The sequence below is a fragment of the Hirundo rustica genome, chromosome 12 (genome assembly GCF_015227805.2).
Source record: "Hirundo rustica isolate bHirRus1 chromosome 12, bHirRus1.pri.v3, whole genome shotgun sequence".
NCBI classification, from domain to species: domain Eukaryota; kingdom Metazoa; phylum Chordata; class Aves; order Passeriformes; family Hirundinidae; genus Hirundo; species Hirundo rustica.
The window spans coordinates 3,828,402-4,101,081 of NC_053461.1; the positions used below are offsets into that span (position 1 = coordinate 3,828,402).

At 52.5% G+C, this 272,680-nt stretch overlaps 16 protein-coding genes across 31 annotated transcripts; 9 read left to right on the forward strand and 7 right to left on the reverse strand.

Moving 5' to 3' along the window:
- Positions 1 to 1,676: 1,676 nt before the first annotated feature.
- RBM5 (RNA binding motif protein 5) lies at positions 1,677 to 16,875 on the reverse strand. Its single transcript, XM_040076824.2, has 24 exons — positions 16,632 to 16,875; positions 16,087 to 16,528; positions 15,734 to 15,889; positions 13,732 to 13,801; positions 13,184 to 13,257; positions 10,805 to 10,888; positions 10,319 to 10,379; positions 10,096 to 10,161; positions 9,788 to 9,948; positions 8,658 to 8,755; positions 8,081 to 8,168; positions 7,775 to 7,852; positions 7,609 to 7,681; positions 6,993 to 7,078; positions 6,596 to 6,674; positions 6,247 to 6,338; positions 5,541 to 5,705; positions 4,923 to 5,069; positions 4,775 to 4,846; positions 3,856 to 4,035; positions 3,574 to 3,648; positions 3,041 to 3,138; positions 2,825 to 2,954; positions 1,677 to 2,299 (listed from the first exon to the last, which is right to left on the reverse strand). The coding sequence occupies exons 1-24, from the start codon at positions 16,646 to 16,648 to the stop codon at positions 2,174 to 2,176; spliced, it is 2,718 nt and encodes a 905-aa protein (XP_039932758.1). The 5' UTR covers positions 16,649 to 16,875; the 3' UTR covers positions 1,677 to 2,173.
- Positions 16,876 to 18,541: 1,666 nt separating this feature from the next.
- Positions 18,542 to 22,995, forward strand: PARP3 (poly(ADP-ribose) polymerase family member 3). The gene is made up of 11 exons (XM_040076228.2): positions 18,542 to 18,636; positions 19,288 to 19,528; positions 19,741 to 19,866; positions 20,261 to 20,452; positions 20,814 to 20,949; positions 21,187 to 21,413; positions 21,552 to 21,707; positions 21,857 to 21,934; positions 22,177 to 22,354; positions 22,565 to 22,711; positions 22,826 to 22,995. The coding sequence occupies exons 2-11, from the start codon at positions 19,346 to 19,348 to the stop codon at positions 22,993 to 22,995; spliced, it is 1,593 nt and encodes a 530-aa protein (XP_039932162.1). The 5' UTR covers positions 18,542 to 18,636; positions 19,288 to 19,345.
- A 912-nt stretch (positions 22,996 to 23,907) lies between these two features.
- Positions 23,908 to 26,963, forward strand: LOC120758220 (probable G-protein coupled receptor). Its single transcript, XM_040076230.2, has 2 exons — positions 23,908 to 24,039; positions 24,370 to 26,963. The coding sequence occupies exon 2, from the start codon at positions 24,480 to 24,482 to the stop codon at positions 25,707 to 25,709; it is 1,230 nt and encodes a 409-aa protein (XP_039932164.1). The 5' UTR covers positions 23,908 to 24,039; positions 24,370 to 24,479; the 3' UTR covers positions 25,710 to 26,963.
- A 36-nt stretch (positions 26,964 to 26,999) lies between these two features.
- On the reverse strand, positions 27,000 to 33,045 carry PCBP4 (poly(rC) binding protein 4). The gene is made up of 13 exons (XM_040076229.2): positions 32,922 to 33,045; positions 31,364 to 31,479; positions 31,028 to 31,051; positions 30,917 to 30,949; positions 30,542 to 30,658; positions 30,327 to 30,455; positions 29,957 to 30,085; positions 29,631 to 29,705; positions 29,415 to 29,459; positions 29,196 to 29,271; positions 28,763 to 28,815; positions 28,202 to 28,371; positions 27,000 to 27,859 (listed from the first exon to the last, which is right to left on the reverse strand). The coding sequence occupies exons 2-13, from the start codon at positions 31,457 to 31,459 to the stop codon at positions 27,544 to 27,546; spliced, it is 1,263 nt and encodes a 420-aa protein (XP_039932163.1). The 5' UTR covers positions 31,460 to 31,479; positions 32,922 to 33,045; the 3' UTR covers positions 27,000 to 27,543.
- Positions 33,046 to 34,255: 1,210 nt separating this feature from the next.
- Positions 34,256 to 35,979, reverse strand: ABHD14B (abhydrolase domain containing 14B). Of its 2 annotated transcripts, XM_040076355.2 has the most exons (4): positions 35,787 to 35,979; positions 35,344 to 35,571; positions 34,929 to 35,170; positions 34,256 to 34,598 (listed from the first exon to the last, which is right to left on the reverse strand). In XM_040076355.2, exons 2-4 carry the CDS (start codon positions 35,549 to 35,551, stop codon positions 34,416 to 34,418), a joined length of 633 nt encoding a protein of 210 aa, XP_039932289.1. In that variant the 5' UTR covers positions 35,552 to 35,571; positions 35,787 to 35,979; the 3' UTR covers positions 34,256 to 34,415. The 2 variants fall into 2 exon arrangements, with proteins under 2 accessions (XP_039932289.1, XP_039932288.1); XM_040076354.2 differs by lacking the exon at positions 35,787 to 35,979 and having other exon boundaries at positions 35,344 to 35,776.
- Positions 35,980 to 36,417: 438 nt separating this feature from the next.
- Positions 36,418 to 38,164, forward strand: ABHD14A (abhydrolase domain containing 14A). The gene is made up of 4 exons (XM_040076369.2): positions 36,418 to 36,755; positions 36,885 to 37,000; positions 37,294 to 37,529; positions 37,794 to 38,164. Exons 1-4 carry the CDS (start codon positions 36,541 to 36,543, stop codon positions 37,974 to 37,976), a joined length of 750 nt encoding a protein of 249 aa, XP_039932303.1. The 5' UTR covers positions 36,418 to 36,540; the 3' UTR covers positions 37,977 to 38,164.
- A 168-nt stretch (positions 38,165 to 38,332) lies between these two features.
- ACY1 (aminoacylase 1) lies at positions 38,333 to 44,152 on the forward strand. 2 transcript variants are annotated; one of them, XM_040076136.2, is made up of 15 exons: positions 38,333 to 38,387; positions 39,572 to 39,716; positions 40,311 to 40,375; positions 40,903 to 41,007; positions 41,115 to 41,209; positions 41,400 to 41,476; positions 41,742 to 41,831; positions 42,066 to 42,122; positions 42,232 to 42,305; positions 42,405 to 42,454; positions 42,639 to 42,783; positions 42,866 to 42,934; positions 43,029 to 43,108; positions 43,387 to 43,447; positions 43,587 to 44,152. In XM_040076136.2, the coding sequence occupies exons 2-15, from the start codon at positions 39,608 to 39,610 to the stop codon at positions 43,749 to 43,751; spliced, it is 1,242 nt and encodes a 413-aa protein (XP_039932070.1). In that variant the 5' UTR covers positions 38,333 to 38,387; positions 39,572 to 39,607; the 3' UTR covers positions 43,752 to 44,152. The 2 variants fall into 2 exon arrangements, with proteins under 2 accessions (XP_039932070.1, XP_039932071.1); XM_040076137.2 differs by having other exon boundaries at positions 38,349 to 38,387; positions 39,584 to 39,716.
- Positions 44,153 to 45,622: 1,470 nt separating this feature from the next.
- SEMA3G (semaphorin 3G) lies at positions 45,623 to 57,724 on the forward strand. Of its 2 annotated transcripts, XM_040076291.1 has the most exons (16): positions 45,623 to 45,710; positions 49,082 to 49,242; positions 50,162 to 50,224; positions 51,663 to 51,782; positions 52,404 to 52,494; positions 52,585 to 52,701; positions 52,953 to 53,095; positions 53,175 to 53,289; positions 53,379 to 53,448; positions 53,625 to 53,769; positions 54,019 to 54,250; positions 54,365 to 54,456; positions 54,721 to 54,762; positions 54,933 to 55,158; positions 55,453 to 55,592; positions 55,687 to 57,724. In XM_040076291.1, the coding sequence occupies exons 1-16, from the start codon at positions 45,623 to 45,625 to the stop codon at positions 56,149 to 56,151; spliced, it is 2,310 nt and encodes a 769-aa protein (XP_039932225.1). In that variant the 3' UTR covers positions 56,152 to 57,724. The 2 variants fall into 2 exon arrangements, with proteins under 2 accessions (XP_039932225.1, XP_039932226.1); XM_040076292.2 differs by lacking the exons at positions 45,623 to 45,710; positions 49,082 to 49,242 and having other exon boundaries at positions 50,166 to 50,224; positions 53,036 to 53,095.
- Positions 57,725 to 59,548: 1,824 nt separating this feature from the next.
- On the forward strand, positions 59,549 to 71,419 carry BAP1 (BRCA1 associated protein 1). Of its 3 annotated transcripts, none has more exons than XM_040075862.2 (17): positions 59,549 to 59,650; positions 61,988 to 62,017; positions 62,116 to 62,170; positions 62,792 to 62,924; positions 63,306 to 63,425; positions 63,906 to 63,967; positions 64,044 to 64,186; positions 64,732 to 64,810; positions 65,437 to 65,560; positions 65,870 to 65,987; positions 66,360 to 66,547; positions 66,882 to 67,015; positions 67,614 to 68,086; positions 68,192 to 68,349; positions 69,061 to 69,153; positions 69,638 to 69,710; positions 70,001 to 71,419. In XM_040075862.2, exons 1-17 carry the CDS (start codon positions 59,614 to 59,616, stop codon positions 70,132 to 70,134), a joined length of 2,154 nt encoding a protein of 717 aa, XP_039931796.1. In that variant the 5' UTR covers positions 59,549 to 59,613; the 3' UTR covers positions 70,135 to 71,419. The 3 variants fall into 3 exon arrangements, with proteins under 3 accessions (XP_039931796.1, XP_039931797.1, XP_039931798.1); XM_040075863.2 differs by having other exon boundaries at positions 68,192 to 68,295; XM_040075864.2 differs by lacking the exon at positions 59,549 to 59,650 and adding an exon at positions 60,020 to 60,904 and having other exon boundaries at positions 70,001 to 71,303.
- DNAH1 (dynein axonemal heavy chain 1) lies at positions 71,380 to 144,087 on the reverse strand. Its single transcript, XM_040075865.1, is given in 80 exon segments — positions 71,380 to 71,794; positions 72,170 to 72,404; positions 72,769 to 72,975; positions 73,222 to 73,366; positions 73,713 to 73,843; positions 74,043 to 74,213; positions 74,391 to 74,567; positions 74,645 to 74,824; positions 75,236 to 75,406; positions 75,593 to 75,724; positions 76,162 to 76,320; positions 76,757 to 76,901; positions 77,301 to 77,497; positions 77,979 to 78,130; positions 78,309 to 78,504; positions 78,590 to 78,815; positions 78,927 to 79,087; positions 79,488 to 79,637; positions 80,437 to 80,556; positions 81,002 to 81,127; positions 81,343 to 81,613; positions 81,813 to 82,084; positions 82,366 to 82,533; positions 82,997 to 83,188; positions 87,932 to 88,117; positions 89,187 to 89,297; positions 89,831 to 90,022; positions 90,381 to 90,552; positions 91,316 to 91,524; positions 92,665 to 92,800; positions 93,158 to 93,354; positions 94,694 to 94,924; positions 95,744 to 95,922; positions 96,991 to 97,029; positions 97,400 to 97,573; positions 97,707 to 97,864; positions 98,536 to 98,696; positions 99,310 to 99,450; positions 100,604 to 100,705; positions 100,983 to 101,141; positions 101,766 to 101,885; positions 102,553 to 102,747; positions 102,863 to 103,040; positions 104,602 to 104,756; positions 105,231 to 105,322; positions 105,436 to 105,622; positions 105,728 to 105,814; positions 106,298 to 106,447; positions 106,779 to 106,892; positions 107,973 to 108,078; positions 109,083 to 109,271; positions 109,890 to 110,003; positions 110,380 to 110,543; positions 111,169 to 111,309; positions 112,205 to 112,384; positions 113,450 to 113,555; positions 114,122 to 114,243; positions 114,723 to 114,887; positions 115,517 to 115,729; positions 116,623 to 116,876; positions 118,686 to 118,884; positions 119,871 to 120,026; positions 121,135 to 121,276; positions 122,703 to 122,785; positions 123,577 to 123,696; positions 124,297 to 124,522; positions 125,886 to 126,079; positions 126,640 to 126,790; positions 127,838 to 128,133; positions 129,397 to 129,608; positions 130,397 to 130,554; positions 131,796 to 132,048; positions 132,553 to 132,714; positions 133,685 to 133,817; positions 134,314 to 134,470; positions 134,962 to 135,136; positions 137,610 to 137,682; positions 138,247 to 138,397; positions 143,798 to 143,914; positions 144,014 to 144,087. Coding segments are annotated over 79 exon segments (12,843 nt in total). The 5' UTR covers positions 143,815 to 143,914; positions 144,014 to 144,087; the 3' UTR covers positions 71,380 to 71,672.
- Positions 79,938 to 87,291, forward strand: LOC120758069 (HAUS augmin-like complex subunit 3). 10 transcript variants are annotated; one of them, XM_058422167.1, is made up of 8 exons: positions 79,938 to 80,086; positions 80,824 to 80,916; positions 81,082 to 81,179; positions 81,300 to 81,558; positions 83,690 to 84,918; positions 85,059 to 85,498; positions 86,127 to 86,343; positions 86,795 to 87,291. In XM_058422167.1, the coding sequence occupies exons 5-8, from the start codon at positions 83,707 to 83,709 to the stop codon at positions 87,005 to 87,007; spliced, it is 2,082 nt and encodes a 693-aa protein (XP_058278150.1). In that variant the 5' UTR covers positions 79,938 to 80,086; positions 80,824 to 80,916; positions 81,082 to 81,179; positions 81,300 to 81,558; positions 83,690 to 83,706; the 3' UTR covers positions 87,008 to 87,291. The 10 variants fall into 10 exon arrangements, with proteins under 10 accessions (XP_058278150.1, XP_039931795.1, XP_039931794.1 ...); XM_040075857.2 differs by having other exon boundaries at positions 79,944 to 80,086; positions 81,009 to 81,179; positions 86,756 to 87,291; XM_040075858.2 differs by having other exon boundaries at positions 79,944 to 80,086; positions 81,025 to 81,179; positions 86,756 to 87,291.
- A 43,955-nt stretch (positions 144,088 to 188,042) lies between the features above and the next one.
- Positions 188,043 to 203,280, reverse strand: GLYCTK (glycerate kinase). Its single transcript, XM_040076604.1, has 5 exons — positions 203,157 to 203,280; positions 194,404 to 194,799; positions 193,879 to 194,030; positions 191,911 to 192,086; positions 188,043 to 191,349 (listed from the first exon to the last, which is right to left on the reverse strand). Exons 2-5 carry the CDS (start codon positions 194,688 to 194,690, stop codon positions 190,444 to 190,446), a joined length of 1,521 nt encoding a protein of 506 aa, XP_039932538.1. The 5' UTR covers positions 194,691 to 194,799; positions 203,157 to 203,280; the 3' UTR covers positions 188,043 to 190,443.
- Positions 203,281 to 203,343: 63 nt separating this feature from the next.
- WDR82 (WD repeat domain 82) lies at positions 203,344 to 220,594 on the forward strand. The gene is made up of 9 exons (XM_040076606.2): positions 203,344 to 203,743; positions 208,530 to 208,627; positions 211,475 to 211,541; positions 211,733 to 211,832; positions 213,853 to 213,969; positions 214,711 to 214,866; positions 214,991 to 215,060; positions 216,837 to 216,979; positions 217,157 to 220,594. Exons 1-9 carry the CDS (start codon positions 203,583 to 203,585, stop codon positions 217,184 to 217,186), a joined length of 942 nt encoding a protein of 313 aa, XP_039932540.1. The 5' UTR covers positions 203,344 to 203,582; the 3' UTR covers positions 217,187 to 220,594.
- A 779-nt stretch (positions 220,595 to 221,373) lies between these two features.
- On the reverse strand, positions 221,374 to 228,866 carry PPM1M (protein phosphatase, Mg2+/Mn2+ dependent 1M). Its single transcript, XM_040076605.2, has 10 exons — positions 228,620 to 228,866; positions 227,606 to 227,729; positions 226,728 to 226,982; positions 226,126 to 226,238; positions 225,085 to 225,169; positions 224,638 to 224,756; positions 224,162 to 224,225; positions 223,288 to 223,395; positions 222,944 to 223,092; positions 221,374 to 222,666 (listed from the first exon to the last, which is right to left on the reverse strand). Exons 1-10 carry the CDS (start codon positions 228,832 to 228,834, stop codon positions 222,522 to 222,524), a joined length of 1,377 nt encoding a protein of 458 aa, XP_039932539.1. The 5' UTR covers positions 228,835 to 228,866; the 3' UTR covers positions 221,374 to 222,521.
- Positions 228,867 to 228,917: 51 nt separating this feature from the next.
- Positions 228,918 to 258,892, forward strand: TWF2 (twinfilin actin binding protein 2). Its single transcript, XM_040075959.1, has 9 exons — positions 228,918 to 229,029; positions 238,403 to 238,480; positions 248,957 to 249,135; positions 250,426 to 250,521; positions 251,282 to 251,386; positions 256,389 to 256,514; positions 256,608 to 256,758; positions 257,168 to 257,289; positions 257,455 to 258,892. The coding sequence occupies exons 1-9, from the start codon at positions 229,005 to 229,007 to the stop codon at positions 257,620 to 257,622; spliced, it is 1,050 nt and encodes a 349-aa protein (XP_039931893.1). The 5' UTR covers positions 228,918 to 229,004; the 3' UTR covers positions 257,623 to 258,892.
- A 4,357-nt stretch (positions 258,893 to 263,249) lies between these two features.
- ALAS1 (5'-aminolevulinate synthase 1) lies at positions 263,250 to 270,424 on the reverse strand. Of its 2 annotated transcripts, none has more exons than XM_040075953.2 (10): positions 270,145 to 270,424; positions 269,182 to 269,388; positions 268,048 to 268,203; positions 267,744 to 267,966; positions 267,088 to 267,272; positions 266,345 to 266,524; positions 266,010 to 266,174; positions 264,658 to 264,926; positions 264,044 to 264,206; positions 263,250 to 263,526 (listed from the first exon to the last, which is right to left on the reverse strand). In XM_040075953.2, exons 1-10 carry the CDS (start codon positions 270,341 to 270,343, stop codon positions 263,366 to 263,368), a joined length of 1,908 nt encoding a protein of 635 aa, XP_039931887.1. In that variant the 5' UTR covers positions 270,344 to 270,424; the 3' UTR covers positions 263,250 to 263,365. The 2 variants fall into 2 exon arrangements, with proteins under 2 accessions (XP_039931887.1, XP_039931886.1); XM_040075952.2 differs by having other exon boundaries at positions 268,048 to 268,212; positions 270,145 to 270,423.
- Positions 270,425 to 272,680: the final 2,256 nt, after the last annotated feature.

Consider the following 272,680-nt stretch of genomic DNA (forward strand, 5'->3'; position numbering starts at 1 on the left):
GCTTCATGGGGGCTGGGGGCTTTAACCCATCCAACCAAGAGGGGGTAGCTGCAGGCCCAGGACCCCATTAAAGCCTTGTCCCGGGAAGGGACCCTGCTTTGGGCATCCCGTTCGAGCAGTTATCCCCATCAGCAGATCCCTGTGCCCCTGTGCATGCCCCTGGTTCCCTACTGTAACTGTTCTGCAGGAGATGCCAGCTGGGGCTGGCTCAGCTCCTGGCACTGGGGCAGCACTTTGCTGCAGCAAGCAGGGAGTGAACACGAGAGAGAACGCAGCGCTGCGCCCACCGCAGGCCCTCCCCCCGTGCCCGCAGCATCACCCCTTGTCAAGAGGATGCACTGGGACAGAGATCGATGAGCTGGGAAGAAGCTGAGCTACACAAATGCACTTTATCGATCCACTGAACCCACCTGCTGGGAAACAGACCCCCCCTATTTATAGCCCAGAGCAGCAAAGCACTTGGCTGTGTTGCCAGTCGGGACGCACAGGGAGCCGGGGAGGCGGCCACAGGCACACGGGGCCCCATCACAGTGCACCAGGCCTGCCTTCCCTACCATCACCCTGGGGGGAGGCTGGGGCAGAGGTGGCACTTTTAGGTTGTTTCAAGCCCCCCAACTTCCTCTGTGGAGCTCAAGAGTGAATGTCACCCGCTAGGGGGAGGCCCTGGAGCCCCACTGATGCTCGGCAGCCCTGCACAGAGGAAACACTCCAGGACAGACTGTCACAGCTGTGCCACGCCTGCCACCTGGTGGAACGGCCCGGGGACTCTGGCACGGACCCCAAGCCGTGCGGTCCCGGTCCTGAGGCAGGGCTGGAGGCATTCCCCACCTTGGCTCACCCCAAGCCAGGCACCCTTCAAAAATCAGGCAATGGCCTGCCAGTGCAACAGAGACACAGGCGCAGCTGCAGCAGCCGGCAAAGCAGGATTCACCCAGTCCAAAAAGCAGCCACAGGATGCCGGCCTTGACCCCCCAAAAGGGCTCTGCACCAAGCATGAATGAAGTTGCTCCTGCCTCATCCTACCCCTTCCTATGCCCACCCGGACAGTAGGAAAGCCCACTGCTGGCTCAGCTTTGGGGGCAGAGCAACACCCACAGTGAACACACCAGCTAAGGCAGAGCTCAGCGCTGAGATCTGCTCTGCTTATCTTGGCCCTTGCAAAGAGGAGTGTGAACAAGGCACAGCACAGGCAGAGAGAATAGAAAGGCGGTAGGGGACAGCTGCAGGACCTCTGGTGAATCTCATCTTCCCATCACCCAGTGCGCTGCAGCTCCCTCCACAGCACTGAGGCAGGCCAGAAGAAGCCGAAGTGGAGCACACGAACCTTCCCAGTGGTGCCACATGTATCACCCCCCTCCCTGCCCACCGAAGGGCCAGGTAACACCCACGGCTCCTGGGCAAGGGCAGACACTGCTGCTGCTCCTCTACTGCTCCTACAGTGATGGCAGGAAGGGCTACAGAGACATCTGATGCTCCACCAGCCACCACGCAGGCTGGTGCTGTGAGAAAAGACTCTGAGAACAAGGCAGAGCACAGGGATGTAAGGAGGGAGGCAAGCGGAGAGCTGCATGGAACAAAGACTCCAGGGTGAAATCTCATCAAGAAGAAGCAGAATCGCAAAAAGGATAAGTAGCATTGGCAACTTAATTCTTCGTTCACCCACCGAGAAACAGAAATAGGGTAATTTTTGGATGTATTTCATTTGGAAATGAGCCAAACTGGCAACTAGAATCAAAGTCTTCAAAAAAGTCTATACAAAGATATATCATACAAAATGTACAGGAAAATTCTCCAAAAAAACCCAGACAGACAATACAACAAAAGGAGAGCAGAGACAGTTTGAAAGCACAGCTAACAGGTCCTGCTGCTGCTCCAGAGGGCAGGAGCAGCACCTGGACAACACGCTGAAACACAGAATACATTACACTATATACACGACCGTACAAAGATCAGCCACCTCCTTTGGTCTAATCAGGAGCTCTCCAGCATGAAGTTGGGTCAGTTCAAACAATCTGCTCATGGAAGTGTTTGTTACATGCTGAGCAGGGAACAACGTCCAAGGGAATGAAATGGTCAGCTCTAAACCAAAACCAGGATACAGCCAGGTCACCCAAGGCTACGGAGTTTAACAGTCAGTTCTTGCTAACAAGAAGTGGTTTGCAGGTCAGAGGGGTCACTCCATCTCCGTGAAGCGAGCGAACATGGCTTTCCGCACGGCATCTTTGTACGAATCCGCTGTGGAGACGCCATAGGAGCTGCCCTTGGCTCCCAGGCCAGCTCCTCTCATTCGTACTTGGGCCTGCAAGGGAAGAGACACACTTCAGCTCTGCGGCGAGCGGCCAGACCACTGCGAGGGCACCACCAAAAATCCCATCAATCCAGCCAGCTTCCCAAGCTTCTCTGCAGATCTGCACAGCCATAAATACCACCACGGACACCAGGAGACTGGAGTACACGTAATGCCCCATCCTCATGCTTATTGCTACTCTGGCCCTGCTCCAACAGCACAGAACAGTTCCTAACAGCACAAGCAGGAGAACAGGCAAGGCCAGCAAAGGCAACAAGCAGAGGGAGAGCAGCCCCTCCTGGGGTACTGGGGCCACAGTGCCTCAGGAGTCAAGTGCCAAAGGAAGGAAAGGCAAACCCTGCCTCTACTTCAGCATCCAATGGGACAAACGTGAGCAGGAGCCAATGTAAACAGAGGCAGCTTTGCTGTGGCTGGCAGTTTATTCCTTCAGAGCTCTTCAGCAGCAAGCGCTTCTGGTTAAACAAGAAAAAAACAAAGGCACCAAACCTCCTCAAGAAGACATCTCTCTTTACTTACCTCAATGGGTGCTGTGATGCCCTGGCATTTTCTTCCCAAGCCCGAACCTTCCCTCCAGCCCATGGCCTGCAGCATCTTGTTCCCTATATTACTGTTGTCCAGGCCGTCTTTTGTGGGCTGCTCGTAATTCCTGAGGGAAGAAGAGATGAGTTACCAAGTTACCCACGATGCTCACGGCGCTTTCAGGCAGCTGCTGAGGAGCTTTCAGATACGTACACTGTGCCTGCATCGTAGACCTTCTTGCGCTTGGGCTCCGGGGGCTCGGGGATACCGTACTTTTCCCGCCTCTCAGCTGCTCTGTCTCTGTATTTCATCTGCACAAAGCAACTACAGTTAGCATGGATTTTAAGACATTCTTCCGCTTTGAGCTATGGGAGTCAGACAAATACCTGCTGCTAAAGAACACTATAGACTGCAACACACTAATACTAACAGCACCAACAGCAAAGCCCAAGACCCAAGTCCCTGGAGCACCATCCCAACCAGCATTGGGGCAGGAAGAGACTTGCAGGTTTCCAGTCCCAGCTGGCAGCCCTGAGTTAGAGGTGGGATGAGCCTTCTGTGCTAAGCCTTATTTGTGGGATATGGGACACTTCCCTCCATCTAACAGGACAGCTCTGAACTGCGACTGGAAAAGGGGTTGGCTTACAAGGATTATCTTGAGTGACGTGTGTCAGGATAAGGAGAGCTCAACAGATCACCTGCACAGGTTTTCCATTAGCTACTCATCTGCTTATCACAACACTGACCTCTCTCTCACGCAGCTCCAAGGCTTCAAGTTCCTGCTCGGAAAGCTTTGATCTCCTATAGATATCCATGTTTTGCTGAAACAAGAGAGAATCACTTTAACAAGATAAAATGCGCAACAGCTCTTCTTAAATGAAGTAGCTGACTTCCGGGAGAGTAACAATCTACCTGCAGATTTCTGCTTTAAGAGAAACAGTTTTCCAAACAGCGACAAGCCTCATGGCTTTGGTTTACACACTGAATTATGACAGCCCAGTATTTTCCTCACCACGCAGTGTAACTACCTTGTGCAAGTCAGACAGCTGCTGGTGCCGAATCAGAGCATCTTTGTTTGGGAACTGCCTTCTACACAGCAGACAAGCCATCTTCTTCCAGTCAGTCAGCTTTTCCTCCTCATTCTCCATTCTTTCCAGTAAGTCCTCGTCATTATCGCTGTCACCACTGTAGGCAGCCACGAGGCCACGCTGAAAAGGAAAGACAGCACTGAGGGGAGTGCAACAGTACCACAGTTCAGAGAGCACGAAGAGGGAACAAAGGCTGCAGATGTGTACCACAGGAGGAACAGCACGCTGCCATTAACTAAGGATGAAATCACAGAATGCCTGAGGTTGGATGGGACCGCTGGAGGTCATCCAACCTCCTGCTTAAGCAGGGTCCACCCCTAGCACATACTGCTCAGAACTGTGTCCTGATGACCTCTGAGCATCTCTAGGAAAGGAGACTCCACAGTCTCTCTAGGAAACCTGTTCCAGTGCGCAATCACTTTCACAGTGCTAGTTCTTTTTCTCGTGTTCCCCTGGATCAGGGATTCCTAAGAGCTGCCCTTGGCAATGAAGACTGAAACAAAGGTGTTTAGTATTTCAGCCTTCTCTGCCATGTCTGTTGCAAGGGTCCCTGTTCCATTAAGTACTGGGCCCACACTTTTACAGTACTGCAACTCAAAAGAAGTACATACCACAGTGGCTGCAAGACAGTTCCCATTAGCCAAACAATACTTGTAAGTACAGCCTATGCAGAAACCTCAAAACCCCAACTGATCTCAAGGCTAAAAAGAATCACAGCTGTCCTCAGTGTATCTCAGTCACCTAGCTTACTGCACTTGCACCACACCACTGCAATCACCAGCACCACTTTTTATAGGTAATGCCATGGAAGCCCAGGTTTGAAACCAAGTATTGGCTAGAGCTCCTCTATCACACTCACCTTAAGTGGATTTTCATCATCTCCGTTTTTCAACACCTCTGGCAAGATCTGCTGTCGCTCAGACAGAGCTCCCTGGATGAGACAAGAACGCCATGAGCACAGAGCTCTTCACACAACCCCCACCATACACCACTGCCAGCACCTTCACCTTTTTCTCAAAGAGGGCAAAGCCTGCATCTGCAGCTGCTGACTCCTTCCGCTCCTCCTCCCTGGTACTCAGCGGCTGGAAGCTATTCTTGAAGTTCTCTTTCTGCTTGTTCAAACTCTTTGCCCAGCGCTCCATGTCTTTTGCAATCTGAAATGCAGAGTGGTTTGCTCACACAGCTCCTCTCAAAGCTATCAATCTCTTATGACACCCATTCAATCTCACAGGCAATTTCAGAACAAGTCAACCCACTACATTTTATTTTTAAACCACAGGACACTGGATGTAGTGCAGCTGTTTCCCTGTATCCAGCATTCAGAGATAACACAGCTTGCTGCTTTTACTGTACAAACCCTTCCTATCAAGCTAATCCTCTAAGTGATGGCTCAGTTGCACTCCCACTGATCCTGGCAGGATTCCATAAGTACTCCTATGCAGAGCTTATTTCTGCACTGAAGCCTTGCCAACTCCACCTCTCCTCAGCCCCCCACAAAGCCTGCGAATTGAAGGCATGCACCCCATTGAATAACCTAGGATTTCCTTTATAATGAAAAAGGAGAAATATTACACTGTTCCACAGAGAAGACTTTATCCCAGTTATGATCTCATTCTGTTTTTTACCTGTTGGGCTGTTTTACTTTTAGGCTTCTCTTTCTTCTCTTTCACTTCTTTGGTGGTGGTTGTGGTAGCCGCCTGTTGGTACGTGACACCTTCTGCTGCAGGCATGTAGGTCTCCTTTTCGCCATCCCAGTACAGGTACTGCTGGGTTAAGGCATTGTAGTAATACTGCCAGAGGGAAGGAGAGGCAGACAGTTAGACACCCCACACGAGCTCAGCATCCACGGGAGAGCCCAAGCAAGCTGATTCACACTACTGCACCACACGGGAAGGCGCTTTGTAGAGTCCAAACAAGTTCTGCAGACTCCACAGAGGAGTCGAAAGGCAGGAAGTGGCTGAAGCCTCTGTCCCCAAACACAGGCAGCTCTGCCCAACAGCACTATGGAGAATCTTTTGCTTCTCCCAAGAGACGACCCACCAGAGCCCAGAGCTGGGTGCACTTTGCTGGGCACTCCACAACGAAATAGCTCAGCTACGGTGGCTGTGACAAACGCTAATCCTATATGGGCCAAACGTGGAGGAAAATTAAGGAGAAGGAGAGAAAAATGCAGGGCTATACCGGCGGGAAATCAAGTCCCAGCCCTACATACACTGCTGAGTTATCTGCAACATTTGGTATGTTGTGCACTTCAAATGTCACTCGTATGATGAGAGATAGGGAACCAATGGACCTTAACAGTTAAGACATGTGGGAAGAACTTGTGTTTACCTGGGAATTAGGATCATAGTAGAGCCCTGTTATAGGATCATAATAATATCCTGAAGATTCATCATATTGGTAGGTGGAAGTATCAGGGACAGCTGTAAAAAAATTAAAGCGTGGGACATGGTCGTTCCAGACGAATTCAGACAGGTATCTTTCTACATTTCAGGTAAAATTCGGAGACTATAGCAGCCACGACGGCAGACACGTCTGTAAAGGGCTCTTAAATCAGCCGTGCAGCCAACGCTCTCCAGGGGCAGCTTCACCATCAAACGGTGATGGAGCACTTGGCCAAAGCTGAGTTTTATTGCTAGTGACAGAAACTTGTCCCCAAGAGCAGCTCCCGAGCACTTACCGTACTTGGTTCCAGGCACTACGCCAGTCGGAGGAGCCGCCTGTGCCTGAGTGCTAGTGGTAGGTGGTGCTGATTGTGTCTGAAAAAAACCCAAACCACAAACCTCAATTAGAAAATCTGTCACCAAGAAAACAAGGACAGCGAGCCAAGGCGTGAGCAGCGCACCCTACGCGTATGACAGCTAACTCCTCCTCACCAGCATGCTTGGCACTCACCTTCAGCAAAGAACAAAACCATCCCAGAGAAGAAATGGCAGGTGACTTACGACCACAAGCACTGTGACTAACCCATGGACACTCAGAAGCTTTGCTGTACCACCCACTTTAAAAAGCAAGGGCTACAGCTAAGCCACCTATACCAGTGTTTGAAAGCAAGAACTCGTCAGTGCTGTAATTACCGGAGAGTCAGGTGAGTTTGTCTGCTGATTATACAGCTGAGGACTCTGGGACACAACTGCAGCTGTCGTCGTAGTGACTGGAGCTCCTGCCAAAGGAGAGCAGCAACACATAAGCAAACTAATTTGTAAAACAGTAGTGCAACCTAGGGCTAAAATTACTTTGTTTATAGTTTCAGCTACTAATTCCAGCTCCAGCAGCCAAACAAGGCAATAAATGTTCAAAAGGAGATAGATACACAGTGGGTATCTCCTACCCAGACAAGGAATAGTTTCCTTTTCAGGAGGAAATATTCTGCTCCCAAAGTCAGCAGTTCCAGGCCTCTACAGCGGTCAGTGCTGAACATTTGCTAGAGCTGCTTATGCCGCTATCAAATTCAAGACCCTTGTCAACAGTCTGAAACAGAGGCTTTTCTCCCATCTTGCTCAAGAGATTTGCACCTCAACAAATCTGTTACAGTTCTCTAGTGCATCTCTAATGCATCCTCATTCAGAAATCCTGAGAGCAAAATGAGCCAAGTCTTCTTTTGCACAGCAAAAATAACATAAAAGCTGAGGCAAAATACTACTGCAAAATTATCATTACAAACAACTGCTTCTAAGATGCTGGAAGCACTACCTGATATGGTAGCTGTGTCTGTGTCCAACACTCCTCCTTGATTTTGGTAGTACTGCTGATAATCCTGGGAGTACTGTAAAGTGAAATGAGTAACAACACAAGGTGAGTAATCTACATACCCAAATTATGACTACCTACTGGTTAGAGCACAATCTCTACTACTAACCTGAGCATATTGTGAGTATCCATCCTGTCCTGACTGGAGATAGCTGTAGTCAAGGGTGCTGCCCTCTCCAGTCTGTGGCTGAAGTTTAAGAAGGTAATTTTTGTCAGGGACAGGTAAACAACTTTATTAAATAATTTCAAGCACCCCACTACTTAGGCTCCAGAATTATTGTGGGCCAGATATGTCACGGCTTCATCTGCCATTAGGCAGCTCAACTAAGCACGTGGCCAATTACAGGGCAATTATATGGTCTGCATTTTAACTTTCAGGAAAGCAGGACTACGAGTACCAGTCTCCAAATCATACCTGAGTGGACGACCACTGAGCTGCAGCAATGGCTGTACTTGCCACAGAGAAGGCGCTGACTCTGTTACCATCCGGGAGAAGCAGGTCTCTGCAATCACAAAAACCAGGCACCTGACTAAGCACTGCTTTTTACTGAAGTGTCTCCCTATGCAAGGAGCTGGAGTCTGCCTCACACATGGATTTCTTGGCAGTTACAAAACATTCGGAATGTAATGAATGAGCCAAAACACTGCCAGTAAATAAACCTCAAAGGTTCATTGCGGTAGAGTGAGTAACCAGTCAGGAGGCCTCCAAGGAAACAAATGTGCTGTGCACACAAGCAGTTACGGTGTTATCTTCAGAGGACTGGAAATGGGTGTGTGGAACACTGCTTTCACTCTTCTCTTATGCAGTGAAGAGCAGGATGTATGCATCACAAGTGACTTACGGGAAGCAAAACTCTGGAGTTAGAATAAGCTTAATAGAAGCCTGGGCGACCAGAAGAAACCATCCAATATAAAGAGAAGGGGGAGGAGGTGGTGTGCAAATTAAAAAAAAGCAAAAACCAAAAATGCAATTGACTGTTATCACAACTCACTTTCTGGCACTCTTTGCAAAGTCGACACCAATTGTTTTGCCATCAATTTTTAACGGTGGTTGAAGACTCTGTAAAATCTGTAGCAGTTGAGAAGCATCCTACAACAAAAAATACTCATTATTATGAAAGGCAGCTTACAGAGGGGGATTCAGAAGCTCCCCAAACTCCACCTTTTCACGCTGAGCTGCTGAGAAGAGCTAAAGATGTAAAAACACCTCCATCTCCTCATATTGCACACATGCACAGGAGCACAGTGAGACCCTTAACAGCCCATGTGAAAATACTGAGCATTTCCCTGAGTCACTAAGTATTAAGTATGTTCCAAAATCGTAGCTTTATCAGGACCAAATTATTCTAAATGGCACATCAGCAAAAACTGAGATTTAGGCACCTGTTTTAATCCAACCACCTGCTTTCCTCTGACTAAACCAGGTCCAAACAGATCACACTGCTGCTCGAGTTGGATGTACAGACTCAATGAATCACTTAGGTTGGAAAGGACCTTTAAAATTATTAAGTCCAATGGTTAACCCAGCACTGCCAAGTCTACCACTATACCACATCCCTGAGTGTCAAATCCAGGAAGAGATTCACTGCCCTTCAGGGACCCCGTGCCAGGATATGACCTCCCTGAAACTTAGGAGGCTTTTCTTGTACCTCTGCAATTTCCTGTGTTTCAATTTATGGCTGCTGCTTATTGTCCTATCCTTATGTATCCTTGAGAATATGTCCTTACACCCTCCCACCGGATGATGCTGAGAAGAGCAACATCTGCCTCCTCCTCTCTTATTCTATGCATATAATTCTATGCACCCATTCCTACACTGTATGCCCCAGATCTTAGAATCTGTCAACCAAGTATGATCCTGCACCAGTACTTTTGCAATCCAAGAACGAAGCTAGGCTGCAATCAAGAACAGAACTCTTGCTACAAAAATAGCTTTTCAACGCACTCCTAACATCCCACCACCTTTCCAACTGCAGCTACATATTATCAGCTTTGACACACTGAGTCCATCACCACTCCCTTGAAGGGGGCCAGTCCTTCAGACAGCTCAGGGCTCTAAATGCTGCAGGGAGAGAAGGCGGCTAGCCAGCTGTTCTCCCCAGAACACCAGCAAAGTCCTCACCATGGCAGAAGACAGCTGCACAAACGCAAAGCCTCTGTTCTGCTGAGTCTGCTTGTCTTTGATAAGACGAATATTATTGACCGCCAGAGATGCATACGGAGACAAGGCAGTCATGATGGATTCCACTACCGTGTGAGGAGCAATGTTTCGGAGAATGATGGCTGAGGAGAAAAAGTACGACGTTAGCAGTGCACACCGTGACTTTGCAGGGTGTTTCAAGTCCCTCAGCTGGCAGGCTGAGGTACAGAAAGGATTTTCAGTATGTGTGTTTACAGTTCATACTCTAGAGTAAGTCAGAGATCACTTACTATCACAGTAATAATCCACAGACTGAACGGCTTCTGCTGCTCCGGGTGGTACCTCCTGCTCTGAATCTTTGTATGAAGAAAAAATATTTCAGTCAGGACACGGCTCAGTCACTTCAAGCTCAGCATTTCATAGGCCAGTCTAGAACCCACATGGAACTCTGGTTCCTACACGGGCCAGAAAGCCTCCCACAAAACTGAACATAAAGAGATCACGGTAACGTACCGAATTTGTCCGCCCCACAGCGGAAGCATTTTAGCCTCCTTCTGAAGTTGTAAAGGCAGCACTGTGACAAACAAGAGAAGCCTAGTAAGACCCTGGGTAATTTTAGTAATGCTGCATTTGCTGTACACTAACAAAACCCAGACATTCACAGAAAGTAACACAACAAAGCTACACCCACCAGAATAACCCAGAACATCAAAAGCCACCCTTACCTCCACCACAGCTGCTTTTCAGAACATCCCAGCTACATTCTCCCTAGTCAACCCAAATCAGTTATTTTAACAGTTTATAGTCTTTAGCTTACAACCCCAGGCACAGTCCCTACTATAAAAAGCCGTGTCAGAAGGGAACACATGCTGAGGAACAATTTAACTTCCCAGGGAGGAGGAAGAGGTTTGATTCAGGTGTCACTTTCTTTAAAACCACTAAGCAAGTGGAGAGCTCTAGAGCAAGACAAACTCTCTCTCCCACAGACACGTGCTGTACCTTGTTGCAGAGCCAGTCCTCAAATTTAGGCCTTGGGTTGCTGTAGTGCATTGCAATCTGTTTCCCTTGAATCACCAGCTTTTTCTGCAAAAAAAGTGGTTTCAATTATTCCTGTATCAAGACGCATATGTTCATTTTCCCATGGCAGAGCACCCTTCGGAGGAATCAGTGCTCCTGAATTAAATGGACAACATATGGGGAGGATGTGGAGGACAACCACCGCCACCTACACCCTGCCCATCCAATCCTGCAGAGAGGAGGACGAGGGCAGTAAGAGAATGGGATGTGGAGCAAAGATAAACAGAATCAGGGAGTGTAGAAAAAGCTGCCAAACGCTAAATGCTGACATGGAACCAGAAAATGTCTCGAAGGAGACAAGAGTCCTAATCTGCTGCATTCACAATAACACATTTTTAGGAGTCTCTTTGCCCCCACATTCACTTCTGGTATAGCACTGACCGACTTTTAAAACATGTCCTTAGGTGACTGCTTCACTTCGTACCCTACTCCAAACACCCCAGACCTTTTAACCATATTTTGATTTACTTTTCCAAGCACACTTCAGAAGTGTCCCCTTCAAAATACAGTAATTCCTCCCAAAGGGACCCTGCTTAGACTTCTTGAAGGCTGGATTACAAGTGCCATCAACCGAAACATAACTTGAGTGGTTTCATTTGACTACAGCATCAGTTCAATGGGAAGCCTGCGCAAGAGGTTTGTGTTCTTCATTCAGGCAGGAGCTCTCCAAAATGAGTAACTAGACTGCATGTGAAGCTTCTCCAGGGGTAGGAAAAGTTCATAATGCTTTCAGCATGTCCTCTCACTCTGACTTCAGAGGAGTTAGGGATTTACAGCTATTAAGAAGCCTTGACTCTCAGCCTCACGCTTTGCCAAGCGTGGGTATGCAGAACGGCCTTTCAAAACATGGCTATCAATGTATTTTGGTCAAACAGGTGGAAGCACACGTGAGGAAGTGCTATTAGAGGCCACACCCCAGACACTGCAACGGCAGAGCCATTTTTGTATCAGGCTGGCTTTCTACCAGTGTCAGGACCAGTGGCTCTTCTGATAACAAGGTCTGACATAGAGCTAGCATGTAGCATCAATAAGGCTCTCACATTCTGCACGACTAAACAGGGCAAAGCCATTGCTCCTACCGGCAGGAGGGAGGGTTGGAGGGCCCAGCACTCACTGGATGTGCACACATAGAAACAAGGCTGCTGGCATTGTTGCAATACATCATTCTGTCATCTAACAGTCAGCAACCCGGCTGCTGGGGACCAGCTATGTTTTCCCTACTACTAAGGTGGCTGGTTACTGGAGTGAATTTGAGTATATTTCATAAATTATATATCACTACAGCTTTGTATATATTAAAAAAAAAATTCTGAAAATATGCTCAGCATTAATTTCTTGGTATTAGTCTTTTCCCTGCAGCCACGTGCCCTACTGAGCAGCATGTAAGGAAAACAGAATTTGGAAGCTGCTCTCTGGCTGGGGAAGTCACTCATAGTGTGGGACATATGAAACGCTATCCCAGCACAAGGCATATGACAACTTCCATCTGCTGGAACTGCCATGAATCCCATTATGGTGTCATTCCTTTATTATAACATGAACAGAGCAGAAAAACAGTCATAATGCTGTCATAGGACCGTTGCATCAAATATTCAGGTGTAAGAAAAATCAGTGATTTGATGCACTTTGCTCACTCTGAGAGTATTTTCAAGTTCTGTTATTAAAATAGGTTATGACTACTACTTAAGTAAGTAGTGAAACCAAATGAAACTGTTTGCAGTGCTACAGGAAAATCTCATGAGAATACAAACCAGAGGATTCTTACAGCATTTTGGCTCCTTATGAAGTCACAGTAACAAAAACCAAAATACAGAGCCTAACAAGTATGAGATTTCACTCTCTGCCTAATTTAGTTGAAATTAATGTGCTTTTTCCTCCAGAAGAGCCAGTTCCCCCTCTTTAACCAGGGTAACAGATTATTGCCAAGAACTGACACTTCTCTTTCAGGGTTAATACCATTGTAACACAGAGATGTGGTGCCTTCTCTGACAACAGAGAAGGAAACGTTAAATGGAAATTTAACGCTCAGATTTTCTAATGACTACTAGCCAAATCTTCATAAGCCAATTAAATGGAAACCAAGTCATTTACAACAACGGCACCTTTTACCAAAGTAGAACTTTCTCTCCTAATTTTACCTTGTATGTTACAAATTTTAATATATACAAAGCTTTTATTCTTTAAATCAATGTTATGAAACAAACCACTCCTTCCACCTCTTTTTTTTTTTTTTTTTTTTTTGTTAAACTGTACAGACTTGTTCCATTTTCAGGAATATCTAGACTTGGTGAGTGAAGCAACCTGATTGGCTTCCATCCAGCTGGTAGCATCTTGAAAGTGATAAAACTCCACGAAGGCGAAACCACGGCTTACACCTAGAGACAGCATTCAGATATAGACGGGATACTTGTGTTAGTCAGTTCCTTTAAAACAGGTGAATCTCTCTCCAACTGCTTCATTACTTCATGACAAAGCAGCTTTACAAATGCGACGTCAACTGCTGGGATCTGCTCGTTATTTTGCCATGGCAAGGAACCAAGCTGCCTTAACTGGCTACATTTCACTCGATTCGAATCCACGTTTAAGGGTAACCATGCAACAGACTACGTAATATTAAATGGGTTTACACTATTATTACTTACCAATACCTGTTAACAAAACCCCCTGTAGACAGACTTCTTTTAACATGTTGACCGGCTATCTAAGTCTTCCAAAAAGCCACATTCCTTAGCCATGGCAAACCTTTTATTTTTTTATTGCATGTGCTTGCAGTTTGGGGACAATTCTGGATACTCTTTTGGGCTGGGGAAGAGGAAGGTGATGTCAAAAACTGGATTAAGAGCACTCACCTGTCTTTCTTTTCATCAGCCTCACGTCTGCAGGCTGAGGACCTTCAAAGGACTCAATAAGCTCACGAATCTGCAGGAGATTTTGATTCAACAGATGAAATTCTCACAGAAGAAAGAGAAGTCACAGAAATAACCTATCTTGCAGTATCACGCAAGATATACGCAAACCAACATTTTCAACACTATCTCAGAGACGAAGAAAAAACTTACTGAGAAAAGGTGACTGATGAGCATCAGAGTGCACATAACCTTTTGCTACATGCTAAACCAACTGCAATCCTCACCCAGGACACCGAATCATCCAGAATCTGAATCCCTACGATCATATGCTCTGAGATTATTTGGACAGTATTTAGTAAAGACTGTGCATGACTCCGAAATTTTAAAAAGAACACTGCTGGTATCCCTCTCCCTGCATGTAAATACCCCTCGCTCCTAGCAGTGAAAAACAAGAAGCCTGCACTGCAAGGCTCCATAATGAATGTATTTCTAAACCTCATGCTAAAGATCTCACCCTCTAACTGACCCCCACTGGTTTTTCAGGATAGAGTAGATTTGTGAAGAACATGTCATCAAAGAAAAAGCTAAAGAAATGTCAGTTCTTCAGCTGTCACAAAGCTGCTGCGGCACAGGCAACCTCAGACACTCTGCGCAGAGACATGGAGGAAAAACAAACACTAACAAATTTTTTAATTCTAGATCAGAAGGCACAAGGTTTTTCAGCAGCTTTCACAGAATTCAAACTATATTACATGCAACAGGGCTGCTCAGCAGAGTCAAAACTTATCTAAAGCTGTTTATATGCTGACTGGAAATTGTATATCACATATGCAAGTGAATTTTTCTTACGAAATACGTAGGGAAAAAAATTAAAATTGAGACTCAGAAATAATGTTAACTTAAGAATTCAACTCTGTGTTCCAAGATGTATTGTCTACACTCTGAGTCTGGAATGAAACATTCATATAAATTATGATTCAGTTATTACACAACTGTTGAACTACAACATCAATATCTCAGAAAAAAGAACTGTTCTAAAGTGTTCTGTGTAATGTCTGACTGGGCTGTCTCATTTGTATGCAGGAACCTATGCTTGATTTCAAACACTCATGAAAATATGAGAGAAATATACGGTGATCAGTAACCCTCAATATCAGGAGGGTAACAAGTAATCAATGAAAAAGCCAAAGGAAAAAATCTCCATTGTAGAAGCGGTGCAAATGTATTCTCTGCGTTAACAATTAAAGCATATACACATCGCAGGTAGAGTCTTAACTGAAAACAAACTGGGATAGCTCAGCTTTTACCCCTCAAATAACAGTTGTGGGCTTACAGCTTGGTAACCAAAGTAACTCATAAAAAAAAAAAAAAACAACCCTAAAAATTCCCATAAATAAGAAAACCTTCAAGCTTTAACACCTTTTTTATTAAACAAGTTAGACAAGCAAGCACCAAGCTCATCAGTACTTGCTCCGTCAGCTCGGCGGCAGCCATTTTGACTCCCACAGCTGTGCCCACACAAAGCAGCTTTGTGCAGGGCTATGCTCGGCTAAGGAGCTCGGTGACTGTGTGTGACCCCATCAGTCACAAGTTCTGGCCTCGATAAAGACCAGAAAAACTGCTGAGTGCCACCTCATTGTCTCTGTCCCCCTCCCTGCAGTGGGGGGAAGCAGGGGAAAAAAAAAAAAAAAATCCGCCTCTTCCCTCCCATACAGAAAAGCAGCAAAGAGCAGGTAGTTTAAAATCCACGCATAGGGAAAGCACCCGAACATGCGTGAAAAAACAAATATTAACGGCTTGTTCCGTTTGAAAGGGACTGATTAACATTGAACTGACCTCTGTTACTTAACACTAGGAGTTTAAATGCTTTCAGGACTCAAAATGGCAGCGCGACAGCGCTGGAGAGGGGCCACCATGATGCAGCGCTCAACAAAATGGCAGCAGCCGCTCCGGCACGGCGCTGCCCGGGGGCACGGCAGGCACAGCCTGCCCGGCTACTCACATCGTTCTCCGTAACCGTGATGGGGAGCCCACGCAACATGATGGTCTTGCTCTCTTTTTCATCGTTAATATCGTTCCTGTAGTCGTGCTCGCCGTAGTCGCCATCGGAATGGTATCCGTCCTCTGATTTGTCGCTGTTCCTGCGCTCCCGCTCCCTCTGGAAGCCAGCAGCCAGGATCAGCCACCGCGATTACCTGCAGCGCGTCCCCACCAGCGCCACAGGAACGGACACGGACACCAGCCGCCGCCCGCCCGGGGCTGGTCCCCATGGCCTCGGGCAGCGCTGCGGGATCCAACGCGCTCCCGGGGCCCTCCGCCCCGCAGTGCCGGCCCTGGCCCCCCGACCCCGCTCACCTCGGGACTATCGTAATCGCGGCTGTCGTAGTTTCTATCATAGTCTCGGCTATCGCGACTGTCGTAGTCTCGGCAATCCCGACTATCGTAGTCCCGGCAATCGTAGTCTCGGCTGTCCCGGTCGTAGTCGCGGCAATCTCGGCTATCGTAGTCTCGGCAATCGCGGCTGTCGCGACTATCGTAGTCTCGGCAGACTCGGCTGTCTCGACTATCGTAGTCCCGACTATCGTAGTCGCGGCAGTCTCGGCTATCGCGGCTATCGTAGTCTCGGCTATCGTAGTCTCTACTGTCGTAGTCCCTGTAGTCATCATAGCGGTCACCGCGGCGCTCCTCACTGGACCTCTTGTAGTCATCTCTCCGCCGGCTGCGGGACTCCCGCTCGTCGCGGTCCTCCCTCTCTACGATGGAGCCGTAGCGGCCGCTCCGCTCCGTTCTACTCACCCTGTGGGGCACAGCGGGCCGAGCTTAGAGCGTGAAGCGCCCGCCGCGACCCCCACCACTGCCCGCCTCCTCCCGTCTCCCCTCGCCCTCACGCCGCCGCTCACCGCTTGTCCGAGCCCATGCCGCCGCCTAGGATCCGCAGGCACCCGGCACGGCACTATTCGATACCACACACCAAGGACACCCGCGCAGCCCCTCTCGCTGCCTTGCCACAAAATGGCGCCGAAGGGACCGCCCGTCTTCTACCCAGCAGCCACCTCGGTCCTCGGCTGGAAGCTTCCAACCGGGGCGCGGGCGCAGCGGCCGTGCGGCACGCCGGGAAATGTAGTTGGGGGAGCTGCCGCCATTAAGGGTCCTGCGGTCCGGCCTTCCCCACTTATGGGACCAGGAAGCTTAGAGCTCCGTCCGGCTTGACTCTGGACACTTCCAGGGATGGGACAACTGCAACTGCTCTGTGAAACATGTCCCAGTGCCTCGCCACAGTGCATTTCTTCCTCGTGTCCAATCTAAAACTGCTGTCAGTTTAAAGCAGTTATCCGTTGCCCTATCACTACGTGCCCCATCCAAAGTCCCTCTCCAGGTGACTTGGAGCCCTTTAGGCACCGTAAGGGGCTCAAAGTTTCCACTGGAGACTTCTCCAGAGAGAAGAACCCCAGCTCTTCCCCCCTCCTCCGTCAACAGCTAAATAGTTGTCACAGCCTACCATCCCGTGGGGGGGCACCTGCCCCAGTTTAAAGTGAATCACTTCTGCCCCCAAGGGAGGACTTGAAGCTGTACCCCCGCCTGCACTGCTCGGGCTTACATGTCCAAGCTCAGGAGATGCAAAGCCGGCAAGACCTTGGCCCCAGCAACATTGTCCTCTCCGTGTTCCCAGTGCGAAGGGCACCTCTGCCTCATTCCCGTAGCACCAGCCTCTGTTCCTGCACAACTACTCCTGCCCGGACCTGCACCCTCGGAGCCCAGTAGGTGCTGTCAGGAGCAGGCAGAGGTTGCTGAGAAACCTTCAAACCACATTCAAATGCAGTCAGGTCCTGCTCACTGCCTGATCCTTAGCCCTGAGCGTTTGCTTGGGACCCAAGAAAAGATACCTAACACACAAAATGGTGCCATCTTTAAGTTTTCCAAGGCAGTTTTGTTGGTCTCAGAGCAAGGTGGAGTGAGGCTGGCTGGAGGGCAGGGTGTTTTCAGGGTCACACCTCATCCAGGGACTCCTTGGCAGAGCAGGCAGGACAGACCGATGGGCAGTACGGACGGAGGCAGTAAAGGCAGTACAGACAGACAGGCAGCAGAGGCAGTGCAGGCAGTACAATCAGGGCAGAGAATACAGGCAGACAGGCAGTACAGACAGACAGACAGTGCAGGCACTGAAGACAGGCAGTACAGACAGACAGGCAGTGCAGGCAATAGAGTGCAGGCAGTACAGACAGACAGTGCAGGCACTGAAGACAGGCAGTACAGACAGACAGACAGTGCAGGCAGTACAATCAGTGCAGGGAATACAGGCAGACAGGCAGTACAGACAGACAGAGAGTGCAGGCACTGAAGACAGGCAGTACAGACAGACAGGCAGTGCAGGCAGTACAATCAGTGCAGGGAATACAGGCAGACAGGCAGTACAGACAGACAGACAGTGCAGGCACTGAAGACAGGCAGTACAGACAGACAGGCAGTGCAGGCAATAGAGTGCAGGCAGTACAGACAGACAGGCAGTGCAGGCACTGAAGACAGGCAGTACAGACAGACAGGCAGTGCAGGCAGTACAATCAGTGCAGGCAATAGAGTGCAGGCAGTACAGACAGACAGGCAGCAGAGGCAGTGCAGGCAGTACAATCAGGGCAGGGAATACAGGCAGACAGACAGACAGGCAGTGCAGGCAATAGAGTGCAGGCAGTACAGACAGACAGGCAGTGCAGGCAGTTCAGGCAATGCAGGCAAGCAGCAGGCAGGCCTGTTACAGAGTGCATGCGCTCCCCAGAGGTGTGTCAGCTGTTTTTGCTGTCATCCCTGGGTGGTGCCTGAGGAAAAAGTTTCTCCTCCGGGCAGGCTGCCCAAACAGCCGGAAGGCTCTCGGCAGCTCCTCGGCAAGGCAGCCCTGGCCCCCGGGAGCAGGTAGGACACGGCTGCTGCCTGTACCTCTGTTCCCGTTGCTGCCCCCAGCACCCCCTCTTCAGCTGGAACTTGCAGGGGGCGTAGCAGACACGGGCTGTCCAAGCCCTCCTCCTGCCCAAATCAAAGCATTTCACTGGTCTTGAGAAGGACTGGGGCGTTGGCATTGCGTGTCTGGGGGGATAGCATTGCATATTTGGGGTGTGTCGTTGCACTGTTTCTCCTCTCGCACGTCCCTGGGGGCACAGAGCTGGGTGAGCCTTGGGGACACACTCCTGTGGACAGGGGGGTCCCTAGTGAGGGGAGGAGGGGGAAAGCAGGCTCCCCACCTCTCATGAAGCAGACTCTCATCCTCTTCCAGCTCTTCCGACCCAAGTTTTCTGTGTAAGCAGCTGAGCCCCCCTGTGCCCCCCTTGGCTTTGTGTCACTGGGCTCTTTCCACTTTGGGGTCCCTCAAGGGCTGAAGGGTGCTGAGAGGCTCTTCCACCCATGCGGAACACAGGGACGAGATTGAGACAGTTTATGGGCAGAGGTGGCATTCCCTCCTCCAGCCCTGCAGCAGGCTGAAGGCGTAGCGAAAGCAAAGCACAGCCCACTGGACTTTCCCGGAAGGGCAGCTTGGCATCTCTCACCTCTCCCTCTGCTGTCTCCAAGGGCTTTTCTGCGGGATTAAGGCTGCGCCGGCCCCGTGGCAGCAGGGGGGAGCTCAATCATGGCTTCCAAGCACCGAGCTTCTTCCTCAAAGCAGCCAGGCAGCAGGGAAAAGAAACCGAAATGGGAAGACAAGGATGACACCTGGAGCTCCACCTTGGAAGCCCTGAAAACTGCTCCGAAGGAAAAACGTCCCATCACAATTGATGGGCTGTGCCCCTTGAGCACAGCCCTGGATGCCCGGGTGAGAGCAGGGCTGAGGTTCTCGGAGGGGCAGGGGTGGGAGGGTGTGGGTGGGAGGGCTGGGGGTGTCTCAGAGCAGCCCCTGCCCCGTTGACACAGGGTCAGCCCCAATTTTCCTTGCAGACCCGTGTGTGTTCCCACTGGGACATTTCTGCACCCTCTCCTTCGCCAAATGCTCCCAGGTGCCAGCCCAGGCCATGTCACTCACTGTAGGTCTATGAGGACTATGACTGCACCCTGAACCAGACCAACATCAGCGCCAACAACAACAAGTTCTACATCATCCAGCTCCTTGAGCGTGCTGGTACCTACAGTGTCTGGAGCCGCTGGGGCCGCGTGGTGAGTCCACCAGGCATCACTCCTTACCTGCACCTCAGCTGTCCCCACCCTGCCTTTAGAACCCCAAACACTGAGGGTGAACCTGGGATCCTTGGTCTCAAAGTAAACACCCCAATGTTGAGCTGTAGCACTTTAATGGGGGGCTTCAAGGACTTATCCCCACACAACGTGGCCTGTCTGGGGCACTTGGCACCTGTCCCTGCAGTGAATGTGAGTGTGACAGCCCAGCAAAGAGTCCTGGGGTGTCTTCCTGAGCTGGTGGCTCAGCACATTCCTGCTCGCTGCCCCACAACCCTGCTATCACAGCCCACCTTGTTCCTGCCTGTTTCCACCAGCATGGGGCTGGTGGAGCAGGGATGCAGGGGAAGTCCTGACCACTGCTGCCCACTGCCAGGGAGAGGTGGGCCAGTCCAAGCTCATGCCTTGTGCCTCCCTGGAAGCTGCCAAGAAGGACTTTGAGAAGAAATTTCGGGAGAAGACCAAGAACAGCTGGGCAACAAGGGAGAACTTCATTGCCCAGCCAGGGAAGTACACGCTCATTGAGGTGCAGCCAGGGGCTGGGCAGGAGATGGAGGCTGTCCTCAAGGTGAGTACTCCGGGCACCCAGGTTGTCACCGTGGTGGGATGGTTGTCATCGCACTCTGGGCCCAGTGAACACCAAGACATCCAAGAGGGTCAGCAGGATGGGGTGGGTTTTGAGGGTGGTCTGGGTACATGCTGAAACAACTTGCAGGCGGACATTTGGGGCTAATGGGTTAAAATGGAGTGGGAGGGCATCCTGAATGAGAAACATGACCTTCTGGGTGGCATTGGCCATGGAAAGTGGAGGCAGCACCTGCCCATTGCTCTGCTGCCCCAGGACCAGGTTTCCTCACAGAGCCAGGCAGCCCTGGTGCTATGCTCCCACAGCCTCTTGCAGGCTCGCAGCTGATGTGGGGTGTCTGCAGGTGGATGCCGTGGATGGGGGCAAGGTTTGCAAGCAGCGGGTGCTGCCCTGCACCTTGGACAGAGCCACACAGGACCTGGTGTCACTCATCTTCAGCAATGACATGTTCCAGGATGCCATGAAGACCATGAATATCGGTAGGAGGTGATGGGCTGATGGGTGGCATGGGCTCAGTCTGGGAGGTGCAGGTGGGGAGGTGAACGGAGCAGAGATGCTGATGGGTTCTAGAGCATCCCCTCTGATACCCTGGCACCTGATGGGAATGTGGACACCCCGTGCTGGGTGCCCACGCTTGCCCATGGTGATACTGGATGTTCTTGGAAGTAGCTGTGGAGCGAGCGGGGCGGATGGGTTCACCTCGCCCTCCCCTGTAGATGTGAAGAAGATGCCTCTGGGGAAGCTGAGCAAGCAGCAGATCGCGAGGGGCTTTGAGGCACTGGAAGAGCTGGAGGCAGTGCTGAGAGAGCAGCCCCACCAGGCCACTCGCCTGGAGGAACTCTCCTCACGCTTCTACACCATCGTCCCACACAACTTTGGACGGGCACGGCCACCCCCCATCAACTCCCCTGACCTGCTGCGTGCCAAGAAGGACATGCTGTTGGTGAGATGCCAGAGCACATTGTGTGTGGCATCCCTTCCCGGTGGGGCAGGAGCTGCTGGCAGGAGGCTGGGCTTGCCCTGGTTCCCCGGCACAGTGCCAGCACTGGCGGTGAGGATGTCCCTGCTCTGTCCCTGCCAGGTGCTGGCCGACATTGAGGTGGCACAGAGCCTGCAGGCACAGAAAGTGAAGGAGGAGGAGGAGGAGGAGAAAGAAGTCCCCCATCCGCTGGATCAGGATTACGCCCTGCTCTGCTGCCAGCTCTCCCTGCTGGACCCAGCTTCCCAGGAATACCAGGTGCCGCTTGTTCCACAGTGTCCTATGATGGGAAGCAATTATACCAGGTCTGCAGACACCCCAAATGTTCCTACAGTCCCAGGGGGACCGTGGGCATTACTGAGATGGCTGCCTGGAATGACACAGCTTTTTTGTCTCCCCCTTGGCAGCTGATCCAAACCTACGTGACGCAGACTGGGCACAAACTCCACATCCTCAACATCTGGCAGGTGGCCCGAGAGGGTGAGGTGAGGATGAGGTGATTCTCCCCATGCCACAGTGGGAATGCCATGGTTCCACTCTAGGATTGCTTTAGGGCTTCTCTTCCCAGGAGGGGATACAGCTCAGCTGGCCAGGGCCAAATGGGCACTCTGCCTCCTGCCCCTCCAGCCAGGCTCTGGGGCTGGACTGGGGAGGTGGGTGGCAGTCCTGCACCCCTGGGCACGCATGTGTCCCTCCGTGGATGGCCCTTAGCTCTGCATCTCTGCAGGATGAGCGTTTCAAGGCCCATGACCTCCTGGAGCACCGGCGCCTGCTTTGGCACGGCACCAACGTGGCGGTGGTAGCGGCCATCCTGAAGAGCGGGCTGCGCATCATGCCTCACTCGGGGGGGCGCGTGGGCAAGGGCATCTACTTCGCCTCCGAGAACAGCAAGTCAGCTGGCTATGGTGAGGGTCCTGGGCTGGGCTGGGCTCTCGTGATGCCCGCAGGGTCTGTGTGAGCCCGGCTCCTTTGCGTACCCGCTGCCAGGCAGCTGTGGGCTTGCCAAGCCCCTTCCCTGCCATGGCAATTGCTCCCAGTGTCCCAGCGTGGCCTGGGCACAACCAGATGGGAGAAAGGGATGGTGCTATCATCCCCATCCCTTTCTCCCATGGCAGTGGGCTGTACATCTAAGAAAGTTGGCATCATGTTCCTGACGGAGGTGGCCCTGGGCAAGCCCTACCGCATCACCTGCGATGACCCCACGCTGTGTCAGCCGCCTGCCGGCTATGACAGCGTAGTGGCCTGTGGCCGGACAGAGCCGGGTGAGCCTGGGGCAGGAGGGGTGGGGCGGCTGTGGGGCTGTGGTGGGTGCAGGGCAGGGGGGAGAGAGGCCAGATACCAGGTTTGATGTGGTGGTGGGATGTCTTCTGGCTCAGATCCTGCACAGGATGAGGAGATGCTGCTGGATGGCAAGAAGGTGCTGGTGTCCCAGGGCAAGCCCATCCCCATGCCTGCCTACAAGGACTCCTCCTTCAGCCAGAGCGAGTACCTCATCTACCAGGAAAGCCAGTGCCGGATCCGCTACCTTGTCCAGCTCCGCTTCTGAGGGTGCCTGGGAGCACCACGGCCCTGGCCCAGCACCAGGTGGTGACACCCATCAGCCCAGAGCACAGTGATCTGGACTCTCTGGCCACCCCTCCTGGGCTTGGCAAGGGACAGGCTGGCATGGAGACTGAGCTTGCTTTGACTGTGAATAAAAGCACTGTGCCTTGCACTGAGCGGTGCTCTCACTTTCCTGCCCAGGAAGGTGGGTGTGCTGTAGGGAAGGGTGTCAGTGGGTCCCTGAAGGGATGCCCTGGGTGGCTCTGGAGGGTCTGAAGCCTCCAGATGATGGCTGGTACCTTTGAGAGCCAGGTGCTCTCATCACCTTAGCAAGGCACACAGCTCATGCTCACCCTGTGGCATCAGAGCTACAGAGGATGAGCAAAATCTGCTGCCCTGCTTGGGCATGGAGGAATCAATCCATCCATCCTGGGGACAAGTGCCTGCCCCCTCTCTAGTGCCACACCTCATGCCATGCCTGCTATCCTGCCCTAGCCTGGCACCCGTGCCAAGCCCTTCTCTGTGCTCACGTGTGCCCCTTGAACACATGTCCGGCTGCTCAGGCTGCCAGGGAAGGACAACTCCCAGCTGTGTTATCCTGATGCCCCATGAGCATCCATGTGCCAAGTGGAGACGATTTGCTGCAGACCTGCCTGTAGCTCTGTCCATTGAGCCCCAGAGACTTGGGGGTTGACTAGTTCCTGTGGAAAGACCAGGCCTGCTAGAGTAGGTGGCCATTCTGGCGGGGCACAGGGCCCAGGAACCCCGATCCCCCCTTCCTGAGTCCCTGCCGGCTGCTAGGACCCAGCAGCTGTCCCCGTGGGACTGCCACGGGTGCAGGCAGCGCAGGCAGCGCCGGGAGTGACAGCTGGTGCCATCCGCAGCTGGCGGGCTGCAGGCAAACAGGATGACGAGTGGGTGACGGGAGCGGGGAAGGGGGAGTGTGGCCTCACACAGGGCCAGCAGCCCCGGTTCTGCTGCGGGAGCAACACCAGCAAGCGGGACCCCAGTGAGGAGAGGAGCATCACCCATCTCCCCAGGAGCAAAGGTGAGCTGAATCCCGCCCCTCCTGGGGTCCCCTGTGGTCAGAGCAAGAGGGTTGGGACAGGCAAGTTGTACTGCTTCTCCCCGGGACATACTGGTGCCATTGGAGAGGGGGGATGGGGTATCAGGCTGGCATGGGTGCCCACAGGACCTAGCAATGGCCAGGCTGGGGACAGCCTTGATGCCAGCTCTGGGACAGCCAGGGTGCTATGACTTCACTGGCTCCCTCTCCCTCCCCCGGCACATTAGAAGTGTGTTGATTGTCTCTGTGTTTCTCTGTGGCTCTTCCTCATTTTGATTCTTTCCCTTCACACCCTGTTCCTGATCCCAACAGGCAAGGAGAAGTTAGCAGCCATGGTTGTGGTGGGATCACCCTCTCTGGGACACAGGAGAAGAGACCTTGCTGCGCAGGCACCAGAGCTGCTGGCTTAGCCCTGGAGGGGGATGGCAAGCTGGACGGGGTCAAACACCACAGACAGCCTAGAGCTGCTCTCTGTCCCCAAGCACTCCATTGCCCAGGAGGTGGTGGGCCTCTTCTGCATGATCCTGCTCACCTTCACTGCCCTGGTGGCCAACATCGTGGTGATGGTCATCATCCTCAAAACACCCCTTTTCAGGAAGTTCATCTTTGTCTGCCACCTCTGCGTGGTCAATCTCCTCTCCGCCATTTTCCTCATGCCCCTGGGGATCATCTCCAGCTCCTCCTGTTTCAACTGGGTGATCTACAGCATTGCTGAGTGCAAGGCCGTGATATTCCTGAATATCTGCTTCATTAGTGCCTCCATTCTCACCATCTCTATCATCAGCGTGGAGCGGTACTACTACATCGTCCACCCCTTGAGGTATGAGGTCAAGATGACCATCAGGCTGGCGGTGGCTGGAGTGATTTTCATTTGGGTCAAGTCTGTCCTCATCACTGTCTTGGCACTAGTGGTATGGCCTCATGGCAACGGGGCCACAAGCGCCAGCCGCTGCACAGTCTACTGGAGCCCCGGGGCCCACAAGACGGTTTTCGTGATCCTCTTCAGCATCACCTGCTTTATTCTGCCCACCATCATTATCCTGGCTGTCTACTCCAGCATCTACCGCGTGGCCCGGACTGCGTCCCTGCAGCAGGCGCCTGTGCCGGCGCAGGCAGTGGCACCCAGACACCGATGTGACTCCATCAGCAGCCAAGTGACCATCCTCACTGCCAGGATCCTGATGCTGCCCAGGCTGATCCCAGATCGCCTTCTGGGAAGCAACAAGGCCATTCTCACCCTGGTGCTCATTGTGGGACAGTTCTTGTGCTGCTGGCTGCCTTTCTTTGCTTTCCACTTGCACTCCTCTGTCACTGTTGGCACTGTGGGTGGTGGGCACGGGGAGATGGTGGTCACCTGGATCGCCTACTCCTCCTTTGCCATTAATCCTTTCTTCTACGGGCTGCTGAACCGCCAAATCCGTGAGGAGCTGGCCCGGCTCCGGCGCAGTTGTCTTAACCGTTCACCGGGTCAGGAGTTCTGTCTTTCCATCTCAGAGGCTTCTGTTCAGGAAAACTTTTTGCAGTTCCTCCAGAGAGCAACATGCACACTGGAGACGCACACCAGCTGCATCAGCCTCAGCCCCAGGAACAGGCTGGACCAGACCACGACAGGCTTCCCCACCCCAGGTCAAGGTCCCAAAGAGAGCAGCTGAGGAGGCTCTGACCCACTGTGCTGGGCCAGAGACCTCTGGGGGGCCCGTCAGACTGCTTGGATCCAATCTCTTGGATTTGGTGGAGTCCTTGTTCAGGTTTTGCCTCTTCTCTGAGCTTATGGTGGAAGATGGTTTCGATGTTGGGAGAAGGCAGCAAATCTGGGGAAGTCACATCTCTATTCTGCAGGCTGGAACTGTCTCTGGCTCAGCCCAGTTCCAGGGATGGGGTCTCCTCAAGGCATGGAATGCCAAGGGGCTCCTGCACAGGGGCAGGGGATGGGACACCTCCAACTCCACTGCACTGCTGGGAGCACTCCTGGCCAGTGGGGAAGAGCAGATGTCCCTTGCACCCTATCCAGGAGCAATGTTCCAGCTAATGCCACTAACACCAGTAACACCAGAGCCCCAAGCCCCCTGCTGAGCCTGGATGGAAGACACAGAGACCTCCATCCTTGGCTGTTTAACCCAAAACTAATGTGTGGAGGAGCTCCCTGTGACACTGATCAGGGGGACACACCCACAGGTCTGGCTCTGGCTGTGTCCGTGTTTGTCCTGCTGGCATGGCAGCATGGAATGCCCCTGGCCGTGCCTGGCCATGCCCTCTGTCCCCGTCAGCTGGCAGTGATCACCCCCCCAAGGGAGGAACTGACTGTCTAGGGGTCCATGCCGGGCTGTTTATGGACACAGCTGCCCAGTTTGAAGCCTGGTCAGCAGTGCCACATGCCAGCTGACCTGGGCTGCTGGCCAAGGGCACGCTGGGTTGGACATGGTGACACAGGGTGGTGGGGGGTGGCTGTGTGCAGTGCCCCAGGGCAGCAGCAGCCAGAGGGGATCAGGAGCTGCTGTTCCTCTTCAGTCTCATTGCTTTTGGAGGGCTTGGGGACACTCCCATGGGGTCCCCACTGCTAGAAAGGAGACTGGAGCCTTTTGGGGAATGCAGCAGGGTATATCACCCTCAGCTTGCTCACAAAGGTCCAAGGGACAGTGCTGGCATGGTGGGTTGGAGATGTTCCTATGCCAGTAGTAAGTGCAGGCCTGAGGGAAAACTGCCCTATGGGATCTCGAACTGCCCCATGGCAGGGAAGGGCTCCAGGAAGACCCCCAGAGAGATGGGGCTGAAGGTCAGCATGCCCTGTAGACACAGGGATGCTCTTCCTAGCCACCACCCAAGTACAAAGGAACTGTGGGGAGAGTCTCCATCCAGGGTGGGGATTATTATTATTATTATTATTGTTATTTTCTTGTAAATTTTATCTTTTTATTAAACCATTGATAAGTTACAAAGGAGGAAAAAAATATAGACTGATATATATACAGCATTTCCAAGCCAGCAGGGACTGGCTCTTGGATGGGGTTGCTGGGAGGCGATTGCTCCAGGGTGGCCCAGGGAGGGCCCCCCACCAGAGCCAGTGGAAGGGGGACTCCTGGAGAGGCCTCATCCAGTGGGACGTGGCTTTTGGATGCCAGATGGAGTGTGGGAATGAGCAGGATTGCAGGGGAGGCAGGGTGAAGAGGAGGAAGCAGGGGTCCCACAGCAGCACAGGGCACTGGGAGAAGGGACCCTAGGCCAGCAGGGACAGCCCCCCCACCCAATACCAGGACACGTGGTCTCTGTGCAGAAGATCAGGGAGGGGGGCACAGCGCTGCTGGGATGGGCAGCAAGCAACGAAACAGCCCCTTCCTCCAGCAGGCATCACCACCAGGAAGACCCTTCCCTTCCCTGCGGTGGGGGACACGGGCAACCTGGCAGAGGCTGAGGTCAGGGTGGGTGGTGGGAAGGTGTCCCTGCTACTGAGGAGCACCCGGGACCCCCTGGCCCACCCACCAGCGGGGTTCAGTAGGGCGAGAACTTCTGCCGGTCAGCTTTCTTGGTGCCGTTGGCCGCTGAGATCTTGGTCGTGTAGGTGGTGGTGCCACCATTGGGACCTGCCACGGAGGATGGGGACAGCGCCAGGAAGGACACCGGCTTCAGGCCGATGAAGTTGGACAGGGAGATGGCATAGGGGGTGCCCAGCAGGGCCGGGGGGGCTGGGGCGACGGCAGGAAGTGCCGCACCAGAGCCTGGGGCGAGGGGCTGGGAGAAGCCCATGCCGAGGTCCATGGAGCCAGGGCCCGGTGGCACCTGGGAGGTAGATTTAGCAGTCTCTAAGCTGGGGAAGAAAGAGAGAAGGATGATGGTGAGTACCACAGAGACAGAGGCGTTCTCCCATCACAACCTTAGGGTGCAGGAACCACGTGCCCCGTCCCTTCTGGCAGATGTGCCCATGGCACATCCTGGGTATCCCACTGAGCAGGATTGAAAAGCTGGGCCTCAAATATGGTGGGTCTCAGGTCCTGCACCTCCCACCTCAGGATCTCAAAGCACCACCCAGCTCATCCTTCCTGAGGATGCTGTGGTGGAGGTATCCTCCAAAAGCTGCCTTGGGGTGCTGGAGAAGAGCCACCCCTCCCTAGCACCCAGCATGAGTCCCCCCCCCCAGGCTGACACCTACCAGGCTGTGATGAGGTACTGAGCCAGGGTGATGCTGACAGGGGTCCCTGTGATGGTCACGTGCCGCTCGCTGGAGCCCTCGGTCTGGTTGCCAATCTTGATGTGGGCACCCGACATCTGCCTGATCTCGCTGATCTTGCTGCCGTGCCGGCCGATGATGCAGCCGATGAGCTGAAAGGGCAGGGACGGGGTGAGCCAGGAGCAGCCAGAGCAGTCCTGCCAAGCAGGGAGCTCCAAGGGGTCAAACTGTGGAAGGCATTGGGAGGGCAGGGCACTGCTTTCCTTGGGCAGACCCTGCTTTTTGGTCTCACTCAAGATCCTCCTGCTGGCATTGTACCACATGCCAAGGCCTTTCTTTGGCATTGGCCAAACTCTTCCCCCCTGTCCCGTGTCTCAGTTTCCCTTTTCTTCTGCCCCAGCCACTCCCTTCTTTTCCTAGGCTCTGACAGAGCCTCCACTGTGTGGGTCAGTGAGTGCTGGCCTCCGCAAAGTGCCTCTGGGATGGTACATGTGGGTGGGAACAAGCTGTGGTCCCCCTCATCATTCCCAGACCAATACATACATCATTGGGCACCAGGAACTCTTGGGAGCTGCTCTGGGAGCTGGCATCCAGGCCTGGAGAGAGAGACAGGGATGTCAGCAATGAAGGGGCAGGTCTCCAGTAGCTCTGTGCCCCTATTCCAGCCCCATACTGGCATGGTGAGTGGCCCTGGGGACAAACCTGAAGGATCACTGGGGAGAGGAAGGGAGGACAGGACATAGACACAAGTCGTAATTTGGTGATGGTGCTCTCCCCCTGCAGGACTGGGGAGCACTGGTGGGTGCAGTGACCCCAGGAAAGCAATGACAAGGTTGTGCTGGAGGGGCAGGTAGACATGCTGGAGGGGCTGGGACTGGAAAGGGTGCAGAGGAGAGAAACCCCTTCATCAGGGCCAGCCGTCAGAGTGGATCAGGAGGGGCACACCCAGCCTTGGGGGAGCATGGGAGATGCTCACCTGGCATCATAGTGGGTGCATGGCCCAGGGGGGCGAAGGGAAGCGCATGCCCTGACATCTGCTGCAGCTTTGTCACCTGCCCAGAGAGTGTGAAGAGGAGGAAGGTGGTGTTAGGGGTGATGGCAGAGCTCAGCTGTGCCCCAGTGCCCCAGTGCCTCTCAAGACAGGCACTCCCAGCAGCAGCCATCCTGGTCCCCATTGCCACAGGGACAGACTCACTTCCGCAGGAGAGACACCGCTGTACTGGCCTTGCATGGAGAAGCCCTGGGGAGAGAGAAGAAAGGGGCATCAGTGGTGAGCCAGGTGAGGACCATTGTCTCAGGTCACTCCCCCATGGGGCAGAGAGACTACCCTGAGCCGACCAGAGTGACCCTTTGCTGACAGAGGCTGCCCTCCTGGCCACCTTATGCCCTTGGAGAGGCTGTGGCCTCTTACCTGATTGGCAGAGAGCAGGATGGTGCCCAGGGAGAGACCAGGGTGGTAGGGTATGGTGGCCCCCTTCGGAGGCGACTGGAGACAGAAGGAAGGAGGTGGAGGAGATGAGAGATGAAGCTGGATGCCCCTGTAGCCCCAAGGACCCTCTGCCCCCTTATGCCCCCAGCAAGCTGGGCACAGCCCCCAGCACTATGAAGGCAGGGTGCTCCTACAGGTTTCCACAAGGGAGACCCTGGTGTTTAGGTCCAGATGGGCATGGGAAGCCTTGGGGAGGGGGAGGTGGGTAGCAGATGCCCCCTGGGTTGGGCACGGGGTTTGACAGGTACCTCCAGGATGACAGCGCAGATCTGCCTCACGCACTGGATGATGGTGTCTGGCACCCCTGAGACGGTGACAGCCCGTTCAGTGGAGTTGGGAAGCAGGTCACCAGCCACCTGTACCTGTGCCCCTGTGCTCTGCAGGAAGTAAAGAGAGGTGTTGGTATTCCCCAACCACTCCCTGCCAGTGCTCAGCACCTCACACCTCCCCTGTCCCCCTCCTGAGCCCCCAGGGACCGTTGCAGGACCGGCAGGGTGATGTTCCCTCTCCTGCAACACCTCTCCCAACCCCTGCAGGTCTGCGGCAGCCCCCACACCCAGGGCTCTGTGTTCCCAGGAGGAAAAGGGGATCCCACATCCAGGCTACCCTCAGCCTCACCTCCCGGATCTCCCGGATCTTGGCTCCCGCCTTGCCGATGAGGGAACCGCATTGGCTGGCGGGGATGACAAGGCGAAGGGTCACCGGTGCTCTGCCTGCTGACACCCCATCGCCCCCTGCTCCCAGGTCCTGCGAGGGATGTGGGATGCAGCATCAGACCCCCAGGATCCCACAGGTGTGGGGACACCTGGCAGGGATTTAGGAGGGCTGTCTACCTCCTCCAGCTTGAAGGCGATCATGGAGACAGCGCGGAAGACGGCGTCGGTGGAGCCAGTGATCGTGGTGATGCGCTCAGGGCAGGACCCTTCCGAGATAGTGATGCGTGCACTGCTCTGGGGACAGTGTCACACCCCATTAGGGACTTCACAAGCCCTATGTTCCATCACTTCCCCCAGGGATAGCCTCACAGGAGGAGATTGATGCCTTTGAGCCTGAGCCTTGCCCCTTCCACCTGCCCCAGGCAGCCTTCCCTGGGGTGCTGGTTTGTTTCCCCTGGTTCCACCTGGGATTTAGGGGGGCAGGCACATGGGAGCCACCAGGTACAGGCATGACAGGCAGCAGGACCTGGCAGCCCACCAGCGTGCCCTTACCTGCTCTCGTATCCTCTTAACGGTCTCTCCTTTCTGCAGGTAAAGGAACAGGGTGGGTGGTCAGGTCCAGGGGAGCCAAGTGCTGGCGACACACAGAACCCCAAATCTTACCTTGCCAATGATGCTGCCGATCTCCTGCAAAGGGAGAGAAGAATGGCACCCTCAGGAGGTGGATCCGTGCCTGCCACATCCCTCCTTTGCCCACAGCCTGGCGACAGGCAGACCCTGCCCCAGGGACACTGGGTGACTTAACTAGTGACACTGGGGCATGGGAAAATGCCCCTCCCTGGCTCAGGATGGGGAAGGAAATCCTTCTGGGAATGCTATTCCCACAGGAGATGGGAGAAGGGGAAGAAAACAGGGCACGGTGAGGAGCTGGAGCTCCAGCATGGCCCCTCTCCCCAGGCATCCCTGACCCCCCAGTGGCACCGAGCCCCCCAGCATTACCTTGCCGTGCATGAGCATGCGGAGGGTCAGGGTGATGCTGAGCTCCGTCTCCTCGGGACTGCTGCCCACGCCGCTGGCTCCGTCCGGCGATGCCATGGCGGGAGGGCGAGATGAGCCTGTGGGACACGGCGGTCTTCAGAAAGGGAGGATGCCCCAGCTAACTCCCCACCCTCAGATCTGCAACTTGAATATCCTATGGCTGGGAAACTGAGGCAGAGGCACTGTGCTCTCCCCTGGCAGGCAAGACTCACATGGCCCCATGGCACCCCACGGGCAGGCACCCTGCACCCCCAAAAGGGACCTGCTGCTATGGGTCTGCCTGAGCTGCCTTCAGTCTGTCCCGCACAAAGCCAGGAACTGGATGGATACAGGGGGAGGAGGCAAGGTGTGTGGAGCATGGCTGTGGGATAGGGTTCTGTTTGCAGACGCTTGCTGGAGTGGGGGGAAAGCAGAGGTGGCCTGGGTGGTCTCACAGGCTACGCAAGCCACCTTCTTTCTCCTCCTCCCTTCCCCCTGCCCACACACAAAGCCCCAGGGGACACCGAGGCAAGCTCCCCGATGGGGACCATCCCAATCAAATCACAGCACGATGCTTGCTGCATCACGTCCCCTCCCAGAGCACCCCAGGGCCCCCCCGGACCCTGTGCCCCGGTGGCCGTGGGCGGCCAGGGCCCCCGGGAGGGGGACAATTACTGTGTGTCCAGGACCGGGTGGGCGGCTGCGGCACCGCTGGCTCCCGGCAAGCTGGGCGATGCCAAGCCGCTTTGAAACAAAGCACCCGTGTTGAGGCTGGGGCCGCGTCCGCGGGCATGGCGGGGGGGGCAGGGCGGCTATTTTAGGTGCTGGCAGGACTCGTCACCGCTACAGCACATCTCCTGCATCAGGGTAACGGGGGGGGGAGGGTGTGGGGCGCACCCCCTAAGTGCTATGCCTCGCAGCCAGGGGGTGGATTGAACGCCCCGTCTCCACCCTCCTGTTACCGCGGGCTGGAGAAAGGTGGAGAGACTGAAGAGAGGGAATATTCCCGTTCCTGGTGCAGGGGAGCCTGAAGTGGGGCGGAGGGGGAGGGATGCACCCTGCTGTAACCCCTGCCCGCGGCATCCGGAGATGTGTGGGGTGCCGGCAGGGACGCGCCAGGCTCCCCGGTCAACCTGGGGATGAACGGCAGCAGCAATCCGCCAGGGACAAAAGAGCCCGCCGAGGCAAGAAGGACGAGGCCGGCGGGGGGACGGGGGAACGCGCAGGGCCACGGGTGTCCCCTGAGTGCCACAGACAACGCGTGGGGGGTTCGCGGGCAGGGGGGTGCTCTCCCCCAGGTGAGCCAGGCCGGCAGGGACGCCAAAGGCTCCCGTGATGGGCACCGGCCACCTGCCATGGCCGGCACTGGGACAACCACCACGCTGGGCACCGCCCGTCCTTCGGAGCACCTTCCGGTGACAAAGGGAGGGGGGACAACAGGACGAAGCCCCCACCCCGCCCCTGGGGAAAGCTCTCTCTTCTCGCCCTCCCCGCCGCCCCAAGCCCCCCGGGCCCCGCGGGAGTGGGGCCTGGCGGGTACCTTTCCGTGCGCCTCGTCCCTCCACCGCCGGCCGCCCCTCTCAGTGCCACATTGTCCCCGGCGGCGCCCAGTGACACCCGGGGCAGGAACAATGAGCCGCTTGACAGGCCAGGGCCAAGCTGGCAGCCCCGGCCCCCACCCCGGTCCACGCCGGGGCCCCCCTCGCTCTTCCCCTCTCCCACATCCCTCCCTCCGGGATCCTATTACAGCGGATAAGAGACACTAAAAGGAACAATGCACCCTGGGTAAGGCCATCTGCCACCGCTGGGGACATTCCTGCCCCCCCCCCGGTCCCCCTCCCTTTGGCTCACACATCGCCCCTCTTTGTAATTGCGTGGTTTTTTTCCTGGAAGCCGATCAGCTGGCAGGGCTCGAGGGCTCAAGGACACCGGAGCGGGGAGGGATGGGGCAGCTGGCACCCCAAGGCCCGCTGGCACCCCGTCCTGCTGCTGTGAGGTGGTGCCTAAAGGGGCAAGAGGCACCCCTGTATGGGGGGTTAGGGACAGCAGCTGGGGACATGAGCATCTGGGGGAGTCAGGGATGCTCTAGACAGGAGTCCTGCCAGACTGCCAGGGCAGAGACCAGCTCCTGCACCCTTGGCACTGCCTTGTGTCCCACACACGGGCATCCTTCACCCACAGAAAAGTGTCCGTCCCCCCCCCCCCTTACCTCCCCCACTAAATCCTCCTGGGCCCTGGCGTAAGCAGCTAAAGCCCAGGCAAGCTTGGGAAGGGGGGGGGCATTGGGGGGGGCACCCTTCTGCCGGCTCCATCTGTGCCCCCAAGGGCCCGGTGCAGAAGCACCAAAGGCAGAGGAGGCAGGGGGCTTGTCTCCTGTCTCTCAGGTCTCCATGCCTGCCCCCTCATCTGTTCATGGCAGCCACTTGTTTGGTAAATTGTCTCCCACCTCCCCATGGTGCTGGGCGGATGCTGCCGTGGGCAGGAGCCTCCCAGGGCTGGCAGTTCCCTTTTAAGCCCCTGTGGATTACCCTGGACTTGGGTGCATGCCAGGAGGGGTAGGAGGAGGAAGAGGAGGATGAAGAGGAGGCTGGCCAGCTAGGGACATGGATGTCACTACCTGTCCCTCAACAAAGCCCTAGGGCTCCCTGGGCACCCTCTGAGGTTCATGGGGGTCCTGTCAGAAGTGATGGGTGGGCTCCAGCGAGGATGGCACTCATTCATCCACAACCCCCAAACGCAGCATCCCTCAGTGGCTGCATCTTCCCTGCTGTCACCCCCCAAAGCTGTGTGGGACAGCAGCCATGGAGGTACGGAAGGGAGAAGGAGGTGGGAAAGGTGGAAAAGAAGCAGGGTGAACGTGGCAGAAAAGCAGTGTCAGAGCTTGGGGTTTTATTTGGTCTCAAGAGAGGGTGGTGATGGTGTGGGTCAGTGCAGTGTGAGTGCCAGCCAAGCACCTGGATTGGCACAAGGTGCATGTGCAGGCAGAGGGGTGGGTGGGCTGGCCACATCCCTCTGACCTGTGGTCCCGTCCTGCTCACTTCAGCTGCTGCAGGAAGGCCAGGAGTCCAAGGTGCCACTCATTGGGCTTGTCCAGGTAGCAGGCGTGTCCTGCACCCTGCAGCATCAGCACCTGGTGCTCAGGAAGGTGCTGCAGGTTGTTCAGACTGGTCTGCCCCAGCTCTACGTCCTGGTCACCATACACGATCAGCGTAGGGGTCTGTAGAGGGGGAATGCACCCTGCATTGCAAATGTCACCCAGGTACTCACTCCCTCTGCCAGGAACATCCTGGAGGGGAGACACTCGCCCTTCTCCCCACCCAGTATGACAAAGGGAAACAGCAGATCAGACTCCTGGGTCTCCAGTTGCCCCCTCTTTACCTCCCACTACCCCACATTTATATTCCTTCATCATCACGTTCCCTTCTTTCCGTGGCAACAGGGTTTCTCGCCTGTTTGGCCTTTCCCCTGCTCAACCCCAGTGCCAGGGTCCCCTCTTCACCATCCCCTCCCAGTTCCCTGACCTCCCCAGTGCCCTTCCAGGCTGTACTTTGATCTGGGCATACTGCTCCGCCGTGAATTTCTCAGTGCAGATGGGTGCCACAGGTACATAGGCCTTGAACAGCTGGCTGTGCTCTAAGAGGAAGGGCAGCGAGTACATGCCACTGAGCGATGGGCTGATCACCACAGCTGGACCCAGGCACAGAGCCTCCGAAACTGCCTTCAGGAACACCGCCGGTGCTGGCTGGCCCACGGGTGCTGGGGCCACAGCATCCTTCGAGCGCCCCAGCCCTGAATCGTGGGAGACAAAAGTGGCCCTGTCAGGCTCCACACCGCCTCAGTGACTGGGAGAAGCCAGCACAGCACAGCACAGCACAGCAGGACACCAGGGTTGCCATTCTGGCCACCCAAACCAGTGGGCGGCTACCCCTCCTGACTCTAGCGCTGTGCTCACCACACCTTACCCGGCAGGTCGATGGCCACGGCTCGGTAGCCGTTCTCGGCCAGCGTGGCCAGCGTCCCCACCTGCAGCCAGGTTTCGGAGGAGAAGCGGATGCCGTGCAGCAGCAGCACTGTCAGCTTTGGCGCTGCCTGGGCTGGCTCAGCTTGGCGGTAGAAGAGGGTCTGTCCTTGCACCGTGACGGTGCTCTCGGTGATCGGCGGCGTGGCCATGCCGGGGGGCCGGGGGGCTGCTAAGCGGGGTGAGAGGTGGGAACGGGAGGGCTGACTGGCCGCCTGCCGCTCTCGAGGCCCGGTGGGGGCAGGAAGGCAAGAGGGCTATGAGGGGGTCACACCGGCATCATCTTCACTGTTGGTGGCACCACCGGGGTCACTGATGTACCAGGCGGCCTCACGGGCCTGCCCCGGCCTCGGTTTCCCCGTCCAGCGCCGGGCCTGCAGCCCTTACCTGCTGCTCCGCACACGGGGCCGGCCGCCGCTCGCCTCCTTCCCGCCGCACCACGGGACTGGTGGTGCCGCGCTCCGGGGCCAAAGACCGGCGGGGCGGGCGAGAGAACGGCGGCACCGCCTCATGGAGCAGAAGGTCCGGGGCGGCGCCGGGAACTGCTGGGGCCTCGCCGGGCCGGGCCTCGCCGAGCCCTGCCCCGACAAGCGAAGCCGAGCTTTCCCGAGCGAAGTGGAGCCTTGCCGAGCAAAGCCGAGTCTTGCCGAGCAAAGCCGAGTCTTGACGAGCGAAGCCGAGCCCTAGCTGAACTCTACCGAGCCAGACCGAGCGCTGTAGAGCAGAACCCGAGCTCCGCCGTGCCGGGCTGAGCCCAATCCGAGCCCTGCCCGAGCTCTGGCGAGAGCCGCCGAATCCCTAACGAACATAGCCGAGCTCTGCCGAGCTCTGCCGAGCTTGGCCGAGCCCCCGCCAATCCCTCGAGCCGGGGCTCCGGCCGTTCCGTCCTTCGGGGCTGTAGTGTTGCGGGCTGCCGCCAGGCGGGGCCCGGGGCCCAGCGGCGCCGTGCGCGGCGGGCCGGGGCCGGCAGGGCCGGGGCCGAGCGGGGCCGGGGCCGAGCGGGGCCGCCAGCGCCGGGCGGGGGCTCTGGCTGGGCCGGAGCTAAGCAGAGCAGCGGGGGCTGGGACCTGTTCCCCCGCAGCAGCAGGGCTGGGGTCCCGCAGCCCCGCGCTGCCGCTCTCCTTCTCCAGCGGGAGCGGAGATGCTGCTTGCCCGCAGCCGCCTGGGGCTGCTGCTCCTCGGGGCGCTCCTCACTTTCCTCCTGTACCTCTTGCTCCCGGCCGCCCGGCGCTCACGGCCTGACGAGGGGAAGCGGGATTGGCGGGCGGCCAACGGCACCGTGCGGACGGGGATGGCTGCGGGAGAGTGCCCCGTGTTCTACAGGGAGGTTCCCGCAGCAGCTGTCGGCCCCAGGAGGTGGGTCAGCCCGCCGGCAGGTGGGGGGTGCCAGGCCCTGCGCTCGGTCTTCGCCAGCCCCCGTGCTCGCTGGATGCTGCAGGCCTGGCAGCCTTCCTGAACCTTCCCGCCCGTCTTTTCCCCACACAGGCCCGATGTCCTGCTCCTGCACGGCCAGGCGTTCACCTCCAAGACGTGGGAGGCCTTGGGCACACTGGCGCTGCTCGCTGCAGAAGGCTACCATGCGGTCGCAATAGATCTGCCTGGTAGGACCGTGGCACTGTGCTTAGCTGATTCCTTTGGGCAGCTCCAGTCCCTTGCCTTAGTCACTGCTGGGCTCTGGATCTCTTTAGGGAGGGCTTTGGATAGGTACTGGTGATCCCTGGGGCAGTGTGCCTGGGATTAGTTTGTGTCCTGGGGCATTGATGGCTGTGACTGTACAACCCTGGGGCTTGATGGAGCGCCCTTTTTTTGCCAAGCCTTTGAACCCTGGTGAGGAGAGACCATTGCAGGTTGCACAATGCCCCCTGACCATCCCATGCCCTCTTGCCCATACCAGGCTACGGGGATTCGCCACCACTGGAGATGGCAGTGACAGCACAGGGCCGGAGGACTTTCCTGGAGCATGTTTTCCAGGAGCTGGCCATGCAGAGGCCTGTTCTTGTCAGCCCGTCTATGAGTGGCCGCTTTTCCCTGCCCTTCCTCCTGGCACACGGGGACCAGCTGGCCGGCTTTGTGCCCATCGCCCCCGTGGGCACCAAGGACTACACTGCTGAACAGTACCGGGGAGTCCAGGTGGGTTTTTGGGCTCTTAGGGGCTGTCCTGGGTATTGGCAAGCCTTATGGCCCAGCTGGCTGCAGGGTGATGTGGAGGGTAGCACTATTTTGGGGTGAGTGAGGGGGACCTGTGGCCCCCAGCTCACGGGGGTGCTGGCAGCTGCCTCCCCTCAGCTTTGCAGCCCCCGTGGTGGTGGATGGAGGTGGGCACAGCCCAGGGGGAGTGTGGTGGCCATTTACCCCTGTGACAGCTGCTTTTGTTTTCTCTCTCCCCTTACCAAGACGCCCACCCTGATCCTGTACGGTGACCGTGACACCCGCCTGGCTCCCCAGGCCCTGCAGAACCTCCAGCACCTCCCTGAGCACCGTGTGGCCGTGCTGCCTGGAGCTGGCCATGCCTGCTACCTGGACAAGCCAGACGCCTTCCACCAGGCCCTGCTGGGCTTCCTGCGCCAGCTGAAGTGAGCGCCGCCTCCTCCCTGCCAAGCAGAGCGGCTGAGGCGGCCGAGGGACTGGGAGGCACAGACAGCTGGCCTGAGGGATGCTGTTCCCTCCTGGGGTATCCCCAGGATGGCGGGGGGGAGGGACTGGAGGCGTCCTTTGCTGGCAAGACAGGGTGTCGTCTGTCAACGAGGCCAATAAACTGATGCTGCTCCGGTTTCTGCGTGTGTCCCCAAGCGCCGCGGGGCTCCAGCGCCGTCTCTCCGCCGCTAGCGTATGGCCAGGAGGCTGCCCTGCCCTTGCGTGCACCCTGCCCCTCCCTTGCCCCCCGCTCCTCCCCTGCCCGCCTCCTGCCCGCTGCTGCCGGCGGGGCGGAGCGCAGCGCGGCGGGCGGAGCGGGGCCGGGCGGGCAGCGCCGGCGGCAGCAGCGCCGAGGTAGGGCCGGGGGCGGCGGGGGGCTGAGCGGCGGAGCCGGGCAGCAGCGCCCAGCACCCCGCGGGTGGGTGCCCCGGTGCCTTCGCCCCGCTTAAGCCCGGGCCAAGGTACCCTGCACCCCTCCGCGCCCCCCTTGCACCCCTCCTGTACTCCCCTGCGCTCCCTTGCCGCGCTGTTCTGCACCCCTAACCATGGTATCTTGCACCCCCTGCGCTCCTAACCACAGTATCCAGTGCCCTTCTGCCCGTGCTACGCCGGCACCCCAATAACGCAGCTGCTGCAGCCCTAACCTCGGTGCCCTGCCTGCCCTCTGCTTCACCCCGTACCCCTCCAGCCCTACCCGCGGGAGCCTGCGCTGCCCGCTGCTCTAACCACGGTGTCCGTGCATCCCAGCTGCAGTACCTCTGCACCCCCTGCCTGCACCCCAGCCATGGTACCCCTAACCACAGTCCCACTGCACCCCTCATAGCCTCTCTGCACCTCCCGCTCCCATTTCCTCCCCAGTATTTGCCTTAATCTCTCCTGCTGAACCCCCGTGTGCCCCTGAGTACCCCACATCCTCCTGCTCACCACAGCCGCCCAACTTCCATCAAACAGCTCCCACAGTAGCCTGTCACCCTAATGTGGTCCCCCAGTCCCTCTATCCTCTGTTAACCCTTCATTTCCCTTCACCACCCCCATTTCTCTGCACCCCCAGAGCCTTTCCTTGCAGCTCTCCTGCCCCCTTTCCCTACTTGCACTCCCTTAGACCAGCATCCCGTCTTCCCTGCCTGCGTCCACCAGCATTCCCACAAACCTCTAACCCCTGGCTAATCCCAACTACCATGTCTCTCTACCCAACATACCCTTCTTCCCCTTTATCCTTCTTCATACTCCCTCACCTAGTTGCCTCCCTTTCCTCCCAGCTAGCCCTTCCCTGGATTTCATCCCTTCCCCGGGCATCATAGCCTGTCCTGGCTCTGTGCTTGGGGCAGGAACCTGTGTTTTGGGGGAAGAAGGACAGGACGGTGTGGGGGTCACACCCTATCCTGCCCTGTACCCAAGTTGGGGGGGATTTCTCCCATGGTGGCAGTGTCCCAGGAGTCCCACGGGGAGACCTTTGCCCCATCTCCCTTTGGTTTCTATGACGACCGAGCATGCCAGCGGACTTTGGAGGGGCCGGTGGGTGATTAACCATCTTGCAGCTCTTTCCCCAGAGCTTTGCAGCCCTGGTCCCAGACATGGCACCCGGGAAGCCTGGGAAGAGCACGGGGGCCTCAGAGAACCCCTCGGTTACGCTTTTCCGGGAGTACCTGCGGATTGACACTGTCCACCCTAAACCTGACTATGGTGAGGATGGGGGACAGGACGGGGAGCCATGTGGGGATCGGGTAACGCGGCTTTGCAGCTCTGATCTTTGGACCCAGGTGCCCAAGTCCTGTGCTGTGGCTGTTTTGATGGTGGTGTTAAGGAGCGAACTCCTTTGTGCCTTATCTCTGCCGGTGCCTTTAGTTGGGGCAGGGACGTCTCAAGTGCCCTCAGAGCTGCTGTTTGCTTCTTCTAGCCCTGTGCCCCTTGCTCCGCTTTCCATGCTGCCCTGGCTCGGGGGTGGGTCATCTTGTGTGTAGATCTCCTTCTGACAACATTTATGTCTTCCCAATAAAGTACATTTTATTGGTGAGGAGCTCCCTAAACTCCACTGGAGAACAGCCTCCCTGAACTCACCCCCATTCAATTTTTATTTTTTTTTTCATATTTCCCAAGTCAGCCCAAAGGGATGGTGATAAGCTGCTCCCATCCCTGTTCATGGCCACTTCTTGTGTCCAGGACCTGCAGCATCTGTGTCTCTTGTCACCCCTTTCCTTGGTCAGGGAGCCTTGGGGTCCCTGGGGGTTCACAGTGAGAGACCCCAGTGTAACTCTGGCCATCCCCACTCTTCTCCAGATGCAGCTGTCCGGTTTCTGGAGCGTGTTGGCACCGACCTGGGCTTGGCCTGCCAAAAAGTGGAGGTGAGCAAGCTGAGAAGCTGCCTTCAGTCTGTCCACCCACCCATCCATCTATCCACCTGTGCTTGGGTCCTTAGTGACCAAGATGTTCCTGTGTCTCACCCAGAGCTAGAGAGGAGTGAATCCCCTCTGCCTGTAATCCTCTGCTGACCTGAGCCCTTCCTTAAGCCAGTATTCCGGCTGCTCCCTGCTGACCTTTGCAGCTGCCTGTGCTGTGATTAGCTGGGTACCTGGCAGTGTCACGTTGGCTGGGGCCATCCTTCCTGCTGGGCACCTGCTGTCCTGGGAGACTCCTGGGCAGCAGGGGAAGATGCTGGGTTTGTCTTCCCTCCTCTGATTTGCAGCTGTGTTTGGCACCTGCAGCCGGGCTCTGTCTGGCTGTGGAGGTTCAGGCAGACCTGCTGGAGAAAGGGGTGGCAGGTGGCATCCAGAAACTTTTCCCAAGCTGATGCTTTTTGGCTCCAGCCTGCTGGTCCAAGCCTTTCTGTCCTCATCCTGGACCTTGGTGACATCCTGCCTTCCTCCCCCAGGTGTGCCAGGGCCGTGTGGTGCTGATCCTGACCTGGCAGGGCACGAACCCCCGCCTGCGCTCCATCCTTCTCAACTCCCACACCGACGTCGTGCCTGTCTTCGAGGTGCTGGGACGGGCTGAGGGGTGGGAAGGGCATGGAGAGGAGGACGGGCTGGATGGGATCCCATGCCCTCTGTGCTCCTCTGCCATCGTGGACGCTCCTCCCTGCAGGAGCACTGGACCTACCCACCCTTTGAGGCAGTTAAAGACTCGCAAGGCAACATCTACGCCCGGGGTGCCCAGGATATGAAGTGTGTCTCCATCCAGTGAGTGAAGGGCTCTGCACCTGCTGGGTGAGCACGGTGCTGGTGGTGTCTCTGAGGGATGCAGGACAGGATGCCGCTCTCCCCAAGGTCCCTGGGGCCAGAGGTGCCACTGCTTGACCTGCCCTGGGGTGGCTCAGAGCACACAAGCCCCTCTCCTCCACGATGACCGTACACCACCTTCCCTTGCAAGGTATCTTGAGGCCATCCGGAGGCTGAAGACAGAAGGGAAGTCTTTTGCCCGCACCATCCACCTCACCTTTGTGCCTGGTGAGTCCCCGGGCTGCCAGCCCCTCTCAGGAGCAACAGAAGGGGCTGGCAGCTGGCTGCTGCTCTGGAGTCTCCCATGGCAGCCAGGCACCACCCAGCCAGGCTCCCCAGATTCTGACCTCCCCTAGCTCAAGGCTGGAGAGGGTTCCATGTCCAAGGACAGCAGGTGTGCTGATGGCATCCAGGCTGGCATGGAAGGAGGACTAGGGCTGGTGGGCTGGGGGATGCCCCAGTTCCTTCCTCCATGCCAGGCTCTCCCCCACAGATGAGGAGGTGGGCGGACACAAGGGCATGGAGATGTTCGTGCAGCGGCCTGAGTTCAAAGCACTCAACGTGGGCTTTGCCATGGATGAGGGTGAGTAGTGGCAGGGCTGGCACAGGGACGTGTCGCCTCTTAGCACGCACTCCTCTTGGCATCACTCCTCAGGCACCAGCATCCCACATGCTTCCAGGGACCCCTTGGGAGATCATTCCCGTGGGCAGTGACCCACACGGTGCCAGTCTGGAGGAAAATGCTTCCAGGACAGAGCAGATGGGGCACGTCATGGTATCCCCATGCCCCCCTGACTCCTGTCTGTGTCCACCACAGGCCTGGCCAGCCCATCTGACACCTTCAGTGTCTTCTATGGCGAGAGGAGCCCATGGTGTGAGTATCTGTGTGTCCACTGCCCTGCCCCTGGCTCTCCTGGGCTCTGGGGCACTGATGCTATCCCAGGCTTTCTGCTCAACCCTTCCCTCTATGCCTACTGCTGCAGGGATAAAGGTGAAGTGCATGGGCAGCCCCGGCCATGGGTCCCGCTTCATCAGCAACACGGCAGCTGAGAAGATGGTAAGAGAGGGGTACCCCCTGTGCACCCCTCGTGCCAGCCCTGGGCTGCCAGGCACTGCCCGTGGGGCTGGTCCTCACCTGCTGCCCTTCCCTCCCCAGCACAAAGTCATCAACTCCTTCCTGGCCTTCAGGGAGAGCGAGAAGCAGAGGTAGGAGATGGGCAGCAGGATGGCAGTGGCTTACTCAGTCCCTGGAGGGGCCCTTTGGGATCCCGAGCCAAGCTGCGATCTGGTGCTGCTGCCCTGTGCTCATTTCCCCATTTTGGGTGACGGGAGGGTAGGGAAGCACTTCTGCCCAGGTGGCAGATGGTGACTGTCCCTTGCATCCCCCAAGGCTCAAGTCCGACTCAAGGCTGACCCTCGGGGATGTCACCTCTCTCAACATGACCATGCTGGAGGGGGGTGTCTCCTTCAACGTGGTGCCCTCTGAGATGGCTGCCAGCTTCGACATCCGCATCCCACCCACTGTGGACCTGAAGGTGGGCACCGTGCCAGCCCCACCCAGGAGAGGAGTGGGACGAGGGTACCCTGCTCACACCCCTCCTCTGGTCTCTGCCCCAGGCCTTTGAGGAACAGGTGGCCACGTGGTGCCGTGGTGCCGGGGATGGTGTCACCTATGAGTTCCACCAGGTGAGGGATCTCAGCCACCTGGGCGTATCGTGCCTGTCCCTCCCCTGCCAAGTGCCACCCCCTGCCCCTTCATCTGCCCTCTGCCTCTTGTCAGAAATGCATGGACCAACACATCACCTCCACTGAGGAGTCAGACCCATGGTGGAAGGCCTTCAGTGGGGTCTGTAGGGACATGTAAGTAGTGTCCCCAGGAAGGACAGGACCCTGGCAGGGACGTCCTGTGGTGGAAACCAGGTGGCCCCTGGGAATCTCAGGGGGTCATGTCAGGGGCTGGGATGGGGAGCTATGTGATTTGCCAAAGCATCTCCCTGTTGCCCCCCAAAAGGGATGGGATGGAGCGTCCTGCAGGGCTGAGGGATGTCCTGGCACAGTCTCTTTGCCCGTGGGGTGTGAGTAGGACAGGGGCCTCGGCTGGCCCTGTGTCCATGCTGACACAGGGTCTCTCTTGTCAGGAAGCTGCAGCTCAAGCTTGAGATCTTCCCGGCTGCCACCGACAGCCGCTACATCCGAGCGGTGAGTGTGATGGCAGCCTGCCACAGGTCCCTCGCCTGGCGTGAGACCTGCAGCCCGAAGCAGGAGCTGCGTCCAGGTGAAAGGGAGCGTGTGGTGCCCATGCCAGCTCTGAGCTCGCTCTGTGTCTCCCCATCTTCAGGCAGGACACCCTGCTATTGGCTTTTCACCCATGAACCGCACCCCGGTGCTGCTCCACGACCACAACGAGTTCCTGAACGAGCAAGTCTTCCTGCGGGGCATCGAGATCTATGCCTGCCTCCTGACTGCCCTGGCCTCGGTGCCCCCGCTGCCCGCCGAGCGCTGAGTGCCCGGCGAGGGGCAGGAAGGGGGTGCGGAGCAGAGAGACCCAAGGCTTTAAAAAGAGGGGCAGGGGCTGGGCACAGCCAATACCTGCCAGCGTGCTGGGGGTGTAGATGTCACCATGCCACGTTGACTATGTTCAGGGCTGGCCTGATGGTGACACCCACGGGGTTGTGTCCCCCTTGGCCAGGTGCCAGTAGAGCCTTCATGTCCAGGTGCCTCCAGCCTTTCCTGGTGGTGTCAGTGCCTCCCCCGTCCCTGCGCCATCTCTGGCTGCACTGGCTGGGTGGTGAAGGGCTGGCCAGTGCCCCACTCTGCCTCCCCATGCCTTGTCCTGCCTCCCTGCCCACTTGCTGGGGGAGTTGGGGCCAGTGCTGTCCACCTTCCCTATCAATAAATCTTGGTAAGCACAGCCTGGAGCAGGGTGGTCCTTCTGTCTGTCTGTCCGTCCGTCCGTCCATGATGGTGCTGCCCACCGGGTCTCACCCAGGCACCCCAGATTTCCTCGTGCAGTGCAATTTGCTGGGGTGCTTCTCCTCCCCTGGGCTCATTGCCTGGATGACAGCAGTGCAGGCAGGATCCTGCCCGGGCAGGCTGAGGGGCCTCTGCTCCCGATCAGCCTCAGGAGAAGGGTGCTGGGATTCATCCTGCTCCTCCCCTCCCTCCGTCCTTCCCTCCCTCCAGAGCTTCTGCCGCTTCCACAGCCCCTCTGCTCAGGGCAGGCAGTGTGCAGGTCTGGGCAGGCACCTCTGCTTACCTGCCAGAGCTGCCGTCGGCTGCGTCTCCTCCTCGCTCGTTCCCAGCCCTGTGTGGCTCCCCAGCACCCCGGAGCGTGGGATCTGTCCCAGCCATGTGGTTTCTTGGGGAAACCGAGGGCCCGCCGAGCGAATTGGGGTGGTTTTACACTGCTCGGGACACTTCCAGAGCCGCTCTATTACAAAAGGTATGGGGTGAGCCAGGGGCCCCCAGCCTTCTGACCTCTGTTTTAATTAAGAAAGCTGCTGGAACCCTTGGGGGGCTGGGGATAATGAGGCTGCCCCGTGCCGGGCGGGAGAAGAGATGAGGCTGGTGGTGATGAAGCCCTGAGGGAGAAGCCATCGGCTCCTCCGCTCCTTCCCCTCCATCCAGTGCAGGGATGGGGTTGGATGTGGGACACACCTGCCGTGCGATGAGGCTCCCAAGGGAAGCCAGAATCCCAGTGGATTCCCTGCGGTCTCATATAAGCACATCCCGTGACCCAGCAGCCCTGGGGGAGGACGGCACGGGAGTGGTGTGGGTACCATGGGGTCCTTGCCGGCCAGGATCCTTGCCCGGGGTGTTGGCGCCCTTGCAGGCAGGCAGCGCTGCATCCCCTGCCCTGTCGGCGTGCCAGGGCTGCGTGCGGCACCCTATGCCCACCTCGACCCGAACATCCCCTTCCCCAGCTGGCTGCTGCGCCCAGGAGGCCCGGCACTGAGATGGGACGTGACAGCGGTGCGCTCGCTGGTGCTTGGAGGTCACACCACGCTGAGCGTCCTTCTCGGGGGGCGAGCCTGCTCGCCCTGTCCTATTCCTCCAGGAGGGCACGGCTGGGGGACCAGAGCTTCCGTCCCTCGGCCCCATCCTCAGGGATGAGCCAGAGGTGCTGGCAGGGTCACGGCTGCGGAAGGGGACTGCAGTAACCTCTAGAGCGTTGCTGGCAGGGGACCCCTGGGGGTGTGCGGAGTTCTCAGGGTCCCCCCGGGAGATGGAGCCGTCCCCCCGCGCATCCCCGCCGCCCAGGGCTGGGGTATGGCGGGGCCGGGCCGGGGCGGGCCGGGGCGGGCCGGGGGCGGTCGGATGCCGGCCCCATAAAAGCTCGGTGCCACCGACGGCCGGGGGCGCGGCGGCGGCGGGATGCGGGCGGCCGTGGCGGTGTCGCTGTCGCTGTGCTGGCTCTGGGCGGCGGGGCACAGCCTGCCCCGGCTCCGCTTGTCCTACCGCGGTGAGCCGGGCCGGGGGCACCTGCTGCGGGACGGGGGAGGGCTGGCCACGGAGAGGTGACCTCGGGGTCCCCCCTGGGGGAGCCTCAGCTGCGGGCGCCGCAGCCGAAGTGCGGGGTGGTTTTTGGTGCGGTTGGTGGGCACATTGTGCTGGGGGCTCGGGCTGGGCTGGGGTTTCGGTGCGTGGCTGCCCGGCACTCTCCGCTCCCCACGCGGGACGTAGGGAACCCCCGAGGAGGAGAGGAGGGAAGAGAGGAGCCCGGGTGACGGGGTCAGGGGATGTGTCGCTTCCCTTGGGGGATCGTCTCCCACGCGGAGTGCGGGGAAACTGAGGCGCGGCGGTGTTCTGGCCCCGGCACGCTTTGGCCGGTGTGCCGGGTGGGTGCTGCGGTGCGTGGGTGGTCCCGCGGCGTGGAGGGTGCTCGGCATCCTGCCCTGGGCCGGCTGGGGGGGTCCCGGGCTGCGCCCTCCGAGCCCCGTGGCGCTGGGTGCGGGTGCTGGGGTGCCGGGGCCCCTCGGGGGCTGCGGGGGCAGTGCTCGGTTTTAATTAAAACTCTCCTTGTGATCCTGCTCTGGCTCGCCGCATCCCCCGCTCTGCCAACCTAATCCATGGGCTGCTCCAGCCGAACTTGACAGAGCCTGGGGCGCCCCGAGCTCCTCTCAAAGCAATGAACCCGCTCTAAAAAAAAATCAGCATAAAATCATAAAATAAATTGCATAATGGGTATTTTCCCCCTTCCTTAACAGAAGGGAGAAAGACCCGGGCAGTCCAGCACTTCCAGAGCCTCGGGAGCTGCAGTGCCAGGGAAAGTCTGCTCCTTTGCTGCCTGGGCCAGGGGATCCCGGGTGTGGCTGCAGCCCTTCCTCTGTCCTGGGGCACAGCAGGTGACCCCAGGGGCTGCCTCTGTTGAACGGGAAACTGAGGCACGCAGTGCCCCGATCCCCTTATCGTGGGAGCCCGGGATGGCTCGTGGCTCTGCCCGGTGATGCGATCCGGTGTCCTCAGGCAGGGCTTGGCAGCAGGCTGAGGGGATTTGGGGTCTCAGTAGAGGTGAATCGTGGGGCTTAGGGTCTGGCTCAGTGTCTGATCCACTCCAGCACAAAGTCCAGCCGTGCGGGGCCGTTTCCCAGGTGCGAGGAGCTGCCCGGGGCGGGGTGGAAGCTCCTCAGCCTCCCACGGGGAGCGAGCCACCTTTGGAAGCTTTTTAAATTTTTTTTTTCCCCCTTAAGCTGATTAATCTATTCGTCTTCCAAATTGGAAACAGAAAGTGAAATTTCCCATGAAACAAATTCTGACACCGCCTTCTCCCCAGGGTAAGAGAAAAAAGAAAAAAGAAAAAGAAAAAAAAAATTTTTCAATTAAAGACATTAGAGCCTCTGAAATTTAAAGCGTGGTGGGCCGAAGCTCTGTTTGTACAGAGCTCCTCGACCTAGGCTCTGCCTGGCTGGTGGCTCTGGCTGCGAGGTGACTTTGGGGTGACAGGGACAGGCGTTGTGCCGTGGGTGCAGAGCTGGCCGTGCACCCAGCTCTCCCTCACACTTCAAGCCGCTCTTTCCCTTTTGTTTCGACTTCCAGCAGCGGCTCACGTAAGAGGGGAACGAGCATTTTGCTGTTTCCCCAGAAGCATTGCCCGGTGCTCTTCGCCGTCCCTGCCCAGGGATCCCCAGCTGGGGGGTGGCTCCCGTGGGAGCCCCACCCTGGGGTAAAGGTGTCCCAGGGATGGATGGGGCACGGCAAAGGGCTGTTCCCTGGGGAGCTGAAGAGGAAGGCGCCCTGAGCCAGTGTAACCCGAGGCGCAGGAGGAATCCGCCGGGTCTGGGGGAGAAGGGGAAGCCTTGCCTGAAACAATGAAAGGAGCCTGCCGACTTTGCCAGTGTTGTTTTGAGCTGGGAAAATATTATTGCTTGGGCAAGAATAGAAGGAGCTGACAGCATTTTCCTGGGCTGGACGCGGCGATACGGACGGACCTGATGCTGGGAGGACACAGGGAGGAGGGTACCAGACGGGGAGGGGCCGCCACCGCCTGGAGCCAGCTCTGCTTGCGAGCACAGTGGTCTTTCCGATGAGGATGGAGCCGCTGGGACTATTCCCTCCGTGCCACTGGCACCACCACTTCGGGCACTGGGGCTGCCCTTGGGCAGGGACAGGGGGTGTGAATGGGTGAAGGTGTCTGTTGTCCCCTGCTGGGGATGGACTTGTCTCCCTTGCAGGGCCTAGAAGAGGCATTTCCCTCCAGGATGGGGCACTGTGTCGCTGGCCACCTCCTTGCTGGAAGTGACAAATGTCCCCCCAGCAAAAGCAGGACTTGGTACCCCTGTGTCCTGACCTGTGGTGACTGGATTTGTCCCAGCAGCACCTCCCCTCTCACGGGGATGTGTGGGAGATGCCGGGGCTGGGTCTTTCCCTGGGGTCAGCAGCAGTGGCTGGCAGTCTTCCGGGCTGGAGGGGGTTTGGGGACAGAGCTGTGCTCATCAATGGTGCTTTGTCCTCCTTCTCTATCTGGCAGGCACAGTGGCCTGGCCTGGGGTTGGGATGGGTTTTCAGAGCCCCATGAAGCTGAGCCATACCCTCTGGCTGCTGTGGCAGCTGTGTGGGCGCCACTGTGCCGACTTAATGACCCTTAAAGTAATTTCCCACTGGAAACCAATCCAGCCACTGCCCCTGTGTCATCGTCACTGTGAGGGTCCCCTTGGCACCCCACGAGATTCAGGCTTGGACTTGCTCTGGGGGCTTTGGCTGTCAGACCCTGTTGCTTTAGGATGTGATGTCCATCCCAGGGATGCAGCCTGTCCATCCCTAGGATGCCCCCATGCTGGTGCCTCTCCCCAAGTGCCTTGTCTGTGCCATGGAGGAAGCTTTCCTGTCCGTGAGTTCTGGTGGCAGTGGCAGCAGCGGGCTTTGTGTGGCAGTTTCCCCATGGCACTGGCTGTGTGCCTGCTATTGTGTCCTTGGCTGGCACCCAGCAGGGACAGGACCTGCCTTCTGCCCACCCCGCGTTCAGTCTCGCCACCGCCCCAGCTCTGCGTGAGCCCTGGGGCTGATGGCACAGCCCAGCTTGCTGGGGCATGGCCGCAGCAGGAGCCTGGGGTGGTTTGGCCAAACCTTGCTGGGGGTGGCAACCTTGCCTAGGACCCTGCTGCTTGTTGGCTCTGCAGCTTTGTCCTTGGCTGGTGGGGAGAAGAGCACTCCAGGCAGGTTGAGGCTGGGATGTCCATGCCTCCAAGAAGGGATGGAGACAGATGCTGCAGTCTGGAGTGGCTCTGAGCAGCTTTACTGACTCCAGGACAACTCCATAACACTCAGAAGCAGCGGCTCAGAGGAGCCCTTGGGGCTGGGATGGCTTCTGCTGATGCTTTCATCTCTTCTTGGCAGAGCTTTTAGGCACCAACCGCTCCGTCCTCTTCTTTGGCCACCGCGGCTTCCTGGGCTTCCGCTCGCTCTACCTGGATGAGTACCGTGACCGGCTCTTCATCGGGGGGAAGGATGTGCTCTACTCCCTACTCCTGGACGGGGCCAGTGCAGATGCCAAGGAGGTGAGCAGGGTGCTGCTGAGCATCCTGGGGTGTCTGTCCCCACCCTGGCCTCCTGTGGACCTGTCGGTGCCCAACGGAGCTGGGCAAAGTCATTCTGAAACAAGGCCTGCCCTGGGGACTGCCTCGTGTCAAGTGCCTCGAAATGATTCTGTAAACTTGTACTGCCTGGCAAGGGCAGGCTGGCTGTGGTGGCTGGAGGGAAATTAGCTGGCAATTAGTCATGATCATCAGCCTAGGAGACTGGTGGTGCAGCTCACCAGTGATTCCTGGGTACCGAGCATTGTTTTTGACATCACTCTTCTAAAAAACTGCCATGGGGAGTGCTGGGCATCCCCTTCACAGGCCAAATATTCAGCTGAAACCTGCAGAGACAAAGAGCTAAAGGGATCCATCACTGTAAGAAGTTGTGCCAGGCTTCACCTGGCAAAGTCCCCAGATCTCTCCTGGTTCCTTGGTGGGAGAGGCGATGGAAGAGAATGATGGTGCTGGGTGATGGCTCCCCTCCTTTACACCCTCTCCACTTTGACTTTTTGTTTTTCAAACGCGGCTCTGGGCTGTTTCTAGCTGAAGAAAGAGGAGGAGGAAATGAAGTGCCCCTTGGTGTGCTGGGTCACTGCGCTGGGGTCAAGGGCTCGTGTACCCAAGCTGCGCTTGGTCCGAGAGCTGCTAAAGGCTGTGGGGGACATCGTGACCACCCCAAACCCAGCCCAGCTGCGGGCTGTGACTGCCAGGATGCTTCTCCCCAGGAGGAAGGGTCCTGCTTGGGGTTGTAGGGTGGGAGTCCTGGGCTGGGTGGGCTCCAGGGAGCTGTGGTCCCTCTCTCCATCCCCTTGCCATTGGCAGCCTGGGGATGTGGATTTGCATGGCTGGGTCCTTGCTGTGTCCCCATCCCTGCTCCAACGGACCCTTTGTGTTCCAGGTCTATTGGCCACCCCGCCCTGGGCAGACGGAGGAGTGTTTTCAGAAGGGGAAGGACCCGGGGGTGAGTCTCTCTCCATGTGTGCTCTGCTCTGGGCTGGGGGTTCCCTTGTGCCAGATGGCTCCCCCCATGTTGGGATGGCCCTGGGGCTCAGGGGCCAGTTAATCCTGGTGCAAGTGGGAAACTGAGGCTGGGAGTCTGTGGCCAATCCTGGCCACGCAAGAGCCTTGCTCCAGGCTCTGGAAACTCTGTCTCAGTTGCTCTGCTCAGCCCTGTGGCCACAGAATGGTGGGCAGTGTGTCCCAATGTGGCTGCATGTGCAGGCAGGGATAGCTGGGCTCTGGGACCAGAGCTTGGAGGGACCGAAACCCCCATGCTGTGCTCCAGACCCCAGCAACACTGCCTGGCCCATCCTGGCTGTCCCCAATGGTGGGAAATCTGTAACTGGCTCAGGTTTGGTGACCTTGTTCCCGAATCCTTACCCCTCTTTGCATCCCCCTGCCCTGAAATGAAACAGGACTGTGACGGGGAGAAAGTCCCCAAGGCTCCCCTGGCCCAGACAAATTGCTCCCAGGAGTCCCTGTTCTGCTGTCTGTGTTTATTTTACCAGCTCTCACCGACAGATCCAAGCCAGGGCAGGCTCAACGTTTTATTTTTCTTGAACATATATTTTTTTTCACTTGCTATTTTAGAGGCTCTTTGCAAAGGGAAAATAAACAGCAGGAGGCTGGGAACCCCCGGGGCGGCTCGGCAGCGGCGTTCCCAGCAGATGAGGGGCCTCCAATCCCGCTGTGGAGGGAACAATGGAGGGCAGGCAGGGCTGGAGCTGGCCAGGGGGAGCTGCCAAGCTAATGGTGGAGAAGGATGGGAGCCCTTTTCCAATGGGAACTGCCAGGAGAGGATGCACAAAGTCAGAGGTGGCAGGTCTCCAGCCCTGGATGTGTCATTGCTGCCGTCCCCCAGAGAAGGGGACAATTCCAGACAGCAGCGACCAGGGCTGTTCTGGAGGCAGCCCAGGATGCCTGTGGGTCTCTGTCTCCACTGTTTCCTCCTTTTGTTTCATCCCTGGCGTAAGCAGGAACACGATGGGGAAGGATGTCCCTGTATCAGGTCACGTCCTGGGCGCCAGGGGTTTGGAGCTTGCAGGGCAGGTGATGTTGCTCCCCTGGCTAGCATGGAATGTGTGCACAGGAGCCCGTGGGCAGGAGATGCCCAGGTGGCAACTGGATCCCCTGGGATGCTCTTGGCAGCAGAGGACCAGTAAAAAGCTCTGTCATTTTGCTGTGGGCTGGGGTCCACCCAGATGAAGTCCCTGTCAGTGGGCACAAGCTGCCACCCCAGATCCCTGGCACCAGGCTGGAGGCAGGGAGCCTGGGTGGAGCCCAGGGAGCCAGGGCTGGGGCTCATCCACTGTCGTAGGGCCCCAGGCAGAAGCAGGGAGCTGGGGGTGAGAAAAGCACCAATTCTTGGTGACTCTTCCTCTCCTCTGCTGTCCCCCCAGACTGACTGTGCCAACTATGTCCGTGTGCTGCATCCCTACAACCGGACACACTTGCTGGCCTGCGGGACAGGCGCCTTCCACCCCATGTGCACCTTCATCTACGTGGGGCACCGTGGCGAGGTAGGGCAGCATCCCCAGCAGGACACCCCTGGAATGTAGGTCCCCATTGCCTGTCTCTCCTCTGAGAGGCCTTGGGACTGCAAGGGGACACGGGATGTGTAGCTTGCTCTAACGTGAATAACTGGTGGGGTGAGTGTCAGGAACCAGCTCCCTGCTGTCCCTTTGTCTTTCTGCTACCCCCTCTCCAGCTTTCCCACCTGTCTGGCCTGGGATCCCTTTTATAGACATGTCCCCAGGGGCTGGTGTCCTGCCAGGGGCTGAGGTGGGGGTGGTATTTTTTTCCTCTCCCAGCTCACTGCTTGTAAATCACTTGGCTGTAGTGGAATGGCAGGACACCCCTCAGAGCCCTCCCCACAGCCTGGCCCTGTCTGGGCAGCAGCAGCAGCCCTGTCTCCGTACCATGGTGACTCTGACCAGGCAGGCAGGCAAGCAACGGGGCTGGTGACTCCTCTTCAGCTGCTGCGCACCCTCGTGGGATCAGTCTTGCCCAAAAAAACATGCATCCTGCTTCCAGCTGGTCCTTTGGGTGCACTGAGTGAGGTGCAAGTGGGGCAGGGAGCAGAGGTGGCCCCTGCACGTCCAGGCACAGCCCAGGGCTCACCTGCCTGCTCCTCTCCCCAGCACACCTTCAGCCTGGACCCTGCCCGCGTGGAGACCGGCCGGGGCAGGTGCCCGCACGAGCCCAGCCGTGCTTTCGCCAGCACCGTCATCGGTGGGTTGTGTTCCTCAGGATCTGAGACCCCTGGGGGTGTGTCCCAGGGATGGTCCCCGTGCCAGCCAGCTGGCTGTGGTGTTTTTGCAGGTGGGGAGCTGTATGCTGGCCTCACTGCAGATTTCCTGGGACGCGATCCCGGCGTTTTCCGCAGCATGGGGACCCGCCCCGCCCTGCGCACAGAGGTGGACCAGCGCTTGCTCAACGGTAACAGCTTCCCTCTGCCCCTCCATTTCCCCCAGCAGGGCTAATGCTGGGGACCATGAACCTTGTGGTAGCCAGAGCATCTGTTGCTGTGGTGCAGCATCCCCCATGCCAGCTAAGAGCAGGGAAAGGCACCAGGGCAGCAAGGTCTGGGGGTGGCCCTGGCTGGCATCCAGCTCCAGCGTGGGCTGGGGGTCTGGGAGTGGGAGCTGCACCCTCTCTCCCCACCTGACATGGCTGGCTCTTGCTTGTAGATCCCAAATTTGTGGCAGCCCACTTGATCCCAGACAATGATGACCGGGACAATAACAAAGCCTATTTCTTCTTCACGGAGAAGGTGGTGGAGGCAGACAGCAAGGAGCACACCATCGTCAGCCGCGTGGGGCGCGTCTGCGTGGTAAGATGCTGGCGGGGACCGTGGGGGACGGGGATGCACGAAGTCACAGCAGTGGCCCTGATACTCCCTGTCCCTGCAGAATGATGTTGGTGGCCAGAGGGTGCTGGTCAACAAGTGGAGTACCTTCAACAAGGCCCGGCTGGTGTGCTCAGTCCCCGGCCCTGGTGGCATCGACACCTACTTTGATGAGCTGGGTAAGGCGTGCATGTATCACTGGAGCTAGTCAGTTGGTGGCTACTCACTTAGCTGGATTCCAGGAAAAACCCCATGCTTTCATTTCCAGAGGATGTCTTCTTGCTGAGGACGAAGGATGGGAAGAGCCCGGAGATCTATGCCCTTTTCAGCACTGTCAGGTGGGTGGTGCAGCTCCGGCCTCTGGGGACAGGCAGCTGCAGCTGCCCGTGACCTGCCCTGTCACTGTCACCGAGGGTTGCTGGCTGCTCCCCTGCTCTGCTCGGGGCTGTCGGTGTTCCCACTGCCAGCAGTGCCAAGCACGGCTCTGCTCAACCCGCTCTCCGTCCCACTGCAGCCACGTTTTCCGGGGCTCTGCTGTCTGTGTGTACCGCATGGCCGACATCCGCGACGTCTTCAACGGGCCCTTTGCCCACCGAGAGAGCCCCCAGCACCAGTGGGCTGCCTACGAGGGCAGGGTGCCCTACCCACGGCCGGGCGTGGTAAGCGACTCCCTGGATCTCCAGGTCACCTCTGCTCCTCCAGCTGCTCTTCTGGGGTGGTGATGGAGCCACCCCCCATCTTCTGACCTGCTGGAGAGGTCAGCTGGTGGTCTGCCAAGGTCTGGCAAAGATGGATTCCAAACTGGAAGGCAGAGAGGGACCCGAGACAGCTCTGGGCGGCGATGGAAGGGGAAGGAGTGATGGCTGCTGGGGTGGCTAGGCTGAGCTGGTCCCCTTTTGTGCCTGCAGTGTCCCAGCAAGACCACCAACCAGCCCCGGCAGCAGTACGGCACCACCAAGGACTTCCCCGACGAGGTGCTGCACTTTGCCCGCGCTCACCCCCTCATGCACAAGCCCGTGTACCCCCGGCACCGCCGGCCCCTCCTCGTGAAGACAGACCTGCCCCACCGGCTGCGCCAGCTCGTGGTGGACAGGGTGGAGGCCGAGGACGGGCAGCACGACATCCTCTTCCTTGGCACAGGTGAGCAGCGGGAGCAGAGTGCAGGCAGGAGCTGCAGAGCTGGGGGTCCCAGTGGGCATTCCCCTGCGCTGTGTGGTGCAGGGTGCTCACACGTCCGTCCTCCTTGGCCCCCAGATGCTGGCTCGGTGCTGAAGGTGGTGGTCACGCAGAAGACGAGCTCAGCCACGACTGAAGAAGTCATTCTGGAGGAGCTGCAGGTTTTTAAGGTGACATTTACTGCCCCACTTGCAAGGGGGGAGCAGTGGGGTGGGCTCAGGTTGAGGGCACGCGTGGTGTTGGAGGCTCAGGGCTGTCACTGTGTTGTTCGTCTCTGGAAGGTGTGAGGGTTGTGAGCGCAGAGGGTGGCTGGGGGTATTTTCACCCTCCCCAAAACATTCCTGATGCTCTGCCAAGCCCTGGTGGCTCTAAATGAGCTGGGCTGTCTGTGGTGAGGATTATGCCAGCCCGATGTCCATTCCCCTCCCCTACAGATGCCTGTGCCGATCACCCAGATGGAGATCTCCGTCAAGCGTGTGAGTACAGACACGGCTCAGCCATGGGGCTGGGGACGGGGCAGGTGACCAGCTGCGGTCACCAGCCTCTTAAAGCCATGTGATGCTTGCCCTGGGGTGTCCTGACTGGGTCTCCAGGTGCCAAGCCCATGGGGGTTGCCAACATCACCGCCTTGGTGCTGTTCCCCCAGCAAACGCTCTACGTGGGCTCCAGTCTCGCGGTGGCCCAGGTACGGCTGCACCAGTGTGAGTCCTACGGGACTGCCTGTGCCGAGTGCTGCCTGGCCAGGGATCCCTACTGTGCCTGGGATGGCACTGCCTGCACCCACGCCCAGCCCTCCAGCAAGCACCGCCATCGCCGCCAGGATGCCCGCCACAGCAACCCTGCACACCAGTGTCTGGACCAGAACCTGACCGGTGAGAGACTGGGGGGACTGCAGGGCTGAGGGTCTCCTCCAGGTGCTCCAAGATGTCCTGACATGCACAGCCCTAGCACACAGAGGGGCTTGTACCCATTCCACGTGGGCACCCTCACCTGCCCATCTCGTAGGACAGGGCATGCCCCAAGAGAAGGTGGGTGCTGCTGCGGCTGGGTCTGGCCTCTGGGAGAGAAGGGGATGAAGCCACACGGTGGCCAAGGGGGGCTGACACCTGAACAGGTGGAAGCCTGGCTCTGCCCTCCGCGTGAGCCTGTGCCTGTCTTTTCCCTAGTGGATGATTTTGAGAGCATTGAGGAGAAGGTGCTTTACGGGGCAGAGGACAACAGCACCTTCCTGGAGTGCGTGCCCCGGTCCCCGCAGGCCAGCGTGCAGTGGTTTGTCCAGAGGCCCCCTGACGAGCAGCGGGACGAGGTGAGCCTCCCTTGCACCTGCTCCCCTTGTGGGGACACGGGAGGGATGTGGGGCCAGACCTGGACCCCCCCCACAACCTCACGGTGGCCGACAGGTGAAGACGGACGAGCGGATCCTGCAGATGGAGCACGGGCTGCTTTTCCGCAAGCTGCACCGGCACGACGCCGGCATCTACTACTGCAAAACGCTGGAGCACGGCTTCACCCAGATGGTGGCCAAGACCACCCTGGAGGTGATCCCCAGCGAGCAGCTGGCACACACCTTCCCCCGGGGCCGAGGGGACAAGGTCCCACACCTGCTCTGCCCCGATCCCCGGCTGGTGCCACAGGCTCCCAAAACCTGGTTCAAGGACATCATGCACCTCATCAGCTCCCACAACCCTCGGCGAGTGGAGGAGTACTGCGCCCGCCTCTGGTGCAGCAGCCGCCCTCACCACCGCAAGAGCAAACTGGCCCAGGCCAAGCTGGTCCTGGCTGGTGTGGACGTGGCCAAGAAAGGACGGACAGCCAAACCCCACAGCGAGAGGAACCGTGTGCCCCGGCAAGCACCGCCCACTTAGAGAGGGCAGGGTCATGGACGTGGGGCAGCCCTGGGCACGTACCAGCTCCCTGTGCTGCTGGTGGCCCCGGGGGCCTCTTGGCCTGCTGCGTGGCTTGCAGTGCTGCCAGCCTGCTCCCCCTGGCCCGAGTGGATGGGCAAGTTCCCGTCACCCTCAGCGGTGGCAGGGCCACCCCACAAACAGGTGGTGAGGTGGGACTCGTTGGCCCCCGTTGCTCTTGCAGGTGATGTAGCAGGTGGGGGCCGTAGTCCCTGGGTGGGCTGGGGCACAGTGGCACAGTGCCACCCAGGCCATGCTGTCACCCAGATGCTGGCTGGATCCCTCATGAATACTGGGGCCGCGTGTGGTGCCATGGGGAGTGGCTGATGGCTCCAGGCTCCCTCCACAGCAGCACAGAGCCTGGGGAAGATGATGCCTGCTCGTGTGGGGGGGAAAGCCAGCATCATCCCAAAAAGCCTCTGTGTGCAGGAGGAGCCCTGTCACCAGCTGTGCCTGGGGAGCTGGAGCTGTGCCGTGCCATCCAGGATGTATCTCAGGGGACAGCACTACTTCCTACCTTCCCTTGGCCCTGGGACACATTCAGCAGTGCCAGCCTGTTTCTGGGTGCAGCTCCCCACCTCCCCTGTCCGCCCCACAGCCAGTTTTATGGGACAAAAGCAAACAGCTGCGGGCAGGTTAGACCTGCTCCTGGGTAAACACTGGGAGAGGCGCTAATGCCACCGCTGTCGCTGTGCCCAGGTGGGAGCAGGGACGGGCAGAAGGCAGCCCCAGCAGAGTTTGGGGGGCTGCACCACAGCTGGGGTGGTTTCTGCTGGTTGGTGGTCCCGCAGGGCTGCGTGGGACATGGCTGGTTTGGGTGGGCTCCTGCTGCCTGGTGGAGCTAAACCAGCACCCAGGGCCTCCCCCAAACGCAGGGGTTGGGGGTAGGTGCATGGAGGGCACCTCCAGGCTGCCTGCAAGGTGTTCCTTGCTTTCCTCATCCAGCATGAGCTCACTCACAGTCAGCCCCAGGTGATAAAGATCTGCCCCTTCCTGAGGCAGGGCAGCCCCACACAATGGTGTGAACTGCAGCCCCGCCGGGACAGGCATTGTTCAGAGCTGGAGGAACGGGAAAGAAAAATAATAATAATAATAATAATTTAAAGGCCCTAAATAGCTCACACAAAGCCAGTCGTGATGTCATCTCTCCCCCCTGGGTGCGTTTGTGCTGCAGCAGCGGCTCCCCGGGAGCAAAGTCCCTCAGCAGCACTGCCCCACACCACGGAGACTGGCGGGGGGTCCTGGCCCCCTTCTCCAGCGCCCTGTCCCACCTCTCCTGCAAGCTCTGTGTGTCTCCTGGGATGGGAGAGCTGTGCTGGGGCTGGTAGGCTGGGACATGTCCTGCAGGGAGGGGAGTGCTGCTGGTAGAGCTGATTTATGGGGCCAGACGGGAGGCAAGCACGTGGATTTGGATGATCGCAGGCCTGGGGGGCACAGGAGAACAACAGCCAACAAGCAGAGACAAGGAGGAACCTGGGTGGGAAGCCAGAAATGAGACAGGAGTCTGACTCCTCAGGGCTTGGATTAAACAGCTCTGCAGGGCCTGCACTGACCCGTGCTGGAACGCCTGCACCCTTCTGCCTCCGAGTGACCCCTGTGCTCCACAGGGCAGGCACTGGGCTGCCCATTTTGGGGGGAGGCAGCAAAAGGAGTCCTGAGGGCTCTGCTGCGCATGGGACCTGGCCCTGAGGTGAACTGTGACAGGCTGGAGGTGGCACCAGAGCCAGCAATGCTTCAAACTGAGCAGGAATGGAGACCAGAAGCAAACAGTCCCCCAAAGAGTCCCCCCTTTTGGGGTGACTGTTTGTCCCTGCTCCCAGTAAAGCTCTGAGGTGGCTGAATCTGGTCCTTCTGGGAAGATTTACCACTAAAGCTGGAACAGGAAAGATTTTGTCAGGGCTGCACACAGCATTCTGCAGGCCTCCAGCCTTGTCTCTGGTGAGTACCAGCCAACTGAGGCAACCTGTGTCCCTAGAAACTTCCACGGGCTGAACAACCACAAACACACCCTCATGCACCTGCGGGGTGGAAGGAGACACCATCCCTGGGCAGATCCAGCGCTGTGCACCTCAGCTTCTGCAAAGGGGAGTGAGTCCTACCTGGGCTTGGCACTGTCCCAGGGGCAGGAGTGGCGTGAGGGGACACTTGGGGCTGGGGCGTGCGTGGGAACAGCCAAAGAACAAAGCCATGGAGGGAGGGACCGGCCCAGCCGCCTGTCCCACTCCTATTTTTATCCCACTTCCTAAGGAAGTGCAGCGCAGGAGCACACGCTCGCCCTGGGAACCTTCCCACCTCCGAGGCGGCCAAAGTGGAGCTGGTGGCCAGGCCAGGGCTGGCCCCAGCCTCGCCAGCAGCCCTCACACCTCCACACACTATCACAGAATTGACTGGGTTGGAAGAGACCCCCGAGACATCGAGTGCAACCACGACCCAACACCAGCACGGCGCTGAGTGCCACATCCAGCCTTTCCCTGAACGCCTCCAGGGACAGTGACTCCACATCTCCTCGGGCAGCCCATTCCAGTGTCTGATCACCCTCGCTGTGAAGAAATTCTTCCTAACGCCCAACACGAACCTCCCCTGGTGCAGTTTAAGACTGTGTCCCTCTCATCCTGTCCTTAGTTGCTTGGAGGAGAGGCTGGGCAGTGCAGCCCCTCACTGCAGCCCCTCATCAACAGGGCAGCCCAGGCTGCTGAGCCTGAGTCCCGTCATCACCATCATCATCATCATCATCATCCCCAAACAACTCCAGAGACAAAACAACAAAACCCCACCAGGCAGATGCACCCACGTTATTATCCTTGCTATTTCTTTCTGCCCAACACGCATATCTTCAGGGATCTTGTTGTGAGCACTAGGCCTGGCGTCCATCGAACAGTCCTGGGTGTTGCAAACTCTGCTAGAGGCCGCTGCCCTCAGCAGCGCTGTGAAGTGTTACAACGAGCAGATCGTCCTTGAAGGCACAGGGGCAGGACTAAAAAAGTATTCAAGCATCACAATGCCTACAAAATTACAGGCACAGAGTTCACGTGCCATTAGCTAAATTCCCGTGACAACAAAGGGAAGCAGCAGCACACAGTGAGGAAAGGGAGAGAAAAGAGGCTGGAACTCAGTCACCAGAGAACACAGAGGAGTGGGACGTGACGAACCCTACTGTTTTAGAGGCAACCAACCCTAGACACGCATCCTTCCTGCGCATCCTCGCCACGGAGAAGGACACCCGGGCGCCGTTTTAGGGGAGCATTCCCCATTCCCCAGGGAATGCCGGGCCCTCCCCGGGGCCCGCGCGCGGCCCCGCCCCTGGCGCACGCGCCGCCTGTGGCGCCCGCGTGACGTCACCGCGCGCCGTGACGCACGGGGGCGAGCGACGGCGGGGCCCGCAGTCGGGGCCGGACATGGCGGCGCGGCCCGGCCCGCGGGAAGATGAATAAGGGCTGGCTGGAGCTGGAGAGCGATCCCGGTCAGCGGGGACGCGGCACCGCGCAGCGGGCGGCCCGACACGCGGGTCGCGGCGGCGGAGGGGCCCTGAGGGACACGCGGGCAGCGGGGCCTGGGCTGGGGGGAACGTGGGGGACGGGTCCGGGGAGGCTGCGAGGGGCCGGCTGGAGGTGTGGGGTGTGCGGGTGGAGTTTTAGGGGGTGAGATTTGTGGAGCATGGGTGGAACTTGGGGGGCGGGGGCTGAGGATGGGAGGTGAGCTGGTAAAGTTTGGGGGGGCTGCGGGTTTGGGGTGGAGCTTTGGGGGGCTGTGGGTGCATGGGTGAAGTGGTGGTGGTGTGGGTGTACAAGCGGAGTTTCCAGGGCGTGAGATGTGGGATGCATGTGAGATGTCGCCTAGTGTAGGAGGGTGCAGGAGGGCAGAAAAGGCGCTGAAGAGGCCGGCATGGAGAAACTGGGAGCAGGACGGTCACAGGTGTCCCCTTCCCGCTGCCTTGAAGGTGGATTCTGTGGAGGAATCCCAGAGTTGTTTCATGGGTTGAGATTTCAGGGCCAAAGCTGGTGTTGGCTGGGGCATTTTCTGAAATGTTGTTTTAATCCTCTGAGTTGCTGTAGTGTGGAATGGGGTTGTCCTGTGGAAGGCTGGGAGCTGCTCTCTAGGATGGTGTGGTGAGGTTTTGGGGCTGTGGGTGAGGAAATTTGACCTCTGGAATTGTTGTCTCTTGCACTCAGCAAAGGATTCTGTCTGGTGTGGGTGTCCCGGTCACCCCCAGTTTTGCTGCTCTCTATTCTCATTACTGATACTTGGAAAATGCTGAAATCATTCCCATCCTGCCCTTCATCATGGCAAAAAGTTACAGGACATGGTTTGGATTCTCACAGCTGGGAGGGAAGGTTATTTGCTTGGGAGGCAATCTGTCTGGGCAGAGGCAGGGTTTTTTTGGATATGTGGCAGTTTGCATGCAGAGGTGGCAGCTGGGACAGGTGTTAGGAGTGACCCATGTGCTGCTCTCAGCTTTCAGCACATCCCACGGGATGAACATCTCACCATGGGGCTTGGGATGAAATCTCTGGGTGCTTTACTGCTCAAGAAGGGTTGGTGGATCCAGGTTTGGGTGGGGAAGAGAGCCTTGGGAACATCCAGGCTGCTGGCGTAGTGTTATGTGTGCTTGTGGGCACCAGAATGTGTCCTAGCCAACCCACGTAATTTGGGATGGGTGTTTGAGTGTTCCAGGAGAGGGGTCAGCAGCAGGACCGTGCCTTTTGTGGATGCTGAGGTAATACAAAATACTGAAATATGCCAGAGAAAAAAGTGGGGTTGGAAGGGACCAGGAAGGTGATGGGGTTTGGTGTAATGGCCTGGCTTCCCACTGGTTTGAAGCATGTTATTTCCACGGAATATCTCTTCTCACTGATGATTTTGTAAGAAATACAATGTTTTCTGTTAAATTAATGAAGACTTTTTGCTCCCAGGAGTTTCCTCCCCGTTTTAATCATTTTAACTTTAGTATGGAAGCCCCTTGGGCTCTTCTTAATTGAGCCACGTACATCAGGGTCCTTAAATCCATTGCTTACAGGCATGTTTTTCAGGATTTAATCCTTCTTATTGGTATTCCCTGGACTTCCTCCCAGGCTTTCAGCAGCCTTTATAAGGGAACTAAGAAAGCAGATTTGTTATTCCAGTCTCGATCTCACTAACTCCACGTGCAGAGTGACTGCCTGAAAATTGGGCTGACTGCCTTTGCTTCGGCATCATAGCGGCAGCTGCTGCTCAGTTGCTGATGTCCGATAATCCTTGTTTTCTTCCTGTTGTTTCTGCATTGTAGGTTATGTCCTCCTGAATTTTGTAGTCACTGGAGACAGGCTGTTGGATTTGGTTCCCCCAAAGAGACAGGGAGATGGAGATGAGCCTTTCAACCCTCAGACATCCCTGCAGCCCCTGTTGCTGTGATCTGGATTTCACTAACATGAACAGAAATGATTTTTAAAAATATTTTGTGATATCTTCAGCCATTTTTCTCTCTGGTTACAAGCACGTGTGTGTCATTTAGGTGCTCCCTGCTGCTGCTGCTCACTTGGCAGTGGGTCAGGATGCAGTGGGCTCTGGCAGGAAAGAGTTGATTCAGGTCCTCTTGAGGAAGAGGATGGTCAATGGAGATGGAGAGGAGAAGGGTGTTGGAGCGCCTCTGAGCTCAACAGCCCCAGTGCTGGAGCTTGGTGTGATCCTGGTGCCGCTCTGCTGTGGATTTTCTGGCTGTGCCTTGGCCTGGGCCCATGTGGGACTCTCAGGGAATGATGACAGAGGATTTCCTCTCTGCTCTCTTCAGCCAAAAGTAACCTGTAGGTTTTGTTCCTTTTAGGTCTTTTCACGCTCCTGGTTGAAGATTTTGGTAAGTCCTAGAAACCTTTCGGAGAAGTTGGTTTTGTGCCTGACATTACCCTGTTCTTTCTGGTGGGCCTTACACCAGCTTCTCTCCTTTGTCTGCAGGGGTCAAGGGAGTGCAGGTTGAGGAGATTTATGATCTGCAGAGCAAATGCCAAGGGTGAGTCAGAGGCCCGAGAGTGTGAGTTTTGCTAAGCAGAATGATGTGTGGGCCTGGGAACACATCACCACCAGGTGTTCAGAGGGGCCGTGTGAGCTTGTCTGGGTAGGTGGGAAACATCCTCCAAGGGATTCAGCTCCTGCTCACCATGGAGAGGTGATGTGGTTGCAGTGTGAGCTTTCTCCCTGTCCTGGTGCTATGAAAAGGCTTTGAGGCTGTTGCTTCTTAAAAGCCACTGCTGAATTCCTCTCAAGAATGAATCCAAGGTAACTATAAAAGGAGGGTCATTCAGTGGCCAGGCACTGTTCTACAGGTCAGTCAGTGTCCAGAGGGGAATTTCCCATTTCTTTGTCTTCAGCCTCTTAAGACTTGTCAATCCCCAAAGTTCTCAAGCTTGATTGTTGGCTGAACCTGGAGCATCAGTGCAGGAGTGTCCTCAGTAGTGTCGGGCTGGGGGGATTGTGGCAGGGATGGTCACTTCCAGAAAGGTGGCACCGGTTGTTCTGCTCTTCCTCTCTCTCCCTGCCCTGCCTGTGAAACAGAAGGTTTCTGATGGCGGGCAGAGCAGCCCCACTGGTGTGGTTGGAGCAAAGTGCAGCAGCTGCTGCTTTCTCTCTGCAGCCCCGTGTATGGGTTCATCTTCCTGTTCAAGTGGATTGAGGAGCGCCGGTCCCGCCGGAAGGTCTCCACACTGGTGGATGAGACCTCGGTGATCGACGATGACATCGTCAATAACATGTTCTTTGCTCACCAGGTAGGCTCCAGGCGCGGGGAAAGTCTGTCTGGGCTGTCTCCTGTGACACCTCAGGGAAGCAACGTGGTACCGAAAGGCTGCACTGATCTTGCTGGTCATGAGGGCAGCTCCTCTTTCCTGGGAGTTTCTTCCCTGAGCTCCAAGTTGGAGTCTCCAGTGAGGGCTGGCTGCACTGTGAGCAGATGTTCATGGGGCATGGTGATGCTCACTATGTGATACTGACTTCCCTCCTTCCTGTGAGAGCTCGGGTCAGGTCTCTGCTCTCACAAGTGCTGATGGTTCTTGCGTTGGTGTTTTCAGTTGATTGTTGTCCACACTGAGGGGTTGTTGAAAGGCTGCCTTGTTCCCGCTGGGTAAGTTCCTCTCTGTGTTTCTGTGCAGCTGATTCCTAATTCCTGTGCCACCCATGCCCTGCTGAGCGTCCTCCTGAACTGCAACAATGTTGACTTGGGCCCCACCTTGAGCCGCATGAAGGATTTCACCAAAGGCTTTAGCCCTGAGGTAGGGGCAGGGTCGGGCAGGGCTGTGCAGGGGTGGCACAGGTGGCTCTGCCTCTTGCTCCCCTCTTGGAGTGATGCTCTTAATGAGCTGCTTTCTTCCCTGCCCTCTGTGGCTGCACACTGCAGCAGGATTGCCTCTTCTCTCTCATATTCCTGCCTTGCCTTGCTCAGAGCCTTGGTCCCCTTTAGGCTGGGCACAGCTCTGAGCCTTCTGTCATGCCTCTCCTTGTAATCAAAAGTCCTCCCTCCTCCCTTCAGGCCCATTGTGAAGTCTGTTTTTCTCCAGCTGTAATTTATTCAGTAGAAACTGTGTGCTTTTTCCATCTTGGTCTCTACCTGTAACTTAGAAGAGTAGATGATGTGCCTCAGGGTTTCTGTCCTGGTCCTGTGGGTAGATGGAGGGAGGGAGTGGGGAAGGTGAAGCATTTTGTTTGCTCCCTGTCACTTCTCAGCTGTTCTCCTCTCTCGCTGTTGACTGCAGAGCAAAGGCTATGCCATTGGCAACGCCCCGGAGCTGGCCAAGGCCCACAACAGCCATGCCAGGTGAGTGAGGGGTGTCTGCAGCTTGTCTCCCTCTCTCTGGAGGAGGCAGACTCTCCATCACCTCTCGCCCTTGCAGGCCAGAGCCACGGCACTTGCCAGAGAAGCAGAACGGGATCAGCGCAGTGCGGACCATGGAGGCGTTTCATTTTGTCAGCTACGTCCCCATCAAGGGACGGCTCTTTGAGCTGGATGGGCTGAAGGTCTATCCCATCGACCACGGTAAGAGCCCACCTGTCCCTGCTTGTTGACACAGGTGAATAGCACCCTGGTGTTTCCAAATGTATTGTTTTTCATTGCTTCTTAGTGTTAACTGGTGTTAGTGGAGAATCACTCCAATGGCTCTCAGATTTGTCCTGAGCTTTGACAGCTAATTTTGGAGCCTGTGCGCTGGGGACTGTGCCTAGAAAGCAGTTATTTCTAAATGCATTGCTTTTGTTTTTCCAGCCTTGCCATTTTCCTTCCCAGTTGCTCAGGGCCACGAGGTCCTTCAGCTCTGAAACAACTTCATATAGCAAGGAGAATTTATCTCCTCCCTCTCTCCTTGTGCCAAATAACCAGTGTGTGTTGAGGCATTTGGTCCCAGCTGGGCTGCCTGGGTTACTCCATTCTCTTACGACTTGACCCCTCAGTTGTGTTTTCAGGCCGTTATTTTTCCCTGCCAGGTTTCTGTCTGTCAGCCCCTTTGGTAAGGCACCCGCTTCATGTACCTGGTTTACCTGAGCATGGCCTGCTTTGCTAAGTCCAGCTGTGTCTTGTTATCACAGGGCCGTGGGCAGATGACGAGGAATGGACGGACAAAGCCCGGAGAGTGATCATGGAGCGCATTGGCCTGGCCACTGCAGGGTAGCGTCCTGCCCCGTGGGGCAAGCACTGGGCCCTTGCCATATTCCCCTGAATTACTTGTACTGTGGTTTCTGAGTGGCAGGTTGTGGAAGTGAGGGTGGAGGTTGCCTATGGAGAGGTGCAGGTGCTCTGCCCCTTGCCTTCTTTTGCCTGCAGAGCATGCAGTGCCTGTGTGATGCAGAGCCCTGCAAGTGCTGCAGAGCATTGAGTGGCCTGGTTAGGTCCGTGTTAGCTCAAGTCCATAGGAGGAGTGGTGCTTGGGAAGAAGGGTCTTGAGCTGGGCCTCCTGGATGCTTGGGCATGAGGGTGACAGCACAGGTTGCCTAAATATGTTGTGGAATCTCTGTCTTTGGAGATGTCTGGATGTTGTCCGGGTGACCAGCTCTGGGTGATACTGCTGGAGCAGATGACTCTCTCACGTCCCTTCCCACCTAAACCAACCTGTGACTCTTGAGAATGTTTTGTGTGGCAGCTGAAGCAATCTTGCACTGCTTCTTCAGCCACTCTGAGGTTGACTTGGTTTTTGGAAGAAGCCTTGAGAGTGTGGGTGTTAAATGCCTGGGCAGGAGGTGGGGATAGGGCTGTCACCACGATCCCGTGGCTGAGGGCTGCTGCCCTTCCTGCAGGGAGCCGTACCACGACATCCGCTTCAACCTGATGGCCGTGGTGCCTGACCGGAGGATGAAGTACGAGTCCAAGCTGCACATCCTGAAGATGAACCGCCAGACTGTGCTGGAGGCCTTGCAGCAGGTAGGACAGCCCAGGCCCTGCAAGGCTGGTGGGGGGAATAGACTTTTTCAGGGCCCCTACCTGTGCTGCTAGAGCCTTTGTTTTAGGGGTTTTGTTTGGCCTTGGGAAAAATCTTGTGGGAAGAGGAGATAGCCAGCCTCACTGGTTGGCCATTGCTGTTCACGTGGGAGGTGGCTCACCTGTGTCATTTGTGTGCCTGGGCACTTAGTGTTGCCTCAGCCTCATGAGCTCTGCAGTGCTTGAGGGTGAAGGATGTGGTTTGGGTCATTGCTAGTCCAGCATGCAGTTTCTATGTCATTTGCTTTCAAGCTTATCCGAGTAACTCAGCCTGAGCTGATCCAGACCCAGAAGTCTCAGGAGTCTCAGCCTGCTGAAGAGGCAAAGCCAGCCAGCAGCAAGACCGTGACTCCAGAGAGCACTCATCCAGGTAGGACCTTGTACCAGCACTGTTGGCAGCCTGGCCTGCCATGGAGTGAGCACAGGCTGCTCAACAGCTGGCTGACCTGGGGCTTGGGGCAGTTTTGTTGTCAGCTTCACTTTCTTTTCTGTGACCCCTGCTCCATGTGCACTGTGCTGGGGTGTGGTGATGCCTCTGTGCCTGGGAGTGTGTTGGAGGGTGCAAAGTTTGAAAGTGGGAGGGCTGGAGCTTGGGGACGCCTGTGACAGATGGAGGTGGTTGTGGTGGTCTGGAGGAGTGTAAGAGCTCTCCTCTCACCTGGGTGAGTAAGGGGTGGTAGAGGACATGGAATAAAAGGTGACAGTGCTGGTGAGGAAAGGCTGTGCTGTGCTTGTGTGGCAGATGGCACGGATGAACCCACCAGCCAGGGCCATACCACGGCCACACAGAGCCCACCCAGCAAATCCAAACCGGTGCCAAAGACAACAGCGAGCAGCATCAATGGGGCCCCTCCAGCAAACCCCAACCCCATTGTGCAGAGACTGCCAGCCTTCCTGGATAACCACAACTATGCCAAGTCCCCCATGCAGGTAGGCTGGACTCCAGGCTAGCAGCACACCTGATTCAAGCTGAGCTCTTTGCCTGCAGTCTCTCGCCTCTGTGAGACCACATCTTTTAGCTGGCCTAAGCCTGGCCCTGTCTTGCAGCCAGCCTGGCCCAGCACTAACCCGGGCTGGGAGGGGAGAGGATAAATAAAGACTGACCTGACAAAGGAGGTTAACCTTAATGTGGGTAGACTGAGCAAAAATGGGGAAGGGTCCCTCTTTCCTCTCAAAAGAGCCAAGTCCTGGTGTTGGGATGTGTCCACTGGGTTCTTTGTCCTTGCCCTGCTGCCAGCAGGCCGTCAGCAGTGGTGTGTTGCAGGAGGAGGAAGACCTTGCAGCAGGAGTAGGTCGCAGCCGGGTCCCAGTCCGACAGCACCAGCAGTACTCAGATGATGAGGATGACTATGATGACGATGATGAGGAGGAAGTTCGTAACACCAACTCAGCTATCAGGTGACAGCTTGAGCTGAGGGTGGGAGGCCAGGAGCTGACGTTTGCAGAACCATCAGCGAGGACTTCCCTGATCTCCTTCCTTAGCTCTCGATAGTTTGGTTCTTCTCTTCAGCTGTCATTTTACTTTTCACTCACTGGGTTTTGTGAAGTCCTTCTGTAGCTCTTTACAGCCAATTCTGAATTTCAGCTGCCCTAAGAGTAACTGTGTATTGGCAGCAGGCTTTGGGCTTTGAGGAACCTTGGTTCCACAGTGCCAAATGCCAGTTCATCTCCTGGTGATGGTGTTGGTGTGCTTGGACTGCTGCTAAGTCCAGGAAGTTGGGGTCATAGCAAGGGAGCTTTGGGGGCTTTTGAAGAAGAGCAGGGGTACACAGCACCCCTGTGCCCCCCAGCAGCGTAGGGACCCCTGGGACTGAGTGGCTCAGAGTGGTGCTGAGGTGCTGCAAGAGAAGCCGGTGGCACTGGGGGCGATGTTGAAGTGTTTCAGACCTTGTTTCATCCCAGCAGGCAGCCTGGCTGCTGAGCACAGGGCTGGCATTGTCCAGGCTGTGCCCTCCTTCTACCAGCTACTCAGCTTCCCTGCTGTGTTTCTGGGCAGGTACAAGAGGAAAGGGCAGGTGAAGCAAGAGCAGACGGCAGGGGCTGCAGATGGCCAGCTCTCCGTCCTGCAGCCCAACACCATCAACGTCCTGGCTGAGAAGCTGAAGGAATCTCAAAAGGATCTCTCCATTCCCCTGTCCATCAAGACGAGCGGCGGGGGCGCCGCCGTGGCAGTGGTCACCCACTCCCAGCCCTCCCCCACGCCCAGCAACGAGAGCACGGACACCGCCTCCGAGATCGGCAGCGCCTTCAACTCCCCGCTGCGCTCTCCCATCCGCTCGGCCAACCCCACGCGCCCCTCCAGCCCCGTCACCTCCCACATCTCCAAGGTGCTGTTTGGCGAGGAGGACGGGCTGCTGCGCGTCGACTGCATGCGCTACAACCGGGCCGTCAGGGACCTGGGGCCCATTGTCAGCTGCGGGCTGCTGCACCTCACCGAGGACGGCGTGTTCTGCCCGCTGGCTGCTGCAGGTAAGTGCCTGCTTTGGGGAGGTGGACGGCACAGTGTCCTTTGACTTCGGGGCTGGATGCCAGTCCTTTGTGGTGGCTCCTAACGCTTCCTTCCCCTGTGTTTAGATGGGAAAATCTCCCCCTCTTCCATCAAACCCGGTGAAGATGCCCCGGTTGCGATCAAACTGGAGGAGAAGGAGGGCAGTGAGGCCAGTGACAGCAAAGAGAAGGTGGGACTTGGCAGGACCAGTGATCACCCTGGGGGGGAAAAGTATTCTCCCAAGGTGAGTTTTGTGCTGCGACAGCCCTGGGAGCGTGGAGCTCACCCGGAGGCGCAGCAGCGCTGGCAGTGACCGAACTGCATGTGCACGCTGTCCCCTCGCGTGTCGTCGCAGCCGTGCCTCAAGGCACAGGGCAGTGCAGGTTTTGTGCCTTGCGTCATCGCGGGGACCTTTGCCTTGGTAGTGGGTGCAGCCCCTGTCTCTGCAGCTGAGACGTTCAGCCTGCTGTGCTCCCCTCTGGGCCAGGAGCTGGTGAGAGCCTGCATCCCACAGTCCCAGCCCGCTGGTAACTTCACAGCCTGTCTGTGCCCTCTAGCCACGGGCAGGACCAGGCACAGGCAGCACAAGTACACCAAGGGCTCCCTGGAGGAGAGCTGGTTAGAAGCTGCTGTTCCAAGGGGAAGTCTTCAGATTTTGTTTGTCAGGGGAAGCAGTCTCTGGGGGGAGTGGGGGGGGTGTTTCTGGCACACAGGCAGCCATTCCACCTGTCCCAAAACCAGGTATATTGGGGCCAGGGCAGAACCCCCCTCCCCTGGGGCTGGCCATAGTGAACTCCTTACAATGAACTGATCTCTGTGTTTTCCCCTGGCAAGTGTTTTTCCTTTGATGAATACTCCCTTTCCTAACTCAGAGGGGAACACCTGCCAGCTCACCCTGCTGGCTCCTGGACTGTGCTGGCTCTGTCCTCATGTTTGGTCTGCTTGATCCTGGTAGGAGCTGCTGGCGCTGCTCAAGTGTGTGGAAGCAGAGATTGCAAACTACGAGGCCTGCCTGAAGGAGGAGGTAGAGAAGAGGAAGAAATTCAAGGTGTGCTGCTGGCTTGTTTGCACTGCTGATTTAGCTGCCCAGAGGCTTTTGTCTGGGATGGTTTTATGTAAAAATGTATGGAGAATGGTTCAGCTGAGAATGGTGATGAGCATTCAGAGTCCCTTCCATGTTACCAAACAGCCCTGCAGGGCAGAGCTCTTACCATGACAGACCACAGCCCCAGGGCAGCACTGGAAGCCTGAGCCAGGGTGATACAGTACTGAGATGAACATCAGCACTGATCAGCACCCTCACCTCTTCCCAGCTGCCCTTTGTGGAACATACTGGCATCTGATGTGGGGTGGAGACAGTCCTAGTTGTGCACTGGCCCAAGATAGTCTGGGAGGTGGGTCCCTTCCTGCTTTAGTCTCCTTAGTCTGTGGGCTGGGCCAGGCATGCCAGTTCTTTGCCCCCTGTTAACCTTGAACTCTCCCTTCTCCCTGCCCCCTGCTTCTGGATTATTTGTGGATTTGTCTCTTTGTAGATCGATGACCAGAGGAGAACTCACAACTATGACGAGTTCATCTGTACCTTCATATCCATGCTGGCCCAGGAAGGTGAGCTGTGCTCTTGGGGCAGAGGGCTTGGATTCATCTGGGGGAGCTGCACTGAGCGTGATGGAGCAGCAGCTGAGAGCCTGGGCTGCTCACCCTGCCTGGCTCCCTGTTTAGGCCAGGCCTGGGGCACAGGCTGACGCTCAGTCTGGGGAGCCACAGATCTCTGCTTTCTCCTGCCAGTTTGTAGTCCCAGGAGGTGCCCTCTGATGGCTTTTGAGCGAGAGGGGCAGGGCTGCCCTCAGGCATGGGTGATCCCAGCACTCCTGGCCCTGTGTGTGCTCTTCCTGCAGGCATGCTGGCCAGCCTTGTGGAGCAGAACATCTCGGTGCGCAGGCGGCAGGGAGTCAGCATCGGCCGCCTGCACAAGCAGAGGAAGCCGGACCGCCGGAAACGCTCCCGCCCCTACAAAGCCAAGCGCCAGTAGCCAGAGAGCCAAGACTCAGAAACAGCAGTTGGGCTTTGGGCACTGCCACTTGGATTTATGGTACCCTTTGCCCAAGGAAGAGGGCCTGCAGTGGCAAACCCTCAGCCCAGGTGGAGCCTGGGGACAAAGGGAGATGGGTTTTTTCTCTCCGCCTAAGCTGTGAAAGGCAAGAACCTGTCTGGAGGAGTCCCTGCAGCAGAAGGGAGTCTGGAGTGCTCAGCTGCCTGCCCGTGCCATGGCAGCACCCAGACGTCATCACCTCTGTCTCAGCGCTCTGGCTGAGGACTGTGCCCCGAGGGGAAGAGCCCACCCAACTGGGGATGGGTCTGGCATTGTGGGAATGCTGGCAATGCCCATGTGAGGCTGTACTGGCCACAGCTGGCTGTGGTTTGTGCCCTGCGTCCAGGCCTTCAGCTCTGTGCTTCCCTGGGATGTTCATGTCTCTTTCTGTCCTTCTCCCAAAACTTACTTTGGTCCTAACCCAGGCTTTGGCCATTCCTAGCAAGGTGGCTCCAGGAGAGAGCTGCTTCTGCCCCCACCCTGCACTGCCCAGTGCCTGGTGCTGGCTGAGCTCCTGGGGCTGGGGATGCCTTCCCAGTGTAGCTTGGCTCCCCCGTGGGCCATGGCAGCTCTGTTGCTGGGTAGGCTCCTCTGTGGAGCTGGGCCTTGTGCCCAGTCCTCTGTGGTGGTGCTGGGGGTCGCCTGTGCCTCTTGCTGCCCTGGCTGCTCTCCTTGGGACCTGTGGCCCTGGCAGTGCCAGTGGGTCACACAGCACTGCACCAGGCCCAGACCCCAGAGAAACCCCATTAATTACAAACAGACCAGGTGCATTTGGTGCTGGGTGTGGCGTGAGGGTGGACACTGGCTGTGGCTTGGTGAAGCCTCTTTGACAAGGGCAGATGCGGCTGGATGCTGCAATGGTGGATGGGGGCAGCAGCGGGAACCAACATCTCTGTCCCTTGGCTGGCTGCTGACCAGAGCTTGCTGGCTGCCTCTTGCCTCCTGCCAGCCCCCAGGAGCCTGGCAGAAATCTGAGATATCAGAGGTGAGCATTGTTCTCCACCGATGTCCTGGTGTGGAGTTGCCACAGGAGATGACTGAATTTTTTTGATATGTGTACAGATCTTGACTATGGAATGAAACAGTTTTTTTGTATTTGCTGAAGAAAATCCTTCTGTCTCTTGCTGTGTCTAATATCAAGTGCTGTAAATAATGGATCTGTCTGAAGGAATAAAGCTATCCTGTAATGGCCAGCCATGGAAGAGGTGTGTGGGAAGGGGGCCATGAGCAGTGGGGCTGGAAGCACCACGTGCCAGCTCCAGGCCATGTTATTATCCTTGCTGGCAGCTCTTCCGTGGTGTAAAGATTTGAAGTGATCAGGGGGAGTGCAACAGCACCAGGCTCAATTTATTGACACACCTCAACAAGGGAAGAGCAGGACTCACCTCAGCTGAAGGAGGGCAGGAGGAGAGGGGGGCAGCCTGGCTCAGGCCCTCAGCTGCAGTGGCATCCTGGGCTGCTGCGAGTGTGTTTCCTGGCTAAAAGTCCAGGGCGCAGATCAAGGCCGTACCCCGTTTGATCCAGTGCTTCTCTGGCTTGTCTGTAGGGATCTCCACAGCAATCACATAGTTGGTGGAATGGCCCGTTGTTGACAATGTGCCTGTAATGGGGGAAGCAAGGGCAAGAGGGGGGTGCAGCTGCACACTGACCAGGGAATCCCAGACAAGTGACCCCATCCAGGAGCCCTTGTCCCTGCCCTAAGCCAGGTGACTGGCTGAGCAGGGCTGGGCAAAACAGGCTTCTGAGCTTGAGGGGAGCCTGGCCATGGGCACTGCTGCTGAGCCAGGCTGCCTGGCTGCTCCATTCTCTCCACCACAGCAGAACAATCTTTTCTCCCTGGATGGCTGCTGCCAACAGTACCGTGCTCTCTGCCCACGTATGGCAGGAGGAACTCCCTACTGCCCCTCCCGGGCTGCCCCTCCTAGCTGCTCCTGCAGCTCCCCTGCTTCTGGAATTCTGCCTTTAGGGCACCTACCTGCCCGAGTGAGAGTCTTATAGATGGGACACAGGTAGGAGCCGGATTCTGGAGGCTTGCGGTTGGGGACGGGCACCAGCCAGATGACAGCCATGTCGGTGTAGAGCTCCTTGGGGCGTGACTCTGCCAGCTGACCCGCAGCGGCGTCCCAGCGGGCACCCTCCAGGAACAAGCCGTGGATGTAGCAGCCCACTTTGGGCTGGCGCGTCAGCTCCTTCACCGACTCCTTCATGACCTGCCCAGGGGAGAGGCCGCCGGGCCCTCGCTCAAGGCGTGTCCCGGGGGGCTCAGCCCCGAGAAGCCTCTTAGGCAGCTCTTGGTTAAACCGGTGCTGCCGCAGGAGAGCGTGCCACAGCTCTCAGAGGAGCAGCCTGGGACGGAGCTGGTGGAGGGGGATGTGAGCAGGTCTGGAAGCAAAAGCCTCTGGCCAGCCTTGGGGAGGTGTCTAGCAGCGTAGGTGGGTGTATTCAAGCACAAAGGCTGATGGAGCCATAGGCAGCTGTGTAGCCTGGTGGCTTCACCTCTTGGGCAGGTCAGGGCCTTTGTGGCCTTCTAGTGGGAGATTCCAGATAAATTCAGACTCTGCCTGATTTACTGACCTTGAAGCTAAATGAGATGGTGTCGATGGAGATGACAGACTTCCTGGCAAAGTTCTGCAGTGTCCCGGTGAGGAAGGCCTGGGGGAAGAAGAACCCACTGATCCAAAACACGGAGGGGATCCCGTGGCTGATCCAGTTCTGCAGGAATTCAATCCGCTGCACCAAGTCGTTCACCCACGATGCCAACGGCTTCAGCGACGGATAGGCCTGTGGGGCACCCAGAGAGGGAGGTGCTGAAGGCAGTCAAGGACAGCCTAGACCTTGTGCCTCAGCTGCTGAGAGCTGCCCAGAGCCCAGGGGCTGGGAACAACTGTGAGCTGGCAGGATACATCTCCATGCCAGGGGACCAAGAGCCAGCTCCATGTGAGACAGCCCAGTCCAGCAGCAGTTGATAACCCATTCCTCTGGTTTGGGTGAGCTCTGGCAGGCAGCTGGGCTGGCTGGGGCACATACCTTGGCATTCCATATTTCGGGAACAGTGTTGTTGTACAAGCTGCTGGCCATTAGCTCCAGCCGAGAGGACATCACCACCAGGCCCTTTAGAGCTTTCAGTAAATCCTTCAGACTTAAGGCAACCTCCTCCAGGAGATTGTTGTACCTACAGAGAAAGGGCAGAGGGAGCAGAGTGACTCCGTGCAGTGGTTTATCACCCATTGCCTGCCCAGAGGGGGTGTGGATCTTTATACACAAGTGAAGCTCCTCCGTGTAACTGCCAGCCCCAGTCCTCTTCAACAGGGTCTCGCAGCTGCTCCCCCAGCCCTAAATTGCTGACTGCAGCAGATGGAGACAGAATCAGCCCAAGGTCCTGGCCAGGACAATAGAGTTGTTAGTGTGACTGCCAACCCCACTGTTGTGCTCAGCACTGAGATGCCCCAAAGGTGGGTAGCAGTAGGGGCCTGAATATCTTTGCTGCTCCCTAGGATGTGAGCCCACTGGAGTTTTACCTGATCACCTCCTGCACCAGCACTGTGTTCATGGACTCTTCATAGAGCAGTGGGTATTTGCGGATCACCTCCTGCACATTCATGGGGTCAGGCAATTTTGCCAGGATGTCCTTGGAAGTTTCCTCCACAATCTGGAAAGAAAGCAGCAAGTGGCAGCATGCTTCTAATCCAGCCCCATGGCTGCTGAGGAGGGGGAGAACTAACGCTGGCATGGCAGTGCCATTGCTGGTACCCAGCAGGCAGGGTGGCGCCTGCCGAGAGCTGATGCTTGTGGTCACTGCCCACACTGGGCACTGGCTGCCAGAGCACTGGCAGGGCTGGGGCACCCACCTCTTCTCTGCTGCGGCCTCCCAGAGTGATGGTTTTGGGCTGCAGCTGTGAAATGGCCCCCAGCAGAGCAAAGGTCTCGTTCTGAGCGAAGGTGATGTCGGCATTGTCGTGTAAACCAAATAGCTCCGGGCTGTCGTTGAGAGGCAGGCCCTTGACGTACTGGAGGTAGCCCTGGAGAGAAATCCACACAGACTGTGAGGCCAAGACCAGATGAGCATCCCCAGGTTCTTACAAACTTATATTCCCCCAGGGACCTGAAATTGCAGTGGGTTTCAGAGAGGAGAGATCCCCTTTGCACTGACAATCCCCTGGATCTATGGAGCTGCAATTTGTGACTTGAGTACTTACATTGAGGTCAGAAGAGGTACTGATCTGCTTGTAGATACCTGATTCAGAATAGGCAAAGTCAGGATCTAAAACCTCAGGTTTATAGAAATCTTCCAAAATGCTCATGATGCAGCGCCGGTCCCAGTCATCGGTGACGCGGCCGCCGTAGTTGATCTCCCCAGCTGTGTATTTCAGAACCTGCAAGAGACCCCACCATGGGTCTGACCCATGTCTGCATCGTGAGCCTGCTCCCTCGCAGGAGGAGCAGCTCTCACCTTGTAGGGAATTTCTGCATATTCATTCAAGAACATTTGCAGCTGACTGATGCAGATGCGGAGGTCTCCGTCTGTGAACTCATAGGGGATATTGAACCCCAGAGGCCCAAACTTTCTCCTCTCCAGCATGTTCCCATGGAAGAAGCAAAGCGACAGCAACAAGGATTTAAACTCCGTGACCTGTGGGAAGCAGGGAGAGGAGTTGCTCAGCTTGGGAGGAGACATCCTTGGAGGAAATCATGTCCTTCTGGGACCTGGCAGAGCAAACATGTGAATTCAGGAGTGCCAAGTGGAGCTTGGAGATGGGGAGACCTCAGTCAGGCTGCTGTGCTAGGGAAGGCCATGGCTCACTCCTTGCTTAAAGGGAGCTGAAGGTGCCTTATGCCAGGCCTCCAAAATACTGTTGCTTCTGTTTCTCAGAGGAAAACTTCCAAGTGACCCTTCACAGATGTGAGTTTATGAGAAATACCTCCTTCTCTAGCACATGGATTCCCTAATGGGGAGGAAGATCTATGCCTGAAGAGGAGAAACATCCAGGAGGAAAGCATATATTGGGGCAGGCACGGAATGGGGACACGATCTGAGTCTTACCTTGGAGCAAGAATTCAAGAAATCATCACTGAAACTAATGTAGGACTTGAGCAGGTTGGCCTTGACCCCACGGGGGGGCTCAATGGTCATCTTGGAGCTATTCTGGAGAATGGACACAGGGAAGTGGTTGCTCGGTAGACTGGTGAGCCAGAGGCGGAAGTCCGGGTGCACCTGGAAGTCCAGAAGGCAGCAGGCACTCAGAGGGTGCAGGCACAGCCCCTGCAGCTGCTCCTGCACTGACTCTCTGGTTCTACGAGGAGCCTATGGATGGGTCTGAACTAGAGCTGGGCTCCTCCCAGGCTCCAGCCTCCTGCCTGTTATCCTCAGAGTGGGCACGTGCTCAGTGAAACATCTCACCTTGCTGGGATCAATGCCCTCGATGAGTCTCTCCAGTGAGGGCATCCAGCTGGGGGCCAGGTGGCAGTTCTGGAAGAAGACCCAATTGCCCTGCTCCATGGCATTGTGCAACATGGCTTCAGCACGGGGTCCCTGCAGAGGCAGAAAGGGAGAGCTCAGAGACCCTTCCCATGGCACACTGTGTCCTGCTAAGCAGGACAGGGAGGCAGCTCCCTGGAGCTGGGTGGAAGGACCACTGTCCAGAGCTACAGCCTGGCTTTGCCCCCGTGGCTCAGCTGGATCTCTGCTGTTTGATGGCACAGCAAAGTTTTTTTTTACAGCTTTTACAAGCCTGTGAGGGAGGGTGGACAGAACAGAAGAAGTGCATATGGATTTGGGAAGTTAGAGGGCAGTGCAGTGGGAGCTGCTGCAGCTCCCATCCCAAGGGGGTAGAAACAAGGTTGGGGAGTAAGGGCCCTGGGGCACGAGGATGTTTTCACAGTGCTGCAAGTGTTTGACCTACTTGGAGCTTGGTGAGGTCGATACGAGTGCCAGGACACTGCTGTTCCACATATGCACTGACAGCTTACCTGTCCTTGGCCCAGAGAAATGGCAGAGAGCTTTTGTGTGAACTTCATTTCTTCAGCAAACTTGTAGAGGTCGGCAGCAGGGTCAGTGCCTGGGGACAGCACAAACACCAGGGGGGTGGTGGCACTGGACTCCCTAAACACGACTGAGAGGTCACTGGTCTGCAACAGAGAGTTGGTTATAGTGGAGAGGCCATAGTGGAACCATGCAGCACCTCCTCAGCCTTCCTGGCCTCCAGCTCTCCTCTAAGGCTGCAGCACCCTCTTGGCTGCGAAGGCCAGGAACATGATCAGTGAGGACCACGTACAGCTCTCCTCTGGCTGCATTACAGTCAGGACATGAACCACTTTCCCATTTGTCATTCGAACTCTTCCGTGTACGCCTGCAGTATCTGTCCCCTCCTAGTGTGGTTTAACTGGTGGACAGGATAAAGGCTATCCTTCACCTAAGACACACTTATTTCCCCAGCTGTGGCAGGAAGACTGTGGCTGCAGAGGGGGACAAGCACCACCACTGCAATTGGGGGCCCATTTATTGCAAGCTGGAGGCCTCCTGCTCCATTCCTGTCCCCACCAGCACCTGCTCTTGGCTGGTTACCTGCGGCTCGATGAAGCGCTGATCCAGGTACAGCACCACAAAGTCCTGCATGGCGTTGGTGATTTTGTCTCCACGCAGACACCGCAGAACCAGCAGCTTCTGGAAGGCATCAAGCTCATCTTCCCACTTCCCGGGCAAAGGCTCTCTGCAAAGCAATTAGGTGCATTTTGGGGGGATTTGCCAGATTCCACACCCCACAACAAGTACCCAAGTTGCCTGCAGGCAGCCATTGGGGCTACATAAGGGACAAGGACCTTCCAGTCCCTTGGCTGAGGTTGTCGTCATAGCTCTGAACAGGCAAGACAGACTTGCTCAGCAGGCAAGACAGAACTGCTTCCACTGGGGAGGCAGCAGCAAATAGGGCATTAGGAAAAGGTTCTGCCTTGGGCAAGCAGCGCTCACCCCTGAGGAGACAAGGCAGTGCCTCATCCTTTCCCTTGCATGGTACTGCACTGGGAGCAGAGCTGGCACTGATCAGCTCCTCTTGCTCTCCCAGGGATGTCATGTGCAGTAGAGCTAAGCTGACAAAGCCGGGGACTCTTGCCTGTGAGGGCTGGGGCTGTCAAAAATGGTCCTGAACCCTTCAAGGTTGGCTGCAAAATCATTGTCGAAGTCAGAGAAATTCTTCAGGCTGCTCATGGCCAGGATGTCTCCCCATGCTCTTTCGTTCAGCCAGGCTGGGGCTGGGTTGTCCTTCATCTCCTTTATGGCCCCTCCTGACAGCAGGTACCGCCACTCATCCTGGGAACAGGATACGATTTGGTCATGGAAAACAGCCTACCCACCTGAGCCCAAGGCACATGGTGCCATATCCAATTAAAACCCCATAGTATCCATCTGGCTGCTCTCCTGCCAGGTGTGTGTGTCAAGGAGTAACTGAGCTTGAGGGTCTGATGAAATCAACATAGTGACTGCTCAGCTGCCACTCTCTGCTAACCCCTGCCTGCTCCCTCTGAACTCATTAACCTTGGCAGCAGTCTGGCAGCAAACTGGCAGAAGCTGCAGGTGATTCAGGCTAGGCAGCTCTGCATGTAGACACAGAGAACGCTCTGAAAGCTGAATAAAGATAGAGGCCCCTGTCTAAAGACGTCAAGCTGCCAAGCCTATCGCTAGCCCCAGAAAACAAGGCTCCCGTTCCACCCAGCACAGTTCTAGGGGCTGAACAGGCTGTGCTTGAGCTGCCCTGATGGGATCCCATCAAGGACTAAGGTGACTTGCTCACCATATCGATCCGGCCCTCATTCATCAGAATCCGGGCGCTGACCAGGAAGGCGAACATGAGCTTGTGCTTCTCGAAGAGGCTGCGGCACACGTTGCAGTAGAGACTGAAGGTGATGTAGTTGTTGATGTTCTGCACCCGCTCCGTCAGCTCGTCTGAAAGAAAAGCAACGCAGGTGGTAGGTGCCATGGGGGATGTGGAGGGTGCTCTCCACGTCAGCTCTGGGTTCCTGGTGGCAGAGGCACACCCTCACCCTGCCCAGGAAGGACAGATGCTGCTCTCACACGCAGACTGTGAGGGAGAGGATAGGAGGGGGCTGCTCTGGGCAGGCACCTGCTTTCTCAGAGTTACGGATCCCCAAGAGGAAGATGTTGAGGAACCACTCGAGTGAATACTGGTACATGGGGTCCACGTTGGACAGGTCTGAGACGCAGAAGTAGAGGATCTGCGAGCGGACAGCCACAGGCACATACTGCATGCGGGTGAGGTTGATGTCCTTCTCTGTCTGCTCTGCCACCGTGACCTTGGCCTGGAGGACAGAAGGGATGTCATGGTTAGTGGGGTGCTGGCAGAGGATGCACAGCTGCAGGGGGAGAGCACCTTTCACTTCTGACCTTGATCTCTCCTGCCTTCAGCTTGGATGCCTCCAACACTTTGATGAGCTCCAAGTCATCTACAGGGTTTCCTTCAGAAGTGCTGAGCCGATACAGGATCTGGTCTTCTATGTCCTTTAGCTCCTGACGCATCTGGGCGTTGCTAACAATTAGCTGGTTTCTATCTTCTTCTAAGTCAGGCCGCTCTGCAGCCACCACTTCTCCCAACAGTTGGTCTTCCAAGCCACTACAACAAAAGCCACGGAAATGAGGGTGGCAGGTGAGGGGGCAACACATCTGAGGACTGCAAGGAATGAGGCTGAGCAGCATGGGCAACTAATGGGGTAAAAGCAGGCACCTGGGTGAGAGGGTGAAGTTGATGAGGGTGAGCTTTGTGGAGATCTCAGGGCTGTAGTGAGGGTTGGGCAGCTTGGTGGTGATGTACATCTTGAAATCCTCATGGTAGGGAATCACTGTATCCCCCAGCTTCAGCACGGTGCTGCCTTGTTGTTTGAAGGTCTGTACAGGAGAAGGACAAATACAGGAAGGCTGGGATGGCGACCTCTTGTGAGGGAAGGCATCCTGCTGTGCCCTGGGCTCTGCAATAAGGAGAGTCTGAAAGCTCTCGGGACAGAGGAGCTTCAAGCTTCCCTGTGGAACTAAATGCCTTAATGTGAAGACAGCAGCTGTATTTCATGGCCCTGCCTCCCAGGCAGAGATGCCTGCTGGCAGGAGAGCGGTGTGTGCAGGAGGCTGACAATGTGTTGGAGCCCTGGCCAAGGCATGGACTCAAAGACATTATTTCTGCCTGCCCACAGGGACCTACGAATGCACCACAGCTCATGGCACCCTGGCCAGCTGGCCCCTTACAGCTCAGCCAGGTACCCACTGCCCTCCTTGCCAAGGTGAGACACAGGACCTCTTTCAGCAGGACAGGCTCAAGGACTGGATCCAGCTCCTCGCCGACATTCTCCAGCAGGAAGGGCTTCCCAAAGCTAATGGTGTTTTCCAGAGTGGAGAGGAAGTCCCGGTCACTCAGCTTGGCCACCTCCAGGCCGTTTTCCCTCTCCTGAAAGCAGAGGCAGAGGAGAGCAGGGTTTCTGTGCTGTCCTGGCACCTTCACATCCAGCTCTGGTGCACGGTACACCTCTCACTGGACTGATTTAGCTCCCTGGGGCAGCAGAAATAATATCTTTTCTTGCTCAGCTAGACTTTAGCTATTTGGGCAAGTTTATCCCACACCAGCAGGCACTAGAGACAGCTCAATGAGGCAGCAGAAAAGGGGGGAAATAGAGACAATCTCCTTCACAGACCCATACTCCTCTGGAGCCCCACACTCCTAATTTGGGGCAGAGCCTGAAAAGTGGGTGGGTGGGAAGAGCCCTCAGAGAGCAAAACAGGAGCAGCTGCCTCAGCCTCCTGCCTGATCCTTCAAAAGGGCAGTCAAGGGTGTCTCTGGGGAAGAGGTGGTGGTTAGTGTTCTCAGTGCTTTGGTGGTAGAGACTGCTCAACAGCCAGGTAATGCCATCTTGATCCTTCTCTGTCCTAGAAGCCTGAAAACCATTATGGGAGATGCTGGTGCTGTTTTGTGAGGTGAAGGCTCCCAGAATGTTAGTGGAGAGCCAGAGTGGGAAGCTGATGCCTTGCTTGCTTATGTGAGGGCTCCTCCTGCTCTGTACTGCTTTCCCTGAGGAGGGAAGTCCACCTGGGGTGAATGTGGAGGCTGTCTGGTGCTGGTTAGGTTGGGCTGGCATAGCTTGGGGTTTTGCAGATCTAGAGCCAAAGCCTGAGGCTGCTCTGCACAGCTCCTGACAGAAAATTGTTTCCCCTATCCTGGCAGACCTGGCTTCCCCCCCTACAGCTCTTACCAGATTCTTGATCCACTTGTTTGCTTGTCCTTGGGGGTCTATGTAGTGAGTCCAGCGCAGAGAGAATTTGGTTATTACCCCATTCTCCACAGACAGGGCATCATTGGGTAAACCAACAATCTAACAGGGTAGAAAAAGCTGTTGGGACACCTGGTAGTGCACAAAGGTGACCAGAGAGGAGCCCTTGCTGCCCTGGCCCCTGAGTGCTCCCTGTGGGTGGACAGGGGATAGTGGTGACGGTACCTCTGCCAGGAGCCAAGCCCTGGGATGGGGCTGTGCTGTGGGGTCAGGCTTGGGCAGGCTATGGCCAGAGCTTGGCTCTTGGCCTGGGGTTTGTAAAGGACAAGCCTTACAAACAAGGCTGATGTCCTCTTTGCTGCTTCCCAGGTCTGACAGCAGTTTCAGTTCTGCAGTGTGGAGATACTTGGCCATTATCCAGCTGCTTGGTTTGGGGCCTGTCCTTTGGTACAGCTGATGTTGGTGAGTGGTGAGCTGACTGTTTTAGTTTTTACCTGAGCCCTTTCTTCCTCAAGTACTGTTTGGTTTGGGGTTTTTTGAAACTTGCCTGCCAGGAGCGGATTTCCACAGGGTCTCCGAGGGTGTTGATGAGGCTTGCATCCTCACTGTGGGGAATGTTGTTTTCAGCCAGCTCCCTCATCCACTCTGTGGACAGTGCTGCACGGTAGTCCCCCTGCCATGAGAAACACCATCACAGCCTTTCTTTAAGTTGCAGCTGGTCTGTTGTGAGTATCTAAACCCTCCTGTTCCCATTCAAATGGGCCCTGTGCAGCCTCTGGCACAAGTGGAGAGAGATCCTAGAGGGATCTCATACCCTTGTGTCCTATTCCTTTCTCCCTGGCCAGGACAGCAGAGCTGCAAACTGAGCGCTGAGCACTGCACACTTACTGTGAAAGGGCCCAGGTAGGCCACAAAGCCCGCTGCAACCAGCACATCCCCAGAGCTGTTGTTGATTTTGTCATCCAGGCTCTCCACAGTGTCCTGCCAGCGCACCTTCTCATCAGCCAAGCTGTTGATGAGCTGTGGGATAAGTTGCACATGTGAGAGCTGCTGTGTGGTCTAACCTCGTGTCCTGGACCTGTTACTCTCTGGATGACGCTGCAGGTGACTTTGGTGTCCAGAGGCTGGGGTGTCCCCTGACATATTCTGTATTCTGTTCCTGGCTTTAAGCACCCAATCCTGGGATTACTGGGCTGCTCTCAGCTCTCGTGGAGACCCCCTGTTAGCTGAGGAAGCTGTGCACAGGAGGACAGCAGCTTTTTACATCAGGGCCTGGCTAGCTTAGCTTTCCAGTCCTGTTGAGCTGCTGGGATCAGGCCAGGTAGCTTCAGCCTGGGATTGTCACGAGCTGCAGGCACATGGATGTTTTCACCACTGCTGCTTGATCTGAAATTGAGTTGCCTCATATAAACAGGCAGAGCCCACCTCTGTCCCTTACCACATCGGCACGGGCCAATCTCTCCAGACACTGCTCACACTTCCTCTCCAGCTCCTCCTTATTGGCTTTGCAGGTCTCATACTTGCTTTGCAGCATGGCAATGCCATCTTCAACGGCCTTCAGGCGCTGCTTAGCTTCGTCAAAGGCGAGCTGAGTGGCACGCAGGTCCTCCTCTGCCTCCCGCAAGGCTTGCTGGGGAGATGCACAAAGAAACAGTGGGTATTTGGGGTATGCGGTCAGGCTTTTCCCCAAAAAGCCAGAGACCTTGGAGCAAGAGTTGGCTTTCCATAAAAGTGCTTGCTGATAAGTTCTCGCTACCAATATCTCAATATCTCAGTCCATCCAAGCCCTGATAACATAGGTGTTACATCCTGACCTGCAGAATGTGGTGATTCCCAGTATCTCCTGCAGAAGAGAGCTGCTGGAGCTGTGTTGCCAAACACCAAAAGCAACTGGGTTACAGAGTCTCTTACCCGCTTGGGCTCCACGATCTTGGCCACAAAGTGGTACTTGTGCATGGCACGCACCCACTGGCAGATGGAGGTACAGGCTTTGGAGACCTTGGAGATGGCGGCTGGCTGGAACTCCTCATTGTCAATGTAGGGCTGGATGGCCTTGATCACACTGTCTGAAATATTGTCCTGCAAAGAAAGGTGGGAGAGAAAGAGACTTGCCTCAGCCAGATCTATAGCATGCTCATCACTGATCTCCTAAGGGCTTTTTCCCGAGGCACCAGCACCCCAGGACCTGACAGGGGTGGCATCACACTGCTGGAGCAAGAGGAATCAAATTGTGGAATGTTGAGGTCTGGGAGCCACAACTGTGGGATTGGGTAAATCCCTTCCTATACCACTTCTATCTAGCTCCTCCACACAAAAGAGCAGCGGAACAGAATGTGAAGACTCGTGTGCCTGGGTCCCACGGTCCAAGGCAATGAAGTGCACCCAACTCACATAGGGGCTTCCAGGCCAAACACACCCTCATCCTTGGTGTTGCTGAAGGGTGTTGCCCACAAGGAGCTCCATTTGTTGCTGCTGTGAGAAGGATGTCTGTGAGGAAATACCTCACAGATCCCAGTCACAGCTTCCTTCTGCCACTGCTTACCTTATCATAATCATACAGGCTGGCCAGGAAATGCTCTGGGTTCTGGAGGAGGATCCTGCCTGGCTCCCAGTAATCATCCACCTTGGTGCCTAACTTTTCTCCTGCCACCTTTTTGGGCTTTTTTCCATGCATAATGCAGACAGCTTCAATCACGAGCTTCACACCAGGGGGAGGCCGCTGCAGGGCTCGTACCTGCAAAACCCAAATGGAAACGGTGGGTCAGCTTGATTCCCTGGGAGATGGGGTGCTCATCCCTCCTTCAGCTGGGCCAGAGGAGACTGGAACCAGAGGTAGGACACCAGAGCATGCAATACACAGGCAGGAAGGACAGGGGCATTTGAAGGGAAAACTGGTTACCAGGGCATGGAGCAAACTAAACATAGGCTGAAAAAGCCTGCTCTGTTACTCTAATAGATGTGTCCCTATGTGCTGAATATATCTTGGCGAAGGAGCTGAATCTGTATGGGAGATGCTGTATGGAAATGAGACACAGGCAGGCTTTCTCCCTTGTTCTGTGGGCTCTTACTTGTCTTGTACCCCACCACAACACTGAGCTGGTCTTCGGCACTTGTGGAGGGACCGCTTGAGTTTCCCCTCAAGCAGGCACCTAGGAGTGCTGCTGCAACACCCTTGCCTTGAGATGACCGTGGGAGACAGGACCTCTGAGGATGACTCCTGCTTTTTCCCTTCTAGTGCTGACCATCCTTGCCATGTTCAGCTGGAGATCTTCCCAGGCCCTCCCACTGGACACTGTCAGCAGAGCAGCGGACTTTATGGCAACGCTGAGGCTGATCTACCCCCATGCAGACACCCTCTGTGAGAAGGACTTTGAGCAGCTCTTTGACTGCCCTGAGACAAGTCAATTCCTCGAGTGGTTCTGCAGCACGGTGGGTCAGGAGAATGTGCTGAGCCCAGCTGAGGTGGAGGCCTATGAGGCCCTGCTGGCTGCAGGCAAACCCATCTTGGAAGGTGATGCCCTGGAAGATGCCCTGCAGATGTGCTGCCAGGTCCCACAGCTCCCGAGCTCCATAGTGGATGAGGGGCCCTCTGAAGAGGCCCTGGAGCAGCAGCTTCAGGAGCTGAAGCGCTATCGTGACCTCCAGATCTGGAGGCACAGGAAGCTGTTGGCTTGGACGAACAAGCTGCAGCAGGAACAGAAGTATTTGGAGAAGGAGGAGAAAGTGGTGAAGCAGGAGTTGAGGATGGCTCATATGGACCTGAAGGCGAAGATCTTTAAAACCAGAGCTGCCTTGAGCCAGGCCAGCAAGACTGCAGAGCAGGTGTCAGAGTGTCGTGGGAACATGGGGATGGGCCAGCTGCCAACACTGCTGTGCCAGATGGATCTTGCTCCTTACCTGGAGCAAGAACAACAAACAGCTGATATGCTTGAGAGCTTCATCCAGCAGGTCCTACCAGAGAGTGTTCAGGCTCCAGATGTTTGGGAAGCAAGTGCACAGGGAGAGAGCAGCCTGAAGGAAGGGCTGGAGGCTGAGACACAAATGGACTCATACTGTGAAATACTGGAAGAAAGAAGAGGAGCTCCTTATCAAGAATGCACAGAATCACTGTGGGGGGTGGCACCAGCAAGTTGGGGAATACTGGTCCAAAACTCAGAGGCAGAGCCCCTAGTGGAGGGAAGGAATGAGAGAGATGTGTCGAGCATGGAGAGCGAGGAGAGAGATGGCAGCCAGGAAGTCACAGAGAGAAGGGACACCAAGAAAACATCAATGCCAAAAAATGTTAGGACTGATAAAGATGAGCTGCCGGAGGACAAAGACGGCTTCTGGAAGGAGCTGGGCCGAATAGAGACAGCATATATCTGTGCCCGGAGGGAGGTTATAGTCACAGCAGCAAAAGTGGAAGGCACCCGGGCTGCGCTGGAGTGGGCCCAGAGGACTCTGGAACCTTTTGAGGATAACCAGGTAAGGTCCCATTCCTCCCCCATCCTATGTGGCACAGGCAGTCCCTCCTGCTGACCAACAAAGCACAGCTGACAAGTTGGGAGGGGGTGGCAGAGCCAGGCAGCGCAGTGTCACCAGCCTGCTTGTGTCCCTCTGCACAGCAGGCTGTCGAGGCTGAGCTCCAGAACCAGGATGACGTGCTCCAGAGGCAGCTTCATGCCCTGCATTTCGACATCATGCAGACTCTGACACACCAGCTGCAGCCCCTGCTGAAGGCAGAGGCCCGCCGCTTTTGCATGCCCGTCCTGCACAAGCACTTCAGCCTGGAAATTGCCCGCCTCCAGAACATTGCCAGGAGGCAGGAGGAGGCGGCTGCATGGCTTTTGGGCCAGCAGAGCCGCCTGGATCTGCTGGAGCTCCAGCTGAAACGGGAGAGAAAGGAGCTGGAAGAGAAGGCTGCTTGGCTGGAGAAGATCGAAACCGCCACCAAAAAATCCCAGACCAGGCTGCAGGAGCAGCAGAACTACTTCAGAGATGCCAGGCCCACCCAGAAGCGTCATCCACACAAATGGATAGGCTCCGAAGACCTCACTGCTATACGGTAAGGGCCTGGGGGGGTCTGAGCTTGAAGAACAAACTAGGTGTGGGGACAGTAGCATAGGAACAGCCGAGACAGGCAGCAGATCCAAGCTACCAGACAGACTAGCAGAGCTCCTGTCAGTGCAGAGCCACTGTGACTCCATGGTGGTGTGAAGTTCCCCAGATCTGCTTCTTTCTGGTTGGCTTGAACTGATGAAGCAAAGTATGGGTTTGGAGAATAGAATGAGTACAGAGGACAGAAGTTTTTTCTAGAATGTTAAGGTAGAGAGTGTAGAGGCAAGTCTTCAGCCATGGAGGAGAGCTGGACTACAAGCTGCTTAGAGCAAGAGCTTTCTCTGACTAGGTGTCCTGCATTGACTGGGTCTTCTCAGTCTTCCCCACAAAGTTTTGGAGTGGCTGGTGCTGCTGTCTGCCAAAAAGAAAACACACACTGCCTCTTGAGCCAGCCTACTCCTTTATGGTACTCTTCCTAGAGTTCCATGACATGGGATGCTCACCAGGAGTGGCTGCCATTGCTGGCATACATCAGCTCGCATTGGAGTCCTACAGCGCACGGCAGCCTCAGAGCCGTGCTCTTCCTCAGTGCTGGCGCTGTACTCACAGCTCTGGCTGGCTGTCCCCTCTCACAGGCTCTGGGACATGCTGATGGAGAAAGATCAGGCAAAGCAGCCCTTCCGCAGCTATGAGGCCATGGCTGCCAAGTGCTCCCAGCTGGTTGAGGACAAGAGGGCACTGGAAGCCCAGCTGGAAGCTCCTATGCCCCAGGTGTCTGCCATGGAGTCCTCCATAGAGCACCTCTATCACCAGCTGTACAACAGCTCCAACCAGCTGCAGCTGTCCTCACCGGTAAGGAAGAACTCCTCCTCCCCTGGGCCTTGCTGGGCAGCAGCAGGTGAGCACGGGGAGTCCTCTGCCACCCCCCCTGGGTGCAGGGGGCAGACCTCACTGCCTCTTAGCCACAGAGTGAGGGGGGAGGTTGGCCTGGTCCTTGCCTTGTCCCTAAAACCATCCAGTGAGGCAGCAGCTGGCTGTGGGACAAAGATGATCCTAACTGTGACCGACATGTGCTGTTTAGTGTCGAGATTGGGGTGCCTTAGCCAAGGTGTCCCAGTAGGCCACCTCTGCTCCTCGGACTGGGAGGGTTTGGAGGCCAGAGCTGGGGGGGTAGTTTGTTTCTCGGAGAATGAGCTGTTCCACAGGTATTAGGAAAATCCCCTTATTCCTCCATGTTCACGTGAGTTTGGGCTCTGTCCCTTAGGAGATCTCTGAGCTGATGCAGCAATTGACCATTGTGCAGGATGACCTCTACCAAAAGCTGGCAGGCCTCCTGAGTGACCTGAAGATCAAGCGCAGGTCTCTGGAGAACCCCATCCTGCAAGCAGAGCGCAACCTTTACGTGCATTATTACTGCAACGAGGATCGGCTGAGAGAGGTGGTGGAGGAGCTGGAGAAGCAGGCATCAGCTTCCTCCAGGAGACCCCTGAGTGAGCTGCCCTATGGAAAGGAGTAGGTCCAAGGGGTCCTTGCTCCCTGCCACAGTAGTGGTGTCACCTTTTGGTTGGGCTGGGTCCTTAATTCTGGGCTGGGAGAGAGCTCTGGTGGTCTCTGCTCTGGTGACAGGTTACTTGGGTCATGACCTGGCAGCTGGATTTAAAAGAAACTAGGAGCTTAATCCTTAAATACAGAGTTTCTGGGTGCTAGTTTAGATGATGTGTAAGAAATTGATGCATCTTGTTGCACTGGAAGCCCTGGATCGATGAGACACTTCTCGTGTCAGCTCTGCAAGAGGATGGGTACGGGGGGCAAGTGGACCTACACTGTCTTGTGTCTTTCCCCACTTTCTGAGGAAAGGGGTTCTGTGTTTTTTTGGGCAATAAAAAGGTCTGTTACAACTGCAGAGCAATAAGCCTGTTCCCTGAGTGGTGAAATCTGTACTTATTGAGTGTGCTGTCTTGGCTATGGGCTGTGATGCCTGCAGGCTCAGAATTACCCTTCTTTCTCTCACTGGCCTATTTCAAGCCAGTATTCCTTGAAATCAGCCTGCTGCCTCTTCTCTGCCTGTGGTGGATCCCTTTTCCAAGGGTTCAGGGTGCTGCTAGCTCTGTCCCTGTGCTGCACAGTCAGTACTTGGGGTTTCTTGGTGGTACCTGCTGCGTACCCCCATGGACAGGCACATGGGGTGAGCCCTCCTCCACAGCCTCTCCTGGACATGCTGGAAACAGCCAGGGGCCACTTACTGCCTTTCTGCCCTTCAGTTCACATCTGAAGGAGTGAAGGTGAGAAGCTGCAGAGGCAGCTGCCCAGAGTGAGCCCAGGGCGATAGATGGAGGAAAAGGTTGGGAATTTTGCAAGCCTATTGAAAGGGAATTGCTGCAAAGGGAGATGCTGTCATTGACCAGACCAGCTCTGCCACCCTCTCCCTCGACACAGTTACCTCTGTAACATCACTTTTGCTGAGGTTCTTCAGGCTGGCAAGAGCAGCATCCAGGGCTGGGAGGGCTTCATCCAAGTCCTTCTGAGCATCATCTGCAATGGCTTGGGCTGTCTGAGCTTTCTCATTGGCCTTTGCCTCCTCAGCCTGCACAGTCTTTCTTGTCTCTTCAGCCTCAGCTGTGTCCACCTGCAACACCAGAAACAACCTCAGAAGCGTGCTGGAGGCAGAGCTTGGCTTTGCACTGCTAGGAAAGGATCACAGCTGTCCTGGCAGCTTGTAAGTGTCTTCTTCCAGCAGATCTAACTCAGGGACCTAACTGCTCCAGGAGATGCCCTTCCTGCACCATACTGGGAGAAGGTTTTTGTCAGTCTGTACAAACCACCTACAAGCTCCAGCTCTGGCTGTGCCTGGAATTATGTTAGTCTTGCAGGAATTAGCTGCTGTACCCATTTTCTCATTGGCACAAGTAGAGGATGCCTACAGTTGCAAATCTGTAGGGAGATGGAGGAATAGGAAGCTATGCTTTTAGGGGTTTATTTCTAAAACTGCCACTTCTACATACCCCAAGGGTTAAAACACTACCCGGAGGCATAAAGGAAATGTGGAATATAGCCAAATCCTTATCTGCTATGTGGGAATTTAGGCGATTGCAGACTCTTTCCCCTCTCCATGCAGAGCTGGATTATGTTGGTGTCCTTGTTCATTCTGTCCCAGTGCGGACATCCCACAGTAGGAGACAGGCAGGGAGGAACACAAGGAGAGAAGGCAGTGACAGCCAACACAGAACAGTGCCCTCTTCTGAAGTGGCAGGAGTGACTGTGTGATGATCCCTGATGTTTGGGGGGGCAGGCTGCAGCTGGATTAGCTCCCTGGGGATGGGATGTGCAGGAATGATCCAGTTCAATGACTCTGGCTTAGAGCTGCTCAGGCCACTTGTGGGTTGTGCTGGTGTTGCTAGACTGTGCTTGCAAGGGCCTGGGAGCTGGGAGCTCTGCTGACTGACCCCTGGGTGGTGGTTTCAGACAGGCATGGAAGCCACTGCTCCTGCAACAACTGGTGCTTACCAGCAGCAGAGCAGGAGGCAGGTTTTGCTGTCAGTGCAGCTCCGCACAAATATCTGCCGTGCCAATCTGAAGCGTTTTTACCTCCGATCAAGCAGGATTTTTGCACAACCCCTGCCAGGCCCCTGCAGCCTGCGTCCAATCCAGTCTGAGCAGTCAGAGTTACAAAGTGCAGGGCTGCCCAGCAGCGGTACCTTTATCTGTTCTATGGTTGCCTCGGTGTCCTTGGCTGCTTGTGCCAGGAGAGGGCGGGAGGACTCCAGCTCCTCCTGCATCTTCACTACATCCTCTGCTGTTTGCAGGAGCTATGGGAGCAAAACAGAGTTAAGAGCAGGGGCAGCAGCCATGGGAAGCCCTAGGAAAGGGCTGTGCTGCTATGCAGGGTGCTCCCTGCCAAGCGTTGGGCTGTGCAAAGCACAGGTCTTGCCCTGGTTCCTGCTTAAGCGACAGTCTGACACTGTGGTGTGCTTATGAACAGTAGTGCCTAACGCTGCCTGCACATGTTAGGCAATACCTCATAAGCTCGTGGCAATGAGGCAGCAGAACAATGTTTGTTAGAGGGCTTTCAACTACAGAGTTAGTAAGGAACACCCTGAGCGCTGAGCTACACAGAGATTTGTGGTCCCCAAAGACTGGGGATCATTATTCTTTTAGATCTGTTACAGACCCAGACCTTCAGAAAGACTGGCCCTGGCACAAGGCACTTGCTTTAGCCTGAGTTTTTTCCTGTTACACAGGTCCTGTGTAGGACATCTCGCTCCATCTCTGCAGCTATAAATACACTGCTCAGAGTGAATAGGGGGTGGCCCCAAAACTTTCCTGGGTATGAGGGACAAACCTTGTCTAGGCCATTTTGCATCCTGTTCTTGGCTGTCTTCAGCTCCTGTTGCTTCTTTCCAATGAGGGAACTGAAGATGCTGAGGAACTCCAGGTAGCTTTTGGGAGTGATATAATTGTGTCTGCCCAGTTCTGCTAGGAACAACTGGCACTTCTTTGCCACGCTCTGGTGGATTGCTACACATACTTGAATCTACAAGGAGAAAGGAAAGAAACAATCTTATTCAGTACTGAACATATGAAAGGCAAATCCATGAGATGCCCAGAGAAAGCAAAAGTTGCTTTTGAAGAGCCAAACTATACAGCAGAGTCACAGCAGAGCTTACTTGTGTGGGAGGGCTTTAGTGCCACAGAGAGGTGACAAATGGCCAAGCCTGTTTCAAGGCATCCAAAGCCACGCAGCTCTGCATTCAAATGATCCTGCCATGGAACATATCTACTGCAGGGTAGGACACTTCTGAGGGTGTGTCCTGCATCCGTTGTCTTGGTGTACCCAGAGACGGAGCACACTGAACCCAGGGGAGCAGAGTATTCTCGAGTGTGGCACGTACCATCCCGTCCGTATCGTCGGTACGGCTTCCAAGAAGTGGGAGTTCATTCAGAAAGGAGGAGGCAACGCTCTGCAGGGCTTCAGCAGGCCACTCACTGAACCAGTCAATGGTACAGCAGTTGACAAGAGAGGGGAACTGCCTCAAGCGTGCGCGGAACACTTCTCCGATCGGGCTGAGGGCAAGGAGTGCAGAGAAGATGTGTTACAGCTGGCTCCAAATACAAGGATAAAACACCTTTCCTCCTATGGAGCCACCCTGAAACCTTGCGGAGCAGAGGGACAGGAATACACCCAGGGAAGGAGGAAAAAGGGGAATGAAAGTTCAGGCAGTGAGCTGCATGCCCAAAGATGCATGTCTGAGCTCATTCCTTTGCTTGGGATATTCTGGAAGTTTTAAGACGGTAGTAGGGTGATGTTTTATGGGTCCCTCTCTAGGGACAGCACTTAAGGAACAAGAAATGAACACGCTCTGAAGTTTATTTGAAGCAGGTGCGTGCAGAGATCACACCACCAAACCATAATCATGGCCCTGAGTTTTCTACTTGTTCTTGCACTGAGAATAACCTGTTCCTTCTGGTATCCCTCCTGCAAGAGAGCAAGCTGGTTATAGACTATGCATTAGATTCCCGAGAAAACACAAATTAAAGCAAGATATGTCTGTAACAAATGGCTCAGTGGTGCAGAGAGGAGGAAGTACCTTGTGTTTCATCTGAATCACACCTAATCATACTCTTGAAAAATTCAAACTTCATTTTGAGACAAGCAAAGTGTTAAAAAAAAAGGGGGGGAAGGTGTTATGCAAACCATACTCCTATTCTTCTGCCTTCTGCAAAGTCTGGGGCTTGGAAATAAAGATCCCGTTACACAGGGATGAAAGGCAAAGGATAAGGAGGGAATAATTAGCATTACAAGCATGGAGTTGTGGGTCTGAAGTACCTCATGCACAGGACCATATGGATATTGCTGCGAACCCGTGCTGTGAACGCAGCCATCAAATTGGCCTTGGTGGGCTGCTGCCCCAAATCTCGAACAATAGGCTTCATAGCTGTCAGGATCTGGTCTTGGTCCTCGGGATTGTAAATGTTGGGAATGTCACCAGAGTTGAGCAAGTTGTTGATATCTTCGAGGAAGGATTCATTTTTAATCTAAGTAGATGGAAAAAAAAAAGCAGTTTCTTAAGTCAGAAGACACTTATGTCTCACATGCCATGGAGATAATTTCTGCATAAGTACAGCCCTCAGCCTCAGTTATAAGAAACAATTTTTGTGATCATTTGGCTCCAGAAAGGCACACCCTGATTCTTGTCCAGCATGTCCAATTAAACAGCCATATCTCAGAGGTGGGAGGGTGTGTTTAACAACAAACATCCTTCTGCCCATTCCCTGCCTCTTTACACACGAACTGAGCTCAGGCTCTCGCTCCCTGCCTCTGCAGTCAGACCCCAGACACCTGGTTGCTCCGTGTCTTCCTTCCTCCAGCACAGAACACTTCATTATTAAAATAAAGCTTATCAATGTGGGAGACAGAGTAATTGTAGGGATGTGTCACAGTCTGTGGGACGATCTCCCTCCAGCGCTACATTCACCTCTCCACCTTTGCTACATCAGAAATACACAGCATCCATCTCCTTGACTAAAATGCACCCTCCTGGGCCCCTTTGCTCCCACATATGCTTCTCACTGCAGGGAAAAGGCTGCAAGAACAAGTAGCATTTGACTGATGCTCATCTTGCTGCTTAGGGCTCTGCCACAAGGGAATGGTTCCTATGATAATGAAGGCAGTAAAAAAGCCTATGGGGAACATAACTGTGATTCCAGAAGTGGAAATTTGCCTACTCATTAGCAAGTTACAGTTTACAGTTACAGCCAGCATTATCCTGTGGAACCAGCAGGCATAAGGTCCTAAATCTACTCTCTTTTTGAAAAGGAAAAGAATCATTTTACTTAGGACTTCTAATATCAGTGGCCAAAAGTGCTTAGTTTCGGACAGCTAAAATCTATGTACCCACCAAACACTTGGATGGAGCTGAAGGAAGCTTCCTTGTGCAGGAGAAGAATCCACCCACTCACACACAGCTCTACAGACCCTCTAGCAATAAATGCACCACCTCTAGCTTCCCTGGGGCTCTTTTATAGGATGATGAATATAGGCTACTGAAGAAATACAAGCTATGTCTGGTCTGTGTCAAGTTCCTTAATACCCTGTAGGGGAATTTATTGAGCTTAGAGATGTGTTTCTGACTCCTTTTGAAAAGGAATCTGCCATGCTAATTAATACTCCTGTACCTGTGTGTCTACAAATAGGAAGGTCTTGGGTAGACTTTGAAGGCCTGCTTTCATCATGACCTTCCTCACATCATCTCGCCATTCGGTCATGCCATAATTTTTGGACAGTTCAATCTGGAAACATTCATTTTCTGCCCTAAAGGAAAAAGAAGCCTGTGGAGTTACATTAAATTAAAACATTCTGTCAATTCCCAGTATGTCTTGTGGACCCAGGGTGAAAGGACTCAAGGAAGTTGTTTTCCTGCAGTGAGTCTGAGCACATGCTAGTCCTCGTGCAGCAAGGACAGCCACCAACCCAGGAGCATGTTTTACACAGAGCAGAGATACCCTGAGCTGGCTAGTGCAGCATGTTAACTGAGTCCTAGATCTTGACTCGTTTGAGGACTTGGCGGCCTGAAAAAATATGTGACTGCCACAGAAAAAGGGATCCTCTGAAGACAGCCCCAATGGAGCTGCACCCCTTTACATGCATAGGTGGGAGTTCATTACTTACATGTGAGATGCCAGTCTGGTGAGAGACTGTCTCCCACTTCCCCCAACACCCAGGAGAAGAGCATTCCCCGGAGCCTGCCGCAGAATCCGGCTGATTCGGCAGATGTGCTGTATCGCATCCATGAAGAGCACAAGCTTCAGTTCTGGGGTGTTGCTTTGATTGTACTCCTCCAGGTAGTCCTCAATCACAAACTTCAGCTGTGGGTAGAAACACACAGTTGTGACTACCAGATAAAAGCAATTGTGTGTGTGTGGCAGGGGGTTTATTGTCTGCTGGCACAGCCAGGAGTAGGGGAGGGCAGAGCCTGGTGCTTAACAGAGCCTGGGAGCAGCTCTCCTCCAGGCTCCTGTAAGGAACTGCCATTGGATGGGCTGAATTTAGTTAGTGGTGGGGGCAGTGGCTGCTCAGTGGTGACCTTAAACTAACTCAGGCAAGTGACTACAGTCTGCTGTTCCCAACTGTGCTGTTTGCCTCGAGAAACAGCAGGGTGTAGTTCAAAATAAAAGATAAAAAAAATAAAAAGGCAGCTTATGGCTGCCTGATCCATACTGCTCCAGAGCCTCCCTCTGGGTTAGTTTCCTTGCTCTATAGCTGACCACTGCCTGCTGCTGAATCCTGTGGTTAGGATTCTGGCTGGAAAGCCACAGGTGCTGGGGAAAAAAACAACACTGGCTATAGATGTCCAGCCATCACATGGAATAGCTGCAGGAGCAGTTTCTTTTGTCCTTCCCAAGGCTCTCTTCAACAGTACCCTCAGGCCAGAGAAGGAAATGAAGCATGAAGACATCTGGGATTTGATCCTACCCCCTCAGCAATCTCACTGTGAAGCTGGGAAAGCAGCACCAGCTGGAATTCATACAGTACTGAGAGCCCTGCCTAGATGCCAAAGTCCTGTGTGCAGCAGTGGGGAGTGTGCAGCTGCCTCTATGTCTGGCTGTCTCAGCTGTGCTCACTTCAGTGGGGAACAGGCCTACCTACTCTGCAAAAGGCATTGGAAAGCTCAGTTAATTACCAGCCCTTGTCACACTGCTATCACAAGAGGAGAGACAACAGAATAATCATCTCTTTCTGATAATGAGTGCAAAACGCACCACTCATTGCCTTTGCTTAATTACCACTACCCAAGTACTCCCAGTATCTTCTCCAACAGGGAGACTGGCAGTAACATTAATTACTCGTAAAGGTCAATTGTGAAGTCTTTAATGGCAAAAATAGTATTGTTTGGGGGTAATGTGCCATTTCTTTCCAGCAAATTTCACTTTTCAGTCCCAAGTGTGGCTCATTTGGGAGATTTGGCATAGCAGACTGCCTCCAGGATTGCAATGCAGAGACAGCTTGTTCCACCTCAACTGCCCATCACAACAAGAACAGCCACTATTCATATATGTGCTAGGATTTCACAGGAGACCCCTGGGACAGTTTGTAGTTTCAGACACCTCTAATTAAAGCACCACTATTGTTACTATTACTGTTTTCCTTTGTAGAAGACTGGGAAGATGTGAACATAGTTCACAATGTGATTCCCAGGGTCCTTACCTTGTCCTGGCTGTCGATCGCTTGGTATACTTTGACATTGGCACCTGGCTCCATAAAGTCTCCAAACAGAACTGGCTGGGAAGGAATGACCTCCTCAAAAGTGGTGCCAAGCTCCTCCATCTTCTCTGTCATTAGGCTGTCAAACCAGGTCCGGTCCTCCTCACTGACCAAGCGATCACGGAAGACCCGGCAGCTCTCGTGGTACCACAATCTCAGCAGGTGCTCTTTGTTCTGGTAGGAAATCCCAGCAACACAGCCCCCGTGAGAGAAGCAGAGAAGTGTTATGAGCACTGCTGTCAGGAAAGCTGGTTCCTGCCCAGCATGTGGCCAACTCCACTCCTGTTAAAAGGCAACTGGAGCGGAGAAAGAACTGGGAGGAGGAAGCTGCTTTCCCTTCTCCTCACAAAAACAAGTCTTGTCAAAACAGCTGCTTTGCAGAGAGCTCATTACAGCATCAGTGTATCCCCCTCTATTTGTCCATATGCCGGGCTTTCTTTGAGAGATTTAAATTTTATGTTCTTTGTTCTTATCTTTCCTCTGTTTGATTTAAATTTTACCGTTTTCTTGTGTGTTTTTTGAAAGATCCCTATATTTGGCTGATAGCACAGAACCTATAGCACTTAGGGTCCTAAGTACTTCCTGTGATAATTCAATCTTTACTCGCCAGGCTGGAGCCAGAGCAAGGTCCTCAGGAGAGCTAAAGGGGCAGAAGCAGGTAATAGGACAACACCTCTGCCCCTACTTGGCCCCTGCCTGGTCCCCCATGGCTCCATCCATGGATGGGCTGAATGGGTGGGCTGTGTCCTACTGTGAGTGGGCTGTGGCCACTCACCTGCTTCCACGCCAAGGAAGGGCTGTGATGAAGGGGGCGTCTGCCTGCTACCGGTACCAGGCAATGGCCAAAGGGGAGGCCACCACACCCACTGAGCCATATCAAAATGCATCTTCCATGGGAAATTGAAGCCTGTTTGCAGCCTGTGAATGAGGCCTCAACTAGAATGTTTCTGGTCTTGCCCTGGGTGGCAGGGCTGTGCTGATTGGAGGACTCACCTCGACCTTGCCAGCCTCAGCCATGAGCATGCCCTGGAACACCTTGGAGAGGTCTCTCAGGTTGAAGGTATAATGTGACTTTGCTGGTGTGGGCAGCAGCTGGGATGTGATGGTCATATACACGGAGATTGTGGCATCAACTAAGGGCTCGTTCAAGTCTTTCACTGCAACTGCTCCTGCTGCAGAGACACAAGTAGTAGGAGAGGATGTCAAGATGGTAACTCTGGGCTGAGAGGGTCCTTGCAGTGCAGAAGGTGGCATTGAGTGGCAGAGGTGCTGGCCAGGACTTGGACAGGAACACAATTTTTTCTGCAGAGACACTGAGGGACCTGACCAAGCACCTGCTCACTGCAGTGGAGAGCTGCCAATGGGTTTATCAACTAATGTGAACCAGATTCAGGGTGCAAGAATGCTTTACAGTGATTCTGTGCTGTGAAGACTTCATGCTCCCCAGGAACAGAGGAGGCACAGCGAGACAGGTAATTGATGCCAACCTGAAATATTCCAGACAGGTTTTCCTTCTCCCTCCTTGCACTCCCGCAGTTAAATCTCAGCTACTTTTAAGCTAGGAGGTGTGAATGCCCTCTTAGCTAAACCCCCTGCAATTCATTATGTTCGGCAAATGCAAAGCCACTGAGGAATAATTTCTTATGCAATAATCTGGCAAGATTTAAACACAGCTGCCAGTTTTAGAGCATAATTTTTTTCTCCCAATGAAGTTTATTACAAACACTCCTGGAGCAGTAGAGCCCTATGACACCCCTGCATTTTGCACTTTTTTTGCATCATTTCAAAAATCCTTTTATTTCTTTCTAAATCATAACTAGATGTTTCAGTGTGCTCCTGAGATCACAGTCAGGTAGTGGTGATTCTGAATATTGCAAGTATTCAGAAAGCTCTGCTTTGCTTCTCCCATAGCTGATTATTCTCACTCCTTTCTACTGGCAGATTTGCAGATGAGGGCATATTTGCAAGGATGATCCTAAATTCCCACCCCGTCAAGTTTAAGAGGACTCATTTCACTCCAAATGAACCCTTTTTTCATGGTGGCTGTAGCACCATGCTCAGATCCACCCTGCTCAGCTGTCTGCAGGCTGCAGCAGATGGAGAGTAACAGAAGGCTCTGCTTCCACAGAAGGCTGCTGTCTGGGCAAGTGTCTGTCTGCTGAAAGCACAGGTAAGCTGTGCCATGCTGTGCTCACCAGCTTGTTCTGTTCACAGTCTCTCATCTTTCTGCTCTTACTTACGCACTGGATTTCTGTAACTTTTTTCTCCTAGGAGTCCATCTAGAAAAAGACAAAAAAAATTAGTTCCAGCTTTACCTGCTGAGGTTAAGAATATCTGCATCACCCATCACAAATAAAATACTCTTTGAAAGGCCCAAGCTATTGGATAACATATTTCAACTGTGAAAGCCAGAGCTGAAGTTTGCTGATTTGCACCAGCAGAGTTTGGCTCTGAGATTAAATAGTGTATGAGCTCTCTGTTTGCTGGCCTCATAAAACGCTTTCCCTAAAGCATCTTCAAGTGACTACTGCAAGTTCCAGCTTTCAACACTTTGATCAGATCATCAATATTAACTGGTCCCCTTCCAAACTCCATTTTCAAGCTGACTTTCAACATGAGGAGAAGGTGGCAGTTCTCTGCAGGGCTTACCCATCCAGCTGCCAAGGATGGTGGTGAAGATCTTCTTCTTGCTGCTGTCATCCATCTCGGTGAAGGAGAGATAGTTGAAATGGCGAGTGAGGCGCGGAGTGACAGGATTCCTTCCCCCTCCAGGAGGTCCCATGGCACAGACAAAATTAATATCTACCAGCTTCTTAAAAGTACCTTTGAGAGTGCGAAATCAGGAATGAGTGCTGAGTTGTAGCTAAAACCCCTCGGTACAAATCCCCACGGCAGGTACACCTGTCTAACAGGCCAACTTCTGCCAAGAGCTCTGGGCGTGGGATGTGGCTCATACCGATCTGTTTGCGGTCGTACCAGCCGCCGTGGTCCATCCACTGCCGCAGCAGCTCGATGGGCGGCTGGGCTCCGTACTGCTCCAGCATGGGCATGTTCAAGTCGTCGATAAAAAATATGAAGTACCGACCAACTGGAGGCCCGAACACTCCCTTCCTCCTGCAAGGACAGAACCCGTGGCAGGACACAGGACAGCTCCTATTGAAAAGGTACTTCTAACTTGATCCAAAGGCATGGGTTTTTTTTCTCTGTACGCTTCCCGAGTCAACAGTTTCAGCTATTTTTACACTCCTTTGTAAGGGACTTTGCATGGAAAAGATCTGGAGCAATGTCTCAGGCACTGGCTTCTCTCCAAGTGAAATTTTGTCTACTTATGCACAATGCCAAGGAGTAAATGCATGCAAACAAAAGCAAAGCTTGAGACCATGAGTCTGCTGGAAACTTCAAGCCAGTGGCTGACCAGGGAGGTGAAATCGAAGCTGTTTACTGTGGGGAGTGGGATTGCGGGTGGGCAGCCACATTTTCTCCCTTCATCACTTTCTGTAAAGATCCCACACCAGGGTTTGCAAACACCTGTGCTGTGAAATGCAGTATTTCTGGAATAACTAGAATTGGAGCAACTTTTACTGACCCTCACTAATCCTTATCGCTTTCTTTCCATTATAACAAGCTATTATTGGCTCTCACAATCCCACCTGAGCTGTGCTGTGTGTCCTACACATTATCTACAGCTGTACATGCTCAGGTCTTGGGATGAAACTAAATAGCCAAGCTGATAGAAACACGGAGCTCAGGGATACTGCCTTTGCACACACAGAAAGGAATCTTGCCTCTTATCCAGTTTGCTGTCGATGAGATCCTGGGTTTGGTTAGCAGAGGTCCGTGCTGAAAACATCAGGAAGTGGGTGATGTATTTGTTAGGCAAGTTCTTCAAAAGCTTGTCTGCAATTGTGAGAGTCTTCCCTGTGCCAGTGGGACCAATGCAAAGAACCTAGAAGCACAATCAGCAATGCAGCATAATCGTAGGCAAGCAGTGTGGGAAGTGGATTTGTAGAGAATTTTTAAAGCTATGCAAGCCTTCTGTCAAGCTTTAAAAATTCTCTACAAATCCATTTCCCACAAAGCAGCCTCTTTCCCAGCATTCTGACATTTGCTGGAGGAAATACAGGTTACTGCTCTTTTAGGCAGAAGGACCTTTCCCTTTGAAGGTTGGGAGAGGACCTGTTGGGCTTGCTTCTTCAATAAGATCAGCGGCCCAACACCAAAAACCTCTTGGTGTGGATGGAATCCAACCAGAGAAGTATGAAATGGAACTGTATGAAATGGAACTGTAGGAAACAGGTAAAGAGGGATGGTGATGGGCTATCTAGCAATTGGGGTGTTTTGATTGAACAACTGAGTGTTGATATTCCTTTGGGGTGCTGGCTTGGTGCCTGGGGACTGAATGGATAACTCTCAGTGCTTAAACACAGATTTGGAGCAGACAAATACAAGTCCATGGAAGCGGGAAATAATCTCAAAGTATTAGGTAGCTGTTAAGTTATGACTGCGCTGGGAGAGGAAGAGGTTGAATCAAAAATTCACGGACAAGGCTGGGCACGTACTGGCTTATAGTTGGTGAGCAGCAGCTCCAGCAGATAGGCCATTCGGACTGTGTTCATCGTGGGCACAATAATGTCACAGAAGTTGGTGTCTGGAACCATGGTGAACTTTGCTGTAGCATCCAGCCACACCTCCCAGTGCACCTGAAAGAGATCGGAGTCTGCTTAGAGGGGGCATCTATCTCTTCTAGGGAAAGGAAAACTATTTCTGCTATTTTGCATGTCACCACTCCCCATGCAGCAGCTCAGATTCTGATGAGAAATGCGGGTTCCCAGTCCCTCTGTTGAGTCTTGCCACCCTTACCTTTCTGTATGGAAATGCTGGGAGTGTTTGACTCGTCACTTCTGGGAGGGACAGAGCCCCAGAGTTAGAGGTCATTGCCCCAGCACCAACACACCTGCCCTCCCTTCTGAGGATTGGGATCAAGGAGCACTTGTGATATCTGCAAGAATAGGAATTCTGCCCATGGCAGAGGGGGCTTATCTGTCTTCCTGTTCCATGCCATCACCCACACTGCACTCAGAGGCACAGGAGGTTTTCTACTTGTACAAGACAAGGATCTCTTGTGCTAGATTGAAGCTGCAGATGAGCCTCCCAGAGGCTGCTATACACATGAGCTGGAGCTTCTGCCAGGGCTGTGCTGGAGAGTACAGGAGAAAATCTACACTCCTGACCACCCCATGTGACCTTCTCACAGAGACTATACTGGCACCTTCTGTTAAGCATTTGACACTCATGTAGGGTTCTTTGTTTCATTTCAGGAAGGGGAAGCATTTCCCCTCCCTTTTAAACTCCTTTTAGTCCAGTCTGGTGACTGTCAGTCAAGATGACCCTGACATGCCCTACACTGCAGTCTCTTGTGAAAAAGATGGAATATTTATCTGCCTCGCTGCTACTCCAGACTCTGCTGCACATTGCTCTTCTGCTGTTGTTAACTACTTTCTAACGTAGACAGCTCCATCCATCTGAGCTTCTCCCTGTCCTCCAGCAGCCACAGCTGTGCCACCTCTCACTTTTCTGGGCACTGACAGAGGCACTCAGGTCTCAACTGACCAGCTCTTGGCTCAGCTTTGAAAGATCTGGTTCACAACTCTGAAGGCAAGAAACTGCCTTCTTGATTCAATGAAAAGCTTAATTTTGATTTAAACATTCTTGTTTGCTTCCTATAGGCCTTTCTTTGCCCTTGATGAGCAAATCCTACCAAATCCTGTAGGACTGTTGCTTTCTGGTCTCTCCTTGCTTTCTGGTCTCTCCTCCTAAATTACCCAGCTTGGAATTAAAAATGAAATATTTTACCTGTCCAGGGGCATCCTCATCCAAATCTTCAGTACTGCTAAGCCCAGCATCATCCAGTTTATAGTCATAAACCAGTCCTTCTTCTGGGAAGAGTAACTTGACCTGTGAGAATGAAGCTGTGGTGAACCTGGATGCCACTCAGCTGAAGTCACACCAGGATATACACTACTTCAAGGAAGACTTTACTAATGGGATGCTACCCAGGGCAGGGGGTACAGGTCTCTCCCAGAATTTCCAGCTCCAGGGGTCCCTTTGAGAGAATGGCATACCAGATGCCAACAGGAAGTCCATCCAAAGCCTCCAGGCATGCAGCTCTGATCCCCATTCCTCACTACTAATTCCTCTATAATGGGAGAAGATCTGCTTTTCCTTTACTCACCCTTTCCTTTGACATCTTCTTCCTGAGCCATGAGCTAAAGGCCTCACGACTTGGGGAATCTCCAGTAGCCCCCACACTCCAGATCAAGGCAAATATAAACCAAGGTTCAATCAGCTCTCCCATACGAGCAATCTTCTCCCGGGGAATTGTCTTAAATCCCTTAGAACCAGAGATAAGCAGAAAAAAAAATTTCTCAGGTATAATTAATGCACACAAACCCCAGACTCTTCTTAATTTTCTCATCATTCTATTCAGTGTCTATGTAGCTTTTTCTAGCCAGTTTTTCATAGGTCTTGTTAATATATTCTGTGGATTAAATTTTGTTGTTTCATTGGTGTACTTGAGAGACTCCCTTTGCTGAACTAATGTTGCTCAACAGGAGATGGGAGAAGATTTTAGTCTTAGGTTTTTAATTTGAAAATTGTTCAGCCTTCTTCAATACTAATTCTCAAAGGACCTGCAATCTGAAGTGCATCACTGCTCAGCTCTGATCTCTGCTTTCCACTCATTCTCCAATTCCCACTGCTATAAATAAAAGTGAACCTCTGCCCTCCAGCCTGGTAGGCATGGAGCTTATCTTGTGTTCCTTCAGCAGACAGAGCATAATCCTTCCAGGTTTACCTGCGCTTTTCTGGATGCTGAATTACCTTCTGCCACGTAGTTGAGCTATAGCATGACCTTTCTGCACCAGCATCTTGCTCTCTGGTGACTAACCCTTTCCATAACTTAGCATCCTTAGAGTTACAGACACAAGTAACAGTGATAAGAGGTAGCAAATTCTACCTTAATGGGAATGAAAGGCTGATACAAACATTCCAAGAGCACCAGGAGGCTTCTTGTGAGGTTACCGTCTGTAGAGGTAATTATCTCCTTCACAGAGCTTCGTACAAAGTCAATGGCCTCCTGGAAAGATAGGCAGGGACAGCTCAGTGTCACCATCCAGCACAGCTGCCTTTGGTTTTACCTCCTTGTTCACCTCCATCATGTCATGTTTAGCAGGGAGCATGTGACTGAGAATGCTGCCATTTCCAACTGCATCCCAAGCACCACCATTTTTACTTGAGAAAAGCAAGATGAAGCCCTTGGTTCAGTCTTGACACCAAGAAACCTCTGGGCCTCCCTTTTGGTTCTGTGCAACAGTTAGGTGCACCTTGTGCTATCACTGCTGTTAAATGGTTTGCTCCCTTCAGAATTTTCCTTTGTAGCTCCAGGTTCTTCATTAAAATAATGGCTTACCAGCAGAGTAGAAAAAACAAGACTTGTTTGTACAGCCTTTCCCCTGGAGGTACTCCACTGTAAGCTATGGAACTGCACTAAGAGTGGTTTTGTCCAGAAGATAATTTTAAAATGAAATAAACCCAACTATAATGACCAATAAGACATAGTCACATCTACAGAGACCAGTGAATAACCTCTATTAAAGCCACAGATTTCACAGAGAAGTTTCCATGATAGAAATTATGCTGGTAGGAAATGTTCCCACAATGGCATTTAAATCCAGGCCTTGACAAGCCTGTGCTGGTTGATATTCAAGATGACATGGAAAGGCTGGAACAGAACAGTAGCTCACCTGGAGGAATCTCTTGAAGAGAGATGCCAGCTGCTGTGAGAATCGCTGCATGACATCTGGCATCGTTTTCAGCCAACATTCAATGAAGGGCTCCAGCCCCAAAATGCTGGGTTCCAGATAAACCATGCCACAGCGGGAGACTGTGGCAGGGGAGGCAACAGCCAAATCCTGGACTTCAAACATCATGGTCATGCTCTGGAAATTATAAAAGAAAAGAAAGGATAAGGACCTGCTGAGTTTTGATACATATTTCAGTGCAGGGAGGAAAGCATTCAGAAAACAGGCAGCGAAAGCGGAAGGGATGAGTTACCTCTGTCATCTTGATGATTTCCCCCGAGCTGAGGCACAGCTTCTTATTGTCATCAAGTACCGTGTTCATATTCTCAATCCACAAAGCGTCCACTGGCCCATCAAACATGTACCACTTCTTGTTGGAGTCAGCGGCCACGGTTCCCCGGCGGATGAGTGTGGAAAAGATCCCGTCCGTCCTGAAAGGCAGGAGGAAGGCAGGGCTTGGCCCATCCTGGTTTTGCTGAAATAAATGGCAAAGTTCCCACCACAAAAGGCAATCTTATCCTGGTTCATGTGTCTCCCTTATCCATGAGCTGCAAAAAGGTCCACCCCACTCTTTTTTTTTTAATGAGACATATCTCGGCCTGAGTGACACCACAAAACAATTTCTTTGGGCATCAGGTTCTGGAATTCGTGTCATTTAACTATAAGATGTCAAGCTTCCCTTTAAAATCTCTGTCCTCAGTGAAGAGTAAAGAGGCCTTGCTAGCATCCAGTTCAGATTATCTGCTCTCTGGAGGTGCCTCTTTTTCTCAGGGTTACAAGGATAAATACAGGCTAAAGAGCATAACCCTACCCTCTTTATAGCTCAAGTTTCCCATCCTCAGCTGCCTGTGAACCTGGGTGGTGCTGCAGCTGGTGACCAGGAGAGCAGACACAAGGAATGCTGGCTGTTGACAGCAAGAATTTAATCTGTACATGGAAACCTGGAGTGCTGTTTCCATTCAGACCCTGGGCTCGACTCCTGCTATTAAATAATTATTTGTTATTTTTATAGTACTAGTGAATTCCAGGGTATTGTTATTGAGATCAAGGGAAAACAGTCTGTTCTAAAGCTCAGCTGATTAAAGCAGATGGATTTGTCTGCAGATATATTTTACACAACTGCTGTATTTTTCTTTTTGTCACATTGACATGCCTGTGTAGAGTCACATCATAAATAAACTGTTGAGCTTAATTGGAGCTCCTATAAAATGTCCTTCAGTAAATATGTACCAGATCCTAAGTTGGGAAGCTCTGGTACAGCATCAGTAACATTTACTGGCTTGCACTTTTCCTAGAGGCAGTTATTTTTATATATGTTTAGTTTCCCTCATTTTACAGAACACAATCTTTAGCTTTGTCCTGAAACAAGCGCTGGCTGACAGGACCACAGGGAGATTCACACTGCTTCTCACATCCTAGCTTATGGATAAAGTGGGCTGCAAAGTCAGCCTCAGGTCACATATGGAAACATAAGCAGTAGGACCTGGCTGTAAAGAGGGCAAGTGGGCTCTCAGTTCTTGTTTCCAAACCATGTAAGCAAGCAAGAGCCCTGGCAACGGGAATGAAATGCCTTTTTCTGCCTCAAAGTCATTCCTCATCACTCAAGGATACCAGAGTGTTTATAATAGAACAATTCAAGTGCACAGCACAGAGGTCACTTTTCTTCAGAAGCAAAGCAAGTGTTTTTAAGCTGCTGTATCTTAGGAGCAGGGGCATGTGCTTCAAAGCTGTTGAATTATTGTTCTGCAGTTAATGCTGGAAGTGAGCTGCAGGAACTGTCTGGGCATGTGCTGGCAGACGGGCCAAGCACACAATGAGGGATGTCAGCTTAAATCGCTGTGACTGGCTATTGTAGCTTGGTGGGGATAAGGACTTGATCGCTCCTGGTTTTATGCCACCACCCCAAACGGTTCTCAGCCTTGAAGAGAAGACGCTCAAGACCAGAAAATTGTTTTCTGTCTGGAAGAAAGGAAAGAAGGTTTTGTACTTTACCATTCATGCGTTAGCAAGTTGAATTCTCCATAAAGCTGGCCCATTGTGATGGATTTGGGATTCAGTACAAAGTAGCGGACTGCTTCGTAATTCCCACCACTGGCTGCAGGCTGACCTTTCAGTGATGTCATTGCAGCAGCCAGGACTTCATAACTCTGCAAAAGCAGCACAGCCAGAGTGAACTGCCATGGCTCCAGAACGACAACGCCACTTGCTCTCACAGCAACTGCATTCAAATGCAGTGAGAAAGAGACATAGTAAAGGGTAATATCATAGTACGGAGATGCTTGGCTGAAGTAAAAGCACAGAAATTAAGCACTCTATATGCAGGTGAGGAGGAAGTTAGATCTTCTGTGCAAGAAGCCTGAAGCACCTAGAGAGGTCAAAGCATGTCTCAGCCTTAGAAATCTGCAGCAGAACCAATAAGCCTTAGTCCAATCTCACAGCTCAGAAGTGAACCAGTAATATACCTCCTCATGGCTATAAATTATTACTAACAGGCAGCATCTTTGTGCCCTGACTTCTGTCTGAGAGAGGCTTTAAATGCCAGTGTGGGTCTTCTGTGAAACAACCCTGTGTCACTAGGTAGGTGATGGTTTGCTGAGGCCAGCACAGTGTCTCACCCATACCTTCGTCTTCCCAGAACCTGTTGGTCCCACCAGCATCAGGCCATGACGAACCACGGTGGTCTCGTACAGCTGGATGCATTTAGTCACAAAACCTGTACAGGAAGATGATGCAGAGTGGGTCTGGGAACATATCTCCTTCCTAGAGCAGCATGCTGGATTAAAAGCCCAGGTCCAGAGGGAGCTTGTGGAGAGCCTTTCCCCTCACCATCAACATCCTTCAGATTTGCCTGGATGCAGGACTTGCGGATGGCTTCTTCCAGGATACCATAATCAACAGGTGATTCTTTGATATTTGGAAATAAATCTGAGACGATACCATTGAAGAGTTTGAGGTCATCCTGCAGGAATTTGGGTACGTTGGCATCCCTTATAGCTCGCAGACAGATCAGCTCCTGCAAGGATTTAAGAACTCAGGACTTCAGAGATCTTTCCTCTTGCATGAGGCTGCAGAAAAGGCCCCATAAGTCTATGGCAGCATGAAGTACAAGCACATTTACCTCATCCATATCAGGATTCTCTCTTTTGAGATTGCCAGCTGTCGAGATGACAGTCTTCACAGCTCTCATCCCAAAGTCATAGTGGTCCTGAAAAAGGCACAGAGGAAACAATGTCATCAGATAGAAGAGCACACCTAAAAAAGTAAACTTAGTCATGCACTCAGTTAGCAGGCGAGAAAAGAAAATTAGAACAATTCCTCCTTCATCCAAGTGTATTCTCAGTATCCTTCAAACAACTAATTAGTCCTCAGCTGTACAGTCTATGAATGAGAAAGATGAGAGTAAGTGCACAATGGAAAATCCTAGATGGAAGGAAAAGCAGGCAGGGCTGTTTGGCTCAACTGTCCTGCCTCTGTAATCCTAAATAGGATTTAAGGTGAACCCAAGTCCAGCCACAGGAGCAGAAATGAGAATTAGAAAGATGGAAGGAAGATGAAGAATGGGTGTATCCATAAATATAGGATTTGAGAGATGCTATCACAAGGCACCAAGAAAACCAACGAGGTACTTCATGCCTAGGCTGAGAAAGTCTCACATTTAAAAAATATTCATGGACATTAAGGAATCTACCTGGGAGCTGAGCTGTTCTGACAACAGTTTGAATGTTGTAGTGATCTTCTTTGCAAGGACTTTGGCTTCACTAAACCCGAAAGAGTAGAGTGAGATCTCAGCAATCATGGAGTAATCTGGGACCATCATAGCCACAGGACGAAAGAGAGCCTGGAACAGACAGATCCAACACAATGTCCAAAACACTGTCATTTCTTGGTTTTTTCCCCAGCAAACTGACAAGGCTGAGTATCCATTCCAGACTGTTTAGAGGACACAACATGAGTATGCCTGGCAGCTGTTACTCTAGCACCCCTGCAGACTGCAATCTGAAAGGTGCCATTTCCTTACACATGTGGTTCAAATCTCAAAGTGATCCTGGAGATTCTCCAAAAGCAGCACAGCCTAACTCTTGTCACGGACACACTGTGGGTGAGTCCAGGTAGCATCCAGCACCTTTACTGCCCCTCCTCTTCCTGCCTGTGCAGCCTGCCCTCCTTACCTTCAGGTTATCAGGCAGTTCGGTGCGCCCAGCGTACCCTGGGTTCATTGTGATGAAGACTGCACAGGATGGGACCAGTGGGATCTCTGTGCCTTCAAATATGAAGGATTCCACCTGGAAAATTAAAAATATGATCATCCTCGAAGAACAGAGCCTGACCTGCGAATTAAATAATGAAGCAGAATCTTCCAAGAGGAGAACAATAGCTTTTAGTTGTTAAATTATAAAGTAGAAACACACACAGCTGCCCACAACAGGAGTGACTCAATCTGGTCCCACTGCAGGAACCCAGAATTACCAGCAATATTCTCCCTGTATAAAAGACTGGGCTTGTGGAAGATTTACTGATAGGGTGGTTTTTTTTTCTCGTTTGTTTGGTTTTTTTAACTCTTGAACAGGCTTCTATCCCTTCAGCTGTAAACAAACATCTTTCCATTTATTTTGCACTAGAGATCAGACCTGAATTAATTCATGGCAAAGAGGGCAAAGAGAAACCTAAATCCTTCTTAAAACTGTGTAGGTAGTAATTTCAGATGGGGGATAAAGTAATGCAGAAGAATTTATAGAGAGCAAGTTTCTAATTCCAAGCCAAAGTCAAGGAGATTCAGGTCTTAACCCTTCTGGGCCTCCAGAGAACAAAGCAGAAGCTGGCTGCTAGACTGGCTGACAGCTGAATCTCCATTAAAGTCAACAATTCTCAACAATTCACTTTACAATGCAACTCTGTGTGCACCAATATGCGTTTTTCTGCACATACTGAGTTTTGTGAATCCACCAAAGCTTGGTTAACACTCTTAACAAATTTGGTGCTGAGCAAATCATGTCAGAACACTGACTGCCTTTATCACAGCTCCCATTTTGGTCAGCTCAGTGGATTTGTATCAGAGTGTCTCCCACACTGAAGTCTGCTGGCACTAAAGTCAAGCTGAGAGGTACTTCAGCCTGTGAGGGTGTGGGCAACTCTGGCAGCATAGACTAGAGTGAAGTTAAAAATTCCCCTGAGGATGTTGACTGTAATGGACTGATATGATGTGCCATAGTTAGGACATTGCTCAAACCTCTCCTCAAGGATGTCTGTTTCAGTTGCCCCTGAGAAGTGAAGCTTGAAGGTGTATGCAGAGACAAGGACTTGCCCAAACTAGCTCAAGAGGAGATTTTTTTGCCTGCCTTTGCATCCACATGTTCCTTACATACCCTCTGCTGCTGTGCTTTCTGGATGGTTGTGATCTGCTGGGCCACCACAGACAGCACCTCAATATCGATGCGGTTGAACTCATCGAAGCAAGCCCAGGCACCAGAGCTGGGCAAGGAAGGAAGAATGAAGGCAGTCAGGAACACCACACAGGAGCAAACGTGCAGTCAAAAGTTCAGCTAGATCCAGAAGTTACATATCCACATACTGGGTAGGCATAAGAGAGACCAGAAGTGAACACAAAAGGGCCCTGATGTCCCTTTTGTGACAGTGACACAGCACTGTGTCCTGGTTCAGTGGACACCCCGACTGTCGTCCCAGGCTATGTGATGAGTGCCCATGGCAGTATCTGGTCCTAGAGCTTGGGACAAATTCTCCATGTTATAGATTTGAGCTTTAAAGTGGTGTCATGTTGAATTCCTGAGCTGTAAGTGTAGTAGGTACAGTTTAGACAACGCTTAAGTCCATTTCTCAGAGTTTGGAAAACGATATATAAAGCTGGAAGCATGCATATGAGGAAGGTGATCTTCCCACAAGGCATGGCTTAAGAAAGAAGTTAAATTACTTACAAAGAAAACATCTGAGAAAAGAATATCAGCTTTTGTTGGAGTAACTAATTCAGATTCACCAGTGTGCAACAGACTAATTGGACCAGCTCTGTTTGAAATGTAGAGAAGAGAGAAGCCTCTCTGAGAGGATCCCTCAGGGCTTAGAGCAGTCTCTCTTGGCTGCTCAGTTTTGAATACTCTCAGCAGATTCTCTTCTTCTTAAGATTAAGCAGCTTATGGGCTGAATCTCAGTCCAACATGGATGATATTAAAATAAAGGCCAAAGCTGCAAACATTTGCACAGGTGGATTAGTGCACTGTGGATTAGTGCAAAGCATTTTAATTTTGCCTTAAATGAACAAGGATCTCCTTTTATCTCTCTTTTTTTTTTAATTGGATCAACTGTTCCTCCTTTCTGGCTGGAATTTTGTAACCTTGCTCATTCTGGAACTCAGTAACCCCCTTGCTAAGGCTTTGCTTGTTCTTTTGGGCTGCTGTGAAAAATAGCCACCAATTCCCAGTGTGCAGCATCCCTCAATAACAACACTCAGCATTTCACTGTACCTGGCTAGTCCCTTAAAAAACTTGCCCATTGCCATAAAGTCGAGTTGGTCAGAGCAGTTGAACACTACAGTTTGGATTGCCAGTGCTTTGCCCAGGTCTTTTGTTGTTTCTGTTTTGCCTGTTCCTGCTGGTCCTGCAGGTGCTCCTCCAAATTTCAGGTGCAAAGCTCCTGTAAGTGTCAGATAACACCTACAACAAAGAAGAGCCCAGATGATGAAAAAAGGCATTTGTACTACTGATTTCAGCAAGGAGACGTATGATCTATCCAGCTGGAGACAAGGAGGAATCCATCATTCATTATTTTACAAAACTGCTTAGATATGCAGCATTCTGCAAAGGAGTTAGAGCTAGGTGGCCTTGATTAGTATTCATGGGGGGCTGCATGGATAAATCCTTCTGCCACTGGCTACGAATTCATTCTGCAGAAAAAGGACAGCTACAAAAGGGTAAAACTATTATTTCTGCTGCATATTCTAGAGTACTAGCTGCTGCCTACTGGTTTCTAGAAGAGCTCCTTAGCTATCAGGTGGGCATTTTATATGAGAGCCCTACATTAAGAATTAGGAGAGTGAAAGCAATCAGTCTGAACACTTATCACTAGGAATATAGTAACAACCAATGCCAGGGTGCTCCTGTGCACTTGTCTCAAGTAGTCCTTTACTGTACAAATGGATTCTATTTACATACATTAAGATGTAGGACCTGCATGGTCAGATCCTTGGTGTAATCCTGTTCAGCCGGAAGAAAAAAAAAGATAAAGAAAAGGGAAAAAAGGTGTACTCGTTACCCAGAAAACAATGTCTTTACCTGTCAGTGAGGGGTGTGATAACCAGACGGCCAGTGTTCCCCAGATACTCATAGCCATAGATGAACTCAGCATTGACTGCTCTGATGTACAGGTCTCCCCTTGTCCAGTAGTATCTAACGGTGAGTGAACATGACATCAGAAAGATAAACACTGCCTGGCAGACAAAACAGCAGCTCAAGAGAATACAGCCCGAAGGTTTGGAAACCTGTATGTCAAGGGATTTCCCTCCTGAGAGCAGAAAGGCTGAAGTAACACTGTGGGGTGGACAGGAGGTCTCACAGGACCTGGGATCAAGTGTTGCACCCCTTGGGCAGGAGCAGCCCTTTCCGAGTGAAACGTCATGGTACGGGTTTGTTTATATTGCCAAAGAGGATGCCATCAAAACTAGGTCTGTCTCAAACTCCTGTTTCCGTTTGCCATGGACACAGCTAAGGAGAATGGAGACTGGCCAGGGAGGCCAGGGGAGGTTCAACAGCTGTGCTCTCTAACCTGAGCTGGGAGATCCACTCAAAGTCATTCATGCTCGTTATATTCTCCTCAACCAGCTTTGCTGCAACATCCTTGGCATGGACCTCGATCACAATAAGAGCTGACAACACTGCTCGCTGCATCTTGGACAGTTTTCCACGGACCAGGGCCACCAAATCTGCCAGCTGGGGAACGAAAGGAAAGTACCCTGAAGCGATCCACTCTACACCAACACAACGCAATCAAACTCAGGGCATGCCAAGTCTCAGACTATATGCTGTGCTCAGGCAACTTCTGCCTCTTCTCTTGTCAGAAGTACAAATGATCGCTCAGAAAGCAAATACTACTCAGGGCTGGCTGAGAGCTGAGTTCTGCCTACACCATTACCATGTTCAGTTGAAAAGAAAGAGTTAGAGCCACCATGAAGTCCAGAGCCAATAACTCTCAGGTATTAGGTGTGATTAGATGCACAGAACCAATATGAAGTATGCAGTTTCCTCTACTGTCCATCACTTCAGTTCTTCACCTTTGGCTTCTTGGGTAACCCTGGGGAAGTTATCTTTCACCTTGTTATAGTGTTCAGGTGGTGATCATATTATCAATCCTGTATATTATTTGAGGTTTATTATGAAAAATACCCTAATAATTAAGATGACAACTTGTTTTATCAACTGTTTTGAACAGTGCTATGCAAAACTGTGTCTCTGTTTCCCAACAGTATTATCCTGGCTGTATTTATAACTTGTCTGTGGTCTGTAGATTGAAAAGTCTCCATCTGGCAAAATCTCACCCTTCCATTCATTTCCATACCTGAGCACTCAGCTGTGGGTAAAGCCTGCTGGACAGATCTCCAGCTTCCAGAGCTTCAGACACTTCCTTTGTCCAGAAAATCTGGCAGCCAGCAATGACCACTTGGCCAGGCCACTGCAAGACCCATGAGGTACGTGGAGTCTTAAAATAGGAAAAAAAAACCCCAACAAAACAACAGGTGTGAGAAAGGGGAAAAACAGTGGTAAGACATTTATTTATTTATTTACTTCTATGTCCTCTTGCTCTGAGATGCATGATTAACAAATAAGCACAGAATTCTTGTGTAAGAGGCGTTCCTTTTCTTTCCCCTTCAGCTGCTGTGAAGAAATCTTCTTCAGGCACTGGGTACAGCAGGTACCTTCTCTCCTCTATGCCACTTGCAGTAACCAGTTACAAGCAGCCAGCAGCAGGTGAAGAGCAGGAATCTGTGAGATCCAAGGATCTGTGAGACCAGGATCTGTCCCTCCCTCTGGCCTATTCTAACTTGCTTACTTTCAAATTTTCAGTATGAATAAGAAAAAGTAACAGAAATATCCATGGCCTCTTTATTTTTCAGCCCTTCTCCCTACCTAGATTAGAAATTTCAGTTTTACACCAGCATAGCTTTTATACAGAAACCAGAGCCAAGATGCATCCCCTATGCACTGACTGAAACCAAGAGTTTATGTGCCTTGATTACCTTTACCAGCCCCTAGCACACTGTGTGAGACCTGAGAGCTGAAGCAGAAGATCCTTACAAAGAGGAAGTCTGGAGAGATGAACAGATATGGATTCATACAGGGTTGTTCCATGCTGTAGGAAAGCTATGAGGGGGTGTGCAGGGTTTGCATTCTGCTGGACCATTAGCTTCTTGCCCAGCTGCCCGTTCTGCCCTTATAGGCACACAACTGTATTAAAATTTGTCTTTTGAAAGTGGAATAGAATAAAATATTCTCATAGAATATATCCCAAGTTCATCAGCCCCATCTCTGGTGACCTCTATGGCAAGACTGGAACCAACACATCAGCCTGTGCCAATCTGTGATAAAACTCTTACCTCTGGATAAACACCACTTGATTTTTCTATGTTGTCCCGAACACTGGCCTTCATGGACTTCTCCACTTCCAGCAGCCAGTCCTCCACATTCTCACTGGGAGAGATGGGATTAAACAGCTTCACCTCTTCTCCTTCGCCAGAGTACATGTGTGTGATCTGTAGGTCTTCCTGGAATTTCAGCTAATGGAAGAAGCACAACATGAGATATGAATGGAGGATTTCTTTTCTACCCCTGCCTTCCTGCCCCTGGGGGACAGCCAGCCTGTACCAGTGTTTGCTCATTATAAACCTGGTGCCAAACTTGGTTGCCAGTAGCGATAACAAAGTGTGTGACAGACATGCAAAATGACCTCTCCAAATAATGGAAAATGATTGTATGAAAAAAAGATTCACATTGCTGGTGTGACTTAAGAGAAGCAAATCAAATTACAGGTAGGATGAACACTTCTCATCGCCTGTCTGGAATTCAAACCCTTGACTCCTGCTCAGTTCTGTAGATTCAAATCATTTCCCTTGATGTCACAGAGCCTGGTTTTAAGAGTAAATTTTAACAGCTTCTCCAGTACCCCAGCATATCACTGAAAGTCCCCTTATTTATTCCAATGGCTTTGCACCAGGTTTCCAGTTCAATTTCCTTTCTATTTTTCCAAACTAATGACTAGGAGATTGGTTTTACTGTCTGAGTATTGTGGTGTTTCGAGCTGTGACTAGCTATGGAGTCTGAAGTCTATTAGGAATAACAAAGAGGAAAAATAGCCAGGTTAACTCCAGCTCCTAGGTAGGAATGAAGGCAGAAACTTAATTCAGCTCAGGATTGTTCAGTTCTTGTCTCTTCTGGGGCTGTCAGCAGGAGTGGGATTCCATCCTAACAAGGTGCCTGTGAGTAGGAAGCTAAGTCAGAGCTATTTCTCCTGGCCTTCATAGTGAGATGGACACACATCTCCAGAGGAACTATCCTCTCCTCCTAGGTTGGATATCTAAGTGAATTTCTCTAAGTCACCCTTTGCAGACACCAATTTCGCCCCCATTGTCTGAAGGACAACTAAGGGTACCCAGTTCACGCACTTTGAAATGTCTAAAGGGAGGGTGCTGGAATCCCACTTTAGGATAGGCAGCACCTTCCAATGCCTATGTCCAGTTACAGGTTCCCATGAGATACATTTCCAGACAGCAGAATGTCTCCAAGTTCCCATGACACAGCTCTCCTAAGGCGGGCCAAGCCGCTCGTGCGCTTGCTTTGCCTACCCGTGCAATGTTCTCAAAGCACTTGTGGAGGTGAGGTTGTACAGCAGTGGGGTCCTTTGTCTGAGACAGTATTTCCAGCAGCTCATCATCTGAAAGGAAGTAGAACCTACAAACACAGAGAGAGGTATGAGGAGAGGCTCTGTTTACTGCAGCAGCAAGGGCTAAGTCTTGGTATGATGGGGAACAAGCCTTTTGCTAAAGACACTGTTTCTGACTGCTCACTGATCTCTTTGTATTTGTGTAGATGAGCAGCCACCATCCAGCCATCTCCCTTTCTGTAGAGACAGACTTGTCCCTCTGAAGAAGTCATTTATTTCCAAGCAAAGAGGGCTTAAATGAGAATAAAAGAATAGAAATCTTCCTTCAGGAATAAGAGACAAAGTTACGTGGAGATTTTAATTTTACCTCACCCTTTCTACATAAATCCCGAGACACAGATATGCAACGATGCTACCAGACTGCCCTTAACTCACCACATTTGTGTGTGCCTGTTTTTTCCCCATCAGATGGCAGCATTGAAAGGCACAGCTTTGCTTATGTTTTGCAGGCCATGGATAAATCCTAAGCTTAGGTGGTTTTGCTCTTCCTTGGCAGAATGAACTGCAATGAGCCTCTCCTTTCACATTTTCTGAAACAAGGAGTGAGATCTAGCCCAGGGAAGTTTGGGGTTACCTGGGAAAAGCAGCTCTCTTTGTCTCCAGATATTCACTCAGCCCCTTCTGCACAAGTTCAAGTAGTTTGTTACAATTTTGCAGCTTCTCCAGTAGCTCTGGATCAGGGCACAAAGAAATCACCTACAACAGAATGTGTAAAAGAGGAAGCATCAGTATTCTGAGCACGTGGGAGAGAAGGCAATGGAGATAATTGGGTTGCCCAGTGATGTTACTGATGGGATTTAAATGACTCATTCACAGGAATTCTCAGGGATCTGGAGAGGTATAACCTTTGTGGGTAAGGAAGGTAAACAGCCCTTATGGAGACAAGCATTTCTGGGTTCCCCTAAACACCAACATTTGTAATATGGAAAACAAGTGATGAAGAAGTCCTGGGAAGTGGAGACTGGAGAACAGAAGAGAGCAAAGCACTGCCACCAGGACACAAAAATAGGCAAAAACAATTGTTCTAAAAAACTCAGAATCTGAGCAAGGCCACACAGTTCATACAGTGCTGCTCATGCCCACTACACAAACAATGCCTCAAAGACACAGTCCTTGTGTGGGCACAGCTCCAAGGTGTTTGAGATACCTGCACTGGCTTTCATCAAGGTGCATACCTCAGGGTTTGCATTAGCATTCTTCATGACACGCCTCCAATCCTTATCCACAATGCTGTAGCGCTGGCTTTCCACTGGGAGCTGTCTTTTGATGTCCTCTGAGCTAAAGATTGGCTCCAAGTAGAGCCAAGAGCGCTGGCAGTTCAGCCACTCCTCTAGGACATCCTAGTGGGAAGCAAGAAAAGCATAACAGGACACCATGCTATGAACCTGTTCAACAAAACCATTCAAACTGTGCACCAGAACATGTTTAAAAAAACAAGAAAGAAAAAAAAAGGAAGAGGTGATGCTGCACTGACACCTTCCATACTTCTAAAATCTGCCTACAGGGTCAGGAGCTGGAATTTCCTTTCCAAATAACTAACAACTTCCTAGCACTCCCCGTTCCAAAAGTTTTGGAACTTTTCTCTTGCAACACTGCTATTTTGCTGTCAGAGTCCTGCTGGGTGCTCCTGGTTTGATGAGAAAGTGCTGGCACAGTCTGCCAGATCCTGCTTTAACAGCAGTTCTCCCATGTGCTTTCCTAGACTGAAATGTAGATGATTAGCATGGATTTCACAGGGTCTGTAAGAATCTGTGAGGTCCACTTAGTACAGTGTGATTAGAGAGACCAGTAACATTAGTCACAGCAACAGGTGAGTTCTGGCCCCACCAAAACATGTTGCAATAGGCAGCAAAAGGGCTGCATTACTTTCCTAGTCAGAGGGCTTTCATAGGCCCTGTTCTTCCCTAAAGACTGATACTCTCTTGATGATTGCCCTGCCTTCACCACGTGTGTGGGTAAAAACCAGTACCTGTGTCATCTTCAGCTTCGTTTCCCACAAGTTCATCCTTTCCTCAAAATGTTTCTTGAAGGGTGAGAAAGACATGCTCTGAACCAGGACAATATGATCATCTAGGAGCTGAGAAATGTCATCTGTGCTCTTCAGAATATAGGTATTTGTGTTTTTGTACAGCGTCACAACGAACAAAACAGATTTCCATTCATTCTCTATCTTGTTGAGTGCCTGGAACAGAGGGACAAGCAATTTAATTTTCAGATACAACCTGTGCAAATGGTTTTCCCAGCTTCCACAACTCTCTTAATGCCACTCTCTAGAAAATGACAGATTTTCGCTCTTGGATTCCACTGGAAACTGCAGCTGTGTGTCTTACGCATGACACAGGCAGCAACAGCACACTTCCTCTGCATTGGCCACAGGTTCAACACCTCAACACCAGTGCTGAAATGAACACCTTGAGAGAAAGAATGGCAATTTCACTTCTAGGCCTGTTTATGCTCTAGATGCACAGAGGCTGGCAGCAAAGGGCTTATTAGTGACTATGATTAATGGTAGCTTTATCAAAAGGGGAACTATCTATTGGGAATTCACCTGAGATTTCAGAGAACAAGGGCTGCCAGAAGGTCAAGACCATCTTAGACCACATCTGAACTGACGAACTGAAGCTGAAAGACCACCTATCTATGAATCTCCAGAGCTAGAAAGGTTTCCCTGCACCTTTACTGGTTTAAAGGATTTACCATCTCTGTTTCCAATCACAGCTAATCCCCCTGACATAACATTTGAATGGCAGAGTGCAGACAGTCAATTCATTTTAACTTAACCAGTCACTAATCCCACAGTGAGGAATGAGACCCGAGCAGTGGATCAGCATAACCATAAGGCAGTGCTGTTAATGACACAACTGAAATTCTGCACAAGACAGAGTAAGTTCTACTGTGTGAACCCAATTGTGTGGCCATTGCTCCCTTCTGTACCGACAGCAACTTTTTAACTTGTGCTGCAGAATGTGTCCAATGCTCTGGGACAACAGGAACACCACCCAAGGCAACGACTGCCTGCTCAACAGAAACCTATTGGAGAAGCAAGCAGAGACACAACAAGTCCTCTCTTCTCACATTTTCGATGGCATATTCCTTGCTGGCTGTCTCAGCTACTTTGAGAACATTCTCCATCTGGTCCTGCAGGTTCAGTTCCAAGCAGCGACCAAATGTCATGCTGGGCTCCAGCTCGACATCAGCCTTAACCAGGTTTGACAGCATCTCCCAGTGCCGACTCCTCATCCCAGGGTTGCGCAGCCCTTGGATTAAGGGCACGTATTGTTTGAAATCATCCATCTTGTCTCGAAAGTCCACGGCAACACTCTGGCAGTCTTTCAGGGAGAAAAAACAGAGCAACATCAGCAACAACAGTGTGTGAGGAAGGTGCCTTAAGGAACTTCTAGAAGCTGTCTAAAGCCTGATGTGCATGTAGTCACATGGTATGGAGTATTTAAGCAGTAGGAGAGAGCACTGGAAAATGCAGGTTGAAGTAAGGAGGGTACGAAGGCTCTCTCTACATGGCCACATAAGCCAGGATTCAAGCCCCCTCCCAAGAAGCAGATCTGCCTATTATCAAAAGCCTGTTACAGGCAAGCCCATGCTAAGCAGACGTGTGCCTTAGGCTAGAGCTCACCAGAAGAGAGGCAGACAAATTTAACTTCTTGATATGAACTGAAGCATGATCATCTGCCAGTAGGTATTTTGGATGTTCCAGTCATCATTTCAAGATATTCACTTCTTAACAAAACTGCATTTTAAGTTGTCTCACACCACAGCTCAGGTCATCCTCAACAGAAGATGGACACTAAAAAGCTAGAAGCAGGCTGGGATCCCAGCCTGGAAATGGAAAGTGCAGAACAGGCCCTGCCAGCCTATGGCCATGCTAGAGACAAATGTACTTCTGCCTCATAGGAAGGACAAAGTGAGGGAAAGGGCTTTTCCCTCTGGGGGGCATCCTACAAAGTCTCTGCACTGTTCACATCCTGCCTTTTTTTCAGCTTGTGCTACTGCGAGTAAAACAATGGGTAGGTAGAGAACATGGGACTTGCTTCCCTTCCAAAATCTGGCTACAGCACGTGCCTTTTATTGCACCCTGCACGGCTGCACCTCGTGCTCACAGCAAAGATGCGACCACCTCGCGCTCCCTGCTGGGGATATGCAAAGGCAAGTCAGACTTAAAAATAAATATATTACCAGGTACCAGAGAATATTGCAATGAACATAAGCAGGTATTCTTAGTATTTCTGTTTATCATAATGATTCATAGTTACTCACGCATCCACTCATCACCTCCTCCATCGGGGCTGATTCATGGCATTGTTTAAGAGCAAGTTCAAGTTAAAAAGGATGAATCAAAAATCACCCACTGCAAAATATATTTCAATCTAAGCCATCTGGCAGAAGATTTTAGAATTAGCTCTAAAGAATGACCAACACATCTCTGAGAATCAGGGAATGGCAAGTTAAGCTACAACTGAAGTCTCAATTTCAGCTTTATTAGGAGAAATGGTCAAAAGACCTTCATGTGAATTGCAAGGGCTGAGCGCAATCATCTAAACTTCATACACATTCAGGCAAGAAGGAAAATTGTTATATTGCAGAGATCATTTCCAGATTTAGCAATTTCATTTTATTCATAACAAAATCAAGACCTCTTCTGGTTTTCCATTAAATGCATTGGCCAATAAAAAAAATAAGATTGGCCAGGAAAACAGGACCTGCAAGACCCAGATTCAAATTCCCTTCCTGCCTGACTTGCGTGAGGGCTTAAACCCACATGTCTAGCCAGTGGGCTATATAGTAACTCTCTGTGACTAGCTTGGATTATTGCACTTTTTATATATATATATACACACACACACACATACATATATATATATATATATATACACACACATATTTGAGTAAACACTAACTGCAACATCAGAGGGTGGCTGGTACTTCAAGCATCTAACTGGTATCTAGATGTGAATCATCATCGTTTCAGGAAAAAAAAGCAGAAAATAACTTTGCTAGCATTCCCCCAGCTGGCTCTAATACACATGTGTCATCACAACAATCCCTGTTTAGAGCACTCGGTGACATGCCTCACACCAAAATGCTGGTATGCACCAACTTCCCTCCCCAGACTGTGCATCTACCTGGTGAATCCTTGAACTGCTTCACACACCTCTGCATGGTCTTAATAGAGTCATTGACATTCTTTTCCAGCTCCTCCGCCTCAATTTTAAGGAGAGAATCATTCATCCAGCTCTCATTCCACTTTATCCAGTCTGATACTGTAGTCCAGAGATCATAGTATGGCTGGAAGTCCTTAATCATTTTGGATAGCCCACTATACTTTAGAAAGAGATTAAAAACAACAAGTGTATTCACCTCCAAACGACGGCTTACATGTCAAAAGGCCAAAAAACCCCACCTCTTTTTTGAATCTGAAGCCAGCAATGAGGAAATATGTACTCCAAGTGGATATATATCAGGCTACCTTTTCCTGAGCCAACAATATGTATTCCAAGGGAGAGCAACCAGCAGAGCTGGGCTTGACACATTCAGGCCAACATATATCCAGTGAGGCTGTGCCTGCACCAAGTGTGTGGCATGGAAAGCACTCTTTGCACTTGTCTCTACAAAGCTCTCCTGCAGCATGAGGAGATTTTGATGGACAGGCCACACACCATTGGTGAAAGCACACGCCACATATCATATTGAAACTTGGCTCCTTACGGGGAAGGAGAAGCAACCACAGACTGAAGGGTAGGAAAGGATCATCATGTGAACTCCACTTCTGGTCTGCAGCCAGACTTGGCTGGATGTGGATGACAATGACTCATTGGCAGCTGAGCAGCTACAAGCAAAATGAGTGTTTGCAACTATATAAACTGTTGCCTTAAGAGAACACCACGCTCCAAGCCCAGCCAGCTGCCAGCACCCACTACACAAGCACTCGCATTTTGCACCTATAGACCTGCAGCAACAGCCTTGGAAAAATGGACGCATCCTAACTGCTGCCTCAAGACCTTCCCCAGCCAGCTTCTCCTCATGAACATTCCTCAGATCTCACTGTGGGCATCCAAAGTCTCTCAGAGGAGTGGAAATATCAGACCCTGAGCAGCCTTCCACATGTGCCTGGGATCAGCTCTTCTGCAGCCCAGTGGAGCGATGAAGCAGTGTAGTCAATCTACAGGACTGAGGAGCAGTTCCCCAGACAAAACAAAACAGCGTGAAGGATTCCTTCCTGAGGAACTATGTCTCATTATTTGCTCTACCTACCACCTAGAAATCCCAACAAAGCTCAGAGTCCTGCGGGTACAGGACCTGACACTTACATCGGTAACTTTGATGCCAAAGAGTCTTTCCCTGTTGTTGTAAAGGACTGCCATTTCTTGAAGCTCCTTCAGCTGCTTCCGGACATCCCTTGCATCTTCAGCCAGCTCATGGGCTTGGTTAACATCTGACTGGACAGAAAATCCACCTACAGTCAGCTGGAAGACAAAAGGCAGGCATAAGTTGTGACTCTGAAGCTGAGTGCTGCTTCTAGAGATATCAGCTTCCTGGTGTGCTCTTTGTTATATTCAAAGGGAAGATTTTTTTTTTTTTGTTCACAATTTCACCCTCCCCAAACCAATTTCACTTCTGTTTAAACCATGATGAAAGTAGTGAGGAGAAGCAATAAGCACTGGTCAGGTGGAGGAAAACTGCAAATGTTATGACTAGCTGCTTGTCTTCTTTGTGACAAGAGTTAACCACCAAGGAATAGGAACAATAAGTCTGTGCCAAAATTTGATGCTGAATTTATACTGATACTTGCTACAGAACAAGTAAAGTGCAAATGATAGCTCTACTAGTCACTCAGTTTGTTTCCAAGAATTGTTTAACAACATCTATCTAGAGATTCTCTAATAAATTTTGTGTTTTGTTTTGGTGGCTTGGGTTTGCTTGTTTGTTTGATTTGGATTTTGCTTTGGTATTTTGTGTGGGTTTGTTTTTTAACTTGTTTGTGTTTTTTGATCCAGTGTTGGGGTATTATCATTTTGGGAACCTGTTTCCAAGAAAATCTAGGTCAGTGATTCCACCTTTCTAAAATGGCTTTTTCCCCCCCCCCCTGAATTTAAGAGTTTCTGAGGAAAAAAAATAAAATTCAGACTGTTTTAGCAGATACCAGAGGTATCTCAGCTCCAAAACTGCAATTATTTCAGGGTCTTTTCCCCCAAGATGAGTTCCATGACTGAATGCTGTATTTTCCCCCTTGATGGCAGCGCATCACAGGAGATGCTCTGCAGGGAACTGAGCACACAAGAAAGAAAAAGGAGGTGCTCGTGTTGCCTGAGCACCAAGAATCAGAACACTGTGTAAACACCTTCTCAATGAAAAATGAGTATTTCTGCAGAGTCTTGTCTTTCACACAAAAAGGAAACTCTTAATCAAAAGCCAACAAAAAAACCAAGGGAGGGTGTGCTAATATTTGGTCTAACAACACATTCACCTCAAAGCTCATCTGAGTAAAATCTCATCTGAAAGTTTTCCACCTGGCTGACCACAAGAGCTTCAAGACCCCCTTCTATGGACAGTTAATTTCCAGGGGCTTAATACCTGCATTTCCTCCAGTTTGTCTTGAAATGCCTTCTGATCCGCAATCTGCGTTTTGCGAAATCTTTCTTCATCCTCTATGTGCTGGAGCCGAATGGACTCCGAGTCCTTAGACATTTTCACTGGCCAGTAACTGGCAGTCCACCTGCACTCACAGGATACAAGAAAACAAATGTGAAAAAAAAAAAAAATAGGAGAAAGAGAAAGGCTTTTGAACATATGTTTGAAATGCTGAAAATAACAGAATGAGAAAGCCAAAGCCCACCAAATAAGGAGGCTTTACAACAACAGAAACACATGTGGTTCCAACAAAACATTTTTTTTCCAGCTTGTCTTGTTGATATGCAGTCCTTGTGACTAGGCTATTCAGCTGGAGAGAGCTGGGGAGAAGTGGAGGGCCTTTTTAAAAGGAACAAATCCACTACGCTGCTGAAAAGCTAGGAGACAGCAAAATAACAGTTGGCATCCAGAGGGAATGTCTGTCTTTGAATGTATTTGCAAGGAACTGAAAAAAATGGGGTCAGAGTCTCGGCTTATGGCTTTTCAGGGCTACTGAAAAAGCCAGTCTCCTGTTAAGCAGGGCAGCGAGGGGCCAGCGTAACCCAGATACAGGGAAGCTCTGGATTTTGCAGAGTGCCCTGGGGAGAGCGTTGTAGATCCAGGAAAGGCTGCACAAATTGGCTGCTCACGCCAAGGCAGGTTTCTCGGTTCTTGCTCAGCAATAGCCCACCCATTACTGCCTCCATTTGGACCCTCAGCCTGTGTGCAATGCCAGGTACAAGGTTTGCACACTACACTCACTGGAGCTCACACCCCTCCCAGCACCTGGGGATGCAGCCATCTCCTGCCAGCACTGCCTGTGGCAGGTCTGGGCAGTGGGAATATATCCATGCCCGTTCCAAGCTGGCCTGGGGCTGAGCTGCTTTCCCGCAGCTTCTGGGCGGGTTTTGCTCCTTGCACCCCAAGTTTCTAGTTTCAGGAGCACTCTGCAGACTCACTCAGGTTGCAGACATACTGGACCAAGTACACGTCATAAGAGAAGTGCTTCCCAGGCTGAGCAAGCTTTTGAAGCCTTGTAGCTGTGTTTGTGAGCTGACTCTGCTATTGGGGCATAGTCAGGCCACAATCACAAAAACAAAACTAAGAGGAGGATGCTTGGAGAAAAACTGCAGTAATAATAAGGGTTCAAATTCCTTCCTAGTCTTAAGAAAACCCTGGGAATGTTTTTATCTTGAAAGTGTTCATTTAGTTTCAGGCACAGACTAAATTGTGCACTTTGAGACCTTGCAAGTATCTCAAAAAAACCCCAAAACAAACCCACACAGAGAAAAGGGCTTTACTACGTTAAACAGGTTAATAGCTACCAGTTTGCCTTGCCCCAGGCCAGAAGGCAGCATTAAGTCACACTTCTTGCCTACAAACTTTATTTCAAGAATTCAGTGCTCATATAGCCTGAGAGACACTTAAAAGTTCTGCAGGAGCCCTTGATAGACACATGGCCCCTGAAGCACTGAGAATGGTAATTGCTGCAGAGTCCCACTTTGACAGTGGGAGAAATGCCTTGTGCTCACTTGTCAGTGAAATCTTCTTCGGTAAGATTGTAAAGGAAGTCGTCCATGACCTTGTAATCTTCCATGACTTCCTCAATCAGTTGCTGCACAGGGTGAGAGAAAGAGAAAAAAAGTAGACACCTTTAGACCATGCTGATTCCAAGCCTCTGGTGTACACCTCATTTTCATGAGGTGCCTTTGAAGAGCGTTAGTCACACAAGCTTAATGTGATGTGGCTGCTTCTGCGCTGTGTGAGCAGCGGGAATGGATTTACAACCCCTTGTTCTGTGAATGATCATGCCATCATCACCCTCTGTTCTATGGGAATGAAAAGAAGTGTGACCTAGTGGATAAAGCACTGGACAGAAATCGAGTGTTTTAGGTTATCCTCCAGGTTCCCTCATTGGCATGGACAAGTCAGCTTACAGCTTGATGCCTTTGTTCCCCATTTGTTCAGCTGGGAAAAGACATTTCAAATAACTTTGAAATAACTTGGTGCTAAAATGTCCTACTAGAAAAAAAAATATTAACAGAAATTTGAGCACTGGGTAACAGAATGATTTTCTTGAAAATAGCATTCAATTTTAGAAGATAGCTCTTTGGTTCACAAATGCAGAATAGATCATGAAGGCAGCAAAATGCATATGTAAGTATTTTAGGCAAGATTTTTAACTGCTATTTTGTTTTGCAAAGAGATTTAAATTTATGGTATGTGTATTTAAAAATACAAATCTTCGGAATTATAAAAATACAAAGCCAGAAATCTTGTGGCATTGCACGCAAAGACATGCAAGTAAAAAAACTGGAGTTCTGCTTCTGAGACACCACAGATTACATTGACAAACTTCCTGCTCACTTCCTCTGATGTCCCTGTCCAAAGGAGAGCCTGCCCTACCTCCTGCACCGCCAGCTGCTCGGGCACTCCCCTCAGCCAGTCCCGCAGCTCAACCAGCTCCTCGATGTTCGTTGGTCTCTCATGCATTTTGGCGCTGATGCTTTCATATGCTTCACAGATCTGCAGCAGGACACGGCAAAGACCATCAAAAAGTCACCAATTGCTAATAGACAACCTGGGAAACCTGCCCCGATCCACCCACTTCCCATTCTGAAGGTGGTCTAAGTGATGAGTATACAACCCTGTTCTGTTTTTTTTTTCTTTTCTCATCCGTCTCATTTGAGCTCAAATGGAATGAGAGTATCAAAAAAAGAGGAAGAGGAACGGCAGGTATGTAGTAGAAATTATGATAATAACAGATTTAGACAACCAGCTGGCAGAGGCAATTGCCTGTATTCCATTTATCTTCTGAAGAAGCAGAAGGACTTTCCAGTTGTCTACTAGACAGATCTTTTCAACCCACCAACATACTTTTGTAAGATGGTAAAGTCTTGAAGAATTTAATCTCAAGAGCTACAGCTTTCAGGCAAGTCATTTATTAAATATATTTAATACTTCATTTGGTTGAGTTTGCATATTTTAATTTTAAATAATCAGTCCAGTGTGCTCTTAAAAATATCCTCACTAATGTGGCTTTCTGGCCATTTCACAAAAACACAGCAACTTCAAAAAGCAGAAGGACAAGACAAGACAGATATTCCATTGAACCATCTAACTTACTTTCTGCACCTGGGAATGAAGGGTTTTAGCCAGCATGTCCAACATAGCAGTGGCAAGTGCTTTGTGTTTATCAGACAGATTATGCCTAATATGTTCTATCCTGACTTGAAAGGGGCCAATGATAATAGAACTAGGTAGAAGGTGGTCCAAGGTCTCCTTCTCAGACAAGTATGTGCTTACTATGTCCATCACCTCCTGGGTAGGTGGAAATTGCTCTCCATAGTCTCTGTAAAGTAAAACACCAACAAAAAAAAGGCAGTGTAGACCTTAAGAATATTTGAGCATCCAGGTTACTTGTGTCCACTCAAAGGATCAAGACATGAAATTAATAAGACATACATTTACACAATAGGTGCGGAGTGGAATAACAGCATAAAATATTTTAGCTGCAGAAAAGGAGTAGAAAAAAGAGATGAAAGAGGAAATATGGCAAGAAGAGAGGAAGAGGAAAATTAAAAGCACTGGTATAAACAGGGCAAGATTAAGAGGCACTTCAGGGGAGGGTAGGCACTTCAGTGTATCCCAGGGAGAGACAAGAATTTGTCAGATGGGATACATAAATTGATTAAGCTGGAATAAGAAAAGAGAAAAGGGCTTCATTCCCACTGTTTGGAGAAAACATGAGACCTAAACAGAAGTCCATTAAAGTAACAGAGGCTAAAGGGCAGAACAGGTGCCAAGAGTTTTGGCAATGAAAACAACGAGGTTGAAACAAAAGAAAACAGTACTTTCTACAGAATGCTCTCAGCTTGAGCAGACACTATATGAAGAAGGTCAGAGTCAAGTATGTTAACTGGATTCTCAAACAGGATGATTCATTTTTAGGGCCATTAATACCTCCAATTACACTGACAAGCATGACAGGAATGTGACTGTTGTCAGAGGCAGGAAGAAACTCCCAGTGCCACCACCAGTGTCCTCCAAAAGCATAGACTGTTACCCCTGACTGAAGGCAGCCTCTGACAGGGGCCTGATCTCACACCTGAGGCACACGGTCTCAGAACAGCCCCACACTCTCACATCAACACATCCGCACACAGCTTCCACTAAGGGTTGCAATTGGGGTCACAGGGATTTTGTCAGAAGCTGTAGGAGAAGGGAATACAGGCAACCTCGCATCTGATAAGTAACAACTGTGTTAATTACCCAATACAGCCTCACCCCTGAGGAGTCACAGCTACATCCAATAAGTATGATAAAAGGCAGTGGGTTAGCTGGTGAGAGAGGATCATGAAGAAGGATCCTGAGTGGAGAATCACTTCTGTGAGGTCAGTCTGGGGCTGCAGTTAGAGCCTGTTGTTGGAACCTGCAGCCACAGTCTAGCCAGGTGAAAGCCTGCAGTCAGAGCCCACAAACTAATACACACAGTCAGAGTTTAGCAGGAAATTACCAGCAGTCAGAGGCTGCAAGGGGAAACCTACAGCAGGAGCTTGCTGCAGCCAGAGTCACTGAATGGTTGGAGTCAGGGTGGCTAAGCTGTAAAGAGGAATAAACCAGGACCCTTTTCATGCTGTGATAAACAAGAAATCTGTGTCTCTGCTCATTTCTACCCTCTAACAAGAGGGCTGCTGCAACAAGGAGCCACTTACTTTAGGAAGTACTTGATGTCATTGTTATTTATCTCTAAGAACTTCTCATATTTCTTGCCGTAGGCCTGCAGAGGGATCTGACTCTTTTGAATGGCAGAGCGCAGAGCCTCACGTAGCTCTTCCACTTCTGGCTCTTGCAAACCCACTGATTCCAGCATGGGGCTGCCTGCAATATCCATGTTCTCCAACACATACTGGAAGAGGAAGGAGAGAGGTCTTCAGGACAAATAGAGGTAACTGTGCCTCCTCAGGAGAGGGATAAGGCAATCCCTGGTAGGATGGTGACACCTTTGGGAACTCCTGCAGTCCACACTTCTACACTGTGTCAGGAACTGTTTTATCAGTTTTATGCGCCCTTCTCCCCAAAGAATGAGTATCTAGGGAGGCAGGCCTTTCACAGTAGCAGACAGAAGGATGCATATGCAGAAGAGGCTTGCATCAAACAGAATTGGAAACAGTGCTATTTCCTTTACAAGTCTGCTTTTACCAGCCACCATGCACTCCGGGCCACCAGTGTCCACGTGGCCGCAGAAACAACAACCAGACAAAAGAGCTACAAGGTTGGGGAGATTGAAGAAATCCTATTAGAACAGAGCTGCATTAGCACAGCGCTGTGCACAGGTTAATTTAACTCAATTCCCAAGTATCCACTTCTGCACCTCTCTCCCTTAGTACAAGCTCAGGGGTGTCTGTGCTCAGCTGCAGTGCACTGACACGTGCACAGCTGTATCACTGCTGATGCAGAAGTGTTCACCTGCTCCAGCTGTGGGATACTGTGAGTCGCCAGGATTCCGTTGTTGAACAGAGAAATGAGGGATGTCTCAAAGCTTTCCACAGAGGGGCTGAAGAGGATGCCACTGATGTCTAGCTCAATGTCTGTTACAAAGAGTGCATTCCTTTGAGGCCTGTGGTTGGAAGAGATAAGGAAGAACAGGGATGCTTTTTGAGAATATGATACACAACTGTATTGCTCTGGTGCTGATACTAAAATGCCTCCTGTACAGGAAAAGAAAGCGGAGGAGAAGAGGACTGTCTCATGCAGATGAAGACATAAAACACAGTGTTCTCAATTTAACAGACACTGAGAACCCTTTTTTATCAAAGGTGAAGTAACCATTAATCATGACATATCATCATCCCCAAAAGTCATAACCTTATCTTGAGAACTGGAGCTGCTTTACAGAAAAATTGCAGGTGCTCTTCAAACTAGGCATTCAGTATCTCAAATATCCTCCTAAAGTGCACCTTGGAAGTTATATTAGTATTTCCTCAATCTTGCATGTGACCAGCATGGCTCAGAATCAGCTGAAGTCAGTGTTAAGACTTCCACTGATTTAAAGGTAAGAGGCCTCATGTGAGTGGCAGAGTTTGGGTTTTTTTCCTTTTTTTTTTTTTTTCTTTTTTTTCCTTTTCTTTTGGCTTTCCATTTCTAAATGTTCCTTCTTTAATACCACAAAAAGCAAAAATCCTTAAATCAATACGCAACGGAATAAAATTTTAGGCACTGTGATAACCTAAATTTGGTATTCTTTAGAGATCCCAGGGCAGATTCTAATTCTGAGGTTTCATCTAAGAATGGAATTAAGCAGCCATGCTCCGGGTATTCTTGCTGGCATCCAGACAAAAAAATAGAGCAGTAACAATTTGCTCCCCCAAGAATGCTGGAGGTGGCTGATCCTTAGAACAGTACATCAAAACAGCAGACCTTGGCTCTGATGGGCTGCTCCATATCACTAACAGCAGCTGGACAATTGTACTAACAGAGCAGCCAGCTCTGTGTCCTTCCTCCATACTCCAGGGAACATGTCAGGTGGAGGATTAGGGAAAAGTGCCCAGCTTAAAGGCTCCATGCAGAGCAAAGTTTGCTTGCAGAACTGCAGCACAGTAGTTAAAAAGACAACAGCGCTACACTTCTCTGCTCTTTCCATCCCTTATTTTTCTTTCTTTCTTACATGTAGGGACTGTTGGCGATGTCATCTCCCCATTCCATGTCCTTTGAGCAATTCAGGACACTCTGGCAAGCATCCAGCACAAACTGGGTGAAGCTGATGAGCGAGTTCTGGACCAGGTACCGCAGAGAGTCCTGAAGCATGAATCTGATGCGCTCCATCAGCTTACGCAGCTTGGACCTCTGGTAGGCACCCCAGTCACTCTCCTCCAGGTTGAACCATTTGCCTGCATCTTTAAGGCTGCTCTTAATTGCAGTCTTTATGGCATCGATCCAAGTATCCTTGAGAAACTCCTGAACCTAGGGCAAAGAAAAAAAGCAAGCTGAGTAATCCTCTGAGGAGTGATGGGAAAACAGTATGATAAGGTGAGCTACTAACTGGGGCTGTTGGACCTTTTGTTGCTGTGAAAAGAAACTCTCGTCTCAGAGCTGTGGTAGCTAAAAGTAGCTCTCAAACCCCCCCATACACATGTGGCATCTGAACCTGGTCATGTATCTCTTGCACTAACAAAAGATGAACAAAAAGAAAGCCTGATATTAAAAAGTGGGAGTGCTCTATTCTCTGTTTTATTCACCATGTTTCCTTTTTGTTCTCTCTTCTATAGACTGGTATCCCTGGAGCTGCCTGTGTCAGGGTCCCTCACAGAAAGTTGTGTAGACAGTACGATGAGCACATAAAGCACAGAATGTAGTTTTCCCTTGACAAGTGAGAAGAAAGAGGAGAAGAAGCCAAGGGCAGCAGCAGTTTGCAGTATTTTAATTTATTAAAATACCACCAAGTGTCACTTCTGCTCCACTGGCAGCTTGCTGTTTGTGTGTAATAAAAGAACCTTAGTCACCGAGTGGATGACAACACTGCCTAGCTCAAACAGCATGGGACTGGGAAGGACCAGCACATTCTCTGCCACTGATTTAGTGTGCAACCCTGTGCAAGCTGCTCTGTGAGGCCACATCCAGGGTGCAATGCGCTGCCCCCAGTCAGAGGACATGAAGATCCTCTGGTGGGAATTACCACAGAGCTGCAATTTTTTGTCCTACTCTGTCTATTGACATTGCGAGCAGAGTAACTTAATTAAGTATATAAAGAACATAGAGTGTAGAAAAGCATTATCCCCATGAGTGTTTCAGGAAGAATCAAGGAGCTTGTGCCTTGCAGCTGGATGGATGGGGAAATATAGAAAAAGAAATAAAAGGGAAAAGAAAATTAAAAAAAAAAAAAAAGAAAGAAACTTTTGAGTGCCAGCCAGGAGTCCTATTTGTGTATAAACCAGGTGGAGGAAGGAGGAGCTCCAGTCCTATATGGCCACTTGTTTAACATGTGACTAAGAGCATGGTCAGCATTGGCTGATCCTAGCCAGGGGACCATGACTCTCTCACCCATTCTTGCCATATCCCAATAAATTTGACAGGCACATGCAAATTCCTCCCTGCCCCAAACATGATGTCTCTTTTGATCTCATCAGTTTCCAGAAAATCATTCTGCAGCTGCTGCATCTGTCTAATACACACTGACACCACTGCTGGCTGCTCCATGTGTTCATCCCTCACACCTCCTCTGCTCACCTGAGTGAAGGTCTGAGTCTGGATCTCTTCAAATTCCTCCAGAGGGACAACTTTGGTTAAGGTTGTGTTAAACAGAGACATGACAGCTGCCTTGTTGCACTCATCTTGTACCTGTGCAAGGAGATGGATGATTTCTGGCCTGGTCAGGAGGGAGACAAAGTTGAATTCTCTCTGTTGTTTATGAAAAGGATAGTCTGGGATAGAGACGAGCCCTAGCACAAAAAAAAAGAAATAATGTCATTGCCTGCAACATCCATTTCAGCTTCTGTTTTTAGAGTACAGGTCCCTTTGGGAAGCACTTGTGAAAAGGACTCAGCTGTAATGCACAGGCGATATGCAGCAGCTTCAGCAGAGGGCTGGATGAAAGAGAGAGTCTCTACTCTGCAGCAAAGAGCTTCTGCAGCCTCCCATTAGGGGCTGAGGTGCTGTCTTGTGCCTGACCTTCCCAAGGCTTTGGCTCATAAAGTTTCCATGAGAAAGAACATTGGAACTGAAGAAACTTCCCACTGAGGCTCCAAGCACAGCTGAGTCATCTCATCTGTGAGTCCACTTGTGAAGCACCTCAAGGCCTTCCTGCCTTTAGAAGACTGAAATGCACTAAATACGCCCTTCCTCCTTTTACTGGGGCCATTTTCCTCGTGTTTGGGACTCTAAAGGAGCCTGAGCCCTCTTCCAAACCTGAGGCATTTCCCAGATGGACATAGCAAAGGCAATGCAGTCAGCCCCAGCACAGTGGTAAGCTAATCACACTGCCAAACATTTGGTGCCATTAAGGGTACACTTGCAGAGTTGCTGCAGCTTTGCTGATGAGTTCTAATGTTTTATACTGAGGTAACATGAACATGCAAATACACTCTAAAAAAGAGGAGACATGCTAAAAAGTCTCACATAATCTCCTGTCACTGCCCCTCGTGAGTTCTAATCATTACTATGAACAGCAAACCATGAATCCTATCAAAGACAAAAGTCTGAATGCAAACTGCTTCACTGTGTCTCCTACCTTTCTCTGGTGCTTCCTTCTCCTCTTTGTCTGGCAGGGTAACATAAGAAAACATCTGGGGTTTGGATGTGACAACTCTGTCAAAGCTGATCCTGTTCATGATGTGTTTATAGTCTAATTTCACTTCTTTCTCCAGGCTGCTCATATAGTCTAACATGCTGTTACAAGACACAGAAACGCTGAGAACTCGTGGTGTTTGAGCACATGTATGTCTGTAGTTTTCTGCAAACTCCACCCCCCTCTCTCCCTCCCTCCAAAATTTGCTAACCCAGAAGCCCATCTACCACTGAATACATCTGGAGAATTGTGCAGACAATGAAGCAGCCAGCAAAGGTATCAACTGGACTTTTAATGACAGAGGCAAGCAGGGAGTGGGGACTAGGACTCTAGCCTTAAGTGCCTTTTCAGTTCAAGGCAACGTCTCCACTAGGCAGAAACATTACAGAGGGAAGGAGAAATAACCACAAACTAAAGCAAGTAGCTGGCAGTTCTGGAAAAGTTGGGCTATCCAAGCTGGCCTCCTGCTGAACACCTCTTGTTGTCCATTTTCTCAGCCAGAACACTCACATAAGTGAGTGCTGAAACCCTGCTCCATTTGCCTTAGGAGATCATCATCCTTTACCTCAAGCAGGCAAGAGTACTTTTTTTAATCCCTATATTTCTGCTCACAGAGACTAATTACTCTCCTACTTTCCAGTTCAGGCCAGCAGACCATGCAGCTCCTCACACCTTCCTATTTCTGAGCAAGGCAATCAGTCACGGCTGATTCCCAGCAACGCCACCAGTGCCTCATGATTCATCAGCCCAGGGACATTTAAATGCCTCCCCAATATGAACTGCATCACAAAGAGATACTCCATTATATTCAGGTGGAGACTTCCTGTTCTGTTTGCCTCCCCCTATGCAGATCTTCTTTGGATTTGTTTTAACAGCTGTTAATAGGTAGAAGGGACACCAGCAGACAAGAGCTGGGTCTCTGGAGACAATGGGTGGTCTGCAGATCTGTACAGCAGTGACTGATCTGTTCCGCAAAAGCACAGGGAGACAGCAAGGTCAGCCATGCCATTTTTGTCAAACTTCTTGCTGTTGAAAGCCGCTTAACTGCAGCTGTAAGCATGGCTTGGTGAGTCTGCATATGGAATCTGCTTCAGCTGGGAACACTGACAGACCACCCATCCTGTACATGTGTCCCTGGGGCTGCTATCTGCCTACTTCTGATGCCACTCTGGACAACAGAGTGATGTGCCTGTGCACAGAATGGGAGGCAGGTGAGAGCCACGGTCTGTAAGGTGGCTGCTCAAGATCTGCCTCCACTGACACTTGTTTTGTAGCCCTATGAAGTCCCGCAATGTTTATGGACCGAAGGCTGAGCCCCCCAGACAGGTACGTGATGCTTTACCTCTTCTCATCCTTCAGTCGGGGAGTCTGCATAGCCAAGCGCTTCATCCTCTGCAGGCTCTTCTCATTGATGGTCTCCTGCCCCTCTGTGGGCATGCAGTCCACGTAGAAGTGGTACATGAGCAGCCCCTGAGTCTTCTTGCGCAGGCTGTCGGCAGAGGCCACGCGCTCCGCAAACACCTGGGGATCCTCGGCCAGGAACTGCAGGCAAACTCGTGGCACCCAGTACTGACATGGCAACAATGGAGCTCTTCCTGGGAAATAAAAGTACAGCCTGCAACTGTCTACAGGGAATACAAAACAGAATGGCTTGCAGTGCTGACAGCAGCTTTTTGATAGACAGGATAATTGGGCTGCTTGTAGGAGGTCGAGATGAGGGACCAAAGCTGAAGACAGCAAGAGATAAGGAGCATCTCCAAATCTTTCAAGAGGAGGGTACTTCATTTCAATCTGTCCACATCCCCTTTCAAAATGGCCTTGACCCAGAAAGAGCAACATTTTACTTTTCTTGAAGGCAGGAAGGATGGGACAAGGAATAAAAAGAAAGGTGTCTCCAATGGGGTAAAATTAGGATGCGGAATTCTCTTCCCTGGAGGTTTTTTCAGACAAGTTAAACAGACACATATCAAGAGAGATAACAGTGAAAGGGACTAAATGACTTCTTGGAGTCCTTCCCATCTCCAGCTAGGACAAGCATGGGTAATGAACTGGCTCTCAGACTGCATGACAGGTCCCAAAAGACCTTATTTGAAACATACCTTCTGGAGTTATTCCTCCATTGAGGATGGCTCTCCCTTCTTCATCACGCACAAGACCTTTCTTGTCTGTTTTATGGACCAAGTAGAGTTCTGTCTCCTTGTCATAATCCAGAACACCAACATCAATCCACTTGTAGATCAGGTCCTGGCTTTTGGGGTCCTCTGAGAGAGACAAGGATTAGAACAGGGTTAGTCCATGCTCCTGGAGGCTACAGCAAATGGACTTTCCTGATTTGAGTGGTGATGCCAATCAAATCCATTTGCTCGTTTGAATCTCAATCAATCTCACAGAGTTTCTGCTGTGACCAATTAAATAATGAACTTAAGTCTTACAGCTTAGAATTTTCAATATTTTGCACACAACAGACAGATCTGTATCTATATTGATATCAATATGGAAACAGGTCAGGGCAGCACTATGCTGTCCATTCAACATGAGGAGTGATCAGGTGTGGTGTTCCCAAAAACAGCTGCAAGCAGAATTCAGCCATCACATGGTGGCTGCCCAAGGATACACAGAACTTATGTTTTATGCTTCAGTTTTGCAGACAGTCAAGCCTCTGGAGGCTGCTCCAGAGCTGCAGATGCCAGTTCCCATGCTTTAAAGCTACTGCAGATACGTTAATATGAGCTGCAGTGTTAATATGTCCAGCCACAGCTGGACATCAGTACAACTGTACCTAGTAATGCCTTCTTATTGAGAAGGCTCCAAATGATGGGAAAACAATGTCCACATCACTTAATTTGGCCCAGGTTTACTACTTGTATGCTCACTGTGGTCTGAACTCGTCTCCTGACCCTGCACTTGCAGTGAAATCCAGGCAGAACATAATGTGTGCACATTACCTAACACCATGAAGATAGCTATGCACCAATAAAGAGAAATTTTGGCTGTGCGGGCAGAAAGTCAAAAGGCAAAGGCAACTTCTAAAAAAGCGGGAAAGGCCAAGGGCAGGAGCGGCAGTCAGTGAGATCTCTGGTCTCTTGCTCTGACTGCCTGAGCCTGGTCAAAATGAGATATGGCTTTTCAGCTATTCATAGCTACACTCAGAATCTGCATGTTCCCTTCTGCTAAAGGGGCCTGTAGCTGTTAGTGTTGCCCTGTTTGAGCAGTAACTGATTCAAGTTTTACCATGTCCAAGTACATCATCTGTAGGTAAAAGTGCTTTTCCAGGCACTGGCTTTCTGTCAAAAGATCCTGGCTCCAGTCCTAGTGAGATCCACTCTTCTGGAGTTCGACAGTCAAATTCATCATTGTCAAATACCTAAAAAGCAAGCACATGAGTGCAACTAGATTTACTTCAGAAACAAGAAAACAGCCAATAAAAAATTTCATGAGAGGAAAACCTTAACATGCAGTTCCTAAATGGGCTACAAAATATGGAAATCAGTCCAGGTGCAAAAGCTGTGCTGATCTTTGGTCAACAGTTTTCCCCCAAACAGCAGTATCTGTACCTCCAGCCCTTTCCTAGGGAGAACAGAGGTTTCCTGCAGCAACACCGCTGCATTCAGAAGGAAACACAAAACACCTTTCCTCTGGACACACAAAAGCCAGTGAGGAGCACTCTAAAGGACTATTAGTTTTGACAGAAGCTGTGGCACCCTGCGAAGATGCTCAGCATCTTGTAGAGACCCTTCAGTGCCCGAGCCAGCTCCAAAGCTGTTTTGTTGCTTGTTGTGCCAATATTGGCTAAGTGTCCTCAGAAACCTCCTGTGGTACAAGCAATGAGGCAAATCACAGCACCAAATGTGCTCTCTTACCTGTAATGGGAGGTAGATGGGAAACACAGAATCTTTTGTCTTCTCAAGAGGTGGCATGTTGTCAGGGTCATAGTGCCTTGGCATCAGCTGATTGGAATCTATCCCCTTGCTGGCCAAGAGCTCAGCAATATCAAAGCTGAGATACAGCCGCCTCCTCCTGGATTACATCAGAAGAGGAAATAACCACTTAAGGTGCCTATAAGCATTCCCATGCCTACGACTCCACTTTTTTACTGTGCACCCCATCACTAAAAACATTTATAGTACACATTGCATCCATGTCTATTTCTTCATTTATAGCACAAAATAATTCAGTGGAAGTGGCCTAGAATGATTAATCTATAAATTATATACATGTACTACTGTACTAATGCATTATAGAGCATACACAAAACAAGACATTAAAAAAAGAATGACAAAAAGATGACAAAAGCACTATTTTAAAACAATGATTTCTCCCCATATCCCAGTGAATTGCCTTTTGCACCCTCTGCAATGCATGCACGCCCCAATTTGGAGACCATTGCCTTACATGATAAGGTTTTCTTAAAGATTTTTCACATGTTATGTCTTGAAAGCAAAAATCAACATCCTAACCTGCTGTGTTCATTCCACAATGATGCCTCTAGCCATCTTCTGGTTACTCACCTCTCTACTTCAACCTTCCGAGGGTTTTGCCCCGGAACCCGTCTGAAAGGCATCTGCACTTTAGGTTTAAATGATTGTTCAGGGAAATCTGACTCAGTGAGGCCCACAGTGGATGGTCCAACCACTTGCTTATCCAGGAGACTTTTAAAGTTTGCAGGCATCTTGAATTTTGTGGCTAAGAGACAAAGAGAACCATATCTGAAATCACCAGGCATCACTTTGGTTTACATTCACACACAAAGGAAGACTCCGCTGTCTACTGGGCTGTCTGCAGAAGTCACTCCACTAGATTTGTAAGAGAAATCAAGCAGACATCAAATCAGACACAGGAGGAAAGTCCTTTTTTCCCTGCGATAATACGTGATTATGGTCTTTCAGTACAGAAGTGATGGCATAGAAGAAACCTCCACTGAGAATTCTGTCATGCAGATTTTTGTGAGCCAGGGGACTGACCTGGCTCTAAGGAGCTCTGTTTTGTTTTCAGCTTTGCCACACTCTCTACATGATAGTGGGCAAGTTAGTGTCTCTAGTGCACAGCTTCCATCACCCTCAGAAAGGGACGGGATCTCCCTGCTTCTCTGGGGGGCCCTGAGACCAAGAGTCAGTCACAGGAACTTGGTCAAGATGGTGATAAAGGGTTTATGAATACTACGGGGGAAAAGAAACTGCAGGTCACCTTTGAAGGTGGTCTTTGTCTCCTGAAGTGCCTATTCACACCTTGGGACAAACCTCTCCCTTCTCAGCTTTTGCTCAATCAAACCACCCACTCACATCAACAATGGTGTGTGAAAAAAAATGAGTTAAACAGCCAACAATCTCACCATTTGGCAAAAGTTTCAACAGAAATTTGGACAAAGCATAAAGTACACATTTCCAAGAACTGGCATAAATTAAACCATGTCATTTACCCCATAAATAAACCAAACTGTTTATGTTGCTAAACAAGTGGCAAATAATAGAACAGCAGCAAACTGGGAATTTGAAGCTTAACCTAAATTAAGTAATTGCATGCAAGCTTTAAAAAGCACTATTCCCTAGACAGAGCTAAGCATTGAACTAAAAATAGATTTTAGTGGAGTGAGAGATTTTCCTTTGGTGAACTTTCACACTCTATCAAGGAGGAACTTAAGGTTCTGGTTTGGAATTGGGTATTTTGAATGTCAAGCTTTGAACTCAATTGGTCACCTGTTGCATGTGCTTCTGTAGTCATGGATGTGACCCTTGATTTCAAAGCAATTGTACAGAACAGCCAATAATGCTAAATGTTTCAGGATGGTTAGGTACAGGAAGGGTCCTTCCTCTAAGAAGTCATTCCCTTGTCCCTCTTAAATGGCCCCTTACTCAACCCTTGTAGCTCTACATTGTCTGCTTAGAGACTAAAGGAAACAGCCACTAACTGGCTCTGCCCTCTCTACTCCCCTCCCTCGGGAAGGGCAGCTAGCCTGGCATGAATGTGCTCTTAAACACTTGCATGGTCCATAACATAATTTTGAGGAATCCCTATAATGCAGCTCTTTAGCCTCATGCTCATCTCTTACTTGGGGTCTTTACAGAATGGCCCTGATTTGTATTTGTTGTCAAGGAGCACAGCTGTTCCAATTTAGTCATTTTATTATTGCCAAATCCACGGCACCATCCATTATGGCACTTTGTGCACTATCAACTATTTATGTCAATACTTAGCGTTTCATTTGCATTTACATTTCCAACCTGATGGCTTCTTCCCCCTTGAAGAAACAGCAGATCATAAATAGAGCTCTGTCTCCACTTGTTAAAGATGAGTCTAGCTTGTCAAGATTCACTTGAGGAAGCAGTCATTTGTCCTCACTCATGAAAATAAATGTCACATCTAAGCACAGGAGGGTGGTATATACAGTTCCCATCTTTCTCTAAAATCCTCTCACACACACACTTTCTTCCCACCCACTGCCAGTCTATGATCCATATCCCCAGGAGTGCTTTAGGGGCCAGGAGAGTGCTGGCAAACCTTCAACCATTCTCTGTTCCTATATTTGAGCATCCACGACACAAGTTCTTGTAAGCAGGTGGCACCAGCAGCTCTGTACACACAGAGAGCCCTTGCATCTAGGGAGACAATCTGCTCTGGGGTGCAGCTGGGTGCAGAATAAATAAATGAGGGAAGACCATGATTTTGGCTATACCTAAATCCTGAATACAGCTTTCACAGGCAGGTCCCAGTTTTGGGGTTGTCATGTGTAGGGCCAGCAGTTTAACTTGATCCTTGTGGGCCCCTTCAACTCAGGATATTCTATGATTTTCACAGGAAAGGTAGGCTGCTGGCTCCATGCACAGTAGGAACACATGCAAATTCAGTGCTCAGAACTCCCACAGCCACCAGCACAGTCCACCCTGAACCCTAGGGGAAGTAGATATGTCCAGGAGAAAAGGAAGCCACCAGGAGAAAAGGTTTTACCACCACCCAGATCACTTTTCTGCCCCCCTAAATGAAATTCACTTTTCACAGGATATTCAAGCAGCTCAGCACCATTTCTGAGCACTGAAAATGAAAGCAGAGCGTGAACCTAGAGGCAGCAGCCTAATTCCCAGCATAGGCAACTTTATAAGTTATGGCTTAACAGTTATGGCCCGGTTTCCTGCCCCACCTCGTTCCCTCTCAGTGTATTTACCTTGAGGGGTGTGGTGCTCCTGGCCTGCCTGGTTCACCAAAGACTGGGACACGCGGGGGCCAGCAGAAGCACCCTGGAATGTGATGGAAGTGTCAGAGCACAGTCGTGGCATAGTGTGAGTTAGGGATCATAGAGGTACAGAGCAAAAGCGTGACTGTAAGACTGACTTTACCAGATCTTTAGGGACAACAGACTGTGAGCAACGGTCAGAAAAGGCTCAGAGACACAAATATCTGAAAAGTTTGGCCCAATGCATGGGGGCAGGGGATCTCCCAGCAGCATGTGGCCTGATGTCAGCTTAGGATGTTGACTGGGGGCTGATTAGGCAGCCAGTCATCAGGGTTTTACTACCAAATATCACCTACAGTCACAACCACAAGCCTGCCCTGCCATACTGGCAATCCCAAACCCAGGCAATTGTGACAGTGCTGTCACTGGCTACAGAGGAAGACAGCACAACTCTGACCAGGACAAGCCCCACAGGTTCACTTTGTAAAGGTCGAGGTCTTGCACAAAGGCCTCTGAGCAAAGGACAGGCTAGGACCTGGGGTAAAACCTATACATGGCCACATCAGCTGTACCATCAGTCTTTTCCTTTCAGGACAGTGCTGGAGAAAGGACTGCTCTTTGCACTTACCCCTGAGCGACTGGAGGCTCCTGGAGCAGGGACATCAGCAGAAGCTTCATTGCTGGTACTGGGACGGCTCCTATCCACAAAATTCCTCAATTCCTTCCTTGCTTTCTCCATCTTCTCAGGAGAAGAATGCTGTGACGTAACCCTGGGTTTACTATGAGTGGAAAGACGTGGAGCCTGTCACACACTGTATCCTTGGCACTCCTCCACACCCTCCCACAGTGCTGGATATCCTTGACTTGCTATGATGAGTGTGTAACATGGAAGGTTCGATCCCCTGATTTGATACCAACCGCTGCATTCACGGCCTGGGGGCCATCAGACTCACGTGGCTGCCTCAATGGCTCACTAACCCTGGAGAAAGAGATCACTTTATTATTCCAGATGGGTTTTGGAGTGGGAAAACCAGCAGTATACACAAAAAAAAAGCTGCTTTCCTTAAGCAGCACGGGCTTCCCGGATCTGTGGCAGCATTCAAACAGCTGCCAGGAGAATTTGAGTAAACTGGGACTACAAGAGAAGTACTACTTTTGCTGCACCCAAATCCCTTAAAAACCTTGTCACACTTGACTCCAGTGGGAGTAGACTACAGCCTAGGATACCAACACAGCTACTCCCAGGTGTAAGTCTGCCTCTTTCATTTAAATAATTCATGACAGATGTTTAAGCATCACCTAATACATATTAAAATACAGACAGAAGCTCTCCTCTTTCTCCTCCTGCAGGCGATATTTTTGCTCAGCTCACAAATAATTTCTGCTCCTCCACCTTGGGAGATGCAAGTCCAGGCAAATATCACAGCTGTACAACTTTATCTTATAAAATCCTTTGTGCACTGAGAGGTACCAATTAAGAATAGCTCTCAGAATTCTGGCAAGAGGATAATGCAACCCTTGATTTTAGGCTTCTCTAAACACAGAGACGACTACTGAAAGTAATTAGAACAGCTAAAGTGACACAAACCCCTCCAGCCTGCACACACATGCACTGATACAATTATGTACACACATGTGCGTCGCTTATTCCTGCAAATTATGAGTCAAAGCTCTCCATGGTGCCTCTCAAAGGTCCTCTGAGGCTAAAACAGCTTACTGATCAATTCCTGCTCAGGGCTAGACCCAGACTCCTCATCCAGCCCTACTTGACTAGTGGTCTGTCTACTGCGCCCTTACCAGGACTTTTCCTGGACTTTCCTTACTTCTGGTAGCCAAGCCTCTGCAGTAGGAGTCTTCCAGCTTCCCACAGCTAAGTGCTGGAAAGACCTTGCCTGGTCTTGAAGGCCACAGCTGGCACAGTACTCGAATGGAGTCTCATCCTGACCTGGAGACAACGCCACAGGATCCCTTCCTGCCATGCCCTCTCTGCTCTGCTCCAGGATGGAGCGAAAACTTGGCCCGCTCTATACTCTTGATGACAGAGGGCAATCATCTCAAAATTTCACCTTGCTGCCTGTCTGTGAGAATGAATCGGGTACAGCAGAGAAAGCATTACGTGCATGCCGGAGATAAGAGGGAATAACTGTGCTGGTTTATTACTGCAGGTTCAAGCCAGCGCACAATTTTGAGAGGTTGAATCAAAAAAGAAATCAGATAATAAATCAAGGTTACCATGATGCGAATCTTTTAAGTGAAATGGAGTAAACGAACAGATTGGAAAGACCTGGGAGATGAGATCAATAATGCCCCCTCCCCTCCTTCAAGCTAGAAAATCTCAAATCTCTCTCCTCTCAGCTTTGCTTTGGCATGGCAACTGAAACCTCACACCCTGAAGAATGAATTTTCCATGGAGGATTTTGTTTTTATTAGCTATTTTATGCTCTGGCCATATCTATTTTAGCAGCCCAGCAGGACTGATTGGAATCAGCCAAGATCCAAGGATTCCTGATGAATCACTGCTGGACTCTTTTGTGCCTGCTGCACTGGCTCGGAGAACAGCAGCAAGGCGGAACGACCCTGCGGTGCCTCTCCTGATGTGTCACCTGAGCATCCTCTCCTTGGGAGCAGGGCCAGTGTGCCAACACGACTTGCTGTACTTTTGCCTCTTACCACCAGATTCCTAAAACCATCCAATTAAAGATGCCAGCTTCAAGACACAAGGTTCATCTGAACCTTTAGTAGGGGTGAGTGACTGAACTCATTCCCAATTTAGCAGGACTAGCAATCTCTGCCTAGAACCAAAATAATTTGGCTGTTGCCCATGATGGACAAGTTTCCATGATTGGGGAAAAGTGTACCAAGCCAGCCCACAGCAGGCCTAATCCTTTGCTACTTTGCTCACTGTATACTCACTCACACCTCTGTAAAGTCCATCCTGAGCACTTACATCAAAATAAAACCATCCCCTAGTCAGTGGCCACATCAGAAACATCCGTCATGCTCTCCCACCTGCACAGAGGGAAGGCCCCTCTGTTTGCAATTGCAAAAAATCCTGACACACACCACTTAAAATAAAGAACAAAACCAGGCGTCCAAACTTTTCCCAGCAATTCCCCAAGGAAATCAGTAAAACAGCTTGCCTGAGAGCACTAAAGCTGATGTGGATATGGGAGAACTGCTAAGCACAAAGGGAATCCTACTCTCCTGCCATCCCAGCTGCTGGGATGTGTCTGGGTTTTCCAACAAAGTTTCCCAGAGCATGGTGGGGAGCTCGCTTCAGCCTCTAGCTAGGTGGTTTGGCTGGTCCCATCCACCCCTCAGGAATTGTCTTCAGGCTCCAAAGATGAGAAGAGACCCTCTCTCTTTTACTCAGCCTAACTGCTGAGCCAAGAAGTTTACTGCAGAACAGTTCCCTCTTTCCAAGCTTCCAACACCAAGTGCTTTTCCACACCCCAGAAAGAATGTGCAGCATGCAGATCTAGGGCTGCCCTCTCCTGCCTCCATCCAGGGTGCCCCGACCCTCATCCCTGGGCGGCAGAGCTTGGCATGGATTGCCAGGGTGATATCACCTTCCATCCTGCAGAAGGCACACAACAGCAGTTAAAGCCTTCAGCCAGCTCTGCTACAGCAGTTGCTGATGCTACCACACAGCTTGTGCTCAAGGATTCCTTGGCTGTCCAAGGCATCCTGAAGAGCAGTGAAAGTGCCCAGTGCCCCGTCACACTCTGGGGGCAGGAGGCTGGATACCTGCCACATCCACGGCCTTCAATCCTTTCCTACTTGGAGCACCTTCCTCAGGACTGAAGCTCTCCTTTGACAAGGAGAGGCACAAAGGTGGAAGAAACAGGAGTCCAGCTCATAGCAAGTAAGTGAGATGTCTTCCTGAAATCAGCTTCTCTGCCCTCCTCAGTAACCCTTCTCCCCTCCTTACACACCTGGGAGCATCATCCTGTTCTTTGCTGGCAAATATCTGGCTGGCACCAAGCTGTCCCAGCTTTAGCTATAAAAACTTTCCCTGACTGCTGAGACATCTATCTCTGCATTAGTTTAGTCATGCTCCCTCACACCTGAAAAGCGTGTTTCCTAGATATACCAGGTACAATGTATTATGCTAAATTGAACTATTCAAAGTGAGAGCATATTCTTATGGCACTGCTGACACAACAGCAGCTACAGCATCTTTGTGTCATTGGGGTAAAACTATAATTACAATTTCTCGGTAAATCCAGGCTTTACACATCCAAGAAGTCAAACTCCCACGTGTCTTGCTCAACGTCTGGTATGAGCTTTTTGATCTGTTGCCTCTACTTCAATTCTTTGATCCAAAGCTTTGACAAACGGGACTCTTTTCTTTCAAATAAGGTTTAAAATGGCTAAAAATTGCAACAGAACTAGAGAATAGCACTTTAAATATCATCTAACCCCTAAGCAAAACCGCAGACTGAAATCTAGTATTTATCTAAAATCTATTTATCTGTGCATAGCCAGAACCCCAGCTACTAGACCATCTGGACACCAACATGCAGAAATTCCCCTCTTCCTATAATTTGAGCCATACACTATAAGCTCAGACAAGGTGATGCGCCTTCAACAAACGGCTTTAAACATTATCCCATACTTCAAATCCCTTCTACTTTAAAAAGAGAGTCGAAGGTAATTTCGAGTTTTATAGCAGCTCATACCCTCCAACAATTTGCAGAGTTTTAAAATTGATTTTCCTCCGGGTTTTTAAGTGCACTCTTTTCCCCACGGGAAAGCACCAGGCAAGCCCGCCCGGAGCGGGGGGAGCAGCACAGGCGGGGGGCGGCCGGCGGCGCTCCTCACAGCCGGGGCGCAGCGGCACGGCCCGGGGTTACAGCCGCGGCGGGCGCCGCAGGGCACCCCGCCAAGCACTCACACCGTGACTCCAACAGGGTGTGTGACATTCACGGAGAGCAACACGGATGAAACAAACGCTGCTTGTTGGTTTCATTTCTGAAAGACCGCCGGGGCGCGGGAGGAGCAGCGCAGGGGCTGTTAACGGGCGACGTGTGGAGATGGCGGTGCCAGAAGCGGCACCCGGCGCCCACCCTGTGCACCAGCGGCGGGGTCACCCCGCTTCCAGTGCTCCGAGGAACCCTGGCCCTGCCCGCCACTTCCAGCGTCCTGAAAGCACGAGGGGACTCCCTCACGACTCACACCCGCGCCCCCTCCGCCCTCCCGGCCCAGCCCGGCGGGACCCGCCCCAGCCCCGAGCCCCTTCTCGGAGACCACAGCCCCGCTCCGGGGGCCGGCGGGGCCGTGCCCGGCCTTGCCTGCGGGCGGTACGCACCGAGCGACCCGAGTCCGCCCCGACCGACCCGAGTGTGCCCCGACCGACCCGAGTCCGCCCCGGCGCCGCACGCGTTGCCACGGGAGCAGGGGCGGGCAGAAGCTCCGGCTGGGGGCTGCCGTTCCCCCCCGCGCGGGTCGTTGGGCTGGTCCGGAGGAGGCGCGGGGCAGCGCGGGCCCGGCAACGCCACGCCCGAGGCGGGGGGGAGCGGGGTCTGCCCCAACCTGCAGCTGCCAGCGCGGGGCTGTGCAGAGCCCCCGCTGCCGCCTCAGAGCCACCGCAGGGACACCGCAAAGCTCCCGGGGCCACTTCAGCTGCGGCCGCAGGAACATCGCAGAGCCCCTGGAGCAACCTGAGGGTCACCACTACGGAGTTGCCACTGGCGTCTCTGAGTTGCCAGCCACCACGGGGACACCACAGAGCCGTCCCTGCTACTTCAGAGTCGCCACTGAGCCACCACTCTAGGGCAAACGCGGATCTGCCACCAGAGGCGAGGGCTGTGGAGCAGTGCCACCGAGCCACCACCAACGCGGGCCTTCCAGCTCGGGCTGCCAGCCCAGGGTGCGGATGCTCGGCATCCCAGCAAGGAGCCACCGAGTGCCACGGGGAACAGCCCCCATTCCCCGTGCGAGGAAGGCGATGGCTGGGTTACTGCTGTCCCAGTGCCACCTTCCACACCAGCTGGCTGCTAACCCTGCTGGCCGCTGACCGGGAAGGTCCAGCAGACTCTTCCTCCATCCCATCCCCAAAACGAGTGGAGACAGGCAGGGTGCTGATGTAGAGCTGCACCTTGGCTTGTCTAATCAACCCTGTGTACCCATGAAAGTCTTGAGCTAAAAGTGTTGGGTGGGGATGGGGAACTACTCACCCTGGAGAACATGTCATCCCTGCAGAAGGAGAAGTGGCATCGAATCCTGTTGAACAGGTCCCAACAAGCTGGTCCCCCACGGAGGGAATGGTGGGGAAGGGACAAGCACTGCCAGCCCTGCGGGGGAGTGAGGAAGAACAGGTTTGGATTATTTTGGGGGAGAGGAAGGAGGTGGAAAAGCAGAGAGGAAGAGATTTAAAGAGAAAAAACCCAAACCATAAGAGATCTGCTGTGAAGGAGTACAAAGGGCAGAGGAGGAGGAGGAAGGGATGAAACAGGAGATGAGTAGAAGCTCCTGCAGGAGGAGAGTTGTAGCAGTGGATGGGCAGGAGCTGCTTTGTAGCTCTTTTGAGACCCCAATGCCTGCTGTCCCGGCTGACAGTAAGTCCTGCTGCTTCCCAGCTGTGCAACTGGGAGAGGTGCAAGTCCTACAAAGCAGGGCCAGAGGAGCAGGACAACACAGCTGGCAGGCTGGCCTGAGGGATGTCCACCAGGCCTTGTGTGGGGGCAGAGAGTAAAGCAAAGAGGCACCAGGATGGGGGGTATGCCATGGGGAGGTGAAGAGCGCTGGTTCCTCTCCCTGCCTGGGTATCTGCCAGGTGTAAAGGGCCTGGTAGTCAAGGGTGGCGATGCATTTGTGCCATCCAAAAATTTGCAAGTGAGGGGATGTGAGGTTTGGACAGAGAAAGGTGCAGCACGCAGAGCCTCAGAGAAGAAACTTTTCCAGATAAGCAAGCTCCCTCACAGCAATGCTCAGCTGCTGGCAAGGTGTTCACATGGATCAGCCCCATGCAGCAAGGAGGTCTCTGGGTGGATTTGCACTCCATGCTGAACTGCTCCCAGCCCCACTGAAAGCAGCAGATGCTGGAGAAACTCCCAGGTGTATGTCCTCTGTCATATTGCTGGCCTCATCATTTTATTTCAGTAAGGAGCGCTGCTGGCTTGCCTCAATTATGTTTGATATAATTACAGCTCTTGCTGGAGTTCCCTGGAGTCACATCCCAGATGGCTTCTCTGATTGAGAGGAAACAATGGTGGAGCCCCGTTGCCCTTTGCATAGGAAAATTATGCATCCGTTTCATGCTGGCTTCATCTCCCCTGCAGTGGGCTGGGATTCACAGCAGGTCTTGCTCTTCCTGTGGTCAGCTGGGCTTCGTTTCAAAGTTCACCACAAAATGGTTCAGCAAGTCAGGAGGTGAAAGACCCACTGATTCGACTGGCTGGGCCTTCACAAACCCACTGGGCCAGGGCAGAAAGCAAACAGGTGTGTGAGCCACCTGCTCTCTGTGTGCTGCCATGTCTGATCCATTCCCTGACCTGCCTTCCAAAGGCCTTTCTGGCTCTCCAGAGCCCTGCACCCAGCTGTTGCAGCAGGGTGTGCTGGCACTGTGTCCTGCTTCCATGGGTGCTCCTTTAGCCCAGGAAGACCAGGCAGGGGAATGTGTTACCTACCCACTTGCAAAGGGCAGGTTCAAAGTGGCAGTGGTAATGGGTGGCACAGCTGAGCATCTCTGTGTTTTCACCTTCTCCTATCAGTCTGAGTTGTGATTCTGTCCCTGGCCATGCCAGCACAAAAGGTTTTGTGTTATCTTTCTTCTGACAGTTCTTCCTAGTGCTGCTTTTCTACCATGGGCTCTTTTGAGGTCACAGATTCGATGCTGAGTTCCCAAGAAAACAGTTCTCCAAGAAGAGGTTCCTGAGTCCCTACTGAAACACACTGGTCAGTGACTTACCCAGTATTTTCCTTAGTGCAAGGCTGTTTTGGAAGAAGGAATGCACCATTCTCCCTGTGTCCTGTCACACCGCTGGAGTGAAAGCATGAGCAAAGGCTAGCAGACTCTGAATTCACAGGGAGGGAGAGAACTCTCCTTTCACACCCTTACTAGACATGAGAATCAAACCATTTTCAGTAGGTGTTAAGATGTGAGCTGGCACTGGAAAGAAGAAATATGTGAAACATGCTAGTGGCCCATTCTGTCTCTGAGACTCTTTTCTGACTGAAGAGCCCAGCTTTTCTTGTACACGATCTGAGCTGTTGGAGCCACTTTTCCTGATCCGCTCTTTCTTTTCACTCATTTGGCTCTCCTGCATCTATCCCAATCCAATAGCCCAGAAAACCCCGTATCACACCAAAACTCGCTTCTACAGAGAGCAGCCTTCCCTTAGTTATGGGAGGAAGAATAAAATAGCAAAAATCCCGACTTCTGTGGACCTTGGAGATGATGTGCTGGTTGTTTTGTTCCATCACTTGCACCTACCCCCTACCGTGGGTGGCAGGCCCCATCAGATTTAGCAGTGTTTCCATACCCACCCCACACACATTTTGCTGAAGGTGTAAATGATCTTTAAAGCACAAGGCCACTAGAGAATAAGGCCCTAGATTTCTCTGTCTCCACACCTACATGTGTTCCCACACACAAGATACAGCATTAATCTAGAGTAAAACACCACATGTTGACAATGCTAACAGTACATTTGACAGAAAGTCCTCAGATCGAACCCCAAGACACAAAACCCTGAGAAAGTCATAAAGCAGGGAGAGTCAGGACAAGATCTGGCTTCTCGTTTCCTCAGCACTTCTCCTGAAGGGGCAGGTTGATTCTGGGGAGGTGATATCAAGGCAGATTATATTCCTGCTACTTTCAACAGCTCTCGATGCTAGGCTGTTACCTTGAGTTCAGTCAGGCTGGGACCAGTGAACAGTTTGTAGCTGCAAGTTCTGTACTTCCCAGCCAGTTTTTGCTCCAGGAAGCAAATGAGGCTTTGACTCCAATAGTGACATTCCTGTTAGTTAACTTTATCCTTCATCTCCACCACTGTGCCACAGTACATCAACTCCCCAGTGTGTTCTCTCACACTGGGGATCACACCAGCCAGGCTTCCCCAGGGAATTTGCAGGCAGAGGTTACTGCCTCAAGAAAGACACACAAAAAGCACAGGGCTGTCCAGAAGGAGGAAGGTGACAGTGAGGATTACCAGGGCCAAGCTTGAGCAGGCAGGGAGCAGTGGGGATGGAGAAGATAAACAAGCCTCAGTGATGAGATCTCGGCAGCGGTGGGCAGAGGAGCTTGCAGCAGCCATTTCCACACAATTGGTTCAGCTGATTTGGCCAGACCTGCCTCAAACGAAATGCTGCTGTTCTCCATGGGGCTGCTAACAGAAAGAGCCTGTCAGCCAGCAAGCTCCCTGTAAGTTGGGAGATTGTTCCCAGAAGAGCCCATATGTACTTTATAGGCACCTCGATTCCAGGGAGGGTTAGTGGCAGAGGTGCTCCCAAGTATCCCACCCTCTGGCTCCCAAATCCCCTGGAGCTAGACCCTTAGATTTCTCAGAAGTCCCAACAAATCAATGGCCAGATTTCATGCAGATGACAGATCATCTGTCAGAACATACACAGGAGGTTTGGAGCTCTGAAGCTCCACCGCAAATATGGTGCAGCTTCTTCCCCATTACTTGCTTCCTTATAGAAAGGCTAGAAAATTTCCCTGAAGCTTCCAGAGGAACTTCAAGCTTTTTGTGAGAGATGGAGGCATCTTGGCTCCCTACTACAAGAGAACTTGCCGGGGGCTGTGGAGAGTTCTGGTTCAAGTCTGCGGTCTGAACCAGACCCACCAGGCTCAGTGTTAAATCTCCTCTCATCAGGTAAATGTTGAAATGATCTGGCTTTGAGCAAAAATTCCAGCCTTTGCTGACAAACAGCAACAGACTCCTGTGAAAAGCCTTTCTTTTAACCAACTGGCATCTGATCAAGGAATCCCCAACCTGTTCAGATTTTTCCACTGGAAAGCATTGCCAAAAGCTGGAATAGATCATCATGTGAACACCGCTGTTTCACATGCTGTACAGAAGAGGGCCTGAGCCAGCAGGCTGAACAGAGCAGCAGAACCAATCCATGTCTTTGCACCATGAGAGGACAACCCAACATTTTTTGATTTAAAATGGCTTCAAAACAGAGATTCTTGAACTAGTTCATCAGCTGATTTATTGCACCAGGTGACAGCCTGACTTCCTGCCATCATTGACACATTGCTGTCAGTAGTTGGGCATTCATGCCTTTTGTCTGGCTGGTCCATCTACTCTTGAAGTACCTCTCACTTGGCAGGGAATATTCTCCATAAATAGTTTTTTAAATACAAGACACTATTTTAAACTGTTTGTGGAAGGTGAACAAAAAACCCAGAAACAAACAAACAAACAAACAAACAACCCCAAAAACCAGAACAAAACCCTCAAGAGGGTTTTTTTGCTATTTTCCATCATGGTTTTGTATTCAACTGGTAATTGTAGCAGTGTAAATGTGAATGCAGATATGAAACCCAGAGGACAATGGGAGCAGAGTTTGGGTGTGACCTTTCGTGTCCTCTCAGCCTGCCTGCCCCACACCCGGTACAAAGGGAATTCCTGGTGCGTCCATCCTGCAGAGCCGCTGATATTTCTGGGGATCTCAGTGTGAAGGAGACTCCTGAATCTTAAGGTTGAGCTTCTTCTGCCCAAAGAAATCGTCACCTGCTTAGTGAATGCTAATCTTTTGCCTCAGTACAGGGAGCAGAGCTCAGAGAAGGCAAAATCTGTAGAAAGCTGTGGTGGTGGCATTGCTGGGAGGAACTGGGCAACCAAGTGAGAGGAATTATAGCTTCCAAATATGTACCGACATCCTGCTAATTCCCAGATCTCCCCCTGCTCCCTCCTCTGCTGACGTTCCAGTCCCCAATTCAATACCTGCCAGGTCCTTTTAGAGAGCTGACATTTCCATTCCTGACATTTTCTGCAGCTCCATCTGGGAATTAATGTCCGGATATTAGCAGCGATGGGGCCGTTTATCATAATTAGTCTCATGAAGCTACTAAGCATCCAACTATTTTTCATCAGCGCCGAGGAAATAAACTGCAGAATCCAGTCGACGAGATGGACGATTTATTTATTGATTGATTTATTTTGGTCTGTCAGGATGCAGCTTTAAAGTTTGTCGAGATGAGCAATGCTCCTCAGAGGCAGTGACGACAGTAGGGCTGGCTCACCTTGGGTTTGCAAGCTGCAGGGAATAGGTCCCCAAACCCCCTGAGACAGTGAGGAGGCATTTGTTATCCTATTATTATCCTGTTATCCTAGGCTCTAGCCTCCTGCACTTATAAAATGACAAGTTGTGACAGGTTGAACCTTGTCTGGACAAGCTCAGGGAGAGCCAGCTGCTAGCCCCATGATGGCATTATGAATGAAAGCCATCTCCAGGCATGGATTTTCTTCTCTGTCAGGAACAAAGCAAGGGCGCTGTGTACCCTACAGGAGGTGGCACAGGGGCCAGCAGCTGCAGGACGCTCATTTGGCTGGGTGTGCAGGGTCGTGCTTGGACCTAAATGCTAAACAGAGGATGCTGCAGGCAGCACGTGTCTGTCACCTTCCAGAGGTGCCTGGGAGCAGATGAAGCTGTTTTCTCACTTGTCGTCCCAATTGGAGCAGGGTGAAGTACAAGCTTGTTGTTTTCCTTCCCCAAAGGATTGGGATTGAAGGGCAGGGAAGCAAAGTGCCGTGCACAAGAGATCTCACGCTGTGTCCACTACAAGCAGGGGAAGGTTCTTTGGAAGGGTGCTGTGGGTTGGGTCTTATCTCTGCCAGAGAAGGTGGCTAATGCTTGCCGTGGTCTCAATCTTAATTCTGGGGGGCCGGTGTAATAGGTTGTCCATGTTTCTGTGAGTTTGGCTCCAGCTCCTTGCCCTCCAGGCACAGCTGGTGCCTGAGCTGCTAAAACCTAAGGAGGGTGTTTATCCATCCTGATGGCTACTACTCAGGGCAAGGAGCCTGTATTGATTTCAGGAGCTCTTCTACCATTTTGCAAGCTTCAGTGACCTCCTTTCATGTTCTGAGTGGGATGAGATGGGAGATCCCTGGCAGGGTCATCTGTCCTGCACCACCCTGCTCCACATGGCTTGTAGCCCACCTGCCTGAGAATGAGTATTACCATGTTGTGTGAGGCTTCTTCCCAGAGCGAGGCATGAAGGGCTTCTGAATTCTGTGTTGCTCTTCTCTCTATCCCCATAAAACCCCACAAAATCTTGCTACATCCCACACACCTCTGTGCTCACCTGCAGCAAGCCCACCTCCTCCCTGCAGGCTGATTATCAAGAGCTTTCCATCCTGAGGTTTGCTGTGCAAACATCAAACATTTATGTTTAAATATTACACTCTTCTGCTGATGTGAAGCTAGTAATTACAGCCAGATGGGACGTGGCTCACAGGCAGACACAGGGCCCACATGCTGCTCAATGGTGGCTTTATTTTGCAAAACCATGTGGCCGACCACCGGCAGAAATATCAAAAAAGCTGAATGCAATTAAAAACAATGAAAAAAAAAAAAAAAAAAGGCATTCTAAATATATCATGCAATGTATTCCAGGTGAGCACTAAATGTTCTGGCTGCAGTGCCTGGCAGCCCTAGTACTATACATGGGACACGGTCCAAGTCAGCGTGCTCAAGCCATACATCCCTCCAGGCACAGCCTGGCGATGACATGCACTGATTTGGTGTCAGCACCTCCTGCAGCACCAGCAGGGTCTGATCCTGCAAAGCCTCCCTCAGCTGAGGAGGAGCTCTTTTTGCACAAGGGCCTGATTCAGCCCGTGCACTAGTCCATCAAAGTGGCCCCTAGAGGGGTGTCACAGTCCCAGGGCCACCGTGTGAGCTTACTGGCGAAAGCTGCTGCTGCCTCCTCAGCTGCTGAGTGGAGGGATCACCTTCACTGCACGAGCCTGCACACATTTCTGCCCTGCACAAGCTGCCCAGGATAGGAAATACTTCGTTTTCTACTACCTCCAGGATTTCTGATCTGCTTCTATTCAAGGCAAAACAAAAGCATTGCAGTGAGTGGTCGATTTTTTTTTCCCCTGGATCATAGCCCACCATCCATATTCACATTCCACATCTGATTGTGTTTTTAATAGATAATCCTCTCCCCATTGCCTCTCCCCTGCACATCAACCAAAAGGTGAGCAGGAATGTACCACTTTAAGCAAAGTGCCCCCACTGTTTGTCCTACCTACCACCTGTGTTGTATATACACACCACCAAGTGCCCAGGAAACAATCCCCTCCTTGCCCCACACACCTGATTGAGTTCCAGCAGTAACAGTGATGCAGGTAACAGCCACCACTATTGCCTGAAAGAAGGGCTAGAGTTAGCCCATCGTACACAGTTTAAGTAGCCCCAGAAACCACTGCAGGTGATGCCACCACGAGCTATAATATATATATATATATATATATATGTTCTTCTTCTACAAATCAACCCACGTCTGTGGCTCACCCGCTTTTTTACTTTCAGGATGCTTCCAAGCCAAGCAGTGCAAAGCCAGAGCTCAGTTTCCTGTCCGAACAATCAGGGATGTTTAATTCCTCAGGACAGCTGCTGGGATATGTCCTCCATGTTGTAACAGTCAGCATTACACAGGTACCTGCTCACCCATCCACCTGCAAATGGTGTCCCACAGCCAGCCCGCCAGACAGGAGCCAGCAGCTCTGGTTGCAAGGAGAAGAAAGAGAAAGCAGCAAGCAGAAAAAACAAAACAAAACCCAACAAAACAAAATAGCACATTGCTTTGTGAGAAACCATAGAGCCGTAGCAAACATGTGCTGTTATTTGAGACAAGCACGAAGCCCTGATAGGTCTCCCTGTTGAGGAAAATCAGGATCAGCCTTGGTGGGAGGAGGAGAACTCTGATCTCACTTGTCTGCCATCTCTCTGGGGTCTGCTTCTCCCTCCTCCTGTGCTCTACAGGTTCCTAACTTCCCAAATCTTCCTCAAAGGACCATGAATAGAGCTTTCCAAGGAAGCTTGTTTCTGATGTCATATACCCCAGGAGAGCATTATCTGCAGGGAAGGGAAGGGAAGGGAAGGGAAGGGAAGGGAAGGGAAGGGAAGGGAAGGGAAGGGAAGGGAAGGGAAGGGAAGGGAAGGGAAGGGAAGGGAAGGGAAGGGAAGGGAAGGGAAGGGAAGGGAAGGGAAGGGAAGGGAAGGGAAGGGAAGGGAAGGGAAGGGAAGGGAAGGGAAGGGAAGGGAAGGGAAGGGAAGGGAAAAAGAAGGACTCAATGCCTCTCTGCTTTCTACACCCAAGAAGCAGAGCTTTGGCATACCATTACCAACCCTTGTTTCTGCTGTAACCTTATCCAGCGCTGCATGGGTCTGTGCAAGCTCTGTTGTACTACTGTTGCCTTCATGAATAATGGATCCCCCTCCACCTTCCCTCTCCCCTTCCCTGTTGGATCTCATTTCATGTTGTATGAAATGGTATGTTTGCTGCTTCCCTGGGGTTGATCTGAACATTCTGATTCCCAGCTCCAGTTCCCCCTCTTCCCAGGACATGAGTGTAACCCAAGAGGGCCCTGGCTGGTGAGGGCAGAGCCTGTACCGGGGTCACCTTTGGCTCCTGGCTTGCCTTCTGCTAGGAAACAGCTGATCCCTGATATTTCTAGAAACCTGTAAGTTCTCCTTCTCTTCTGGAATTTTCCATTTTAAAGACTAAAAGTAAAGTTACAGGAAAAAGATTGGGATTCTAAGAAGTCAAGTCTCTATGCCTAAAAGAATTACATCTACAATTCTACACGGGTTTGGGCCACAGAACATTGGGGGTCACTTCTACAGTGCAGTCTGGAGAATTTAATTTCCTTTGTTCTTGGAAATACCCAGCTTTATTGAGCTTTATCTGGTAAAGACCGATGCTTTTATTCTCCTTCAGAAGCTGCAGGCTCAGCAGTGAGGTAGCCACAGTTTCAGCAGGGAATACGCTGTGGCATTTAGCAACATCGTGGGTGCCTCTTGCCTTAGGAACTGCTGCAGCAGCACCACCATCCAAGGTGAGGACTTGGTTAAGTTCAGATAAATCTGTTTTGAGTGGTTTGTAGCATTTTTAGGTGTGCAGACATGAAGGTCTGTCAAAGTTGTGTGCTGATCCCAGTTCCCCAGTATTTCTCCTTTACTCTTATCACTCCAGATTACAAGAAACACCAAGTTCACATGCCCTTCTCTGTGGCTGTACCTTATGCTGTGTCTTCTGCCACCCTCACCTGCCCAGTTTTTAATCTCTGCCACACTCTCTTGGTGTTGCTGCCCCTGCAGATCCACCCACTTTGGGAGTTTCCACGAGGAGAGCCCGTGTTTAAAAAAGAACGCTGAGGATCTGAAAATCAAAGGCAAGCATGTCAAAAAACCTGAAACCAGGAGAGTGGAGTGCAATTTAGGTGAAAGTTAATGCTTACAAAGGGAAGGAAAGAAAACAGGGTCCTCAGTCAGAAACCCCACTGCCAGAGGCCTTTGGAAAGACACCAAATCAGTTGCCTGGAAACTAATGCTGCCCCTCGTTATTGTCAGTGACAGGAAAAACCCCAAAGTGCCATAATTCAGGCCACCACTACTGTCTTTTTCTCTTGGCTGAATAGAAGAAGCAAAGAGGCTTTTCATGCTCTGTGGGTAGCAGGGTTTCTCCTAGCCTTCAGCTCAAGGGGTTGCAGGCTCCGTGCTTTTGCATCTGGATTGTCAGTTCCCATGGCAAACCTTGTGTCCCGACATTCAGAGACTAAATCATCCTTCTACAGCTTTTTAAAAATTAAAGAACGATTGAAGTTGGCAGGAGCCTCTGGAGACCACATCCGACCACCTGGCTCAAAGCAGCGCCAGCTCCAGCAGGTTGATTTGTGCCACATCTCCTCAGGTTCTGAGTATCTCCAAGGATGGAGACCCCTCAGCCTTCCTGGGAAGACAGTTCCAGTGCTGGATTACCCTACTGGTGAGGTTTATTGTTGAAAATTTAACCCAAAAACTTTTTGACAAAAAGGACTGTAAAAGTGACTGGTACAGAACAAAACATGCATATATACATGAAATTGCCCAAAACAATCTGGTTGCAGCAAGTTTAGTGTTTATTCCACAGCTGAGCTATTTTCCAGGGGACCCTCGTTCATCCCACGCACAGGACAGACATTGCACTGTTAGCAAAAATTCTCACAAGGTTTTTCCACAGTGTTGTTCAGTGCACAAAGCCTGAGGCAGGATTTACTGCACATTATTCAATCTCTGCTAGGGAGGTAGGATTATTAGTCTCCTAAAAAGCTTTTCAATAGAGTTCACTAAAACAGCTGAATGTCTCAAAACTGGTAATGATTTTAGCTTTTCAAGTTCCCTGCCAGAGGACGGGTCTACACTATGGCTGTTTTGCAGAGGACGAAGCTTGAGCCCAGAAGGGCTAAAAGGACGGAGTGCTGCATGGACACACCAACAAGTAGGACATTACAGAGCACTTAAAAGGTGTAGCAATTTCCCTTCAGGTCAAGAGGCTTTAATAAAGCCAGTGTCCCATGGCAGACCAAGCTGCTGCAGGAGGAGCAGCTCAGTGCCTGGGTGGCAGCAGCAGCGTCTGTTCCTGCCCCGTACCCAACATTGCTCTGCCTGAGTGTGCTCAGACATTTCCAACCATTCCAACCAAGACATGTCCTACAGCCCACAGCCAAAGAGGGGTTGGGCTGCAGGAAAGAGGGAAGTGGTCAATCCAAATTAAAAGAGGCTGAGATTGTCCAAGCCTGAGTCGAGGCAAATCTGTCTCTTCCTAGCCTTTGCATTTGAGGGGGGCAAGTTGAAAATAAAGAAAGCACCTTGAGAGCCAAGCTCAGGCAGACAGGTAGCGCAAATCATCTGCCATGCGTCCTGCTGGCCCTGGGACTGGAGACCTGTGGCCTTTGTCACACAGGTGGTGGCTAATCCTTCTTCCACAGCTGTTTCTATAATCCATGGTGACACTAACCCTCTTGTCTATAGCCCAAGGAACCTTTTGTCTTCAAACCAGAGACCGCTGCAGGGACCCTTTTTCCTGATTGCCCCTAGGAGGGAGATTTCGCTTTTGTTTTGGTGAATGCTTTCCTGATTCAGCATGAGAGTGGGGAACAGGACACACGTTTCAGGAATTAAATCCATTGCAGGAACTGAAAAGATCCTAGTCCCCCAAAAGCTGATCCACAATGTCAAGCAGGGGGGAGGAAAGGAAGGAAGGTGGACAAAAAAGACTTTGCCAGGAGCAGACCAAAAGCAGGTCTGAGTTTCACTGTCTGTGGAGGAGAGCAGAGCCACCCCCTACCTCCCTCCATCTCCCAGCCCTTCCCTCTTACAAGCTGCAAGTCCCTGGGAGGCCCCTAAGCTGCTTTGCTGTACAAAAGACCCAGTCTACAGGCTTTCCTTTTCTTTTTGCCTGTTTAGAGTTGAAGTGGGGATCAGTTTCCAGGCACGAAGGAGAGGAGGGGGAAGGAGCAGTGTGCAGAGGGTCTCTCTACAAAAGGGATCCCGTGGAGGGCAAGAGCTCAGGTGGTTTCAGGTGGGTGGGGCACACAGGGACATGGGGTGTCTGGGGTTGTCAGGATCCTCGCTTTCTAATTCCTGAGTTTTTGTGGTGTGCTTGGATATCACTAGCAGACCAATGGAGAAGATAACTCCTTCTATCTTTTGTTTTATTTGCGAAACAGGATCTCCGGTCTCTTGATCACATTCAGAGAATTTTCCTGCACTGCTTCTGGCAACAAATCAGCCTACCTGTCCAGGACTCCTACCCAATGCTAGATGAAGTCTTGTCAGTACTTTGCAAATGCTATTAATAATTTCCTGCTTCTACTGGCAATATCCCAAACCCCTTGGGTCTCGTTCGCCTTTTTGTGCCTTTAGCTCATTGGCGGTTCATAATCACCCATGACTGCTGCAACGAAGTTCACCTCCTCCTCAGTCATGTCCAACTGACACACTCCCTGTCTAGCACAAAAAACCCCAACCCTGTGATTAGTCTTGCATTTCGTGCTCTTGAATTTCAACTCGTTCCTGTGTCTCCGTGCTCAAGGTTGTCTGCTGCTTTCTGTTTGATCTCCTGTCTCCTCTGTATTCACAATGCCTCCCCCTTCTGCGTCATCAGCTGGCTTAACCTAAGCGCTTCCACTTCTTATGACAACATCATTCATGGGGAGAATAAACAAGATCAATCCCAGGATCGATTCCAGAGAAACTCCAGTAGTGAGCTCTGTCTAGCCTGCTACTGCCTCTGTCCAGAGGTACAGCTTCTGTGCCCGACTTCTATTTCTTCCCACTAATCCCGTCATCTTCAGTTTAATTAGTAATTTCCCTGTCACTCCATTGAGCACAGCTTGGCGCATTTGTCTAGAAATTTGTCTAGATGAATTGAGATGAGCCGGCTGTCTCGGCCGAATGCTTTCCATGGCCTGCTGAGCTGGTTCTGCTCCAGCCGTTTAACCGAGCTGGCCTGCAAGGTTTTTTTCCCAGGTCTTTGCATGCTACTCACCCATCCTACACACTCCCCAAATCCCACAGTAAAAACATCAAAAACCAGGGATGGGTACTACATTCACAACATTCAGTGTGGCTCTTTCTCTTCTGCAAGAGTTTCTGCTCTGGAAACCTTGCCATCACACCTGCATCTCGGTGTTTCGGTTTGTTCAGAAACCAAACAAATACCTGCTTGTCTTGGCTGTAACACATCAACGTGTCTGACTTCTGTATCGTATTTTGTTATACTATTCAGGCTTTTTCATTCCCTATCTTGTATGTTGACCCTACACCCAGCATTATCACCCATGGGAGCCACATCATGCTCATCTTTGCTACCCAATAGAGCCACTCTGCTGAGTGGATGCCTGAGTGATATTTTCCCATGTGTCATAACACCATTTGTTAAGATTTAGGTCAGCCCTGACTTTGCTATTTTGTCCATACTGTATTCTGTTTCTTGTCACAAAAACTGGTAGGGGAGGACATGAATCCAGCTGGAACTGAATTTCCCAGAGCTGAACTCATCCCTTTCAATGTGAGGCCAACACATCCTAGATCCAGTCCTCATGATCTCAGGGAGCTTTAGGGTTTTGCATTAGCTTTGCTAAACACTGTGCTGGGGGACCTGGCAGTCCTGCTTCTTCTGACCCTCAGGCACTGGGTTCCAGATGTTCCCACTGCAATCCAGGCTTGTCAGAGGCAACTTTGATGCTCTCTGGGAGTGAACCAGATCCTCTCTGGTGCAGACAACACTGGGCCTAGAAATAAGGCATCTTTTCCATGCCTTCACCTGGAAGGCAAATAACAAAGCCTGTCTGAATTAAACTGTAAAGCCCCCTCTGTCAAGCTACTAAAAGACCAGTTTTCCCCAATTTAATCCAGCCTGCCAGCGTACTGGGATCCCCAAGCAGGGAGAAGTATATCCTCAGTCAAGGGAGATGGGATGAGCAGACTCCCCGTGCTGTAAGGGAGGCTGGGGCAGAGCCCACACCCTGTAAGGGCAGATTGGACAGAGCCCCTGGAGGGTCACCACCCTGTGTTAACCTTGGCAGGAGACTCCCTGGGTGTCCCCCGTGCCTCCGGGGATGCTGCCGGCTGTCAGGGTACCCGGCAGCTCCCACCTCACCTGCCCTGCTGCGAACACCAAAGGCGAAGCCGGAGCCTCACCATGCTGCCCTCTAAAGCCTCTGTCTTGCGGTGGAAATAAATTGCCTCAGATTCCCGTAACTCAGGCAGAAAACCCAGGCCCCTTGCTGATAAAACCAGGCAGCCTGGACGGCGTTGCCCTGGCAACCTGCACTTTCTTCCCCATCCTTTTGTTCGGCCTTGGACCCAGACTTTTGTACCCAGCCATAATGGGGCCAGACTCTTGGGATGTTTACGGGGTGAGGTGAGAGGAATTTCATTCAGCCGTGTCTTGCTTGGCCCGTCTCCTTCCGCAGGGTGAGGGAGGAATGTTATTGACCAAGGCCCCATGCAGCGACCGAGGCACTAAAGAAAGGCACTTTAGACTTTCCGACAAAGAAAAGAAATTCCCGCCCTCCCCCATGCAAACATACCCCCCCTGCCCGAACCCGCCTTTTGTTTCCTTATTTCTCTTCTGGTAACTTCCCCGCTCACCCACTCCTGCCCACAGCTGCTCTCGCCCGGCACAAGCAAAACCCTTCAGCGTGCCCCGTGCCCCGTGTCCCTGCCAGCTCCAAGTTGCGAGCATTCGGTAATCCTCCTGGATCCCTATCCTCCGAGGCACCTTGACAATAAAACAAAGCTGGACGCGCACTGAGTTAGCAGCAGTGCTGCGCAGCTGAGGCCAGGGCATGGAGCAGCCAAGCACGGCAGGGAGCTGGAGCAGGACCCCAGCCCGCTCTGAGGCTCTGCCATGCTCAGTCCCTCGCCCTCTGGTTCGGGCTGAAAAGGGTTAAGCACATCGGGTCCAACTGCCTGCTGAGAAGACAAAAGTCTGCCTTGACATCCAATATTGAAGCTCCCAGGGACACCACTGAGGAATTCCCATTAGCTGGTGTTTGTGGAAAGCCTTATATCAAATGCCAAGGACAGCCAGTTCGCTTTCCTCATGCCTGTGACTGGGAGAGCAGCAACACCTTCCTGGCACTGCATTTCAGGGAAGAAGCAACGTGGATACACACCAAGTGGGGCCTTTATGGAGGAAAGGCAAGCAAATCTTTCCCCTTGTCCCCCTGCACAGCTGGCAGCTCCAGCAGTGACCAAACCACCCTGGAGAAACTCTAGCCTGACTTGACTGGACGTGTGCCTGGATTCAGGTGGGTCATTTCAGAGGAGAACCCCATAGCACCATTCTCTTCCTGGCCCTCAGGCTTCATGGTGTCTTGGGACAAGTCAAATAAATCCACAATTTGGGCAGAAATCTCTGAGGACCCGTTACTGGCAGTTGTGTTTCCCACTCACCGTGTCCAACACTGCTCTGCTTCCAGGGCACCTGTGCAAAGCCGAAGGCATGGGGAAAGATGGGATGCTGGGAAGGATGGGCACTGGGTTTCATTCAGTTCTGCTGCATAAACAGAAGGTAAAGCCCCAGTTGGTGTTGTTTGAGTGGATAAAGATGCCTTGAGAAGTGAGTGGCTCCTGCTATGGGCATTGTCCCAGTGCTTGGCCATCCTGGGGGATTCTGCCCAGCAGAGAAGAGACTCCAACTTGCAGCAGAGACAGTGAGTGTCTTATGGATGGTGAGAGGCACTGCCAGAAGCTTTTATTTAATCCTGAATGAATTGTTAGGGTATTGCTCTCTCCCAGCTGGATTACCTGATTAAAAGTGAGCTCATATAACATAACCTTTCACTTCAGTTGGTGCTGCAAGAAGATGGCAGAAAAAGATCTGGGCAAGTTTTCCTAACACTTGTCTTTGAGACCCCTACTCTCCCATAATGTCTACTTAAAAAAAAAAAAAAAAAAAAAAAAAAATCAGCTAATAGATGTAAAAATTGATTAGTGACCTGGACAGCAGAGAGGAGAGGTGACACAGACGATGGAGGACCAGAAGACACCATCTCTTGGGACTGTCACCAGCAAAAACTAAAGCCCAGGGTATGCCCAGTTGGCTCTTGACAAAGGACTGGCACCATTTCAGCGCTGCTTGCCTCAAAGGCATGAAAACCCAGTGAAAAACTAGGCTGGGAACCAAGAGGAAGCAAAATGCAGACCAGCCGTGAATAATGGGGCAAATGTGTCAATGGTAACAGAAACACACAGCAGCCCTTCCCATTGTCCAGCCTTGGCACGGTCTTTCCAAAAGCTGCTGCTGAAGTGAGCCTTCCTGGATCAAACAGAGTGCGCCTGCAGGCCTGATCCCCGAGCAAGGTTTGATTTATGTGTTTAGGGTTAGGGATTCAGGCACAATGGGGGATCACACGCTGGAGGCACTCTCCCGTTGCTCCTCCATCACCTGCGCCTCCCCCACACCAACCTACTGATCCCTCATTTTTGGGCAGGTTGCCTGAGCGTTGATTTTCAAAAGCCCTTCAGCCTGAAGTGCTGAAAATGGCTCGTGAACAACCCTGAGATGTGAAGCCACACTGAAAAAGTCCCTTTTCTTGCATTTGCAGGAGTGTTAGCATTCCCATTTTCTATGTTTCCTTGTCGTGGGACGGAGTAGAGGTCAGGGCAGGTAGGGGGAAGCAGGCTGAGGTGCACTTACCAACAGATCTTTGTTAGGAGGTGCAGCAGAAGAAAGCTGCTTGTGGACCAGAAGAAGAAACGAGGGCTGCAGTTCTCACTACTGGGGATAGAGGAGCTTGGGCAGCAAGAAGCCAAATGCCTGAAGCAGCTGAACAGGGAGAAAAATCTCTGCTTAGACATCCCCGCTCCCCCACTCCGCCTTCTCAACACAGAGAAAACCGGTTCTGTTTCTACATAGCTCACAGCAATCTTCAGAGGGTTACAGGGTCCCTTCGAGGTCTCAGTGAGGAGATGTGGTGCAACATCTTCCAATGGTGCCTTCAAGAGCAGCTAATCGGGGACATCGGAACTGTGGGTGTGGAAATTGTGTCAGGCTGGCACAGGAAAAGTTCTGCCACTAACGTCTCATCAAGCCAACGCGGGCTTAACCTGTCAGGCAAAACAAGAAGTGGTAGAGACAGAGTACCAGTTAATAGGCTTTAGGACATACAAAGCAGCAGGAAACCCATTTTTCTCCAACCACCCACTTCCCATACGGATGTAGCTTTGAGGGTTTTTTCAGCTTTGTGTTGGTGGAAACAAAAGCAAGTCCCTTCTGCAACCCATTTGAGCAAGAAAAATGGGATAGAGGCTCCCGGGGAGGCTTGTCTTATCAGAGCTGCTGGTGCTGAGGGGAGAGTACAGAGACCAATGAAGTGTGAACGGTGCACTAAATTTGGGGCTCTCAGGGATGTCTCGGATGGGACACTGACAGCATTGCATTTCCTCTTGCCTTGATCCAAACGGGTTTGTCCTGTCGGTGCCACAGAGTGTTGACAAAAGGTTAGCTGTAACGCTGCCCCCTCTTTTCAGAGGGCAAATTAGGGCCAGTTTGTCACAGCAGTGAACTTCCTGCATCCAGCCTTGCCCAAAAGTTCTCAGGAGAGGTACAAGACAGCTCCTCTCCATGGGCCCTGCAGCAGATGTTCGATGCAGCCAAAGCTAACTTGTTGGTAAATCTGATGAAGTCGAGTTTTTCTCCTGTTTCAAATATTAGGTACTTTGATGTGCATAAAACACCTTGGATGATCTGTAAGTCAGAGACTCTTGCCTGGAAATACTTCCCTGGGATCACTTCGAGAAGAGAGAGAGAGGGGGTAGGAAGAGAGAGAGAGGGGGAGGAAGAGAGAGAGGGATTTTTTTCTGAAGTTCCCTTTTAAAAAACAATCCATAACTTCAATTTTCAGATCAATGTAAAAAAAAAAAAAAAAAACCCCACAAAAAAACCCCCAACCCTAAAAAAATCTATCAAATTATTCTCTTCCTACATTCTTCTGACACTGCTTTTCTCAGCGCTCTCCTCCTCCCAGCCTGTTAGCTGTAGGAGCATTACAGGGTGCTCAAGGTGACAGGAGACAATTTGATTACAGCAGCTGAGCTCTGAGTGCCATTGGTTCCTGCCTTAACCCGCAGTTTGGGGGGAGCACAGCAGCTGTGTTTCCCCTCCAAAGGTGGGGTTCCATCGCGTTGGTGGGTGACAGGAGATGGAGTTTGCTTTAAAAGGCAAACTGTCGGTGTCATTATTAATGAACTTGAGTTGTGTTAGCAAAGCAGCAGAAAAAAAACAAAAACGGGAAGCAAAGAGAGCGCAGCTGAAGAAATTCCTAGATTTGCTGCTTCTGTTTGAAGAACAGAGACAAAAAATATAAAGGGGATCAAACAAGTGGAAAACACACCAAGATGAAGCAGAAAGGGTGTCAGCTTTCCAGCAAATTACACACTCAGCGTTTAGAGACCACAATTCTGGTTTGCACTCCTCTGGGATATTCCAGCACATTGTCTTCAAGCTGGCTTCCTCATTCAGCTGCAGTTGGGTCTGATGGCTGGTGTGGGCTCTAAAATGGTGAGAGATTCATGTTAATAAAGGCAACAGCCCACCTCCCCACCCCCTTGCTGTATTTTAGGAACGGCCTTGTGCTGGAGATGGCACATTGTTTCCCTTCTACAGCCATCCCTCAAGGACAGTTCATCTCCGACTCCGATAAATCCTATTATTTCAGCTGCACATTTCCACTGCCTCCAAATCAGCAGCTGATGATATGCAGAGTGTTGCAATAAATGTTTATGGCTCTGCTTCTCCTCAGCCTTTAATTTCGATGGTTTGATGTTGATCAGCCCCTTGAACAGCCGCTTGTTCCCATCATTACTGGTGTGTGCAAACAGCCCGCGCCGGGGACCAGCGCCAGCTCCGCTGCCGCGCTCATCTTGGCTTGTTAGAGGTGTTTCCAGATATGATCTTATAACTCATGGAAACGAATGGTTCCCTCCAGCCCTGAGTTAGCATCCTCTGCTGTAGCACAAGCATATGCTACAGGAGGTATTTATGCATGGCTGAATGCCCTGGGTGTACACATAGCTGGGGATTTTATTCAAACCTATACCCACCCCGGCGTTTCTGGGCAAATTCACAGCCGAGGCACACCGTCAGTTTAGGAGCTACACACTGGCTGTGGAAGCTGGTAATTAAACATTCCCCCAAACCAGTGAGAGGCCGTTTCCCTGCCAGCCTCCTGCCTTTGCCCACGGAGCAGACAGATGCAGGGGAGGATGCTGCTGCTCTTCCCTGCCTGAAGTGTTGCAAAGGCCAGAGGATGCTGACCAGAGGTCAGGACCTGCCAGTGTGAACTGCTGTGCAAACATCTCATTTTGGCCACATTTCGGACTCAGTAAGTCCAGCTGTGAGGTCTTGGTGCAGATTTGGGGCAAACAGCCCGTGCAGTGAGCCCGAGGCAGAGATGAACCTGCATCCCTCAGGTCCTTATCCAGGGTGACCAACCTTGTGCAGTGCGGAGTGAGATCCCAGCACTGACCACGTCTTGTGCCCTCGACGGACATGGTCAGGCTTTCTCAGCCACACATCTTACCAAGACACACAAGCCAAAGTTCTAGGCCACCGAGTTGACAGCGTTCCACAGCTCCATGGAGACAACAGCTCAAAAGCCCAGAGCAACAGCAAAACCTGTGGGACCTGAACTGGACACACTTCCAGGCTGCTCAGACCAGGACAGTGCTTTTGGGGAGGAGGAGACAAGAGGTACATCATTAAGTTTGCAGGTGACACCAAAGTGGGATGTGTTTGGAGTGGTGGGGGTGCTGGTGCCAGCTCCTAGCAGTGTGGCCCCTGTGTGACTGGGGGCTGGAGCTCCTTGGAAGATGCTCCAATTCTGGCACAACCAGGGGTGTCACTGTGCGGGTGCCACGGCTGAAGGTCTTGCTCAGAGATGGGGCATGCTGCAGGAGATGGACCAGTGCTCTGTTACCAGGCTCGAGGCTGTGGGTGATGGACAGGGCAGACAAGAGAGGAAACAGTGGTTTCTTCACACTGTGGCTCTTTGCAGGTGTCCCTCCAGGAGAAGACACAAGTCCGTGAAGCTCAGTTGTGCTGGGATTCTATGGACCTGAGCCCAAGAGACCTCAGTGCTTGTAGGGACACAGTGGTATCAAGTGACTGCAGCTGGGGGATCACGTATGTCCCACATCCTCACCATGGGATACTGACTGGCGCCTGCAGCCGTGGCAAAGCTGATGCTGGGATGCTCAGGCACAGCAGGAGGACGCGAGGGAGGACCAGGGGCTGGGGATGGGTGACACCTGCAGATGGAGCTGCTCAGCTGGTGACTCCGCCACCAGTGAGGAGTGATGCCCTTGAGGAGCAAGAGGAAGGTTCAGGACGGGTATTCCTGCTGGCCCCAGCCTGGGGAAGGGGAGCAGGGAAGATGAGCTGGGGCTCTGCTCGCCAGAAAAAAAATGAAGTTCACAGCTCACTTGTCAACATGGAAACGGGAAGAGGGGGGGCTTCCTGGGAGCGGGATGGAGCCCGGGAGCGCGGGTCGTTAGCCTTCTGCTCACATCGGCGAGGGAAAGCAGTTTCATTTGCTGGCCTGATTGGACTGATGAGATTTCCATATTCTTCATTAAGGGGCTGCCAGCAAGCGCGGCTGGGCTGCCATTTCCCATTACTCACAGCCTATCCATTATGCAAAAGGCGAAAGGGAGAGGGATGAGCCCGTGAGCCCAGATAGCGGCTGTAATGATCCTGTCAGCCTCCCTAGCAGCGGGAAGAGGGGAGCCAGGGGTGCTGCAGAGCCGCCTCGGAGAGCTGCCTGCCTGCCTCCCTGCCTGGCCACATGCTCTCTCCCGCAGGTGTCGAGTTGGTGGCATCACGCTCCATGTCTAATCCTGGCCTCTCCATGCCCAGCATTCAGCTCTCCTGCCCTGCCCCACTCGGCACTGGAGCAGGGTGAACCACGTCCCACTGCAGCGAGGCCGGGGCAGAGGGAAGGGGGGATGAATTAGCGGCCCCAGGATGTGCCCACCGGCCTCCCTGCCACCCGAGGGACTGCAGGATCCCCCCGGCCCCAGGATGTGCCCACCGGCCTCCCTGCCACCCGAGGGACTGCAGGATCCCCCCGGCCCCAGGATGTGCCCACCGGCCTCCCTGCCACCCGAGGGACTGCAGGATCCCCCCGGCCCCAGGATGTGCCCACCGGCCTCCCTGCCACCCGAGGGACTGCAGGATCCCCCCGGCCCCAGGATGTGCCCACCGGCCTCCCTGCCACCCAAGGGACTGCAGGATCCCCCCGGCCCCAGCCCCTTTCCAGGCAGGTGAAGTGGGATTGCCTGGTGCTCCACGCATCCCTGGTGCAGCAGGATGGGGTGGCAAGGAGCAAGGAGAATGTCCACACAGAGAGGAAGGTGAAAAAGCCTCCTTTGGTCATGGGAGGATAGAGGGCAGAGGCAGGTCCATCTGTCCATCTGCACCTCGCTGACCACCGGGTGGGCACTGCTCCTGCCTGGGCACTCTCATCACACGCCAGGGGAGCTCCAAGCCTTCAGGTCTGGTACCCTACTACTCCCTGTCCCTCCCCAGGGGTCACAGCCCACGTGTGGTGCTGTTTGATGGGGCTCTGTGCCCTTTGGAGGCGGGGGTGATGGAAGGATCACGGTCTGAACCCGGACCCGCCGAGAGGGAGCCTGTGCTAGGGGAGATTAGGAAAATCGCCTCCCAAGCCCAGTATTGAACTGGGCTGCTGCAGAGAGGTCTCGGAGCCGGCAGCGCTTCCCAAGGTATCTGTCATGCCTGACCTCAGCTGTCACCAGCAGGCAATTATCTCAGTGCTGAGAGATCACGGTGGGGTTGCAAGGACCCAGCTCTCTTCCCGCCTCCCCTTCAGCTCCCTTTTCCCCATCTCGCCTGCCGCAGCGGCGCAGGCAGCGGGAACTTTCCATTGGATAGATGCTGCAGGAGGGGCAGCCCCCCAGAGCGCCGGCTGTGCTCCCCAGCCTCCAGCCCGGGTTATGGATGGAGCTCTCTGCCTTGCTCCTGCCTCGCTGGAGGTTGATTCATGGCATGGCGAGAGGGATGGGGTGTCTGCACAGCCTCTCCAACCCCTCAACGCCTTTCAGCTGTATTTCACAGAATTGTTTACGAGTCTTGCCTCCCTGGAGGGAGCGTGGGTCAGCTCCAAGTGAGGCTGCTACCGGCAAGGCTGCGCTTGGAGGAGGATGCCAAATGCCCAGACGCTGGAAGGAACAGGAACACGTGTCAAGGGAGAGTTTCCATTTATTAGTGACAGGAACCTCAGCAAAAAATAGCCTGGTCTTTGTCACATCTTCATCCCTTCCCCGTCTCTGTGGGCCACAGGCAGAGTAGCTCTAATTGCTCCCAAGTGCAGGAAGAGAGATCAGAGCCCAGCATCTCTCTCCTCACTCTCTCATGCTTCCTTCTTGCCTTTCTCTCTTCCTCTGCACCCTTTTCTCCACCATCCCCCTTTCATCTTTCAGCACCGATATGACCAGTTTACGTGGCTGTCTTTGCTGCTCCATCCCTGCCTATCACGCTCACACCCCTTCAGAGGGCTTGGTCCCAGTCCTGGGTCCCTGGCAGGCTGTGCCCGGCCTTCCAGGCTGCTTTTGGGAGCTGCTGTGGCACAGGCTCTTGTCCGTCCCCTGCGTGCAGGGCAGGAGGAGCACACCAAGAGGGGCAGGCAGGGGCAGCGCCTGCTCAGGCCCTGGTTTTGGGGTGGGGGAGCCGCTCGGGGGGCACGGGGACAGAAGGGTTAACTGTCCCTGGTGCGGTGCCATCGCTGGGTGCCCATTAGCTGCCCCGTGTTGCACCAACAGCGGGCACTGAATCCCTTCCTTGTTGGCAGCGCTCCAGCCTGGCGGAGGAAGCTGCTGAGAAAATGCAATTACAGCAAACAACAGCCACACGCACAAGCGCTGCAATCCACACCTGGCACTAATTAACTTAATTAGCCCTTAATGAGCTACACTGGTCGGAAGGCCTATTTTTACTTAATTATCCCCTAATGTGCTTGGCAGAAAGTGGGGGCCCTGATGGATGGAGAGGTTTACCTGGCTTCCTCTGCTCCGGCAGGGTACTCCATCATCCCAGCATCCCTGCAAGGAGCTGAGCTGCCCCTGAGTGGAGTGGGGATGAGCCTGGCACACAGTGGCACCTGCCTGGCCGATGGCGGGGTTTGGCCACGCTTAAGGAGGACCCTGTGTGGCTTGTCCCATTGTGTCCTGCCTCCTGCAGGTGTGGGTGACGTTTAGGAGAGCCTGTGGTGGTGCGCCGGCTGAGTGGAGTCGTGGTGCTGGTGCAAAAGGCTTTCCTGGGATGCGGTGGCCTGAAGCTGCCAGGCTGTGCCGTGCGGCTCCTGTGGGATGGGCTGGATCTGGCCCCCAGGTGGCTGGAGGAGAGGTGGTGGCCCAGGCCCAGAGCGTTGTGTTCCACCCTGGGAAGCCCCAAGCAATGAAACATGCATGATGTACACAGGGTGAGAGGGGGGAAGCCATTGATCCCTGGGGGAAATGGGACTGGAGCAGGGGAGAGCCCAATGCCACCAGAACAGCTCTCCTGCATCCTGTGCTCTCCAGCTGCAAACTAGGTGAGAGGAGCTGGTCCCAGGTGCAGGGAAAATGCTGCGGTCCCTGGATCCGGCCCTGCTGTTTCCACAGCAACCAGCATCATCCAGCCCGGCCCTGGCAGCTGCAGCATCTCTGGGGGCTTCCTAAGAAAGCCTGTCCCGAGCATCTGAGTTAAAGGAGTGGGAGTCAGCACCTCCAAAGTGTGTCCTGGGGAGGCTGAAAGCGGCGGGCGAGGACCTGCTGTGACAAGGCAAGGAGGCAAGGACAGGCTAGGGAGGGGATGGTGCCTGTCACCGGCCCTTATTCATACCATGCCTCAATGTAAAGGATTTTTAAATTAAAAGATCAGGAGCCGGGAGGGCAGTGCTGCTCTCCCAGGCTTGTCAAGCAGCTTCCCAGACAGATATCCCTGTAAATTATGGATTGACTCTGCCATGCTTTCCAGCAGCAGTGGAGCACGGAGCTGCTGATGTGCTTGTGAAGGAAGGGGCTGTCCCCCACAGCACGGCGGAGCTGGACACCGTGGGGATGGTGCTCTTCTCTCTCCTGCCCTGCAATGCCACCACCAACACCGCACAGCCGAGCCTGGCCCTGCCAGCAAGGGGCACCGGGCTGTTCTGGGGCACTGGGGCGGTCCTTCCTCCTTCCCCTCCTCCTCCTCACCTTAGCAGGTTCAATGAACAGTGCCATGTCCTGATATTCCCTTCCACTGGGTTTGGTCCCTCCGCCTTCCTTTGTCCTTCCTCCCATCCCATCCCTTTGGTGGGATAATTTCCTGAAGTTATTTTAGTAAAGTTTCTCTTTGGCATTTCTTCCTCGTTAGGTTTTGCAGCCCAGACCTCGGTAAAGCGCTGGCCTGTTGCCTTCCCAGGGCAGGCTGTGGTGGAGAGACATGGTGGGTCCCTGGCTGCTGGAGTCACTGTCCCTGCATATCTCCCTCAAGACACTCTAGGCTGATGGATCCTTTTGTCTCTGGCTCCTTTGTTTAACAGATTTAGAACCAGTGAATTGGCTTTTCTTGCCTTTCCTGGGGCTTAAAGGACTTTACTGCGTGCAGGAAAGGTGTGCAGGCTTTCAGGAGATTTCTTCTGCTCTGGAATTTGGTTAATTCACTCCATTTTTCCTGGTGACTCTAATCAGAAGTGTGAGATGCTTTATTCATACACTGAAGTGTGTTTGAGTGTTTAAAGGAGGGTTTAGAAGCAGATGTTGGGGGGGGATCTGAGAGTCCTGGCTGCTGCCCTGGCAGCAAAGGGCCTTGCCTGTCCTCTGAGGGCATCCTGTCTGTCCTTAACGGGATTTCTGTCCCAAATGGACATCCTGTCCTTGACGGGACTCTTGTCCCAAAGGGACATTCTTATCTTGGAACAGGGGATCCTGCTCCCAGGGGATGTCCTGTCATGGACAGGGGTCCTATTCCCAAAGAACACCCTGTCCTAAATTGAGGCCCCATGCTTAAGGAGCATCCCGTCCCCAAGGGTGTCCCCTGGCCGGATACATGTCCTCTCTCCAAAAGGCTTTCTGTTTCCATGGAACACCCTGTCTCCACGGGGTGCTCTTTTCTCCATGAGGTGTCCTGTCCCTACAGATGTCCCGCCTGAGGCGGAGCTCCCGGCTGCCCAGCCCAACTCCGTGGGATGTTTTCCACCCTGCTCACACCATGGCACAGCTGGGCATCCACGAACACCTGTGCCCACCCAGCCTTGCCCTCACTACACCCCCTCCCCACGGGCAGGGCTCCAGGCGCAGCTCACAGCAGGATTATGGCAACGCTGTAATGCAGTAAAAAGGGGTCTTGGGTCACCCAGGGGAGCCCTGCCGGGGCACTGGCAGTCATCCCCCAAACTGGGGCTGTTAATTTGTTGTTGTGCACAGAAAACAGGGCACTGAAGTGCATTTGAAGGTGATACAGATTTATTGGTGGTCGGGCCTCTTTGGGAGAGGCGTTTAAGTAGCGCCGGGAGGATGCTGAGAGAGGGTTTCCAGCAGTGAGATTTGTCCCTAAAGGAGAGTGGGGGGCTCCAGCCACGCAGCCCACCTGGAAAGCACCTGCCACCGCAGCAGCACTGCTGTTTCAACCACAGACTGAAGCCCCCAGCCGTGTCCCCATCCTCTCCTGCTCACAGCCGGGTCCAGCATCCCTGCCTTTGGCCCCCGTCTCCACCACCAAGCAGCATTTCAGCGCCCAAATTCAACAGAAAGAAGCTTTTTCCCGAAGACACCTTGCTCCTGGCGACCCAAGGGTGCTCCCTGGGGACAGCATCCACCTCACCTGATCGCCACTGCCTGCCTCCCTGGAGAGGGAAAACCCCACGGCAGGGCTCAGGCATCGCCCCCGCTCGGGCTTTACGTTCGTCATTATATTAATCTCTCATTTGAAATGGATACAAGGAGGGGGGAGAGATAAATTAGTGCCATTCTTCTGGGAAGAATGAAGTGACCCTGCGAGGCGAGGAGCGGCCGTGCCAGCCCCACCGGCCCAGGCAGAAATGCTAATTTCTCCTTTCCTCCTCCAAAGCCGGAGTAAAAAATGCTAATGGGGCTGACGGCGGGCTGCAGATAAAAGTCTGTGTCTGCTCGCGCGCACACAGATGGGTTTGAGCGCCGCGATAAGCTGGCAAACAAGGTAATTAAAATAATTAAAATGCTAAACAAAGGGGAGGATGGAGACAAGCGGTACAAAGGGCTGGGAGGGATGAGCGGCTCCTGGGAAATGGTTAACTGGGTGCGGGCGAGGAGGAGGGCGCAGGGATGGAGGTGGGTGGGCCGGGGAGGAGAAGGGCTGCGGGGGGCGCCGGGTAACCCCATCCCATCGGGGAGCCCCATCCCTGCGCTGCAGCTGGCCCCGGCCACGGGGACATCTGCCTCCTCCGTCCCCTGCCTGCCCCAGCGTCCCCTGCACAGGTGACTGGGAGGAACCTAGGAGCCCAGGCAAATTCCCACCGCCTTGGCAAATTTTTCCAGTTTAAAACAAACTGCCCCCAAAACAGGCATGTTCTGCTGCTGGAAATTGCTATCTCGAAGTCTCCCTTTTATTAACAGCATCCATTAAAATGTGTAAAAAAAAAAAAAAAAAGCGAGCTTGAAATTAAAATTAATTTTTGTTTCAGGCCAAGAGAAACGTTGGATTTGAGTGAAGCAAACTTTTATTGAAAGCAAAGTCCTCAGGTGGCAGACAGCTTTCCCCTGCTGGCAGAGCTGGGCTCTGGAGCCAATCTGGATGACCTCTGTGCCGCGCTGAGGCCAAATCCCAGCATCTCCAGCCGCAATTCCACACCGGTGCAGCGCTCGGCAGGGATGTCCCTGACGGGCTGCCTCCGCCTGGCAAGGTGCAGCGCGGAACTGGGGTGCCCCTGCCAGACTCCGCTGCCCCATGCCAGGTTCAGCGTGCCCCAAGGGATTGCCCTTCCCCTTCCCCGTGGCCGACCCATCCCTGGTGCTCTCCTGGCGGCCGTGGCCCCTGGCGCTGGAGCAGGGAGCCTGCGAGACGGTTTGAGCAGAAGCCACGGAGGGTGGGGAACAAGCAGATGCCCTGGGAGATGCAGTGGGGGGGGGGTCGGGGCTGAGATCCCCCCTCTGAGCTTCCTGCTGTGAAGGAGCTGTAGCCAAAAAGGAGGCCGGGGGCTGGCAGCCTGCCCGCAGTGAGCTGAATCCCTGGCTGCAGTTTGAAGCTCGCAGACAGCTATTTAACACAAACAGCCAAGCTGTTATCTTTTCCCTTAGGGCCACCATCCCTTTCGCTTCTCAAATGCCAAATTACAGCCTACATTTAATTTCAATGCCATGGGGAGATGCATGTCAAGGGAGGGCAGCTTCGTTTAAAATTAGCCACATTAGATTAGTGGTGATAGAGCCGGGGAGGAGGGTTCGGAGAGAGGAGAAGTGTCCCCATGAACTTTGGGGGAATTCCTCTAGGAATATCGAGGATTTGGAGTCCAGCGGAGCCAAGTCTGCCCCATCTGCTGCATCCCTGGCTCCCCATGGATGCTGGTTCTGGCTGGGGATGTTCCATGGGGTCAGGGAAGGGATTTCTGGTGTGGCAGTACAATGCAGAGCTGGCACAGGCAGATACAGGGCACCAAGTTTCCAGTCATCAGCCTTGAATTATTTGACCAAGGGAAATTTATAAGCGTCTTCAGCGAAAATAGTGTATTTTTTCTGCACGGCACACTTATGTGTGTGTGAGCACAGCGTTGGCACTGGTAGGATTCCTGTGAGCTTCTTGCCTGGATATGGGTTGAACAAGCAAGGGGGTGAAGACCAAAGAGCCTCTGCTAGTGTGCAGCTACACTCTGCTCTGGTCCGAGCCCCCAAAATTCTGTTTTTTGGCAGGGGGACAATCAGAGGAGTTTGAAATCAGCCGTGTGCACATGGGAAGTGTCAGCCCAAATCTCAATTTCTTTTCCTTTACATTGAAATGCAGAAATGCTAAAACTGTGGGCAATGCTTTCGTGGGGAATGGTGACAGCCAGGAAAAAAAGAGAGAGCTCGTAATTGCAGGCTTTCACTGACAGCAAAACAACCCTTTAATAATAACTAAATACAAGGAGCACACAGAGAGCAATCTTCTCAGAAAGAAACAAACACTGATTTTTCTTTTTTTTTTCCTCCTCACCAGAAACATCTCTGCTACAAAAGGGCTGTCTGGCATCACCCACATCTCCTTCAGCCCCAGGGATTCATTTTGCCCCTCCAAGGATTTCCAGCAATGCTGGTGTGTGGCAGGGCAGGACGAACCCTGTTCCTTCCACGCCAGCACCCAACGGTGCCATCCCAGTCGCTCATGGGGTGCGCGATGGCTTCACGGCAGGGTGCAGCATCCCTGCGCTCTGGGAACCAACCTGCTAGTTTTAATAAAACTGTTAAAGCCTCAAGATCCCCTGGGCTGGAGCTACAAGGGGTGGACACGGGTAAGCATTGGGAGTGAAGCAGAAGAAGTATGGAGAAGGTCCCCAGGGAGTGGGGGAAGTGGTGCCATGGAGCAGTGCCACCCCTGTCCAGCTCCATACTCGGTGGTAATCGGGCAGCCCTGTGGCACGGGGGTACTGTTACAGCTCCCCAGTGCAGAGCTCCTTCTGCGCGTCCCCATCCCAGGGCTGCTCCCGCTCCACTGGTGCTGGATGGCTGCGTCCCTCTGGGCGTTCCCCTCACCACAGTGACAGGTGTGTGACGGAGCACCTTCAGCAGGGGCAGAGGAGAGGGTCTGCGGCTGGTCCCGTGTGGAATTCAGCGTCTGTCTCTCACCCCAAGCCAGTCCTGCAGCACTCCCAGTTTCAACAGACCGCTCTGTCCTGCTCTGCCTCCCCAGACTCCCTGCCCTGCACGGCAAATCCAACGCCCTTTGTTGCGGGCAGCTCTTCTCCAGCCAAAGACCCCCCGCCCAAAATACAGTTTGCCTTCCCGTGCAACCAGCCCGCAATTTTTACAGCAGGTGAGGCAGCGGCAGCGGAGGAAGGGGGGGAGCGTGGCCAGGCAGAGCCGAGCCGCAGGGATGCTCCATCAACATGCAGAGCCACGTGCCGGTTCGACGGCGGCTGGACAGCGTCTGGCTCATCCAGACAGACTGCTGTGGCGAAAGGTGGAAATTCAGCCCCAGAAATAATGGTGGAGAAGGAAGCCCCTCACCTTGAGCCCAGGACAACCGGCTGAATCCCACCTCTAGGACCTGCCGGCAGGAGCCCTTTGCGGCCCTTAATTAGGCTGTAATTTAGGCGGTAGCTCCGAGGACAAATTTTCACCTCGCACAAGTCGGCGGTGTGCGCTCCCCGCCCGTCCCCTCCTGCTGGCTCACGGGTGGTGCTCGCGGTGGGAAGCTGCTGTGCCAGGTCTGGGCTGGCCAAGCCGCCGGGGCCGGCCCTGGTACTCAGGAATCTGCCGCCTCGTGGGGCTTCAACTAATGTGACTTGCATCTGTAATTTACTTTTAAAAGGGGATTCTTGCTTTCTCTCTCTCCACACTGCCTGCTGGCTGCTCCTGGATTTTCCAAGCAAAGGGAAGGGGAAGAGGGGTATGAATAAAATATCATCATGACAGCTTTTATATATATATACATGAACCCGCTCTGTCAGGCTGCGAGCTTCATTTTTAAATAAGAAGCTCAGTTCCATTCCCAAGAGGCCGGGAGAACGCAGCGGGCTTTTAAGAGAAGGGACCAAAACAGAAGAGCATTTTCCTCTTCCATCACATCAGACTGGAGCTGGGTTAATTACGCTTCTCTGTCCTGATTTAAGCACGGGAGCTTATTCAGTACAACTGTTCCTTTATTAATGAATTGCAACCCAATTTTAACCGGAGGAAGCTGGCGAGGAGGAAAAAAAAAAAAAAAAAAAAAAAAAATTGGAAACCCTTTTGCCAGCATGCTCTGTTTGCCGCTGCCTTTCATTTACATAACTTCAAAGCGATGCATTTTTTAAACCAACCTATTTTGAGGTCTGGCTGGACTGCATGGGTGCGTGGACATCCATGTGGATGTGGCATTTCTCTGTGTACGCCCACAGCTGCTGCAGGGTGCAACGGCTCCTGGGCAGGGCTGGGATCCACCATCCTGCTGGGCTGGGACAAGGCTCTCCACACTCCGCCCGAGATGCTGTTGGCTCCGGGTGAATGTCACCACGAGCTGACGACCCGGTGCCAGCCAGTCCCTACAACATCCCGGGGTTCCGGTCCTGCCCTGGCCCATCCTCCCTGGGATGGACCCAGGGGTTCACGGAGGATGCCCCAGGGAGCAGGGATCCATGCTGCTCCAGCCCTGTGCTGGCCCTGCAGGGCATCACCGGCACCTCGGGGTCCCCCTGTGCCTCCCCACGGCATCGGGGGAGTCGCGGGCATCGGCGCTGCCACCACGCGCCAGGGATCCGGGGACATATGCTGCTTTTTCACGCCGCGGAAACACCACCTGCTCGGCTTCCTGCTCAGCCCCAGGCAGGAAGGGAGGGGAGCCCGTCACCCCAGTGCCCCCCGGCACGGCCCCACAGCCTCCTGCACCCCCCAGGGCTTGACCTCTCCCTCCCAGCTGTGGGCACCCGTGGGTGGCCCGAGCTCCGGGGCGCCACGGGATGGCACAGCTGATGGCCAAGGCTCTGCAAGCAGAGGGAGCTGAGAGCAGCTTCCCAGCCCTGTGGTGTGCCAGGACCCAGCCCGGCGCCAGCACCCACCACTGACACCCTCCAGCAGCTCGCTCCACGCATGGGAGAGGTGCTGGGGTAGCGGGGAGCCTCATGGATATTCATGAGCAGAGGGTTTGCTGATCAAAAGGCGCAATCCTGTTTTCCTTTATAATATATCTGGTTAATACAGACCTAATGAACAAATGAATAATAAATTAGACCAATTTTGTTTTCTCTCTTCTTGGAAAGGCGGACGCGAAGGGGGACTCTGGGCGGGTTTGATTGATAGCAGGGGCTTGCTGGGAGATCTGCTCCTCAAACCCTTATTAAATATGAAACAAATAATGGTGCAATCGGTTTAATCTTGTTGCAGCGGTGGATGCCGGCTGGGCAGGGAGAAGAGGAGGAGGATGGGGAGGAAGAGGGATTTTCAACTGCCTTCACCCCACACTAAGGCGAGGTTCAGGTGTCTGGGCAGGGTGCTGGGCACCTTAGTGGCGGTGGTTGCACCTTTAACCAGAGCACGGTGTGGGCACAAGGTGCAGGAAGCAGCTGGCTGCACGGCAGCATCGTGGCACACGGCCCAGGGTGATGCAAAGGCATCCTGAGGGAATGGAGCAACAACACCATTGCACCAGCTGGATCAACACGGGAGCTTCTGAGCTCGGCGGGGTGATGTCTGAGGAGCTGCCACCAGGAGGATGAGATGACAAGCTCCATCAGGGGGATGAGTTGTGGCCACCCCGTCACGGCTGCCAGCCTGGGATGGCAAGGGGCCCTGGTCCCTGCATGGCAGCGCAGCTCCCCGAGCCGGCGCTGCCTCCGCTGGCACGGATCGTTGCAGCCCCCGGGGTCGTGTCACTCCCACCTCCTGATGTGAAGTGCTGGGAGGAGGTGTTGAGTCACAGGCCACTGGAGCATCCTCCACCCGGCAGGACTGGTGGGAAGGCGGCTGCCCGGGGCAGCCGGGGTGTTTCCCTAGGGAGCACTGTGGCTGGCATGTGGTTCTCCAGAAACACAACTCCCTTCAGAAACACCCTCCTGGCCTCCAACACGCTCCGGGGTCTGGGCTTCATCCTGGTCTGTCTCCACAATGTCCCACTGAGACGCCTGAACCACCTGGACTCCCTGCGGAGCCAGTGATGGGAGCATCCTCCTGCCCTAGGACCGCAGCAGCTCCCTCTCCCTACAGAGGGGTGCTGGGCTCCTTGCAGGGTGATGGATGTGGGTGTCATGGGTGGCTTTCCCATGCCCAGGAGAGCCGGGCAGCGAGTGGCTCCAGCTGGGTGCCAGCACCCCAAACCACCCAGCGATGCCTTAGCGCACACAGCCCCCAGCAGTGCGGCGGGCACTTGTTGTGGAAGCTGCTCCTCTCCAGGTAGCTTCCCACTGCCATCATTTCAACAGGAAAAAAAAAAAAAAAAAGCAGGAATTCCCAGCTGCTGTGAGCTTAGCGCCGCTTCAGCTGCCTTGGCCCAGCCTTGCCGCTTTTCTTTGAGGCTCAGAGCCCCTCGCTGGAGTCCCGGCCGTGGTGGGAAGCTGGGCTGGCGATAAAAGTGCCGCTTACCTGCTTACTTCTGCTCCAGCGCCCAAGGAGCAGCAACACATGGATTACCAAAAATAATTCCCCCTAGAAAAGGAGGGGGGGAAGAGAGGGAAAGGGAAAAAAAAAAAAAAAAAAAAAAAAAAAAAAAAGAGAGAAGAAAGCCTGTGCTGTGGGAACAGCCAGCTAACCTCGAAAGCCTCTTACCTGGCTAGATTTAACTGCCTTTGTTGCTGCATCAGCCTGAAAAATCCCCTCTTGCATCGTGTCAGTGCTGCTGGCAGCTCCGAGCCGCTTCCCGGCCCTTTGTAATGAAAGGCGGCTCTGTGAGGCGCGGCAGCCGCGGCTCCGCTCTCCCCGCTCCGGCTTCTCTCCCGGGAGACCCAGCTCATCCCTCACACGGCTTTTCTTTGCGGGTCTGTGCTCGGTGTGCACGGGGCTCCAGAACTGGCCTGGGGAGGAACTGCCCCTGTTAAACACTGGCGCTGGCATTAACTCGTCTCCTGCCTCCTTGAACCTGCTTATCGCTGTGATCCCAATTGCAGCTCTTCAGCCTGCTCTGAAGTGGCATTTCTGAGCCAGATCTCCAATCTACTAATTAATGGCTTTATCGATGCTAGAGGAACGGCATGGGCCGGGACAGGGGGCATGAAGGGCACGGGAGCTTGGGTGAATCCAGGGCGCTACGGTGGAGCCCGAAGCTGTCCCTGGGAGTTGGTACTGGTAGGACACCGCTCCCACACGCTCCCATCCCCTCCTTTCCCGGGCCAAGCCCCAAGGCCACCTCTGCCACCATGGCTCGGAGCCTGGCATCTGTGCCGCGCTCCATCCAGCAGCACTGCGGGGCTGGGAGTGAGCAGGGCATGAATGGGACCAAGCCTGGGTGCCATCTATGCTTTCCCCTCGTATTTCTCTGCCACCTTGGCGCCAGCCCTCAGAGATGAAGAGGGAGCCGAATCAGCTGCGAGGCATCCAAGGGGGCCGTGTGTATGTGGATGGCGGCACCAACCCCAACGTCCTCTTTGATTTGGCGTCACCCAGGATGGTGGGTGACAGCCACTTTGCCTGGGAGCATTTGGCAGAGGTGGCAGAGCTGGAGGGCACGGAGGGGTGCTCGTGTGTGTGTGGTTTGCGGGACCTGAGTGCACCTCAGCGCCCAGAGCTGCATCACCAGCGCGGCGTGCACCTGCAGCACCCCACTGCCGTGTGTGTGGGGACGGTCACAGCCTCTTCCCCGGCCCTGCCGCTGCTCAGAGGGAAATGAACGGGAAAGAGGACGGCGCCGATGCTCCATCCTGCCGGAGATGTTTTGGTCTGTCTCCCAGGGTGGGCATCCCCGTCCCGGGCTCCCTGTGCGTCTCCCTTCAGGCCCCCATATGGGCCGTGACCTCCATCGCGGGCCGTGTCCCCATCCCGGGCTGGGCTCCTCCTGCGCTCGGAGCGGCCTCGGGGCTGGGGGGGGTCCCGAGGGGACGTCGGGCGGTGGCGGGGGGGGAGGGTAAGGCAGGGGAGGCTGCGGAGGGGGCGGGGAGCCCCGGCCGGAGCGGGGGCCGGTGCCGGGCAGGGCCGGGGGCGGGGAGGGGGCGCTCGCCCCCCCTTTCCCGCTGCCCGCCCCCGCGGCAGCGCGAGTCGGCGGCGGCTGCAGACGGGGACGGCGGCGCCGCGCAGGTAGGACCGGCAGCGGCAGCGGCAGCGCGGCCGAGCCAGGGCGAGCTCGGTGCGGGGCAGGAGCGGGCGGAGGAGCAGGTGCGGCAGCCTCGGACGGGCCGGCCCGGCGGGGAGCGGCGCCGAGTCCCGCCCGGCCGGTACCGGCCCCGGGGATGGGAGCGGCGGAGCCCGGCGCGGGGGTGTCCCCGCTGCTGCCGCTGGCCGGGGGCGCTGGGCCGGAGCTGGGGTTGGATCCTGCCGGGAGGGAGGCGGCCGCCTAAGCCGGCCGGGGCGGAAAGGCTCCGGGATGGAGGATCGCTGGTCCTGGGGACCGCTCGGGGTGATGGGGCTTCTCGGGTGCCCAGGGGGAGCGAGGCCGGGGGGTGCCGGGGCTGGCGTGGGCGTGGGTCGGGCGCCGGCTGCCTGGCGGCCGATGGATCCGGGGGAGGGACACCTCGGGGGGACCCCTCGGCCGCTCGCTGCGACCCCCAGTTTACCCAGTGATCGCTGCTCTGGCCACCTTGGTGGGGCCGAGGGAGTCCGGGGGAGAGCCCACTCGAGCGGGGAGCACACCCTGGGAGGCAGGAGTCGCGTCCTGGGGGGCCGAGCCCTCGTCTCCCCTCCCCGCAGAGCCCCGGCCCGCGAGAGACTGACTCCCTGTAGGTTCACCGCATCGTCCCGGGTGGCCTCGGCGGGCTGTCGGGGTGGCCGGTGCCTCTCCGGGGATGTGATACATGTGACACGGCTGAGCTCGCTGCTCCGTTCCTGGCTGCCGCCTCTTCCCTCTGCAATTTTTTATCCTCCCATCTCCGCGTCTACCTCTGCAGCCTCTGGTTTCTTTTTTTTCCCTTCCCTCTTGTTTCAAGATCCGTGGGTTTGTGTGGACTTTTTTTCCAGCCCACTCTCCCCCCCCCCCCTCCGCCCTCTCCTGTTTTCTCATCCGTGCTCTCTCTCGCTCCAGCCTTCGTCTTTGTTTCAGCTGGAAAAAAAAAAAAAAAAAAAAAAAAATTGCTTCCCTTGTAAAGTTGGCCCTCGCAGAGCGAGCCCCTGGAGAGCGATGCTGCCCGGGTGGCGCGGGAGCCAATGGCAGCCCCTGCCGCCCCCCAGCCGCGGTCCCCGGCGCGGGGGGACAGCCACTCGCCCCAATAAATACCTGTCACCTCCGAGGCAGGGCGGTGTTGGGATGGCCCGCGGCTGGGGGCCACTGGCGGTCTGACACAGGTACCTCCACGGAGCTGCTTTCCCCAGGGCGGGTTTTTCTCCCGGCGTGATTTTGATCACGGGCCCCGCGTCTCGGTTTGGGCATCTCTGTCACTCAGGTCTGTGTGTGGTGCTGGTCCCCGGCGGTCCCGCGGGGCTGGGGGGCCCTCAGCCTGGCCCGGGGTCTCAGGGGGCTTGGGGTCTCAGGGGCTTGTGTTTCAGGTGTGCTCTGCTATGCCCAGGTTTGCCTTTGTTTGGAGCGGGGACGGGGACGAGGGACGGGGGAGGGGGAGTTGGTCTTTTATTTTCCCTTTTGCATGCGTCTTTGATGCCGTCCCCAGGCGGGGATCCCATTTCCCCGAGCCGCCTTTGCTCTGCGCGGCTCCTCCTGCGCTGCTGGGCTTCACAGCAGCCCCAGGTAAACGGAGAAGCCAAGATCGCTCAGGGCTCCGCGCTCCCCACCCCGCGGGCAGGCTGCCGGATCCGGGCTGCGATCCCCGCGCGGAGCCGCTTTGTGGCCGGGGCCGGCCCCGCTGGCTCGGGTATCGCCTGCCGGATGCCGGCGGCAGAATCTGGCCCCTTGTTTATAAGCCAGGGAGTAATTTTGTCCTTATCTCCATCTGCTTCGGAGGCCGGAGCTAAAATTTCAGCGGGATGCCGTGGATCACCCCCGGGCGGCAGCCGGCGTGGGTGCTACACCCAGGGGATGGGGTGCCCAGGGAAAGGTGTGGGCACCCCCAAGGGACAGAGCAGCCGTGGGGTCCGTTGAGCCCAGAGTAGGGCTCTCCAGGACCACGGGTTTAGCCATGGATTCATTGTCTGGCGTCTCTGTCTGCCCTCTGCTCTGTCGGGTTCCTTCCATCTCTAGGCTGGCTCTCAAAGGCAGGGAAGAGGTGATGCTCGGGGCGGGCAGTACACAGAAGGCACACGGGGTGTTTCGGGGGGGTACGCACACATGAGGGTCCACAAAACACCCACTTCCTTGTCCCCAGGAAGCTGTTTTTCCAGGATGCCGGTGTGGCTTTGGGCACCCGATGGTTTTGATCAGCTAAACCAACCCGGGCGGAGCGGGAGCGCGGTGAGGGCGCCGAGCCCCGTGGGGGGCGCGGGCCGGGCCCCTCCGGCTCGCCGGGCTCGGTCCGGCCGCGCCGGCTCCGTGGGCTGCGTTTGCAGGAATGACGTGTGCGGTGACGGGAAGGAGGGAGGGTGAGCAGGGGACCATCAGGAGCCGGAGCCTGGCCGCATCCTGGGGCTGGCGTGGACATCCACAGCGGGAACGGAGAGTCGGGGAGGGGGAAGGAAAGAAGGATGGCGTCTCGCTCTGCTCGGCCCTCCGCCTGCCTCTGCGCTGCTGAGCCCCAGCACAACCGCTGCGAGCCCCTGCTTGCCCCTGCCTGCCCTCTCGAAGCCGTTTGAACTCGGCCACAGGGAAAGAAGGCCGGGCGCAGGGTTCCCTCCCACCTCCCCCTTTTTTTGTGTGTGCTTTTAGACATGAGGCATTCCTGAGAGGACATTCGTTGCCGGGGCCGGGACGCCTTCTGCCAGACAAAACTCATGAGAAATAGGGGAACCGGTTTGGGGTTTTGCTCTCCGGTGTCTTGACCCTTTGAGTTATCGAAAAGCCAGCTGCAGCTCAGGCCTGTACAGCGATTCCCATGTCTCCAGCCGGTCATTTTCGGTCTGTAGGTGGCTTGCAGAGAAGTCATTGCGAGTACAGGAGCAGCAGCTCACACTGTTGTGATTTCTGTGGCAGGTTACATGGTTTTGTCTCCATTTCCTCCCCTCCCCAGTTCAGATGTGTAATTATCAGAATAATCAAAGTGTAAATTATAAAACAAAAACCTGCTGTGACATAGCCATAACTCTGCCCTCGGTGAGGTCAGCCTTTGATGCTGGGAGGCCCAGAGGAGCACTCTGCCACCGTCCCATCACCTACCCGGCCAGTGGCAGGGGAAGGAGAGGGGAGATGCAGTTAGGCAGGCAGGGAGTGGGTGACCTTGTGAGGTCCCCTTCGTCCTGCTCTGCTCCACCACCTCTCCTTTTTGTCCAGACACTCACTGTAGACATATCTGAATGCTCTAATCTGCAAAGCCCTGGGGGGCTCCACACTTCGCTGGCTGCTATTATCCCCAAGACAAAGAGGGACAGGCAGGCAGATTACCTTGGCCTTTATTTATTTATTTTTTTTTTTTCCAGCTGGGAGCAAAGAAAAGCCTTAAACGAGCTTGCTGCTAGGGCGGGATTGATGGGGCAGAGCCCCAAATGCCCTGCCCTCCTTCCTCTTCCCAGATGCCGCGGGACCCCATTTCTCATCCCTCGTGCTGTCCTGTCACTCCCTGCTCTGCTGCAAAGCCCCAAGGAGAGGCAAGGTTCTTCCTCAAGGCCGAGCTCCGCTGGGGCTCCCTGCAGCACCCTCAGCGTCTCAGGCCATGGGGCAGCAGCCGGGGCTGGCACGGCCACGAACAAACTGATGCTCCCACCCACCTCGCATCCACCGGCTCTGCACCTGGTGGCTACACTCCCAAGCTGGAGTGGTGATGGGCTCCCGCGGTCTCATCACTCAGGGCTCAGGGGCTCCTCTCCGTGCCAGGGGCTGCGTCCCATCCAGCCTGGCCACCGCCGCAGCGAGGGGCAGGTCCCCTCCATATGGTGCCCCTGGCCGCCTCCCAGCGCCGGGGCAGGTGCTCTTGTCGGGACTACACAAAACCCTATTGTGGGGGCCCCGGAGGGCTTCTCTCCCCGCGCAGGGACCCGTGCCAGCCCCAGCACTGCCGGGCAAATGGCTCAGCCCGGCCGGACACGGCCGCGTCCCGCCCCGGGGAGCCCTGCAGAGGATGCTACCCGTGCCCCCGGTGTCCCCCTGCCGTCCCCTGCAGCTCTTGCCCTGCCCAGCAGCCCCGCTGGTGGCTGGGTCGTGTCACCCGGCCGCTGAAGTGCTGATGGTTTTATGCCCGGCACTTAATTATTTCCCCGACTGCCACCGCCATGTGCTGGCGAGCGGCGCTGGCCGCGACCCCGCCGAGCCTGACGCCGCCGCTGCAGCCCGGGGAGCTAATGGCAGAAGCACACCACACGTGGAGTTTAATTATTGGCTTTCTTCCTTCACAGAGTACATTGGCTGACCTTAATGCAATTAATTAGGGCTTAATCAACTTCTGGTGGCTCAGCGCAGCGCACAGTGATTCCTGCCTTTCCAGGAGGGTTTATAAGAGGTTAAAGCGGTAGAGGGGAGGGTGTGGTGTTGCTCGTGGGTTTCGTGGGGCTGTGCTGATAAGTTAAATTAGTCAGGCTTTGGGGTAGAACTCGTGTCCTCCCAGGCTGGGCTTGTTGCTGGATGTGCTGGTAAAGGCAGGGGAGAGGTGAGCTGGATCCAAAGGCTGTGCCTGAAGTGATGCTTCTGCACAGGAGTACTTGTGTTGCTTGTTTTTGGCATCGCACTGAGCTCGGGGTGGCTTGTGGTGGGACTGTGGCTGGGTTGTGAATTCGGCAGCTGCTGGTGGGTGGCTCTTAGGTTTGCACCCAGAGTGCTGGAGGTGATGTGTGGGGAGCCCCTTCGCCTCCCTGAGCAGCTGTCAGCCTTGGAGACAAGAAGGTGTTGGTCACTGGTTTTTCCTGAGCAAGAGGGAGGCTCCTTCCCCTCCCTGCCCAGCAGCATTTAATAATTAATAGTTCTCATCAATATTACAGATTGTATCCAGCACCCTGGCATGGGCCCTTGGCTCTGCACCCCATGGCTCCTCTTGGCTTGCCTTGCTGGGTGCCCCAAAAGCTTTAGGAGCCCCTAAAAAGGGGGCTTAGACACAGATGTCCAGAATAAAGACTTATTTGCACACCTTGTGTCTCCAGCTGCTGGCCTGAAGGTCTCCGAGCCAGCAGGCACCTGTTGGCACAGCTGGGGATGGGGTGCCCTGTCCTTGGGCTGCTGCCTTCACCTGGGGCTGGAGTGACTCAGCCTTGGCCTTGTACAAAGCCCCTGGCAGGGGAGGTGGCACTGTGCAAGTGGTGGCATGTCCTGGTGTCAGCTGTGGTGATGGTGGCTGAAACCATGGCATGTCCTGCTGTGTACCCTCACATCCTGCACGCTTTGCATCCTCTCCGTGCCGTCATCCCCTAGCAGTTCCTGTCCCACAGGGGAATGTTTCCCCCCGTAGCTGTTTCTCTGGGTCCCCGTGTCCCTGACTGTGCCACCCCTGTGCAGGCTGCCCAGTGCCGGGGCTGGGAGGTGGCAGCAGGAGCTGTGCCAGGCACTGTTACTGCCTCGCTTGCTTCAGTGCCAATTCATTAATATCAGAAAGCTAATTAGGTTTCCACAGCTCTTCCCACCCAGCCCTCTCCTTTGGAGGCTGGAGGATACTTTTGTGCAGGGTTTTGCTGCAGCCCCGTGTCCAAAGGACTCAGTTCTGGTCTGTCCCATCCCATCCCAGTGCTTTGTGTCCCTGTCTCTGCCCCTGGCTAACGCACGTGGCTAAAGCCCCTCAAAGCCCGGCAAATGGGAAGTGATATTTGCCAATAATCCTGCTGCTCTCCTGGGCAGGCTTCTCATATTACAGGTTTATTAAAAAAACCAAAACCCAGGCAGCAATAACCGTGGCCCCAGGGAGAGCCCAAGCACGGACTGTTCCTGGTCAAACCCCACCTTACAGGAGGGCAGAGGCAGCACAGGCTGGCCCCACCTCATGGAGCATCTCTAGGCAGAGCCCAGCCCCTCCTGCAAGCCGGGAAGGAGTGAGCCACAATCCTCTTTCTCCCTAGGGAGCAAGCAGGATTCCCATGAGTCACAGACTAAATCCATTTTCTCCCCTCCAAGGCTGTGGGATAAACCCTGCCACTGCTCTCCAGGGCTCCCCGTTCCGGTGCCAGCACCCCTGGCCTTGGCATCCTCCCCACTGCTGGGCTGGGCAGGAGCAGCTCCTGCGCTGGCATCTTGCAGGGACAGGACAGAGCCAGCACCCCCTGCCTGGCACCTGCTAAGGCAAACACAGACTCTACTGCTGATTTTTTTGCTTTGCTTTGCAAAGCTTTTGAGGAAACTTGCCCAGAATTAGGGATGCGGTTTGCTGTTTCCTCCAGGACAGGGCAGTGATGTTGCTCCACCCTTTCCTAAAGTCTTGCCTCCTTGAGAAAGGGTTTGTCCCGTGGGAAATTCAAATCACTAAATATGTGTAGTTGAGGGTGGGTTTTTTTGGGTTTTTTTTCCTGCAAAAAATATCAATTTCCCTGCAAGGAGTCTCACTGCAACTCGAAACATTTCGTTGCACGGACTGGGGGTTTCCTTCTGGTTTTAAGTCAACATTTCCCCTCAAAATGTCACTCAGGGAAAGCTGCTTTTTTTTACAGCAAAAGTCTGTGATGACATTTTAAGTGGAGAAGAAAATTGCTGCTTCGTTTCAAAATGTCAACTTTGAGTGGGGTGGGCTTAGAGGTTTTTTTTTCCTTGTTGTTGTTGTTTTTTTCTCATTCCAGGGTTTCCCAGGGGAAAAGCAAAATGGTTTCATTCGACTTGAGTAACTGTTGCCCCCCATCATCTCCAAAATATACTCTTTTTTTTTTTTTTTTTTTTAAAACCTGTTTGCATTTTTGTAGCAGGGAAACTTTTGCCAAGAGAAGTTGTGTTCTGGTGGGATGCTACCTTGGGAAGGGACAACACTGCTGCATCCAAACCTGAGCCCTCTATGGCAAACTCTCTGCCACCAAACTCCAGGGAGGACCTGTGGGAGAGACTCCGCTGCTGCCTGCTGGCCTTGGTTGCTGTGGGAAGGATTAACACCCAGGTTTTGAAGCTCTCCTTTCCCTGTCTTGTGCTCCTGCTTTTATTTCATACAGCTCTCCTCGAAAATTGCTTGATCTAGATTAGGCTAGAGACTGGAGTTATCTTCCTTTTATTTATTAGGGTAATTATACCTAATGATTCACATGCTCGGGGAGAGTAATTGCTCCCAAATACAGCGCTGGCAGTGTTCTTACCTAGCCGGGGTGCAGTGATTCACAAACACGTCTTTTCCTACAATTCATCAGCTGATGAGCCCGTAATTGCTGACTTGCTTTGGAGGCAGTCAAGGAGCGATCGCGGAGCCTTACGGTGTTGGGTGTTCGGTTCCCTCCGGTGCTGTGGACACTCGGGAGCGTCTCCTCCCTGCCACCCGAATTCCTGGCACCTTTTGCTCCCTGTGTGGGTTTTGGTTGGGTCAAGCCCCTCAAACTGTGGGATTTGTGCTTTTTAAAGAGTCACGGTGCCAAATACGGTGAATTCCGTGGCACAACCCGGCTGAGGGAAAGCCAGGGCTGTCCCCCTCTGCAGAGGGAATGACCCCTCCATCTTCCAAAAACCTGGCAGAGATGTGGTTTGACGCCCACCTGGTCACAGCTCTTGGAGCAGATGGGCGAGAGCCTCGGAAATACTGATGTGGAAAGTCAAACCCGCCCCCCCCCCAGGTTTTGCACTGAAAAAAGCTTCTGTGTGAAGGGATTCCCCCTTCCTTGGGGGTCTGGCAGCCCCTTGCCTGCACTGCCCCAGGGAGGGGACACGTGGAGACCCTGGCCTCAGGACTCCTGCCCATCTGCCACTCAGCATGGGCAGGGACATCCCACGGGGGATGATGTGCAGAGTCCACCCTTCTGCACAGCTCCAGCCCCCGGAGAACTGGGCACTGGGGCCGGAGGGAGGCTCCTGGGAGGGTTTCGAAGTGTTGATGTTCCCTGTGGCATGGAAAGGCAGCTTGAGGCTTGAAATTCCTCCTGCTGGCTTAAGGGGAGCCCAGGGTGATGGCTCTGGGTGGCTCAGCCCCTCTGGAGCTGCTTAAGACAACACTGTGGTGCTCAGCTGGAGGCTGCTGGTTGGGTTGGCTGTGCTGTCCTGGGCCAGCAAAAAGAGATTTTGGTGCTGTGTGGCAACCAGAGAGTGTATTGCTACTTTGCCTGGGGGGAGTTTGTTTGGGTTTTTGTTTGTTTGTTTTCTTTGTTTTTTCCTTTAGCTAGAAGACCCTTCCCTTCTCAGTCTGGGCTGCACTGCATGAGCCTGCACCACCACCCGCTCTCCCCTGACCCGGGCACTGCTCCAGCTCTCCCATCCCGTGGATGCCAGGATCGCTGCCGGGATGTGGGCAGAAAGGCAGGAGGAGAGAGAGGTGGCACAAACAGCCCTTTCTGCTGGCCACCACTTGGCTTCATCCCCAGCACTGCTTGGGTGGGCTCCCAGGGGAGCCCGCCCTGCTTGCCCCCCACCCCCGAACATGGGGTCGTGCCCGTGCCGCTCCCTGAGCGTTCACTGGAGGAACAGCTCCCTGGTTTCCTTCCACCCACATCCACCTCCTTAGGGGAGGATCCACTCTTGTTCATGCTCCCCCTGTCAAGAGCTCCCGCAGGCAGCAGCAGTTGATTCTGAATGGGCTGCCAGGGGATTTGGGGGCTGACAGCTGGGTGCTGACAGCTCCCTGCAACCGCTTGCTCCAGCTGTGGGGCACTCCTCTCCCTGGGCAGATGGAGAAGGATGCTCTGACCTCCACGGGGAGGAGGCTGGCCCCTTCTTCTCCCTTCCCCAGGAGTTTGTGATGGTGCTGGAGGGTCGTGGTGCCCACTGCCTTGGTGGGGCTGGTAGAGCCCTGGGGGACAGTGGTGGTACAAGCAGAGGGTTCCCAGGCTGGAGGAGCTCCTGCAGGGTGATGCTCCCAGATGGGCACTGTGAGAGGGGAGGAGGTCTGGGCGTAGCACAGAGCAAGTCTTGTAACAGGTTCTAGCAGGGAGTTGGGGTGGGAGGCCCTTGTTAGCTGGGAGAGCTGGGAGCAAGTGCTGACACCTCTTGGGGCTCGCTCTCCAGCAGCTCTGGACCTCCCAAGCTTTCTCCTGGCTGACACATCGCCTCTCTTCTCTGTTTGATGCAGGGCTCCTGTGTCTCCCCACAGACCCCATACAGGGGCTGGGGGAATCCTGGGGGCTCCCCGGGGTCCGGCTCCATCCCGGCGGGGGCTGTGGCAGCCGCTGCAGAGGGACTGTCCCGTTGTCCTCCAGCACGGAGCATCTCACAGCCTCCCGTCTTGTATGGCTTTTTATTCCTATGTGATTATACATCCCACTTCATATAGGGATTGAAGCCGTGCAATACGCCGGGGTCCTGCGGCGGAGAGCAGCCCGTGTGCCACGGGAGCCGGCCTCGGAGGAGCCACCAGAGCTGTCCCCTGGGGTGCTGGAGGAGGATTGCTGGACTCCCTCCTGCATCCCAGGCTCCCTGGCCCTCTTGGGATGCAGTTGGGCGGTGCCAAGCTGCTTTGGGGTGAGGCCAGCACAAGCGCGCTCCTTGCATTGCACCCCCTTGGTTCTGCACCGCATTGGCTGTGGAGAGCCCCGGTGACTCACCCCTGGGGAATCTGCTGCTTTGGTTGTGTCCCCAACCATGCTGGGACACGGGTGACAGCCTCTGGCAGCGTCTGAGTGCAGGCATTGCCAGCAGCACAGGGGAGGAGGAAGAGGAAGAAGAGGAAAAAGATGCGGAGGAATGGCCGCGACAGCAAGGGCTGCCCCGGGCACGATGCTCTTCAAGGTTTCTCAAGAGGCCTCAGCCACTCTTTCAAGGTTTGTGTTATATCTGTCACATTAGCGAAAATAGTGAAAATCATGGCTCGTGGAAGAGATGAAAGGCAGCCCCTTCCTACGCCTCCATAAAGGAAGGGCCCCATTAACACCTAGTGAATTATTGGCCATTAATCAGGCTCTGTGCAAAATAAAACCATCCACATTTATCATTATTGGATCCTTAATGAAGTGATAATGGGAATGCTGGGGAACTGTGATATTAATGTCTTCTAAGAGGCAAGAGCAGAGCCAAGGGCGGCAGCCAAGATTTTTAATTTACTGCCAAAAGCTCGTGCTGTTAATAACGCTGTTACTTCTCCTGGCCGTTAGCGCTGTTTGGCTACGAGCTGCCGACTTAGGAGAGCAAATCAACCCTGAACATACCCTGCTCCCCCACCCAGCATCTGAGCACGTTTTTCCCACCCACTGTCCCAGTGTCCCCTGCCCATGTGTAGGCAGGGAGCTGCTGGCCATCTTCACGAAACTGGACTCCGTCCTGAGGCTGGCTGGTGTAGAAAGTTTTCATTTCTCATAAAAAGGGAAGGGACTGTGAGCATCAAGCCCCAGTGGCTCGTACTGTCTCACTCTCTCTGTGACTTTTCTCCTTAGGCACAAGCACCCCAGAGCCAGGGTGGCACGGAGCTGGTCCCACACACAGGGGTTGCTCGGTGTGACCGCAGCCACGCTCCGGTTTCTTCATTTGCGCAGCTTTACTCTCCTGAGGCCAATATCCCACCCAGGACAGCATGGACAAGCTGCAAAGCCCCGCTCAGCTGTGGTGACTCCCTGGAGTTCCCAATGGGAAAGTCATTGCTCCTGCCAGCCCAGAGGGAAATCATTACTAGGCAGGTAAGCGATGCTCTCACGTCTTAAGATTTGCGTTATCTCACAAATCCTGCTGAACCTGACCAGTGTGGCCCAAACGTATGTTGGCTCATGCGTGGGGCCTTTTGCCCGTTTGTGAAGGGACTGAAGGTCAGAGGGAGCTGGCTTTGGGCTGGAGCAACAGCAGACAATTCCCTGCTGAGCACAGTCCAGAGGAATGAGATGATGCTTTGTCTGTGAGGGCTGTGCACACTCCAGTGCTCCTTTTGTCCCGAGGTAGAAGTTGCACAAGGTCCATCAAAGCAACCCCTTGGAAATGGAGCTCTGAGTTATCCAGGGAGAAGCATCAGAGAAGTATTTCTGTAGCCTGGGTTCTCTGGCTGAACCTCCCCCTGGCCTGTTATCTCCTCATTAGGAAAAAAAGGACAAGAACAAAATCCATATATGGCAGCCAAGCAAAGGTAGATGGGAAATGCACTTCAAACAGCTCCATCCTTTCAACAAACCTTTTATTAGACCTCTCTCCTCCCCATCACACTCTGCAATCGTTACGAAAAGCCACCATTCAGGAAGCAAGGACACTGCTCGGGCTGCCTGGAGTAGGCACTTCCCAGAAGCCAGCCAGCACTAGCGCAAGGTCCCCTGAAATTGACTGGGAGGCAGCACAAGCAACAGCTCGAAGTCCCGGGTGGTGCCCAGCAATGTGGCAGAGCTGTGGGCAGGGGCTCATGGTGGCCCTGTGGCAGCGTGCCCAGGCTGGCACGCTGGACCGCTGCTGAAGCGACCCTTCTGCCAGGCAGCCCGGCCCGAAACCGGAGTCACTCTGCATTCCGCTGGAGCAGAACGGTCCAGGGAGCCCTCACCACGCTGTGGAGCCAGCTTTACCCGCTTCTCCTGGCTGCAGCCCCTACTTTTGGCTGTATCGCTGCCTGTGTTACTGCCCCCGTGGAGCTGCCCTGCTGGGCATGGAGCAGGCGACCTGCCAGCGACCTCCGGAGAAAAACACACAGCACAAAGCAGCTTCTCCTGCACAACCACCCCCTGACATTATGGGGGCACAGCGAGCTCTGTAACGCTTGGCAGATTTTCCCCGGCAGATCTCGGAGCTGTTCGCCAGTGTGAGCAAGTTCAGGCACGTTACAGAAGACCTTCAGACTCGGAGGACAAATGAGATGCGTGGATGAGCTTAAACCACCGGGCAAGACTGGGGTTTTGAAATTCCCAGGGTTGTGCCTTATTCTGAGCCTGGACTGTAGCCCAGGCAGTCCAGCTGCCAGCCTGGCATCGACACCGGGCCCTGTGATGGTCCTGCTGATATCCCTACTTGTTAGATACTGGCTTCAAAACCAAAATAGGAGATTTTGCATCCTCCTCAAAACCCCACCCTCCGATCCACCTTGAAGCGGGGCGCAGAACGACTGTTCAGTGAGACACCACAGGGTGTTGGCACAACGGTGTATTTATGTCACGAGATGAGATCAGCCACACGGAGTAGGTTGGTCTGTCTGGAAAGAGTCTGACTCAAGCGTGTCCTATTACATTAGAGCTGGATTTTCAAAGGAGCTCAGCTCCCACTTAGGCTCCGTAACAAACAGACGGATATTCAAAAGGAGTTGGACGTGCTGGGTCATCCTGGCTGCTGAGCTGAAGTCCTTTGAATATCCAGCCAAACTGTTAGCGCGCCTGTTGCTGCAGGCAAAGCCCTCCTGAAATCCAGCCCCACTGTGAGCTCCTGGGAAACCAAACTCATCTCTGCTCTCCCACATATCACACTGCAATAGGTGACAAAAACGCGATAACCACCGTGTCCTCGTGCATGTGGGGGTAGAAGCTCCCTGTCAGAGCACAGCTCTGGCAGATCTGCCCTTTGATCAGCTCAGCAGCATGGGTCAGGAGAGCTGAGCATGAAGGTTTCCTTGCCTTTTGTTCTTTGGAATTAGCAGAGTTAATCAGAATGACAGCGACTTCTGCCTCAGTGCAGAGGAAAGGTCAGTGGTTCAGGCTGGATGCACGACAGTTTTCTAGACAGTTGGAAAACAACACCCTGAAAGCTCATAGCATGAGCTGCTGGCACGGAGGCTCTCCCAACAGGGACCAGCAGGGAAGATGTTACTGTGGAGGGAAGGAGGCTGGAGGAGGACTCCACACAGTCCAGCCGGACACTTGTCACTGCACTTCATTCATCCCCATCCTTACACTAGAGTGAAGGTATATCATCCTCCATGTCATTGTGCGCTGCTTATGTCACCCAGACAGTACCAAGGACTTCTCTCTGCCATCGTGCTTCTTAGCCACACTCCTGGGTGTGCATCCTGCTGGGCTCGGGGTCTTTGTCATCTCGGGACCCTGGTGTGGGAAGAGCTGTGAGGCGCTGCATGTGGAGCGGGTGCTGGGTGTTCCCTTCCCATCACATCCCCCCAGCACCTCCATGCTTCAGGTGAGCAAGCCTTGCTGTTACTGCCTTTACATCCTTCAGTCACTGTAATTTGCCCCAGTGAACCCCTAAACCCCTGCTGCTGAGCTGCTCTCGCGCTGGGGGCGCTGGAAGTGTAACAGTGCAGCAAGGGCTCTCTGTGGTAGCCCTGCCGTGGTCTCAGTGTCCCCACATCTCTTAAATTAACTACAGCTGAAGCAGTCACAAGTCTTAAATCCAGTTTCCTCGTCTGTAGTGTGACCTCTTACCTTCCTCTGATCCTCCCCAATTACAATTGCTTGTTTTTGCTGTGGACATTCACTCATGTGTCTAATTAGTGGATTCTTTCTGTCAAAAGACACTAGCAGCCTTGACAGTGAGCCCTAATTTAAGTAGTTTGCATTTGTCCACAGCATTGGTGTTTTCATTTCCCCCTGCTCCTAATTAAGCGCATCTGGATATCTGCAGAGGGAGCTCTCAAGATCTCTCCGTGGCTCTAATTAAAATGGCCTGGATGTCCATGACATTGGTGCCTGTCAAGCCTGTCACCAGCAGGTGATGCCCACCTTGGAACTGGCTGAAGAACGTGTAGGAGTCATTGTTCCTGAGAAAGGCCTCCACATCCAGGCCTTCCTGAAGTGCCTCAGCCACCAGCCCTGGGCTGCAGAAGGCTCCCGCTGCCTCCGTTGGCCCGTCCTGCCCGTCCGTTCCCCCGCTGAGGAAGAGGATCTCGCACCTCCCTTGGGGGCTGCTGGCTCCTGTGGCCTGAGCCTTGTGCAGCCCCAGCCCCACACGCAGCGCCAGCTCCTGGTTTCTCCCTCCCTGGCCGGTTCCTTGGAGCTGGACTGTGGTTTCTCCACCAGCCAGGATGCAGACCGGTCTGTCAGGCCCTAATCCTCGCAGGGCCTGCAGAAACTCGTCCAGGTCCAAAGCTGGGATCTGTAGCTCTGCTGCCAGCTGCAGGAGATTCCCCCTCAGCTCGTCACTCAAGGGCCCTTCTCCGAGGCTGGAGAAGCCCAGGCAGACCAGCTGGATCAGCTGGCAGTACAGCGTGGCAACACGGCCGACCTCCCCCTGGACTGCTGCGCTCAGGACCAGAGCTGCATAGCCCAGGCCCTCAGCCTGGCGCTTGGCCTCTTCCAAAGCCAGCGTGTTGGACCCAAGGATGATGTTGGAAACGTGGGAGTAGTTTTCCGGAGCAGTGGGCTTGGCGGGAGAGCTGGAGAGGACCGTTTCCACAGACTTGGGCAGGCTGTGCAGCAGGTTGTATTTGGTGAGTACCTGAAGGCAGTCTTGGACGCTGTGGGAGCTGGGAGCAGTGGGCCCGCTCGCTATGATGTCCAGGGGGTCACCTATCACGTCAGACAGGATGAGACTCACCACCTATGGAAAGAAGTGCCCACAGATGATTGCAGGAGGCAAAGACAGGTGACCACAAAAGAGCCCTGGCATAAGCACTGCCCTGAGTGCCATCCCCACATCAAAGCAGATGGAAACAGGGTAGGTGTTTGCCCACTTTTATTTTACGGACCTGTGAGTGTCACCTTGCCCTTCTCAAAACCCAGATTTACAGTCCCCTTTGAAGCTGGATTTTTGTGTTGGAAGATGTAACCTGTGACACTGCACTTGTCAGGCCCAGCCTCCCGCGGGTTCCGCAATGGCACACGCTGAGAACAGCCCCCAGGGGAGCCAAGGGTCACAGCCAGCCTTGAAAGCACCAACAATTGGAAGTGTGTGCTGGGGTCTGCAGAGTGGCATGGCTGATGTTTCCCAAGTCTGAATTCCCACTCTTCCATCTCTGTCTCCCTGAGTTTCGGTCCTCAGTGAAATCTCAGCCAGAGAGCCCCAAAACAGTGTGCAAAGTTGTTCACTTAGTATGGAAAAAGCCTTGCTTTGAGGGTAGATGGGTGAGCTCTGGGCAAACAGGGGCTTTCCCTTGGTTACCCGTGCAGGATGTGCCAGCTGGGCCAGCCCTCCACCCTTCAGCATGGACAGAGTCTTCCGGACAATGTTCAGCTCCTGTATGGCAGCTCCTCGGGAAGCCAACGTCTTTGTGAGCTTCTCCTTCTCCTGGAGGAGGATGGGAGGGATGGGAGCAGGCAGTAGGGCTGATCCACCCCCTAGGATGCAGAAGAGATGGCAAGGACATCAGGAGAGCAGGAAAAGGAGGACAAAGGAGAGCAAGGCTTTAGCCTTTTCTCTTCCCTCACTGGTGTCTGGAGGGAAGGCAGAGGTGGTTGGGGACCTAAGCTAACATCCCTGGAGAATTCGGTCATCTTCAGCAATGGATTGTGAGCCTGGCTGGAGGGGGGCATCACAAGCCTGCAGTGTGGTGGGGATGACAAAAAAGGGACAGCAGCTTCCTTCCTTCACCTCTGCACCTGGCTACAAGTGGGTCCTCACACTGATACTCAAGGGTTACGTGGATGGGTGGGCAGGGAGCACGGCCTCCACAGCTCACCCAGCAGTCAGTGCTGTGCACGTGTGGACACTGCCTGCTTTGGTGGCTCCATTTATTCATGGTGGTGTGTAAAAACACTGGCTAGGGATGCAGCAAGACTGGAAATGGCTGAACTGCACTCATCTAGGCCTGGGAGGAAAGAAAAGGGGGGACAGTAATGCACAGGACAAAGCACACCCCGAGTCCAGGGTGATAGCTTCACTGATGAGAATTCTGTCTGATACAAGCAGCCATTGGAAATGTGGATCAGAAGGCAAGGTTCTAATGGAAAAGTGGAATGGATGGAAAATACAGAGGAGAAAAGAGCAAGGTCTGTGCAGAGAGTGAACATGCACAGAAGTACAGCTGAACGCTACTGTCAAAATGCAAAGCCTGCTCAGAGGTTTGAGACAAATCAGCATCAATAAAACATGATGAGCAAGAAAAACAAATGCAAATGCCTGTGTTTCAGTCAATAGCCAGGGATCTAGCTGAGAGGCAGGAGCAGTTGGGGACCGGCTGCTGTGTGGGAGTGCACATGCATAGGGAGTCACAGCCACAGGGAGATCCTGTACAGGCTCCCTGAAGGGCTGAGGAGTCTCTTGGAGATCCCTGTAGCCAAAAGACAGGAGGAAGCCCAGGGGAATCCCCAGAAAGCACAGCTAGCTTCCAATCACTTGGGTGTTTGCCCAATGGCACTGCTCTCTCTGTACTGGATCAGGCTGCAGCATCCACGGAGGAATAAACACTGAGCAGAGGAGCCCATAGCCTTTCTGCTGAGCTGCTCCAAGCCCCTGCATGCTTTTGCCCTGTGACACACACTGGGCTCAGGATGAGGTGATGTCACTGCATCCCTCTGATGCGTGATCTTACACAGTCCTGGATCTGGGGGCAGTCTGGGGGCCACCAGCCAGGCCCTGGGGGTGTGCAGGGCTGCCCCTGCAAGGCATGCAGCTTACTGTGTGGTACCTGGAGTCCTCATTGCCACTAGCTGGGAAGGAGCTAGTGACCCTGGGGAAGGTCAGTCCCAAATCTCAGCTTTCAGTCTCACACTCCTGCACAAACGCAGAGAATGCAAGTTTACCAAGTGCTTCTTTCTCCAAGTTTGCATCCCCAAATATAAGGAGGCAGCAGGAAGAAAGCGTCTCCTTGCCAAGAGGTGAGAATAGCTGCCAGGCTGTGCCCAGAGGTGCCACGTCACTGTAGCACAAGAACTGCAGGACGCAGCCCGTGCAGCTCAGCCTCCTTCCAGTGCTGTGAAGCAGTGTGTCCACTGCAGCAGCAAGAAGCCCTGTGCTCTCCCTTGCTGCATCCCTGGAGAAAGGATGGCAGAAGGGAGAGGAGAAATCAGAGGTGCGAGTGTCCATGCTGAAGGGGCTGGCACAGCGCAGCACTCCCGTGCTGCGTGGCCAGGGGTGGGCAGGCAGCTGGGGGCCCTTGGCAAATCCCGTTCCCTGGGATCCTCACGCTACCTGAGATGAGCACAAGGAGCAGGTCATCAGCAGTCAGACCCTCAGCCAGCTCCAGGATGGCAACTGCTCCCTTCAGAGCCTCTTCATCTGGGAGGTTGTTCTTGGCGCCTTCGATGACCTGGATTTTGCTGTGTGGCTTCAGCAGCATCTCCCTGTTGAGGTAAGAGAGGCAATTACACCACGGATCTGTGCACCCACACACGCAGCCAGGCTGTCACCTGCAGGTGCCTGGTGTGCCAGCGGCATACGGTGAGTGAGCAGGACAGGCAGATGGCCTTTGCTGAGTGTCTCTTCCCCACAGCTGGAGAGTCAGCACTCCCAGCACAAGAGGTGGGCAGCGTCACTGGTGTCACCGGGATGTGATGGTGGTTGAAGATGAGAGAGGTGGGGTGGAGGGGGTGGGCAACAGAGCAAGGGCAGTTTAAAAGGACTTCAGGTGTTCACAGCAACATCCAACAGAGGACAAATCTGGCAGCCTACACCCCTCCTTCCTGCTCCCCAAAATTGTCCAGAAACAGTCCTTACTGCATTCCTGCTCGCTGCAGGCTCTCCTGGATCCCTAGCGGCACGTTGATAATCCCCTGAGTGAGGTGGTCTCCCAGGATCTCTTCTGCTGCTGCGGCCATCCCCAGCACGGCTTTTCCGAAACCCACCAGGTACAGGTCCCTCTTCACTGCGAAGGCCTGGCCCTTCACCAGCAGCTGAGGGCACCCGCCTCCCTGGAGCTTCAGAGCCCTCTTCAGCATGGCAGCGGGGCGGACGGTGCCCACAGCACCGCGGAACAGCGACAGTGCATGCTCCCGGAGGGACATGGTGCGCAGGCTGGCAGGGCTGAGCCACTCTGCCTTGTGGGGTGGCTTTGTGCACTCTCTGCCAGCACTGGCAAGGCCTCAAGGGCTGAAACGGCCAGCAGCTTCTGACCTGCAAGAGAAAGCGAACATTTTTGTTAGTAGAAGAGACAGGGCTGTCACAGAAAGAACAGAGAGGTCAAAACATGAACGGTGGAAGTCTAGCTCCTGTTTCCCCTAGATTAAGGTGCCACACAAGCAGCATTTTCTAACTTTTCCCCAGGCAGGAAGAAGGGAAGGGCAGTGTCACATTCAAACTATGTGTCAGCTTGTGATTCCCCTGCAATCTCATCACCTCCTGCAGGGAAGGTGAGCTCTGCCAGCCAGCTTCTCCATCACTATAGATTTGCCACTGGCAAGCCATCATTTCTATTTGCTTAGTGTTTGACACCTTTCCAAACTGTGGAAGCTGCTCTCTGTCCTGGAGAGAGCAGGGCAGCTGGGTGGAACAGCTTTTCACTACATTAACTCCCTTCCTCATGCTAGCCAAATGCTGATCTCATCCTCTGGCTGTGCATTGCCCTACGCGTCCCTGCAGCATCAGGCACGGACTGAGGAGAAACAACAACCTTGCTGGCTGCCTCATCCCTTGCTGCTGGTGGCCACAGAGAGACCAGTAATGAGGATTCCTCACCAAACAGGAAATTAACACAAGGCTTCATTTACCTTTCTCTCTTAGTCTTCATTTACCTTTCTCTCTTAGTCCTCATTATCCATTAAAATCACATTTAGAGCCCAAATAGGACTTCATATTCAGGCAAAGTTGCCAGCCGTGTCTGTGAAAGCCCATTTGAGCTGCTCTCCACTGAGCATTAGCATTATATGCAACAGATCTGTGCACGGACTGAAAGATCTCAGCTGCTCAAGGGCAGATACTTGTCTGGACAGAGGAAAGGTGGCCCCTGCCAACACACACACATCTATTCCCTCCCAGCATTTCTCTTCCCTTCTGTTAACTGAAAGCAGGTTCACTGCTGGTTTCTGAGGATCAAAGATCCTTGTGATCTGCATCTCTCCTGCTCATGGCATTTAAGGCAGAGTGCCAGGAGGCTGAAGCAGCCAGGGCAACACACTTGATCACAGACCCATTGAAATTACCTGAGAGCGTTAATCCTCTCTCTACTAACTGGATGTGTTTTGTGCAAGGGCTTCTTTTAGGAGAGCTCAGGAGTCCAGAGGTCTCTTTGTCCTGACACTCCCATAGCATTGCAAGGTGTTAATCATTAAGCTGGACAAGCTTTTCAACAGCTCCTCTGGGTCTAAATCTGCCTTATTTTGCTGCAGGGACCCAAAGGATCTGCACAAAAAAACCTCTACACACCTTTTCGGGCATTGAAACTTGGGCACACTCTGAAATCCTGGGACAAGGGACTTGTAGGTAAGGCTATATGGAGAATCAAAGGTTTGTCAGAGAAAGAACCCCAAGAACCACTGAAGCGGGAAAAGACCCTTAAGAACAAGGCTAACAGTAAATGATTCATTGCTTAGGAGAACAGATTTTAAAGCCAAAAGCCAAGGCAGATTAACTACCTAGGTGTACTCCCTTTAGGAGCTGGTTCAGGACTGGCTTTTCAACCACGAGGAGACAGCAGAACAAAAGACAGGGTGCCCTGACCACTTTGTTACTAGACTCTTAAACTTCATGGCAGCTGATGCTGCCAGCAATTTAAACCACTGAGCGCAGTTCAGTGAGGGGCAGAGTAACTGTGCTGAGTGCAGTGAAGTCAGCTGTGCACCTCTCAGGAACTGAGATAAGCATCTCTGCTCCCAGCAGGTCTCTGATTCACCTGTGGGCACAATGCAACCAGAGGAAGGTGCTACAAAGCAGAGGTGCACCACACCCCAGGGCACTCTGAGCTGCAATACAGGGTTTGCAGGAACGGCGGGAGAAGAAAAGCTTTAAGGGAGTCAGGGGAGTTTAAGAAAATAAAGTTCAAAGTTTTTAACAGGCTTTGTCTCTGCCTTGATGTTTCTGTGCACGGCTGACCCTGAAGCCCGGGGAAACTGAGACAACCAGACCTGCAACCGTGGCTCCTGTCACACGTGTCCTCCTGGCAGCCCCGTTCAGCTCCAGCTCCGGACATGACACAGCAGGCATGAGTTCTTTAAAAGCAATCCTCTCCTACTGGAGGTGGAAAAACTAAATGCCAGCTTAATTCATCTGGCACTTGTGTACATATTGCTAATGCTTACTCTGGAAAGCATTTCAGTACAAAAGCAGGCATGTAATCTGTTTCCTGCACTCTGAACTCAGATTATATTTTAACCATCGATGCCTGATTCAGAGTCTGTGGAAGTCAGCAAGCGCTGTTCTTTCGCGTCTCAGGATTTTGGGGTCCGCTGCCTGACACCGATCTCAGAGCACAGGTGTAAAGGCAGAGTAAATACAGTGTAAAACCTCCTTGCAGCCAGAGGTTATCCAACTTCATACCAGTGCAACAAAGCTGAATTTGGCACAGATCCATTTGCTTTGGATGGCTCAGTGTCTGACTCTGCTCCTTGTCAGCTCCGATTAGACACACAAGCTCACTGGAGGCTCCCCTTGGAATGGGGGTGCTGCTAATGATACCACAAATCTGTTTTCATGTAGTTTATTTATACAGTCTCAGGCACTGGGTACTAAATGCCATCAGGGAACAGCTATAAATCAGTGCTATGAAATCCACTGTAGATATTAACAAAAAATAAAACTCCTACTCATTTTACGAAGGCTTTAAAAACAAGATCAAGAGAACTGAATATCACCCCAAAACACAAGCAGTTGTGGAAAGAAAAATAACCCAAATGGCAGCTCTCAGGCTCCCTCCCCAGATGGTGGGTTTAGAAGTGGTGTAATTGCCTGTTAACTGCTACATATTGCACGAGGGGAAATTACACCCTCACATCCCTGCGTTTTCCTCTTCCCACTGCTGGCTCTGAGGAATCTGGGCTGGGAGAAAGGGCTGATGATGTGACTCATATTACTTCATGCACTAATCTTAGTCTCCCAAAATCATTTAAGGATGAATGAGCCCACTTCTATATTGGCATAAGGTGACAAGCCACAGGCACGAGTGAGGTTCAGGTGTCACACCTTCCCTTTGTCCCTGGTTGGGATAATTTGGAGTTGGGATATAGACAGTCTTTTGAAAAGTTTCCTGTAAGTTCGCACTAAGCTTAGGATGAAAATGATGCTAAGAATTGCCTGTTCCAAAGAGAGCTGGAGGATTGTAAGGGGTTTAGATTAATCCCCTTTAAATGAAAACTTCCTCAGCTTTCATTCATTTCAATCTGCGCACTTATAATAATCTACAGACACCATTATAAGCCCTTTCTTCAGAGGGCTTCTCCTAAGCCTGTAGAAATTTCCACTGTTAGCTCTCCCACCAAAAAGCAGCAAAACCCCAGCTTCTCATTTTCACCTTCTCTGGGAAAGAGGGAGGGGAAGGAGCTGGACTGTGATAAAATACAGGCAAAACGCTCTTTTGCATTACCTTTCATTAACTTTTTAATTAAAGCAATTCTGCAGGCAAGGACCCAAAGTCAGAGGGAGACAGAAACAATCCAGCAGTAGGGGTAGAAATGTGGTGAAGCTGCCAAGTAAATTGGATGGTGGCAAGAGACCAAAAGCATGGACATAGAGGGGCAGTCTGAGCCATAAACTCGGAGGCACACTGGGGAAGAAAACAGTGAACAAATGAGATGGCCGTGCCCATGCAGTGAGAGAAGTGAGCCAGTACCTCACTCCATGGCAGGTACTTGAAAGCTAGAAAAATACTCCTTTCTAGGGGCCAGTCTGCCATCACTGGGCAGAGCTGAGCTGTTCCTGGTGCTGTGGTTGGAGGTTTGTTCAAGGATTTGCATCTTGGGCTTGTGGGTTTTTTTTTGAAGTCGGGGCAATTGAGCTTGTTGCAGGCCAACCCAACCACACGCACATCCTGAGCGCTTCAGGTGCTGCTAGATCAGAGGATGCTGTGCCAGAATGTCTGATTTAACTGAGAACTTCAGGGACCTAAATCACTTCATCTTCAATGCTGTCGGGATGCCTCTGGATTTCCTCCAGGACTGGTGGCTGGCCCACCTTGTAAGGGTCAACTTCAAAATCCCTGAGGGGCTGGGAAAATATCTGAGGTAGCACTGGATCAAACCCCAGTTGTATGAGGATAATTTTGAGCTCAAGCTCTAAGAGACAGATTACAGTAGTAAACTCCCAGACAGCAACATTTTAGCAGTGTCTCTCACTCCTCGTTTTTCTTGCTGCGTGACTTTTTTCTGGCCTCTCGGCATGTAAATTACTGACAGACTCACCAAGGCTTCCATTCCTCCTGCACATCGCCAGGGGAATTTACCTATGCTGTACAAGAGAGTGGAGATTTTACTGCCTTAAATTCCCCCATTCCCACTTACTGGCACATCTCCTCTATCATTTGATATATCAGCTTTAATTTGCCTGCCGAGCCCTGCTCAAACTCAAGCTTGCTGCTCCACATGGTCCCAAAAGCATTACAAGAAAATTTTCCAGGAGATGCACTGAACCCAGGAGGGAAACAACGCAGTGAAGGCTTGTTCCAAGTGACTATTCTGGGAGGATTAGATGGGGGATTTTTCAAGACTAATCTCTTTAAATGAAAATTTCAGAATTTGATTAATTTTTTAATCTGCACGTGGATTTGCATAAAATTACTGCACTGCCTCATTCACATTTGGCAAAAGCGAAAATGTCTGCAGCAAGGATGGGCAGCTATGAAGAGTCTGGTGCACGAGAGGGTGTGCAGGGACAGGGTGAGGGGGCCTTTGCCCCCTCTCACTGCAGTGCTCCTGCATCCATAAGTGGGAAAAAGGATAAGGATGGTCAGCAGCAGTATGATGAGACCGGAGGGTTTGCCAGGCAGGCAAGGGAGAAAGTAGGATGGAGCCTGGATACCTTTGTTTTAAGAAAATGCTGAGCTCTGGGAAACCCAGGAGTCCTAGTTTCCAGTACATGGCTTTCTGTATGTTGCTCTCATGACTGATTTACTCACCAGGAAAGCATCAACAGGGTCTCTTTGCCTTTGATGGGGAATGTGGCTTAAGGCCAAACACAGGGAAGATAAGTGTTCTATTCAGCATTTTATATATATAGATCAGTATCATTAACAAAAAAAAAAAAAAAAAAAAAAAAAAAATTAACTGGATTTGACATATGCATCTTACTAGTTTTTCTAGGTCACACTCCCTTCACTCCCGTATATACCTTTTGGAAATTATTTTCCCATGCTCTGGGGATTGCAAGGAAGAAAAAGTTTTCACTAAAAATTCTTCTGTAGCTCAACACAGAACACGACTGCCCTGAAGCCAAGCCCATGCCAAGTCTACTTCCTTTCATGCTGTAATTTCTCGAACTCCCTATTCTGAGTCAACTTGCCATCAAAGATGAGAGTCATTTAAAATCCAGGGAAGGATCACAGCATTCTAGAGAAGATGAAAAGCTGTGAGGCTTGAGGACTGGAATAGTAGAAAGGGCTTGAAATTCAGCGCTGCGAAATACAAGGTCATGGTCTTTGGGATTAATAGCAGAAAATTATGAGCTCCTCAGCTGGAAATAACATAAGAGGAGAAAGAGCCAGGAATCTTAATCAGTCGCAGGATGACAATTACAGCTGCCCTCTGGGCTGAGACAAGAGGCTGTGGGGAACGTGGAAAGCAGCAGATGTGAACTGCCTGGACTTTGCTGAGGTTTTTGACATCGTTCCTGTGAGCACGCTGGAGGCAATCACAGCCAGCCCCGCTGGAAACCAGCCTGACCACTGGGCTCAGAGGGCAGAAAGCAGTGGCTCAGGGTCCAGCTGACATCTGGTAATCAACAGGGACTCTGCTGGGGTTCGTGTCGCCCCATGGCTTCATTAGTGACCCAGAGAGTAGCACAGAGCGCTTAATTTGGGGGAACTGCTGGTGGAGGCACCTTCCAGAGGGACCGTGATAAGCTCAAGGTCAGGACCCACAGAAACCTCGGGGCACTCACTAGGGAGAAGTGTGAATTTTTGCTGCTGAGCAAGCACAAGTCCCTGTATTGTGCAGGTTCCAGTGGCATCTAATACAGAAATGCATAGGTAGAATAACCGCATTTGATCGATATTACTCAAGCAGCAATTAAACGTTTTTTCCATTAACTAATTTTGCAGGGGCATTATCCATAATTCCTACTCAATATGACATTCTTCTAGGAGATCCAATTATCCTGCCAGCTAAATTCCAGCTTGGTATAAACTGACAAACTAAGTTCCAACGATTAGGAAGAAAGGCAGAAGAATAAAAAGGAAGTGACAAAATATCAAATCAACAACCCACGGTGTTATACAACTCTAAAACTTAGCTAAGTATTGTAGGTGTTTTGAAGTAAATTGTCTTATGATGTTATTGGTGAGTCACCTCTGGGGCCCGCAGGAGATAATCCAGGCTTTGATCCTGCAATTTAGAGTGTGCAGGAGGCACGACATTCTGAGCTTTTCTCAAACCTCTCATCACACGAAAATCAGTTGTGGGTTTTGAACTGGCCTAACAAAGGCGCAGCTGACCCCGAGACCCTCAGGAGGAAGGAGGGCATGTGTTGGTATCCCCGCACTCCAGTGTGAAAGTCTTGACTTTGTTTCAAAGTAAGAGAGGTAAATCATTCTGAGGAGCCAATCCCACCGCAGCGTGAAAGGATGAGATCTCTAAACGTGTAACAGAGAGCTGCAGCAAGCAAACAGCAAGGGCAAGGACTCTGAGGAAAGAAATACTTAACTAAATCAGACATGCACACAAAATAATTCAGCCTCTTTGAAGGATGTGCAGGGCTTTAACAATCCCTGGACTTGCTGAGGTTTGACCACAGGAGGGCAACAGGATCCAAAAGCAAAATCAAACTATTCCGGACACTTTGAAAGGAAATGCAGTTAACATTCAGGAAGGCATCTGCAGTTTATTTTTTTCTTTTGATTGTTAGTCTCTGGGGGACCAAAGTGACGAGATCTGCTAGTTTCTAAATTTAAAATAGCAGAAAATTTCGTGGGGTGAGATTCTCACAGTTACTCTTATACTCCAAGAACAGCTTTTTAAGGTAAGAAATACACAAAAACATGCACACTGAGCCTGTCATCAGGATTTGTGATAGAACAAAAGCAGTTGCAAGGTGTGTGTACTGGAACAGCATCCTCAAAGCTTAAGTGTGTGCTGCCCACCTTTACCTGAGAGCTTATGTGGTGTAGAAGCATGGTGATACACCTGTGGTGTTGCTGTTGTTGCCAACAAGTTTTTAGAGGAATAAAAATTACTGGGAAATAAAAATGTGCAATATCTGAACTGAAAGTAGGAAGGGAAAGGTGAGAAAGTAATCACAGTGTACTTCAAAGGAGGGAGAGCTGACTGATGCTCCCTGGTCACACTGCTCTGCCCAGAAGCTGTTTCTGCTGGCCTCTGCCAAGATGCCAGCACAGCACATGCACCCCCATAAACAATTTCACAGAAGCACAGAATCAACTGTGCTGGGAAAGAACCCTGAGACATTGAGTCCAACCTATGACCCAACACCTCCAGTGACAGTGACTCCACATCTCCCTGAACAGCAACTCCAATGTCTAAGCACCCTTTCTGTGAAGAAATTCTTCCTGGTGTCCAGCTTAAACCTCCCCTGGCACAGCTTGAGGCTGTGTACTCCAGTTCTATCAGTGGTTAGTTGGCCAAATCCCACTCAGCTACAGCCTCCTTTAGGGGAGGTTCCTGCGGGCATTTACCCTGGAGAAAAGGCGGCTTGGGGACGACCTTAACGCTCTAGAGAGTGAAGGTCGCCCCCGAGCCTCCTCTTCTCCAGGGTAAAAACCCGCAGTTGTCTTGGCGGCTCCTCACGACTTGTGCTCCAGACCCTTCCCCAGCCCTGCTGCCCTTCTTCGGACCTGCTCCAATATTTCAATCTCCTTCCTGAACTGAGTGGCCCAGAACTGGACACTGCACTCAAAGTGTGGCCTCATCAGCGCCCAGCACACGGAGACACATCAGTGTCCTGGTCCAACAGTGCTGGCCACACTGTTGCTGACACAGGCCAGGTGTCACCGGCCCTCCTGGCCACTAGGGCACGCCTGGGATCACGTTCAGCCGGCTGCCGACCAGTGCATTTCTCCCTAATTTCCACTGGAAACTCTGAAAAACGCCTTAAATCGACATAATCTGAGGACTATCCCGCGCGGGGTGAGGCTGTCCCGGGGCTCCCGCCGCCCCTCACGGCCCGCAGCAACGCGAGCGCGCCCGCCCTGCCCGGCACCGGAAGTGACGCACTCCCGCCGGCGCGAAGCCATTGCCCGCTCTATGGGATGACGTCATGCCCTCAATTCGGCCCTCCACTCCTCATAGGCGCGGACGGGGGGGTGGGTAACGGACTGCTAGCGAACCCCGGCCCCACCACAGCCGCCCGGTCCTGCCTGAGCCGCCTCTTCCCACCTCGGGCCCCGGGAGCGGCCGGGACGGTGATAGACGCTGACAATCACGGCGGGCCGGGAGCGCTCAGGCCTTTCCGCCATCCCTGCCACACTCTATATGGCCGCCAGACACCCCGCCCTCCCCCGTCCCAGCAGCACGTGCGGGCCCCCCTCACCGCTCCCTCCGCTCCCAGGGTGCCCCGCGCGGCCCCGCCGGAGCCGCAAGATGGCGGACACAATGAGGGGGAGCCGCCTCTCCGCGGCCTGACCGCGCCGAGCCCGCCGAGCCCACCGCTCTCCGCCGCCCCGGCCGGCCCCTCAGTGTCCCTCATCGCCCCTCACCGCCCCTTCCCGTCCGGCCCGGCCCGGCCGTTCCCGCCACCGCCCGGAGCCCCGCCCGGCTGCCCTCAGCGCCGCCGCCCTCGCTCGGCGCGGCCCGGCGGGCGGGATGAAGCTGACGGACAACGTGCTGCGGAGCTTCCGCGTGGCTAAGGTCTTCCGCGAGAACTCGGACAAGATCAACTGCTTCGACTTCAGCCCCAACGGCGAGACTGTCATTTCCAGCAGCGATGATGACTCCATCGTTCTCTATGACTGTCAGGAGGGCAAGTGAGTGGCGGGGCTGCGGGCTACGGCCTTCGGGGTCTGGGGCGGTGTCTGGGGCACTGGGGTGTGAGGCGCTTTTGGGGACAAGCTGTGCCCATAGATCTGGCCGGTGAGCTTCAGCTTTTAGGTTCTCTTCTGTTTCTTAGCATAGGTTTGTGAGTAGAATCCCAGCGGCAGGGGTGGCAGCAGCGTGGGTTTGCCTGCTCTCTGGTTGTACTTGTCATGTTGGTAGGCTAGAGACCGGTGATAATTTCCCAAGTGTAAGCGAAAGTTCACTTCTCTGAGAGCTAAACAGTTGCTAAACCTAAAGGGCTCAGTCTGGCCGCATTTCCAGGTCTCGGGATTGCTGCAGGAATGGAACTGACTTCTCGGGCTTCCTTGGGCTCAAGTCTCGCTAACTACTGAAGTGGCTGTTGTGGGCAATGTGCAGATGTGCCCTTTTAACGCCTCATTTGGGTGTAACTTCTTGGCTAAATGCTCTAAGCCAGAAGGTGCAGATGGTGTGGCACGTATCACTATAACTTCTAAAAACCGGATGGCGTTTTCCACAAAAACCCAGTTCCCTACGTGGTGTCTTGGATCGCCGCAGGAAAACGTGGTCCTCTGTGTTTTAAAACATTTTCTCTAGTTGTGTCCTTATCTGTGAAGCACAGCTACAATGCGTGCGATTTGCCTGTGTCTTCAAACATTGTCTTAGTGTAGATGTAATCAGTCAAGGTGTTAATTGATTTCTGTTACCTAAGGGTGATGAGTTGAGGGTGTTTCTGTTTCTCGTTTAACTGTCCGGTTTTATCTTTCTTCTACCCTTGATCACACGGTGCTCATCTTGTTTGTTTGGATAAACTCTCAGAAATTTGCAGAGCACTTGAGATCTGGTGCTCCTGCTCCGAAGATGGAAACCTACACCAGGGGCCTATGAGAGTTGGAACAATTTGAGCCGAATGGTGTCATTATGACATTAAAATCTTTCTCCGTAGGTGTGTGCTTTTGTCTGCTTTAAATTCCTTCAGGTTTTAAGTTTTACACGTGCTTATTGGTGTAGAGGCATAGTTCTGAGGTTATTGGTTGTTTTTGGTTTTTTTGTAAAGTCGGGAGTGGGAAGCATGGCATCCACACGGAACGCGGAAGGAAAACAAGTGTGTGTCTTAGGATAAGGAATAGAAAGGACAGAGTAATGCAGGAGTGAAAGAAACGGCTTGGGAGCATCAGGATAGAGATATATCAGCGCTGTATATATTTTCTAGTGAACCAGGTATTCCTGACCCTCCTGCTTTTCCAAGCAGGCCAAGACGTCACACTTGCTGGGAGGAAAGATTGCCTCCTGCATATTCTCTTAATTTTGTGGCACACCTATTATATATTATTTTAGACTTCTTTGTAGTTTGATTGCTTTACACATTAAAGTTGTTTGTATTCCCCATCTGCTAGAATGAACTCTGACATGAAAATATTTAATTTTTATCTATGTAAGAACAGGTAACTCTATACATATGGGGTGTGCCATGGATCTTATCCCAGATTTTAATTATATACAGTAGTAGCAGGGCTGAGTGATGTTAATGCAGATGGTATTGATTGCTCTTCCCCTTTCAGACTTGTAAAGAATGGTTTGGTGGGTTGAGAGGCATTTGGCCCTTTCATCCCAATCTCCATCTAATCCTGATGTGCTTTATATAGTCAGGGGGTTTGCTTTAATTAAGTTAAATGTAGATCAATGGTCCTCAACTGCAGTGCTGCAAGGCAATGAGAGTAGTTTCAAGGTAATTTATGTGTCAGGATGCAGTTCTCTAGTGGTTTTCAAATAATTTTAAAATTTTATAGCTTTTCATGCACTATCAACTGGCTTAAAAGTGTAGCTGTGATTTTTAGGGGTAGCTAGGGATGCAGCACATACTTGTTCACTAACCTGCAAAGTTTTGCTTTGAATTACTTTGTCGCTGGAAATTCATGGGAAGATGATATTTCAGGTGTCTGAGTAACCATTGCTGTCGCAGTTTCAGGCTTGTATTTGGTTTATTTTTCCTTACAAACAGAGCCTGGAACTCTCACCTGCTTGGATATAGTGGCCAGGAGGAAATTGAATGTCCTGCTTACTGGGGTTCAGTGTAGGATACCCTACTTCATCAAATGGCCTGAAAGTTAATGCCTTTCCCTGTGTAAAAGTGGGAAAATCTGTTGTGTGTCTTCTGTTAATGAGCAGTTCTGCTGGTAGAATTAAAATGCAGCTGTTTGGTTGTACTTTAGGAGTATCCTCACCTAGTTTGCTTTGTTTTGCCGCACCAGAATGTGTTGTACAGCTCTATGAGAGCGTGTCCAACCCATCTTGGTGATCTCCAGCTTTTGACAGTGTCAGGACAGTTGAAACAGTGCTGTGCTGCCAGGGGCTGACAGGACAAGACTATCTCCTTATCATATTGTTCTGGGCTTAGGCAGCTGACATGAGCATCCAATAATTTTGGTCCCGATATTCCACTTCTATTTCAAAGTGTGAAAACAACTAAATTATTATTAAATTTTTAACCCATCCTGCATCACCAGATCCCTCCACAGTAGGCTGGCTCAGAAGCATAACCAAGAGGCTCCCTGGAGGCTGTTTGGACTTAAGGGAGGATTGTGGAAACAGTTGTGTGTTGGGATGTACAGCAATCCCTGAGGCAGGGAACAGCCTGGCTGCCCATTGGTGACCCTCCTATGATAGACTGGTGTTCTAATAAAGGTTTCACTTGTATTTTATTGTGTATCAATTATGTGTAATTGCTACTAATAAAGTGATGGATCTGGACTCTGCTTAGCTGTGGTGTTTGCTGGGCACATCCACGTTCCTGCTTGTGGGTGATGTTTAACCCATAGCAGCAGTGATTCAAACCAAGGCATGGGTGATATTACAAACCTGGCCTGTGGTTTGTTTCATCTTTGTAGCAGATTTGAATGAGCTCTTGTATTTTTCGTTGTCAGTATTTCTTTCTTTGTAGGTGGGCTGGATAGATTGACCTTGACCTTGGACTTGTTTAGTGATTGTGATTCGTTGTTAAAAAGTACTTAGTTTTCTTGTTTGTGTTTGAAATATTTGAATGGCAGCAGGTCTTATGTGCAGTGACACACTTCTGTTTGTACTGGTTTACATGAAAACTTCACCTTTTGTAGAACACAGAACTCTTTTTCCTTCTTTTTGGTAAATGTGCTTTTGTCTGTCTGTTGATCTTTATTGTCTCTGTCTATATTAATTTAGTCTAAATAGACCTGCTAAGGTTTAAATTTGTAATAGAAAAGGAAAAGCCAAACTAGGAGAATCTAATATATATAATATATTTTGAGATTGGGGTTTTTTTACTTGGTTTGTTGTTAGGTTTTATTCCCACCAGATTGATCCGCAGCACAGCTGAGGTAACTCAAAAGCAGTGTGGGGAGGTATATCGCACATAATGTTTGTGTGTCAAAATTTAAATTAGGTGTGGTTTTTTTCAGTGTGTGGCATGTTTGGATCTGAAGAACTATTTAAAAAACTGCTGGAGGAACTGGGAAAGAATCAGTTGAGATTTGGTCTGTGGTACAGGTGGTGTGTGGTTTTTCACTGCACTTGCTGTATTGGCTTTCACTTCGTGGGAATTTGTCCCCAGCAAGTTTGTTTGAAGAATAGATATTTAAGAATGAATGTCTGGGGTTTTTTTCTGATATGAAAAGTCTCCAACTTGTGCTCTTGTTTGGGTGTGTCAGGTTGAAGAAAGAAGAACGGAGAAAGGAAAAAGTCCATAATAATAGGAATGTCTTGTCTGAGGGTGTTGTCTGACAAACTTTTCTCTTGGCAGCAGTATTGGTTTCGACTCCTCCTGCTGGTTTTTTTCCATTCCCATGCTGTTGTCTTTGGTTGTGTGGGCAAAATATTTTGTGGGCCTGTGTAATAACCAGAGTTATGAATTTCTGGATTAAAAATAACTCCCGGAAGAGATGGTATTTCTGGTGCCCTTGCTGGTCCACTGCCCAGCTCTGAAACCGTGGTGCTCCCTCAGCTGGGGATGAAAGGGGAAGGAGGGTGGAGACCTGCTGCTGCTCAAACAGGCAGCACTGCTGTGAAATACCCTTATTAGCCAGCTGCTTCTGAGCTTACTCTGCAGTTAAAATTTCTAGTGCTGCAGTGCATTACCTGCTTACCAGACCCCCCAAAACCCCGTTCTCTAGGTTGTGTTTGCTCTCACAGAAAAACACTAGAGTGTTTTCATTCTGTTGCAAAATGTTAAATTTGAGTTTCCTGCCTTTAGATTGGATACAAGCCGTAACTCTGCAGTGGTTTGGAAAAGTCCCTGTGTTACTATGTCTGTTATAGATGACTGCTATATAGATGTGTTTGTGTTAATGCCCCATGAACAAGACACCCTGTTCCAGGTTTTGAAGTAACAGAGAACAAAGACAAATTATACTCAATCTAAAATAAGCAGCAGATGAATGGGAGATTTGAATGGGCAAAGGCACAGTAAGGCAGTGCTGCTTGCTGTGCTCATTATGTTAGCTCCTCCTTTTCATTTTGCAGTAGACATCATAGGAAAAGGAATTTTTGGAGGAGACACGTGCATTTTGCAGGTGTTACAGAGAACTCCTCAAGCCTAAGCATAGTCTGGGAGAAGCAACAAGATCCTTGTTTGAAAATCAGATACAAAAGCTTTTCTTTCTTTGTATAAAAACATCTGACTTCTTGAATCAATGATGTAATGCCTCAATGGGAGCAGGCCTTGTTGATGTGAGTTCTGAGATTTTTGTTGCAGAGAGTGCAATTATTTCTGCTTCCCCCTGACAGACCAAAGAGGACCCTGTACAGTAAGAAGTACGGAGTGGACCTCATCAGATACACACATGCTGCCAACACTGTCGTGTACAGCTCCAACAAAATAGATGGTAAGTGATCCACTGGGGTGGAGCATATTCATCTCCTTGCACTACATGTCTGGATAATTAGCACTAAAGGTTTGGGAAAAAGGTATAACAACTCTTCAGTATTGAGAACTCTGTTAGAGGCAGAGGAGGGAATTAATGCCCAACAATAACACACAGCTTGGTGCTAATCCCTTGAGCCTCTTTACGTGTTTTGTGCCCTGCTGCAATAACTGAGGGGTTAAACATTGTTAGGGAGATAAAACCCGGGTTCTTCATTGTGCTGTGCAGTTGGTGTTGGTATCAGTGCTGTTATCGGCCTCTGCACCTTCATTTCTTACATGTGAGTGAGGTGGAAGGAGCAGCTGGGCCAAGTGCCACAGCTCTGCCGGGTACACACAGCTCAGCTTCAGAGGAAGGGAGGGCAGGAGCTCCAGGTAACTCAACAGATCACCAGCCAAGCCTGGAGGAAGTCACAGAGCTCACTCTTGGTTTTGTTTGTTGTAATCAATGTCTTAAGAATTTTGCAATGACCAAGTCTGTTAGCACAGGACTTTACAAATGGATTTTAACGTTGTACTTGTAGACTCAATTTCTGTAGCAGAGGTTTTGGTTTGGTTTTTCCTTTGCAGAGATGAAAATAGTAGAGGTGTTGGTGCCTTGTGATGTGTGCTGGGCTACTAAAGGAATTGCAAAGGCTGTGAATTTAGAGAAGATGGAAGTCAAGAGTTAGGAAGTCAGGTTAAGCTAGAACAAGCTGGGCCTGAAACTAGAGAAACAAGGAAGTCTCCAGCAGAATCAGATGTAATGGTGTGAAGGGATTGAAAGTGTCACAGGAAGCACATGCCTTTTTAGTCTGTTTCAGAACCTACTTATTTTTTTAATTATGTTATTACTATATGTCACATTTTTAATGGGCTGTTATTTAATTTACAATAACTAATAATTAACAATCTAATGAAGCATTTAAATGCCATTTTGAGTATTGAGTTTTTGTTCATAAGCTCTGGTGAGATTTAAGACTTAAATCTTCCTGCCTCAGGGTAGCATTATGGTGAATACTTCATTGGAAGAAAAGAAAAAGAGACAATGTGAGAATGTGTTGCTGTTACAAATTGTAACCTTAATAAAACCAACAGTGTGTTCTGTAGGAGTCCAGGTGCTCTGTAATCCCTAATGCATGTGGTCATGGGCAAGGTGCATTGTATTAACCTGTTTTGCAGGTGCTGGGAGGGAAAATTACCTCGGGAACATGCTATAGGAATGCTGGTGCTTGTTTCCAAGCATTTTTTCTGTTGAATTGCTACCAATCCACTTGTGAAGATTTCCTCAAGACCTTTGGACTTACTTCCTGTTGCCTGATTCCAGGCTGAGGTAGTAGTTTGTACAGTTTGAGGGTCTATGATACCACCCGGTACAGGAGATAACTGTACAGGCCACTGCCTTGCCTGGGACAGAGCACTGCCAGCACTGAGGATCATGAAGGAGCACAATTCCCCAGTGCTTTCTCTTTAGCAAAGGAGGATGGAATTCTGCATGGATGCTTTGGACATCAGGTAATGCCAGTTCTTGCAGGAAAAACTAGAGATGAGTCTTAACAGCACGTTTGGAGCATGTTGTTTTTTTCCAGTGTGGGATGTGACACTGGTGTTAGGGATTTAGATTTTGGATAATCACCTCAGGTCACTTAGAGCCTTTCAGACCTGTCTGTCACCAGTACATTTCCAGCTTGTTCAATCAGCTTCAGTTTGCTTGTCAAATACTGGAGGGTTGTTCAGACCTCTGATCTCAGTTTGATGAGCAACCTCAGGCAAAAATGAGAACTTGATAATTTTTTCACGGATAGAAACTTTTGCTGAATGGGCCTTTCCAAACACTCTGAACACAGTAGCCTTTCTGACCGTCAAAATGTCCAGTACACGTTGCATCCTCTTGGCACATGTTCTTCTGAGTCAAAAATAAAAATGTCCTTGACCCTCAGCAGGACTTGTTGTTCCAGCAGTACAGAGTCTGCACATAAAGATTAAAAAGTGGCTTCTGTCTTCTAATAATTATTTCCTCTTAGAAGGATTTCTTTTAATTTTGGGGAGGAAGTCTCAACGGCACCTTCCAGAGTTGTGGGCTACTCTTGGTGTGTTCACCTATACTCAGGATTAAATTGGCACTTTGGAAATGTTGTGCTGCTACCCTCATCTATTTGATTTATGCTTAAGCTGGCTTGAAGTGCACTAAGCTTTGGATTACTCTGTCCTCTTCTTAGAGCTTAGCTGCTGTAAGTGTAGAGAAAGTGTGAAGCTGTTGATTGTCAGATTAAACAAAAGAGAAGAGAAATTTGCTAGTTTTTAAGGGTCTTGCCCTGGCTTTGAAGTTACTGGTTTTATCTTTAGCTGAGTGCCAGAATTTGTACATTTCCTGTGTGTACTGCTTAGCTGGAGATTTGTTTGCTGAAGGTGTATGTAGGAAAGAGAGCAAGATATGTACTGCAAAGGATTACAAAGTGGTAGCATCAACTCTGTAAATTTGATACTGTCCATTTTGTGAGAGCAATGGAATAAAACCTGCTGCTACTTGAATTTTAGCACCTTTGAAATTTCCTTGCATAAATCACATGACAGTTGTTTTTAAGGTGTAACTTGACTTCAGACTAGGGGAAGTATCTTTTCCTGTTGCGTAACTTTCAGTTCTGCTTAAGAACTGAGTTGGTTGATGTCTGTTTCTAACTTGATTTCTCTTTCAAAGTCCTACTAAATTACCAGACTTAAGCGCTGTGGTGAGATTACTGTTGCTCTGGGGAGCAAGTTACTATGTGATCATTTTCAGGCAACCTTGGGCTGGTGGTATAATAAAGCTTGTGGTTTGTTTGTGTTTCAGACACAATCCGATACCTCTCCCTGCATGACAACAAATACATTCGGTATTTCCCGGGGCACACGAAAAGGTGAGATGTGGCTTGGGGACAGGGCAGGAGAAATTGAAACAGGAATGGTAACGGGCTTGAGTTCCATTGCACTTGGTTCATGCTGCTTTTTGCTTTGTTCAGGTATGGGTTTGTACACAGCTGTTGGGGTGGGTATTGCTGCATTCTCTTCTTTGGTTTGTCTCTGATGAATGTGTGTTTCTGTATTGCAGAGTGGTTGCTCTTTCAATGTCTCCAGTGGATGATACTTTTATTTCTGGATCTCTGGATAAAACTATTCGACTTTGGGATCTCCGCTCTCCAAATTGCCAGGTAGGTTATAAAATTCATGTGCACGTGTTGAATTTTCAGTTGGTGGGATAAAAAATGGATGTGTGTTTGTAACAAACTAAAAATACTGCCAGAAGTGTGTGCTGCTTATTTTAATGTTGACACCTTCCTGAAGGAGCCTGGATCAGGAATCTCTGTGCAATGCGTGCGTGTCACATTGTGTAACAGCAGTTGCTCTCACCTGTGTCTCTGCTGGAGAGGCACTGGGGAAGGCAAGAAATAACACCCACAGCTGATGAAACAGGAGAAGGGCTGGGTGTCATCAGCTTGTTCATCAGGCTGCTACCTTGTGCAGAGGGTGTTCTCTCAGAGCTGGCATCCCTCCTGTGTCGTGAATTCATCTTATCTGAGTGTTTGTTGTGTGTGTCTAAAATTGGTGCCTTGATGCAATTAAGTTTGATGAAGAAACTGGTGATCTAAAGTAACACAGCAGCCATATGGTCTGCCAGCTCCTTGCATCACCTCTGATGTTCATCATAACTGTTTGTGAGCAGATTTGACTTGATAGCAAGACAGAGCCCTGTTTGGTTTTGTTTACTTATTTTGCTGGAATACTTTACCTTTTTTTTTTTAGTGGAAGCAGGCTTGTACAGGCTGAGAAAAATACAAGAATTGGAAGCAGTGGCAGGCATGAAAGATTGGAATTAGAATCTTTACTTTTAGTGGTCCTGAGTTGTTTTGTCCTGGTATCTGGATACATAGTGTTGTGCTCTCGTATTTCCCGGTCTCTCCGAGACCATTTTGCTAATCAGAGGGGGCTCTTTGTTTATTCCAGATGATGGAACTGTAAATGAATGAGAAAGAAAAAAAGTTACATTTCTTAGAAAACGTTTTTATCATTCTTCAAACCAAGTATTTTCTGGCAGATCTTTATTATGCCTTTTTTTTTTTTTTTTTTGGGGGGGGAGTATGCCTTTAACTACAGTGAACCAGTTTCCCCTGGGATGAATCTCCATCTTCAAGCTGCTGCAGATAAGATAGGGTTCTGAGTGCAGTAGCAATGCTATGATTTGTGCTAGTGCCTGAACTTGTAAGAATGGTAGAACTAGGATTTGTAACTGGAAGGTGCATCCAGCCAAGTTTGGGAAACAGGTTGAGGAAGTGTTCCTTGTAGTTTTCAGTTGGTCCGTGAGATGGCAGCCTGGAAATGTTCCCAGGAAACCAGAGCTGGCCCGCTCACCAGGGCCCTGAGCATTGGCTGAGCTCAGTGCCTTACCTTCAGAGATCACAGGGAAAACTGACCTGCAAGGGGAAGAAGAGAAGTAGCAAAATCTCTAGACTATATCCAGAGAGGAGTGCAGAAAGAAAGAAAAATGCAGAAACTTGTTAAATGTGTTACGGGTTTATCAAAGATGTGTTCTTGTTTATGTGCATACATTTAATAAAACAGTTTGACTACCATGCACAGACTCCTAGTCAAAATACAGAAAATTACATATTTTGTTGGCTTTTACCAAATTTCCTCAAGTGTTTTCTACTATGTGACTTAAGGAAAAGGTAACATTAAAAATAAGCACTTGTAGTAACCTATCAATTTAATATGGAAGGTCTGTTGCCTTTCAGCAGGTATGAGGTTTCATTAAACAGGCATGTAAAGCTCAGCAGTGATATTCCTTTGCTTTCAAAGTGCTTTTTTTTTTCCCGTCTTGTGCAGCCATAAGTGGTAGAGCATTGCTGTTGATCCCAGCAGCAGTGATGCTGCCTGGTATGGTTATTAACACAGCCATATGAGCCTCCCTTCTGTGGGGACTTTGGGAGTGCATGACACCTTGAATGAGGTTTTGGTGTAAACTTTGTCACTGAAGCAAATAGGAAGCTCTGTGTGATGATGTGAAGTTGAGAAAGCTGAGTTCTGAACCTTTGTAAAACTTCAGTGTTTACAATTGAAATTAATTTGTTCAACCCCTTGTGTGCTGTCCTGCTCACAGTGGACTCAAAGGGTGGTGGTAGAAATGGGAGAGCATCAGTCTTGCAAAATAATTCTGGCTATTTCTCTTTCTAGGGTTTAATGCATCTCCAAGGGAAGCCAGTGTGTTCTTTTGACCCAGAAGGGTTGATTTTTGCTGCTGGAGTCAATTCTGAAATGGTGAAGCTTTATGATCTCCGTTCTTTTGACAAGGTGAGGTACCCTAACTTCCCTTCTTACAGCTTTTATCTTTCAAAAAGTAATCTAAACTCAGTGCTCAGAGGCTGGATTTGTGTACTCGAGCTTACTGTCTGGGATGCCTCCTTGGCATCCAGAGAGTCCTCAGTAAGCACACATCTCATGGACAGAAGGAGATACAAATCCAGAGGTATACTCTTAACCAGTGTTAAAATGCTAACTCTTGAACCTGCTCCAAACTCCAGTTGTTGTTCAGTTTTGGCCTTTCTTTCCTTGCTGCTTACTCTGGAAGAACACTGGCAAAGTTGAGCCAGGGCTGTCAGAAAGGATGGAAATTTCAAAGGGAACTGTACTGATGTGGGCAGCTGAACTGAATAAACACTGAGCATAGTTAGGTCCATGGTTTTCAAAACTCGGAGGACGGTTGTGCTGGCTCAAACTGTCTAGCTTCATTTAGCAACTTTTTTTGAAAACTGACTCCTACCTGAATTTAATTTGTGCTGTTGATTGTAGTAGAGTATGAAACTGTTGGATTAAAACAGCATATTGCGCTTTTTTTTTGTTTGTTTTGGAAACTGGGTTCATGTGTTGAAAGTTATACATGCAATGACATGCTTGCTTTGACACTCTTTGGTATCTTAGGGCTAAGGATTTTCTTCTAAAAAAACCTGAAATGTTTTCCTGCGCTAAGGTTCAAAGCAGATTCTTGTTAACAGCAATGCATAGTCCTCCTCATGTTTCCCATTTGCTGTGTAGGGGCCATTTGCCACGTTTAAGATGCAGTATGACCGGACGTGTGAGTGGACGGGCCTGAAGTTCAGCAATGACGGGAAGCTCATCCTCATCTCGACGAACGGCGGCTTCATTCGGCTCATCGATGCCTTCAAAGGAGCCGTCCTGCACACGTTTGGGGTGAGCCTGCTGCTTGAGGTTCTTGCTGGAAAACTTGGTGTTAGTTTGGGGAGCAGGCGCCCTTTGGTTGTGAGATTGCTGTGGACACACTCTCTACTACGTATTCTCCTGTTTTGTGCCATAGGGTTATAACAATAGTAAGGCTGTCACGCTGGAGGCATCATTCACACCAGACTCTCAGTTCATCATGATAGGTAAGATAATTCTTGGCAAGAATTTCAGTGCTCTGAAATTAGGCGTGTTATGTAGGGCTAAAGCTGTGTCTGTTGGGAAACAGAATGTATTTAAATAATACAATGCAGCTGTAAGCTTTCTTTGCACTGACAGTGTTCTGTTTTGTTAGATTGCTCAGTGTCCTCTAGACTGAAATACAAAAAAGCCTTCAAGAAGTTTTTTTTATACATAAGTGCTGTTCAAAATAGATAAGAAACCAGGAAACTATTGTAGTGTGGGAAGACTGGTGACACAGTTTGTTAGTGATCCTCTCCTTGTGGCTAGGATGCCCTCGTGTGCTGCCTCACAGCACTTTGTGGCTGTGTTGTGGCCGTTCTGTTTCCTGATGACCGAAGCACATGTTTGTGCTGGGGTGAATGGTCTTGTAGCTTGGTGCATTTGTACACCCCCAGGGGTGTTCTGCGCTGGTGACATTCTAGGGCAGCTGCAGTTTGTTCATGTGGCTCTTGTAAATCCCCATGTCTGTGGAACCAGCTCTTAACCCTTGAGAGAAGCTGTTGGGCGTCAGTCTTGTGGCTCCCGGTGTGTGATTCCCCTGGCCCTCTGCAAGATGGGCTTCTGAGGGGGAAGCAGGTGGCAAAAATCAGCCTGAAACTCCTGTAAAGCCTGGTGCTGCACCTTGGGCACCAAGCAAAATGACCACTTCAGTCACCTGTTCCCCAACGGGACCTGTGGATACAAATCAGATGAGTCTGTGTGGCGCTGCCCCTTCCTAGAACTTTATTTTTTGTTCTTATTTCTGTGGCTGATACATCAGATATGTTTAACTTTGTGGTAATTTGGTATCCAGATCCTCATTTTTCCTGTATGAGTGATGGTCTTGGCAAAACTTCTTTTCTTTTGTTCTGGCTGAGAACTTCCTGATTGCAGAGAACAGGGGTGGGGTTTTTGTTTGCTTTGTCGCTGGAGAGCACTTTATTGCACATATTTACCTTCCTGTTGTGCTCATCCAAATTAAAACAGTGGTAGAAGTTCCAAACCACTTATTCCTGTTCAGTTTTTCCACATGATTAAGTTGCAATTTGTGCTTCTTAATTTTTTTTTTCTTGAAAGGCTACAGGCATAAATACAGAAGCAGAAGAAAATGCTTTGCATTTTTATTAGGAATCCTATTTAAAGTGAGTCTAAAGCAGAACTGAATATAAAAATATAGTTCTGAGCCTCGGAGTTTGAAAAATGTCATTTTAAAGTGAAAAACTTGTCCCATTATAGTAATGTGGAGAGTAGATATTTCCAGGGGAACTTCTGGTATTTGGTTTAGTGCATTGAAATCTGGTTACCTTCCATAGTAAAGGCTTTGGTTTGATTCTGTGCCCACTGAGTGAGACATTTACCTGTGTCTGAACTGAGAACTTGTGTGAACAATGACTCTTTCCTCAGCACTCATCCTCTGCACATTGGTGCAGGTTGGCCAGGGTTTCTCCTCCACAGCTGGAGGTGTCAGCTCTCCTTTCCTACTGGGTGACAGTAGTTAACATCTTTGCGTGAATAGTGTTGCCCTGTTGTGTAGTTGAGTCTCTGCAGTGCAAAGGTGCAAGCCTGCTGTTTGGATACAGGTGTTTTAACTCTGTAATGTTTTCTACATACCCTTGTGACGCTTGGAGAACTCTAAAGATTTTGTTATAAAGTTGAGACCTGCCTGTTCTTAAAGTTCTGACTGAAAAAGATGTTCTTCCTTTGCTCTGCTGACCTCTCCAGTGCATCTTACATATCTTGTTTTCTACTCCTACCTTCAGGTTCGGAGGATGGGAAGATCCATGTTTGGAATGGAGAAAGTGGGATGAAGGTGGCTGTCCTAGATGGAAAACACACAGGTCCTATAACCTGTCTGCAGTTCAATCCAAAATTCATGACTTTTGCTAGTGCATGTTCCAATATGGTAAGGAAATGGGCTTTAAGTTCTGTAAGCTTCATGAGGTGCTGACCCTTCCAGAGATGAATCTGAGAAGGCTCAGTGCCTCTCATGTGTGCTTGCAGAAGGTGGCAGCTCCTACGGGGCGTTTTAGGAGGGATTTGAGTTCTGCCATGAAAAGATGTTTTCTTTTCTCCTCTGTAGGCCTTCTGGTTGCCAACTATCGACGATTAATTCCTACGCTGCAGCTGCTGTCGGATGGCTCCCATACTGCTAACAGCAGCACATCATTGCAAGCATAGTTTTGGAACTGCCTACAACTCCTAGACTGTGTTCCTGTTCCTGCATATTTTCCATGTCTTACCTTTATCTACAGCATTCCGTTGTGAGGACTGCTCCTCTTGGCCTCCTGGCACGTTCAAGAAGCAGCATGCTGCAAGTTCTTACTTCCAGTCCATGCCCAGCAGGCTTTAGCCCAAGATGGAACTGACACAGTGTTATTTCTTAGAGCCATGAGGTCTGTTTTATCTATGAGATGTTTGTGGCATTTTTTAAAGCTGTAATTTTGTGTTTTCCTGCTGTAAGTGCACAAGGCTATTGATGTTCCATCGTGGAACGTGCAGTTCCTTTCCATAAGTGCATGTTTTTAACGTCTGGGATCTCTGGTTTCACTGCAGTCCACAGATGCAAATACTTCTGTGCCAAACGTGAACACTGACAGTTTTCAACAGCAGATGCTGGATTCTCTTGCAGTGGAACATGCACCAGAAGTGTGGGTAGCTGTGAATGTACCTCATACATCTTGTCATCCATTTTTTTCTTTTGGCAATTTAGTGTGCAGCTGCACAGGTTTCATCCACTGTCAGAGGTTGCCAAAGCCTCCCTGCTGTTTGCTTTGTGCACATCCTGGAGGCGCAGACAGCGCTGCTGAGGTCCGGCCGGTGTCCCGAGCAATAAAGGAGTGTGTCGGCAGGAAGATGGAGAAACCACACTGAGACTGACCGCGCAGTCTGCCTGTGTATCTTCGTTGTGTACCATCCTGGCTGATCTGACTTGTAAATATCATGGGGTGGGTGGGTGGGCAGTGGGAATGGGCCATATTTTTTTACTTTTAGATATAAAAGAATATGATGTGGGCCAGTAATGTGAGGTGTCTAGGCTGTTTACTTTCACCGATGCAGTTTTCCGCCCCCTGGTCTGTAAATAAGCTCCATGAGATTCATCCCACACCAGGCTTAGAGTGGTATCCCTCTGTTGGTAAGACTGACGTGTGGGTAGTCCATCACGCAGTTTGGTACCGGTCTGCAGGTTTCCAGTGATGGCTTCAAAAGAGCAATGCATTCTTTGTCTTCAGAAATGAACTTCAAAAATCTTAGGCGTGACTGTGCTGACTCTGCTTTGCTGTGGCCCAGCTCAAAGGAGTGCCCCTGCACGGAGATGGGCAAGGACATGATCTCCTGCCTCAGGAGCTTGTAGCACAGAAAAGCTGGCAGGCTGGTCTTCAAGCCCAGTTCCAGCTTCTTTTTCCTGAAATACTGCTTCAGTGAAATGCATCCACCAGCAAGCTGGGACAGGCCTGGCAAAAATGTAGTGTTCACTGTATTCTTGCCTTTACAAATACACTTGGGTTTTTGCTGGGTCACATCTTGGGAAGTCTCTTCTTTCCCTGGCCCAGTCACATGTGCTTCCCTGCTCATAAATATGAAAAGCTGGCAAGGTGACAAGAGAGTAATGGGCATGTTCTCTCTGCTCTCCAGTGCCACTCCATACTGACAAACTCTGCTGGAGCGTTTTCCTTAGGTCAGTTGTCCTGATGTTCCCCTGTTAGAGCAAAGTTCACCTCAGCTGTATACAGCTCACATCGTGACTCTCTGGAAAAGTAAATGCCTTGTAGAACAGCTGTTTCTGTTTTGCCTTTTCTTCCCTTTTTTATCCCACTCCCAGTCCTTGTCTATGGAAAGGTGCTGTGCTGAGAGCTGGGGATGGGCACTAAGCATTTCTGCTGGTTTGGTTCAGGTGGCAGCGCCTGCCTGTGGCACTGCAGGAGCACGGCCCGCACGGGGCAAGCTCACACCGTGGGGCTCCACCTGTGCTGTGGTTGTGGCTCTGCTGCTGCTGCCACATGGGGCTTTTCTAACCACAGGTCTGCAGCGTGAGTTTGCCATCCTCCAGCAGGGTGATGGGTGCTTTCCCTCTGCCGCACAGGCCTGCTGCTGGAGATGCAGATGAGAGGTTTATGTCGCCCCTCTTCCTGTGCTGGCCCACCATCGCCTATAAATAAAACTGCCCCGTGCAAAGGGAGGTGGTTTTTTCAGGCTTCAGCCACTTTTAACTCAGCCGTGTTGCATTTCAGGCTGCTTGGTGCTATTTTACCTTCGCTGGTATTTGCAGTGCTTTGTAAAATACAGATATTTGGGGTTTGTAGTGTGTTTTAACAATCAAACTTCAGCGTCCAGTAGTAAATTATCTTTGAGGTTTTTCAAGTCTTTTGCCTAAGGAAGTGACCAGATAGCCTCTGGTCATATTCCTTGTTACTTTTCACAGGGAAGCATTTGGAAGACTTTTATTCTATAAAAGCTCTTTGTTAATGTGGTTTTGAGCACTTGTCTAGAGGTTGTTCAGCTCTCTTCTGCTTGCAGTATTGTAAAACATGATATGTTGTGGCATGGAATGTTGAAGGAAAAGGGAACCAGAGGAGTGAGTGGTTTAGGAGGATACACACACAAGCACATCAGTGGCTTTCTGGAGAGAAGAGGGATGTTCAGGCCCATGCACAACAGCACTAGTTCTCTGTTCAGGGTGGCAGCTGAGCGCCTTCCCAGGGCCCACTGCCACCCACAGAGGCAGAGACATCTCTGTTGATGTAACATGGAGTGCTTTCCATCTGGCTTTAACAGAGGGGAGTGTGCCAAGTGTTGTCAGGGAACTTGAGGACCGTGTGTTTCAGCCAGTTGGACAGGAAAGGTGAATAAAGCTTTTAGCTTTCAGCTTCTGCGTGCTTCTCTAGGAGTCTCAGAGCTGCAATTCCTGTATTTGGGGCTGCCGGCTAACGAGAAGCAGATCTGATGAAAAACAGCCTTTCCAGGTCTGACAGCGTGGCCAAGCAGTAAACAGCATTCCCCCTCCAAATCTGATGTAAATCACCCCCCAGGTTCTTTGGGATGAAGTAAAGACCTTTTTTCAAAACAAGGGGGAAATGGGACTCAAGAGCGCACCTCTAAGTAAGCAGTGTGGTGGCTGAGCACATCTTCCTGGGCTGTAGATTTCAGGTGTAATTCTCCAAGTCAGTCTTGAAAGAATTCTGTTACTTTATCAAAGCTCCCAGGTCCTGGATTTGTGGCCCAATCCCTGCTCTGGAGGGTGCAGGAGCAATTGAGTGACAAATTTGGAAGTAGCAGGGCATCTTTTCCAATGCCTCTTGGCTGCATTAGCACTTTAAGAGACTTCACCTTGTTTTTGGGTCAGGGGCAGGAAACCTGGTGAACCTTTCAGAAACTGGTCTCTGGTCGTGAGCTGCTATAGGGTGGTACTTGCCAGTGAGTGTAAATATATAAAGTCAAATTATGCTTTGTCACAAAATACTACATATGTGGAGAATTCAATGTTGTGGCTGTGACCAATAAATATTTCGTAGAGAGACCACTTGAGTGCTTTAAGTTCTGCATTTGTCCACTGTGATACAACTTGCTGGTTTCTTGGAGGGGGAATGTTAAAAACTCACCCATTTTTTAAAATCTCCCTTTGTTTTGGAGCATTAGAAAGTCTGTAGTGGAAATCATGATTCTTTGAAGTTCCCCTTCATAAATTGCCCATTTTAAGAGTTTTGTTTTGTTTGTTTTTTTGCCTATGAATGTATCAGGATAGGGAAGCCTCGTGACAGATACTTACGGAGCTAAGGTGCCCTAGGTAAAGAGGTGTTCACTGCAGCTTGTGGTCTGGATGGAAGAGCCGAGCTCTTTCTCAACAAGGAGGTGAGAAAATAATTTACTGGATTTGAGTAACAGGAATCTTGAATCATTACAATCAATGTGTATAAATGTGTTACAGCTACTGAAGGGAGGACAGCAGCCAGTATCATTACCATAGGGGAATCTTCATGTGCATTGTTTTCAGGTCAAACTTAAGAGGATGGGGGGGAAAGTGAAGCTGGAGAGAAATGGGTTTTATTCTGTCCTTGCTTATACCACGAGCAGATACCTGAGAAGGCTGCCCCATTCCTGGGGGGAATTCCCTCCCACTGCAGGAAATAATCTTTTGACACCAAGCCCTCGCAGCAGTTCTGGTAAGGGAATGCTTCTGGTGACAAGCAAAGACAAATAAAAAGCAAAAACTGCCCTGTGATTTTCTGAGGCTGTTCTTCCTCCAGCCCAGGTCTGTGTAAAATCCCCAGCAGGAGTATCACCGCAGTAAGATGCATGGGAAAAAAACAAAGTACTTTTATTTGGACTTTCATCCTTGCAGAACTTAAACACACACTGGGGTTTGGCTGCTTCTCTAGGGAATCCTGGAATCTGTGTAATGAATAACGAAAACCAAAGTGGGGACTCGGGGAGATGGGAAGCTTGTCCAGACCTGCATTTGCCTGACTAATTAATGAGGTTGGGAAGCAGATCCTGAGAGTTTAAGACAACTCTGGCCTGTCTGCTGCAGTGTGTTTCTGCTGGAATAAGTGCTTGAGATTCAGCACTGCAGACAAATTGCAACAAACCGGTTTTATTTTACTTGGAGCTCTTCTACTGAATCAGCTGATGCACTGAAACACCTTGGTTCTCACCAGTGCTGCTGCTGCTACAAAACCTGCTTTGCTGTCAGAAATGACCTGACTACAGAAAGTGTCAGCAAGTGTGGATTAGGATTTGTTAGAAATCTGTACACTGTGTTACTAACGCACTTCAGTGTTCTTAAATAAGAGCAAGGCACATTATCTTTGCACAAGAGGCTTCTGTACACCAGAGTGAAGCTTCACCTGGCCACATCCTCTGCGTTTGAGGTGGTGCTGCCTACAAATGGCAACTGTCTTGAGATCTGGGCTACTGCTCCAGCATTCCCATGCCATAGGCACGGCTGTGCCCAGTGCTGTCTTGGCAGCGGCTCCCAGGTTTTCAGCACATCTCACGTTACAGCAAATGGATACGAGAGATGCTTTAGCTTATGCATCCAGTTCAGCTTAGTTCAAGTCTGATTAAAAGCCAGCTCTTCAGACTGGCTGGATCTCAAATGATCAATATTAAAAAGGGAGAGGGATCAGTAGAAATAGTGATCTGAGTGAGTGTACCGCCAAGATCTTAGGGAAAGTGCCCTTTGGCTCGCATGGCCCCCTTTGCAGGTTCTCCTTGGTCCAACGAGAAAGGGAAGTGATTTGTTGCCCACTGTGCTTCTCTCACATGTTGTTAAGGAGCTAATCTTGTTCATCCTGTGCCAAGTGCTGGCTGTGCATTTCAGGTTCCACTGCAAATGGTTTTGCTGGAAGAGAGCGTACACGTGTGCAGCAGAAATCCCTCAGTCTCAGGCTGATGCTGAATGACACCACAGTAAGGGAACACAGAGATGCTGTGTGCCACCCTGACAGTCAGTCCTCTTCCCTGTTGTGTAGTGGGATGACAAATACAGAGATGTCATCGTAGGATGCCTCGTGGCTGTCATCCAGCATCCACTGGTGGCCTCTCTTTTTTCCCCTTGCTCTGCATACCAAGCACTTGGCCAGTTCTGAAAACCTGTGGGTAGAAAAATGCAAGGTTTGGGCTAATACAGCAACTATTCCCCTTAAGTACAATGTCGAGATGTGGTTTTGTGTTGTCAAAATAACAAGGTTTTTTAAGACGCCAAGCTTTCTAATTGTTACTTTGGGATGGGGACAGATTAGTAGGCAGTTTCCAAAGTCACAGAAAAGAGTGGTCCTGCCGGAGCTGACCTGGAAGCAGTGGGATCTCAGCTTGCTTTAGGTCTGACCAGGTTCTTTGGAAGGGAAAACAAAGGCAAAGCTGGTATTACCTTTGAGGATCTTTCCTGTTTTCTGCAAGGAAGTTCCTGACCACATGGGCCACCTCGTCATTGCACAGAACATCCCAAAGGCCATCAGTTGCCATGATGAGGACATCATCTTCCTTAACGTCATGCAGAGCAAAGTCAAATACATTCACCTGGAAAGCAGAGGAGTAAATCTGTGACAATTCCTGCAATGTAAGAGAGGGGCCAGGGAGATGAGCCTTCCCCTGAGAGATGACACACTGGGACCAGGGTGCTTGGAGAAATGCTAAGACCTGCCAAGTTTGTAAAAGGTAGAGAGGAGCAGCTTGTTTAATTCCACCCTAAAATTCCCACGTGCTGTGACTGACCTTAGGAATGCAGGAGAGGAAGGGTTTGACTTCAATGTTGGTGTCGATGACCTTGAGCTGATGATCCCCCAGGCCTCGAGAGACAGCCAGAGTCCCCAGCAGGCGAGCCTGGCCCCAAACAAAGCAAACCAACATTGCAATATCGGGGTGTGGTGCCTTTAAAGGCTGATGCGTGGCCTGTCCTGACTGACCTATGTGTTGCTTTAGGACCTTTCTCCAAGGGGAGTGTAGAAACAGCCTGACTGTGAATGGCTCCATGTGGCCCATGGCGTGCTCTGGGTAACGCTACAGACCTCAGAAAGCCCATGGTGCCATCTGCTCTTGTTTTGAGGTGGCGAGAAAGACAATTGGGTTGGTTTGGGGGTGTCTGTTTGTCCTGGCAAAGGAGGTTCTGCACTGACTCGGTAAATGGGGCGGCCTGTGGGTTGTGCTGGGGGAGGTGATGGGACTTTCTGCTCAACCCCAGCAGGCAGATGCTGGATGGCTGCAGTCACTGCTTCTGCCTACCTCCTCCTTCCCTTTCTCAGCCTTTCCTTGAGGAGGACACTTTGTGGGAAAGGCACTAAAGCTAAAGGAGACAGTTTCAAGTGGGAGCTGATGATGTTCTCATCTGAATCGAATTCGTGTGTGCAAGGGGAGATGAGGGAAGAGCAGGCTCCCTCAGGGCTGCTGTCAGCTCTGCTGTACTCTGGAGGAGGGTGCTCCAGAGGGCTCTGGGTTACACCAGCCAGGCAGCAAAGGAAGCTGCTGTATCCGGGCTGTGGGACTGTGCTGGAGAACACCAGGCCTGCTGTATTCCCCCGGAGTGTGACGTGAGTGACAGGGACACTGAGGAGCCCCAGAAGACTTGCCTGTGTGTAAAGCATTAAGCTACCTGCTTCCCGTGACCATGGACAAGAGGATACTTGAGGTCAGCTTTCTCCACCGTCTTGTACCCCCTAGAACAGAGAATTCACTGTTGGTTTGGGATTTGTCTGGCTTTATTGTACAACCCAGCCAGAGCATTTTGACTGACTGAACCCTTGTGGTGTCCCCATGCACAGGCAGCTCGCTGAGGATGGGGAAAGGTGATCCTCACTCCTAATCCTCCCCAACTTGTACCTGCACCAGCTTGGGACTCCCTGCACCAACCCCACTGCCAGGGATACCAGAAGGACCATCCTGACTGTTTTCTAACCACTCTGTCAGGGCCCTGGTCCTTTGGAGGGAGCTGCTCACAGCATCCTTCCCTACCACTGTGCTGCTGCTCTCACTAGCAGGATGTGCCCCTTCTCCCTTCCCTTCCCCACTGGTGTGAGCAGGTAAAGCTGCCCTGTGCTGCAGCCTTGCCCTCAGGCAGAAGGGACTCACCAGCCCTCCATGAAGTAATCCCGGTACAGGACTTTCTGGCCCACATCATCTCCCTTCAGCCTCCGTGGAAACTCAAAGCGGGTGAATTCACCATCCAGGAGCTTGGGGAAAAGGAAAGCCTGGAGGAGGGAATGGAGGGGTGAGCATGGACAGGTTCTGCTTCAGTGGAGTAGGGCACCAGAGCTGCTTCTGCCTCAGGACTGGTACTCCCAGCAGCAGAATGGAGACCAGAATTGGGAAAGCGCATTCCAATGAGGACACGAGCATCTCCCATACTGAAGACTGTTGTCTGAATTTCTACCTCAGCCCTCCCTGGCTAGTGCCAGCTGATATTATGGCCACACAGTGGCCTTCAAGGAAAGCTGGAGGTCCTCTTGCTGCAAGCCCTCTCTGGCCCAGTGGGATGCTTGCAGCTGGATTGTCTGATGTGTGGAGGGAGTCACTCACCAAGTGCTGGATTCGCTGCCTCTCTGACTCGGGGGTGAACTCGCTGCTCATGGGCACAATGTCGTCCTTCAGGACAAGAATTGCCCTACAAAGGGGAAGAGGCAAAGCTCAGCTGTGCCAGAGAATAGCTGTGCACCCAAAACTGTTAAAAAATGCCACTGTATGTCAAATAACTCCACTGCAGTTGCAGTGTTGCAGCAGAGAACTGTGTTTGCCTGGTTTGACAGTGGTCGAGCTCACTGTTAGAGGAATGTGGGGGCCACGGCCAAGTGAGGGAAATCACCCTTCACTTTTTAAACACCTGGCAGGCTGAGGACTGCTGTACCACCCCAATGCTGTGTCTGGGCAGCTTTAGTCCCTTGAAAGGCCCAAACTGTTCCAGAAGGCACGAGAGCACCTTTCTTCCAACAGGTCCCGTGCCAGGCAGGAGGGGGATGGCTGGGCTGCACATATACTGTCTGTAGGATTTAATCACAGTTGTGGTTTAACCTGGCAGCTAAACAAAACACAGCCACTCACTCACTCCCCCCACTCAGTGGGGCAGATAACTGGGAAAAAGGAAAATAAAATCTGTGGGTTAAGAGAAAGAAAGTTTATTAGGACAGGAAATGGAGGGAAAATCGTAATGAGAAAAGAATTAGAATATAGAAAATGACTGATGCACAGTGCAGTTGCTCACCACCTGCTGACTGATGCTCAGCCACCTTCCCAGCAGTGGCCCCAGGCTACCTTCCCCTCAGTTCACAGACTGAGCATGGTGCCATGTGGTCTGGAACGTGCCTTGGGTCACTTGGGGTCAGCTGTCCTAGCTGTGTCCCCTCCCAGTTTCCTGTGCCCCCAAACCTCCTTGCTGCTGGGGTGAGAAGCTGAAAAGTCCCTGACTGTGGCTGGGCAGTGCTTGCACAACTCAAACATCAGTGGGTTTTCAACAGTGTTCTCTAGAACTCTGTTCCAGCTGAAACCAGGACAGTAAGATGCTGGAAATCTTGCTTAACTCTCAGTTCTCACCCTCAGCAACCTCCCCCGTTTATTAGGACTCACCTGCTGTCCCCAGCATTGGCCACATACAGCTTTCCCTGGAAATAAAGGGCAGCCAGAGCAGTGCAACCTCCTGTCTGGTTCGTTGCTTCCATCTCCTGACCAATGACTTCATCCTGTTGGTTTCAACAAGTTTGGAGACTGGCGTGATCTGGGCTGCTGCTTTCTACACACTGTCTCATCCCTCCCAGCAGAAATCCAGAACCAAAACTGGCTGTGGATGGGCCACAGGAAACCAGCAAAGTAACAGACAATGTTGCTTCTGTACAGCCTACACAGCTGCTGCTCCTGGACTGTGAAGCTTTAGGAGGACGGTGGGGAGAGCTGACTTGTACGTGCTGTATCAGTGTGACAACAGCCACCTTCCTGCCCTACAGAATTGTACAGAGCGACTGTGGCTTTGCTCTGAGTCAGCATTACCAACAAACAACTCTGAGGCAGGCCTCGGGGTCTGACCCAGCGTGATCTCAGCACGTCCAGAGGTTTGGCCCAATGTCCCAATGCCTACTCAGCGAGCAGAACTGCCGACCCTGCCCTTCCAGGGCTCAGGGAGGGACAGACTGTGGCTGCCTGGGCCCGGACTGGTGCCCTGCAGGGGTACTCACACATTCCTGGAAGGCATTCTCCAGGGCTCCCACCACCAAGTCTGCCGCGTGGATGTGCTTCTCCTCCACGAACTGGGGGTCACTGTCACAAACGCAGCGTCCGCTGAGGTGCATGGGGGGCTGGGCCTCGGTGATGCCTCCCACGATCTCCTCCAGCTTCTGCTTGATGCAGTAGTGCAAATAGTTGGAGGCGATGATGGCAGCGTCTGGGCCGCCGTGGCCATCAAACAGCGCCCAGTAGTGACCGGTCAGAAACTGCCGTGAGGAACAGGGACGAGACAGGGGCTGAAGAGGTTGTACAGGTGGCAGGCTCATAGCCAGCATGCCACTTGTATGTGTTTCGCCTGACTTTTCCACCCCAGCTACCCTTCCCTGCCACTGGTAGATCTCCTGTGCAGCAAAAACTCAAGTGATGCCCGTGTGCTGCTCTGCCAGACCCATCAGCTGAGCTCTGAGCACCTGGATTTGCACCACACACCCTCATGTGCTGTATTAGGGGAGACGGGGCCATTGCACAAGAGGTGAGGCACAGTCTGGTGAGAGCATCCTGTGTGCCCAGCTCACACTGCTGCCCAAGCCACAGCAAGATACCCCGGCCCTTGGAAGCACAGGGAGGGTAGGAAAGGTGAGGGCACCACGGGCTTGGATAAGTTCAAATGTTGCAAGCCATGGGCCATGGAAACAGAACTGGCATTTACAGACAGAGCTACATATTTACCAGCCACTGCGTACACAGGCCCCCCAAACACAACCAAGGAAGGGTTTCAGCACGTGGGCACGTAGGATTGATGGAGCAATCCCTGTTTCCCGAACCTGTGCCCCTGGGTGACAGCAAAGGACTGGCAGCAGGGTGAGCACAGCCTGCCTGGGGGTAATACCTGCGTGGAGCACAGGATCAGCCACTCCTCATCCTCCTCCAGGCCTGGCTCTCTCCTCCGGACAGAGATCTGACAGCAGGCTGCCTGGTCCTCATTGAACTCTGACTTCTCAGCATTGATAACCCTGCCAACACTCCAGTTAAGCTGTGGGGACACACTGCACGTTTCCTGCTCACAGCCAGCTGTGCTGGCTGCTCTGCAGCCCCTACAAACAGCTGCACCTTGCCCCTTCTTTTCAGCCCATCCTCCCTGCTCCCTTTTCAAACTCAAGGATCTCTCTGCCGATGACTGAAATAGTAAGTCATTTATGTGCAGCAGGGAAAAGCCCAGCTGGGGACAGAGACCTGCACCCTGGCCTCAGGCAAGCCCTCGTCAGCAGCCCGTACCGTGCCATTTCCTTGTTGACACAGTGCATGGCAGAACCACCACCCTTGCTTTTCCTTCCAGCCTTGGGAATGTTCGTCCCCGAATGGGAGTGTGCTCTCCTTGCATTTCACGCCGTGCCATCCCAACACCGCGGGGTCCCGCCAGGACGTGGGGACAGCTCCTGGCTAGAGTTCTGCCTGACCCACCCCCTCTGCCATTTAAAAACAGCAGAGCAAGAGATTTCTAAAGATGTGGTCTTCCCCTTCCTTTGTTTCAAAGACACTTTGTTAGGAGCGGTGCTGCCCTCGGGGCTGCCCCGGCCACTGGCCACAGCCCCGGTGCCGCCCCCGGCAGGGACGGAGAGGGGCTGGAGGATTCACCGCCACGCCAAACGCCCTCTGGAGCACACAGCCGCTGTCTCCTCGCCCGCAGATGGTGCAGGAGGGCCAGCTGTGCCTGCGGGCGGCCACTCCGGGCAGGGGAGCAGCAAGGGCGGGGATGCGACCAGCCCCGCCAGGAGTCCCCTACGCCCCCCGCCCCGCACCCTCCACACCCCCTAACCCTGCACTACTCCCCGGTATCAGCACCCCGGCAGCTCCCCTAACCCCGCCCGGCCCCGGGGGCTCTCCCGCTGCCGGCCCCACTCACTCGGCGTATCCCGCGCCCCAGGGCAGCGGCCGCTCGGGCCCGGCTCCCCGCACGGCCCGCCCGCCCCGCGGGGCCTCCTCGCCGCCGCCCGCCAGGAACTTGGGCCGGCGGTAGCGCAGGGCGGGGGGCGGCGGGCCGGGCCCCGCTGCCGGGGCTCCGCCGGGCCGCTCTGCGGGGCCGCCCCGGCGCCAACGCCGCAGCCACTCGCCCGACATGGCGGGGCAGGTGCGGCTCCTCCCGGGCCCGGCCGCGGTCCCGCCCCGGGGCGGCGCGGAGCGGAGCGGAGCGGCCCCGCGCTCCGGAACGGGCGGTGCCGCCTGCCCCAGCCGTTTCCTGCCCGGGACGCGGCGGAGCGGAGCCGAGCGGAGCGGAGCCCAGCGGAGCCATGACTCACCAGACCGGCATCCACGGTGAGCGGCGCCCGCCCGGCGCTCGCGTCCCCCGTCCCGTCCCGGGCGCTGTCCCCGCCGCTCGGCCCCCGCCCCGGGCCGGGCTGCCCCGCCGCGCCCCCCGCCATCGGCACCCCCGGGGCCGCGCCCCGCGCATCCCCGGCCCCGCCGCCGCCGCCGCCGTGCTGCGGGCGGTGTCGCGACAGCGGCGGCGATGGGGGCGATACGATGAAGCTTCCCGAAGGAGCCGGCAGATTTCCTGCGATTAGCGGGGGAGGGGGACACCGAGTCAGGCTCGGAGCGTTTGCGTGCCGGGAGGAGGTGCGGGAGGGGGTCTGGCCCCGGGGTTCCGCCGGTGCGGGGCTCTCCCGCATCCTTTGTCTGGGCCGATGCTCAGCAGCCGCCGCGACGTGCTCGGACAGATGTGTCGCGCACATCTGCCTGGCCGCGGCCCCGGCCACCGCTCCCTTGCCTACGGAGATGCTCGGCCCCAGCTGCTCCCCAGCCCGGGAGAGCTGCGGAGAGCCCGAGTGAATTCCCGCTTCCCGATTTCTCCGCCGGCTCCACGCAGGACCCAGCCAGCACCCCGACACGACGGCTTCTGCATTTCTGAGTGTGCTTGGTGCATGACTGACTGCGCGTCCTCACGGCATTTCCCTCCTGCCCCCCGCCTTTGCCGGCTCAATTAGCAATATTAATCAGGAGCAGGGGTGCTGCATAATTTATGGAACCGAATCAATATGCGAGCAGGGATGTGAGAGCGGCTGCCCCTGGAGCCCTGCTCTGTGCGGTCGGGTGTGAATCCAGCCCGCAGCGAATCCCGGGAGGGAGCTGGGGCATTGGCCTCACAGCTCCCTCCTGTTAGCACCTTTGTGCCGGGGTGGGAATTCGTGCCTGCTGGTCCTCCATGGCGTGAGCATCCTTGTTCCTTCAGCATGGTCGAGAACATCCTTCCCCTGCAGTTGCTTCTGGAGGGGCCGTAGCTGAGAAGCGGCCAGCGATGATGCTTAGATGTTTCTGCTGCTCGTGCTCGGGAGAGCTGGTGGTTGATGGCATTTGGGTTCAGGTTCATTGCTTCTGGCTTAGGCTGAGATCCTGAAGTCCAGGCTCTAATCAACCCGTCCTTGTTTGTAAAGATGTAACAATAATTTAAGAAGTTAAGAATCAGCAGGATGGACCCGCCTGAGCTCTGGGTGTGCTGCCCCGCTCTGCAGAGCTGTCCCTGGGGTTTGGGCAGGCAGGGCGTGTTGCGCTGTGTCCCCGGAGGCTGCTGCCTGTTGCTCGCTGGCCATGCCCGGCTGCTCCTGTGCTGCTGGTGCTGTCCTTCCTGGCACCCTGCAGCTGCCAGGGAGGGAGATGTGCCAGCTTGGCTCTCTCTGAGAGCACTGACCTTCGCTGACCTTGGTTGCCCACTGCTTGGTGAACTGTGCCCGGTGCTGGGAGTCACCGTGGGGCACCGTAGGACGTGACGTGTGCCCTGTCAGCGTGAAAGGGGAAGGGACTCCACTTCCCCCAAGGAGCTGCAGGGTGGGGATGGACCCCATGACTCTGCCCTGGCAGCAGATTCCTGGGCTGGGGGTAGTGTAAAAACCTCCCTGTGGTTATGGAAAATACCTTGTGCTGGGTGATCTTGCTGTTGCAGCATCTTGGGCATCTCTGGGTTCTCTCTCCACGCCCCATTGTGCCGTCTCTCTTCCGGGAAGCTGCTGTTTCCTCTCTGAATGCAAATCTGCTCCTCCAACGCCTGTGATGCACAACTGGGGTGCTCCAGGCTTTTAGGGGCACCCCCTGCCCCCCCCCACCCCGGGGTGGGTTTGGGATAGTTCAGTCTGCCCCACCCTGTCATGGTGATTGAATTACTCTGTTTGCTCAGCAAAGAGCAGATTCCACGTTGAATGAGGAACAGCAATCCCACTGCTACTTTCAGCCCCTCTGCTGAGGTGCTGAGGTCTGTTGGTTGCTGAGGAGGAGGGATTATTCACCTCTTCCTGGTTTCTGGGGCCTTGTTATCTTTGTGTGCACCCAGCGTTTTCTGTTTGTTCACTCCCATTTCTCCCATATTTTCAGGAAGACATCTGCTCCCAGGGGAATTCTGATCAGATTCCTTGGCTGGCTTAGGGGAGGTTGCAGACAAGCTGGCGAGGGATTTTGCTTGACACTGTGCTGGGTCTGTGTGAGGCAGGGTGAGGAGGTGGTGGGGACCCCCCGGAGCAGCCCCCTGCTGCAGTTCTCCCACGTCATCCCAGCTTTTGGGGAGAAACGGGTGAAAGGGCAGCGATGGCAGTGAGAGCTGGGGGGTCAGGGAGTGTAGTCAGCCCTGAGCCTTTTATGCAGGGGCAGGAGGCTAATTATTTTCTTTTTTGCTATCCCAGGCAGCTCTCTTGAAGGTGCTGGCGAGAAAACCAGGCTGCCATGGTGACTGCCAGGCTGGGGAGGCGGTTGGAAGCTATCAAAGGGTGCTGTGGGCTTCCTGGGGCTGGAAACCTGATTTTTAGCTACAGCTGGGAGGATTCATTGAGTGGTTTTGCAGTCCCTCTTTTGCTCTGAATGGCATTAGATTGGAGCAGCATTTGCTGCCTGAGCTTAGAACCTTGGGAAGGTGATGTTGAACCAGGGCTTTGATGCTGGTGGGAGGTCATCTGCTTTCAGTCGCTTCTGGGATCTCTTTCAAGACCACTGGGTAGAGGGAAAAAATCTCTTAGAGGGTATTTTTTTCATCTAAAAAGTAGAGAAATCGAATGCATTTTGTTTCTTCAGCCCAAAAATAGAGTTTGGTACCTGCTCTTTCTGGGGGAGTTGGCAAGATCTGGGGATAGGGGAGGACCTTTGCTCCCATCCACAGCTGAGCTGCCACTTTACCTCAAGTCTGGACCTTGCTTTGGGAATTGCATCTGGCAGGAATGGATGTTTGCTTCAGGAGAGGCATAACCATGGTGCACGTTGGCAGGAATCCTGTCAGATGGGTAAAAAAAAAGAGCAGTGACCCAGGAGCTGCTGGGTCTGTAAAAGTCTTCATGGAAAGCAGGCGGCTTCTTGGCTGTCAAGTGAGAAGAAAGAAGCACCTTCTCTGCTCATCCATCACATCCTTAGCCCCTCTCCTCTGGCTGTGCTGGGTGGCAGCACTGGCTCCTGAGGCACCTGGATGCACAAACTTGGAGGACAGCTTTGGAATGCTGGAGGCAACCCCTAACCAGAGACGTGTCTCAAGGTGCCATCAGTGAAGGAGGAGAAGGAGAAGGAGAAGGGATGGTTGGTTCATGGCCCCTTTTACTCATGGGGAACAGAGGGCACTGGGCTGCTGCAAGGATATTTTTGAGGAACCAGACGCAGTCTCTTTTCTGGGGCCACCTTGGAGGTTGATGCTCACTGGGAGTGTGGCCCGTATCCGAGTGGAGGGCATGTCAGGATGGCCAGAGCGGCAGTGCTGGTGTAAGTCCAGATAAATGCTCTGAGGTGTCAAACCCCTCAAAGTCAAGCACCTAAAGTGGTGGGAGAGAGGAAATCCTTTGGAAAATGTGCAGTGAGAGACTAATTGCAGTGAGATGGTGGCCAGGGTCTGTCCCTGGGTGCCTGCCCCCTCCAGTGCACAAACCAGTGCCCTGCTGGTGGCTTTACTGGTGAAGAAAAGGAACGTCAAGCAACGGCTTCTGCAGGCAAGGAAGGACCGCCCTTGTGTGCTGCATCACCCCTCTGCCCCAGGATCCAGCTGGTGCTGCCTGCAGGGTGAGTGCTGCCTAGCCTGGAGCAAGGGAAGGGACAAATAATGCCAATCCAAGGTGGCAAAGTGCAGACAAAACAGGTCCTGGGCACACGTGGACAACCAGGTGTCGAGAAGCAAAGGTCTGGTGTCAGGCAGGTGGCTGAAAGTCTCTGGGCAGGATTTGCACTAAGGACCAGGAGCTGTCTGTGTGGAATCCTGTGGGAACACAGCCTAGCCCCACAGAAAATGGGGAGAAAAACTTTGCTTGTCTCTTCTCCTGCTCCCTTTTCCCCCCACCCCGCTCCCTTCTTTCTATTTTCTTCTGACATCTGTAGCTTTTTTCCTCAGAAAAGATTCCCTGCAAAAGGCATATTTATTTTTTCCATGGTGAGAAATAAAATCCTCTTACTGCTTAAACTGGCTGACTATATCCATCAGCAAAAAAGCTCTCTGCAGCAAGCGAGTTGGGCAGGCACTGCTTAAAGGAGTTACACTGGGATAGACTGAAAAGAAGGAATTTTAGCAGCAGCAAAAGCTATTTTGTGCCTGTTGCAGTTGTATCCTTTCCTGGATGCCCAGATCAGGAGCTGGGCAGAGCAAGTATGGGTAATGCAGGTATAACCATGTTTTATTCATCACCATCTTGACTTCTGTCTGGCCAAGCATCCCTGGAGCTTGGAGGAGTTTTGCCTGGGTTTGTGGCTGGATTTTTGGGCGAGTTCCCTGTCGCATCCCAGGCACGCCGTGCCCCGGACAGTGAAAGGGAAGCAGCCGCTTGCAGTCACATCGAGTTGAAGATGAAGTCCAGCGAATGAAAGATTGATGGCCGGAGCTCGGGTTTCTGTCGGGAGGGCGAGGTCACTTGATGATCTGTTTCAGGGAGCATGCATTATTGATCTGCGAGCTGGGCACAGCGTGGGGCCAGAGGGAAGGGTCAAACTAGCAAAACCCTGTTGGTGCCCCAACAAGTGGGCGAGAGGCTGGAGGAGGGGACGTGTGGGGCTGTGGCTGTCGCCTCCATCCTCGTTCTGCAGTGCTTCCCTGGGGATTGTGCGGGTGGCTCCGCTGGCACCCCGGCATCCCCAGGGAGATAGTGGCTCCGGCTGTCATCGCTGCCTCTCTGCCCCTCCGGGCTCCCTGCAGCCCGGCTCTGCTCGGAGAAGCTGACTGAGGCTGCAGACAGCGGGAAGAGGCTCCGTTGGGAACGCTGGCAGGGTGGTACCCGAGGCACCATCGTTCAGCAGTTTGAACGAGAGCCCTGCTTCAAGCCCGGCACTGAAATCTCCTGGGGACCGATCCAAACGGGCAATCCCAGCACAGGGCAGCCCTCTGGCTGCAAGCAGCGCGTCCGGCAGGAGGTGCAGGGATCTGGAGCTCCCTGAGCTGGGGCAGCTCAGGCTTTGGTCTGCGCCTTTTGGTCAGTGCTGCCAGAGGGGAGGCACCATCCCGCCCTCCCCGCACCAGCTCCAGCTCTCCTCTGGCTGTTTGCCTGCGGGGTCAGGGCCACCCGAGGGCAGCTGCTGGCCAGCCATCGCCTCCCCGCCGCGCTGTGAGCTGCCCAGCCTGCGTGCCTCGGTGTCATCAGCTGGCTCTGCTCAGCCCTCCACCCCAAGTGGGTGGCAGGTGCCACTGGGCTGGGAGGCTGTGTGGGACAGGGGGACCTGGGACATGCTGCCACCAGCCTTCTGAGTGCGGGTCGCTCGTGAGCAGGGGACAACTCACCTGCAGCCTACAAACAAGTGGGAGAGGGAGGTGCTGCAGGGCTCAGTGGCTGAAGGTGATTTTGGGCTGGGTGAGTGGCTGAGGAGGTGTGGGTGTGCGTGCCCACCAGGCCTGCCAGGAGGGTCCACAGCAGGGCTGCCTTGTAGAAAGGCCAGAAGGTTCCTCAGATGCCACTGAGCTCGTGCTGCCTCAAAGCAGCAACATCCATTTTTCAGGGCAGGGACAGAGGCATGGTGTCCTTCCCTGCGTTTGGTCACCTCAACGTGAGATTTCCCAAATGCCAGGGTGGGTCTTGATGTTCCTGGCTGGAAAACCAGTACAAGCTGTTGATGATTTTTCTTCTCTTCCTTGAGCTGACCAGCTGCAGTTCCTTTGGTGGCTCCTGCACGCTGTGTCCTCTGGCACGGGTGCTGTCTGTGCCGTGCCTCGCTGCGTGCACAATGCTGAGCCTGGGCGTGCTGTTCGTGCTGTGCCCGCAGCCTTGTCAGCACCAGATAACGTGGTCGTGCTCTTGTTCGTGCCTTCTCAAATGACTTTGCCTGCAGCAGTGTGAAGTGACTAACCTGGACTTGGCTTGTGTGACCCACCTCTCTTCTCTGGAGCTGCTGGACCCTGCCCTGTCTGGTCCTTTCCCCAGTTGAGATACGTTGCTTCCTATTGAGTTTCATCCTATTTCTTTTTTTCTCAGCCCACTTCTCCAGTCTCCTGAGAGAACGGTGAATTTTTCTCCAGTGCACCCTTGCGTCTCCTCTAGCTTCCCACCTTACAGCTGCAGGAAGCACTGTTGCAGCTGCCAGAAGCGTTCATGGAAACGTGGATAAGCCTGGACCCATCCCAGGTGCCCAGGACACCTTGCTCCATCCCACCTCTGATACCTCCCTGAGTGAGTTTTCCATGCGCTTTTGTGTCCCTGCCATGGAGGTTCACCACCACCGTGTTCCCAAGCTGGCATCTGGCACTTGGAGACACTTAGAAGCTGGGCTGAGGCCCCTGAAGCCCACAGGTCTCTGGCTCTGCTGGAGGAAGCCTGGGGGATCTCGTGCATCTTGGCCTCAGTAGATGCACACTGGCTGTAGCCCAGCTTGGATTTGTTTCTGGATTATTTGTTTCAGGATTTCCAGGAGCCCGTGTCTGGAGGGTGAGTTGGATGTGTGGGTCCCTTTCAGTCCTCTGCCCTGTTGCTCCTCCCTCTCCCTTGGCTTTTATGGTTTCCTCACACATGGGTTTTTCAGTTCTTGAGTGGTATCCTGGAGACTTCCTGGCAGGGGATGCCATGAGGCACCATCTCCAGGGTGAGGGCTCCTCTAGCTCTTCCTCCAGAGCCGACTGTGGACTTCTCTATTAATATTTCAGGCACGCAAGCCATCTCGTCAGGTCTGCTGAGCCAATTAAGTTGTAATCATGCCATAATGAAGCAGTTGCTGAGCTCATGCTCAAACCTTCCCTGGTTTATTCCTCTCCCTCCTCACTGACTCTTGGCTCTGCGCTGTGAGAGGCAGAAGGGGACGCTGGAGTCACTCTGGTATTTTTATTTAAATGAAAATCGCTTTAAAAAAATTCGGTAGAATTAAATCTTGCTAGCCCCCTCTGAAGTTCTTTTGAAAGCTTTGCTGCTGTCTCCTCTGGAAGTGGTCTCCCTCCTTGGAAGACCTTGTGGTGTTTCCTGTGGTGCACTTGGCTTCTCTGGCAGCATCCAGGCTTTTCCTCGTCCCCTTCACCCCCTCGGTGCCTACACACACCCCAGAGCTGGGCTGTCTCTTGTCAGCCACCCAAGTGCCAGTCATGGCTGTTGATCTCCAGGGCCCTCCCAGCATTTCCACGTGGGCTTCAGGGTTGCATTTGCCCAGACTCCTGATTTTCCAGACCCCCCCACCTGCCTTTGGGTTCTGGGAAGGATGGGGTCAGACTGAAGGCGTTTGCAGGCTGCTTAGTGCTGCAGAGCTTTCCTGTTTCTTCCCTGAACTTGATGCTGTAGCAACATCCAGGAGCAATGTTATTCTCTCATAGTTTCCCAGCGTAATACGAATTGGTGAAACTTAATGCTTATTGAGAGCTTTTGTCTCCTGCACGAGGTTTCCTGGGTGTATAAATGACTTTTTCTCTTCCGCTTCCGCCCTGTGTGTGTGTGCAGTAACCACAGATGCTGCCAGAAGGAAACAGTCTCTCTCAACAGGGAAGGGGGCTAAAAATATCATCGTATCCTTGGTTGGGCACAGCAGGAGCGGGCTGAGCTCCCAGCTGGCACTAGGAGATGGTGAACCTCTGCTCTGGGAGCTGGGGGAGCTTCACCTGCCTCAATGCTGTTGGAGGGAGCGTGCTTGTGGTGGGATTACACCAGCAAACCTTCTGTTTGTCCTTAAAATGCCATCAAGTAGGGATGTGCCTTTGCTGGTGTGTCTGTGTGCCCATTGCTGCGGGGTCCTGTCAGGATGGCATCTCTGCCTTTGTGTGGGAGCTGCTGCCTGCAGGGAGCCGGCCTGGGAGCTCTTCCTCACGTGTGCCTCTTCTCTCCGTGGGAGGAGAAGTCACCCAGACCTCTGATCAGGGCAGGCTTTGGGCTGGTGGAGCAGATGCACCGCAGAGGTGTCACCTGTGGGGACAGGCGGGAGTTTCCTGGGAGTTCCCTGGGGATTCCTCCTCCCTCGGGGCTGGGGGAGCTGTGGGCAGTGCCCCAGCCCAAGGTCTGCCTGCAGGGGACTCAGGGCACCGCTGAGTGACGGTCTGTGTCCCTTGTGCGGGTGCCAGGTCACATCAAGACTCCTCCTGGGCCTGTGCTGAGGGTGGTACCTGGTGCTGGAGGGACTGCAGGGAGTGGATGTGGCCCTTGTAGGGGTGGCTTCCTTTGCCACGTGCCTTGGGCTCTGTCGGTGCTCTGGGGCTCCAGGTTCCCTCCTGCTGCTGGCTGTTTTGGCACACCAGAGCCCTGGGAATGGAGGCGCTGCTGATGGAGACTCCAAGCACGGATCCTGGTATCTGATAAGGGGCCTCTGCCCAGATCTCTAATCTTTGCAACACCGGTTTCCTGAGTATTTCTAACAAACACAGCAGCTTTGAGCTCACAGGGCCCCCTTTGCTGCACCTCTGCATCCAGGAAAGCGCTTGGGGGGCTCTAGGGGGAACCAGGGCAGGAGGTGATCCTTGTCAGGGGTTGGCCCCTGGGAGCCACATCTCCTGGGCTTTGCCTTCACACGGAGCCTGTCCTGGGTGGCACAGGAGCTCTGTGCCAGTGATGCACCCTGGGTGGGCAGGTGAAGCCTCCAGTGCTGGCTGTGGGCTGCTCTTTCAATATCCAGTGCCTCCAGCTGCCTCTGGTAGGATGCTGAAGATTGTTTTCCTGGTGCTCAGGGAGCAGGGTGAGGAGGAATGCTCCCTGAAACGCTTCCCAAAAGCCTTCTGCAATGCAAGCCCTGCCAGCTCCGGAGCAAAACCCTGGGGCTGTTGCCTTTCCCTTCCCCAGGGGCTCAGCTTCAAACCAGCTTCTCCAGTTTGGAGTTGTGCTGGTTCCCAGCCGCTCGGGAGCAGCATCCTGCCGTGTGTCACAAGCCCAGGACGTTACAGCCTGTCAGGACATCCTCCAGCCACCCCGGCCCTGCCAACCCTACCACTCTGTAAAGTGAATCAACCTGTCACTTGAGCTCTCCCTGCCTGCACCGGCCAAGCCATCATCTAAATTTGGGTGATTATGTTCACCCAGGCCAAGTATCAGGTTCTCTGGATCACATGTGCTCCCAGCTGCTATTTAACTCTGGCGCCTCAGGGAGACCCAGCTCTCCTCTCCCAGCTTTTTGGGTTTTGTATTATTGTTTTTTTTTATTATATTGTTTTTGGCACCAGAGGTTTAATTTTTTTTTTTTTTTTTTTAAAGTTTTAAATTCTGTCCTGCCAAGTGGGTCCCCTTTTTGGTCAGTCAGTGAGCAACCCAGCACCTGCTTTGATTGCTAAATCTGATCACGATGTTTCTGGTTCTTTCAGCCACCACAGAATTAAGGGACTTTTTTGCCAAAGCCCGAAATGGTTCGGTTCGGCTCATCAAGGTCATCATTGAGGACGGTAAGTCCCATTTTTAAGTGCTTTGATTTACACTCTGTCTGTTTTCTGTTTCCTCTCCTCCTTTCTTCTTTACCACTGCGGTGCCAGCTTGTGTTTTTGGAAACCTCAAGGAAAATGCAGCTGGGGCTTCTGGGCATGTGGCAACCCAGACCTGAAATACAAGCCCAAACTTTGGGTGTGCTGGTGAGCAGCTCTTGGAGCCCCAGGGCAGCTCCAGTGGGGAGCAGTGACTTTGCCAGCAGAGCAATACCAGCCTGGGATCAGTGCTCTGTGGGGGCTTTTGCTGCTGCTGTGTCATATTTTATTATGGGATCCCTGTGGCAGGCTGCTGCAGGGACCCTGGGACCTTTGTTGGGGGTGATGAACAGGCATCTTCTTCCTCAGGTGTGTCATCCCACGCCTGGCAAGGAGATGCTCAGGGCAGGGGAGTGCTCAAGGCCCAGCACAGCCCCACAGCGGCATCCTGTGAGGAATGTCACACTCCGTGACCCATCCCATCCCATCCCATCCCATCCCATCCCATCCCATCCCATCCCACGGGCTGCTCCTAGCCCACGACACAGGCTGGCACCAACCTTGCCCGTGTTTGTCTCATGGGACGGGTCCTTTGGGTGTCCTCTGCATCTGCCAAGGGAGTGAGCAGAGCTGAGCACTGATTGAGTGTCCCAGCGGGCGGGGAGCTGTCCCGGTGTCGGTTTTCCATCGCCTCGCCCTCACACAGTTGCGTGTGAATGACTTGTTTCTCACAGCAGTGGGACATTGCTGCCCTGCCAGGCTGCTGTCACCGCCTCCCCTGGGTGGGCCACCGGTGCAAACACCAAGGTGGATGTGGTTGTAAGGAGCCTGTGGTCATAAGGAGCCCACCTGACCTTTGGAGAATGTCCTGTTCAGAAGAGCAGCGTGACTGGAAATGCGTGGGGCACATCAGCGGGGCTGCAGCGAGGCTCGGTAGTGTTGGCTTTGTCCTTGGCAAGGTCCCCGTTGTTGGGGCATGAAACATCCACGTTGTTTCCTTGGGGTGCCTTTGACAACGGTTTTGCGCTCTCAGCTTCTTTTGCTTTTCAGAAGTGGGGATTGGGTTTGTGTTAGGATAAGTCGTGCCTGTCCCTAAGCCTGGACTTGGGATGCTTAGGGCTTGTGCCACTGGTTTTAGGCTGTGGCTGCTGACACCAGCGAGGGAGACTTTTTATCACCAATGGAAAACATTTCCCACCATCTCTGCTCTGTCTGAATGGGATCTATTTATCTGTCCATTGTCAGCAGCAGGGCCACCACTCTTCTGTCACGCAGGGGACATCAGCCTGCTGGTACCCAGCAGCAAAGGAACTTTGGGCACTAACAAGCGGCCAGGTGTATGTCACAGCCAGACAGATGGATGCTCACCCTGGAGCACAGGTGTCCAGAACTTCCTGGAGAGGACATGCCAGCTGCCCTGCCTCAAGGGGATGTGGAAGAGGAGCATCCCTCTCTGCTGGTTGGCTTGCAGCACCTTTTCCCCTGTGGAGGATTTGTCTTGGGGCATTTTGGAGCAGGCAGCAGTGAGCAGGAGAGGAAGATGATGCAAGGGGCCTTATGGCAGATGCTCTGTGTTTGGGCATCTCCAACACCACCATTGTGGCTGAGTTCTCCCTTTGGGAGAAATTAGAGAGGTCGTTTTGCCTTTGGAGATCTACTGGGAAGAGCTGAGATTGGATGGAGGAGGGAGTAGGGGAGCAGGATGTGCACCGGGACTCAGCAGCAGTTTCTTGGCATGAGAGCAGCTTGTGCTGCAGCCTGTTTTTAGATGATGCTCTGCTCCTCACTGTCAGCAGGGCCTGGGACAAGATTGGCTTTGTGGACTTCCCTGTTGGATGCATTTCTTCACTTACAGGTGATGGTGTGCACTGAGTTTTGCTGATTGGCACCCCCCCAGAGCTGTGGGCAGGGCTGCCTTGCAGAGACATTTCAGAGCAAGGCAGGGAGTGATGGGGGCACCTCGAGGGCCAGGAACACTCCCAGCTCTGCTTTTCCAGCAGCAGCTCCTGGTACAAACAGAGCCTGATATTGCCAGTGCTGTATAACTTTGCTGAAGGGCGTCTGCTCGGAGTTTCCCCTTTCTGACACTTCCCAAGGAAGAAAATTTGTCCCTGGATGCATTGAGCAGAACTGCAAAGAGTTCAGGGGAAAGTTGAAGGCTGGCAGCTTCCAGCAGCACGGCTGGGGTCTGTCTGAGTCACAGCCCGGGAATAGCCTGGGGTGACTCAGCACTGATTGCTTTGTGCTAAGGTGTTGGTTTGTTTTGCAGACAGAGATACCTTCCAGCTGCCCTGTGAAAATTCCTGCAGTTTCTTCAGGATCTCAGGGCTCTGTGATGCACAAATCCATTCACAGAGCTTTGTGTTTATTTTAGGAGTACCGCTGAGGTTTTTATGCTTGCCTTTCTCGAAACAGGTGGTTTTGCCAAAGGTAAAATACTTCAAGCACCGTGTTCTCTGCTGTCCTTGTTACTGGACCAGCAACTTGTGCCACCCATGCACAAATAACTGGATTCAGTAGTGGTGGCAGCTGCCAGGGCAGTGCTGGGCAGAGGAGGGCTGTGCTGCTGTCACGGGAGATGTCCTGCCTGTGTGGGAAGAAGGAGTGAGTCATTCCTCCCAAACCCTTCGTTTCTCCACTGTTTTCCTTAAAAGCTTTCCTGCCATGAGATTTGGAGCTGCTAAGCTGAATGGGTTGGAAGGGAGAGGGCTGTGCCCCAGCCAAGGGGCTCCCTGGCTCCCAGTGGGCAGCAGGGCTGTGGGTAGAGGCGTGTAGATGGAGGCATGTGAGTAGAGGCTGTGGGCAGGGCATGTGCCGGGCCAAGCATGCCCTCAAGTGCTAATTGTCCAAAGCCCCAAAACATTTTGCTTTGGCACCTCCAGAATTTCCTACATCTTGTTCTGAGTCCCGTAATCTCCCCCCAGACCTTGCTGCATCTACAAACGTTAGGTTGGGGTCGTAGGTTGGAGACAGACACACAGGACTCACGAAGATCATGTGAGAAAACAGCCCAGATTTATTATGGCCGCTCCCTTTTATAGGGGGTTCAAATTCCCGTTCCTGAGCACCTGATTGTTCGGGATCTCAGCTCCCTGGCCAGTGATACATCTGCATTCGGGGTTGGGTGGGATTGGCTGGGGTCCTGTTTGGGTTCAAATCCATCCTGTCACTGCTCACCCAGGGACTTGTTCACTTCTTTTCTGTATTGAACTAGGCTAGCCTAGCTTCTTATTTATGGCCAAATTTATCTGTCCAGCTACAGACCAGCTGTGCTGTGACAATTTCTCCTTTCTGTTCTATTAAAAAAATGCAGAGTGTTCTTTCTTACCTTTCCTGCAAGGGCCCTTTGCAGACAGGATGACATGAGCTTAGTTTGAATGAGGTTTTCTACCCGACTGGACGAACCTCGCTCTGCCTAGGCAGCGATGTGTCTCAGGTACTGCTGGAGCTCCAGCATCCACATCCAGGAGCTGTCAGGTGGCATCACCAACAGCAGAATCCTTCAGGCTAGCATGTCACAGCCTAACTGCTTGGAAGTTACAAGGCACAACCTAACACTGCAAACAAAAAGCCAGTCAACTTTTAGAACAGTCAGAAAAACTAATTAACAGATGAAGCCATCTGTAAACAAATGAAATCCTTAAATAAGCTGCCCCTTGATTCATGAGTCTCAGATTTCCATGGGGTAGTGCACGAGTTGTTTCAATCATTGTTCCTCACAGGGCTCTACGATGTCTGTTTAGGGTCTCTTAGGGGGTGTTACTTGTGGCCCATAGTGCAGGGCTCACACATCTCTTGTGTTCTGGTGTCTGTGGAGACACAAGCATATCTCTGTCCATAGGTAATAGGATCCTAAGGACTTTCTCGTGATGAAGTCTTGCACCACTACTTTGGGCTTGGGCAACTGGGCATCACTGGATGATTGTAATGATAAAAAGTGATTTAAAATGGCTGCGTTCTGGGAATTTTCTAATACTGTCAAATGATTTAGGGTGTAGATAACTTTAGCTATTCTACTCTGTGGAGTCCTACCACACATTCCTTGCTTCTGTTTTTCAAGTATGCATTTTAAAGTGCCATGTGCACGTTCCATGATGGCCTGTCTTATTGCTGAGTGAGGAATACTAGTGTGGTATGACCCCCCAGAGCTGTAGGAATTGTATTTTTTGAAATGTGTGTAGGGCCATTGTCTGTTTTGATGGTATGGGGATACCTAAAGCAGCAAAGGTATCCCAACTTTTTTCTCTTGTGTGTGCTGAAGCCCACGTAGATGATGAAAAGGTGTCAGTTGAGACACGTGCATATTTTAAATGGCTAAATTCAGGGATGTGTGTGACATCAGTTTGCCAGATTTGCAGGGCAGGCAGTCCACGAGGGTTTGCCCCCACCTGCAGTGGTGCAGTGTGGCCTTGGCAGTCAGCACAGGTTGTTAACTATATTACGAGCCTCTGTGTTTGACAGCTGGAATTGTCGCTGTAGGGCTCAAACACCTTGGTGGAAAAGCTCCTGTGATGTCTTTGCTTGTGCAAGCACGTCTGGTTGTGGTGCTGTCCAGCCTGCTTGAGCATTGCCCTCTGCAATGAAACCTGGTAAATTTGTATGGCTTCTGACGTGTAAGATGTAATAAGGGCAAGTTTTGGCTTGGATGGTATGGCACAGAGTTTTTACTAAGTGGTGCATTGTCAATTTATTTTAATAGTACCGATCCAATCTCTTTGTAATATCAGCTACGTTCCCAGAGTCAGTCACAACATTTAGAGGAATATGAGGAAAATGTTGGAAAGCCATAGCTACAGCCCGTGGCTCTACTGACTGAGGTGATCTCCTCTCACAACCTTCCAATGTTTGCCACTCACCTCCTTCCTTCCATGTTGCAATGGCTTTTCCCCCTTTTCTAGAACCATCATTGAATACTGTAACGTGTTTTAGGGGTGTGTAGTTTTCAGAGGTTTTAGAGGCAGTGCAATTTCCCCACCTAACTGCAGTAATTTATGGCTTGGTAGGTGGTAAGTAATTTGTCCTGAGAAATTTTGCAAGGCACTTTGTAAAGCTCTGCTACTGGCAAAGCACCATTCAAGTTGTTCTTGTATCACAGGTATAAGAATTTTTGAAGGATCTCTAGCACTCAATTGTAAACACCTCTGGTGGCATTTGATAATTAATTGTGCAATCAGCTCAAAGATGGTAGGAGCCGTCTTTTTTGGTTGATGAGGTAGAAACATCCCCTCTAGAATGTGCAAAGGGCTGGGCCAGTGAGTATCCTGCTGTCTAATAATACCAGTGGGGTGAAAATCAACAATGAGAATAAATGCAGTAATGCACACGTCTGGGCACACCCATTGGACTTGTCTGGTTGTTGTGGCTTGCTGTACTGTTTTGAGAGCGGCTTTTGCCCCTCGAGTTAATTTTCTGGGGGAAGTTAGCTCAGGATTACCTTTTAGGAGGTTAAATAAGGGCGCTAATAGTCAGCTGATCAATCTTAGATAGGATCTGAGCCAGTTTATGGTACCCAAAAATCTTTGTGCAACATTTAGAGTTTGAATTTTGGTTGAAAGTTGAATCGTTTGTGGCTGAATGGTCTGATCTATTATTTTGAGGCTTAGATATTTCCAGGGTGTTGCTGCTGCACCTTTTCTGGTGCCACCTGCAACCTAAATGTTTTTAATACTTGCAACAGGCTTGGCTGAACCTGTGTGAGTTCTTTTATGGTTGGGGTTGCTATTAAGATATCATCTGTGCCCTGGTAACAGTACACCCCTGGAAATTGTTCTCTCACTGGTGAGGGTGCCTGTGCAACACATCATTGACAAATTGTGGGGCTGTTTTTCATCCCCTGCGGTAAAACTTCCCATTGATAACATTCCACTGATGGAGCATTATTAATGGATGGCGCTGTGAGAGTAAATCATATTGGGGTATCATCCGGGTGTAACGGAACCGTGAAAAAATAATATTTCAAGTCTACCATCAGAATGTCTCAGGTGGCAAGTGTCGTGGGAGGAGATGGCATGCTAGGTTGCAAAGCACCCATGCTTTCTATTACAAGCACTGATTTTTCCCAAGTCATGGAGCAACCTCCATTTACCAGATTTTTTTTTTTTTTTTTTTTTGACAAATACCGGGGTGTTCCAGGGGCTCAAAGATGGTTCTGTGTGCCCCTGAGCTAGTTGTTCTCGTAGCAGGGCTTTTAGTGTGCCCAGTTTCTCCTTCCTGAGGGACTACTGTGGTACTTACACAGGCTGAGTAGCGAGCTGTTTTTGAGCTCAGGTGGGATACTTTACATGCTTCAGTACAGTAGCCCTGGTTAAAAATCCATCCCCAGCCGGACTCCTGGTTAAAAATCCATCCCCAGCCGGAATCCTGGTTAAAAATCCATCCCCAGCCAGATTCCTGCTTAAAAATCCATCCCCAGCCAGACTCCTGGTTAAAAATCCATCCCCAGCCAGACTCCTGGTTAAAAATCCATCCCCAGCCAGACTCCCCACGCTGACAGAACATCCCTCCCCCACAGGCTAAGTGGTGCAGCAGTGATATATGGTCGCATGTCAGCTGTTTGATATCTGGATTTTTAACCAACGCAAGTTTGCTACTCAGTCATCTCTGTGTGGTCCCTCTGAGGCAGCGAGGGCAGATCTCGCAGGTGTGGTAGGCCACGATGAAGGCCATGTGTTGGCAGAGATGATAGTGACGTGTCCCCTGTGTCAATTATCTCACTGACTTTTATCTGCCAGGACCTTTCCTGACGCATCCCAACAGCACAAACCGTGTTAGGTCTTTGATCACCCACGGCCCGAGCTCAGTGCTCTCCTGTTGATCTGAAGCTTCGGTCTCCTTGCACCCTAGAATCTGCTTTGGGAACAGAAGACTTTAAAGGAATGAGTTGTGCAATTTGGGTTTTAGCAGGGATAGTTACGGGTGGAGTAGGGGTTGATAGCATAGGATGTATTTGTCTTGTAAAGTCAGCGTTGATAACACCTGGGTGCACAAAAATACCTTGCGAGGTGGCACTGGATCTCCCTATAAGCAGTGCACTCAGTCCTTTCCATATGGGCCCCTAGGCCTCGAGAGAGACTTCATGCACCTTTAATGAGCTTATAGTTGTTGGGATTGAGGTGGAAACATCCACTCTAGCTGGTGCTCTTGTCCTTGCTGTGAGCTGGTCGCACAGGCTTGCACTGGAGGGTGGGAAAATGTCTGTATCGTTACGTCTTTTCGCGCTCAGTCTCCCGTTTCCCTGGTCCTTGAGAAATTGTTCATTAATATGAAATTTGGACTTGCACGGTTTGGTTGCATGTCCGAACCTCCCACATCGGTTGCAGCTTGCATTTACACTTCTCTGTCCTCGAGATGTCCCCGGTGGGGTGGCCCCGTGGGGACAGCTTACCTTCAAGTGGCCTCGTCCACATCTGTAGCAACGGGGTGTCAGTTTTACCACAGCTGTAATAGAATTAGCTAACAAGTCCATGTTACGTGAGCCAGTTCCAACCTTGGCACATGCATTAATAATTTCCTCTAAGGCTGGATTCTCTTTGGGTAATGCAGCTGTAACTTTTCTGCAGTCCTTGTTTGCATTATCTCGTGCTAATTGTAGTATTAATTGATTCCTTGCTTTGCTGTTTGCTATCTGTTTTTCCATAGCATCCTGCAAACGCTTTATGAACTGCATATATAATTTGTTGGGGCTTTGTCTTATGCTGGAATATTTTTTTGGTCAGCACAGACACGTTTGTAATTTTCATTAGGGTCTGCATTCCTAAGTCTGTTGCCTGGCCTACTATTGAGGGGTTCAGATGGGCTCACACCTGTGGACTTTCCATGGAGGCAGTCCCATGAGTTGAGAAACCCCTGCCCCAAATCATGGGTCCTGCTGCGAAGCTTCTGAGTTTAGCAGTCCCTGTTCCTGTGCAAAATTTCTCCAGGCGGCTTCAAACATCATATAATTCACTGGAGTACTGAGTAAGTTTGCAATTTGCCTCACGTCAAAGGGGGTTAATTCACTGGCAGTTAGAAACCGAAGCATATTTGCAACTGCAGGCGATCCCAGCCTGTGTTCAGCCGCTAATTGGCGTAGCTCGGAGAGGATTTGCCAATTAAAAGGTACATGTTTATCAGGACAACTCCCATTGCCTCGCTGAACCGGGAATGCTGCAACTGTCTCGCCCCCGTGCCGCCAGTCCTCCGATGACGGTGAAGACGTGGGCACCACAATTCGCTCAGCCCCCTCTAGATCCCCACTGGCAAGTGCCATTCTCCGTGCCTCTTTCTCAAAGCCCGCTGGGTTGGAGTGGCGGTGGCATCCCACGGGAGCAGCGATGGCGCTGGAGCTGGCGCCGGCCGTGTTGCGAGAGCCTCCTCCGCGGGGCTCCAGCAGAGCGGTGACCCCGCGTCTCTCTGGGGGGGTCTCGTGGATCCATCGGCCATGTGGGATGCTCGGGCTGTTCAGCCCTTGGCCGCAGGCACGGTGGGGCCGTGGCGGCGGTGGGAGCGGGGTCTGGCATCGCCGTGCCGGCATTTCTTGGTTCCGCTGCGTTTCTGGGTGTGCCATTGCCTCGGCATCCGTAGTGATGTGACCTCGGGGTCTGCCCACGAGCTGCTGCAGCAGGTGGCTGTGACCAGCGGAGGTGGCACCATGGGCGGCTTCGTAGCCAAGCCAGGATTTTGCCGCTGGCTGGGGCTGGGCGCCGCCGGCTGCTTGGGCACTGCCTCGTGGTGGTCTCCGCCGCCCTCCGGGATTTCCCAACGCGGCACGGCCGGGCTCGGTGCCGGGCGCTCGTTCAGCGCAGTGCGGCGACGCGGGGCAGCCGCTTCACCATCCTCTTCTTCTGTGCGCTGCAGGGGAGCCCATGCCTCCCGAGCCCCCGGTCCTTGCCACGTATCTCCGTTTTTATCGGCCTCAGCAAGTCCAAAATGAGTTTCCAGGGCTTTATAACTTTTATGGTGCTTTTGTCGCCTTTGGAAGCTGCTTCTATTATAAATCTCCCAGTCCGCGCCCAAATATTTATATTGAGAGCGGCTTCTTTAGTCGTGTCTAACCCTCGGTTCTTAGCCCACGTCAGCAAGTCTAATAAAGCCTGGTTTCTGCAGCTTTTTTGCTGTAGTAAGGCTCTCCTCACCTCTGTTTTTAGAGCTTTTTTGCCGTATTAAAACTCTCCTTGCCTCCTTTTCTTTGCAGCTTTTCCGCTGCTTGGCGGCTCTCCTCGCTTGCCGCCTGTCTCCCTCGCTCTACACGTGGAATAGCTGTGTGGATCACGTCGAGGATTCACCACTTACTCATTACTGTCCTAGGCTGGAGACAGACACACAGGACTCACGAAGATCATGCGAGAAAACAGCCCAGATTTATTATGGCCGCTCCCTTTTATAGGGGGTTCAAATTCCCGTTCCTGAACACCTGATTGTTCGGGATCTCAGCTCCCTGGCCAGTGATACATCTGCATTCGGGGTTGGGTGGGATTGGCTGGGGTCCCTGTTTGGGTTCAAGTCCATCCTGTCACTGCTCACCCAGGGACTTGTTCACTTCATTTCTGTGTCAAACTAGGCTAGCCTAGCTTCTTATTTATGGCCAAATTTATCTGTCCAGCTACAGACCAGCTGTGCTGTGACGTGCAAATGGAGTGGGTGCCCCCACTTTTCCACCCAGCCATCCCAAAGCTTGACTTAACCCTTGCAAGGGTGAGGATTCGTGTCTGCAGGATGCCTGCACCAGTCTTTAAATCCCAGCTGAGCAGTGCCCAGCTCACAGGGCTCCCAGTCCCACTGCCACTTATGTAGCAGCTGAAAATTGTAATAGCTTGAGGTGTGTGTGAAATACACAGGTTAATTCCAGAGGCTGGAGCTCTCCTGGCAGCATGGTCCCCCTCCAGGCTGGGGGCTGTGGGACACCCCTGCTGCCCACAGACCCGGGCTTTGGGTATCAGCTTTGATTTTGACCCCTGTGAGGTTACAGGGAATCCAGTGAGAGTAGCTTTGGCTCATCATCCTGGATTTTTGCTGAGACCATTGCTTTTCTCAGCACCCAACACGTTGGTGGTTCTCCGTGTCCCTGGTGAGGTGTTCTAGTGACTCCAGGGCTTGTCCAGGTGGGATGGGGGAGGTCTTGTGTTCCCCTGTGAGCAAGGAGGGGTGGCTGGGGACTGCAGAGCCGGTGGGAGCAGCATGGAAGGAAGCCACAGGTGGTCACCAGCGGGGAGACTTCGCTGGTGAGAAACACAGGAGGGGAAGAGATGGTTGACAGGAGGCTGGCAGAAAACCAGCCCTCCACAGCAGCCACAGCCCCATGTTCTCTCCTGGAGGGTCGTCCTTGGGAATGTACACTCCTGCACGTGACTCGAGGTCATAATTTCTTCTTCTGCAGTACAGCATCATTGTTGGTGGTGGAGCTGCAGTGAGCCCTTAATGAGCCGCCACCTGGTCCTGCAAGATGAGCTTTCATCTAACACCTTTCCTGTCCTCTCCTTCCAGAGCAGCTCACGCTGGGAGCCCACAAAGAGCTGTCCCGGCGCTGGGACGCTGACTATGACACCTTCGTGCTGCCCTTGCTGGATGAGCAGCAGCCCTGCTACGTCCTGTACCGCCTGGACAGCCAGAACGCCCAGGGCTACGAGTGGCTCTTCATCTCCTGGTCCCCCGACAGCTCCCCGGTGAGCTCCAGGCCCTGGCAGCCAGCCTGGGGACAGGGGTGTGCTGGGGAGGCGCTGGCCAAGGGGAATTTGCCCTGGGGCTGAGGAGGAGCCTTCACACCCTCGGTCATGGTGCCTGGGTTGAGAAATGGGGACTGCTGTGAGGATGGGGAATTTTTTAAGACACAAAGAGATACACTGGGACTGTGTCTCTGTCCTGTTTCAGTGCTAGGTGAGGAGGTGGAGGAGCTGGGATGTAGAGGGGGGAGCGGTGTGGACCATGAGGCCGGGATGGAGACATCCCAGCGTGGCTCTGGCCATTGCTGGGAAGAGCTGGCACTGACACGGATTTGTCTCCGGCCTGGCCCTCCTCTGCTCGATGCAGAGTGTCTGCCAGCCCTTCTCCAGGCCTTGCTCCAAAATCAGCTGTTGGAGAGCGGGCACAAAAGGGCTGGTTGGATGGGAAGCAGGTTTAGAAGGTGTCAGTGGTACAGCTTGGAAAATGCCATCCTGTTGAGCACATCTCTGTAACGGGTCTGAGATTTACTGATGTGTGCTTGCCTTCTATTGACGTATTTATGTGTGTGTATATATATATATATGTATATGTATATATATTTGTTATATATTTATATTTTTATATTTTTATATTAATATATTTATTTCTTATCTTTTTATATTAATATTTTAGATATCTATCTATGAGCTAGATAGATTTACTGCCACGTTAATACACGCACTGGTCACATATATAAAAATATATATGCAAGCGATATATATGTAATTTTATATGCATGTGTATATTTGTGCACATGTACCTGTACATATACACGTGTATATATAATAATATATATTTCAAATATGTATATCTTTCAACAAACCACAGAGGCTCTTACTGCAGAAGCACAAAGTGCCCAGGAGCACTTACCAAAGCTCTTATTCTGCAGAATGATGCAATAGAAGGCAAAAGTCACTTTTAAGTGGCTCTGTGGAATTTGTGCCTCCTCTAACCCAGGTGCTGGTGAGAAGTGGTGCTCTGGAGCTCAGGGACTAGAAAACAAAGCGTGGAGTAAAGTGATGGATTGTGGGCAGCTCTTGGCAAGGCTGCAGCCACAGAAATAGTGCTGGTGGGTTTTCCCAGCTGATCCCTACCGAGGGATGCTGCCACCGAAAATCAGACTGAGCTGGAAACTGGGTGGGTGCTCTCAGGAGAGGCTGAGGCGTGTGGAGCCTGTGGTGGGATGGTGGCTGGGAGCACTGGGCACCTCTCTGGTCCCCTTTGTGACGGCACTGCCACCCCTGTCCTGGCAGGTCCGGCTGAAGATGCTGTACGCTGCCACCAGAGCCACCGTGAAGAAGGAGTTTGGCGGGGGGCACATAAAGGATGAGATGTTTGGCACAGTGAAGGTACGGTGGTGGGTTCTGGGCGACCTTTTGGGCCTGACCCTGAGCTTCAGCAGCCTGTCCAGAGCTCAGTTTGTGGGTGGTGGGATGTGGGGTGCTGGTGTTCGGTGAGGGAACAGCAGGGTGTTGGTCCTCCACGCTGCTCCCTGCCTGGCCAGTGCTGCTTTCTCCTCCCTGCGTGGCTGTGGTCTGGGATAGAGAGCTGGAAGAGGTGGGAGGAAGGCTGCAGGATGTGGAGCTTCACGCTGAGTGGGAGAAGAAGTGCCAGGTGGTGGCAGTGTCACTCCAGCAGCGAGAGCTGCCTCCACACCGGGGTTATCTGCTGCCTTGCATGGAGGTTTCTCCTTCTCTTCCATGAGCAGAGGGAACTGCACAGCCAGGGCCTCCTGGACATCAGTTCTGCTGGGGCCTCTGGTACTGGTGGAAGCCAGGGAGCATTCCTGCTCTTCTCCAAGGTCCCTCTGCTGCTCCTGGGCTGTGGGCTCTGCCTTTCCCTCTCACTTCCATGCTCATGAGCTTCGTGAAAGAGCCAGAGGAGCCCCCTGCCACAGCCACGGGTGACTGGGGAGGGGCAGAGTGGTCAGAACAGACAAATCGAGTGTGGGATTTGCACGGAGGAATCCAAGAGCCTTAAGGCTGATCCTCCTGGTCAGGAGGGAGCCCGAGACTCACTGGGTTGCTCAGACTCACCCCAGGGCCGAGGGAACATCCAGCCCTGCAGCCATGACCCCCCGTGACACTTGCCCCGTGCCTCTGTCTGCAGGAGGACGTGTCCCTGAGCGGTTACCAGAAGCACGTGTCCTCCTGCTCGGCCCCAGCCCCGCTGACCGCAGCCGAGCAGGAGCTCCAGCAGATCCGCATCAACGAGGTGGGTGTCCAGCAGCCCTGGGAGAGGAGCCTGGGGCCCTCTGGGCAGGCAGTGAGCATTCAGCTGAAAGGGATGGCTCGTTTTCACTTTGCTCTCTGCTGTTTAAACCATTCCTATCCTTCTCAAGGTGGACGAGCGCCCGCACGGTCAAACGGTAGCAAAAAGGGGAATTTACTCTTTTGTTCCCCTTGCTTGGACATGAGCTCAGGACTGTTTTACTGACAGACAGATGATGGTTTGGGGCTGAAAGCAGGTCTCTAACCTGTGGGTATTGGAGCAAAAGGCAGAGCTGAGTTTGAAGATAGGGAGGAATTCAGGCTTATCTTTGGGCTGCAGCAGCATCCTCTCCCATGCACTTCCTTTATGTCTATAATTATGAGGGATGCTGTCCCAAGAAATACAGATCCTAGCCTGTATTTGGGGGCTTATGTGCTGGAAAGGATGTGGCAGTGGTGCAGGGTGGGGCTGGGGGCACACAAGCTGTGCCAGCGTTGTTCCCTGCTGGCCTCTCACAGCCTCTGCGGTGCTGTGACACGCTGAACAGAGAAGGGGGTGTGCTCACTGCGTGGGAAGGCCTCTTGGAAGCAGTATTTTTTTGGGAGGGGATGTGGGAATTTCCCTTATGCATGGAAAGCTTTCCTCTCTAGGGGAGCATCCCTCTCTTCCACCTGTGCTGTTGCTGTGGCGCCCATGGATGGATCAGGACACGCGTGGGAGATGTGAAGCCAATCAGCCTCACGGCGTTAATTAATAGCACAGATGAGGCAGGAGGTTTCTACCTGTCGAAGCAGGCCTGGGGGTGATTTCCTCCTGCCAAAGCAGGTCTGCAGGTGGCAAAGTTGAGGGACATTTGGGAGATGCCACCCAAGGGGTGGTGTCCACCAGGTGGGTCGTGGGGAGTTAGCCCAGCCTGGAGGGCCTGGGCAGAGTTTGTTGTGGAGGGTCCAAGGAGATGCCCATGTTTGGAGAAGACAGAGGTGCTGATGGTGACTGTGTGGCTTGTTTGGCACCTTGGGACATCTGGACTTGATGATCCTTGAGGGTCCCTTTTGACTCAGCTGATTCTGTGGTCTGCCATCGCTTTGTCTGGCCTGTGCTGCAGGATGAAGTAGTTTTGGGGGGCTGTTGGGGTGTGTCTTACGTGGTTGCATGGCCCAGGTAAGTGGTGCTCGTGATGTTCGTTGATCTGCCTCATTCTCCTTCCCTCCCAGCCTTTGTGAGATGCAGCCCCAGGATGGAGATGCTGCTGCTGTCTGGTTTGTTGGGGGTTATTTAAAGGGTACATGTGTCAGCCTGGGCCACAGGGAGGAGTCACTGACATTAAGAAAGAGATGAAGATGAGTATACTTTTGCCTGTGGATTTAAAGGTGGGAAGCAGCCAAGTGCTGGGTGTGCTGAGGGGTCTCTGGGTTGGTGTTGCAGCTGCTCCGCCTCGGACACGGAGCAGGAGGCAGTGGGAGCTATTATTTTGGTGCTTGGTGCTGTTCTGGCCTCCCCAAGGTGGGAAATCTCAGGACTTCCAGTAAATGGAGCTTTGAGGCAGTTTCTGGAGCCCCACCAAGCTGTGACTGAGGGGGAGTGAATAGGAGCAGCTCACAGCCTGTAGCACCCCACGCCCTGCTCGGTGCAGTGATGCCTCCAGCCTTGTTCCTTGCCTGCAGCTGGCAGGGTCCCTTGTGCACAGGCTCTGGGGGCTGGAGTGTGCTTGCACGTGGCAGTTGAGTTTGGAGGAGCAGATCCAGTCCGTGGGAATGAGTGGTGAGGGCCAGCACTGACCTGGGAATCGGCCCTGGGGCAAGCCCTGACCTCAGCACTTCTGTGTGTCTGCCCAGGCCCCTGCAAGGGGCAGGGCCCTGTGCATCACCTCGTGTCCAACCAATCCACTGGGATTTCAGAAGGGACGCAAGGGACACGGTTCCTTTAAAAGTGCTTTGCTGTGCCCCTCGCCTGGAGCTGCTGCTGGGTCCCTCCCCTCTCATGCTGCTGACTCACAACCTTCCAAGAGACTGGAACACTTGCAGCCTTCATCCCACACGTGGTGGCTGTGTTTCTGGTCAGGCAGAAGCTGCCTGGGATCCTCCCCAGCCCCCAGATGAGTGCAGAGAGGGGATGGGAAGAGAAGAGAAGGGCAGGATAGCCCAAAGGGACAGGTGAGGGCAGTGACCTGTGCCACACAGCGGCCTGTGACACCGAGCAAGGAAGGACTCAGCATCCCCCAGGGAGCTGCCCAGCCCTTGGGAAAGCAGGGTTTAGGCTATGGATTGAGGATTGGATAGACAGAGGTGATGTCATGGGTTAACCCCCTTTGTGATAGCTGGGTGGGAGCTCATGGAAATGCGCCACCTGCTTTATATATAATTTTTTAATAGCTGGAAAATGCCAGCTTCACTGAGCTGATAGTTGTCAGCAGACTGGGGGCTAAGAAACAGCTTTGAATTTGGCGTTGAGCTCAACACCCACGACTGGGGAGTGTTTGTAGAAGTGTTGCAGGTTCAGAAACGTGGATGGAGGGGGAGCTGGGCATTTCCTATTGGCAGACCCCTGGGGCAGAGGAAGGCAGCCCTGGGGCTGGGAGAGGAGGCAGGAGACTTGAGAAGAAACAAAGATGGGGGTGCCACTGCAGTGTGTAAGGGAGCGTCCTTCTCAGCTGCCCCACAGTGTTGGTGGTGCTTTGCCAGGACCCTCCCAGGAGGATTTTGCCATAAGACAGAGAAATGCTCCTTAGGCAGGGTCAGCGCCACGCCAGGAGGGATGAAAGAGGAGGAGAAAATCTAACCAAAAGAAAAGGAGATAGAATAACCTCCCAGGCAAGCCTGCTGCTGGCAGTGTTGGGAGGCTGGGATGTGGCACGTGCTCAGCTGTCCCATGCACTGCTCCCAGGCTGTGCCCTGGGGAACGTTTCAGGCAGCTGCTTTTTTGAATAAGGGGAGGAGTAGAAAATGCAGAGGTATATCGGGGAGCTGATGCTGCTGGGACAAATTTCCATCTCTTGGTGTTTTTGGACTTCAGTGTGCTGTTTGTTGGAGCTAAGGTCTCTGTGGTTCCACTGTAACTCTCCCAGGCTTCTTGCATTTCTGGGAGAGGAGGCTGAGTTCTGGAGGTGTTTGCAGTGGTAATGTCCTTGTGCTGCGCCTCTCCACAGCGTGGGACCAGGTGAACTTGTGTGTGTCCTGAATCCCTGTCAGGCCCTTGCTGGTGCCACGGCACCCTGGGGGATAGTAGGACAGCAGAGCTGGAGGTCAGCTGGACTTTGTGCCCACCTGAGCAATTATTTCCCTTTCCTGAGAGCTGCACATCAACACCCTGCTCATCCTCCAGGATGCTTGGCATGGATATAAGCATGGCCATTTTTTTCCTCACAAACCTTCCATATATGCTCCTTGGTTGAGGACAGCCCAAAAGCTATTGCTGCAAGTGCTGGAACTCCTCCAGACCCTGGGTTGGGGCCACCCTGACTGGGCACCCAGGAGGAGATGGGGCAGGGAAGGGCTCTGCACAGGGATGTTGGTGGAGACCCTGCATGCCCAGGCTGCCCGGGCTGTCCCTCCCGCTCCTCCCCAGCACTGGCATCTCCTGCGTGGTTTTTTGCTGCTCTCCTTGCCCACATCACCAGGATCAGCCTTCCCCGTCCTCCAGGTGGTGCAGCTCCCTCCTCCTGGCACATCCGTGTGTCCCCCACCCCGTCTCCTTTCACACGAGCCCCCCTCCCTGCGCCGGGTGCCATTGACAGTGTGTCTCCTCTCCCCACGCTGGCAGGATTCCTGTTCCCAAGGCTCGAGCACTGAGATGGTAGGCTGCTCTGCCCGCTTGATGCCCGGTTTTTCCTTCTCCTGGCAGTGTTTTTCCTGCATGCTGTGCTCCGGGCATCATCTCCCCGGAGTGTGGGTGCTGCCTGGGGCTGCTCTGACAAAGGGCAGCCTGTAAAGAGACCCACTTCGGTGCTGCCCAGTGGTTTTGAGATGTCAGCTCAAACTCTCGTGTTTCTCTTGGCATGCCTCGACTTTTCTTCCTTTTCTCTATCAGGGGGGAGGGAAATGAAGAAAGAAAAAAACCCAAAAAAACTTAAAGGTTGGGCTCTATCCAAAATCCCCAAAACCGATCCCAAAAGAAAGGGACCCACGCTCACTGCAGAGCACCTGGGATGGTGTTGCTGGAGTGTTTCCCTGGGAGGGGATCTTGAGGTGGGAGGGGCTCCTCTGCCATCGGGGTGACGCCGTCTCCCTGTATTCTGTGGCAGATGGTGGGGGGCTGTTGCTGCTGCCCATCGCTGGTAGAGTACCCCGACCCCGAGGAGGTATGGTGTGCCCGGCGCGTCCCGCCCTTCTCCCCCCGTCCCCGGCAGGGACCCCTGCTGTGGCTGGATGCAGGCACCTGCAGCGATTTGATGCCTCTGCAATCTCTTTCTCTCCCCTCTTTGAAGTGGGGTTTGGTCTCCTGGACTTAGGGGGTTTGCTCGGGATGCGGCTGCCAGCCTCTGCCTTGTAGGGTTTTGGGGAAAACAGCAGCTGGGATCTTTCTGAGCTGTGGATCTCCAATCCCCAACTCCGGCGTTGGAGGGAATGTCTGTCTGCTGCAGTTAAGGCCCCTGAGGAGGGTGGGGTGCCCAGCTGAGTGCTGTGATTTCAGGGCTTCCCCTGTCACCCACAGGTTGCAGTCGGAGATGATGGGAGAGGACACGTGCCGGTGCTGGTCACAGCATCCCTGCCAGGGACCCACTGGGAAGCCTTGGTTTTGAGCTGGTCTTTGCTGAGAGTGAAGTAGGAGGTGTGGGGGTGCATGGCTGGGGCCAGGTGATGTCCTGGAGAGGTGGGATGGTGACAGGCACCGCCTTCCTGAGCCTGGCTGACCCCCTGTGGTTTAATGCCATGCTCCCTGCGGGGCAGGTGTCAGACACCTCCTTGGATGAGAAGCCTTTAGCTGCAGAACCAGCTGGTCTTCCTGTTTCTCCCTTCCCTGCCCTTTGCCACTGTGCCCTGACGCTCGAGGTGGTCTCCATCCCCAGGTGAAGACGGAGATCAGCGTGGAGAGCAAGCACCAGACGCTTCAGGGCCTGGCCTTCCCTCTGCAGCCAGATGCCCAGCAAGCCATCCAGGCTCTCAAGCAGAAGAAAATCAACTACATCCAGCTGGTAGGTCCCTCACGTGGCTTCTCTGTGCCCTGCTCACCACATCCTGCTGCCATCTCTCACTTCCATCCGCTCCCTGTCCCCTCTGTCCATCAGAAGCTGGATCTGGAGCGGGAGACCATCGACCTGGTGCACACGAGCCCCACGGAGATCACTGACCTGCCCAAGAGGATCCCCCAAGACTCTGCTCGCTACCATTTCTTCCTGTACAAGCACTCACACGAGGGGGATTACCTGGAGTCTGTTGGTGAGAGCCTCAGCACTGGGAAAGGCGTTTGGAGCCTGTGCCAATCCCTGTTTTCCCCGGACCGTTGGTTGCACGGGGAGCAAGCAGGGGTGGGGATAGGGGTGGTGCAAGAGGGATCCTTGAGTCAGTTCCCTCCCTGGTGGGTGCTGGCAAAGGCCTTGGTGCCGTGTGCAGTGCAGGTGTCCGGGTGCTGCCACAGAGGGTTCGGTGGCGGGCGCTTTGGTTTCCTCCGGTGTTGCAGGAGTGCCAGGGGAGATTTGGGAGGGGCCACGGATGGGATGCTCACCCTCCGCTGCCGGATGTTACCTGGGACTCTGGGCTGGAAAAGCCGTGAGCAGGGCGGGATGCAGCCGGCGCTCTCTGGCCATGGGCCCGGGCAGCGCCACAAGCCCCTGCTGTGTTTTTGCAGTCTTCATCTACTCCATGCCTGGCTACAAGTGCAGCATCAAGGAGCGCATGCTCTACTCGAGCTGCAAGAGCCGGTTGCTTGACACCGTGGAGCAGGAGTTCTGCCTGGAGATAGCCAAGAAGGTGAGTGTGAGCCCCTCCAGAGGTGATGGAGCTGGACACTGCCAAGGGACTGCGCTGCAGCCTCGCTCCGGCCCCTCTGAGGGGCCTGGGGGCAGTCGGGTGCCCCGAGGGTGGGTGCCGGATCCCCAGGGAGCTGCTAAGCCCCCGTTTCCCGGTGCCGGGCAGATCGAGATCGACGACGGAGCGGAGCTGACGGCGGAGTTCCTGTACGAGGAGGTGCACCCCAAGCAGCACGCCTTCAAGCAGGCCTTCGCCAAGCCCAAGGGGCCGGTGGGCAAGCGGGGACACAAGCGGCTGATCAAGGGGCCGGGCGAGAACGGCGAGGACAGTTAGATCCCGCGGGGCCAGCGGCGAACGGACACCATCCCTGCGGCGTTTCCCGCCTTCCTCTCCGCTGACCTGGGGATCTTTCCCTCCATCTCAGCCTTTTTGTTTTGTTTTGTTTTGTTTTCTTACCTTTTTTTTTTTTTTTTTTTTTTTTTTTTCCTGTCTCATTCCTTTTTTAAACATCTGGATGGCTTGTCGCACCTGGGGGCAGAGCGAGGGGGAGGGTTCGGGGTCGTCGCTGTCCCTTTTCCTCGTGTCCTTGTGCAGCCCCGGGGCCGCGGGGGGAGGAGGGGAGCAGCAGAGCCGTGTCCCCAGCCTTGCTCCTGTCCCCCTCAGGATCGCAGCCACCGCTCTCGGTGTCCCTGCCTGACGGCGAGGCACACTCACCTGAAAGCTGCTCTATGCAAAGGGAAGGGGGTAGCGTTGGGGATTCCTGTTTGAAAAGAGAAAAGGCTTCTTTCCCTGCCCCCCTCAGCCTCCAGACTTTGTTCCCCTGTCCCGCTCTTGGTGTGCACGGCCCCTCTGCCCCAGGCCTGGAGCGATCCCACACCCCTCAGGGTGCGGGCAGGACCCCCTGTGGGGTGGGCTTTGCTTCCTTGGGATGGGAGTTTCTCCCTGCAGAGAGCCAGGCAGCGGGAGGTGGAGGTTCCCCACTGAGTCCTGAGCTCAGCCTGGACCTGGAGAATGGTCGCTCTGCCTTTGGGTGATGTTTGCATCCCCTTTTTGAACTGCCCCAGTAAGGTTTTCCCCTCAGAAGGAGCTATTAGAGCCCTGACTCAGCCCTATCCCTGTTTAGGATGGGAGCTGAGGGGTTCCTGAGCCCTGGTCCCCTGCTCTCCATTCCCCAGCCCCCACCACTACCTTACCCCCAGGTCCTCAGCTGGGTCTCTGGGTTGGGGGAGCCCCATGTCTCAATAATCACATGGGCCACCCCAAAGCCTTGTGTGGGGGAGCACGACAGCCCCCGTGTGCCCCCGGGGCCACCAAGGGCCATCGCTGGCTCCACGCTCCGAGCTTGGCACTGTGATTTGGGCTGCACCGGGGGCCTGGGGGGAGAGCACCTTGCTGCTGGGTACCAGCAAGGGCTCGAGAGCCACCTGCCTCCCTGAGAGGATGGAAAAGGGGTCGGTGAAACCCGCCCTCTGCTTTCCAGCCGTGGCGGTGAACGTCCCAATGTTGCCTTGGCTTCGGCGGAGGCAGGAGGTTGAAGCTGAGGGGAGCAGAGCACACTGTACTGAACGCTGTATTTTCTAAAGAATAAAGTATTTTTAAAACAGTCTGATGCTCTTTGGAGATCCCCTGGGTTCCCCAGGTTTGGGCATTTAGCAGCTGTGGGCTCCGGAGCTGCGAAGCGAATCACTTGGACATCACGAGCCAGCAGCTCTCAGAACCCGCCTGCCCTGGCTGGGTCCAGCCCCCACCACCCTGAGGGACATCCACGCTTCAGTCCTGGGGTCTGGCACAACCACAAGGCCTGGCAGAGATTTTTGCACTGAGTCACTCCAGCAGCGCCCAGAGCTCGAGCCGGCTGCAGGAGGCAGCATCCCTGCTCAGCCCAGCTTTCCTTGTTTTAATGGCTGGTGATTTTGAAAGGTTGTGAAGATGCTCCTGGGGCTGTTCCCTTGCCTGGAGTGAATTCCTGCCTGGCTCTGGGGAGGGAAAGCAGGAGGATGCAGAGCCAAGAGAAGAATTGGGAATGCAGTGGGGTCTGCCTGCATCCTAGGCTCCAAATCCTCCCTCTCCTCACCCAGGTCAGGGCATTGCCATGGCTCAGCTTTACCCTCCATGCCCAGGATGAGATGGAAGATTTGCAAAGCCAGCTGTAAAAAGTTGGTTTTTTTTAAAAAAAAAGAGGTTTAATTAAAAAAAAAAAAAAATCCAACCCTGAATCAGTTTCCCTTTGACATGGAGGAGTCCAAAGCGGGAAGATGCTGGTATGCAGGAAGCAGCCTCAGTGCAGGAAAGGTTCCTCTGTATATAAATGCTAATAAGCCTGGCTGACGCCACCAGAATCATTTGACAAGCTGAGTCACCCTTCTCCTTCGGATCTTACTCCCCTTCTGTGCTCGGTAATTTTTAACTTGCCCAAATATCGAGGGCGAGTGAGGGCTGTGCCCCTTTTCCCACCTGTGCCGCTCACTGCCCCACCCCGTGCAGCCATTCCAGGTGGCAGCCCCCCTGTGCCAAGGGCCCATGGGCATGGGAGATGGCCAGGAGCAGCTCAAAGGCCGGGCCCCTTCCCACCTTGTCTCATCCTGTCTCCTGTCCCGTCCTGTTCTGTGTCCTAGCCCATTCTCCATCTTCCTTCCACTCTGTTGTCACCTGTCCCCTCACATCCTATCTCCTGTCCCCCATCTCTTTCCACCTCATGCCTTCCTTTCCTGTCTCAGTTTCTCTTTAAGGTTTGAGCTAAGAGTCTCTGCTGCTGCCTCAGGATGAGCTCAGGGATTTTAAGACTCACAAAGATTCATGCACTCCACAGCAAACGAGCTGCAGAGTAAATGGTAGGACTATGATGCTTTTCCTTATGGGATTCCCGAGTGGGAAAGGTCCAGATCTCAGAGGAGCGAACTCCTTTGGCTTCTGCTCCCCTGAGATCTGAAGCAGAGGGGCTGCAAAAGAGTTACACCTGGTTGTAAGCTGAACGTGTGAATTAAGAGCCAGTTGGCACCTGGGCTAGGAAATCTCAGGTGCCTGTGGGAAGGGGAGATGAGCCCTTGTCCCTCTCAAGAGCTCCTTGTCCCTCTCAAGAGCTTCTTGTCCCTCTCTAGAGCTCCGTGCCTCTCTGCAACCCCTGGGGAGCGGCAGGAAGCAGGTAGGAGTAGCAGGGAGTGAGAGGCTCTTTACCTGTGGGGGTGAGGACATCTGGGATCAGCCCCCTGGGGCTGTGCAGGACTGGGGGTCTGGGTGGAGAGGAGGGTGCCTAACCTAGCCTGAGGATGATGAGGGTTTGGGATCAAGCTGGAGGCTGGCTGGGGCACAGAACATCCTAAATAACCAGGAGTCCAGCCGTGCTGGTGCTGGGCTGGCAGCTCTGGGCCAGGGGATACCTTGCATTTGGCTTTCGGTGCTTTGTGCCAGTGTGTGCCCCAGCAGCAGTGGTTTGTGGTGAGTCCACTCTCACGTCTCCCATCCTGGCTGCTAGCAGCAGGCCAGGGCACGGTGCAAGGGGTGTGTCCCAAAATAAAGGCGTGCAAAGCATCAGGGATACCAGAGCTGTGAATTTGGTGGTGTTGATAATGCCCCAGGGAACCCCCTGCAGCCTCCTCCCAGCAGTGGGGAGCACACGCTCCTGCCTGCACTGGGAATGGTTTTGCTGCTCCTGTAGCACCTGGGGTTTCTCCCTTGTGTAAGGAAACAGAGAGGGTTTGAGTTTAGGGCTACACAACATCTAACTAGATGAATTATTTTGCCCCATGACAAATGTTAGCCGTGGCTTTATGGCTGCATTCGTGCTTCCTCACACTGCCACTGCCATTGTCCGACTTTAAACATATTTCAATGATTACTTCCTCTATTATTTTTTCCAGGAACCAAACTAAAGTTTGCATAACTTATCCCTACTTATACAACCCCCCATTCAATTTTTTTTTGCTGGGAAACAATATGTGTTTATTTTTTCTTTCTTTGTCTTTTCGTTGGAGAGAATTTATCCTTTCCATGTGCCATTGGATTTGCTTTTCTTTCACAGTTAAGTGATGGACATCTGCTGGCCTCTTGCTGTGCCCTGGTTCTGCTTTCACGCTCTTGCTTGCCAACACTAGTGCTAAAGGTAATTTGTCACAACTGATGTGAAGAGGTGTGGAGGTACTGGCTGCCACGTGCTGAGGTTATTCGTGTTCCTGTCATTTCAAAGGTTGCCAGCTTTGAATCCTGGGGTTTGGTTCTCTCCTGTGATTAATTTGGAGGAACTGTGGAGGTTTCTGGTAGCTGGTACCTTTCTGTGTCTTATTTCTTCTCCTTGGTAGTATGAAGTGTTGAGTTGCTGTTATAAAAACTAGGAAGAAGAACTGGGCTTATAAACTGGTTTGTAAAATGGACTGGGCCAATTCTGAAAGCTTTCGGTGAAAAAAACTAGAAAGACACGTGACCTGTTACTGTCAGAATATGCCCATGTGTGAGTCAACGTGTGTTATCTCCCACACACAGATTGCTTACAGCTGTTCCCAGATTGTTGCCAGAGTTTGCACTGACATTGTTGGCACGTTAGGGTGCTGGGGACAAGGTCCTAGGGAGAGGTTGATGGAGGAGCTGTGGCTTATTTTATGTCTCCAGCTAATGGAGTAATATAACCTAAAAGATAATGGGAAGAGCTCTATAACAGATGCACATGCATTGAGTTCTGGGCCACAAATGGTTCATGGCAAGGCCAGGCGGATCACGTCCTCCCATCTACAGAACAGCTGCACCTGGCAGAGGCAGCAGCAGCCCCTTGGCTAGCTGGCAAAGAGCTTTTTCAAAGTAACCTGACTGCTTGGAAAGTCAAATGTTTTATAAAAACTCTTCTGAGAATAGCAGGGTGCTTCAGTACATGCTTAAACAACTGGTGACTTCCAGCTGATAGAGCTGATGGTTTTGCTTTAATTTGGGATTCTATCTCCACCACACAGGGCTATTTGTGATGTTATAATGGATCCCCAGTGGGAGGGAGCCTCACAGCACACACACGTGAGCGTGACAGCAGGGGGAAGTGCCAGGTTGGCTCCTTACAGCCAGGAAACAAGAGTCCATGGGAGAGAGTGGCAGTTCAGGGGCTGGTGAAAGCCACTGTAGCAGTTCCTGGACATGCCTGCACCTGCAAGGAGCAGTTCAGTGCTCTGCTTGACTTCATGCCAGTACTGACCTCTGAGTACACGTGCTCACCCAGAGAATTACTTGCCCCTGCTCAAAGCAGGCCTTTGCTGTTCACCAAAGCATGAAATAAGAAGGCAGATGGGTGTAACAGGCCTAAGGTTTCAGAAGGGCGGCAGGGGCACTGCTGATGTCCTCCTACAATGACTTCTCTGAGACCTGAACTATTATATTGCTTGCTGACAGTTTTTACACGAAAACACTGAACAGCAGCTCATGCAGACCTGCAGAGACACAGGGAGGCACTGAGCACCTGCACTGGTGAACACCCCTTCCTTTTCCAGCCCCTGCCACACCACCCCCTTAGCTGTCACGTAGTCAGACAATACCATTTAGTTCCACCAGCACCTTTTCCCTCAGTGTAGTGAATGCCAGAAGGGGGAAATGTTTGTGCACACAGCTGCAAAGGAAGAAGATGGTAGCAGAGGGAGACAGCATCCGGCAGAACCCGTTCTAAATGCTTGCCTCCCAAAACATGGGTGCAAGCTGCTTGTAGAACACTTCTCAAGGTGCTTAAGGTTTAGAGTGGGCATGTGGAACTGTACCTGCATGCTTTCAGGAAGCTGCCCCAGATAAGCTATTTTCTCTTTCCATAATAAAATAAACCCTGTGCAGGAAGCACCACTGAAGTTCTTTAGGCATAGTCATTGGACAGGCAGTAGCTCAGCTGAGGGGCATTAAGCTGTAGAGCAATGTTTTATTCCATCAAATGCCTCCCCACCCCCTGAGACCTCAGTTCCAGTTACGGAAGGGACACAGAAGCACACAAACACAACTGGCCATCATGGCTCTAGAAATTTATTTTCAGAGCGTAGTGCTTCAGCTACAATTAAAATACTTGAGCAATTAAAAAATGCTACTGACTCCATACTAGAGCTGGACAACAACACTGTTACTTTCATGCACTGACAGATACTAGTTTGCTCATGCCACTGAAGTAGGCTCGTTCTCTTTCACTCATCACTTCAAAATGCAGGGGTCGTCTACAGAAGTTGCATTCAGCTGAGGAGTGTGGTTTCAGCTCCAGACCAACATCCTTCCACGTAGCCAGCAGTTTTTCTGTTAAGAAAAGTTTAGCAAGATCAAAGCTTAAGACTGGATTGCTTTAGAGAAGCAGCAGGAGTGTCAGCATATTTATTCTCCTAACAAGTGAGCAGGGATAATAGGATTTCACCCTGACACAATCTACCTCTTGAAACAACTGGGCTGCAACCAAGTCTCAGATATCCTCATATCACCTCTCCTGCCAGGATCCAGAGGGATCTGCTTTCTCTGGACAGATCCATGCTCAAGGCAAGTAAACAGCTCAGCTGAAGACAGCTGAGTTTGGGATCCACATAACATGAGAAGTTTGGTTTGGACAATGCATGAGCAGAGCCCTGGCCGGGTATAGGTCTGCACTGGCCTTCACACCTCACACTCCAAGCAGGGAAGAGTGCAGAATGTGCTGCAGCAGCGGAAAGCCACTGCTCAGCTCATGACATCTAAAACTTAAGTGCTTCCCAGTTTCATCTGTAGTACAAAGATTGCACAGACAGGCAGGATCCTCCCTGCACTGATGCAGGAGTCCACTCACCGATAAAATAACTCATCATCTGAGGGGTGTGGTGAGGTGTGGGGGCAATTCGCAGCAGCTCCTCTCCACGGGGAACCGTCGGGTAGTTGATGGCTTGGACATAGATGCTGTGCTGGCTCATCAGCTTGTCACAGATCTCTGTATTTTTAGCAGCATCTGCAACCTGAAGTTTAAAATTTTAAGTTACAAGATCAACCAAAAGATGAGAGCCGGTAAAACTGTCGGCCCAACTCAGCAAGCTCTAAGAATCCAACAGGGCTGGTAAATAACATGTAAGTCAGAAAAAAAGGCTAGAAGTCTGTGTTGCAGAGCACTCTGGGCATAAGAACAGCCTAGGCAGGTAGCTGTTTACAACCCAAATCTTTCGACTAGCTTGTTAGCAGTCTCCTTATTTTCTGTACATTATTAGCATATGAAATCCACAGTCTTTCCCCCTCTATTTCATATTTACACCAGGTTTAATCTTAAGCCACACTCCTGGCACATCACCGCTCAGCAACACAGGGCGAGTCTGGCCTTTGCCAAGGCAGTAGCTAATACCTGAAGGTATAATGTGCTCATGGACAGCAGAACAGGCACCACAGCCCCGTGTTAACAGCACCCCGAGTCCTCACCCGTATGGGAATGATGTGGCTGGGGCAGTGCACCACGGGCAGCCCCACGTCCATCAGCATCTGCCTCATGAGCTTGACGTTGCGCTGGTGCTGGCGCCTCAGCACCTGCCCCTCGGCGCTCTTCAGCGTCCGCACGGACTCCAGGGCCCCTGCCAGCAGCATGGGGGGCAGGGACGTGGTGAAAATAAACCCGGCGGCGTAGGAGCGAACCGTGTCTATCAGAGAGCTGGTGCTGGAGATGTAGCCTCCCACACAGCCAAATGCCTTGCCTGAAGGGAAAAAAAAGAAATAAAAAGGTAACCGGACCTATTGTTTCCACCTGTTGGAATGATCTGAAGTATTGGAGCTTTTCACTCGGAGGGATGGGTTATTCTGACCACACAGGTAATGTAGTCACAGCGTGTTCCAGCCCCGCTCGATAATCTTGTATTTACTCAGGACATGTAACAGCTTTGTTTTTAAGCCAGTCTTGATAGCATGGATCTAGTTACTGCACAGCAGGGACACTTCATGCCTCTCTCAAACAAGCAAGTTTTGATTTTGGGGAAGACCTTTCAAGCCCAATCATCAAGCAGGGACTTGAACAGTTACCCCAAGCGATCAACACTAAGGCTCTCAGCAGATTTAAAATAATCTGTTTCAGAGATGCTAGAAATAGCCCGTGCTCCTAAGGAGCAGAGAAGGCTGTTACTGTAATTGTGCAGTTGATACCAGCCGTCCTTTCCAAATGTTTGGAGTGCAGAACACGGCCACAGACAGAACTAGGGTGCCTGGTGAACACTTCTGCTCCTATTAGGCTGTAACTCAGGACTTAAAGTTCCAAAGGGCATGGACTTTTCTAGTAAGTTTTATTTATGTTTTGAAAGCTGTTTAAATAACCTTCCAATTTGCAGCAGTAAACTTACTCCTGAGCCTGCATTCTACTCAGATAATAGCAGTTGCTTCAGTACTTGCCAAATCTCTTTACATAACTCCCCATCTCAGGTTTCTAGATTAGGAGCACTCCATTTCACATAAAGGAACTAAGTACTACTAAATATAGGGAACTGCTCTACTAGCATTCTCACCTGAATTTCTTCTTGAGTTGTGTAACATGCCACTGGAGGACTTTTTGCTAGCTTGCAAGGAAAACCCCACACAAAGCTACCTTAGTTATTTCTAAGGCAATGTAAGTAGCTTAACAGCTTTTCAAACTGTGGGGCACACTTAAATCCCTTGGGCTTTTTAAAAAAATCCTAGGCCCAGCAGCCCTTAACAAGTCCATTTGACTAGACTGATTTTGAGCTAACTTAATTTGGCTGCTCAGCAGCTTTGCTGCCTCAGCTCCTGCAGGAGTGCCAGGCTGTGCATACCAAGCGTTCCAGAGATGATGTCCATCTTGTGCATGATCCCATCCCGGTCTCCTATCCCACCTCCTCGGGCTCCATACAGCCCCACAGCGTGCACTTCATCCACAAAGGTGATGGCCCCGTGCTCGTGGGCCACATCACACAGCTCTTCCAAAGGACAAACAGCACCTAGGAACCAAAGCAGTGACGGGCAGTTTAGGATTTTCTGTATGACTGGATAAGTCCCAGAAATACCTTTAGACAACCCCTACAGCACTGCACACTTTGAGACCTAAAACACAGGCGATTTGAGGACTAATTGCCCTAGAAGCGGAGAGGAGGCTTTGATTTCAGCTTACCATCCATTGAGTGAACAGTTTCAAATGCAACAATTTTAGGGGTGGATGGATCGGACTTCTTCAATAGTTCTCGAAGATGGTTGACATCATTATGGCGAAATATATGTTTTGGCACCCGGCTGTTACGGATCCCCTGGATCATGGAAGCATGGTTTCCAGAATCAGAGTAGATCTCACAACCTGAGGAAACAGCCCAGTTACATTTTAAGTATATAAAGCATTAACTGATTCCTAGCATTGCATTCATTATGTATGGGAAGAGTTCAGGAAACAAGGGTAGCTTGTTTGAAAGTAATGTTCTTGATCAAAAGAGCAAGTTACAGATCTTGAAGCAAGAATAATATCTGAGGTTTATTTTAGGTGTTCAAACTAACACAAATGAGAGCTTGAGAAAATAGTTATCTAACTCTCCTAACTTCTGAAGTGAGAGAGCAGTTTACCCCTTCCAGTGGGAGGACACTAAATTCCTGCTGTCTCATTTTCAGGCAGAGTTTAAACACAAGAACAGAAGACCCTTCTTGTCTAATGCCTCCAGCAGTTCCCAGCTCACTGATCTCAGTCTCAGTAGGCTGGTATTGTCATTTGTATTGACCATAACTTGACTATGGTATTAAAACCAGCAAACCATACTCTGCTGATGGATTAGGGTGAATCCTCACTTTGGACAGCTATTTGCAAAACATACAACAGCTTGGGGCAAGGCTGTGTTTCTGTGGCAACAGAGGTGCAGTTTGAGATCTTACCTGGCAGCATTTTAGCTAGAGTGAAGAGAGTGGAGTCATTGGCTACAAAGCAAGATGAGAACAGCAGTGCTGCATCTTTTCCATGTAGATCAGCTAATTCTTTTTCCAAGTCGACATGAAATTTACTTGTTCCTGATATATTTCTCGTGCCTCCTGCTCCAGCACCATGTTGTTTCAGTGTTTCCCTAGAGAGGGCCCAAGAGAGGCATTAGCATTGCTGTGGGACACACAGAAGAGTAAAGGATCATTGCTGAAAACACTCTGGTACATTCTAAGCCTGCTCTGAAAAAGAACTGGCAGCAAAAGCAGCTGTTGGGTCTTTGAGTAACCTGCACACCCAGGAGTCCAGTAAGGTCAGAAATCAGTGACCAATCTACACCTGCAGATAATCAGATACCATCCAGTTTATCTGGTAACATTTGGGGGCTTCTAAGGAAGATCCAAGGTGCACAATCAGTGACCAGGACACACAGTGCGGCCCTGGATCTAAACACTAAGTGACCCACCCCAACTCAAGAAACAAGTGCGACCTTAACTTGCACACCAAGAATCATATCAGAAGCAACTTATCTACCACAGTTAAGAAACCAGATTTTCAGAAGCCCTCCCACAAAATACAGCTTGAAAATGCCTCTTAAGAACGGGGCATCACTCACATAACTGCTCCACAGACACGAGGGTGCCGGCTCATGCCCAGGTAATCATTGCTGCACCAGACAGACACCTCCTTTTTGGTGATCAGGGAATCGGTGTAGTCGTCTGCCATGGGGAAGATCTGCGCCTTCCGGTTCACGGTCTTGAACACTCGGTAGGTGTGATCCTTCTTCTTCTCATCGATCTTTTTCTCAAAGAACTGATCATACTGGAAGGTGGATACAGCTGAAAGGAGACAGAGACTTCAGCACACGGGAAATAATCACAACAGACCAGGCCTCTGGGGATTTTGCCAGACATTCTTACATTTTGGCAAGTTATCCTGAAGCAGATGAGAGACACTTTCCGGTCTTTGCTTCAGCATAATATCCTTAAACTTCCTGAGCAAGCCACTCTGCTCTTCTCCGTCAGCCTCAATCTTTCTCACTGTGGAAGTACTTGGTATTTTGGCAAATTCTGTACCTACAGACACTGTAATAAATTTCAGAGAGTTTGTATGGTTTGAAACAGAGTGAAGTAAATGGAATTCAGTAAAGCAAACATTTTAAGTAAAACCAACATTTCAGTCTTCAGGAAGGACATGCCCAAAACACAATATTGATCCTTCTAGGATCAATTATCTTATTTGCTTACAAATTTGCATTGGACAAGACAGCAGGATTAGCCTTTCTAATTAATCACAATACAACAGGCAATTTCCTTACAACATATTTGGTTCATCATGACTCAGAACCACACTATACAGCTACAGCATTTACCTGAGAGGATTGGTACACACCTAACTGAAGGTAGAGTTCTAGTCAGCTGCTTCCTTTTTGTTCTGTTAGCACAGACTTATTTTTAAAAAAACTATGCCACAGAAGGCAAACAGAAAAGTAAAATAATCCTCCTGAGACAGGCAGCAAGGCTTTACTGATACTGTTGAAAAGTTCCTTCCTTTGAAGGACAGCCCTTCAGCACTACCATTGCAAGCCAGCCAACACCCTTTAGTTCCATAAACACAAAAAAACCCCCCACCCCTAAAATAGTTTGCCTGCTTTCAAGCTTGGATTTGTGCTGGTACTCGCCTGGTGCCTCAACACTTTCCTCCATGTTTGGATAGAAAATCTCTTTCTAAACCAGCATCTGGGCAAAGCCCTCTTCAGATCTAAGCATCTGCTTGGGTGCGAGCGTAACAGCTTGACTCCCACATCTAGAGCCAGCCAGCACATCAAAATACAGCTCACGGTATTCCCACATCAAAATCACCCAGGGAAACCCTGCACAGCGTCACAGGTATGTCATTAACACCTACAATCTCCAGCAGCTTTTCCCTGCAGTCTCCCATAAGCCCAGCCGCATCATTTCAGTGGTGCCTGCCAGACCCGGCACGCTCCAGAGCCAAGTCAGGCACCAGAAGCTCTCGGGAGGAATCACCGCTTCAGTGCACAGAGGACGTACCTTTCCTGTCCACCTGCATTTCCTGCACATCCTCCTGCAGCTCCAGGCTGGCTTTGCAGAACACGTTGCTGTTCTTGTGATTCATCTGAGCAGCCAGGAACGGGCATTTGGTAGCTGTACTCTGGCTAGCGCTGGCAGGTGGGTGGCCGGCAGGAGGCTGGGTTCCCTCTGCATTCTGCTGGGCCACCTCTTTGGCATTTTTGGCCTCTGAGATGGGGACAGAGAAGGGAAAACACTTTAGCTTGATCATTTCAATATACTGACTTCAGTTTTTTGATCCATTACTTTTGCAATTAATTTGGCAGGACCCCTTCAGAACTATTTAACTGAGCGATCACATTTTATTTATACAAGCACAAAATCCCAATAACACCCAAGGGGTATCTGATTTAAGATGTTAGATCTAGCACCGTATGCTTTGAGGGGTAAAAATACATCTCTTTCACTCCCAATGAGAATATTTAAGGAAAGACTGGATGTGGCACTAAGTGTCACAGTTTAGTTGACACGGGGGTATTCAGCCATAGGCTGGGCTCCACCTCAGAAGTCTTTTCTAACCTAACTGGGATTCTGTGATCTTCTCTCGAGGAGTTGAGATTTTTCATCCATGCAGCTTCCTCAGCTGCCAGCCTCAGCCTATTCCCCCGAAGAACTCCCCAAGGAATGTTCCCGGGTGGCGTGAAGGGTCACAGTACCGTGAGAAACACCGCTCGGAGATCCGGGATCCCGGATCCCCCACCCGGGGCTCGCCGCAGGACGCCCCAACAGGGCCGATCCCTGATTCCTGATTCGTGTCACGGTCGCAAATTTCGTTACCGCGGACATTTCAAGGATTAAGCAACCCCTGCCTCGGAGCTGCCTATTCCAGAAGTTTCCTCCCGTGACATGCCATGTCTGTTTTCTTTCTTTCCCCTTCCGGGGGCCCGTGTGTGACCCTGGGCTCGCTCCCCGGGCCGTACTCACCGCGGCGGCCCGCGGGGCTCTCCTCCTCCGCCTGCTGCCCGCGGGCGGCGGACGTGGCGAGGGCGCGGGCGGCCGGCGGGGCCGCCTCCATCATGCGCGGGCAGTGCTGGGCGTACAGCAGCAGCGACGGCCCAGCCTTCTGCAGGAACGCCTGCGACACACGGGCCAGGAACGGGCAGCGCCGCACCACCGCTTCCATCCTTGCTGCCGGACGGGACACCGGAGATGACGGCAAAGCGACACCGGCGACGGGGAGGCGACGCCGGTACGCGCTCCCGGCACTGCCGCCTTTATAGTCCCGGGGGCGCGGCACGGGCGCGGTGGAGCCGCGCAGGCGCGGGGAGGGAGCGGGGGCGGCGCCCGCGGCTCTGGGGTGTTGTGGGGCGGTGTGAGGGGCTGGAGGCGGCCTGAGGGTACGGAGGGACCTCTGGGGGGTGGGTCGTGAGGGGCTGGAGGAGTCCCGAGTACATGGAGGGACCTCCGGGGGGTCGTGAGGGGCTGGAGGAGTCCCGAGCACATGGCGGGGCGCAGGGGGTCGTGAGGGGCTGGAGGCGTCCCGAGCACATGGCGGGGCTCAGGGGGTCGTGAGGGGCTGGAGGCGTTTCGAGGACGGGGATGGATCCCTGAGTCTCCTGAGGGGCTGGAGTGGGTGGGCTGGGGAATAGGGGCGCTGTGAGGCTGTGGGGGAGGCTGAGCCGCTCCCCCAGCGCTGTAGGGGTGCGGAGGGGGCTTGGGCACTGCTGAGGGTCTGTGAGGGGATGGGGGCGGGCGGCTCTGAGCGGGGGCTCTGTGGCCATGGTCCGCACGGGAAGCGCCGCTCTGGGTTTCTCCAGAGCCCCAGGCTGTGCGGTGCTTGTTTCCCAGAAGGTTTGGGGTCCCTTGCCCCCAGGACAGGAGATTGGGGGTCACCCCAGTGCGCCCGTTCGTGGGAAAAGGCGAGTCAGCTGCGCTGGGGAAATCCAGCGCTGCTCAGACGCCTCTCGGTGTCTTCTTCCTAAATGCACCTCGGACTCCCTGCAGAGCCCGTGCCCTAGGGCTCAGGTGGTGGTGGTGGGATCCTGAACTCCTCTTACTTTTCCTGCAGATGGTATGAATCTTACAGCTCCTCTCTAGGCCATGCTCAGACTTTCACCATTGCATTTTTGCCGGGTTTTGAAGGAAAAGAACAACAGCAACAAGCAAAATTGGACTCTTCATTCTCTGGTTTGCAATGGACATTAAAGCTTGTTTGCTTACAAGAGATTTGGTGTGTGTGGGAGTAATGGTAAAAGGAATTCTTGTGTGTGTGGCCATTCAAACCACAGTGGTGCTACTTCCTGTAAGCACTGACTGCTCGAGTGTGGAAAGAATGGAGAAGGAAAAATGACAACGCATTTTTTTTTCCTCATCTTGTGAAACAATTTCACGGAAGACAGGATTTGGGTAGAGAGCCAAGAGCTGTCTTGGGCACTTTGGGGCAGGAGTGGGTTTTGTAACAGGTGTGGAGGAGAGCTTTCTTAAAGGTCACTCTTGGCTCTTGCCTTGTATGAAGTCACATTGCGTGGTTACTAGAAGGTGCTCGCTGTAGCGTGAGTAGAGAAAATACAAAGCCTGTGTAGGACTGTGGCTGCTGAAGACAACGTTGCTATAAAAAAACACTTCTGGAAGTGTTGGTTAGCATTTAGATACTGCAGATTAATCTTTAGACAACTCCTCTGTCAGAGGGAGTTATCTGGGGGACAACCAGCAAGGTATTTGCCTGACCCTCTTTTATTCACCACTGACTCGCTTTGAGGATGCTGCATGCAGTTTGTAAACTTTGGGATCTGAATAAGTTGGTCAGGGGGAAAACCTCATAGGCAAATGTCACATTTGATGTCAGCTCCAGTGTGTTACCAAGCTCTGAGGCAGGAAATGGGACAGAGTTCTGCCCTCATGTACTACTCACAAAGCCCTGAGAAAGTTAGCTGGGGCTTTACAAGGCGGGGTGTGGGATTTGGGCTTTAGTAGGGCTTTAGTAGGTGTGTTTCTAGCACAGTTTGCTTCTTGCTTATTAGAAATTTAAGACAGTAGTATTTAAGAAGTCTCAATGCTCAGATGTTAGCTCAGTATTTGTCAGTGGAATGCATTATTAGCATTGTTAAACCAGATATGCACTAGTTTTAATTTGTTCTGTAGATAGATGATAAAGTAGGGCAGTGGTGTTTGACCTCAGCCTCTCTAGCAGTTATGAAAGCAGGAGTCCTGGTCATTTGATACTACCAGGATAGTGTTTTGAATTATAAGTTCAGTTGCTCATGAAGATTTTTTTTTTTTTCCCCACAGCTGGGTTTTGGCTAGTGTTAGATGGCTCAAGTATTTAGAAAAATAATAGTTAATTAGTACTTGAAGTTTAAAGACACCTGGTCTGTATTTCAGCTTACTGCTGTCCCCATTCCCTGGAACATCAGCATTTGACTCTTTGTATCACATCAGTTACTCTGAAAATTGAGGGAACATCATGGCATTCTAACTTGTGGATACCTGACAAGTGTCCTTAGAGCACAGTCAAAATGTC

Excerpts from the sequence above, each read along its gene's own strand:
- BAP1 (XM_040075862.2), top strand. The coding sequence starts at position 59,614 with ATGAATAAGGGCTGGCTGGAGCTGGAGAGCGATCCCG. Across the intron at positions 64,187-64,731 it reads GGTCTATCCCATCGACCACG|GGCCGTGGGCAGATGACGAG; the intron begins GTAAGAGCCCAC and ends TTGTTATCACAG. Across the intron at positions 66,548-66,881 it reads ATGCCAAGTCCCCCATGCAG|GAGGAGGAAGACCTTGCAGC; the intron begins GTAGGCTGGACT and ends GGTGTGTTGCAG.
- ALAS1 (XM_040075952.2), bottom strand. The coding sequence starts at position 270,343 with ATGGAAGCGGTGGTGCGGCGCTGCCCGTTCCTGGCCCGTGTGTCGCAG. Across the intron at positions 266,525-267,087 it reads TCTAGCTAAAATGCTGCCAG|GTTGTGAGATCTACTCTGAT; the intron begins GTAAGATCTCAA and ends CTGTTTCCTCAG. Across the intron at positions 266,175-266,344 it reads AACTGTTCACTCAATGGATG|GTGCTGTTTGTCCTTTGGAA; the intron begins GTAAGCTGAAAT and ends TTTGGTTCCTAG.
- PARP3 (XM_040076228.2), top strand. The coding sequence starts at position 19,346 with ATGGCTTCCAAGCACCGAGCTTCTTCCTCAAAGCAGCCAGGCAGCAGG. Across the intron at positions 20,453-20,813 it reads AGATGGAGGCTGTCCTCAAG|GTGGATGCCGTGGATGGGGG; the intron begins GTGAGTACTCCG and ends GGGTGTCTGCAG. Across the intron at positions 21,935-22,176 it reads AGGTGGCCCGAGAGGGTGAG|GATGAGCGTTTCAAGGCCCA; the intron begins GTGAGGATGAGG and ends GCATCTCTGCAG.
- RBM5 (XM_040076824.2), bottom strand. Across the intron at positions 10,380-10,804 it reads AGGACTGGCTCTGCAACAAG|TGCTGCCTTTACAACTTCAG; the intron begins GTACAGCACGTG and ends TGTTTGTCACAG. Across the intron at positions 2,300-2,824 it reads GCATCACAGCACCCATTGAG|GCCCAAGTACGAATGAGAGG; the intron begins GTAAGTAAAGAG and ends CTTCCCTTGCAG.
- TWF2 (XM_040075959.1), top strand. The coding sequence starts at position 229,005 with ATGACTCACCAGACCGGCATCCACG. Across the intron at positions 238,481-248,956 it reads CAAGGTCATCATTGAGGACG|AGCAGCTCACGCTGGGAGCC; the intron begins GTAAGTCCCATT and ends CTCTCCTTCCAG. Across the intron at positions 256,515-256,607 it reads AAATCAACTACATCCAGCTG|AAGCTGGATCTGGAGCGGGA; the intron begins GTAGGTCCCTCA and ends TCTGTCCATCAG.
- SEMA3G (XM_040076291.1), top strand. The coding sequence starts at position 45,623 with ATGCGGGCGGCCGTGGCGGTGTCGCTGTCGCTGTGCTGGCTCTGGGCG. Across the intron at positions 52,702-52,952 it reads GGACCAGCGCTTGCTCAACG|ATCCCAAATTTGTGGCAGCC; the intron begins GTAACAGCTTCC and ends TCTTGCTTGTAG. Across the intron at positions 53,449-53,624 it reads GCCCTTTTCAGCACTGTCAG|CCACGTTTTCCGGGGCTCTG; the intron begins GTGGGTGGTGCA and ends GTCCCACTGCAG.
- GLYCTK (XM_040076604.1), bottom strand. The coding sequence starts at position 194,690 with ATGTCCCTCCGGGAGCATGCACTGTCGCTGTTCCGCGGTGCTGTGGGC. Across the intron at positions 194,031-194,403 it reads CTGCAGCGAGCAGGAATGCA|GGAGATGCTGCTGAAGCCAC; the intron begins GTAAGGACTGTT and ends TTACCTCAACAG. Across the intron at positions 192,087-193,878 it reads GCTCCTTGTGCTCATCTCAG|GGGGTGGATCAGCCCTACTG; the intron begins GTAGCGTGAGGA and ends TCTGCATCCTAG.
- PPM1M (XM_040076605.2), bottom strand. The coding sequence starts at position 228,834 with ATGTCGGGCGAGTGGCTGCGGCGTTGGCGCCGGGGCGGCCCCGCAGAG. Across the intron at positions 225,170-226,125 it reads GCCAATGCTGGGGACAGCAG|GGCAATTCTTGTCCTGAAGG; the intron begins GTGAGTCCTAAT and ends TCCCCTTTGTAG. Across the intron at positions 223,396-224,161 it reads TCCATGGTCACGGGAAGCAG|GCTCGCCTGCTGGGGACTCT; the intron begins GTAGCTTAATGC and ends GTTTGGGGCCAG.
- ACY1 (XM_040076136.2), top strand. The coding sequence starts at position 39,608 with ATGGCACCCGGGAAGCCTGGGAAGAGCACGGGGGCCTCAGAGAACCCC. Across the intron at positions 41,477-41,741 it reads CCACCTCACCTTTGTGCCTG|ATGAGGAGGTGGGCGGACAC; the intron begins GTGAGTCCCCGG and ends TCTCCCCCACAG. Across the intron at positions 43,109-43,386 it reads AGTGGGGTCTGTAGGGACAT|GAAGCTGCAGCTCAAGCTTG; the intron begins GTAAGTAGTGTC and ends CTCTCTTGTCAG.
- WDR82 (XM_040076606.2), top strand. The coding sequence starts at position 203,583 with ATGAAGCTGACGGACAACGTGCTGCGGAGCTTCCGCGTGGCTAAGGTC. Across the intron at positions 203,744-208,529 it reads TATGACTGTCAGGAGGGCAA|ACCAAAGAGGACCCTGTACA; the intron begins GTGAGTGGCGGG and ends TCCCCCTGACAG. Across the intron at positions 213,970-214,710 it reads ATCTCCGTTCTTTTGACAAG|GGGCCATTTGCCACGTTTAA; the intron begins GTGAGGTACCCT and ends TTTGCTGTGTAG.
- LOC120758069 (XM_058422165.1), top strand. The coding sequence starts at position 83,665 with ATGACTCCTGCTTTTTCCCTTCTAGTGCTGACCATCCTTGCCATGTTC. Across the intron at positions 84,919-85,058 it reads AACCTTTTGAGGATAACCAG|CAGGCTGTCGAGGCTGAGCT; the intron begins GTAAGGTCCCAT and ends CCCTCTGCACAG. Across the intron at positions 86,344-86,755 it reads AGCTGCAGCTGTCCTCACCG|GAGATCTCTGAGCTGATGCA; the intron begins GTAAGGAAGAAC and ends TCTGTCCCTTAG.
- ABHD14A (XM_040076369.2), top strand. The coding sequence starts at position 36,541 with ATGCTGCTTGCCCGCAGCCGCCTGGGGCTGCTGCTCCTCGGGGCGCTC. Across the intron at positions 36,756-36,884 it reads GCAGCTGTCGGCCCCAGGAG|GCCCGATGTCCTGCTCCTGC; the intron begins GTGGGTCAGCCC and ends TTCCCCACACAG. Across the intron at positions 37,001-37,293 it reads GGTCGCAATAGATCTGCCTG|GCTACGGGGATTCGCCACCA; the intron begins GTAGGACCGTGG and ends TGCCCATACCAG.
- ABHD14B (XM_040076355.2), bottom strand. The coding sequence starts at position 35,551 with ATGGCCACGCCGCCGATCACCGAGAGCACCGTCACGGTGCAAGGACAG. Across the intron at positions 35,171-35,343 it reads CGTGGCCATCGACCTGCCGG|GGCTGGGGCGCTCGAAGGAT; the intron begins GTAAGGTGTGGT and ends CCCACGATTCAG. Across the intron at positions 34,599-34,928 it reads AGCAGTATGCCCAGATCAAA|ACCCCTACGCTGATCGTGTA; the intron begins GTACAGCCTGGA and ends CCCCCTCTACAG.
- LOC120758220 (XM_040076230.2), top strand. The coding sequence starts at position 24,480 with ATGGCAAGCTGGACGGGGTCAAACACCACAGACAGCCTAGAGCTGCTC.
- PCBP4 (XM_040076229.2), bottom strand. The coding sequence starts at position 31,459 with ATGGCATCGCCGGACGGAGCCAGCGGCGTGGGCAGCAGTCCCGAGGAG. Across the intron at positions 30,950-31,027 it reads TCGGCAGCATCATTGGCAAG|AAAGGAGAGACCGTTAAGAG; the intron begins GTAAGATTTGGG and ends CTTTACCTGCAG. Across the intron at positions 29,460-29,630 it reads TCCTGCTCTCTGCCAATCAG|GGCTTCTCCATGCAAGGCCA; the intron begins GTAAGAGGCCAC and ends CTCTCTCCCCAG.